General features: G+C 38.5%; 14 protein-coding genes and 1 long non-coding RNA gene across 19 annotated transcripts; 8 read left to right on the plus strand and 7 right to left on the minus strand.

Moving 5' to 3' along the window:
- Positions 1-7,862: 7,862 nt before the first annotated feature.
- Positions 7,863-28,504, plus strand: LOC117299961 (ATP-dependent translocase ABCB1-like). Its single transcript, XM_033783585.1, is given in 30 exon segments — positions 7,863-8,076; positions 9,911-10,021; positions 10,247-10,416; positions 11,184-11,371; positions 12,375-12,599; positions 12,985-13,159; positions 13,617-13,741; positions 14,715-14,831; positions 15,347-15,401; positions 16,440-16,553; positions 16,730-16,840; positions 17,318-17,443; positions 17,578-17,781; positions 17,883-18,053; positions 18,183-18,435; positions 18,882-18,917; positions 20,127-20,263; positions 20,805-20,960; positions 21,298-21,399; positions 21,589-21,666; positions 22,203-22,286; positions 22,816-23,019; positions 23,640-23,740; positions 24,633-24,773; positions 25,296-25,452; positions 26,037-26,234; positions 26,361-26,567; positions 26,660-26,749; positions 26,751-26,807; positions 26,927-28,504. Coding segments are annotated over 29 exon segments (4,071 nt in total). The 5' UTR covers positions 7,863-8,076; positions 9,911-9,933; the 3' UTR covers positions 27,128-28,504.
- Positions 28,505-30,960: 2,456 nt separating this feature from the next.
- On the minus strand, positions 30,961-46,438 carry LOC117299962 (integral membrane protein GPR155-like). 2 transcript variants are annotated; one of them, XM_033783586.1, is made up of 16 exons: positions 45,981-46,438; positions 44,662-44,890; positions 42,679-42,844; positions 41,851-42,005; positions 41,166-41,407; positions 40,327-40,495; positions 39,741-39,896; positions 38,874-38,957; positions 38,015-38,223; positions 37,465-37,561; positions 36,860-37,046; positions 36,374-36,600; positions 35,499-35,659; positions 34,706-34,750; positions 33,172-33,312; positions 30,961-32,485 (listed from the first exon to the last, which is right to left on the minus strand). In XM_033783586.1, exons 2-16 carry the CDS (start codon positions 44,872-44,874, stop codon positions 32,239-32,241), a joined length of 2,499 nt encoding a protein of 832 aa, XP_033639477.1. In that variant the 5' UTR covers positions 44,875-44,890; positions 45,981-46,438; the 3' UTR covers positions 30,961-32,238. The 2 variants fall into 2 exon arrangements, with proteins under 2 accessions (XP_033639477.1, XP_033639478.1); XM_033783587.1 differs by lacking the exon at positions 34,706-34,750.
- A 17,067-nt stretch (positions 46,439-63,505) lies between these two features.
- LOC117300375 lies at positions 63,506-65,758 on the plus strand. The gene is made up of 4 exons (XR_004520167.1): positions 63,506-63,557; positions 64,116-64,209; positions 64,758-64,906; positions 65,572-65,758. It is a non-coding gene; the product is annotated as an uncharacterized LOC117300375 (long non-coding RNA).
- Positions 65,759-66,843: 1,085 nt separating this feature from the next.
- LOC117300224 (2-amino-3-carboxymuconate-6-semialdehyde decarboxylase-like) lies at positions 66,844-75,035 on the plus strand. Its single transcript, XM_033783952.1, has 9 exons — positions 66,844-67,007; positions 68,722-68,912; positions 69,712-69,853; positions 70,002-70,204; positions 70,635-70,718; positions 71,419-71,608; positions 71,944-72,116; positions 73,230-73,328; positions 73,780-75,035. Exons 2-9 carry the CDS (start codon positions 68,787-68,789, stop codon positions 73,951-73,953), a joined length of 1,191 nt encoding a protein of 396 aa, XP_033639843.1. The 5' UTR covers positions 66,844-67,007; positions 68,722-68,786; the 3' UTR covers positions 73,954-75,035.
- A 610-nt stretch (positions 75,036-75,645) lies between these two features.
- LOC117299781 (GTP-binding protein 10-like) lies at positions 75,646-82,008 on the minus strand. Its single transcript, XM_033783297.1, has 9 exons — positions 81,861-82,008; positions 80,753-80,949; positions 79,972-80,063; positions 79,448-79,592; positions 79,095-79,168; positions 78,732-78,784; positions 78,069-78,254; positions 77,209-77,326; positions 75,646-76,816 (listed from the first exon to the last, which is right to left on the minus strand). The coding sequence occupies exons 1-9, from the start codon at positions 81,891-81,893 to the stop codon at positions 76,629-76,631; spliced, it is 1,086 nt and encodes a 361-aa protein (XP_033639188.1). The 5' UTR covers positions 81,894-82,008; the 3' UTR covers positions 75,646-76,628.
- Positions 82,009-82,867: 859 nt separating this feature from the next.
- LOC117300069 lies at positions 82,868-87,593 on the plus strand. The gene is made up of 3 exons (XM_033783747.1): positions 82,868-83,052; positions 84,566-84,823; positions 85,987-87,593. Exons 1-3 carry the CDS (start codon positions 82,998-83,000, stop codon positions 87,525-87,527), a joined length of 1,854 nt encoding a protein of 617 aa, XP_033639638.1. The 5' UTR covers positions 82,868-82,997; the 3' UTR covers positions 87,528-87,593.
- Positions 87,594-89,936: 2,343 nt separating this feature from the next.
- LOC117300342 (testis-expressed protein 10-like) lies at positions 89,937-102,400 on the plus strand. Its single transcript, XM_033784104.1, has 15 exons — positions 89,937-90,299; positions 90,827-90,998; positions 91,633-91,961; positions 92,736-92,935; positions 93,347-93,590; positions 93,807-94,131; positions 94,459-94,591; positions 95,204-95,370; positions 95,462-95,639; positions 96,950-97,041; positions 97,653-97,801; positions 98,741-98,821; positions 100,190-100,463; positions 100,978-101,105; positions 102,169-102,400. Exons 1-15 carry the CDS (start codon positions 90,105-90,107, stop codon positions 102,259-102,261), a joined length of 2,760 nt encoding a protein of 919 aa, XP_033639995.1. The 5' UTR covers positions 89,937-90,104; the 3' UTR covers positions 102,262-102,400.
- A 753-nt stretch (positions 102,401-103,153) lies between these two features.
- On the minus strand, positions 103,154-116,764 carry LOC117300046 (ATP-dependent RNA helicase DDX42-like). Of its 3 annotated transcripts, none has more exons than XM_033783715.1 (18): positions 116,640-116,764; positions 115,315-115,499; positions 114,789-114,903; positions 114,222-114,308; positions 113,748-113,900; positions 113,194-113,298; positions 112,809-113,036; positions 111,876-111,944; positions 110,837-110,965; positions 110,578-110,677; positions 110,184-110,231; positions 108,634-108,731; positions 107,835-108,015; positions 107,298-107,399; positions 106,692-106,793; positions 106,122-106,246; positions 105,391-105,627; positions 103,154-104,966 (listed from the first exon to the last, which is right to left on the minus strand). In XM_033783715.1, exons 2-18 carry the CDS (start codon positions 115,473-115,475, stop codon positions 104,358-104,360), a joined length of 2,649 nt encoding a protein of 882 aa, XP_033639606.1. In that variant the 5' UTR covers positions 115,476-115,499; positions 116,640-116,764; the 3' UTR covers positions 103,154-104,357. The 3 variants fall into 3 exon arrangements, with proteins under 3 accessions (XP_033639606.1, XP_033639607.1, XP_033639608.1); XM_033783716.1 differs by lacking the exon at positions 116,640-116,764 and adding an exon at positions 116,309-116,371; XM_033783717.1 differs by lacking the exon at positions 116,640-116,764 and adding an exon at positions 115,874-115,905.
- A 479-nt stretch (positions 116,765-117,243) lies between these two features.
- On the minus strand, positions 117,244-122,819 carry LOC117299794 (aldo-keto reductase IolS-like). Of its 2 annotated transcripts, none has more exons than XM_033783315.1 (9): positions 122,761-122,819; positions 122,389-122,526; positions 122,116-122,178; positions 121,558-121,695; positions 121,147-121,200; positions 120,391-120,549; positions 119,466-119,696; positions 118,770-118,931; positions 117,244-118,257 (listed from the first exon to the last, which is right to left on the minus strand). In XM_033783315.1, the coding sequence occupies exons 2-9, from the start codon at positions 122,500-122,502 to the stop codon at positions 118,162-118,164; spliced, it is 1,017 nt and encodes a 338-aa protein (XP_033639206.1). In that variant the 5' UTR covers positions 122,503-122,526; positions 122,761-122,819; the 3' UTR covers positions 117,244-118,161. The 2 variants fall into 2 exon arrangements, with proteins under 2 accessions (XP_033639206.1, XP_033639207.1); XM_033783316.1 differs by lacking the exon at positions 122,761-122,819 and adding an exon at positions 122,723-122,746.
- Positions 122,820-129,749: 6,930 nt separating this feature from the next.
- Positions 129,750-131,683, minus strand: LOC117300198 (histamine H2 receptor-like). Its single transcript, XM_033783923.1, has one exon. It carries the CDS (start codon positions 131,681-131,683, stop codon positions 130,676-130,678), a length of 1,008 nt encoding a protein of 335 aa, XP_033639814.1. The 3' UTR covers positions 129,750-130,675.
- Positions 131,684-139,134: 7,451 nt separating this feature from the next.
- On the minus strand, positions 139,135-156,150 carry LOC117300150 (growth hormone secretagogue receptor type 1-like). Its single transcript, XM_033783871.1, has 3 exons — positions 153,652-156,150; positions 140,911-141,103; positions 139,135-140,161 (listed from the first exon to the last, which is right to left on the minus strand). Exons 1-3 carry the CDS (start codon positions 154,522-154,524, stop codon positions 139,992-139,994), a joined length of 1,236 nt encoding a protein of 411 aa, XP_033639762.1. The 5' UTR covers positions 154,525-156,150; the 3' UTR covers positions 139,135-139,991.
- Positions 156,151-162,044: 5,894 nt separating this feature from the next.
- On the plus strand, positions 162,045-168,414 carry LOC117300200 (arachidonate 5-lipoxygenase-like). The gene is made up of 7 exons (XM_033783924.1): positions 162,045-162,340; positions 163,101-163,233; positions 164,527-164,622; positions 165,404-165,618; positions 167,011-167,270; positions 167,730-167,821; positions 168,232-168,414. Exons 1-7 carry the CDS (start codon positions 162,045-162,047, stop codon positions 168,412-168,414), a joined length of 1,275 nt encoding a protein of 424 aa, XP_033639815.1.
- Positions 168,415-170,435: 2,021 nt separating this feature from the next.
- On the plus strand, positions 170,436-182,130 carry LOC117300117 (arachidonate 5-lipoxygenase-like). Its single transcript, XM_033783817.1, has 13 exons — positions 170,436-170,952; positions 171,424-171,621; positions 172,116-172,160; positions 172,459-172,584; positions 173,082-173,179; positions 173,706-173,838; positions 174,632-174,727; positions 174,977-175,191; positions 175,945-176,204; positions 176,548-176,639; positions 177,412-177,588; positions 178,098-178,261; positions 178,840-182,130. Exons 1-13 carry the CDS (start codon positions 170,656-170,658, stop codon positions 178,952-178,954), a joined length of 2,016 nt encoding a protein of 671 aa, XP_033639708.1. The 5' UTR covers positions 170,436-170,655; the 3' UTR covers positions 178,955-182,130.
- A 1,526-nt stretch (positions 182,131-183,656) lies between these two features.
- Positions 183,657-189,587, plus strand: LOC117300315 (probable indole-3-acetic acid-amido synthetase GH3.9). The gene is made up of 7 exons (XM_033784058.1): positions 183,657-184,101; positions 184,800-185,828; positions 186,282-186,411; positions 186,949-187,113; positions 187,776-187,924; positions 188,442-188,527; positions 189,265-189,587. The coding sequence occupies exons 1-7, from the start codon at positions 183,984-183,986 to the stop codon at positions 189,508-189,510; spliced, it is 1,923 nt and encodes a 640-aa protein (XP_033639949.1). The 5' UTR covers positions 183,657-183,983; the 3' UTR covers positions 189,511-189,587.
- Positions 189,588-190,698: 1,111 nt separating this feature from the next.
- LOC117300316 (polypeptide N-acetylgalactosaminyltransferase 1-like) lies at positions 190,699-201,605 on the minus strand. Its single transcript, XM_033784060.1, has 11 exons — positions 200,548-201,605; positions 197,187-197,395; positions 196,094-196,260; positions 195,222-195,477; positions 194,759-194,872; positions 194,224-194,341; positions 193,750-193,850; positions 193,121-193,343; positions 192,059-192,154; positions 191,728-191,856; positions 190,699-191,234 (listed from the first exon to the last, which is right to left on the minus strand). The coding sequence occupies exons 1-11, from the start codon at positions 201,082-201,084 to the stop codon at positions 191,103-191,105; spliced, it is 2,082 nt and encodes a 693-aa protein (XP_033639951.1). The 5' UTR covers positions 201,085-201,605; the 3' UTR covers positions 190,699-191,102.
- Positions 201,606-203,712: the final 2,107 nt, after the last annotated feature.

Below are 203,712 nucleotides of genomic sequence, written 5' to 3' on the forward strand. Positions count from 1 at the left end.
ACAGTTACACACAAACAAGTTAGTTTTTTTGTATTCACACAGACACTTCCATTTTTACAAAGTTTTTGGTGTCAGTGGGAACTTTGCCCAACTGTGAAACCTTGCCCAACTGTGAAACCTTGCCCAACTGTGAAACCTTGCCCAACTGTGGAACATTCCCCAATTATGGTGTGTATTTTTGTGATGCATTGTCAAGGATGGTCAGCGCTGCCAACTTTCCCTGATTCTGCATTAAGTTCTCTCTGAAAATAAACAAATCTATCCAAGTTCTGTTGAACAAATTTGACAATCAATCTCCCTGATTGTGGAAACCATTTTGAAACTTGATTATGATTATGGTTATAATTATTTCCATATGGAAATTTTTACCTTAATATGTTGAATGTAGTTCTAAAAATCTCAAACATGGTTGTAAAAAATCTCCCTGGATGAATGATGTAAATGTTGGCAGCTCTGAAATATTGTTGTTTTTATAGAAGCTTAAAGGCCAAGTTATACTGAACGTCATTTTACAAAAGACTTTGTTTCCTGTACAAATAATCATGTTCTGAGGTAAACTTTGATGTCATTGCTCTATTTGGTGAACCCTTAACGATGAAAGGCATTGGATTTGATTAGTATCGATGGGAACATTCCAAAAACACACTGCCAAGGGAGGTTTTTTTTTCTTTCAAAGGTGGCCGCCAAGCATTTTAAATCAAATTGGCCACCAATTCTTCAGTTTAAAGTCACCACTTACTTTTTTTTAGTTGCAAGTTCGTAAGGGATTAGTAAATTTAATGAGAAATACACAAACAAATTGTCTTGTTAAAAAAAAAAAAGTAATATAAAAATAGTTTTAGAAAAAATTAAGCGGCCTCAAAAAAGGATGAGGGAGGGGACGCTCAACTGGTAACTCTGTTAATTCGTGGAGGTCTAACGTAAGAATGATCAAGATTTGAAAGAAAAAATTAATTTCACGTTTTACCTACCTCACCTCAACATTGAAAATGCCGAAGATTTTGAGAAATAAAATACTTTATTTTTATTTTGTTTTAAACGAGTTTTAAAAGAGTTTTGTTTGTGTCATTTCACTGGTATCTACGAACTTTAATACCAAACATTAACATTGGTCACGCGATATGCTTTGCGACTTTGTATACCTTTTTATTACAGGGTTCTGAATACTATTGCTCAAAATAATTGTTAGCATAAACACTTGCTTGTTAGCGATCAATGGAGAGTTGTTGGTATAACACGTCGTCTTCGAGAAAGAAGTTATTTCTCACAAAAATAATGGAATTTAATTTCGAGACCTCAGAATTTGATTTTGAGGTCTCGAATTCAAGGTGAAACCACACAACTTCGTGTGACAAGGGTGTTTGTATTTCCTTACTATCTTACAACTTCGAAGACCAATTGAGCTGAAGTTTTCACAGGTTTGTTATTTTGTGAGTATGTTGGATACACTGTGACCCTACTTCTCTCAGTAAACTGTATTGACATTAATTTTAAGAGGTTACTAAATGTATGTGAACATTTTGACTCGATTGGTTGTCGCAGTTGCAAGATTAAAAAACGCCATTGATAGCACAAATCTGTGTGCTTTCAGGTGCATAATAAAATACTTCAGCTGAAGTCTTTTATTATTAAAAAATCTTTCTAAAAATCTACGTACTTCAGAGGGAGCCGTCTCTAACAACAGCTCTCCATTGCTCGTGACCAAGTAAGTTTTTATAACTAACAATTATTCTTAGAATTACCAAAAGACCAAATCTACTTAGCAAGTAGATACACATAAGGTGTTTCCCAAACTTGATGTCTCAAATCACCAAAACGAAAGTCTCGACAAGAGAAACAAAACGCTCACTTTATTTGATGCTTGAAGTGTCGGATCATCACATACCTAGAATCAAGCGACAGTTCGGCTATAGTAGGTGTGCGAGAGATCGATCGACAGAGTGTGGAAGGCTAGCTAACTCTCCATTGAATGAAGAGTTTGCGTGTTAGTGAGCGACAGTTCAAGTTTTCAGGTTTTGTAGTCCGGTTTTATATCGGTTTTTTTCCTTGGTTTTACGGAGTCATCCCTCGTGGAAGTGGTCTTATGGAGTTCAATCAACCACAAAGACTAGTGGTTAACCATCAGCCAGTCGACCCCATCTCTTCCCGAAACGAGTATAATGGAGTATCTAATAGGTGCATTATGCTTATAATTGTTCTATGTCTATATAATTTTCCTTTGCTGTGTGGTTTCCCCTCTTGTGCGCCTTGAGCACCTCATTTGGTGGATTTTGGCGCCTCATAAAATATTCTTTATTATTATTATTATGATATCAACATATATCACTAGAGACAATTGGGCCTATAGTGTGGCCGTTGTTTTTTGGGAAATTAGATTTTGAATTCGCTGTAAAGCGATGGAGACCTACCCCCCCCCCCCCTTTCTCAAGTCTTATACATTTTTTATTTATAATCTGCCATAATAACCGGCGCGAGGGCAATAAGCCTGTCCCTGTAAGATCAATAATTAAAAGGCTTGTGGGTTTATGGCCAAATAAGCTGTAAATGAAAATATGACTCTAACCCAGTTATTGCACCCCGCCCCTTGCTGTATGCGCTGTGAGAGATGCGCAAGACACTCAGCCAATACCTCAGTATAGGGGGAGTGACGTCATATGCAAAGGGTTCTATTATAAATGCCTGATTTCAAAAAGCCCTTAAAGACATTGGACACTATTGGTAATATTGTCAAAGACCAGTCTTCTCATTTGGTGTATCTCAACATATGCATGAAATAACAAACCTGTGAAAATTTGAGCTCATATTGGTCGTCGAAGTTGCGAGATAATAATGAAAGAAAAAACACCCTTGTCACACGAAGTTGTGTGCGTTTAGATGGTTGATTTCGAGACCTCTAGTTCTAAACTTGAGGTCTCGAAATCAAATTCGTGGAAAATCACTTCTTTATCGAAAACTACGTCACTTCAGAGGGAGCCGTTTCTCACAATGTTTTATAATATCAACCTCTCCCCCATTACTCGTTACAATCAAGTGAGGTTTTATGCTGATAATTAGTTTGAGTAATTACCAATAGTGTCCATTGCCTTTAAAAGCAAAAATTTGCTAAGCACATTGAAATCTCGCTGAACTGAAACATACCAGTCAGCGTGTCATAACGTGTACACTCATGCTATTAACTATTTTGGGTTATTACCAAAATGTACCTTTCCTTTAAGTAGCGATGTAGTTTAAGTTATAAGTTGCACATCTCCCAGTCGCGATAACAAACTCATCAACATCAACCTGTGAGATGGTTGCATTGTTGAGTTGACAAAACTTCCCTGACAGGTTAAATGAAAGACAGTTGGTATCCTTTAAACAGACAAAGTAACATTGAAAAGGGTGCAGAAGTGGGATTTCCTGATAGGTGTGGTTAAGCAGGCATCTGGGTGTGGTCACGGCATCATCTTGGTCGACACTGGTCAGGCTGCGAAGCGGTGAAGATACTTTTACACAAATGACTCGTCTCTTCTCAGAAGAGCAGCTGGTTTTAATCATCTTGAGAGAAACCAAACTCATTGTGTAGCAAGCTTCAGGTTCGTCCACAGATGCTCCCGTCGAGCAAACGTCTCCGTTAAGTGCGTTGCAGCCAAGCCAGACTTGTCCAGAATTATCTGTACCACCAAGGGATGAAAACTCATCGGTAAATGCTACTTGTAGAAAAACTTTCTCCCGTTTGGATGTTGGGATGATCACCTTCCCGTTGTCATGATCCCGGCACAGTTCGTAAGCAGGAATAAAGTTGAGTTTCGTATCAATGGTTGCAGCCTTGTAGCAATAACCACCATAGTACTGCCATCCTTGTTGACAGGAATGGTCATCAGCACTTATTGCAAGTGATGTCGCCACCAGAACGAGGGGAATGGTTATTAAATGCATCGTCAAAACCTTTATGTCGTCAGGTAATTGATTTCCATAGACTGTAAATCAACGAGAGTCTCCTGACGATGACTAGGGGGAGCTATAGTCAATACACTGCTCTATTGAATTGTAAGGGTCGGGGTTCGAATCCCACCCGAGTAATTGTTTTTCACAGGACTCGGAAAAGTATTGAGTATAAAGTGCTTACACACATCGGTGTAAGGGTAAAACCAAAATGAAAGTTCTTTATCCCCGATGCAAATTTATAGAGCAAGCTAGTCGAAAAACGTTGAGACCAATTCAATTAATACTCACTTCCATGTACAGTGAAGTTTATAACGCCAAAGTCCTCGATCGTGGAGGATAGCTTCGATCTACCCAAGCTAGTCTCGGCCGATTTTCTATACCTTCCAAAGGCAGGACAGTTCTTTTTTGTCTCCCGAATTCCGAAAATCTACTCCGCTGTAAAATTATAGCATGACAAAATTCTCAAAAGACCAAGTCTACTTAGCAAGTAGATAAACACAAGGTGTTTCCGTAAACTTGATGTATCAAATCACGAAAACGAAAGTCTCGACAAAAAAAACCAAATCACTTTATTTGATGCTTGAAGTGTCGGATCATCACATACCTAGAATCAAGCGACAGTTCGGCTACAGTAGGTGTGCGAGAGATCGATCGACTGAGTGTGGTAGGCTAGCTAATAACTCTCCATTGAATGAAGAGTTTGCGTGACTGTGAGCGACACTTCAAGTTGTCAGGTTTTGTAGTCCGGTTTTATATCGTTTTTTTTTTCCTTTTTGGTTTTACGGAGGAAGTGTTCTTATGGAGTTCAACCAACCATAAAGATATTAGCTAGTCGACCCCATCTCTTCCCGAAACGAGTATAATGGAGTAGTCTTATACATTTTTTATTTAAAATCTGCCATAATAACCGGCGCGAGGGCAATTATGCCTGTCCCTTTAAGATCAATAATTAAAAGGCTGGTGGTGTGTTTATGGCTAAAGAAGAAGCTGTAAATTAAAATATGATGAACTCTCATCTCTGTTATTGCAAACGCTTTTTATAGACCAACTCGTCCGATCCAAGGCAACGTGTTTCTTTAACTGAAACATACCAGTCAGCGTGTCATAAAGTGTACACTCATGCTAGCTGATGGTGTAGTACTTGTATTTGTTTTTGCTTACGAGGAAATTTGCCATTGACCAACATTTTTCGGCTATAAAACAGTTTAGGTCGATGCATGCTCAGTGAATCTCTGACGGCACACAGCCCTTTGAAGTTGTCAGATAACCACTCCATCACGATCATTGAGCTGGAAATTTTCCATGTTCAGATCGATCTCAGGATGTAACCAAAAAAGTGAAAGGGAACATTCATACTAGACTTGTGGACAAGTCGTTAAATCGGCCCCACGCGCTGAGATAGTGGTCTCGCGAGATCACTGCTCTCGCGCGAACTGATGGCTCCCCGATTAATGAGGAGTCGAAATCGGGGAGCCATCAGTTCGCGCGAGAGCAGTGATCTCGCGAGACCACTATCTCAGCGCGTGGGGCCGATTTAACGACTTGTCCACAAGTCTACATTCATACTAGATGACAGATAATGTCAAAATTGCGAGAAAAAAATACTACAGCGCTCCAGTTACTGGGTCTAATCATGGTTCCATGGTCTAATGCGTACTATGTAGGTCTAGGATCTGATGTCTGTAGGCCTATGCCGTTGCAAAACCTTTGTAAATATTTTTTTCAATAATTACGAAAAGCCTCCGGGAAACTTCTTTCCAGCTGGGTGAACGACTTTTAAGTTTGGACAAAGGTAACATTCTTATATAAAATGGAGCAATGGCAAGTGTTGAGTAATATCCATTATCATGATGCAATGTTGTTGCATCAGCTCCAATGCATCCTGCCCGATGGAACCCGTGAGCCATTTTTACTTTCATTGTGAAAAATGTTCATTTTACCTTTCGCTACTATGACGTAGACCTCGCGTGTACATTGCACATACCAGTTTTGTTGGCATCCTATCTGTACAAAGATCGCTTTGTGAAAAATAAACACTCACCATTACCTTCTGTAAACCCTGTAAATTATTTGTAAATCTGTGAACTTAGTTTGTTCTGTACCGAAAGGGTCCAATGGCTTTAACTGAAACATACCAGTCATCGTCTCATAAAGTGTACACTTATGCTAGCTGATGGTGTAGCACTCGTATTTGTTTTTGCTTACGAAGGAATTTGCCACTGTCCAACATTTTCGGCTATAAAACAGTTTAGGTCGATGCGTGCTCAGTGAATCTCTGACGGCACACAGCCCTTTGAAGTTGCCAGATAACCACTCCATCACGATCATTGAGCTGGAAATTTTCCATGTTCAGATTGATCTCAGCCTGTAACAAAAAAGGTGAAAGAGAACATTCAACATTTTTTAAGCCACTCAAAATGCCGAACAAGAACCGAACAATAATCAATAAATTGAAAAAATTGTAGCACGGACGACGCGCGTAGCATGATGATAATCTATTTTTTAGGAGAATTTGATTTTTCAACCCGTCTCAACATTGAACAAATCAAAACACGCGCCTTGACAACATTCATCAAATTCGATGTCATATTTTGTGAGCTATTAATATACAGAACCTTGGCATGTTGCGCATTTTTATATGGTTGGGGTAGGGGGGGGGGTTGAAAAAAGGAAGGGGTTCAAATGAGGGACGCCCTCCTGACTAGTATACGCTAGTATACTGGCACTAAACTGACGATGAGGGCCGCGCCCTACACTATCTGTGTTTCATCATGCAGTCACTTTGTGGACATTGACTGCACACTGTGTGGATGTGTAAGAGCACATGGTGTTTCAATGACCTCTTTTGTTTTTAGGTTCACATTTCGTATGCGTATGTAGACCCAGTAACTGGGGCGCTGTATTCCTTTTTTAAAATGTTGACATTAATCGCCTCATACTAGATGACCGATAATGTCAAAATTGCGAGAGAGAAAAAATAGTACAGCGCTCCATGCCATTACTGGGTCTAATCATGGATGAATAAATTATCTAATTTATTCCTCCATGGTCTAATCATGGTTTCATGGTCTAATGCGTACTATGTAGGTCTAGGATCTGATGTCTGTAGGCCTATGCCGTTGCAAAACCTTTATAAATATTTTTTCAATAATTACGAAAAGTTTGGACAAAGGTAAAATTTATATAAAATAGAGCAATGGCAAGTGGTGAGTCATTATATCATGATGCAATGTTGTTGCATCAGCTCCAATGCATCCCTCCCGACGCAACCCGTGAGCCCTTTTTACTGTCATTGTGAAAAAGGTTCCTTTTACCTTTCGCTACTATGACGTAGCCCTTGCGTGCACATTGCACATACCACTTTTGTTGGCATCCTATATCTGTACAAAGATCACTTGGTGAAAAACAAACACTTCCAGTAGTGAAACTTGGCAGTGAACTGTGGGGTTCTTTGTTATAGTATTGCATGACCGGCGGGGCAAGGACGGTCGTACTTAACCCACTTTCTCTTTAAAGAATAATTGAGGGAAATAGACTTGTAAAGGTCGATGACTAATAATATTAATGCATTTGTTTTTCATTCGGTCAGATGATACACATGTCATACACGCGAGCTCTTCGCTTGCTCCGCTGCCCCGCAAATTGTGTGCAGTTTTTATCGGTGGTTGGCCACATTTCATATAATTGTGTGTAGCTAGCTTTGTTTTCATCATTATCCGTCTTCAATTCCAAGTGGTTGGTCCTGTATTTACTGTGTGTACAGCATCTTCAATCTCTAGTGTGCTGGGTGCGGATTTGCTTCTACCTAGTGAGTTCTACTGCTGCTGGTCTTGCGGAGGGCACAGTGCGGTTTGCACTTCGTTATCGTAAAACTGATTACACAACAATAAAATTACCGATAAAGGTGAGTGAAGCATGGTGAAAGTGTGTCACTGCTGCAGTGCTGGTAGTATAGGACCATGGAGCGGAGCAATTCACTATGAAGGTGGTAGATCTTCTAAACGAAGTTTAGGAGTTTACTAGGGACTGTGAATGGTGAAAGTGATGATGAAGCGCATCGCCATTGTTGTCTATTTTCTGCAGTGTATGAATGAGTAGAGCCTAGTTGAGGCAGTTGCGGTATTTTTGAAACACCAGACTGAAATTCTGGTGAGTTGACTCCAAACGATTGTTTATCATAATGCCACAAAGAATTGGGTGACACACAAATTATGATATCTTTTTTTTTTTTTTTTACTTCTCGCAAATCTCACAATCTCATTCTCTGTCCTTGGTCTAAACTCTACCTCCTTGCTTGGTCTAAACATGGAGGATTTCTCATTGGTCTAAATGATGAATGATCGCACAACACAATGTGTAAATGCTAGCACAGCAGCTGCGCACACACTGCTGACTATGCGACGCGACAAAAGAAGTCACAATGGTGATAACAATTTCATTGTGTTGACGATGATATGGGCCCAATATCATAAGCCTTTAAAGAAGGCGCCTTGGGCACTCTATCAATGGATATGTGTGCATTATAATAGAAGTTTTGCCTATTTTTTTGGTGCTATTGAAGACACTGGACACTACTGGTAATTGTCGAATACCAGTAGTACAGTATTCAATTGGTTGTCGAACTTGGGAGATGATAATGGAAGAAAAAACACCATTGTCACACGAAGTTGTGTGCTCTCAGATGCTTGATTTCGGGACCTCAAAATTACTTACTACGTTACTTCAGAGGGAGCCAGTTCTCACAATGATTTACTATCAACCTCTCCCCATTACTCGTTACCAAGTAAGTTTCTTTGCTAACAATTATTTTGAGTAATTACCAATAGTGTCCAGTGCCTTTAAAGGCAGTGGACACTATTGGTAATTGTCAAAGACTAGCCTTCACAGTTGGTGTATCTCAACATATGCATAAAATAACAAACCTGTGAAAATTTGAGCTCAATCGGTAATCAAAGTTGCGAGATAATAATGAAAGAAGAAAACACCCTTGTCACACGAAGTTGTGTGCGTTTAGATGGTTGATTTCGAGACCTCAAGTTCTAAACTTGAGGTCTCGAAATCAAATTCGTGGAAAATTACTTCTTTCTCCAAAACTATGGCACTTAAGAGGGAGCTGTTTCTCACAATGTTTTATACCACCAACCTCTCCCCATTACTTGTCACCAGAAAGGTTTTATGTTAATAATTATTTTGAGTTATTACCAATAGTGTCCAGTGCCTTTAAGGAGTGTGAGCAAAAATATTACTAAGCAAAGAAAAGTATTGCTTCCCAGAAACAGGTTACCAGCCAAAATTATATTTAGCTAACATTGTTGTGACTGACTGGTTCCCCACTAAACATCTTTATGAAATTGGGCCATGATCGTTTTCCCAAGCATATTAGGTAGGTAAACATTTTTTGTCTTGCTCTTATTAAATTTATTTCCCCAAGTACAGGTCGTTTTTTTTTTTTTGATAATTGTTTTCCAATGAATAAGGGAAGAGGTGGACTAGAAAATGTTAGTGCTGGCTTTGTAGAACCAGAACCTCAAAAAATTGTATAAAATTGGGTTTATTAAATTGTAATTAAATCAGTGAATGAAGGAATATACCCTTTGTATAATGCCCCCTTTTCCTTCCCACAGTGCCTTTCGGCCATTCAAGAAAAATCAACCAGGCGGATTGGCGATGAGGTATATGGTGCCAAGATAAAGTGGAAATATGACAATTTTAGTATCATGTGGTAAAAAAAGAAAGATGCGGCTCTGCAAGCCTTACTGTCCTTTTATTTTGTTGAGTTTGTGCATGTATCAATAAAGTAAAGTTATTAGTTATTGAAATTAATTATTTATCTATTCATTATTCAAAAGGGTCTGAACACATGAGACTGAGAAAGTGAATGTGATCAGTTTCTGTTTTCTTTAATATTTTCCTTTCTATCATTTTAGATGATATAAAAGATATGAATCAATTATAGCAAGGTAATCTTTTTTATTTCCCGCAGTATCGTGAAAAGAAACCCATAAAATGACGGCGACAGAGGATGATTCAATACCAAATGAGGAGATCACAGATCCTGGAAGTCGGCAGGAAGATCTGACAGAACAGAAATCAGGTATAAATGATTGTAACTTTACTTTAAATGCAGGGCTTGAGTTTTACACTGGACCAGAAGCCTGAGGCCGGTAGATGTTGTGTTAACCCAGTAATCTCATGAACAAGGGCCCATTTCATGGCTCTGCTTATGACTGAACTCTGTGCTTACAATCATCATTCTCTGCTGAAGCAGGTTGAATTTTAAAAATTCTGATTTATAGTAATTTTTTTGTTTTTCTAACAGATACTCAAATAGGGAATGGAGACACGTTGTTTCATGAAAACAATGAACAAGCTGACACCGCTGCCATTGATGAAGAAGCAATTGAACTAAAGACAGAACAACAAGAGGAAACTGCAAACAAGGAAGACAGCGTCCAAGTTAAAACCAGAAATGTCACCTCCTTGCAACTTGTGAGTTCCTTCAAACTTTCTTGAACCATTATAGACTGGTCCCCTGTCTTTATTCACAAAGACAGGCACCATAGAGTTATATATAAGAACTAGAGGGCGCACTGGCCTATATACGCGCTCCGGCATGTGCACAGGCGGCCATTTTCTAAGTTGAAAAACTGGCATCTCACAGGGTGTGTTGTGCGGCCATTTTGTAAGTTGAACAAACAGCATCGCGTGAGCGTTCAATAAAAAAACCTAAAACGTGTATTTCATATTCATCTTGCGGTCCCGTGGTGTTTGTGCACGAAGCATCACTCGTGCGCTCTCTAGTTCTTATTATATAACTCTATGACAGGCACCGGTCTTATGGCCCCATTGATTTCATTGGATAAATGTGCTGTTCGAATAGCTTTGACGTCATTCCAGGGGCTCACCCAGGTCATCCCCCCTTGTGGAATGGGTCACTTGGGGCTAGCCCCAGGTGCATGACGTCACCAACAGAGGGTGGGTGATTGTTCAATTAGCTCTTGTCAGGGGCTCACCTGAATGAGCACCGCGGAGTTGACACAGGGAAGCTAATCGAACGCACCCAATATCTTTGTTTTGACTGTGAATTCATTAAAACTTTCTTGAACCATTGTGACTGGTGATGGTGGATTTACATTTGGTGCTACCGCAAATTACCTCATCTAACTATACACCCACCGTGCCAAGTTTCAAATACTACAATTTGTCTTCAAGATTATTAAATCAACTGTTGTGCTCTGTTTTTTTCTTATTGACAGTTCCGTTTTGCTGGTCCCTTTGAGGTACTCCTCTTAATCTTTGCCTTCATCCTGGCTATCACCCAAGGAGTGTCGTTACCTCTAGTCCTATTCTTCTTTGGGAAAGTGACCGATGCTTTTATCGACCAAGGCAAAAACTATGGAAGTGCAACAAACCTTACTGTACCAATGATGACCACTCCAAATACGTAAGTGTTTCAGGTTGTGTTAATCTCATTTGTATCATTATTAGTTTAAGTTAAACTTATTATTTAATTACATTTGTATCTTAGCTAGATATCTCAGTTGGTAATCCGCCAGCATGTTATTCATGAGGTCGCACGGTTAAGTCCCGCTTTGGTTAGTTTCTAATTGTTCAACCCCAGTTTATTAAAAGTTTACCCAGTCAGTTCGCTTGTGGTTTATTTTATTACCTGATATTTGAAATAACAAGTAGCTTCCTTAAAGACAGTGGACACTATTGGTAATTGTCAAAGACTAGCCTTCACAGTTGGTGTATCTCAACATATACATGAAATAACAAACCTGTGAAAACTTGAGCTCAATCGGTCATCAAACTTGCGAGATAATAATGAAAGAAAAAAAGTTGTGTGCGTTTAGATGGTTGATTTCGAGACCTCAAGTTCTAAATCTGAGGTCTCGAAATCTAATTCGTTGAAAATTACTTCTTTCTCGAAAACTATGGCACTTCAGAGGGAGCTGTTTCTCACAATGTTTTATACCATCAACCTCTCCCCATTACTCGTCACCAAGAAAGGTTTTATGCTATAAATTAATTTGAGCAATTACCAATAGTGTCCACTGCCTTTAAAGGTGATTTGCCGCTGCCCTTTCAGGGTTGTATCGGATACTTGGGTGTGATCCCTGGCTACTTTGTAGTTTCAAATTGAATGGCTTTTTACTTGCACCCAGATGCAGATATTAGCAAAAAATAGCAAGATGGATCAGTTGGCAAAGCGCTGGAACGTTAATCCGAAGGTTGCAGGTTCAAGTCCTGCTTTTTTAAATACATTTTTTTTTCCAACTCAATTGTCTTGTCCAGAGAAAGTTATCTACAAAATGTTTCCAGTGGTGCCCCCCCCCCAAGATATCATTCCATCCTATCGGAAAGCTTCTATGAATCCATATTCAAATTTCATTAAAAAAAATCTTATTAAATTTCTTGATTTCTTTTCTTTCCTTCTTGCACAGCCCAACAACTAGCCCCACCGATACTATCACAGAGTATTCAATTTACTACGCTATCTTAGGTGTTATCATTATGATTATTGCCTACCTACAAAATATGTTATGGAACACCGCTGCCGAACGACAAATCCACAAGATCCGTCTACAATTTTTCCGGGCGATTCTTCGCCAAGAAATAGCTTGGTTTGACACCCATAAAGCTGGGGAGCTCACTTCAAGATCATCAGAGTAAGTTAGGATTTTCTTTTTGATTTTTTCTAATGAATACCAAAGTCTACTCAGCTGCAGTAGAATATAACTATCAAGACAAGGACTCAAAAACAATTCGCCTCAGCAGGTAGATATTGTATTAACCGAAACTGATATACAGTTTTTTTTATCGCAATCGAGCTGAAACTGCGTATATACATATTCGAGTCGAGATTCTGCATGTATGCAGTATCAGGTCGAATCATGATCACATCATCAAGTGTCACATAACGTTACTTTAGAGGTGCAGTTTTTCAAGATCTACGTTCAGTCGAAGTGGAACAGCTCTGTGTTTTGTTAACTTATAAACACACAGCTCTATTTTTGATTTGATTTGTTATTTGATTCTTTTGACTTGCTTCAGTGATATTGACAAGATCCGCGCTGGATTTGGTGACAAGCTTGGACTAATCTTACAGTACTTGGGCACCTGTTGTGGTGGAATCGCCCTGGGTTTCTCCAAGTCTTGGAAATTAACTTTGGTTATCCTGTGTGTAGCATTCCTTATCATGCTTCCTTCTATTGCGATTGGTGCTAGGGTAAGTAGGAATGGTTGGGAAAGGGACACAGGAATATGGGGGGGGGCTTGTAGAAGGGGTAAACCAGCATGGATAAGACCAGGGCCCGATTTCATAGAACTGCTTAAGCACAAAAACTTGCTAAGCACAAACTAATCTTGATTACCAAAACAAATTTACCAGGCGGAATACCATACAGTTACCATTGCTGCAACTAGTACCCCACTAATTTCTTGCTTAGCAAATACATTTGCCAAGCAGTATTTTCTGCTTAACGGCTTTATGAAAGTGGGCCCAGGCCTGTGAAGGCTATAAGAGCTAGCAGTCCCCTTGCCACTGCAAAGAAGAAAAAGACAAGCAACAATTTACAAACAAACCAAAAGACCCACTAACCAATTCTCATTAAACCTTTGTCAGTACTCATTCTTCCTGAATACCCATGAGATGATTTAAGACTTCTTGTTTCTTGTTTCTGCAGCTGATTCGTAAGATGACCACAAGTGCCTTAGATGCTTATGCTAAGGCAGGAGCAGTTGCCGAGGAAGTCCTCTCATCAGTCAGAACAGTAACAGCTTTTGGAGGAGAACATAAGGAAGTAGAAAGGTAGGTGCTATATCCTTCACTTTCAACAATTTTGCCACACATTAAAGACACTGGACACGTTTGGTAGTTGTCAAAGACCAGGGCCTAATTTCATAGAGCGGCTAAGCACAAAATTTTGCTTAGCGAGAAATTTCTTCCTCGATAAAAACAGGATTACCAACCAAATTTCCATTTGTTGCATATTGCCTGTTACTGGTGTTCAGCTGTTGTTTGCTTATCCTAAAAATCACTTGGAAATTTAGTTGGTAATCCTGTTTTTATCAAGGAACAAATTTCATGCTTAGCATATTTTTGTGCTAAGCAGCTCTATGAAATTGGGCCCAGTATGCTCACTTGGTGTATCCAAACATATGCATAAAAGAACTGGTCATCAAAGTTACAAGAGAATAATGAAAGAAAAAAACACGTAATTGCACAACTTTGTTTGCTTTCAGATGCTTAATAAAATGCTTTAGCTGAAGTCTTTTATTATTAAGTAGATAGACACATCGTGTTACTACATTCCAAATTAAGCTTGGGCGATACCACGATATTATCGATATATCGCGATACTAAATTGGAAACGATTTAGATATCGGATCAATTTGGTTTTAATAGAAATATCGATATATCGCGATATATCGCGATATCGATTAAGTATTGCAATATCGCGATGTATGTTCCTAGCTGAGACATCTTGCACCCCATAGGTTTGGAGTAAAACCAGAAGAATAGGTCATTAGAACACTTCTCTTATGCTATGACTGTCTCTTCTACAACTTTCACTGGGAGTTTGAAGACTGATGATGTCAAATATAATTAATCGCGATTATATCGAATATTGCGAAATATTGTTGGCGATATATCGTGATTAAAATAAATAATTATCACCCAAGCTTAATCCAAATACATTGATACCTCACCATGTATAAGGCCTCAAATTCCATTTTCTCCAGAAGATTTTAAATGTTTTCCTCTTTAAAAATCTTTTCAGGTACACAGAGAATTTGTACGGTGCGAAGAAGGAGTCGATAAAGAAGGACACTCTGCAGGCAATCTTAATTGGAGTTTTCTACTTCAACTTCTATGGAACTTATGCCCTTGCTTTCTGGTCAGTTGTTAAAATAGGCAATAATAGTAACAATAACCAGTTTTTATATAAAAACGGCTTTTTACACCTAAGGGCGTCTCAAAGCGCTCCCAACATTAATACCCCTGGTCACCGGGCCTTAATTCACTCCTTAAACCATCTCAGCTCCCTGGGGAGTATACAGCCTTGTGCAACAACAATGCGCTACTCGGCTAAATCAATCACAAGAACCATCTCTGCCCTCACAGGTACCCATTTAATTATAATAATAATAACAATAATGACATTTATACCGCACATTTTCCATACAAAAGTGATCAAAAGTTCCTTACAATAAAAATGATTCGATGAACTAAAACAATATAATAGTAAACACCCAATAAAACAAAAATAGCAAAGTAAGATTATGTAATAGAATAAACATAATTCTAATAATTATTTCCAATTATTTATAATTCATTTTAAGATAATAATTCAAGGGTTTGATCAAATTGAATAATAAATAAACAAATTTTTATTTATTCTATTCTTCCCAGGTACGGTTCAACCTTATATTTATCGGGTGAGCTCAGCCCAGGAGATATTATTGTGGTGCGTATTTTTGGATTTTTCTTAAACTTGAGTGATTAGAATAAGCGAGTGATGTGTTCGGAGCCCCTTCTCTTAATTCCTTTCGTGGTCAGGTTTTACGTGCCATATCCTCTTCCAGTAACTAATCCAGTATTTTGTTTTATTTTATTCGGTATTGTTTACATCGATTTGTTTATATTTTTGTTTATATTTTTACTTGTTTTTAAATTTAAATTTATTTCCTTTGTCTTTTATTGTTTATTCTATTTTATAATTTAATGTAGGCTTTTGCTTTTAAAATGTGTTTTTAATATATTTTCACAGTCGTTCATGGTGGTCTGTTTCTGTTCCCTATTTTATTTTATTTAATCTTCAATGTATGCTTTAGTTTTCTTTCCTAAGATGATTCTATTTTAATTGTTAACTTTGTACATATCAGATTGTTTTTATATAGGCTATATGATATTTTTTTAATTGTCTTTTATCCTTTCCTGTAATTGGCGGCTCGTCCGTTGTTGGTTTGGTCAATAAATATAACAATAAGCAGACTTGCTTAATGCTTACCAACCAAAAGGACCTATGATGTTAATGAAAAAGTAGGTAATGTGATGTTTCGACTCTAGCAGAGTCTTTCTCAAAGGCTATGTTTTTATTGTATGGAAGTGAAATACTCAGATTACCAAAGTCTTTAAGGAATTTAAGGGGAGGAGGAAAGTGGAGGATCGTATGTGAAAACCACCGAGGCCCATTTTCTTGGCTCTGCTTACCGCCGTATTCTGCGCTTATGATCACCATTCTTCGCTTACTTGGCAAGTGCCAAATGTCTGTGCTAGCTAGTGTACTGTAAGTGAAGAATGCCTGTGTAAACGCGGAATTCCCTGTACCGTAAGCACTTATTTATTACTTATGGTAAAGAGAGCCAAGAAATTGGGCCCAGTTCTTTTCAAAACCATCACAACTTGGAGAAACATTATTTTGTACTGTTTTGTCTTATTTAGAATTAGAACTGGAAGAGGTGCATAGAACCGATTAAAATGTTTCATTTGTTTCCTCCATCAGACGTTTCTTGGGATCTTATTCGGAGCGTTCTCACTTGGTCAAGCAACTCCTTACATCACTGATTTCATCACGGCTAGAGGAGCAGCTAGTACCATCTGGGAGATTATCGACCAGGTAGGCTAAACTTTTGGGTTGCCTGTAAATTGCCCTGTGTGACATTGCCCTTTATTGTTTTTATTGAGACACATTTTCAATCGTTCAATGATGACTTTATTTCTGCCACATTTTCATGTACTCTCATAACATGATCAAAGATGGCCACCACTTATAATAACCAATTTATTTTGTAGATTCCTGATATTGATAATTCATCTGAACTTGGTCTGAAACCAGAAACATTAACGGGAGATATTTCTTTCACCAATGTCCATTTCTGCTACCCTTCAAGACCAGAAGTTAAGGTAAGAAAATCTCCACCCCTGACCCACCCCACCCCTGGAAAAAAGTCCCCCACCAAGATTTTCCCTTCAGTCCTAAATAATATCTCAAAGAACAAGCTTTTGATGGTGTGAAATAGAAGTGCAGAGGTTTACTTATAGTTATAATGAAGTTAATGGCCTGACGTTTCAACCCTAGCAGAGTCTTTCTCGACCCAAACCCGGTTAATACTAAACAATGATAAACTAAACATCGAATTTAAAGAAGTAGCCAAAGTAGCTACGTGGGCCAATTCCAGATGGCTGCTTGGAGTAGAATTCTGTGGCTACACCCTGCCATAGCTTATAGATTTCGGTTTTTAGGCGTCGTAATAGCAGAATTTGTTTGTTAGCAGTCTATGAAATTGGATCCTGGAAAGAGCCACCTCCAATGCTTATGTTTAATAACCTGTTTTTGTTGATGACTATTCCTGAACTGCAGTTATTTTATAAATCTTCCAGGTGTTGAATGGTTTGACCTTAGAGGTCAAGCAAGGTCAGACAGTTGCATTGGTTGGTAGTAGCGGATGTGGTAAGAGTACCACAGTACAACTCGCCCAGCGCTTCTATGATCCATTGTCTGGATCGGTGAGTCTTTGTCCATCTTTCTTCAGACTTTTTGCTGGAGGCTTTATCTGAAAAAAAAAAAAAAAATTGATTGAATTGATAATTGTTACACCTCGGTATTAGCTGTTTTAATATAATATTACCATATTTATCAGGTCAAACTAGATGGGAATGACTTGCGTGACATCAATGTAAGGTGGCTGAGAGAGAACATTGGAGTGGTCAGCCAAGAACCTGTCCTCTTTGCAACCACCATTGCTGAGAATATCCGCTACGGTCGTGTGGATGCAACAGATGAAGAGATAAAAGCAGCTGCAAAGGAGGCTAATGCTCATGACTTCATATCTGCCTTACCAGACGTAAGTTTTTTCATCTACACTCTCTCGCCACTATTTTACTTCTCAATAAAGATTATTAAAACAATCTTTTTGAAAATAAAAATCTCATTATTTTTTCTCAGGGATATGAGACGCTTGTTGGTGACCGAGGGGCTCAGCTGTCTGGTGGTCAGAAGCAACGTGTCGCCATAGCGAGGGCGCTAGTTCGTAATCCAAAGATCCTCTTGTTGGATGAAGCTACATCAGCTCTTGATACTGAGAGTGAGGCTACTGTCCAAGCAGCCCTTGATAAGGTACACTTGTTTGTTTTCAACACTATGCGCATTCTGCCTTTATTTCCTTAAAGATGACTTTGACAGGGTTACTTAATCACCAAATAAGACCTGTTGCTAATGAGATGATGTTTTTACTTTGATCCCCAGGTCCAGGCTGGCCGTACAACTATCGTCATCGCCCATCGTCTCTCAACAATTCAAAATGCAGACGTCATCTGTAGCTTCAAAGACGGCAACATCTTTGAGAAAGGTTCTCATGAAGTCTTGATGCAAGATAAGAATGGTTTGTACTTTGGTTTAGTCCAACTCCAGAGTCGTAAGGAAGAGAAGACTAAGGAGGAGGCAGAGGTGAAGGAAGAGGAATATGAAGATGAGGATGAAGAAGAAAATGAAGAAAAAGGTTCGGACACTCATAGATTTTACTCCAAATATAAATAAAAGCTGAGTTAAAAAGCTCTCACCCAAAATCTCTGTCATATCTAACTGTAGGTAAATGTAGATGAATTACATGGAGTCTGTGTCCCTATTGCCCCAGTCTGTGTCCCTATTGCCCCAGTCTGTGTCCCTATTGCCCTGGTCTTGGCCTGGGTGTCACTTGGAAGTTCCCTCTTGACTTTGGAAATGGATGTGCCATTTGCAAAACGAAAACGATGAAATTCCAGGCCTGATAGTAGCCCTCTGCACTGATGTCCCACGTCCCTACTGTATGTGGCGGAATTCCAGCTCCCAAAACGGCAGCACCAAGATTTACTCTGTGTAATAATGAAGCTAATGAATGGTCTGAATATGGTTGTTAATATACTAACCCAACTCTGTAATTTCTATTAACCTACCTTTTAAAATAAGACTTGGATGTTGAGGAGGAGTTCGTCCCAATGGCAGGTAGGTTTGTCTTGACGTTATTTTGAAGGTGTTCTGTAATTTTATCTCATTTATTTATGAAGTCACATCATCAGTCACCACAACTTTAAATGTCAGTTTTTGTTCAAGCAAGCTCACTTAGAAGTTGTTACAAGAACCATCACTTATTCCTGGTAATTTGTTTTTTAATTTGTGACAAATAAATACTTTGCATCATCCCTCAATTTAACAGTTTCCTTCGTACCTTCCGTGTAACATGCATGTAAGTGTTGTCTTTATTCACACTGGGGCCTGTATTGATTGTAAATGCCTCGCTTTTGGTTTTAGTATTTTTAGTTGTAGTGGTCCAGGCTGTATATACATTATTTTTGCATTAACTGGTGGTATTTTATTTTTGATCTTTTTAAAAAATCTTTTTCTTTGTCTCTTTTTTTCTTACAATGCATGTTCAAACATTTTTTTTTAAATCTATGATTTTTGCTTCCGCATATAATTTGTAGTGAAACATTCTTGAATTCATCGGCCCTTTTCTAATTTATGGCTTCGGATTCCGCTTCAGGGTCCGTTCTCTCGTCTGAAGCCCTGAATGCATTTGTAATGAGAAAACAAAATTAGCTGTTGCAAACAACTTACCAACCAAATGGACCGAGAGTAATGCAAAAAATAGTTAATTGCCTGACATTTCGACCCTAGCAGAGTCTTTCTCGAAGGTTAAAAAAATAAAATAAAAAAAAACGTAAAGCGCGCACAAATTTTCAAAACAACCGCGGGGGCAAGCTACATTGTAGCCTGAGCCGAATCCAAAGCTGAAGCTGTCGTTTTGAAAAGGACCATAGATAGTCTGGACAGATCAGTCCTCTATTTTATGTAGCCTGCAACACTTGAGTGACCCTACGGCAGTACATGTACATGGGCTACACTTGTATGTGTCTCACTCTCCTGTATAGATTGGACAGAGCACCTCATACAGAACTGCTACTGTACAAAACATTTGAAGTACCGTACTGCTAATTATAGTCAGCCTTTGTATGTACATTACATTACCCTTCTTTTTTTTTTTTTTTTTTTTTTTAGCCTTCGAGAAAGACTCTGCTAGGGTCAAAACGTCAGGCCTTTAACTATTTTTTACATTACATTACGTTACACAACAACCTGACACTATAACCTCTACTTTGTACATATATTTGAAGACAACTAAAACATGACTTAACTTTCAAAATATCTTCTTAGGATCAGTTGAAGCTCAGAAAGCAGAGAAGGAACCGTTGTCATCATCTCGTCATCGGAATATTTCTGGCTCTAGTGACAAACAAACTCCAGAACTGAATCGTGTAGTGTCTACAGTATCGGATACACCTGAGACACAGGTAGGCTTTCAGATTTCCCATTGAAACCATGTCTTGCAATCACTCCAATGAGGGACTTTTGGGACACTACGGCCCTTCCTTGGCAAAACAGCCTAACTCGAAAAATTACATTTTGAGAAAAGCAAGTACAGAGATAAGCTGTTTTGTCATTAAAAAAAAAACGGGAAAAGAGGCCAAGGCAGGACATCTGTTTCGCATCCATACATAGTATGCCTTTGTAACTTTGAAATGGAAAAATGCCCTCAATTAGTAACTCAAATACTTTTCAGTAAGTCTGCAGCCACCTAGGTTCCAAAGTCTTCCATTAGAAATGGTGTTTCCAGAACACCATCAGCACTCACAGCTCAGCCAGATTTAAAACTAAAGCCGTATCCGCATTGGCAGCCGAAGATAATGGCTACGGCTGTTGCTAAGGACATCCTCCATTCAATGCATGATGACGCAAATTCTAGCCGTAGCTGTAGCCGCTAATTCGGACGCAGCCTTAAATTGTTTCCGGTTTTCTACTTTCATAAAAACTAATTAATATTTATTCTTGAAGGAGGATGAGGAAGATGTCTTGAAGAATTTTAGTTTTACTCGAGTGATGAAGATGAATTCTCCTGAGCTCCTCTACATGATCATTGGTGTTATCTGCTCAGCTTTCAATGGAGGAGTGCAACCGGCTTTCTCTATCATCTTCAGTCGCATCCTTGGGGTAAACATTTATTCCTAACCAAGATATATCAAGCATGTATCCACACTTGGCCCTTTCTTTTCAGCTTTTTGCTTGTGTGTGTTATTGTTATTCCTTGGCCCAGTTCGATAAAGCTTGTAAACACAAAAACTTGCTAAACACAAACAAATCTTGCTTAGCAAAATAGTTTACAAGCCAGAATACCATATTGTTACCATTTCTGCGACTGGTACCCCAATATTAGCAACAACTTTGCTCAGCAGAATTGTCTGCTTAACAGCTTTATGAAATTTGGCTCTGACTATAATTGTTCATTGCTCATATTTATTTGAAATTTTTCCTTTTTGCTTCTTTGCAGACATTTGCTCTTCCATTGGAAGAAGTCCAAGCCCAAGTTGTCCTCTACTGTCTTCTACTCTTTGGAATTGGTGTTATAGCTCTCATCTCAAACACCTTAGGGGTAAGTAAGAAACCCCCCCCCCCCCTCAAAATACCCTTACACCAATGTGTGTTGGCACTGTATGCTCATTGTTCACATAACTTAGAACTCACAAACATGGTGTTGGAAAGAGTCTATTGTTTTACCTCATCAGTGATGGCAACCTATATTCATGGTTTCTAACGGATAGTGTGATTTTATTTTCTGTAGGGAGCGAGTCTTGGTAAATCTGGCGGTGAGCTTACAATGCGTGTACGAAGGATAGCATTCAAAGCCATGCTAAGACAGGTAAGCATGACGTAAATTACCCAATAAAAGCAAACCTGAGTTTGCCAATGACAAACTAAGGTCCGTACTCCCTTGTTTTCAACAAGATCTTTCTTATCTGATCAAAAGGTTGTGAGGCGTAAATATGTGGTTTAGGGAGTCACTGCCTGTGAGTTTACTGACACAAATATCAACACAATCTTACAGGTTCGTGTTTATACTGTTTAATTATTGGAAAACAGTGTAAAATGTTATTATGAAAGCAACTTTGAAGCGTAAAAATAAACCAAATATATCTTAAGAAAATGATATAAGAAACAGTAAGACTTTTCCCTCTGCTCTTTAGTCATTTGATCAGGACCACTGTTCTTGGGGAATCGGGTTCCAGGGTGAAAGTTTTTATGTTGAATGTTTACAGGCTGCAAGTTAACTAGTACCATGGAGGATTTCTTTCCTTCATGCTAGTACGAGTAAGAGTTTCTTCCTCAGAATTTGGTCATTTTTTATGGCAGCAATGGCTAAAATCAAAGCATTTCTTGTCCTTCTTACATCTTTAGGACATTGCGTACTTTGATGATCATAAAAATAGCAGTGGTGCTTTGACTACAAGATTATCAACGGAAGCCTCCTTGATCTCGGGGGTAAGTAATAATAATAAAAAATAATAAATAAACATACTTATCAAGTGCCTTATGGAGAGCATCAGAACGCTTTACAACAAAATATATCATAGCAAAATAGTCAAAGAAACAGGAAACAAACAAAAATATATATCTTTGTTTGGGGTGCCAGCCAGAAGCTGTGAATCTTTTCCTTTTGTTTTTGGTGGCAATTAGGCGACCATAATGGCAGTTTTAACTGCCAACCCTTAATAGGGTTGGATAGCTCAATTGGTAGACATGCTTATGTTAATTCAGAGACGACAGGTTCAAATGCCGGTCTAGTCAATTTGTCTTTATTCTCCTGAATATTTAAATACTTTCTCTTATTTTCTCTTAATACACCATATTGCAGCCGAAGGCTGAATTGCACAGTGATTAAAGTAGGTCAAAAATATCAATACACAGGAGAATGAAATAACAAATTACAAAGACTAGGTACAAAATAGGGTTACTATAGGGTTACATTCTCTTACTAACTCTTACTTTCTCATACTTTCTCTAATCACAGGTGACTGGTAGTCAGTTTGGTTTCATTGTTCAAGCTTTCTCCAACATCGGTGTTGCTATCATCATTGCGTTTATCTTCGGTTGGCAGTTGACGTTACTCGTCTTAGCGTTCCTGCCTCTGATAGCATTCTCAGGCTTGATGCAGATGAAGCAACAAAGATCCTTTGCAGCACAACAACAGTCAAGCAAAGAGAGCATTGGGAAGGTAAGCTGGTATACACGCCCACATGATATTTAAAATAATGTGACAGTATGAACACAAATAAGCCAGAACACTTATTATGGAAGAGTAGGGGTCAGTAAACCTCTGTGTTTCTGGTTCATTGCAAGCCACCCTTGCTAACAGGTTCCCTCAGGCTTCTTGAGTCACAGTGATTACATTTACTTTTGAGGTATCCTTGGTTTGTGTGTATCGATCATCCTCTACAGCCCAGCTGGAATTCAACATCGGTCCTATCCCCCGAATTCGCTATGGAGAACGCGCCTCTCTATTGCCACGCCCACTCTCTGGAACAACCTTCCTGTCCACATCTGTGTCTCAACTACACTGGACTCATCATTTAATGCTGCTCCCAAACCCACTTATTTAGATACATCTAAGCTTGTTACAGTTTCAGCTATTTCATCCCACTTCAAATTATGTCATTTTATTTATCATACAATTATGTTGTTATGGTAAATATATCGTGTATTTAATAACATTTATGTTTCAGCGCTTAGAAACCCTGTATTAAGTGCTATATGAATACATGTTGTTATTATTATTATTCATGTGTATAGCAAAAGCCAGAAGTGGTTCAACTTTTGTTTATTTTCATTTTTCAGATCGTCACAGAAACTATTGTGAATATTCGCACCGTTGCAAACTTGACAGTAGAGCCAACCTTCTACAACCAGTATTTGGAATTCCTGAACAAACCTTACAAGTAAAAACATTTATTTTATCCTTTTTAAATTTTGATTGGGGAAATATTAATAAATACTTCTATGAAGAAATAACTTTATGTTGTTATAACATAATTCCGTGTACAGCCACAGTCCTTCATTGAACATGAAAACACAGTCACAGAAAACTTCACTATAGAGTTCTAGTCTTTTTCAATATTTATTCTCATTTATTTAAACAAAAATATTCCAAATAATAAACCACAAGGGAGACTGACTGGGTAAGTTTGAAAGGATTTGGGGTTGAACAAAGACAAATTTACTAGAGCGGGTTTTGAACCAATTGCCTCTGGTGTTCTACTGAGCTATCATCCCCAGGTTGACATCCGAAACATAATATCCCTAGAATGGTTAAAAAGATGAAATGAGCAGTTGATTCAACAACAAAAAAGTGTTATTTTAATTTCCCCTTAAAGCCATTGGACACTTTCGGTACAGAAAAAAAAATAAAAGTTCACAGATTTACAAATAATTTACAGGGTTTACAGAAGGTAATGGTGAAAGACTTCTCTTGAAATATTATTCCACGAAATGCTTTACTTTTTGAGAAAACATTAATAAAACAATATCAATTCTCGATAGCGAGAATTACAGATTTATTTTAAACACATGTCATGACACTGCGAAACGTGCGGAAACCAAGGGTGGGTTTTCCCGTTATTTTCTCCCAACTCCGATGCCCGATTGAGCCTAAATTTTCACAGGTTTGTTATTTCATATATAAGTTGTGATACACGAAGTGTGGGACTTGGACAATACTGTTTACCGAAAGTGTCCAATGGCTTTAAGATAATTATCAATTCCAAAAAGTAATCAAGTATTAAGAAAAAGAATGGTTGTTCATCTGTTTTTGTTTCTTCTCTCAATCTTCAGGAACAGTCTTAAAGATGCTCATCTTTCCGGCATTACATACGCAGTTTCTCAAAGTGTCATCTTCTTCTGCTACGCCGCATCGTTTCGTCTTGGCGGATGGCTCGTCGAAAATGACAAAATGGAATTTCAAAACATCTTTCTGTAAGTCAAACCAAAACCAGGGCTCGATTCAACAAAGTGCTTAGATTTATCTTAAGATTGTGACATCACCTGTTGCTAAGCAATTAAAAAAATACTCATGTTAAGATAAATCTCAGCTCTTTCTAAAATTTGTCGCAGGGCATGAACGAATATTAAGAATCTTGCTCTCAGCAAAAGATAACTTTTTTTGAGAAGTCTTTTTCCAAATTACTTATAATTTTTTTTAAATAATGCAACCGGCCAGTCACTAGCGACGGGTTTAAACTCTTCAGGAAAATAGGTGTAAAACAAAAGATAAAGATCGCATGAAGGCAGTTTTCAGAATTGGAAAGAGGACTCTTGAGGGTGCTGTTGTGACCTGGGGGTTGACATTTGCAAAAAAGAGGTAACAATAAATGTGTCCATATGATCAATACATAAATGGTGCATAAAAGTGTTAAAGACCATTTATATAAGTTTTCAATAAATGTAATGTTGGGTTTTATATACACTTATTCAGACTGTTTTGCTATTTTGTAACAGGGTCTTTTCAGCCATTGTGTTTGGTGGTTTTGGTCTAGGTCGTGCCATGGCCTCGGCACCAGACTACTCCAAAGCTAAGACTGCTGCAGCTCATGTGTTCCAGTTAGTAGATAGAGAACCACCCATCGACAGCTACAGTGATAAAGGAGTCCAGCTTGTAAGCCCTTAGAGAATTTTATTGCGTTTCTTGTCGCTATTAATTTTTCTAAGTATCAACTCTGAAACTTCATAGATGGAAATTTGCATCGGGGATACAGAATAATTATTAACTTTTGTTTTACCCATATACACTTTTGTGTGTAAGCTACTTTACTCAGTAATTTCCCGAGCTCTGTGGAAAAAATCCCACTCGGGTGGGATTCGAACCCACGACCTTTGCAACTCTAGAGCAGTGCCTTACCAACTAGACTCCGAAACTCTTCCAATTATATGTCAATCAAACATAATTCTTTCTGAAGTCTTATACAAAACAAATTTTTTGATTATTTCTCTTAGGCGGTTGGGTTGGTGTAGGAGTATCTTTTCTCGCCTTCCTTCCACCCTTGGGACCCCGGTTCGAATCCCACTGATAACACGATGTAGATTGGGTTTTTAGTCCTTATCTGACTGCGTGGGTTTTCCGTGGAATAAATCTCTGGGCTTTTCCTTGCATCTAAAACTGAAACTTCCTCGTCTTCTCTCTATCTGTCTTAACCAGATTGGGATTCAAGATTCAACCAGTTTTCTCTTTTCTTTCAATAGGAACATTTTTCTCCAGAGATATCCTTTGACAAGGTGCGTTACCGATACCCAACTCGTCCCGATGTACCAGTTCTACGAGGTCTGACTGTCTCTGTGAAGCCAGGAGAAACATTGGCGTTAGTTGGAAGCAGCGGTTGTGGGAAGAGCACGTCCGTTTCACTGATAGAGAGGTTTTATAACCCAATGTCAGGACAAGTGGTAAGACTTAAACTGCCGTTCATGTCATCTTCTTAACTGTCATTTCAAGTGAAATTTGTTTGAGTTGTTGAAAAGTGCAGTTACGACTCTCACTGATAATGTTATGTTTTTATTAAACATTCCTAGAGTTTGGACAACCATGAGATAAAGATTCTGAACCTTGGCTGGTTTCGATCTCAAATTGGTTTAGTCTCCCAGGAACCAATTCTCTTTGATCGTACTGTGGCTGATAATATTGCATACGGTGACAACTCTAGAAAAGTATCTATGGAAGAGGTGATTGATGCAGCCAAGAAAGCCAACATCCATGACTTTATTGCTTCATTACCTGAGGTGAGTTTGATACATTCAAGATTTGGAGATTCATTTCTGAAAGCTGTGAAACTTATGACAGAGTAATATCAAATGATTTCCTCTTTTTTTAGGGTTATGAGACAAGAGTAGGAGACAAGGGTACCCAGCTGTCTGGTGGTCAGAAGCAGCGAGTGGCCATCGCGAGGGCGCTTGTCCGTAACCCCTAAGATCCTCCTTTTGGATGAGGCTACGTCTGCGTTGGACTCAGAAAGTGAAAGAGTAAGTTCCTGCAGGTGTTTCATGATCTTCACATTGAGACTTGATTTGAGATCAGATTGGCTAAGAGGTACTCTCTTTAATCTTCATGATCTGATGAATCTTCCAATTCTATTTTCTAGGTTGTACAAGAAGCCTTAGACGAGGCCAAGAAGGGTCGTACCTGCATCACTATTGCCCACCGTCTCTCCACTATCCACGATGCTGAGAAGATTGCCGTCATCCGCCATGGCAAAGTAGCCGAGTTTGGCAAGCATGAAGAGCTCATGCAACTGAAGGGACAGTACTACAGATTGTACACAGCGCAAGACCTTCAGAACTAATCAGGCTATTAGGTATGAGTATTTATCTACGCAGCTTTGTTCAAAATTGTTTGATGTTTGAAACAGCGTATCAGGTTTTTAAAACAAAGTCAACACAAATATGGAAAATACAAAAATGTTGTATCCATCCAGCCTCATTGTAGTTCCTGTTAGTTAAATAGGAAAACATCAAAATGGCATCCTGGCGAATATCCATTGTTATAGCTTTTTGAAAACATTTTAAAGGCCAAATAATTATGCCTGTCATTTTTGAAATGTCAACCAGTACACCAACTTTCTATATTTTGTAGGAAATTGTTTTCCCTTTCTGTGTGTGTTGCAATATCATCTTATTTAAGATGAAACAAAAATCGGAAACGGTAAGTAAAGTAAGAAGAACATAATTCCTGCTTCAGGAGAAGTTGTGTTTGGGGATTTTCCTTTCAAGGAACTTTTAAAAATCTAGACAAAAATGTTTTAATATTTGAAATGTGTTTATCTTATCTACAAATGCTCATCTTTAGTCAAAATATGTTGTTTGTGTTCCAAGGACAGTTTGTAATTTGACCAAAAAGTAAAGTTTTGAAAAGGCTCATCTTTAGACGAAAGCATTTTGTGGTGTCTTTCCAAGGTTAATTGGTAATTTGCGGAAAAATGTGTGTACATTTTGAAACTCGTGTCTTTTCTGTAAATCACATTTTCTTTGTATGTAACAGCTTTTATGTAATGTAATGGCTTGTGTGTGAGGACATTTTAAAATTTTAAAGTAAACTTGTGATATTTTGAAACATGTATCTGTTTCATACTGTTGGTTTTGGGGGTCACTAATATGCGGTTTGTCCTTTGTAAATTTGACCAAAACCTTATTCAGGGTTTAGGTTTTGAAACGCAATTTTCTTTTTCGTTAATGCTGTTTTCTTTTATCAGAAATGGTGATTCTACCTCAACAGCAAATGTATATTGAATATTTATTAAAAAGTATAAACTTTTTGTTGCATAAATTTCCATGAATTTACGTTTTTAATATAAATGTATACATATTATTTGTAAATTCATTATATCAATGTAAGTTTTTCTTCTTGTTCTCTAACTGTTCCGGTTCTTGGTTTGATTGTCAGCATATTGCGCCACATCACCTTGTAAACCATTCCATGGAGTTAGGTAAAAAGAATAGATTTCACAATTCAAAACGTAGTCCCACATGTATGTACATGTACCTTGCGCAAGCTTGTAGGAAATACTGAATGTTAAAGATGCTATGTCAGATTTTGGGCCCCAAACATTGAGTGAATGGTATTTCAAAGAGTATCTTCTCTGACGAAAATGTCATTCCCTTCAATGAAAAAAAAAAATAAAATAGATAAAATTAGAAAGCTACTTTTGACCAATCAGAGCACGTAAACACATATTACACCAATAAATTATGAAGTCGTCATATAAAACCCCCAAAATCAATGCTTCTCAGCAAAAATATTTACAAAATGCTTGGCTTCAATCAAATACTTACAAAACCTTTACATGAAAAACAAACCATAAATGAAAATACACGCTTTTGGGCCCCAAACATTGAGTGAATGGTATTTCAAAGAGTATCTTCTCTAACGACTACTTTTAATGGTCAGGAACCATGACAACAATTTTAAACGTTTCTTATAAAACACATAAGAATTGGTCACATGATATATTGTTGGGATCCCGACAATTTTGCGCACTTTATTTCACTGCTACTAATAATTGGCGGACTTTTTTGAGCAATGGCTCAAATGAAAGCTTGTAACTTTCTTGACCCCCATCATAACACCTATTGAATTTTAAATACAAATTTTTGGGTCAAATCGGCCAAAAATCTGACATAGCATCTTTAAAGCACCTGGAGCGTCACTGAGATACAGCTATTGCTTATGCGCACTGTACAAGCAGTCATTCTTAGTAATGTATGTTGTCTTGTATGTTTTGCTTTTTTTGTTGTGGGATTCTTTCGAGTCAGTCTTTCTTGAGTAAGGCTGTGTCTGAATTGACAGCTACGGCTGTTGCTAAGGGTGTTCCTTTACCTCAATGCATGATGACGCAGAAATCTAGCCATAGTCATAAGCTGTAGCCATAATTTGGACAAGGCCTAAGTCTTAATTTTAGGGCAATATTCTTGAGCTTTTATTTTTACATTCATTATATTTTTTTAAAGCAGGATCTTGTATGTATTACTCAATTCCAGGGCTTGTAATATGTTTGGTCAAAGAGAGATGACACTTATACACATTTGGTATTATTTATATTAGTATGGTGTTTAATTAAAGCTGTTCTGGTGAACAATAAATAAACTGCGTAAAGATGGTAAGTTATTTTGTGTTGATAAATTAAAATAAAACAAAATCAAGAAGTAAAATATATACCTTTTCTTAGCAATTCGGTTGTTTTAATTATATATGAATGTAGATATATACAATAAACCTATGAAGATTTCCAAAGGTGCTAGCATTTCTGCGATATCACTGAAAAATCTTTAACGGTTCTGCCACTCAAATAAAATAATTCATAATCTGTTCTAACCCAGTAAGTTTTCAATGCCATTTAGATTAAGAGCGATTGCCAAATGTCATTCCCTTCAATGAAAAAAAATAATAAAATAGATAGAATTAGATAGCTACTTTTGACCAATCAGAGCACATAAACACATATTACACCAATAAATTAGGAAGTCGTCATAGAAAAACCCCAAAATCAATGCTTCTCAGCACAAATATTTACAAAATGCTTGGCTTCAATCAAATACTTACAAAACCTTTACATGAAAAAACAAACCATAAATGAAAATACACGCTTTATGATACAAACCTTTAAATTATTGCAAACAAATGTTTCTCAATATTCCTTAAAACTAAACCTGATACTCAATTGGCAGAGTTTCTTTGGAATTTGTTAAAAATATATTACTTGACCAGAACTTTTACACTTGGCAGTACAATTTTTGTTTCCCCCCCTGAAATCAATAAAATAAAGTTGGAACATTTCAATATAACTCTTAAAATAAAGAAATATAAACCAATACATATATTATTTAAATATTTCCTCCTATATGTGTTGTTTTTTCTAAGAGCTGCCAAGCAGAGAAAGGTGCTAAGTGATTTACTAAGCAAAAAAGATAACAAGGTACCAGTTACAGAGTATACATTACATTGTATTTTGCCTGGTAGCCCATATATTAAGCCAAAGCCCTTCCTATGCTAAGTAAAAAGTCTGATGAGCTTGTCGATGTTTGGAAGTTGTCACATGGAGTTTGGTTAGTGGCCATGAGTTGATGAAAAGTGGTAGTATGTCTTGTATTTGAAACTCATGAGCAAGATACAACATTATAAGTAATTGAAACAGGTTGCACTGGACTGGCAGGTGGAATTTAATGGAATATGAAGACATGTCTAATGGATGCTGGAACATTACTTCATGAACACAAGGTGAGTGATATGGAAAAGATGCCTATGAAAAATGTCGGTATCCTGCCACCACTTTTTCATGTTATGAAAATTAAACGAGAACATGTATCTAATTTACTCAAATGAGATATTCCTTTGGGTAAATATAAGAGAAAAAGTGGTGGTGGTAGGGTTCTGATTAGCGGAGTGTGGGTTCGAGTCCCAGTCTTGACATTTGCGTCCTAAAGCAAGACACTTAACCCTTATTGCTTTGTCCTTCTAATGTGACGTTAAGCCACAGGTCCAATTTGGGAAAAGTTTTCGTATGGCGCCACCACTTTTTCATTCGATATAAAATAATATAGGAACTTATTTACCTGATTGATATATCCCTTTTTGTATAAATGAGTGAAAAAGTGGTGGCGCCATACGGAAAGTTATCCCCAATTTGTTGTGTAATGCGTGTTAAAAAACAGTTACATGTACATTTACTATGAGAGAAGGGGTTTGCCCCTAGGTTTCTGGTAGTGGCTGCTGAGTGCATCAAAGCACTATTCAAACCCTTGTGTTTTGCAAGGTACTACATAAATCGGTTTCATAATTCAAAGAATTCTATGACCTGTATTTTACATGTTTCTTTTTGTTAAAATGCCTTGAGTACATTAGATAGATAGATAGATAGGTAGATACATGCGCTGTATAAGACTAAATCTTTACTTTGTAACATGACATTACGTAGACGTTACAGATTTATGTAGCTAGCATAATTAAATAATCTCTGTATCAAATGCAAATGGCAAGTATAAGGGCCTATGTTGGACCATTTTATTTAATTAAAAGCTGTCGATGTAGAGTATTTCATATAATTTCAAGTCATTAACCAAGAGGGAAACTCACTGGGTAAATCTGGGCTTGAACAAAGAAAAATATCATAAATTTATAAAAAAAAATTGACAAAGAGTAATAATTTAAAGCACTCAGTGGGCTGGTTCAGTGTCCATTAAAGCACCTAGCCAGTACTGCAAATTACCATCATTTACAGGATTCCGTTTCATCTACAAATGATTTCTTCTTTACACTCTAAATAACAAAGGTCGGAGTTGAAAGGTGAAGGGATTAGATGATGAAATAAATCATTCCTTGATATGTAAACCATAACTATGTAAACCATATGTTGACCCAAAAAATGATTAAAATGAATAAATTAAATTTTGATTTAGTAATGTTGATTGTCAATCCTCCATTAAAGATGGGGTACTGATATAGATAAAAGTGATTTTACCTATCAGCAGCGAGTTTCCAAAAACACCAGGCGCCTTTTTTTCCTGTAACATACATATTATGTTAGGTAGGATTATTATATGAATCCGATCAAACTTATCAAACACAAATGTTTTTTATTATTTTAAATTTGTACCTTTTTTTCTTCAACTTGAACCCTTAAGAGACTACAGCCACCACAAATAGCTAGTACCAAGATACCCATAGAGGCAACTCACAGCTGCAAGATCTGATCTTTCACTAAACTATAAGGGTCATTACTGAAATAGTCATGACATTCATTGACATATTTCATTATTCTTCAGGTTTTAAATACAGTATCTATGTTTCTAAAAGCAAAATCAAATATCTATTTTTATAGAAATTAAGTCTGGACGATTGGTGATGGTCATACAGAAATTAAAAAAGCAAACTGAGTACTTTTAAAAAAAGTTTGCTGCAGCTTTAAGTCACAACATGAAAGTCTTCACTTGTAGAATCCTCATCACTCGTGAACTTATACAACAATCCACTATCGTGATACTGTTTCGTATCATGATCTTTATCAACGACCGTAATAATCTGACCAATCAGGAGCCTTTTGCTGTAAGAAACAGCGCCATCTCTGTCTGTTGCTAAGCCAACTTCAACTAACCAATCAACGAGGTCCAATCCATGGAATACTTCATGGTGATGAGCTTGCACACCAATTCTAAAGAACAAGGAAGAATGAACGAGGATGATAAATTATGACTATTGTTACACATCCAGCAGCAGAAAATCGTTGAATAGGAGACGCACATGGGGAAATGTTAATTTTTAGATGAGGGAGGAAAAGCCAAATTGGCAAAAACCCTTGTTGGTTTTCTTGGGCATAAAACTGATACCTTTTTACATAATCCACATTTCTTTGAAGCATTCTAAATGCAACTTTAATATGCACCAAATGGAAATAGTTGTTGTAATCTATTGCATTCGGCAGTCAACTCAGATGTCATTCTTTGACTGAATTTGTTGCATTCAGCAGTCAAGGTGACTTCATATTGGTGTTGCATTTTGTTGTATTTGGCAGTCAACTTTTGTTCATGGTCCCACATACAAGCCAAGTCAACACTATGTGCATACTGTTTGCGTATAGCAGGGCAAACACCCTTGATCACAGTCCTAACACAAACAACATGCCTGCACAATGCAACAAAATCCCTTGTTGCATTCTGTTGTATTTGGCATGGTATGTAGATGGACCCTAACGGGGTTAGGGTTAAACTATCAAAAGCTGCTGTAGGCTTTAACAAAAAGTTTTTATTGCCATTGATTTTAAGAGTGACTACCAAATGTACGTACCTTCCCTTTAAGAAAAAGACTCTATGGAGTTATTGTAAGAAAGTACATCCTTACCTGACATCTTTAAGAATATCTTTCTTGCATGATTCAATGTGATGTTGAGTGAACTGTTGAATGGTGTGTGACGTCTCAGAATCCATATCATCATCATCAGAAGATGATGTTCTCTTCTTTCTACATAACACTCGTTTCAATCTGTAATAACAAATATTCCAATTTTTAATATCCATGATCAGTAGGATTTGAAACTTTTTATGGTGGGAGTATAATCAGTTGAGGTTTGCGTTAGCACTATGTGTAAATCTCTTTGGAGTAGTGTTGGTTCTAAAAAGAACCGGTGATGGACAACTCTTACCGTGAGGTTACGGCAGCACCATGTGTAAATCTCCTTTGAGAAGTGTTGGTTCTAAAAAGAACCGGTGATGGACAACTTAATGTTTTGATCAGTATGCTCTGATCTTTGAGTTGAAATTTTCAATTGTCAACCCCCTGTTACTCTCAGAACCAACTTTAACTCAAAAGAGATTTACACATGGTGTTTATGAATGCAAACCTCACCTAACATCCATCATATTTTCCCCAAATCTTCAGGCAGAAAGAAAACAAAATCAGGAAACTGAAAGGTGCTTACAAAAATACAAACCACAGAGCCCGATCTAATACTGTAAAGGATAACATCTTTAGACTGATACAGTTTCAATAGACACATTGCAAATGACATCACAGGCCCAAACAGCGCCCTCACTGAAGTAAAAGGAAAACCTAACATTGGCTGAGGCTTGTACGTGGCGCGTACACGCTTGCACTCGCAATAAAGGCTTTTTATACACAATCAGCAAACATTCAACAATCTGTTACAACATGTGCATTCAATATTTGTATGTAAACATAAATTTTGAACAAGACACATCGAGCAGTGCAGAAAGAGTCCATCAAACATGGTAAACAAAAAAAGGAGAACAAGAGCAGGATATAACCTTTCTCAAAAACTGAAAAATGCGGCATGCAAAAACAAAGCACAACAGTAAAGCATTGGCCCAACTTCATTCAGCTGAGTGCTTGAGCAGAAAATGTTACTTAGAAAGTTTGTGCTGAGCAAAAATAAGCATGATACCTGTCACAAATCACACATGTGACATAGCAGTTTAACTGGTACCCTTATTATGGTAAGCATAATATTGCTGTGCTTAGCTTAGTTTTGTGCTTAAGCAGACTCTATGAAAATGAGCCATGAGCCCACTTCCATAGAGCTGCTTAAACAGAGAAAGTTTCTGCTAAGCAAAATAAGCATGATACCAGTCACAGGTAGCACATGTAACAAGATCGTTTGGCTGGTAACCTTATTCTTGTAGGCATAATTTTATTGTGCTTAGCTACTTTCTGTGCCTTAGCAGTTCTTTGTAATTGAGCCCTGGTAAATACCTACAATACAGCGAACAGCACAATCTGCATATACTATTTGCCTTATTAAGGTGCTAGAAAATTCACTTCCCTTTTGCAATTTGCTTGAAGTATGAACAGGGTTTTTAACATTTGCAGGAATTTATATTTTTCTATCCATGCATCAGGAGAGGAAATTAGTTAATACCTTTTATTTGTTGATATAAATACGAGTAAGCATTGACACATAATACTGAAGAAATGTAAGAAGAAAAATTTCATTAAAACTCCAGAAAATAGAAAACAAAGTGTTAGTTAAATCGTAGTATTCAAGCGTAAATTAAGGCAATACAGTTTTCCCGAATATGATTATTACAGGACTAAAAAAACACATCTGATCTTGCTTCTTCCTAATTTGAGGCCTCAAAGTGCAAGACACCTACGGTAACCCTCCTACTTTTTGACCATTTAAAATTATCAACTGTTGTTTTGGACAGAAAAAAGTATACCATCTAATGAAGTAGTTGTTGCTACGAAAGCTTATTCAGTTTTTGTTATGTGATTAGTTTGTCTTTACTATTTTCTTGTGTCTCAGCCTGCAATGTAGGCCTAATATCATTTAGTGAAAGCATAAACACTACTGAACAGTCAACCCTCCTACTGTTTGACTATTTAACGCCATCTACAGTGGTTTTGACTGCTAGATAAACTATGGCAGCCAGCAAGGTGATAGCTTAATGGTGAATGCATACACAGAAAACCCCACTAACGTATTACCATTCAATATCACCAACTTTGGTTTTGAATGATAGAGAAACTATGCCAGCCTGGCAGTATGATTATGTGGGGAGTACATCCACACAGCAAACAAGTGCTAGATTAACTTAAGGAAATCAACTACACATTTTACTTGTATTTTGTATGCATTTTCTTTTGTTGTTATTAAATTGCTTTAAAAACTGAAGAAAAGAAATTCAATAAATAAATAAAATTCAACTTACGCATTGAAGAATGGGATGATGACATTCCGGGTGTCGAAGCCAAACACAGCGAGGGTAAAGAACCCTTGGCAGTATGCCAAAACTGTGTCTAGAAACTCAAGCATTAAATATAGCGAGTTTTGCGTCTCTCCGGTAACTTTCCATACGCACAATGAAAACCCCTACAAATACAGAAGAACATTGAAATCATTGAAAATGAGTATGGTTTGTCTGATTTGGTGGCTACAACACTGGCTATGGCTAGATTTCCTCATCAACATTGAAGTATAGGACATCTTTAGCAACACCCCTTAGCGACAGTCATAGCCATCATTGCGGATAGGGCATACGGCAGATAGGATCCCTAATCCTAAAGCCTGGTTCATATTCCTGTCAATGCTAATCATTGCCATTATTGCGGATAGGGCATACGACAGATAGGATCCCTAATCCTAAAGCCTGGGTTATATTCCTGTGAATGCTAATCATTGCCATCATTGCGGATAGGGCATACAGCAGATAGGATCCCTAATCCTAAAGCCTGGTTCATATTCCTGTGAATGCTAATCATTGCCATCATTGCGGATAGGGCATACGGCAGATAGGATCCCTAATCCTAAAGCCTGGTTCATATTCCTGTCAATGCTAATGCAATGCGAATTTAACGTGAATTTGATGTCACAACCCTTTTTCGCTGCGATATTCGCAAGAGAGTTGAGCACAACTCAACTGACTGCGAATTTCGTTGCGAATTTGTGACGTCGATATTCATATCGCATTCGCAGGAAGTATGAACTGGGCTTCAGCCATGTTGCCCCCAGCATCAATTTACTGTAGTTGCCTTGTAATGAGAAGTAGGGAGTAAAGGCACCAAAGAGAAGAGCCTCAATACTCACAATTATCATAGACAGCAGTAGAAACAACAGCAGTAGAATGTGTCTGCTAAGCTGATGGGAGGCTGCTACATCATATGGATCTCCTCCCTCTGATGTCTGTAATGTCTTTAGATAATGTTGGTTGGTACGACGTCTACATGTCTCTCGCTGACTTGAGGAGCAACTTGCTGTGATTGAACAAGTCTGGTAGACTGTCCGCATATCTTCAATATCTTGATTGCCATTTTCTTTGATCAAAAAGAGAAAACAGCGATGACTTGGGGAGGAAATTGGATGGGTCTGAATATTCCTGAAAATGGTTTGGCAGTCTTGGTTCCTTTTAATCTAGACCAAGAACCCATATGTTCAAATTCAGGTTCACAGACTCTCTCCACCACTAGAAACACATAAATACAAGATTTTGGGCACAATAAGCCATTTTGAGATATGGTGGAAACAATACTATGACACTATGTTTGGTTGGGGTAAATTTGTTCCCTCTCTTACCTTCACAAGATGGTCTGAGCATGCGATCTGTCTCACTCTCTGAATCAGTGTCTTCACTGGTAGGCTTGTTGGTAGGCAACATCTTCACATTGCTGAGATGACCAAAGCGGTCTTTACGATGGAGGATGACAAGAGCCGTCACAGCGAGCAAGAAATTAAAACCAAGAAGGATGATTGATGCCACCAACTAGAAAAACAAATTAATACCTCGTTAGGGACCATTCATACTAGTCAATGTTGACAATATTTCATCTTTTTTCGAAATTGTGGGTGGGTGGGTCAAAAGAAATAACTGAAAATCGAAATTCAGTTTAAAAAATATACAAAAAGGGGAAAAAAATAAGAAAAATATAAAGGAACAAAAAATCACAGAACAAATTTCATCCACATTTTTTGAGAGAGCAGAAACTCATAATATCGAACTGAAAACTGTTGTACAATGTTTTATGTACCGAGTGATTTGCATGTGGATTTGTTTTCACAGAACTCGGGAAAGTACCGAGTATACAGTGCTTAACACACCTTGGTATAAGGGTAAAAAAGAAAATAAAACCAAAATAATTAGTTTCAATTGAAGAAATTAGAAAAAAAGTGGGCGAGTTTACCTGGGCCATTCCATATTGGAACACAACATTGGATGCATCATTCTTATAGACTGGAGGTGCAACCGCAACGAGGATGGCTACCAGTAGAGTTGGTAACCTGCAGACAAGATTTTACATTGGAACATTATTAACCAGTCAGAGTGTTTTGATCATATCACATGATGACTAAGTGACCAATCATTGTGTCTGTTTAGCATCACATATAAACTCAATGAACATACCAGAGCCAAATTTCATGGCTCTGCTGACCACCCAACTCTGCCCTTACATGTATGATCACCATTCTCTGCTTACTGTGCAAGCGCAGAATTTCTGTGCTTGCTCTTGCACAGTAAGCGAGGAATGCCTATTGACATGCATTACGCGCACAAGCAATTTCCTGCTAGCCCATAAAATATGCTTAACATAAGCGCGCAGAACCATGAAAATGACCCCAATGGAAAAAATGCATTCCATTTTTACTTCATCATTTAAAAATTGATTATAAAAATGATTTATATTGTAATAACAAAGTTATTTTCCAAATATCTTTATAACATAGGACACTTACGCCCATCCATAGATGTAAAATAACGGACGGAGCCGAAGGACAACACAGAGACCTCGGCATCTCATAATACAAAGAGCTACAGCTATGAGGGCCGCCCAGCATCGTGAGCTGAATACACCAACTAGTAAGATGATTGCTTTAGGAATATTAATCCAGCTGGATTCATTGACAGTTACTTTACATAAGACGATCCCGATGGACGCTAGGAACTGAGGTAAGAGAAAAACAAAAGAAACAATTAGATTCAAAGTTGTGATTATTGATTCTGGTAAAGGGAAAATTATTTTCCCTTAAAGCCAGTGGAAACTATTGGTAATTGTCAAAGACTAGCCTTCACAGTTGGTGTATCTCAACATATGCATAATATCGGTCATCGAACTTGCGAGATAATAATGAAAGAAAAAAACACCCTTGTCACACGAAGTTCTGTGCGTTTAGATGGTTGATTTCGAGAACTCAAGTTCTAAGCTTGAGGTCTTCAAATCAAATTCGTGGAAAATTACTTTTTTCTCGAAAACTGTGGCACTTCAGAGGGAGCTGTTTCTCACAAGGTTTTATACCATCAACCTCTCCCCATTACTCGTCACCAAGAAAGGTTTTATGCTAATAATTATTTTGAGTAATTACCAATAGTGTCCACTGCCTTTAAGTAAATGGCACCTTTGAGGGCAAAAGTACACAAGCTGCAACTCAAGGTTGAACTTTGGACATATTCGCTCCGTTTTTTGGGGCAATATCTCACAAATGTGAACACCTTTTGAAATTTTTAGATGTTAGTTTTATTGTGTACTTAGACTACATTTATATAGGATTTAAAATATAGAACAATTACTTTGTCTGAAAGAAAAAAATTGAATACCTGAGCAACGACCAGATGTGTAGTAAAATGATGAGGGATTATGTTGGTTCTCTTACTCAATATGAATACAATCAAGATCCAAACCTAGTAGGAAATAAAGATAAGAATTAGAAAGGATTTTCAAGAAACCTAACATCTTTTGATTTCATTTGGAAAATAAATTATTGCTTGATACATAAACCCTGCTAGTCTTAGTAACATTTCCAGTGAGTTGACCAAGCATTTGAAACCATACTACTGCACAAGTTATATAGGGTGGCAACACTGTGCAGAGGTGCACTGTGTGGATGTATTCAGCACATATCATATTGCAGGCTAGGATAGTTTGTCTATCATTCATAACTACAGTAGATGATTGATTGGTTAGACAGTAGGAGGGTTGACTCTGTACTGATGCATTCACCACATGGAAGTATATTAGGATAGCATAGTTTGTCTATCACTCAAAACCACAGTGGATGATATTGAATGGTCAGATAGTAGGAGGGTTGACTGTGTATGGTGTAGATGCATTGACCACATGATATCATATTGCAGGCTGGCATAGTTTATCTATCATTCAAAACCACAGTTGATGACATTGAATGGTCAGACAGTAGGAGGGTTGACTGTGTATGGTATAGGTGCAACCACCACATGATATCATATTGCAGGCTGGCATAGTTTATCTATCATTCAAAACCACAGTGGATGATATTGAATGGTCAGACAGTAGGAGGGTTGACTGTGTACCGGGTAGATGCATTCATAGCATGATATTGGAGGCTGGCTTAAGCTATCATTCAAAACCAAAGTGGATGATATAACACAATCAAAGGGTAGGAGGGTTAACACAAAGTACTATTGAAGGCAAGAGAGTTTACTTACACAGCAAGCGATACCGATGCATCCAACGTCAACCATAGTCGCTGAGAGTAAAGCGCTTGTTTCCTCACTAGTCTGTATTGGCAACATTGACATAGTGGCTGTAATGAACATAATAGGAGCAGCTGCAAATGTGCACAGTACCATCGATGTCGCAACCTGAAATTGACAAACAAGTTTTCTACGTTGAGTAGTTTGTTTAAAATATGTTGCAGGCCTTAAACTTCATTCTTGAAGGGGCACAGCAGTAATACTCTAGTAAGGGGGTACTTCTATTAGGAAAATGTAAATTGGCAAAGTGCACCACAGCAAAAACACAAGAGCACCACGGCAATTGCTGATGGTGCAATAGGTTATTTCGAGGCATGTGTTGAAAAAAGTTGATTCTGAGATGTGGCTAGTAAAATGACCAGCACAACAAACCAACCGAAGAAGAATTACAGGCTACTGTGAAGGAATAGGATGCAATGATCAATGTCTGATTTCAGGATTTGACAATACTATAATATTTCAGTCCCTTGCAATAAAACTTAAAGGAAAATCAGACTCAGAGCACTGAAATAAGATTGTTTTTACAAAGTCTACTAACCACATCCATGGACTGCTGGTAGAGGCTAGCAAACAAGTAAACTGTTGGCGCTGTAGGAATAGTACTGTACAGGAATCCAAATGTTGCAAAGCTATCGGTCATATTAGCGTCAGTTCCTCCAGGTTTTAGAACTAAGACGACTTGACGGGTCAACAGAGGCAAGACGATTCTGAGGAAGGGGATGTTAGTAAATGGAGAGTCAAACACAGAACAGGAGTGAAATTTATAAAATAGACAACAAGACCGTCTGAGGAATTAAAAACGGAATTTGCTCATTAAAAAGGGCCCAGCTTATGTGGACAGTCTTCGCTTGTCCAAGTGCTACGGGTTTGGCCTGGCACTTACCTGGACTCTCAGTGGCAGTGGTTTTCCCACTTAGTGTCCTGATGTTATTTCTGTTTTTTTTTAAAAGTTATTCTCTGAAAGCTTTGTATCTCTAGAAAAAGGCACTATATCAATGTTGATTTTTAGTTTGCAGTAACACCATGTGTATCTCTACTTGCTGGGTAGATTATGTTCTTTTGAGAACTTGTCTTGTTATATATTCTACTACCGTGGAGTAGATTTTTAGAATTCAGGAGAACTCTCAGTTCCTCTGAGTCCTGCTTATTAACTACTACCTGGGCGGAAGGAAGGAAATCGGACTGGCCTACTACTTTCGCTTCGTTGATTGAGGGGACTTCGTCTTATTAACTTCACTTCCGCTGAGTTCTGAATTGGTCTCAACGTTTCGGCTGGCTTGCTCTAGTATATAATGATACCTCACCATGCAATACCTCAAGTCCCATATCATAGTTGTTATTACTAAAAATATTACAGTAAACACCAATAACACTTACAGTTTACATCCGATGAGTAGAATCGGAGTCAAGAAGAACATAGCGGAGGACTTCTTGATCTTACCAACCATCCCGATTCCAAGGAAGAATAGAGCAGTAGCAGAGAATGAACTTGCGAGAACATTCAGGAAGCCGGCAATAATGGCAGGAAGCTTCTGAGAGAAGAGGAAGTTGCTACAGATCCCTAAGAAGACCATAATGATGATTGGATTAGTCAAGAGTCCCTTCATAGCTCGTCCAAACTGTCCCCAAAAAAATAATACAAAATAATTAGAACAAATATATAGGAGTAACATCATCCAAGAGTAAAGTTGGGGAAATAACCTAAAAATCAGTCTCAAATTGTTTTTAAAAGACAGTTTTATAAACAAATTTCTTAAAGGATATAAGCATAACAAACTATTTATATTGCTTACATGTAGCTTAATAAGGCAAGAGGTAATACCCCAAACCAAAAGTATATAAAATAGGCAACCAGTCAATTACTATACAATTTACATTGTTTGCTTAGCAATCATTTTTTGCCAAGCAGATTTTCTGCTCAGAAAATGGGCTCAGAAATGTGTGTTTTGTTGACATAGAAAGACTCTGCAGGGACTAATGTTACATTGTGCATTGATATCTTAGGCCATTTTTTACTGGCAAGTATTATTTATATTTGTAACATAATATTAATTAGATTTACCATGACGATATTAGAGCTTCGATGCGTTGCCTGCCTATTTCGCTGGATCTCCATGGAGAGGAACCCAAATGGGTTTAAGATGGCTAAGGAGATGGGTCCAACTAGGTATAAGTAACTGACATATTCTGGGTGGTGGGTACTGTAGATGGCACTTACTGTAATGAGAGAAAAATGGGTTTAAGATGAGAGGTGTTTAATCTCTAAGGAGAGGAACCCAAATGGGTTTAAGATGGCTTAGGAGATGGGTCCAACTAGGTATAAGTAACTGACATATTCTGGGTGGTGGGTACTGTAGATGGCACCGACTGTAATGTGAGAAAAATGGGTTTAAGATGAGAGGTGTTTAATCTCTAAGGAGAGGAACCCAAATGGGTTTAAGATGGCTTAGGAGATGGGTCCAACTAGGTATAAGTAACTGACATATTCTGGGTGGTGGGTACTGTAGATGGCACTGACTGTAATGTGAGAAAAATGGGTTTAAGATGAGAGGTGTTTAATCTCTAAGGAGAGGAACCCAAATGGGTTTAAGATGGCTAGGAAGATGGGTCCAACTAGGTATAACTGACATATTCTGGGTGGAGGGTAGACTTGGTACTGTAGATGGCACAGATGAGTGGGGGTTCATCTTTGGAGATGAAGCAAGTTGAATGATAAGTATGACGGCGTTTGTCTTTAATTTTTTACTGACTGGCCAGCTGGACTAGTGAGTTTGACATTCACTGTCAGCTTATTCATAAGGCAACGTTAAATGAAATAGAGGTGCTTTTCAAAATGTAGAGCAGGTAATCTTACATAAAATTAAGGTTTAACGAGAATGAGTTAACTTACTAATTGGATACCCAAGGGCAAAGTCGTTGCTTTGTGTGGCAAATATTGCAAAGATTCCTGCCCTCCCAAGATCCATGCGTCGACCAATAACCAGTGAAGCTAAGTACACTATTACAAATAGGATTGTTTTTGAGATCAAAATAGCACTCCAGAATAACCAGTTCACCTGAAAATGACAAGGGAAATTCACAATAAGATTCAAACTTAAAGCTGTTACTTGAACTATTTCAATAGGCTTAAAGGCACTGGACACCTTTGGTAATTGTCAAAGACCAGTCTTAATTCTCACTTGGTGTATATCAACATATGCATACATGTAAAATAACAAATTTGTGAAAATTTGAACTTGATTCCGAGACCTCAAATACTAATTCTGAGGTCTCTTGAAATCAAATTCAAATATTTTAGTGGAAATTACTTCTTTCTCGAAAACCATGTTACTTCAGAGGGAGCCGTATCTCACAATGTTTTTTACTATCAACAGCTCTCCATTGCTTGTTACCAAGTAACTATTTTGGGTAATTACCAATAGTGTCCAGTGCCTATAAATAGTGATCTGTGGTTTAAACAACAAGAAAGTTGAATCGTGTTTGGTTTGCGATAACACCATGTGTGTGTCTACCTGCTGGGTAGTTACATAACATGTCCTTTCTAATACTTGTCTTTCTATAGGCCTACTGCAACAGAGTAGACTTTTCTGAAAACAGGAGACTTCTTAAAAGGTTGAAAAACATGTTTAGGTTGACAAGAATTATGACAGTGATTAAAATTGTAATGGTAACTTAAAGTGCTTTCAAATTGTTTTTCTTTACCTTTTCCAGAAACACTTTGTGTTACTATTGCGGAATGAAGCTGATTAATTAAAAAAAAACGCACATTTGCTGGTGGGGGGGAGCTGTTTATGATAGACAATTTATGCATTATGCATTTTATGCATTATGCAAGTCCCACTGCTAGAAAATATCATATGTTTCGAGAGTGAAGTCCGATCGTTAAACTATTGACATAAATGCAATTAATACATCCAAAGTTTTTCATAAAAGAGAATTTGTAAAAACACAATCTAACACTCCACCATGTTAGTGTCAATAACAAAAGCCAAAACAAACAAACTTGGAATGTAACTTCAGCTGAATTTAGCTTATATAACGACACTCTTTTGCGCTCAGGAATCATTAGTTCTAAAGGTCATAACAAAAACAAACAACAACAGATTTTTAGGTTTTTTAGCAAGTAGGTTATTTTTTGGTCTGCACAAGCATCAACGGTTAACTTACACAGTGCATTATATTCATACCATAAAGCCTGCAACTATACCTGGAAGACATCTTAATTTTATGGCCTATAACTTTAGTGGCAGAATTCTGCACTTTTTACACGGTGCCTTTCAAAGCTTTTTTTTCAGTTCTTGCTGGAATGAGAGAGGGTTTCAATGTTAAATCTAGTTCTTGAGGGAAGGGGGGGGGGGGCTGGGGTTGGGGTGTGGGGGGGGGGGGGGGGTAAGGAATATTACTGGACACTGTATTTTGTTTGCATTACACCATAGGTCCTTTTGTAAGCAGTAATACTAATGGGCATCAGTTAATTATATTATTTGTTTGGATAGTAGGTACTTACAGAGGTGAGATATCCATACATGTAGGTTGGGGGAGTTCAATGGTCAATTTTGTGATTCAAGAACTACTTTATGGTTATAGTTAGGGTGGGGGTGGGGTGGGAAGGGCAGGGGGGGGGAGGATGCAAGTTGTTCCTTCTCCTTGCACTGTTGATGTTTTTGTTATGGTTGTTAGTTGGTACTGTTAGCAGTTTAAGGCCGTATCCGAGTTGGAGGATACAGCTACGGCTCTGGCTGTTGCCAAGGGTAATGCTCAAGGGCGTGCATTACTTCAACACATGATGACTCGGAAATCTAGCCATAGCCGGAGCTGTTGCCGCTTTTTCAGACACAACCTTATTCTCGTACATGTAAGTCATTATTCTTACTTTTTGGAAGTCCAATTCCACCATTGCTTTATAGACTAACGCTGGAAGAGCAAAATATGTGACATAATTTCCAAGACCCTTTGAGTTGGCCGGAGAAACTATGTGAGTTCTCCCGGCGATGTATCCAAGGAGGATGATTCCAAAACATTCTAGAATGGCTGGATACAACTCGTTGAATGTCTCCGCAGTTGGAGACCCTGTGTTGTTATGCATTGTGACGATGTTAAGTCTGCGTTTAAAGAAAATCAAATATTGAGGAGGGTTACGTTATCGCAACTACTAAAGGCCGTGAACTTCGCTCTTGAACTGGCAAAGCTAATTTGCTTTTGTAATGGGAACTTTTTTGAGGAAAATGTCAATTAGTATTGAAACTTAAGTAGTGGAGTGCCTTTATTTTGAAGAAAATAAATAAAAACAGAACATGAAAGCAATGTTTAATGAATTATAATGAAAATAATGATATATAAAAACAACACTTAAAAATAAAATGAAATCACAAAATCACCGACGAGCTTATAGATTATAAATTAAATACAACACTACAATAAATATTAATAATAATAATAATAATAATAATAATAATAATAATAATAATAATAATAATAATAATAATAATAATAATAATAATAATAATAATAATAATAATAATAACAAACACGATAAACATCATTTTAAATACACTCTACCTAGAAAACTAAATCACAGCGCTCTCAAATATATTTAGAGGAAAATAAATAAAGAAATGAAAAATCAATTGAATTAAAATGAAATTAAATGAAAGCCACCTGATCCTGAATGCAATAAGTTGATTAATGTTGAAATAAATCAAGAAAGAATACATTATTTAGTAATAATATTAGAAATACAATTAATTTTAGTAAAATTTGGTTGGTAGGTAATCCTGTTTTTATCAAGGAAGAAATTTCATGCTCAACAAAGCAAATTTTTGTGCTTACAAATACAGGCTTTATGAAATTGGGCCATGGTTGTCACATTTTCCTCAAAACTCCATGTATGATGTTATAACAAATATTTACTTTTGAAGTAAAACAATCTAGTCACTCATTTCACTTCATCCATGATAATGTTCTTCTACTTCTAGAAACTATAAGGCTCCCCTGTGAGCCTTTTATAGTTTCTAGAAGTAATGTTCTTCCTCCACACATATGCTCACTCAGCATGCTCAGATCATGGAGATCAAACTCCCACATAATAACCTTTTATTGTTGTTAAATATTACAATTATATTAATTGTCTTGAACTCTTGATCATTCACCACAGTTAGTTATTTTCCCGAGTGTGAGTGTCATCCAACTTACTTGTCCGGGCGGGTTAGTAACGATCTGTCTCTCTCGATCGTGGAGCTAGCTCATGAGCTACGTCTTTTTGAACTCTACCTTCGTCATGCTTCCTCCATGCTCTAGCCTTCTGTACACCGCCGGCCCCCCTACCATCACCTGCTGTGTGTTAATAAATCGTTATATCACCCGATCGGAATTCTATTGCTATTGTTGTATAGTTGTAAAATTGCGTAACACGGGTATTGTTTATTTATAAAACTGTCAGACCATGGAGGTCAGGCTTTATCAAACAGCTTCAAGGTCGCACATCCTTCCTGCCTGGTCTCTCCTAATAACATTCCTTCCTCTTTGGACGAATAAATCGTACCACAGTCCCCTTTTGTGATGCAAAAACAGAGATCTTAATACTCTAAAATTTTAAGCACAGATGTCGTCTATATATAGTTGATCATCATTTATTCATCAGCAACCGGCAGGCGATCACATGCATTTTTGACATAAAATTATCACTAGAGGGCGCCCTTATTAAAATATCGTCAGAGCCGTATATTGGCTCTGAATATCGTAGACAAAAATATTGAACTGCGCCCTCTTGCGACAATATACAGAGAACAAGGCGCGCCATTTTGTCCTCCCCGACTGTACTGACCGACAAGACTAATGCCGTGTCCGAAACGGCGACTTCGGCTACAGCTACGTCTAGATCAGCGCGTCTACCAGTGTTGAAGAATAGGCAGACGCGCGCGATCTAGCCGTAGCTGTAGCCGAAGTCGCCGTTTCGGACACGGCCTTAATTCTTCGACGACCGACTTACTTGTTTGTCTCCCTCAACGTTCATTTACAAATAGCAATTTCGCGCCAATTCAAAAAGGCTGACCAAGCACTGAAGTAAAGGATTTATCGCTAGCGGTGGAGACGGAACTTTAACTCGTTGTAATTGATGAAAACAAGGTTTATACGGAAACGTTTCAATATCATATGTGGTAACCCTTCTTCTCAGGTAAGAAAACAATTCAGTGGTTTTGGAGTTAGTTAACGCTAGATAAATTGGTGGCGACATGCGGAAAATTATCATGAGGGTAAAATTTAATAAGTGCTGGCACAAGTGGCAGTTGCACTGGCACCATACACAAAAGTTTCCGTATGGTGCCACCACTTTGTCATTCGATATGAAATATGCCGCAATGGAATGTGAATCTGTTGAAATAAATGGCTTGTTGCAGGTAAGATTTTTAGTTATGAAGCTTTGAAAATTTTCCGCCCCAGAAACGGGCCTTAATAATTAGGACTCTGTATCTGTGTACAGAGGAGAGTCCTAATTTAGGGCTATGGTGCCCTGTGCTTTTGTTGTGGTGCCCTCACTCTTCAAGGTTCCAATACAAAAGTACATTTTCCCCATAGAAGTGACCCTTACCAGTGACCCCTTGTTTCAATTTGTTATATTATTTATCGATTTAATTTAATTTAACTTAATTTTTAATTTAAAATATTTGTTTTTCCTATTCTATTTATTTTTCTTGTGTTCTCTTGCTTTGTTTTTCCTTGAATCATCTTTTTGCCCTTGACTAGGTTCGTCTGTTTTTTGTAAGGACCCCAATGGAAATAAGTCTGTTATTGGCTTTTTTGGGCTATCCTTGGATAATTTTCTGCAGTATTTCTATCTTGTTTTTTTGTCTTTTCTCCTGTTGTTATGTACATGTTTGTATTTTGAGTATGTTCTTGCTGTGTTTTTATCCGAATAAATTCAATCAATCAATCAATCAATCATACCAGACCAGGGCCCAATTTCATAGAGAGAGCTGCTTAAGCAGAAAATATTGCTGAACAATTTTTCTGCTAAGGGACTAAGCAGAAATGAGCAGGAAACCAGTCACAATTTGTTCGTGTGACATGGTATTTTAGCTGGTAACCAGAGTCCAGTTAGCATAATAATTTGTGCTTAAAGACCATACAAAATACCCCCCTTCAGCCATCTACATTTAAAAGATCTGTATTTTAGTACCTTACCTTATTCCTAGATTTTTACACTCATCTTGTATTTGAGAAGAAAAAAAATTCGCAACATAAGGGCTTCCCCAAACACGAGCACCTTTCACCGATGGTGACAGCAAACATATTGCCAAAAATAGTGACGTGTCTGGACGTGTGGTTTCTTCGGGTTTATTCGCTGCCGCCTGCACACGACCCGCTAGTGCACAGCAATGGTCTGGTTGCCAAGCAATGCCCCTTCATGTACTTAGTTCATCTCTCCATCTTTTGTTTTGTCTTGCTCTTTTTCGTAAAGGATTCCAAAGTACAGTGAACGGCAAAAGAGCGCCTTCCAGATGCGCAAGGAGGAAGGGGGGTCGTTCTTCATGGCCTCATTCCAAGAGAAACAACTGCTACTTGAGGAGAGGAAAGAAAACAGTAAGTAGAGACCTGCATCATACTGCCATCATATCGGTCATGTTCAATGTATCCAATAACAGTATTGAATGCTAATACTCATTGTACAAAAAGGAACCAGAGCATACATCTTCCAGCCTTGGTTTGGTTACATTGATTTCCATGGAAGAAAATCAAGATGGCCACACCATAATAAAAGTCTGTTGTATCTTACAATTTCATTATTGGCCTGTGGACATCCATTTCAATTTAAAACTGTGTGGAAATATTTGAGGTTTCTTATAAGTCTGTTCAATGAGAGGCGTCCTTGGGTCTCATATTTCAAACATAGCGCTCCAGGCATGCAACTCTTCCGCCGGTCCGCGGTTTACGCATTTTAGCGCTTTGCATCCTTTGGAAAAGGCGCTTTATAAATTCGGTTATTATTATTAATTATTATTATTATTATTAATTATTATTAATTATTATTGTTTATTACAGCTGTTGCTGTTGCTGTTGCTGTTGCTGTTGTAGTATCAGTTGTAGTATCAGTTGTGGCATCAGTTGTGGCATCAGTTGTGGCATCAGTTGTGGCATCAGTTGTGGCATCAGTTGTGGCATCAGTTGTGGCATCAGTTGTGGCATCAGTTGTGGCATCAGTTGTGGCATCAGTTGTGGCATCAGTTGTGGCATCAGTTGTGGCATCAGTTGTGGCATCAGTTGTGGCATCAGTTGCGGCATCAGTTGCGGCATCAGTTGCGGCATCAGTTGCGGCATCAGTTGCGGCATCAGTTGTAGCATCAGTTGCGGCATCAGTTGCGGCATCAGTTGCGGCATCAGTTGCGGCATCAGTTGCGGCATCAGTTGCGGCATCAGTTGCGGCATCAGTTGCGGCATCAGTTGCGGCATCAGTTGCGGCATCAGTTGCGGCATCAGTTGCGGCATCAGTTGCGGCATCAGTTGCGGCATCAGTTGCGGCATCAGTTGTGGCATCAGTTGTGGCATCAGTTGTGGCATCAGTTGTGGCATCAGTTGTGGCATCAGTTGTGGCATCAGTTGTGGCATCAGTTGTTGCATCAGTTGTGGCATCAGTTGTGGCATCAGTTGTGGCAGCAGTTGTGGCATCAGTTGTGGCATCAGTTGTGGCATCAGTTGTGGCATCAGTTGTGGCATCAGTTGTGGCATCAGTTGTGGCATCAGTTGTGGCATCAGTTGTGGCATCAGTTGTGGCATCAGTTGTGGCATCAGTTGTGGCATCAGTTGTGGCATCAGTTGTGGCATCAGTTGTGGCATCAGTTGTGGCATCAGTTGTGGCATCAGTTGTGGCATCAGTTGTGGCATCAGTTGTGGCATCAGTTGTGGCATCAGTTGTAGCATCAGTTGTAGCACCAGTTGTAGCACCAGTTGTAGCACCAGTTGTAGCACCAGTTGTAGCATCAGTTGTAGCATCAGTTGTAGCATCAGTTGTAGCATCAGTTGTAGCATCAGTTGTAGCATCAGTTGTAGCATCAGTTGTAGCATCAGTTGTAGCATCAGTTGTAGCATCAGTTGTAGCATCAGTTGTAGCATCAGTTGTAGCATCAGTTGTAGCATCAGTTGTAGCATCAGTTGTAGCATCAGTTGTAGCACCAGTTGTAGCACCAGTTGTAGCATCAGTTGTAGCATCAGTTGTAGCATCAGTTGTAGCATCAGTTGTAGCATCAGTTGTAGTATCAGTTGTAGTATCAGTTGTAGTTTCAGTTGTAGTACCAGTTGTAGTACCAGTTGTAGTATCAGTTGTAGCATCAGTTGTAGTATCAGTTGTAGCATCAGTTGTAGCATCAGTTGTAGCATCAGTTGTAGCATCAGTTGTAGCATCAGTTGTAGCATCAGTTGTAGCATCAGTTGTAGTATCAGTTGTAGCATCAGTTGTAGCATCAGTTGTAGTATCAGTTGTAGCATCAGTTGTAGCATCAGTTGTAGTATCAGTTGTAGCATCAGTTGTAGCATCAGTTGTAGCAACAGTTGTAGCATCAGTTGTAGCATCAGTTGTAGCATCAGTTGTAGCAACAGTTGTAGCATCAGTTGTAGCATCAGTTGTAGCATCAGTTGTAGCATCAGTTGTAGCATCAGTTGTAGCATCAGTTGTAGCATCAGTTGTAGTATCAGTTGTAGTATCAGTTGTAGTATCAGTTGTAGTATCAGTTGTAGTATCAGTTGTAGCATCAGTTGTAGCATCAGTTGTAGTATCAGTTGTAGTATCAGTTGTAGTATCAGTTGTAGTATCAGTTGTAGGATCAGTTGTAGTATCAGTTGTAGCATCAGTTGTAGTATCAGTTGTAGTATCAGTTGTAGCATCAGTTGTTAGCATCAGTTGTAGCATCAGTTGTAGCATCAGTTGTAGGATCAGTTGTAGTATCAGTTGTAGCATCAGTTGTAGCATCAGTTGTAGCATCAGTTGTAGCATCAGTTGTAGCATCAGTTGTAGCATCAGTTGTAGCATCAGTTGTAGCATCAGTTGTAGCATCAGTTGTAGTATCAGTTGTAGCATCAGTTGTAGCATCAGTTGTAGCATCAGTTGTAGCATCAGTTGTAGTATCAGTTGTAGTTTCAGTTGTAGCATCAGTTGTAGCATCAGTTGTAGCATCAGTTGTAGCATCAGTTGTAGCATCAGTTGTAGCATCAGTTGTAGCATCAGTTGTAGCACCAGTTGTAGCACCAGTTGTAGCACCAGTTGTAGCATCAGTTGTAGCATCAGTTGTAGCATCAGTTGTAGCATCAGTTGTAGCATCAGTTGTAGCATCAGTTGTAGCATCAGTTGTAGCATCAGTTGTAGCATCAGTTGTAGCACCAGTTGTAGCACCAGTTGTAGCACCAGTTGTAGCACCAGTTGTAGCACCAGTTGTAGCACCAGTTGTAGCACCAGTTGTAGCATCAGTTGTAGCATCAGTTGTAGCATCAGTTGTAGCATCAGTTGTAGCATCAGTTGTAGCATCAGTTGTAGCATCAGTTGTAGCATCAGTTGTAGCATCAGTTGTAGCATCAGTTGTAGCATCAGTTGTAGCATCAGTTGTAGCATCAGTTGTAGCATCAGTTGTAGCATCAGTTGTAGCATCAGTTGTAGCATCAGTTGTAGCATCAGTTGTAGCATCAGTTGTAGCATCAGTTGTAGCATCAGTTGTAGCATCAGTTGTAGCATCAGTTGTAGCATCAGTTGTAGCATCAGTTGTAGCATCAGTTGTAGCATCAGTTGTAGCACCAGTTGTAGCACCAGTTGTAGCACCAGTTGTAGCATCAGTTGTAGCACCAGTTGTAGCACCAGTTGTAGCACCAGTTGTAGCATCAGTTGTAGCATCAGTTGTAGCATCAGTTGTAGCATCAGTTGTAGCATCAGTTGTAGCATCAGTTGTAGCATCAGTTGTAGCATCAGTTGTAGCATCAGTTGTAGCATCAGTTGTAGCATCAGTTGTAGCATCAGTTGTAGTACCAGTTGTAGCATCAGTTGTAGCATCAGTTGTAGCACCAGTTGTAGCATCAGTTGTAGCACCAGTTGTAGCACCAGTTGTAGCATCAGTTGTAGTATCAGTTGTAGTATCAGTTGTAGCATCAGTTGTAGCATCAGTTGTAGCATCAGTTGTAGCATCAGTTGTAGCATCAGTTGTAGCATCAGTTGTAGCATCAGTTGTAGCATCAGTTGTAGCATCAGTTGTAGCATCAGTTGTAGTACCAGTTGTAGTACCAGTTGTAGCATCAGTTGTAGCATCAGTTGTAGTATCAGTTGTAGCATCAGTTGTAGTACCAGTTGTAGTACCAGTTGTAGTACCAGTTGTAGCATTAGTTGTAGTATCAGTTGTAGTATCAGTTGTAGCATCAGTTGTAGTATCAGTTGTAGTATCAGTTGTAGTATCAGTTGTAGTATCAGTTGTAGCATCAGTTGTAGCATCAGTTGTAGCATCAGTTGTAGCATCAGTTGTAGCATCAGTTGTAGCATCAGTTGTAGCATCAGTTGTAGCATCAGTTGTAGCATCAGTTGTAGCATCAGTTGTAGCATCAGTTGTAGCATCAGTTGTAGCATCAGTTGTAGCATCAGTTGTAGCATCAGTTGTAGCTTCAGTTGTAGTATCAGTTGTAGTATCAGTTGTAGTATCAGTTGTAGCATCAGTTGTAGCATCAGTTGTAGCATCAGTTGTAGCATCAGTTGTAGCATCAGTTGTAGCACCAGTTGTATCAACAGTTGTAGCATCAGTTGTAGCATCAGTTGTAGCATCAGTTGTAGCATCAGTTGTAGCATCAGTTGTAGCATCAGTTGTAGCATCAGTTGTAGCATCAGTTGTAGCATCAGTTGTAGCATCAGTTGTAGCATCAGTTGTAGCACCAGTTGTAGCACCAGTTGTAGCACCAGTTGTAGCACCAGTTGTAGCATCAGTTGTAGCATCAGTTGTAGCATCAGTTGTAGCATCAGTTGTAGCATCAGTTGTAGCATCAGTTGTAGCATCAGTTGTAGCATCAGTTGTAGCATCAGTTGTAGCATCAGTTGTAGCATCAGTTGTAGCATCAGTTGTAGCATCAGTTGTAGCATCAGTTGTAGCATCAGTTGTAGCATCAGTTGTAGCATCAGTTGTAGCATCAGTTGTAGCATCAGTTGTAGCATCAGTTGTAGCATCAGTTGTAGCATCAGTTGTAGCATCAGTTGTAGCATCAGTTGTAGCATCAGTTGTAGCATCAGTTGTAGCATCAGTTGTAGCATCAGTTGTAGCACCAGTTGTAGCACCAGTTGTAGCACCAGTTGTAGCACCAGTTGTAGCACCAGTTGTAGCACCAGTTGTAGCACCAGTTGTAGCATCAGTTGTAGCATCAGTTGTAGTATCAGTTGTAGTATCAGTTGTAGCATCAGATGTAGCATCAGTTGTAGCATCAGTTGTAGCATCAGTTGTAGCACCAGTTGTAGTACCAGTTGTAGCATCAGTTGTAGCATCAGTTGTAGCATCAGTTGTAGTATCAGTTGTAGCATCAGTTGTAGTACCAGTTGTAGTACCAGTTGTAGCATTAGTTGTAGTATCAGTTGTAGCATCAGTTGTAGCATCAGTTGTAGTATCAGTTGTAGTATCAGTTGTAGTATCAGTTGTAGTATCAGTTGTAGTATCAGTTGTAGTATCAGTTGTAGCATCAGTTGTAGCATCAGTTGTAGCATCAGTTGTAGCATCAGTTGTAGCATCAGTTGTAGCATCAGTTGTAGCATCAGTTGTAGCATCAGTTGTAGCATCAGTTGTAGCATCAGTTGTAGCATCAGTTGTAGCATCAGTTGTAGCATCAGTTGTAGCATCAGTTGTAGCATCAGTTGTAGCATCAGTTGTAGCATCAGTTGTAGCATCAGTTGTAGCATCAGTTGTAGCATCAGTTGTAGCATCAGTTGTAGCATCAGTTGTAGCATCAGTTGTAGCATCAGTTGTAGTATCAGTTGTAGCATCAGTTGTAGCATCAGTTGTAGCATCAGTTGTAGCATCAGTTGTAGTATCAGTTGTAGCACCAGTTGTAGCACCAGTTGTAGTATCAGTTGTAGCATCAGTTGTAGCATCAGTTGTAGTATCAGTTGTAGTATCAGTTGTAGCATCAGTTGTAGCACCAGTTGTAGTACCAGTTGTAGTACCAGTTGTAGCACCAGTTGTAGTATCAGTTGTAGTATCAGTTGTAGCATCAGTTGTAGCATCAGTTGTAGCATCAGTTGTAGCATCAGTTGTAGCATCAGTTGTAGCATCAGTTGTAGTATCAGTTGTAGCATCAGTTGTAGCATCAGTTGTAGCATCAGTTGTAGCATCAGTTGTAGTATCAGTTGTAGTATCAGTTGTAGTATCAGTTGTAGCATCAGTTGTAGCATCAGTTGTAGCATCAGTTGTAGCATCAGTTGTAGCATCAGTTGTAGCATCAGTTGTAGTATCAGTTGTAGTATCAGTTGTAGCATCAGTTGTAGCATCAGTTGTAGTATCAGTTGTAGCATCAGTTGTAGCATCAGTTGTAGCATCAGTTGTAGCATCAGTTGTAGCATCAGTTGTAGCATCAGTTGTAGCATCAGTTGTAGCATCAGTTGTAGCATCAGTTGTAGCATCAGTTGTAGCATCAGTTGTAGCATCAGTTGTAGCATCAGTTGTAGTATCAGTTGTAGTATCAGTTGTAGTATCAGTTGTAGTATCAGTTGTAGTATCAGTTGTAGTATCAGTTGTAGCATCAGTTGTAGCATCAGTTGTAGCATCAGTTGTAGCATCAGTTGTAGCATCAGTTGTAGCATCAGTTGTAGCATCAGTTGTAGCATCAGTTGTAGCATCAGTTGTAGCATCAGTTGTAGCATCAGTTGTAGCATCAGTTGTAGCATCAGTTGTAGCATCAGTTGTAGCATCAGTTGTAGTATCAGTTGTAGTATCAGTTGTAGTATCAGTTGTAGTATCAGTTGTAGTATCAGTTGTAGCATCAGTTGTAGCATCAGTTGTAGCATCAGTTGTAGCATCAGTTGTAGCATCAGTTGTAGTATCAGTTGTAGTATCAGTTGTAGTATCAGTTGTAGTATCAGTTGTAGTATCAGTTGTAGTATCAGTTGTAGTATCAGTTGTAGTATCAGTTGTAGTATCAGTTGTAGCACCAGTTGTAGTACCAGTTGTAGTACCAGTTGTAGTACCAGTTGTAGTATCAGTTGTAGTATCAGTTGTAGTATCAGTTGTAGTATCAGTTGTAGTATCAGTTGTAGTATCAGTTGTAGCATCAGTTGTAGCATCAGTTGTAGCATCAGTTGTAGCATCAGTTGTAGCATCAGTTGTAGCATCAGTTGTAGCATCAGTTGTAGCATCAGTTGTAGCATCAGTTGTAGCATCAGTTGTAGCATCAGTTGTAGCATCAGTTGTAGCATCAGTTGTAGCATCAGTTGTAGCATCAGTTGTAGCATCAGTTGTAGCATCAGTTGTAGCATCAGTTGTAGCATCAGTTGTAGCATCAGTTGTAGCATCAGTTGTAGCATCAGTTGTAGCATCAGAGGGTGCCTGAATACAAGCCACATCCCAGAGGGTGCCTGACTACAAGCCACAACCCAGAGGGTGCCTGCCTAGAGGACTTCATCCCATGTGATTGTAGCGCACCAAACATAGGTAAATTTCCAAATTCTGATCATAATTAATCAAAAGGGCTTATGTACAGACCCACATAGAGACATGCAGTGTTACACTTGTTGATTTGACTCGATTGGTATATATTTCAGGAGTCTGCAGTTCTGCTGGGGATGGGTGCTACCTGCTGCTGACAACATCCCAGAGGGTGCCTGGCTACGAGCTACATCCCAGAGGGTGCCTGACTACAAGCCACATCCCATAGGGTGCCTGACTACAAGCCACATCCCAGAGGGTGCCTGCCTAGAGGACATCATCCCATGTGATTGAAGCGCACCAAACATAGGTAAATTTCCAAATTCTGATCATAATTAATCAAAAGGGCTTATGTACAGACCCACATAGAGACATGCAGTGTTACACTTGTTGATTTGACTCGATTGGTAAATATTTCAGGAGTCTGCAGTTCTGCTGGGGATGTGGTGCTACCTGCTACGAGGGTGCCTGGCTACGAGCTACATCCCAGAGGGTGCCTGACAACGAGCCACATCCCAGAGGGTGCCTGACTACAAGCTACATCCCAGAGGGTGCTTGACTACAAGCCACATCCCAGAGGGTGCCAGACTACAAGCCACATCCCAGAGGGTGCCTGACTACAAGCCACATCCCAGAGGGTGCCTGACTACAAGCCACATCCAAGAGGGTGCCTGACTACAAGCCACATCCCAGAGGGTGCCTGACTACAAGCTACATCCCAGAGAGTGCCTGACTAGAGGATATCATCCCATGTGATTGAAGCGCACCAAACATAGATAAATTTCCAAATTCTGATCATAATTAATCAAAAGGGCTTATGTACAGACCCACATAGAGACATACAGTGTTACACTTGTTGATTTGACTCGATTGGTATATATTTCAGGAGTCTGCAGTTCTGCTGGGGATGGGTGCTACCTGCTGCTGACAACATCCCAGAGGGTGCCTGGCTACGAGCTACATCCCAGAGGGTGCCTGACTACAAGCCACATCCCATAGGGTGCCTGACTACAAGCCACATCCCAGAGGGTGCCTGACTAGAGGACATCATCTCATGTGATTGAAGCGCACCAAACACGGGTAAATTTCCAAATTCTGATCATAATTAATCAAAAGGGCTTATGTACAGACCCACATAGAGACATGCAGTGTTACACTTGTTGATTTGACTCGATTGGTATATATTTCAGGAGTCTGCAGTTCTGCTGGGGATGTGGTGCTACCTGCTGCTGACAACATCCTAGAGGGTGCCTGGCTACGAGCTACATACCAGAGGGTGCCTGACTACGAGCCACATCCCAGAGGTTGCCTGACTACAAGCCACATCCCAGAGGGTGCCTGACTACAAGCCACATCCAAGAGGGTGCCTGACTACAAGCCACATCCCAGAGGGTGCCTGACTACAAGCTACATCCCAGAGAGTGCCTGACTAGAGGATATCATCCCATGTGATTGAAGCGCACCAAACACGGGTAAATTTCCAAATTCTGATCATAATTAATCAAAAGGGCTTATGTACAGACCCACATAGAGACATGCAGTGTTACACTTGTTGATTTGACTCGATTGGTATATATTTCAGGAGTCTGCAGTTCTGCTGGGGATGGGTGCTACCTGCTGCTGACAACATCCCAGAGGGTGCCTGGCTACGAGCTACATCCCAGAGGGTGCCTGACTACAAGCCACATCCCATAGGGTGCCTGACTACAAGCCACATCCCAGAGGGTGCCTGCCTAGAGGACATCATCCCATGTGATTGAAGCGCACCAAACATAGGTAAATTTCCAAATTCTGATCATAATTAATCAAAAGGGCTTATGTACAGACCCACTTAGAGACATGCAGTGTTACACTTGTTGATTTGACTCGATTGGTAAATATTTCAGGAGTCTGCAGTTCTGCTGGGGATGTGGTGCTACCTGCTACGAGGGTGCCTGGCTACGAGCTACATCCCAGAGGGTGCCTGACAACGAGCCACATCCCAGAGGGTGCCTGACTACAAGCTACATCCCAGAGGGTGCTTGACTACAAGCCACATCCCAGAGGGTGCCTGACTACAAGCCACATCCCAGAGGGTGCCTGACTACAAGCCACATCCCAGAGGGTGCCTGACTACAAGCCACATCCAAGAGGGTGCCTGACTACAAGCCACATCCCAGAGGGTGCCTGACTACAAGCTACATCCCAGAGAGTGCCTGACTAGAGGATATCATCCCATGTGATTGAAGCGCACCAAACATAGATAAATTTCCAAATTCTGATCATAATTAATCAAAAGGGCTTATGTACAGACCCACATAGAGACATACAGTGTTACACTTGTTGATTTGACTCGATTGGTATATATTTCAGGAGTCTGCAGTTCTGCTGGGGATGGGTGCTACCTGCTGCTGACAACATCCCAGAGGGTGCCTGGCTACGAGCTACATCCCAGAGGGTGCCTGACTACAAGCCACATCCCATAGGGTGCCTGACTACAAGCCACATCCCAGAGGGTGCCTGACTACAAGCCACATCCCAGAGGGTGTCTGACTACAAGCCACATCCCAGAGGGTGCCTGACTACAAGCCACATCCCAGAGGGTGCCTGACTACAAGCCTCATCCCAGAGGGTGCCTGACTACAAGCCACATCCCAGAGGGTGCCTGACTACAAGCCACATCCCAGAGGGTGCCTGACTACAAGCCACATCCCAGAGGGTGCCTGCCTAGAGGACATCATCCCATGTGATTGAAGCGCACCAAACATGGGTAAATTTCCAAATTCTGATCATAATTAATCAAAAGGGCTTATGTACAGACCCACATAGAGACATGCAGTGTTACACTTGTTGATTTGACTCGATTGGTATAAATTTCAGGAGTCTGCAGTTCTGCTGGGGATGTGGTGCTACCTGCTCCTGACAACATCCCAGAGGGTGCCTGGCTATGAGCTACATCCCAGAGGGTGCCTGACTACAAGCCACATCCCAGAGGGTGCCTGACTACAAGCCACATCCCACAGGGTGCCTGACTACAAGCCACATCGCAGAGGGTGCCTGACTACAAGCCACAACAAGATGTGTGAAGATTTCACATTTCGTTGGCCTGTTTAATTCATTCTTGGAAGTACATGTATATGTGCTTTTCGAATTGTTGTCAACGTACTTGAAATGAGGTACTTCATTACAAGTATGTAGACAGAATACATGTTAAACTTGTATCGAGGTACTATACAAGTTCATGTATTCACATACAAAAACTGCATGTTTGTAATGAGGTACTTCATTACAATCATGTAATTATAACATGCTTGCAATGAAGTACCTTATTGCAAGTATGTTAACGTTTCATGTGTGTAATGAAGTACCGCATTACAACCGTGAAACAAGTTAAGTTAATTTGTTATGCAGTTTGCTCGTTACAAAATACGAAACAACATAAGTTTATTTGTAGTAAATTCATAACAAATAAAAAGAGAACAATATGTTTAAGGAGTGTGTTTAAGTGTTTATTAGACATTAAGTTTTGTATTGTTACTACTTAATTTGTCTTTCAATTATTTATTAGTCTAATTGTTTACATGGTGTTTGTTCTGGGGTAGCTTACATGGTGGCCACCATGTTGTTTTGTTGGTAACTCTTAAAGCTTTAAATGTGAAAGGTCATGACATTGTGTTGTGTGAATATGGAGGTTGTTTAAGAGTACTCATTACCGAGGTTATTTAATTACAAAGGTCATGACAATGTCATAGAGTCCTCATTAACGAGGTGATTTAATTACAAAGGTCATGACAATGTCATAGAGTACTCATTAACGAGGTGATGTAATTACAAAGGTCATGACAATGTCATAGAGTACTCATTAACGAGGTTATTTCAATTATAAAGGTCATGACAATGTCATAGAGTACTCATTAACGAGGTGATTTAATTACAAAGGTCCTGACATTGTCTTAGCTGTATAGAGTACTCATTAATAGGTTAATATAATTATAATTATAAAGGTCATGACATTGTCTTAGCTGTATAGAGTACTCATTAACAAGGTTTTATAATTACAAAGGTCATGACATTGTCTTAGCTGTATAGAGTACTCATTAACAAGGTTTTATTATTACAAAGGTCATGACATTGTCTTAGCTGTAAAGAGTACTCATTAACAAGGTTTTATCATTACAAAGGTCATGACATTGTCTTAGCTGTATAGAGTACTCATTAACAAGGTTTTATAATAACAAAGGTCATGACATTGTCTTAGCTGTATAGAGTACTCATTAACAAGGTTTTATAATTACAAAGGTCATGACATTGTCTTAGCTGTATAGAGTACTCTTTAACAAGTATTTAGAATAACAAAGGTCATGACATTGTCTTAGCTGTATAGAGTACTCATTAACAAGGTTTTATAAATACAAGGCCATGACATTGTCTTAGCTGTATAGAGTACTCATTAACAAGGTTTTATAAATAAAAGGTCATGACATTGTCTTAGCTGTATAGAGTACTCATTAACAAGTATTTATAATAACAAAGGTCATGACTTTGTCTTAGCTGTATAGAGTACTCATTAACAAGGTTTTATAAATACAAGGCCATGACATTGTCTTAGCTGTAAAGAGTACTCATTAACAAGGTTTTATCATTACAAAGGTCATGACATTGTCTTAGCTGTGAAGAGTACTCATTAACAAGGTTTTATAATTACAAAGGTCATGACATTATCTTATCTGTATAGAGTACTCATTAACAAGGTTTTATAAATACAAGGCCATGACATTGTCTTAGCTGTAAAGAGTACTCATTAACAAGGTTTTATCATTACAAAGGTCATGACATTGTCTTAGCTGTAAAGAGTACTCATTAACAAGGTTTTATAATTACAAAGGTCATGACATTATCTTATCTGTATAGAGTACTCATTAACAAGGTTTTATAATTACAAAGGTCATGACATTGTCTTAGCTGTATAGAGTACTCATTAACAAGGTTTTATAATTACAAAGGTCATGACATTATCTTATCTGTATAGAGTACTCATTAACAAGGTTTTATTATTACAAAGGTCATGACATTGTCTTAGCTGTAAAGAGTACTCATTAACAAGGTTTTATCATTACAAAGGTCATGACATTGTCTTAGCTGTAAAAAATACTCATTAACAAGGTTTTATAATTACAAAGGTCATGACATTATCTTATCTGTATAGAGTACTCATTAACAAGGTTTATAATTACAAAGGTCATGACATTGCCTTAGCTGTATAGAGTACTCATTAACAAGGTTGTATGTATACAAAGGTCATGCCATTGTCTTAGCTGTATAGAGTACTCATTAACAAGGTTTTATAATATAATAATAACATAAAATAATAATAATAATAAATAATAATTAGAGGGGGTAACATTACAAAGAAGCAATTGTTGTAATGGTTACACACTCAGATGTATTACGATCCCTTTTGTGGGGTGGGAGATGACAACCTTCACGTGGTCCACCCTGTTGTTAACTAATTGTCATCAGCTGTATATACGTATGTATATATAGCTCTATGCATCTAACCAATCTACCCCATCAGGTAAGATGGAATTTGACTCGATGAACTTTCAAGAATGTTCATGATCAGTCCATGAACATGCCTTAAACAGTTCACAACATGTTCATTAGAGCAGTTCATGAACCAAGTTCAAGAACTGTTTATCTGTTCAATTGATGGACATTTGATAGGGGAACAAAAGGGAAGCGACGAGTTCTTTATTGGCCGTTTAAAACCAGCAGGGTCGTTGCCAGGTGATAAAGGCCCGAGCAGAAGGCGAGGGCCTATATCGCACGGCAACATACGTTTAAGAACAAGTCACTACTCTTTTATTCCCATTCATAAATGCCCTTTTGTTAAAAAGCGCGCTTAGAAATAGATATTCGCGCGCGCTTAGAAATAGATTACGCCCTGTTACTAAAAGCTATGAATTGCGCGTTCGGCATGAGTATATTTGCGTACGTAGGCCTGACACGTGGAAGCCGGCCGGTTATAAACAGCTCCAGCTGGGCCCAATTTCATGGCTCTGCTTACCGTAAGCAAAAAATCAGCGCTTACGGAAGCAGGGAATTCTGTGTATACGGCAAGCGTATTTCATGGGTTAGCGGCAAATTTTGGCTTTTGCGCGTGCCTACTCCACGTTTCTAGGCATTCTACGCTTAAAAGGCTAGCTCAGAAAGCCGGTTATAAACAGCTCCAGCAGGGCCCAATTTCATGGCACTGCTTACTGTGAGCAAAGAATCAGCGCTTGCGGAAGCAGGGAATTCTGTGTATACGGCAAGCGTATTTCATGGGTTAGCGGCGAATTTTGGCTTTTGTGCGTGCCTACTGCACGTTTCTAGGCATTCTACGCTTGAAAGGCTAGCACAGAAAGCCGGTTATAAACAGCTCCAGCTGGGCCCAATTTCATGGCACTGCTTACCGTGAGCAAAGAATCAGCGCTTACGGAAGCAGTGAATTCTGTGTATAGGGCAAGCGTATTGGGAATAGTGTCATCAGTGGTCATTTCAACTTGGTTTTAGGTGGTTCCTCAGATGTTTAACCCAGGAGGGGGGGGGGGGTGTCTGGCGGGCCCAATTCAGCAAATCTCAAGTCTGGCGGCTGATACTGGTATTAATTATAGTATTATTGGTCCTTTCTCTATCTGGTCATTTCAACTGCAGTTCCTCTGTTGTTTAACCCAGGGGGAGGGGGGGGGGGGGTTGCAGGCCAATGCAGCGAAATTATTGTACTACTACTAGCATACTTGTTGTTATTAAATTATGGGCTCTCACGTTTTTAAAGAATACCAGGTCGACGCGTGGGGCCAGGGCTGGAGCTCCAGAAAGGGGGAGTTTTTAGAATTATGTATTTCAAGAGGCGGTATCACTGAGTATGGATTGAATTTTTGGTGCGTCTTCATAAACTCTTGGAGTATCATAAGGCGATAGGCCTACCCATGCCGGATTAACATGAGTTGAGATTTGTGAGTTTGGTGTTATTTACCGAGCTTTGTTTGTTTTGATTGACTGTTTGCAGGGAAGAGGTTGAATCAAGGAAGAGGCTGAGTGAGAAGAATGCAGAGGACTTGAAGCATATGGATAAAAGACGAAGAGACAACCAGGTTATTACAGTTTGGAGAAATCTTTCCATAAAGCTTTGTCCTTTTTCTTTAAACTGTACTTAATTTTGGTCCAATTCCAATCCATCAAGTAATTTATTTATTTGTTTATTTATTTATTCACTTAGGCTTTAAAAACTTAAAAACACACAGCAACAATAAGTAGAAATGTGTAATTTTTACATTATTAGTAAAATAATTAGAGACATATCAACAAAAAGCAAGCAGAAGCCTATAGGGATTGCCCAATAGGGAACCAAATCACTATCCAGTTCTTGAATTGGTCTCAACGTTTTGACTAACTTGCTATAGTCATCGTCAAGAGATTGACTCCGCGGTAGTGCAGTTAATTATGATCCTATAAAGCTAAAGTAGTTGTCCCAGCCAATTTCCTATACCTTCCGCCCGGGTATAGTTACAAAGCAGGACAGTTCTTTTCAGAACAAGTCTCTCAAAAATCTGATAATCTACTCTTTGTGGTAGTAGAATAAAGAAAGACAGTTCTCTAAGAACAAACTCTACCTGGCAAGTAGAAACACACATGGTGTTACCGCAAACCAAATATATATTGATACCTCACCATGCAATGCCTAAATTCTTTTGTACCCTTTTCACTGATGAAAGAGGTTTCTAGAAAAAATAATTGCCTTGTTAGTGATTTCCAATCCATGTTTAGTTTCACCTCACATGTAGGTACTTGTGAAATTTGTGTGTAATTTCTTTTCCCAAAAGACTTTGATGCTTTATTTGTCGTTAAAAAGACAAATAGTTAATTATTTTCTGCAAATTATTTATTATGACCCATCAAAATGAACTAGGCATATCTGAGCTTTTAAGGAACTGGTGGTTCTCAAATGTAATACTGTAAAAAATTAACTATGCCTATGTGATCAAATGCACACAAAACGTGCAACTACACAGCTGATGTAAATTTGTCCGATATTTGTCGTTTATTTTAGGTTGTGTAGAGAACCCTACTGAAGTACTTTCGACGAGCAGTAGCGTCTAGACAAACAGTAAGTACAGTCTTTCTTATGATTTTTCTCCTGTAGATGATCAGCGTATATTAATAGAAACATGAGTCTTTAACCAATAGTTCTTTTCCGAACCAACACTACTCATAAAGAGATTCACATAGTGTTATCGCAAAATGTTCTTATAGTTACAATTCCACCATACAAAGTTTCAAATCCTACTAATGGTGGTGGGCATCAAATAGGTGGGGGTGGGGGGGGGGTGACAAGGGGAGGGGGGCACAATATCAAATGTCCCCCCATCTTTTTGACCACCTTAATCATGAAGCCCAAGTATTGCACTGTGTAAGACCAACCCTGTGTCTCGCCATGGGCATTAATCCTGGGGGCTATAAGGATGACACAACTTTTTAGAAGGGTGGGGGACACTATATCAAATGTCCCCCCTCAAAATTTACCAAAGATTGCACCACAGAGCATCTAAAATGCAGAATTTTCCCGTGCCTATATCCGCTTAGGGCTTAGATGAAGTGTCATTTTTAGTAACAATACAAAGTATGAGAATACTAGTGAATTCTTTTTTTAAACCCTGACTTGCAGCTGCCCCCAAGCCGGTTTCCAATGCATCAGCTTTCTACAGTAGAGGGCGCCAGATTGCTGGTTACTCTGCCACGGATGCATTGCTACAATCAAGGTGAGTTTATTGGGTTTTTTAAAGTGGGGCCTTAAAAAAACATGTTATTTTTTATATGGCATTAGTTCTATTTGTCCTCACAACCTGATGTTGATTTCTTTAGAGCACAACAACTTTTTTTTAATTCGGGAGACTTCTCTACTACCTCAGATAAGATTCTCTGAATGGACCCTACCAATGAAATATGCTAATTACATTCATGCATGCGTACAGACCCTGTTGGTTGCAGAAGCGCAATCGCGCCTGCGTCACGCACCCATTTAGCCGTTTAAAAAAACAGCGCGATGCTCCCTCATTTTGCCAACCAAAACGTTAGTGCGCACGCGCTATGTGCAATTTACATATTTCATGGAAAGGGTCTATTGGGGAGACTTCTCAGTTCTGAAAAGAACTGTCCTGCTTCTTAAATACTACCTAGGCAGAAGGTAGGAAATCTACCTAGCAAGTAGATACGCATGTTGTTATCGCTAACATTGATACCTAGGTTATTGATACCCCACCGTGCAATGCCTCAAGTCCCATATTCTTAATGTTGTTTGTCCCCTCAGGCAAACCAACTCTAACGTCACGGTAAAGCGTACCCCGGGATTCCTGAGCGTCTCTAACTCAAAGAGGTTGTACCCGATCACAAGCTACCCGGCTGGAGGCAGAAGAGCATCCCCACAGCAGTCAAGACGTCTCAGATCAGTCTACAAGGGTAGGTCATTCACACACTTAAAAAAAAAAGTATTATTATTACTTTTTTACCCTTTCACCGATGTGTGTTAGCACTGTATACTCAGTACTTTGCCGATTGCTGTGGAAAAATATCACCAGCATGTTACTCGAGTGGGATTCGAACCCACAACCCTTGCAATTCTAGAGCAGTGTCTTACCAATAAGACTACCGTGACTGCCAGTAGCTAGAGGCAGTTTGAATCCTATGTTTTGGCAGCGGGTACCACAACGATATAATAGATGTTAACATAGGATTCGAACTGCCAATACGGGTACTGCATTAATATTCTTTAGCACCAATGTAACATTACCATCTATAACAATAATAACATTAATTAGTTTTTATCTCAAATGTCTCAATGTGCAATGTGCTTTTTATTTTTTGCTTATTTGTTGTATTATCTGGTGTCAGTTTGTGAAAACGGAAAATGCCTTTTTGCAATCTTCGACGCATGTATAAAGTTCAAAGCATCAAGAAACCATTGTTAGAAAGCTAGTTGAAAATACCCATAACTTTTTTTACAGAGCTTGATTTTAAAAATGTTCATTGCTGTTTTCCCGGATTGCTACTTTTTACTTGTATTTGTGTGTGTCCGTTTGTAATGTTGGTGACGATTTGTCTGATTTGTGCACTTTTTCCGCCAGATTCTCAAATCTTGGTAATACGTGTTACATGAACGCCATTCTCCAGTCGCTATTCTGTCTGGAATGCTTCACTGCAGACATGCAGAATCAAGACATCATTCCACTCATGCAGAAATCAAGTCTCTACTGGTAAGACATTTTGGGCCCCTCACGATTGAGACTTGTCAGAGAAGATGTGGCGTAAACACTGGCATAACTGGGGTGGGTGGGTTGGGGCATCATATTCTTCAACACTTTCAAATAACACTGTGTGAATGTGTGCAAGTTCACACAGTGTTTCAATCCCCTACATTATGTGGACTTTTGTTATCAGGTCCACTCTTGTTATGTAGTATACATGAGTTTTAACCCAATTCACCTAACGTCATCATCAGAATAATCTTGGATGCACCATTTTGGTGGTCAATGTAAACGTGTGTTACTCAGTGAAGTGCGCATTTTAGGCGACGCGGCATTTACACGTAAACCTATTGACCACCAACATGGTGAGCGTGGCATCAGTTGCTGCATGTGACGCGCTTGCAAGGGTTCAACTACCATGATTGAAAGCTATTCTATTTACGTCCACGTCATTGCTGATCAGTATTACAGATACAATCGAATCAAGACAATGTAACCATTGATGGGCTTTACCCATAGAGCTATATCTCGACTCTATCTAGACCAGGAATAAGAAATGTTTTTATTTTTTGTAAAACAGTCATGACAGTCCTCGATCATCATGACCATGGCAATGTTTCTCTGTTTTGTAACAGAAAAAAATGTCTTACTTTTGTCATGGAGGTCGTCCATGCTTTTGTCGAAGTATTTATCAGCACAAATCGGAGTCACTGGTGGGAAGTTTTGGTTGTTATTTCCGATCGTTATCACCCGATCGGAATTCTATTCCTATTGTTGTATAGTTGTAAAATTGCGAAACACGGGTATTGTTTATTATAAAACTGTCAGACCATGGAGGTCAGGCTTTATCAAACAGCTTCAAGGTCGCACATCCTTCCTGCCTGGTCTCTCCTAATAACATTCCTTCCTCTTTGGACGAATAAATCGTACCACAGTCCCCTTTTGTGATGCAAAAACAGAGATCTTAATAAATTAATACTCTAAAATTGTAAGCACAGATGTCGGTCTATATAGTTGATCATCATTTTATTCATCAGCAGGCAGGCTAGGCGCAGCGATCACACGCATTATTTTTTTACATTAAATTATCACTAGAGGGCGCCCTTATTAAAATATCGTAGACAAAAATATTAAACTGTGCCCTCTTGCGACAATATACAGAGAACAAGGCGCGCCATTTTGTCCTCCCTGACCGGTTTCATTCGACGTCATATTGTTATTGTTTTTTCTCGGTCGGCCATGAGTCATTGAAGTTCCAAAAAACGAAGACATTGTTCAGTACATTTCAAGAAACGACACTTCATCACATGGTGAAGGTATGTATGTGTTTCATTGTGTATTAAACCCAAACAAGGAAAAACAGATACAATTAATTGATTCGGAAACTGGGGACGTTTCTGTCAGTGTCATTTCTTTTTTTATCGTAAGTTTTTTATTTTTTATTAGAGTTGAGAATGAGATCGTGATTTCTTAAAAATTAAAATGAAAAACCATTGTCAGGATTGTGAAACATGCTATAATAATTTCGGAATGGTCTTCAAATTTTTTAATAAGGTATACAAATTTTAATGAATGTAGTCTGGGTGTACTCCTACTAGAAAAGTAGAACTATTTCGGTTTCGTCCGGCTATCGTCTCCCGTAACCTCATATAGGTTTATATCTCTCACACGTTAAACGATCATGGTTCAATAATTGTTTAATGAATTTTGGAATCAGAAATCTCTCTTTTTTTTATTTTAATCTCGCCAAATTAAGCTCTATGTGTGCTTTGATTGATATCTCAATGTCCGAGGGGGCGACCAGAGAACCCACTCCGCAATCTCAAAAAATATTAAAAATGATAAATTCTTACCTTAATTCAGTCCCCAACTACTCCGTTTTACCACTACACTCCAAATGCTGATTGTCCCCGAACTCTGTCGAACGCATCGCGAAGTCACGTTACGTGACAAGCGTGCGCATATTATTTTTTTCCCAAGACAAACGTGGAGATTATTTACACACGTTTGTCCTAGAATAAAAAACCACTCAATCCGTGCTTTGCGTACAAAAACATATGGACACGCTTCTGGGAACCAGACGTCTGATTCCTAGACGCGGGTCCATATACTTGGTACACAAAGCACAGATCAAGTGTTTTTTTAATTCTAGGACGGACGAACCTGTGCGATAATTCTCCACATTTGTCCTGAGAAAAAAATAATATGCGCACGCTCCGTCACATGTCGTGACTTCGCGATGCGTTTGGCAGAGTTCGGGGACAATCAGCATTTGTAGTGTAGTGGTAAAACGGAGTAGTTGGGGACTGAATTACGGTAAGAATTTTCAACTTTTAACATTTTTTGAGATTGCGAAGTGGGTTCTATGGTCGCCCCCTCGGACATTGAGATATCAAAGGACACATAGAGCCTAATTTTGGCGAGATTAAAATTAAAATTAAAATAAAGAGAGATTTCTGATTTTAAAAATTCATTGAACAATGATTGAATCATGATCGTTTAACGCGTGAGAGATATTAACCTATGAGGTTATGGGAGACAATAGCCGGACAAAACCAAAATAGTTCTATGAGTAGTCTAGGTGGTAGTTTAGTTTAGAATTATTAGAGAAGTGTATATTTTTATATTTTTTATTTTAAAGTAATTGTTGCTGAGTTTTTATGTGGCTTCTAACCTAACCATGCTAACTATCGGAATTGTGTACAGATTTTATGACATTAAAATGTTATACTCTGATATCTGTTTTCTGTTGTTTAGGAAGACGTTTTTTCTTGGTTTCAATGGCATGATGACTGAACTGGTGTTCTTTAACTTGGCCTTGCTCTTTATGGGTGCGTTCGATTAGCTTCCCCAGGTCGACCCTGGTGTGTGGCGTTTTCTTTTTCCAGGACGAACGTGTGCAGATAATTACCCACGTTCGTCCTGGAAAAAAAACACGCCACACACCGGGGTCGACCCAGGGAAGCTAAACGAACACACCCACTATTAAGATTGATTTGACTTTGTATTTTGTATTTCTTTGTATTCCAGCTGCTAAAACAACTTCCAATTGTGCTCAACTCCCGATTAGTGAATAACTTCAACTCGCTACTTTGATGAGTTCCAACACAGCTTCCGACGAGGAACTAAAAATGACGACGCCAACGCGTCTGAAAAAAACAACAATGAAAATTGATGTCCATTGTCATATTCTGCCGGAGAGATGGCCCGATCTCAAAGAGGTAGTTACTCAAATATTTCATAACAAGTTTTTTGTTTTATATCTTAGCAGGCCTGTTTCATTTTGTTTTTGAAAGGGCAAGGACACCAAGGCATTTTCTCCTTGGTGAAGGGCACCCTATGAGGAAATAGTAAAAAAATTCTACTAGAGCATTTCAAGGGCACCATGGCAATGGGGGGGGGGGCATGGAGGCGATCGCCTTTATTGCCTCTGTGAAGTATCAGGCCTGTCTTAGTTCTTTGGTTCTAGTTCTACCCAAATCAATTATGTTAGTCTACAGCTTGTATTGTTGTCAGTTCACCAGCTCTTCAATCTGATAAAATGTCTTCCTGAATCTGAATTATCTGAATCTGAAGTGTATAGTTGACAACGCATCCCAATCGAAACATCACATCAACTTTTGTAAAGAATTTAAGAAGACACTGATGGAATTTAAGTTTTAGGCGTGAGTGGAAACCCCTAAAGAGGAGCCTGAGCCAGAGCCTAAGCCGAGGTTTGAGAAAGGCCCTGGGGCTGGGATTGTAAAAAAATAATCTGATCTAGTAAAAGTGTCCAGCTGTCGATTTCACACAACTCTTCCTAACTTAGGATTAGTCTTAGGACTTAGGACGGGTTAAATTCCGTATCAGAAGATGTTAGAATGCATTGAACCCCTCCTACATGTAAGTTAGGACAAGTTACTTGTGCTAAATTGAGATAGGATTAATCCTAGCGTTTTGTGAAAGTCGGCTGCAACTACATAAAAGCCCCATAGTTGAGTCTTGACATTCAAGCTTTAACAATTCATTTTTCATCCACAGAGATACGGATATGGTGGATGGATACAGATGTACCCTCACTGCGAGGGGAAATCTCGCATGATGAGAGATGGTAAATTATTCCGAATTATTGAACATAATTGCTACAATCCAGAAGAGAGGCTTCGTGAAATGGATGAAACAGGTATTTAGTTGTTTTTTCAATTCTTATTATTTGATTTTGATCAGTACATTGATTGATTTTTGGTACAAATAATTGACTGATTAATCGATAGATTTGATTAATGGATTTGATTGACTCAATTTGATTGATGAATTGATTGATATTACAGGTGTAACAGTACAAGCATTGTCCACAGTACCAGTCATGTTCAGCTACTGGGCTAAGCCAGAAGACACTCTAGATCTTTGTCGAATTCTCAATGATGATCTCGCTAAGACGATCAAAAAATATCCCACAAGATTTGTCGGATTGGGAACGCTGCCGATGCAGGCACCAGAATTAGCCGTGGAAGAGTTGAAGAGATGTCGACAGGTGAGACTCCTTAATCTTAAACGTGATTTTCCAAAGTTTTGTAAGTTTTTTAGGGTGGGCACAAATGATGCAGAGATTAAGAAGCGTCAATCTCATATACAGTGGTCGATTCCACAAGGTACCAAGACTAATCTTGAGATGAGTTGGCAGTTTTTTTAAATATTATTTATATAGATGGATTGAACTACGTGTCATCAAACGCCATATTTGATGAAATGTGCACGCGTGCAAGGCTATCATTGGCTAAGAGCTGTACGTAGGGCGTACATGTACAGTGTACATGCACTTTTGCATTGTCTATACATCAAATATTGCGGTTGATGATGCTTAGATAAATCCATCTACATGTATTGAGACATCACACTTTAAGCAATTAAGAGTGATTTGCAATCTTAACTCTTAGTGAATCTTAACTCTTCTTCTCGTTCAGGAGCTTGGCTTTCCTGGAGTACAGATCGGCTCACATATCAATGACTGGAATTTGGATGCACCAGAACTGCAACAAGTCTTTGCTGTAAGTAAACTTAAAAGTTGTCCACTTGTCAAATGTTAGTTAAAACACTTTTCATTACCAGTAGAATTCTCTCCAAGTGGTCCTGCTAGATACTGTAAAACTTAAAGACAAATCATAAACCTTTTATAAAGGGTTTTCTGGGAGGTACAATGTACGTTTCTGTTTTAACAGCAAGGGATAACATTCTGTTATTATTGTTTTCAACCATATTTAAGAGAAAGGGTGTCAAAATTGTATTATTTTTGTTTATTGTTCGCTCAATTGCAATTTTTTTATGAAAACAGTTTTGCTGACTGTGTATTCAGTTACAAGATCTTTCTATTGATCAACACCTGCTGGCCTTGAATTTCGCTCTTGAAGGGGCCAGCAATTTGCCTCTGGTAAGGGGCACTCTTTGAGCAAAATTTAAATTTGTATTTGAACTTTGCAAAGGGCAACACAGCAAAGACACAGGGCAACACAGCAAAGACACAGGGCACCACAGCAAAGACACAGGGCAACACAGCAAAGACACAGGGCACCACAGCAAAGACACAGGGCAACACAGCAAAGACACAGGGCAACACAGCAAAGACACAGGGCACCACAGCAAAGACACAGGGCAACACAGCAAAGACACAGGGCACCACAGCAATTGCTGTGGGTGCCGTCGGTTGTTTGAAAGCCTGTACTGATTTTTCCTGACCATTGACCTTTACAGGCAGCTGAAGAGTACGACTGTGCTGTGTTTGTCCACCCCTGGGATATGGAGCTTGGTGGCCGGATGGCTAAATATTGGTTGCCATGGTTGGTTGGGATGCCTGGTGAGACGGCAACGGCGGTTTGCTCGATGATCTTCGGTGGCGTCTTGGAAAGATTCCCAAAACTAAAAGTCTGCTTTGCACATGGAGGTTGGTTTCTTGTCAGGATTTCTGACAATATATGTAATTTTCTACTTTCTTTATCTGCACTGCCTTTGTCAAACTAATGCTGTGTCCAAATTGGCAGCTACGGCTTTGACAGTGGCTACAGCTTTATCTGGATCACTGCATCAATGGTGTATTGAAGTACAGAACATCCTTAGCAACAGTTGTAGCCATAGTCAGCAATTCAGAAACAGCCTCAGTTTATTCTTTGATGAATTTGTGTTTGGGCAGGAAGATTCTTTATAAATAAACAAATTAACCAGAGTATTAAATAATTCAATAAACAAATAGATTAATTTGCCATTTTTATTTGAATCTAGGTGGAGCTTTTCCCTTCACCATCGGTCGCATCGAGCATGGCTTCAATGTCAGACCTGATCTCTGTGCTGTTCAGAATGATGTGAATCCTAGGAAGTATATCGGCAGAATCTACACAGACTCGTTGGTTCATGACGAGAAAGCGCTCAAGTTTCTTGTGTCAACTATTGGTGAGGTACGGTCTTCAAGTTTCTACATTCAGTTTCTTATAAGGAGAAGATTTAACTCTTTCACACGCAGACTGGTTGCTAGTGACTGGTTGAAATTCCTTTAGAAAAATACCAATGTGTTTAACTCTTTCACACGCAGACTGGTTGCTAGTGACTGGTTGAAATTCCTTTAGAAAAATACCAATGTGTGTGAGCACTTTTTACTCAGTACTTTCTAGTGCTGGGCGAATAGTGAAATTTTGATATTCGGATACCGCTGGCCAACTATCCGAAATTAACCGGATATTCAAATAGTTTTTTGGTTGTTTTGCCGCTAGAGGGCGCTGTTCGTTTGTGAATGAGATCGTATGGGCGGATTGATATTAGTTTTAGACAGTGTCACTCGGTTCATTCATAAAAATAACCGGATCTAAATTAAAGATGGCGATTTGCTTTTTCGTTTGATCGTGATTGACTCTACGTGAAGGAAAACTTTCGTAATCTTTGAACATATTATGTCAGAAATGTCATTGTTTTAACTCTTCACGGAGGTGAGCATAGTTAAATACTTAATTTATGCTGTTTTATTCTGTCTTAATAGAAGTTTCATAAGGATTCAGACAAAACATTCCTATCAGTTGTCGCCCGACATCCGCGGATATTCGGATATTAAAAGAATATCCGGTTTATAAATAGGTATTCGCGCCCTATGCGGATATCCGGTTAAGAAAAAAAAGGCATTCGCAGTTACGGATAGGAAAACCTATGGGCCATTAACTGGATATTCGAATAATTCGCCCAGGCCTAGTACTTTCTCAGAGTTCTGAAAAAAAATATCACAGGCATAATACTCTTTTTTTTCACACAACTTGGGAATGTACTGAGTTTACAGTAAAGCACATAGGTGAAGGGTAAACCAAAGTTGTTGTACCAAAAAAAATAAAAAGCGCATGGTGCAAATTCTTATAATTTTTGATATATTTCTTAAGAATGTTTTCATATGCATTCAAATGTTTAAAGAAGTTCTGTTTTCTCAAAAATTAGTGTTTTTCTGGAATGGGGTTGAGTATTTCAAATTTATTTTGTGATTTTAAATCAATTTGGGCTTTATAATAATTTGGATTTGTTGTTGTTTTTAGAACCGAGTGATGCTTGGGAGTGATTACCCATTTCCTCTTGGTGAACATCATCCTGGGAAACTCATTGACTCCGTTGAGGATTTCACACCAGATCTTAAGGTAAGAATCATCTTCATCATCAAGATCTGAATCTTGGTTCCTCTCTTAAACTTTCTTAATTTCATTCTCCTTCCTTCATGTCCTTTGTACCAGAAACAATCACCTCTGTCTTGAAAGTCATCTGTATGTTTTGTCCAACCTTAATTTGCTTACTCCACATTGGTTTATTTTATAGTGACAGTTGTATTGTAACTAAATTCGTAATCATTGTTAATATTGATGTATTCATTGTCTACCTTGTTTTTACTTTTTATGTAATTAAAGCCAATGGAAGCCAAATTTCTGTATTTCGTTTACGATGCAGACAAATAATATCTATCTATTTATCTATTTCCAGCTAAAAAGTCTTGTTCATTTCCATTTGTTTTTTACAATTGTCCAGCGTTTTGTCCCATCTCTGATGGGGTTCATGCCATGCTGATCTTGGCTTTCTTTGCCTTCTTATTTCTAGGATGCCCTTCTAGCAGGAAATGCTCTTGAGTTTCTTGGTCTTGAACGAGGCCAGTTTGAGCCAGCTTGTTCATCGTCATCCTCCTCCACGTCACCATTGAACACAAGTAACAATCACTCTAACCCAGAGACAGACGAAGGCCCCTCAACCAAGAAGCAAAAACTTCAAGTTTAAGGTGGTGAAAGATTCACTTTAGAGCGACAGGAAGAGGGTGATGTTTTCTTGTCAAGGAAAATTTGAACAAATTTGAGACAGTGCGATGAGTGTTCGTCACCCGAGTTTCTTTTTCACAGAAATCAGCAAAAGTACCAAGTATACAGTGCTTACACACATTTGTGTAAGGGGAAAACCAAATAGTATTCTTTTTCAAGTTCTTTTTCAAATTTATACGATATTTATCAACCGCTTGGTTCATTCATTTCTTGAGGTTATGGTCTGGAATAAAGGTCACACTTCGAGATTCCAAATGCGGCTGTTAATTTTACAGGAAGTTCCAAAGAGTTTATACAAATCTTGTCTTCTTTACAGAAATTTTGAAGTCTGTTTTAAGCTCTGGTGTCAAAACTCTCACAATTTTTGACAAAATAGTTTTTTTTTAAGGTAAGCAGAAAAGTTGTAAGCTACACCACCTTATTGTTACTAAAACGACAAAATGTTTAGTTGACAAGAGTTCGCTTCAGTCATAAGTCAATCTTCCTAAAGGAAAGATTTGTCACAGCTATATAACCCTTTGTTGTGCCAGTGCAAAAACATATCAGGATTTTGCAAAATGTTGTATCTCACATGTAGGCCTAAATGCTCCGTTCAAAAATGTCCTATCTTGTTGCATATATTTGTGCGAACATGCGGGCTTTATTAGCGAGATACAACGTTTTGACAATTTCAAACAAACTTGTGCGTGATCAAAGTACAATTTTAGACATTTGGGCACTAGCACAACGATTTCATGTTGGGAATGTTATTTTTGAAAGGGCACTGCTTCAGAGGTTATGGCCTAATATTTGCCCTTTAATGTTAAAATTGAAGCTTATTAATTTGTTTTGTTGAGACGAGGTGCCGTTTTAAGGACTCTATTTTTAGGTTTCATGTGAGGTATGTTTTTGAAATCATTTTAAATGTTTATTGGGCATTTAGATTCTTTATCTTCAGCCAGTGAAATATTGTTTGACCTGAAGATGTATTTCTTTAATATTAAAGGGACACGTTGCCTTGGATCAGGCGAGTTGGTCTATGAAAAGCGTTTGAAACCATTTGTTATGAAATCAATATGGTTAAACAGATGTTTTAAAAGTAGAATATAATGATCGACACAAATATATCTTGTATTTGTGTGGTTGCCCTTTTACTTTACAAATAGTCGTCCATTTTGTGGAGTAAAAAATTTTACGAAAAAGGTCACAATAGTCTTCTCATTTAATGAAAAATTTGATGTTAAGGTGAGCATATTTTGCATAAAGCTTGTTCCTCTAAAATGAGAGTTATTAAAGGAACACGTTGTCTTGGATCAGTCGAGTTGGTCTATAAAAAGCATTTGTAATCCTTTGTTATAAAATGCATATGGTTAGAAAGATGTTGTAAAAGTAGAATACAATGATCCACACCAACATGCCCCGAAATTGCCTGGTTTTCCTTTTACCTCGTCGACTAGCACGGTCGGCCATTATTGGGAGTCAAATTTTTTACTCCCACAAATGGCCGACCATGTTAGTTCGCAAAGAAAAAGGAAAAACCACGACATTTCGAGGCAAATTTGTGTGGATCATTGTGTTCTACTTGTAAAACATCTTTCCAATCATGCATTTTATAACAAACGGTTAACAAACGCTTTTTATAGACCAACTCGTCCGCTCCAAGGCATCATGTTCCTTTAAGTGTTTGAGAAAGTTTCAAATCTTTAGTCTGAAAGGAAAGCCGAACAGGTTCTACAGACATGAACTATGCACACGAAGCTTTCACTACATGCAAAGTTATTGACAATTTATTGAAACTGTAAAAACGAAAATCTTGAAAGGGCATTTTATAATTAAGTTAACGGGGTAAGAATTTAAAGTTGTTTGCTAAAAAAGGACAGCTTTGAGCGATAGGTTTAGAGCATCCAATATTTATAATTATTTTGGAGGTAAAAGCAAACTAGGTTAAAGTATCATTGTAAATATTGTACAAAGCTTGCAGTGACAAATGTACCCAGTGTGTTTGGGTAGGCATCACATTAAACAGTTATTCAACAAAGTCAAAATAATCCATAGTTTGTTTTGATTTCAATTTGATTGTTTCATCATATTTCTAACCCTAGAAAATCTTCCATTCAACCCACTATGAAATGTTATTGTCCGATTGAAAGAAGCAGAAAAATACTGCTTACAAATTTTCAGCTGAGCACAAATTAACAGGATAGGTTATCATTCACAAATTGTGCTAGTGACACGATAGTTTGGCTCGTACTCTTCTGGTAAGCGTAATTTTGTTGTGCTTAGCTACTTTTTTGTGCTTAAACAGCTCTATGAAATTGGGCCATGCATTGGCACATGCCTGCGTAATAACAGTGTTGGATGTATTCCCTTAATTTGTTGCAGAGATTGGCACTTTCCTTGAGTTTATACCACAAAGGTCATTCACAGTGACCTTTTATGTCAAAGGTCATCCACATGCAGAGCTTTCCTTGAAATTCTCTCTAGATGGAATGATAACAAAATGAGACGTTTTGCCCTCGCAAGAAGAGGTCACATCCTAAGAGGTCACTCTGGGTCAAAGATCACCTATAGGAGTTGCATTCCATGATTTGATCATCAGTTATGGTACAATAATGTCTGGTGTGGGAGGCCAATAGCCTGACCCTTGGGGTTCAAAGGTCACCTATTATTAGCCTGCTCCTTTATGTCCTCTTGGTGTTCTCTCTGATGGATCTCGTCGATGGTGGAGCGGATTCTATCTTTAAGTAGGTCGATGCAGTGACCCTCTTGGGCAGATACTGGGATAATATCTTCAAACTGGATCATTGATGCTGGTCTTAATTCCTCAGAGATACTTGAATAGTCTCCTAGATACAGCAAAACAGGTTGATTAGTAGGATTTGATTTCTCTGGTTTTAACCAGAAATCTTTGTTTTTTAACCCCCCAATGCAATTAAGATCAAATTCAGAAAAATGAAGATTAAACCATAAAGAATGCCACAAAAACATGAAGATAAAACCATAGGCCTTAAGAATGCCTCAGAGTAGGGCTTTAAAAACCAAAGATAATCACGCTCGCAAGTTTTGCGCTAACAGTTCATGTTTTTTTCAAACAGCTTATTGCATCCCTGATTAGTCAAGATACAGTAAAAAGCGCATTGTTTTTCCCTGTAATTCTTTGATTTGACAGGTTTGAGTTGTGCCTTTAAATACAACCCAACAACAGTATCACTGATGCATCTTTAATTTACCCACTTACGTTCTTGAAGTAACTTTCTTGTTTCCTGCAGACATTCCTCAGCTCCTTCAATGTCCATCTTATTGAGAGCAAGTATGGCTGGCTTTCTTGTCAATTCAGGCTTGTATAACTCTAGCTCCTTCAAAGTAGAAAGAGGGATTTAATCTTTGAGATTTAAGAACAAGTATAAAAGAGTGATCCCTCTGCTTCTGCTTTCCAGGTTGTATTGTAAACTTTGGTGTGATCCATGGCTACACGGCAGTTACAGGTTGAATGGCTTCAGACTGGCACCCCTGATCAAAGATTTTGTTAAAATAGGGAGACTGCAAACATAGGGCTAGATTGCTCAGTTGGTAAAGCCTGGGCACTTTAATCCGGAGGTAATAGGTCAAGTCCCACTCTAGTTGATTCAGGCCTTGACGTTCCCTCTTGAAGGGGCGCAGCAATTTGCCTCTGGTAAGGGGCACTTCTAGGAGTAAAATGTAAATTTGTTTTGGAACTTTGCAAAGGGCACCACAGCAAAAGCACAGGGCACTACCGTACGTCAATTACTGTGGGCGCATTGGGTTATTTTGAGGCCTGCTGATTTTTCTTTGTTCAACCCAAACAAAAAGTATACAAAATTAGAAGGTGTTAACTGTTGACTATGTCTGGAGTCACCAGTTTATTACATGCAAGTAAAGTTAGAGATATAAATTGGAAGTTTTTGAGAGCAGAGAGAAGGTATAATTGGAAGGGCTTAGAAGGATGTCCAGAGGGAATGTGACCAATACAGGAAGGGTTTGGGGCAGGCAGGGAGGGGCAGGTTTTGGTGATTTAGTGATTTTATGATCCAGTTTGGAGTGGCTGGGAGGGGCTGTGTTTGACAACTTACTTCTTACCTTGTTTAGAAGCATAATAGTTTCAAATGAACTCCTGAATGGGTGCCGGTCCGACAACTGAAACCCATGAACATCCACCATAAACAGAAGTAGTTTAGTCCTCTCTACATGACGTAGAAATGTGTGTCCCATACCGTAGTTCATATGAGCCCCTTCAATCAGACCGGGTAGGTCAGCCAAACTTATCTGTAGAAAGATATTATAGACCAGGTTGACTCAGTGATTTCTTTCTCTGCCTTTTGACTCAGTGGACCCCGGTTTGAATCCAACCTCAGACCGGAGCCCCGCATAAAACCTGATTGCATGGGTTTTCCTCCGACATCTAAAACCGAGCAATCCTGTTATTGGCGCTCTTGTGGTTTTGGAAGTGTAGTTAAATAAATAAGAACAAATGGAGCAGGTGCAGCCATGTCACTCAAACTCACAGTGAGGTTAACAGGGGACAATAGTCTGGTTCTTTACAAGCAGTGATCTGTCATACTGACATTGTCAAGGGAGATAGACAGGGGACTAGCTAAACAAGATGCCAATAATGGTAAAAGGACATAAACCAATGTATTGCTTTAAAATTCTAGATGATTAGAAAATCTCTTTCTAAAACAATGTTTGAAGATGCACTTTCAATGATCTTTTTAACAAATTCTGATTTGGATCATTATTTACCTGTCTCTGATCTGGATATTCAACGATTCCAACTTGAGGTCTAATAGTTGTGACTGCAATAAAATACAACGGCAAAGAATCATCAATCATTACAAACATATTCTACAGCAATTTGGTGAGACTTGCCAGGGTTGACATTCGGAGCATACTGAATCGAAATATTGAGTTGTCAACCACCGGTTATAGTCAAACAGTATTAGCTATTCAAAAAGAGATTAACACATGGAGCTCCCATAAACCTTACCTGACTATACTCCAACCATGCAAAGTTTCAAATCCTACTCTTTCTACAGCAGCATTTATGCAACATACACAAACCGAACTTGTTTAATTTGGGGGAGTTTAGCCATATTTGAATCTTACATGGGTAGCTGGCAATCTTTGGTTGACTTCTTGACAGCGCCTTCAGAAGAGTCGACTTTCCAGCATTTGGGAAACTGAAAATTCAAATAGTAAAAACAAATAGACTGCTTATAACTGTCCACCTCAAAACACACATCTGCATGCATCTATTTGGCTTTTTAACTTGTACACTCAATTGTTGACTTTATTTCATTATGTGTTTCCAAGTCATTCCAAAATACAAGACATTACATGTTTAGACAAACCTAATAAACCAAGACTCAATCAGTATATAAAATGATCACAAACACAAACATATCACAATCACAGAAATGATGAACAACAACGACATCTATACTTGTAATGGGACCTACCCGACAAGTCCCACATCAGCGATGAGCTTCAGAATTAACTTGATGTTTCCTCCTTGTCCCTTTTCACCAGACCATTGGTTGTCATGGCAACCCCCTCGTCCCCCTTTAGCGACAAGAACCCTGGGTCCTTCAGTATCTAGGTCACCTGATAACAAAACAAAATCAGAATTCAAATCATTGATATTGATCAGTTAAAATAGTCTTGAACAGCATACAGTACTCTTGGCTTGATGGTTGCACATTTCTAATTGGCCTATATATAGTTCCATGTTTTCAACAGTTGTTTGTTCATTTTTGTTGTTGTCTCTGTCTGTTTATTCTATTCTAATGTGTGATCAAGGGTCCCCATTTTCTGGGCTTGCGTGCCTGTTCAGAGTTTCCCTTTTGCACCACAATGTACTTTGATGTTTTGCAATAAAGGTAATAAACTAATTATGTTTTTACATTTTCAACAAGACATTTCTTCTTTTTACCAAAACCCTAAACTCCATTATTGAGACTCTCTATAAAAGAGTTGGACTTACCTAAGACATGTCTATCGTCTGTCGCTACACACACTCCAAGGGGGACTTTTATAATAACATCATTTCCTTTGCTGCCTTGCAACGCTCGGACCCTAACAAAATTAAACCAATTATACGGTTATTAATTGTTTTATTTAAAGGCAGTGGACACTATTGGTAATAACTCAAAATAATTATTAGCATAAAACCTTACTTGGTAAGGAGTAATGGGGAGAGGTTGATAGTATAAAACATTGTGAGAAGCGGCTCCCTCTGGAGTGACTTAATTTTCGAGAAGGAAGTAATTTTCCAGGAATTTGATTTCGAGACCTCAGATTTAGAATATGAGGTCTCGAAATCAAGCATCTGAAAGCACACAACTTCATGTGACAAGGGTGTTTTTTTCTTTCATAGTTATCTCGCAACTTCGTCGACCAATTGAGCTCAAATTTTCACAGGTTTATTGTTTTTTTGCATATGTTGAGATACACCAAATGAAAAGACTGGTCATTGACAATGACCAATAGTGTCCAGTGTCTAGAATGTTCCTATGAAATACAAAACTTTAAAAAACAACATAAGTTGTGATCTAAGCATTTTGTATCAATTGATATGGTTTTTTCAACATTCACAATTTCAGCCGAGAGTTAAATTAAAAAACAGCTGGGCTCAGCTTCACAAAGTACTAAAGATTCATCTTAAGATCTGCTATTACCGTAGTGATTTTTCATTTTGACATCACACTTTGTTAAGATTGATACACAGTTGAATTTAAAATCCTACTGATCCTGATATTTCTTACCGACTGTTTTCTCCGATTCCAGCAACGTGTCTTCTCTTCATCTTCAGATCCTTCATAGAAATATTCTTATTTGCTTTCACAAAAACATCACCTCCATTTCCCCCCTTGCCACCATAAGCTGGGTGACCTTGACCCCCGGCACCACCCTTGACATGAATCCGAACTTGATCAATAAAGTTGCTTCTCCATCTTCCAGCCTATTAGTAAGATTGAACCAAATATATCACCATAGAGTAAGGACAGAGACTTACTAAGCAGCTAATTGCTATATTACCATAGAGTAAGGACAGAGACTTACTAAGCAGCTAATTGCTATTTAGTAAATGTAGGTGATAGCTCAGTTGGTAGAGATTGAAGGTTCACTTAACTTTTTTAGTTTTCAGATCAAAAATTGAATTAATACTCCTTAAACAGTAACACATGATATCGTCCCAGGTTTAATTGGCAGGAGGATTGGGCTGCACTGATTATGATTATCTGCGTCTAGTTTATTGCTCCATGGTCTGGAGGTCCTCATCATGCAGATGCTAATTTCCATGATTACTCAATCCTAGAATGAGGTTCGTTCTGCTATCATCTCTATCAAGTATGATAGCGGTAGCAGAACGATGCGGAACAAACCTATTAATAGTTTTAGGAGTAGCCCTACCTCTTATGTTCTGATTCATTCAGCAGAATCAGGGTAGGGTACAGTGTGGTTTGTGGCCCACCTTGTTGTAGCCAGAGCGGTGTCAGCAGGAGGGTTATGTATCACAACTATTATATGGCTCCGCTTTTAACATCGGTCTCATCACTGTCGCATATAATGGCGACAGTGATGAGACCGCTGTTAATAATATAAAGCGGAGCCATTAACAGCTCAACAAGGTGGGCTAGGTAGGTCCAGTGATTTGTAATGTTTATAAAATAATGATTATTAATATTATAATTATACGTGTTGGACCAGGTTGTCGTTTGCCGCTCGAGAGAATCTCGTACTGTTGTAAGACGTAACCCTCCGCCCGCTCCGATCCGGCTTCGCCGTCGGCGGGTGTCGGCGTCGCGCCGAGTCGGCAGTTCAGAATATGAGGTAATAAAGGACCGTAATAAACAGGACAAATGCACATACCTTTCTTAAAAGAACTGCTGTGGTTAGAACCATACTTCTTCGAAACTTGTTCAACAATTTAGATATGACACCACCGACAGTCTGACCATGTCTGACTCAGTGTTGTGTGAGTTTACCGCACGCTCACCGTTTTTCCATGGGCGCTGTCATTTTGAAGTTTGCTTAATGTGAACGACAGAGGGCGTAAATTGATCTCTATAAAATAGGGGGGGGGGTGCGTGTTTTACATACACCTGCCACAATTACAATGGGTCCGTTCGTTTAGCTTCCCTGGGTCGACCCCGGTGTGTGGAGTATTTTTTTTTTCTAGGACGAACGTGTGCAGATAATTACCCACGTTCGTCCTGGAAAAGAAACCGCGACACACCGGGGTAGACCAAGGGGAGCTTAACGAACGCACCCATATTATGGTTATTCCAAGATATACAAATGTTTAAAAACACTAATATTATTCAAAAGTACTAAAAAAACAAATCAAATTTGCTGACAACTAGACTGTTTTTTTCTGATCGTTTGTTTTGTGTGTGGCGGATATATTATGCTATTTATATTTTTTTCTTCTTGTAAAAATGAAAAATAGACACCCTGGGAGCATGCTGGAGGTAATAAGGTAAGTCAATAGAAGGGCCTTTTATAGTTGCTGCTCACAAAAGGCCTTTTGAGCAAAAATAACAATAAAAGCCTTACATCGAGGCAGCAGGCCCCTATATTAAAGTAAACCCATTTGAGGTTGGATCGAACTCTGCTCATCATGTCTCAGATTGTGAATTAACGCCCCCCCCCCCCCCCCACAACAGGACAAGGCGGGTAATACAAAGTAATAAATCGTGAATAACTATACGAAAAACTTCAAAGGGACAATGGGAAAAAAGAAGCTATAGGTATACGGTTAGAAATTAGCACAAATCATATTTAATCGTGACTTCCCTTTAATGGTACTGGGTACCGGCGGTAGCCATCGAAACGCCCTCACCCCATAAAACGGCATAGTCTGATTATGTTAAGTGAGAAAATATACCATGGGTAAATGGCGGAAGACGAAACATTTGTGACATCATTAGGGTTGGTAATAACGCAACATTCATCACAACTGTCATGCTGTAGTGATTTTACCTGAGTGATTTTACCTTTGTGAACATGGATAGTCATATGGACACTGATGGTGGAAGGTCCCATGGAAATGTACCGAAAGGTAAGGGAAATACGGTAGGCCTAGTGTTATATAGAATGAGGTCACGCCAAGGCCAAGATCACTCGATGTTCATCGTGCGTCCCAATAGGGAATATTATTATACTTACCGGTGTCCAAACGGAAGATTACTGAATCAATGGGACCCTCCGAACCACGCTTTGGGACCCATGCTTCTATAATAGGCTAATAGTAATAGTTGTAAAAGACATGGAGGATAGGTTCTATGTAGTTTTTTAAAAGATGTATTTAAATGTAAGCATGGTGTACACGTTAATAATGCAGACTCGCGGTTTCGTAATCGAGTCTTGGTTTTGACACTGCTCGTCTATGAAACAATTATGTTTTCTAATTAATTTGTGATTTGTAAGCGTTTGAGTGTAATCTCCTTTTTATATTATAATATATTTTTACCGGTGGCAGGGGTCTTGTTTTACACATCTCTAGATGGCGGTTGTTATACTTTTGTGTAAGTTAATAACCTTCTTGACAATGACAGCCCCTGTCCAACTAAGTGTTTGTCTAAAAATTCAAAATAAATAAATAAACAACGTAGCGCAATTTTGTGAAGACAGAGATAACATGCTAGGTACGGAAATTAACTTCCGATGTGAACTGAATTGAGATTAGAAAAATAACAGCAATTTTTATGGACTCGAGCTTTCATTTGATCATGAGGAAGTTGATCAAATGTTTTGCGCAACCCCCAGCCCCCCCCCACCCCCAAAAAAAACCCCAAAACAAAAACGAAAAACAAAAACATAACCGACAATTTCACTAGTATCTCATTTCACCATCTCTGATAATTGTTGTAGGCCTACGTATTTAAACCGAGAACTGTGTTTTGGTATCAGCGACAACCTTTTTCTTTTGATAATTATTAATTTCGAAACGAGTCGACCCAAAAGGCTGTCGCCTCTCCTCATCCAATTTTGTTTTGAATATTGATCTCAATGGACAATTATATCAGAGACTCAATGATGTTGATGCCGTTGATACTATAATTATTATTATTTTATTTTATTAAAACCACAAATCTTGGCCGTAGTGCCAAATTGTATGTGACTGTACAGATAAATAATTATATTAAAAAATTAACATATATATAGAAAAATTATCAATAAAACAACTACCAAAACAAAAATATATTTATTTAAACTTAATAAAATAAGCGACCGGACTGTTTTTTAAAACGGGAGATTCTAGGAAGAGTTGAATATTGTTTTGAATTGCAGTTTTTCCTACCACGAACACTCTATGTTGTCGGGGAGAAGAGATTTTAAACGGTAAAGGGATAGTAAGTGTGTGAGCGTTGTATTCGAGGGTTGTATCTAGCCCAATCCCACCCGAGTAACATGCCTGTGATATTTTTTCACAGGACTCGGGGAAAGTACTGAGTATACAGTGCTAACACACATCGGTGTATGGGTAAAAACCAAAATTAATATTCTTTATCCCCGATGCAAATTTAACATCTATGATATGGACATAACCAAAATTTTTGTTTTCCCTCCAGGCGTAGACGTTCTGGATAATAAAACCATTGAAAAAGTGGCCAGAAAAGTTGGGAAACGTTTGTTGGATCTGGCAGAACAACTTCAAGCTAAAATTGTCGTCAAAGATGTATCTGACTCCTTGGATGACCCTATCCCAAGTTTTGGTCAGGCTTTGCAGACGCTTGACGCATGGAGGCAGACATTCAACCGATTGAACCTTGTGGAGACCTTATGGAAAGCTGCCCTAGCGGTTGGTATCGACCTTTCACAAGAACTTGGTAAGATCATATCAAAGACGAAACAATTGTGTAAACTTCAGAAACTATTTTTATGAGTTCTCAATTTTGCAAATTCGAGTCCGAGTTTGATTCATAGTCAAGAGTCATTTGGGTCGAGTTCCATTATAAGTACAACTCCAAAGTCCTTTGGGTCGAGTTTGGGTCCAAGTCCCGATAACGTTGGGTCGAGTTTGATTTTAAGTCAAGAGTCATTTGGGTCGAGTTTAAATACACTCCAAAGTCCTTTGGGTCGAGTTTGATTCAAGGTCCCGATAACGTTGGGTCGAGTTTGATTCTAAGTCCCGAGTCCCAAGGGTCGAGTTTGATTCCAAGTCCAAATAACTTTGGGTCAAGTTCGATTCCAATGAGACCCGAGTTCCAAAGGTCGAGTTTTGATCCCAGGTCCCGATCACTTTGGCAAATTTGAATTCAAGTCCCGAGTCATTTAGGCTGAGGAGACATGAGTGTTAATGTTAAGACAATTCAATATTTTGAAGAAAATTAACCGAAACCTGGTGTATATTATTTGTTTTGATAAATGGAAACAACAAGTTTATGGGATTGGAGGCATTTACGGTCTTTACACTCATCATTTTATAAAAAGGAAATGTCAACAAAAACAGCAATACATTGTCACTATTGTTTCTTTTGTGGTTGAATTGTTATTAACACTGATAAACCGCAGATCGCAACTCTGTGAACAGCAGTAGCCATCCAAAAGGGAATTTCGGTTATAATATTGGTTTTCATTTAGTTGAGTCTGAGTCACAAAAATCGGGGTTTGTTGGGTACCATGTAATAATAGAGTCCTGATCCTGACTTTTGAGTCCGACTCCCTTAGTCTGAGTTATTGACCATCGTGACTCCATTCTGAGTACGAATGTCGTGATTCGTTATAGACCCTTATCATGGTGCAGCCATCTTGAATTCTCCCATTGGTATCAATGTAACCAAACCGAGGCTGGAAGAACATAGTCTGGTTCCTGTTTGCAAAATTATTATTAGCATTCATGTCGATACAAGGAACATGACCAAGATGGAGGCAGCATGTTAAAGGTCTATCTACGAATCACGATACCCTCAAAAAATAATCGCGCATATATACAAACAAACAATACAATATTTTGACTGGTTGTGATTAATTTCGCTTTGACACTTTACAGAACCATTGCAGCAAAACCCTCTCTGCCCGTGTGGTAACAATGAATCTCTGAAGTTCAGGCGTTACTTCGGTTACAGTCCAAATGAACAGTATCCACTTATTGGCATCTGCTGCGTCCCTTGTGGTCAGGAATGGCTTGAAGATAAATACCTGTTCCATCCAGATCTTAATAATACACGTCCAAGTATTGAGGTGTATGGAACAACCCTCAAGAAACAGCTTAAAGTACCTGTAGAGAAGAGCCCGATATTTCCGGAAAATGGTTTTCGGCAGGAAATCGGACTGTCAGATGTCTTGAAGGTAGGAGACCACATCGCATGGGAACGTCCATACTACATATGGCATCATGCCATAGTATCGGCAGTTAATAAAGTCAGTTCTGGGGTAATCAGTGTGATTCACTGGAATAAGGTAAACTGGGGATGCTGTTTAAAACAAATAATGGAAGAAGAGATATGTTTGGACGATCAAAAGGGTACGCTACACCGCCACGAGTATGGGGAGGAAATGACCAATGCTAACCCAACAGAGCTCGTCATGGCTCGTGCCAAGTGCAGAGTAGGTGATAACGGATACAGTGTTGCAAACGACAACTGCGAATCATTTGCTTCTCATTGTAAAATAGGTGTGGCAGAGAGCTCACAGAAAAAATGGTTTTGTGAAAAGGTAAAAGAAGTGGCAGAACAATCAATAAAGGCAATTACAGGGCATGTATTGGTTCACATTGGGGATATTGCTGGCAATGTGGGAAACTTGGCTGAGTGGGAACTGGTAGAGCAGGTTGCGAATGCACATAGTGAAGTTGGTATCTCGCTCGAAGAGTCTTTGGCTAGACTCTCACTGAACAAAACAGAAGCTTATATCATTATCGCCATGGCAGGTTTCGCATGCGTTTTGGACCTGAGTGAGTCTTATAAACAGAGGAAACAAGATAAGTTGTCCCTGAAAGACTTTGCCCAAATCGTCACACTTAAAGTGTCTGCAGCGTTGGTCGGTGCCGGACTAGCTGTATACTTGGGTCGTGGGGGTGTGGAAGGGCCTGCTGATGGTTGGACGTTCCAATTCCCGGGCTTAGGGATGAGCATAGGAGGGTTTATTGGATGGTTTGTTGGTGATTCAATTAGTAAAACTGCAGTCAAATCAGCTGGTTCCTTCATTGGGCCTCCAATTGGTCGTGCGATCGCCAGGGCAATTGGTGGTACAGACGACAGAGACGTACGCATCGTGGACCTGTACCCGGGAGACCAAATTGTTGTGTTCGCAAATCTCCTCCATCCGAGACACCATGCTATAGTTGTCTCATGCAATCAAGAAAGCAAGAAAGTCATGGTTATCCACAGTACATATGAGAAAGGTATAGTTGAGGAAGAGGTTGATTTCCGTGATCCCGTGTATAGAGTAATATACAATGACCAGGATTGTTATCCACCCGACAGAGTTATCACAAGGGCTAGGTCCAAGAGTGTGCATGGTGTTTATGAGTACTCCTTGGTACTAAATAACTGCAAGCACTTCGCCCAATGGTGCAAACTGAAGAAGTAGGACCCTAAGAGTAACTACAAATATATGGGTAAAATCTCTTTTGAAGGAGTGGTGGCTCTGAAAAAAAGCCGGTTTGCTCGACGTTTCGAACAGTATACTCTGCTCGTCTTCAGCAGAGTATACACTGTTCGAAACGTCGAGACCAAACCGGCTCTTTTCAGAGCCACCACTCTTTCAATGAGAGATTTTACCCATGGTTATACCCGCAAGTTTACTATAATATTTATATTTATAGTTACTCTTATTCTCCACACGTGCAAAGCTTCAAACACCATTTAAGTAGGACCCTATATCTAGTTTCTTTCATAATATACTCTGTGCTACCAATAATACAGATCGGATATCACCCAAATGCAAATTATATATCTAAAGAACATCAACTGCTAAGGACTTTACGTTCATACTTTTAGGAATGTGTTTATGGAGGCCTACCGTACGGTAATTTTATGCTTCACTATGGGATATGTAGTAAGTTCATTCTTGCATTTTTAGGCTGCAATGTATATTATTTGGATGTACTATGTTATTGTTTGTATTGATCTGCCGGTCCAACGATGACGTTGCCACTCGGTGGCCACGAGAAACTTTTTAAAGGAAGCGTGGGTGCTGCCTGATTGGCCCTCAAACAGGGGTACACGCCCCTCTGACTGAATCAAATAAATAAATGTTTTTAGTGGTATTGTTGTTGATGTCTGTCATCATTTTCATATTAAAGTAAAGACAGCGCGGTTTAGTTTTGTGAATCCTGGGGTTGGGGTTGGCACGGTTCGGGTTACTACTTGACCGAGGAAAATCTCTCCCCGGAGATATAACCTTCATTGGTTGGAAGATGCGTTGAAGGAGACTAAGTTGATTCAAAAGAGGACGCTGTCGTCATATCGGGGGACAGAATCTCTTGCCTCTGGCACAAAGTGGGTCAGATCAAGGTCAAGATTGTGGTATTTAAAAGTGTGTATAAGTGTATTGCATTCCGTTTTCAGTATAAACCACAAGGGAAACTGACTGGGTAAATTTATTTAATTTTATGAAATTATTCCGTTTTCATTACTAGCTGGGAACGTATATATTTCCAAAAAAAATATTTTCTTTTTTCGAAGATTAATGAGAACTAATTATGATGTATAAACTGTAATTTTAATGCTCGATTTGTGTCGCTGGACCCCCCCCCCCTCTCAAAAAAAGGCCAATAAATTTAAAAATGTTGCGCTCTCCCGAAAATCTTTAAAAGAATTCTTGAAGTAACCAGAACACAATATTAAGAGGGGGAACAATGGGTCGGAGGGCTACACCATGCCACCTATTCAGCAACACCAATGATCACGTTTTGTGCTCGATTACGATGTAGTACCTGTAGTGTGTCTTAATTGTGTTTTGGGATCCCAATACTTTAAAAAAAAAAATTTAGGGGATGCTTCTGTACAAGAGGAAGTGTGAAATTGTGGGAATTTCGAAATAAATAATGATTTCCATTTATTATTGTTACTAAAAATAAAAAACCCTTTAAATTAAAGTTGTGTGTAAAAACACACATACCAGCACGACTAACATATAGCAGTATTAATTTGCCACAGTTATATTTATCCCAAGTTCTATTTTATATTGCTACTCACTTATAATTAAGCAAATTTTATAAATTTTAATAAAAAGTATAGTATCGATTTCTACTTCCTTGGTAACTCTAGGAACAAGTAACAAACTTTGAACTAACTTTGCAAATAAACAGAAAGCTATCAAACTAAAATGCTGCTTGTTTTTATTTTATTTTTAAATAATACCATGTTGTCATTAGATCAAAAATTATGCTAAATATTCAAAAACATATTCATAGTCTCTCATCCTCTTGAAAACCAATCAGATATATTTTCAGACAACTTAACCTTTCCTTCCAGTTTTGGTAGGCCAGCCGTTTGGGATTAACTTTTTTTGCTAATTAGGCCTACCCTAGAAAAAAACATAAAAAACCCGATTCGTTGCCAGTTTCCATGAGGCATCCCTCCCATTCCTAAGCCAAATAGGACTGACTTTAAAGCCTAAAGTTATCAAATCTCCTCCAAAATTGAAACACGTGTAGAGCACCCATTAGGTTATTACACAATCTATCAATTATTAAAGACTTTGAGGGCCAATCACTTTGACGCATGATTTTTGGCCTACTGTGTAGACATAATATATAGCGCCACCTATGCTGCACTCGGCCCTTTTCGAAACCACGGCTTCGGTTTGTATTCAGCTCAGGCTAGCTTGGCCCCGCGGTTGTTTTGAGATGGGCGCGCATCACGTGCATGCTGTGCGTACACGCTCAGTGGAGAGGCCGGGCTTCAGACAAGAGGACGGAGCCTGAATCCGAATCCAAAGTTGAAACCGTAGTTTCGAAAGGGCTATAGTCTGGTTGTATAGGTCTTGTTCCTGAACAACAGCTGCAGTAAAGTATCAGACACGTGGGTTTTATTTTAGCAGTCATTCGCCAACTCCCGAGTTCAACAGCAGTGTGTCAGAGTTGCGCTGCTGCTGAGTCGAACATTTAACGTGTAATTAACAACCAAGTCACGGTCAGTTGTTGATTTGACTTTAAACAAAATGGGCAAAAGTGGCCGGAAGAACAAGGAGAAGAGAAAAGATTTCCAGAAGGTCAAATTGAAAGTCGGCAAAAAGAAACCACAAGCCGAGAACTTCACTGAAACAACTTTCAAATCTCAGGCCATTCATTTACGAGAACAGCTGAAATCTGGCCCTCAAGATGAACCCACCACACAGAGGAAACAAAATATTCACGTAAGTCTCTGCTAAAACTAGGACTAGGAGTATAGTATTATTATTAAAATTAAAGAAGTTAAACAAAACTTAGCAGCATGAAAAAATGGGCCAAAGCCTTTTGTAGAAAAAAGACGCATGGTTATGGTTGAAGAAACCCCGCCCCCCCAAAAAAAAGAATACAAAATATATATAAATAAAAAAATGAATAAAATAGAATGTATAAATAAATAAATAAATAAATACATATAATTTATAATATATAAATGAATAACATAAAATGTATAAATAAATAAATAAATAAATATATAAAAATAAATAAATAAATAAAATTAAATAAAAATTAATACAAAATTAATATTAATATTAGTGTCGGGGGGGGGGGGGGGGGGGGGGCATGCGAGAGGGTTGTCCGTCATGAGTCCATCACGATGTGAACGAACATTTTGAGTGTTTTTACCATCATCAGTAATCCACTCTCAATTATTGCAATTGTTGATGAAAAGTTTATAATCAATAACCAATTTATTGATTGTTTATTGTTTTAGGATCTTGTATGTCATCTCAATCATTACAATGGAACGATTCGTCAATCGTCAATAACCGGAATGAAGGAGCTTCTATCTTCTTATCCAGCGCTGATGTCTCAACATTTGCCTTTACTCATTGATAGTTTGTCTGTTCTGATGACGGACAAAGAAGATGCAGTACGCAGAGCAGGTAAATCCCAATGTTTCAAAGACGGCAGGACTCCAGTAATAGCATTCACTGAAAGGTGGTTTGTTTAAAGCCAGCCCATGATATCGTCATACTAATGCCACTCCATTTAATATCAAACACCCCCACCTCATGGGTTAAAAATCCATTTGAAAAGCTGAACTTTTATGGACCTAAAAATCCATTCTTAGTAAAGTCTGTCCCAAGGCAATATGGCTCATCAGGCCGGTCTTTATTTCTGGTTTTCTTGGTATAAAACGGCTGAGAATATTTCTATTCCCCCTGGGCAGGATGCCAACCCACCGCAGATTACTCCCCGGCTCTCACCGGTACCCATTTGTATTCCTGGGTGGAGAGTAGCAATTATGATAAAATGCCATACTCAAGGACACTAGTTATTAGATTGAGATCAAATAGATTATTACAGCAATTACTATTTTTAGGGAAGCTTTCTGCTATCATTATCTTCAAAGTGTGTAAGTTTAATGTAAATCTGTGGACATTGTGTTTTGTGTTACAAAAAGTACCCAAATCCTTTAAATTTTAAGTTATTTTTCTCAAGTGGATTCATTCGAATATTGTTTTTTACAATAACCATATATTAAGTTTCTTGAATTGTGTCTTGATCTTCTTATAGGTATCTCCCTATTACAGCTGGTTCTTCAAGCCACGCCCAATGACTCCATCGCTCCGTTCTTCCCTATTCTCAGCGCTCATCTCTCATGTGCAATGACTCACATCCAAGAAGACATTCAAATGGACTCCTTGGCTGTCTTAGATCTCATACTCCAGTTCTACCCAAGACTTCTCACAGCTCAGAGCCGACAGCTTCTTACCATCTTCGTTCAGCAGATTTCTCAGCAGAAGAAGAAGACGTTTGGTTGGGCAGAGAATGATGGAGAGACTGAGAATAAACTGACAATCAAACCTGGCAGTAAGATCTCAAGCCATTATTGGAGACAGAAAGTAAGACTCTTAAAGGCAGAGTCACATTGCAGCAATAACGAAAACGATAACGATCAATACGCAAAGAGACTGTATTCTAATGGTTGAATGAGCCTGTACGCATTCTGCATGGAGCAATTCAACCGATAGAATTTGTTCTCTTTGCATCGTGATAAGTATCAATTTTCGTTATCACTGCAGTGTCACATGTGACTCGGCCTTTAGTAGAACAATATTCCCGTCTTGTGCTACTTGTTTTCTTAACTAGTCTAACAGGCTAGCCATCTGTGTTTAAAGGCACTGGACACTATTGGTTATTACAAACTTACTTAGGCTAGCCTGCTGTGTTTAAAGGCACTGGACACTATTGGTTATTTCAAACTTACGTGGGGGCACTTTGTATGACTTTTTATCTTTTGTAAGCGATGATTTTGTTTTGAATTTTGTATCATCTTTTTATCCTGTTAATATCATTGTAATTCAGAATTTGTTTTTTTTCCGCATGCTTTCTAACTCTCTCTCTCTATTCATGTATTTCTACTTCACTGCTTAGTTACCTGTTCATGTATGTTGTGTTGTTGTGTTGTCATTATTAAGCCTTCAAGAAATACTCTGCTATGGTCAAAACATCAGGCCATTGACATTGACTAATTTTTGCATCATTGTAATTCAGCAGTTTTACAGTGATAGATTATTATGTAAAAAAAATAAAGTATCTAAAAAAATACCTTTGTGAAACGTGGCCGCTACATTTTACTCGTCACTAATCTGAGTTTTTGTGATTTTAACATGAAGGTACTCATGAGGCTAAGACAGTTCCTGTCAGCATTGCTTGAGCAGCATTACATGATGCATTCCCATTACCATAGCAACAAGACAACAGGTGTCAACGGAACAGAGTCGACTGTGATGGTGAATGATGGGCAGGAAACTTATGCACCAATCTTTGCTCCTTGTACAAGGGTTTTTATGGACCAAGAGGAATTTGTCTTGAGGTAAATTCTGCCAATCTTAAGTGGTGTCGGGAGCTTTGCATGAACACTATGATAATAGTTACTATAAGAAGTAAAGTTGTTGGCACAAACCTGTTTTAAATCTCTTTTGTAAGAGTATTGGCTCTGAAAAGAGCCGGTGTGGTCTTGATGTTTCAAACAGTATACGCTGCTTGTATTTCTGAAGACGAGCAGAGTATAAGCCAACACTCTAACAAAAGAGATTTTACAAATGGTTGTACCTGCAAGTTTCCTATTAGTTAGTTCTTAGCCCTACCAATCTTATATAAAAATGTAGAGTAACCCCACATGTAGACCAAAGTAGAGCAACTCCAAATCATATTTGTCAATCTTTACCCCTGTCCCCAGATGCAATTAATTTCATAAATTGTACTTTTATTTGTTCAATCACAGAGCTCCATCCTCCTCAGCTACATCGGCCGATGACTTCTCTAAACCAGAGAACCTTCTTGGATTCATCCATTCCTTGGTGCCTCTACTCCTTCAATGCTGGATGGAAGTCTCTCCCAAGTCTCACCAGCAAGCAGTGTGTCAGCTTAATGGAGTTGCCATAGAGATACTGGATGGAGTCTTAGCTGTCATACAGTTGCTATGGCGATGGATGCTGAGTATATGCGAGCAAAAACAGGACTTTAGTGTGAGTATTGAACATGTATAAACAAATAAATTAATATTACTAATCCCATAATCACGATCGTAAAGCTATCACGTTGCAAGTATTTGAACAATCTATCATCAAAAGTTCAAATTATATGATTATACAACTTTGTGATTCACAATTGAAAATGTTTTCTTCCTTATTAACGAGAGCTAACTATTTTATTCATAATTGATAATCTTTTCTTCCTTACAGTGCATGGTAAAATTACAAAAACTCTACCAGAAGAAGTTTATCAACCACCTTCTAACCTGCTTTCCCTACACCTCCCACAATGCACTGCTTCAAACGAAGAAGTCTGGGAAGGTTGGTACATCTGTCTCCATGGTAAATCTCAACCTCGCTGCCTGTGAGATCATGTCCTACTTTATGAACAAGAGTAGTATCGAGAACGCTTGGTTACGGAAGATCATGGTTTACGTCTTGGAGACGTCTCTAGAAGGAAATGATCTCTCCATCGAGAATATGAAAAGTCTGCTGAGTGTTGTGAAGAGACTTGTCAAAGTCCTCCCTAGTAGAGGTAAATCACATTTTTTGTTGTCAAGTGTTTTGCTAAGATTTGTCAAAGTCTCACACAAGTTAAAATTCTTGCGAAACGTGGAATGCACCTCTGAACAATGCGCGTCTACCATTTTCATCATTTGTCAATTCCTTTAGGCGCTTGTGAGTGCGTTGCGCTTTGTGCAAAGGGATTTTAAATTAAAGTAATGTACATAGACTTGCCAAAGTACTCCCAAATGAAAGGTGGTGGTCTTCTTAGTTGTATACTCGCCTGTTGTTAAGCACATAATCCATATTTACTCAAAATACTGTAATTTTCATCTTTGTTTTTGCTTGTTATTTTCAGGAAGTGTGAAAGATCTGTTACAGGGTGCTTTAACATTGTACACAAATTGCCACCCACTGTCTCGAAACAAATGTGAGGCATTAATTTGTCTTGATGAGTTGACGTTCCATGAAAATGCCTCGGAAGTAGCAAAGTAAGACAATTTTATCGCAAGTTGGCCATCTTTGTTTGGGACCCTGTATTTTTGTTGGGATCATACTGCATATTAAGAGTGACCAGACTATTTTCCATTTAGCTTCATTTTTGTACACATTATTTTAAAGTTAGGTCTTTTTGTAAAAGTGTTTTAAAAAATAATTGGTGATACAGACCATCTTTTATGCTGTTCATATCAATATATTTTATAACTGCCAATGCTCTGTTGTGACTAAATTATTCCTTTGTAGATGTGAAAGTTATTTTGATGTGAATAACTGACATTTTAATGTAATCTGTTTGTCAGTGTTAAAGTAATAATCAAATCTACTTCTTTTTGTATTTTGCATTTTATAAAATACGGAATTGCTTAAAGTAACTTTATCTTTTATTCTTTTCATATCAAGTTATTTTATTACTGCCATTGCTTTGTTACTACTAAATTATTCCTTTGTAAATTGTAAAAGTTATTGTGACGCGAATGAGTGACATTGTAATTCGAGAAGGAATATGTAATCTGTTTGTCAATGTTAAAGTAATAATCAAAGCCTGCAACTTTTTTTACTTAAAAAAAAAAATGTTTAACCTTTAACCTTTGCTGGTTCCATAGGTCAATAGGTCATGATTTGCTTCAGAGTCTTCCAAAGCTTTTATTAGAGCTTAGTAATCAGAAGATTGAAACTTCCCAGCATGCTTTGGAAATCCTTCTTAATCGAGCGTCTAGAAATCAACCCGAAGCGTTGCTATGCATTAGGAACAACATCTCTCAGTTTGTTGGTATGTAGTTTTAGTCATCATCTTCTATTTTGAATAATTTCCTAAAAATTTGAATATTTGTGTATTTAAAAACGTCAAAATTGTTTTTCAGATCTGGATTCTGGTATTTTCCTCCTTTTTCCTGAGCACCTTCAACTAGCCATCATTCACCTCATTCACCATGCTGACCCCCTTGACCTTGTGATCTTGAGGTCATTAGCAAAGTGTTGCCATGACAACAGAGTCAGTGCTAGGAATGTTGGGTACCTCATCAACATTATATCAACAAGGTATTTGAAAAGAAATAAGTTCAATTTTATGCAAATTGTTATTTTGACTTTTTTTGATTTCTTTTCGTTATAACTTTGTCATGAGAACAAAATCAAAATTTCAATTATTAAAACTATATTTTTAAATGCTGATAATATTGATCGATATTACCAGTGTTTTTTTCTTAACCTTTTCAGTGACTTGCTAGCTTAACTAACTACTGTGCGGTTTCCCTAGTCCTATAGCTTTGTTTCAAGAGTCCATATTTCAAATGAAATTGGGATGCTTTTTCAACACTGTACAACCAGCCAGTCAGGCAAATTGCAGTGAATTGTGGGGGTCTTCTCAAATGTTAGCTCGGGCTCCTGCTCAGGTTTAGGCTCCGCGCGCTGTGCACGTAGCTTGGCCTTTAACCTGCATGTTGGAGCAGTGCGTATTGCACGAACATCAGCACACGGAGCCTGGATCCTGAACCGGAGCCCAAGTCAAGGTTTTGAGAAAGGCCTCTAGACTAGTCCTCTGGTGTTTTAAAGTCACCTGGAAGTGGTATTTTTTCAAAATAAAGCTTTTGTCACTAATATATGTGTTTTGATGAGTGGAATGTGAATAAACAGTTAGCTAAGGTTTTATAAAATTAGTTCTTATGTTATTTACAAATTTAAGAGTAGACCCCGACCCGAGAGGGCGCTGTTCGTGACGTCAATCGAGGCAGACTTTGCCTGTAATGCGTAGAGTAAACACAATTGCAAAGTACATGTACGGACCAAATCGTGAGTTTGTACATTTCAAAAAAAAAAAATTTTGTTTTTTTCCGGCAATGCCGACCAGGTGTATTGCTGCTGAATGCAGAAAAACACTTTTTGAAATGTACCAACTCAAGACGTGGACGTACATGTACTTTGCACGTGTGTTTACTATACGCATTGCAGGCAAAGTCTGCCTCGATTGACGTCACAAAAGGGGTAGGCGGAGTCAGCCCCCCAAACAACTTTCTATTTCCATGTGACTTTAACTGAAAAGATCAAAACATTAACGAAGCCAGCAGGGATAGGCCTATGTAATAAGTAATTAATTAGTTCTCTGTTGGCGGGACAGACGTATCACCATACTTTTGTTTGGGCACTGGCCTGGTGACCAGTCTTCTTTCTTTGTCTTTTTTTCCACTCTGTGCTTTTTAACATGTGTTCTGCGCCTTTGATCATTTTGTATGTAAGGGGCGCAATATAAATTTTTAATATTATTATTATTATTATTATTATTATTTGGCTAGCAGACCACTAGTAAGGGTGAACACTGATTATTGATTGATTATTTTTTCTCTTTCTTGCAGCTTTCTTGATGTGAATCTTTGCAATGAGATAGTGAGAGATTTGCCGTTCAGGTTATCAGACTTCATCAGCTTTCTCTGCTCTTTGTCAATCGGTAAGAGAACGAATTAAAAAATAAATATTTATTTTATTTAATAGATTGTACAAATTAACTCGGTTTCAAAATTTGAGCTGTAAGTATTCAGTTCTTATCACATCAGAGTAAAGATAAAACCTGGTTCATCCTTCATGCAAATTGCGGAGGCAAAGCATATTTCCTTGCGTCAAAACTGGTAAACGGGGCATTGGGTATGGTTTGTGGGAATCAGATGCCTTGGTTGATAACCTCTGAAGTTAAATACAGTTAAACAGGATTTTATAAAGTATAAAGAAGGTTTTGTTATCAAGTTTTAAATGCAGTTTTTGTTAGCATACAGATGATGAGAAAGGCTTTCAATATTTCACTGGCGAACTGATGTCTCTTTGAGACTGTGATGCCAGTTTCCCTCTGAGATGTATGCTTAGTAAAAACACCAGCTAATGCTATTTTTCAATGATATTGTTGCCATCACATAGTTTATTTTGCAAGGGTAAACTAAGGGTTTAGCAAAGTTATTATTTTTGATTCCGAAGCACTAAGGGTAAGTTTGTGTTTTTAAGTTCATGTGAGGAACTTTTAAAAAGGAAAACTCAGGAATAATCCTAGCAACCTTGATTAATCTTTAGGATGTTCCCAAGCAGACCTGAGGATTCTTCATGAGAAGAAATGTCAAGAAACTGAAGAGACAGCGAGACATCTTCCAGAGAGCATCACATCGATGAGACTAATCTCTCAAGATGAAAACCAACGTCGGCGACATTTAACTATTGTCAAGGTAAATGATGACTGTTCAAAACATTTCTGTTCACTTTCTCAGGAGTAAAGTAACAAACAAACCACAAAGGAAACTGCCTGGGTAAATTTTAAATATTTTTTGGTTGAACAAAGAAGAGTTGACAAGAGCATTTGTACACTTGTGCCCTTGAGCAAGATGCTTATACTATAATTGTTTCTCTTCACCCAGGGGTATAAATGGGTACCTGTGAGGGTAGAGGTTGATTTTGTGTTTGAAAAAGCCACTAGCCCCATGGCAGTCGGGGCTGCATACTTCCCAGGTAGCTGAGAAATATTACAGGATTGTTATTTGCCCAATGACCAGGATACTAATTTAAAGCGCATTGATGCATTATTGTAAAATGCGCTAAATAAGAACTAGTTATTAAGAACTATTTGTTATAAAACAGTATGAATCAGTTATGTCTTGGTTGGTAAACCTATACAGTTTATGATTGTTAATTACAGTTAAACAGGATTTTATAAAGCTTTAAGAAAGTTTTTGTTATTAAGTTAACGGGGTGTTTTATAAGCATACCGATGATGAGAAATGCTTTCAATATTTCACTGGCGAACTGATGTTCTCTTTGAGACTGTGATGCCAGCATCCCTCTGAGATGTATGCTTTAAATAAAAACACCATCTTCAAATGAAGGTCGTATTAAGAACTAGTTATTATTACTATTATTATTTGAACCAAAATAAAAAACAGGAAATTGCCTGGATTACGATGCCTTGTGGGAAACAATTAGAGATAAAATAAGCTTGTGCCACAGAACCTTTCCATTAAAAGAGCTTAGTAACCAGCCAAGAACAGCTTGATAATGTAATAACTCTGCCTGGTTTCTTGCTCAAAAATGATGAGCACAAAGCATTGCCATGAAATTTGCAGATTTCTCTCGAGTACCCCCGTAAATATTTTATTTTTGTTTGTTGACAGAGTGTTTGTCTGAGCTACAATCTTATCTCCAGTAAGCAGCAGATGTTTGACGTAGTACTAGCGGTTTTCACAGATCTTTTGGTGAGTTCTTTGTATACCTAAATTAAAAGATTAGTCATTTTAAAAAAAGAAATTTGGTTTACCCCTTGCTTTTTTCTGTGTGCTTTCTGAAACTCTCTTTTTATGTAGTTCAACTTGACTGCTCATGTTACACCCGTTTCAGGCAGACGCTTCAGAGTTGCACCGAACCAAATTCTGAATTAGGTTCATGAAAAGTTTGATGTCTGAAACCAGTTGGGAGCGACTGGACGCGCTGTCGGCGGATCGACTCTGGAGCACCGCTGCTTACTCGCTGACAGTTAGTTTTGCGCATGTGGGAAATTGTTGACGAGCGCCCTCTTGAGTCAAAATCGTAAACAAAACATAGCCTTTCAACCGTTGAAAACGATCTGGGGTCATCGCGATTTTTGACCAATTAAAAGCCAAGATGGAAAACTAAACATGAATATGCAATGAAGTTAGTTGCGATGGTCGGATTTTGAGTCGAATTGATCCTTCAAAATCTACGTAATGTGAATTTTCTTGTTGAGAAATAGACCTCACACGTAAGAAATATATAACAACTGATGTTTTCCACTCAAAATTGAGAAAGCAAACCCTTTGAAAACAATTCCCTGTTTATTTTTGTAACACATGACGACGTTCTGGTGAAGAATTTTTATCAAGGGTAATGTACACAAGCATTGGGCAATTGCGCTTTTTGTGACGTGTGCACATTGTATAAACATTGTGCAGTGTATGCGTTTGTTAAGTTTGTATGTGAAACATGTAGGCCGCGTCAGAAAGACGTCGGTGGAATCCCACTGATTTTGATAATTCCAGAGAGGGTTTGCTGCTATATAAACGGAATAATTTGATAAAATAATAATTTTCCTCTACAACAAACATTGTTTTAATATCAGGGAAATTCAATTTTACTCACAACAGTCTAACAAAACTCATCGTTGACGTCATTCGGTCTCGCTGTTAAAGTCATAGAAACATGCACAAAACAGCGATGGGGTCACTGCTATGAATAATTCATCTCATGTTGGACTTTCTGAAAATCTCGCGCATGCGCAAAACTAATTGGCACTCGATGTAGAGCTCTGAACAGCGGTGGGAGCGCCTTGGTTTCAGACGTCGATCTTGTCATGAGCCGAACTTAATGTAAACGTTATGTTAGGTTTTGCTTTCTGAAACAAAAATTTAATATTGGGTCGGCCCAGAGTCGCTCCTAATCTGGCCTGTATGAACCACTTATATACACTTATATACCTGTTTATGTGTGTTGTATTGGGCCTTCGAGAAATACTCTGCAAGGGTCACAACGCCAGGCTATTAACTATTTAAATTTGTTGCTAAAACAAATAGAGTACAAGGATAATTCTTTTTTTCTTTCTTTCACAGAATCATTATTCTATGATCCCGTACCAGACTGCTCATGCAATACTCTACACTGCTAACAACCTCATCACAGCAGACACCAACTGGGTTCAAGAAACTATCCACAAACTGACAGACTGTTGCTTAGCAACCCTGTACATGGCCGCTGCAGGTCACGCTGGGTCATATAAAGATGGCGGTTGGTTGGAGGTCATGTGGGCAGAGACTGTTGGTCTCTTGGTCAAGTCTGAGAAGATTTTTGTTGCTGTTATGGAACGGATTGACTCGACCAGTAAAGGTACGTCTAGTTCCTAGACTTAGTGGCCAATGGCCAAAGGTCTAGTAACATATTATTATCTAATAAAATGCAAAGGTTGTGCAAAGGGGTTTTGAACCCCACCCGAGTGACCCCACCCGAGTGACCCCACCCGAGTGATTTGCCTGTGATTTGACAGCTTAGTACAGCTTAGTATTCATCGGTGTAAGGGTAAAAACCAAATTATAATTGTTATGTAGCTCTCCAATGTGGATGATTTTAATTTTGTTTGCTTTGGTGCTTCCTACTATGTATATGATAATGGTTGTATGGCCGTTACTGAATTGGTGGATGTGTCTATGGCTACAGCTAGATTTCCACTTTATTATGCATTGAAGTATAGGACATCCTTAGGAACACCCATAGCAACAGTCCTAGCTGTAGCTTTAGACGCCAATGACACGGCCTTAAATCACTCCTTTGACATTTGTGATTGCCTAACCATCTAGGGTTCAGCTTAATCGATATTGACTTTCTTTGGTTTTGTGCTCCATAGATTTGTGTGATCTTAATCACATCCAGGGTGTTGCCATGGTGTTGATCAGACTCTTACAAACACAGACAATGGCGTCAGTGTTTGTAAAGATGTCGGACTGCGTCAACAAAGCTGTCCAAAGTGTCTTGGTAAGTTGTCCTAATTGAGTTCTAAAAAAATGTCAATGAAATCATTGTTTTCATTTAACCTTTGCAGAAAGACTCCAAGTCTCTCGTAGAGTCGAAATGTGGAGCCACTATTTATTACATTTTTATACATTGTATACCTTGGGTCTTTTTTTGTTAGTAAGCAGTGTGCAACAGCTTTGTCTATTTTCTCGCGAGTATTATTTTGTAATGCTCACGATATTCCTTTTGAAATGCTCCTGAGGAATTTGTATGTCACTGTATATGTAATTAAAATGTTGATGAATATTTATTTTGTGATGCCACTTAATATGTATTTAAACTGTTGATAAATATTAATTTTGGAATGTCACTGAATATGCATTTTGATTTGTATGAATACGTATTTGTATGTTCCTTGTGTAAAATTGTTGATAGTTTTGTCTTGCCTTCGAACATTATATGTATTATTTTTTTAATGTGATTTTATTTAATGTTTGTGATAATGAACTTCTCATTTGCAATATTGGTTTACCAGAAATAGGTTACCAGCCAAAATACCATGTTACATGTACAATTTGTGACTGGTTTCCTGCTAAAATGTGCTAAGCAGAAATTTGTTGAGCAAAAGTTTCTGCCTTAACAGCTCCATGAAATTGGCTCCTGATGAAAATCCATTTGTATTTAGTGTTATTGTGTTAACTGATGTTGCAATTTCACATAAAGTTTTCATTTTGTCTTGCCGTCCATTCATTGCTTAAATTTCTATTACTTGAAATATGTATTTTGTAATACCTGATTCTAAATTATTGACTTTTAAAGAATCGCTTTTTTAGTTTACTTTTTTGTCATAAATTGCTATTCCTTCCCTTAATCCCTTTCCAGTTTGGATCACAAGCTAAGGCCATCTAGTCTATTCATTATATATTTAATCTCTGGGCATAGAGGCTGGTATTGTTATTATTATTATTATTATTATTAAATTAGCACTTAGTATTAACTTGTACCGTCATTAAACATATCTATAAGCGACTTCAATTCAATGCTACCTTAATTAAATCACTGGATATTTATTTTGTTTACACAGGTTCATCCTTTAGCAACAGACGATACTCGATGGGTGACTGAGCTTCGATACGAGGCAAGTGTTGTCCTAAATGCTGGAAATACTCAAAGTTAAGCAAAATCAGGAAGTATTTTGTCTTTTGTAAAAAGATACATACACAGGTATAGGTATAGACCTTGTGACCTTTGTTTACAATAAGTGTGACCTTGTACATACTTTGGCTTTTCTGGCAGGCAAGATACTGCACTGGTCATATGGGAAAGTTGACATTTTGTGTCATAATTTCCACATAAATCCAGGAGTTATGAAAGTAAAAGCTAGAATTTTTTTTTATAGATGTGCCCCCTTTCTACATATCAAAAGTTGATAAGAATTTAAGACAGTGCAATCTCCAAGATTTTATGTTTTCTTCCATTGAGCTGTGTACAAATCGTGCCTGCAGGAAGTCCAGGCTCTGTGGCTCTTTTGAAAACATTTGATGTCACAGGTCACATCGTCTATAGATTCATAAATGAGCTCTCCTACTCCGAGGTCGGTTATGGAGCCCGCTGTCTCACAAAGGTCTCACTATTCAAAACCATTCACACCCCTCACTGATTACGCATGGTTGTATACACTTTGGTCCAATGATGAAGCTATGGAGCGTGTACAAAGCAATGGCTCGGGGCGAGGAATGGATTTTTAATTTTCCAATTGTCATTCAGCTTGAGGGTTAGTGAACAAATCTGTTGGGTAGGGATGCGATTGGAGGAATGCCAATACATTTTTGGACTCAATGTGGACTATTTCTTTCTCCTAAGGCGCTTACTTGGATGTCCATTGTCCAGGGAACTTTTTTTTTCTGGTAATTTTGCATAGCAATATTAAAATAATATTGAGACTGAATCTGTGTTTGTGCACACTGAATGCTAACATTGAGTCATAACTGACTCTATTCCCATTTGCAACTAATACATTTTGTGTAGCGTTTCATAATGCAATGATCAGAAAGTAGGACAATTAATAATTATTTTACAAGCAAGATGAACTTCCTGCTGCATTTTATTATTTTTACAGCAGTATCAAGCATATTGTAAATATCCCATGACCCTTAACAGAACAAACTAAATAAAATGAACCATTCTGACTATAAAACTAGTTGAATGTTTCTTGTATGATTATGGACTAAACATCCAGTTTGATTTGCATTTTCTTATTTAATTGATGAGTTTACATTCTCAGTGTCTTATTATGACCTATACTAGCCTGAACATCAAGGCTCATGAATTATGCCGGAGTGGCCTCAAGGTCACATGGTACATGTACCATTGATAACGCTTACATTATAGAACATCATTACATGGATGTATACATGGATGTATACATGGATGTATACATGGATGTATACATCCATGTATACATGCAAGTTGTATGCACTGATATCTCGGATACTGTAAAACTAATACTTACAAGATAAGGGCCCAGGCTAGATGCAACCATGATATATTATTTCAAACCTGTAGTAGGCTAGCGTAGCCCTACACTTCTCAAAACAGGTGTAATGATCATAACCATCTGTAAGTGGCTAATTGATTTAGGTCAAGTCACTATGTACATAGAGTATTATTGTTGAGATTGAATAAAGAGCAAACTTAAAGGATCATTAAAGATATTCAAGTTTGAAACACCTTTACCACACAGGGAGGTTTAATAACAAACATGTACATTAAGGTCACATAGGTTATGACCTTGTTGATCCTTGGCCTGAGTCCATAAAGCCTGTAAGCATAACGACTTGCTAAGCACAGACAATCTAGCTTAACAGAAACTGCCTTAAAAACAGAAACCAAGTTACCAGCCAAAATTCTGTAAAGTTTGCATTAACGTAAGTGGTGCCCGACTAATGCTTTGCTTAGCGTAACAGCTTTGTGAAATTGGCCCCTGGTCTTCACCTTTGCCTCTTCACAAGTTTCCCATAGACATGGAAGTGACATTTTCAATCTAAAAATGGTTTCGCCTTCCAAGGATGGAATGTCAGGCTTGTGACTGTGACCAAAACGAGGCTACCAGTGATATAGACTGGTGCCTTTATGTGTTAATCATCAGCAGTATCAGTTTGGCAAACGGGAAACCCAAACAAAATGCTTGCAGCATTGTATTATGTACAAAGACTTGTAAAGCAATTCAACTTTTAACCATGGGTAGAGAATAGATAGATACAAGAAGACGGTCTAGATGTCCCACCGACTTCTGCGTTTTTTGGGTTTTTCTGCGACTAATTGTTCAAGATCATGAGCTCTTTTGTTTGACATCTCCTCCAGACTCATACTATCTGGTGTTTGTTCTGATGACTGTCCTTTACTCCCACTACCGAGCTGCCAATAGCCATGACTATCCACATGGCTTGGTGGTTTCATGATAGATGCAACCGGATCTGTACTGTCATAAAGTGAGGGCGTGGTATCTACGGTTTCTGTCCGAGGGGTACTGTCCCATCGTCCGGTCTTCTGTACAGCGCCCTCGGTGCTAGTTTTACTCTCCGGAGCTTGAGGTTTACCAATGTCCCACTTGGACTGCCTGCTTGGTGTTTGTATCTCCATCGGCGGTTTGATGATTGGTGCTGGTTTGGGATCGGTAGCGTCCTGTTTGACAAAGCCGCTCGCGATGCTGATTAAGCCAGGAGCTTTTAAGCTTATCCCGCTGTTGGCGAGGCTAGCGTGAGTGCTGGCAGCTGCTGCTGGGTTCTTGGGTGGCATAGCGTAGTGGCCGGTGTTCTCAGTTGAGAAAGTTTTGGATGAGGATGAGGAGCTTGCTTTCTGGAAGTGTCTCTGATACTGGGACTGGGGGAGGAATTAAGAAACTTGTTAATCTTTCTGTCTTAAACTGGCATTTATTCTGAATCCTATCTAGTTTCATCATCACAGGGCGACTTCCACAATCAATAAAAAGCATTTTGATAAACATCTCGCTCCAAAGTAATGTGGTTGTGTACAAGATTTTGTTGCCCCAAAAAATTGAATCTGAGAGGGCGTAATGCTTCTCAGATTTTGTATTCTTATAAGGGATTGTTCCTCCTAGGGATTTTTGGCAATATTTCAAAATGTAACCACATTTTGAAATGAAATTTTCAGATTTAAGGTCTATTGTGTACATCTACATTTATATCGGACTTAAAAAATTAAAAGGTTCCAAATACTAAAGGTATACTTCACTTTTAGTGCTACAACTATCTTCCTTATTTTATAAGCAAAGCTGCAAACCAACCTTGAAAGTGTTCCTCATCGACTCGAGGCGATTCATCTGTGACTCATCCTCCGGGTCATCCGCACCGAACCCTCCTCCTAAAGGCCCCAAAGCTTTACGACTTGGTCCAGCTGACGATTCTCCACCTCCAAGCCCTGGTCTTTCTCTATTTCTGGACTTATCTTTGAAGCCGAGACCTGCGCCGTCACGCTTGCCCTTTGAGCCGTGGATGTTGCGGGTTTTCCGGAATCTTGTGTTCTATGGAGGAAGATTGGTTGGGGGAGAATTTTGGATTACATAAGTAACTTTTGACATCTTGTTGTGCGACGTTTCAAGGCCAATATGTTCAGATGGGGCTTGGCCCCAAGTCCAGCTTGTGAGTGTGGAGCAGCAGAGCAAACAGCAGATCATATCATCATAATCTGCCTCCTGTTTAAACCACCAAATAGCATCCCCGGGCTGATAGGAGTGGATGAGGCCACTAGAGAGTGGCTGCTTCACAGTACTCTGGAAATTTAATTAGTTTTGTTCTTGACATACGCAAGAAGAAGAAATCTTCTAGTCATCTTCAGTTGTGGAATTTAGTGAAGTTTTTGTTGTTGATGATTGTCTTTATTAAATCAGTCAGAATGAGCATAAAGGATGGCCATCATTGGCAGATTATCATGAAACAAATTTTTAGAAGTTTCAGTTACACCGAATACAACCAATGAGATGAAAGCTACTGAGTGAAGTCTTTAAGATGAGTTTACCTGCATAGCAAGATCTAGCAGAGACTTTGAGACGTTCTGGCTTGCTCCTTCAAGATTACGCACCAAATCACCAGCAAAATAAGTATCCTTAGCAGTAACCAGGGTGTAGGCTGTACCCTTCTCTCCTATAAAATAAGATGTAGATAATGATGTTGTCAAGAAAGTAACAAGATGAGAGAGAATTAAGAAGATCTAACTATCTTTCTTTAGAACTCGCTCTGCGGCAGTGAAGTTAATAACGAGGTGTCCCCTCGATCCACTAAGTGAAAGTAATAGTCCAGGCCGATTTCCTACCTTCCACCCAGTTAGTAGTTAATAAGCAGGAAAGTTCTTTTTAAGAACTGAGAATTTTCCAAAATTACAAAAAAACTACTCCACAACAGTAGAATATATAGTAAGAAAAGTTCTGGAAAGAAGCTAAACTACCCAGCAAGTAGATATACACATGGTGTTACGGTAAACTAAATACAGTCTTTCTTAAGACAAAATGTAAGAAACTTCTCAACTTAAAACTTGACAATTAATACAGTTCACACACTCGTTTACTATGAATGTAACTCGTGAGTTTACCTGCTCTGCCTGTCCGTCCAATCCGGTGAGTATGAGTGTCAATGTCACGAGCAACATCATAGTTGACCACAGTCTTGACCGATGGGATGTCCAGACCGCGAGCTGTGAGGGTCAAATAAGACCATGGTGATTATTAGTTTGACCAGCAACCATTAGTATCACCAGTGAACTTTGTCATGGATAGCGAGTTTAACAAAAGTTTAAGAAATGTTGAAAAATTTACAATTTTTTGTTTTTCAAAAAAAGTTTAAAGATACTAATTAATGTGTTTGTTTCCAAAAGAAGTTTTTCAAGACTTGAGGGTGGCGATCGGGTTGGCAAGTGGCATCTTTCTTGACCTTCCTATCCACCTCTAGGACCCCAGTTCAAATCCAGCCAGGGGCACTGAAATAGGTTTTCAGTCAATATCCGACTGCATGGGTTTTCCCTAAAATAATTCTCTGGGGTTTTCCTCCCATATCTAAAACTGAAACCTCCTTCCTTGTCTTGTCTCAATGGAGTTCTTGGCAAGTTCACTGATTAAATTCACTTTTCTGAGAGTCCTTGGCTTCACAACAACCCATCATAAAATAACTGACATTATTTTCTCCAGATTGCAAGACATACCTGCTACGTCTGTTGCTACCATTATAGGAATGATTTTCCTCTTGAACTCGGTGATGACACTGTTCCTTCCGCTCTGATCCATGTCACCATGTAACAAACCAACTATCAAAGAAAATAAATTCATATATACATGTATTTATTTAAAAAAATACTAATTAGATTTATTGAACTCTTCCATTCATTCACATTTTCTTAAAGAGTAACCAACGAAATACTCAGAGATAGTCTATTATCTAAGATAAACAAATCCCAGTGGCTACATCAATATTTTCAACTCCACAACAAAACAAAGGAGAGAGAAAGGCCACGACAACTTCATGACTATTTATAAGATTTGCTGTTAATTTGAATAAAAATTCTCTCTATGTGGTTCTTTGCACAAAGAAATTGTATCTTTCTCATGTAAAAACAAATGTCAATTTTCAAGACAAATTATTGAAAACATTTATTGAAACTTTATTTGCAAAAAGTAGTTAATGGCCTGAGGTTTCGACCCTAACAAGAATTTTCTTTGTGAAAATATCACTTTTGACCAACCTGAAAAGTCTTGCTGTTTGAGACTGATGGCAAGCTCTTCTGCGTTGAGTTTCTTGGTGACAAAGATAAGCACACTACCAATAGTTGTGAATCGAACCAGATGAGTGTTCAACCAATTCCATCTCTTGTCTGTGTCCTTATCAAGAAACACCTCAACGATCTGAGTCACATCTTCATTGGCCTATTGGAATCAAAATAAAATATTATTAATTTCAATTCAACTCAATAATTCGGGTTCTGCCAAGGATTTCTTTAGTGGTGAAACAATGTTTCCCTGGAAACCATTGCCAGATGGATCAGTTACATGGTAGATCATACAGATGGACTCTAATCATAGAAGTGCTCAAAAATAATAGCTTCGGATGTCATTTTTACTGGTAAATACCCAGTTTTACATTTTGTTGAAAACCTTTTGAAAGGAAATTCCAAATGTAATTTGGAAAATTTTGAACATGTGTCGTGGTCAGAAACAGAAGAAATTAAGTAGAAATAATTTAGATGTCTTTCCTTTAATTTGAAGATGGTGTTTTTACTAAGCATACATCTCAGAGGGAAACTAGCATCACAGTCTCAAAGAAAACATCAGTTCGCCAGTGAAATATATAAAGCATTTCTCATCATCGGTATGCTAACAAAAACATAATTTAAACTTAATAACAAAAAACCTTCTTAAAGGTGTGCAATGGTGCATAACTCTGTTAAGAGTAACGACATAAATGTTCACAGATTTGCACACACACTTATGTAAACTTCAACCCTCACATTACAAGAAGTTGTCTTGAAAATAAGAAGCACTCACCTCTCCCGCATCTCCTTGAACCACTCTGATCGGATCAGTCAAGATGTCTCTAGCAAGTCGCTCAACCTTCTTGCGGAATGTTGCACTGAACAATAACGCTTAAGATGGAAATAAAAACACGAGTTACTTTTAATGTTTTTGCATCCAAATTAATAAAATTAAGGTATTTTAAAGAGAAGGGGTTCGCCCCGGTGTTCCTGGTTTGATGGGTTGCATATTGCGCCACAGCACCTTGTAAACCATTACATGATGCTATGTAAAAGGAGTATAGTTCGCCCCGGTGTTCCTGGTTTGATGGGTTGCATATTACGCCACAGCACCTTGTAAACCATTACATGGTGCTATGTAAATGGAGTATAGTTCGCACCGGTGTTCCTGGTTTGATGGGTTGCATATTACGCCACAGCACCTTGTAAACCATTACATGGTGCCATGTAAAAGGAGTATAGTTCGCACCGGTGTTCCTGGTTTGATGGGCTGCATATTACGCCACAGCACCTTGTAAACCATTACATGGTGCTATGTAAATGGAGTATAGTTCGCACCGGTGTTCCTGGTTTGATGGGTTGCATATTACACCACAGCACCTTGTAAATCATTACATGGTGCTATGTAAAAGGAGTATAGTTCGCCCCGGTGTTCCTGGTTTGATGGGTTGCATATTGCACCACAGCACCTTGTAAACCATTACATGATGCTGTGTAAAAGGAGTATAGTTCGCACCGGTGTTCCTGGTTTGATGGGTTGCATATTGCACCACAGCACCTTGTAAACCATTACATGGTGCTATGTAAATGGAGTATAGTTCGCACCGGTGTTCCTGGTTTGATGGGTTGCATATTACGCCACAGCACCTTGTAAACCATTACATGGTGCTATGTAAATGGAGTATAGTTCGCACCGGTGTTCCTGGTTTGATGGGTTGCATATTACGCCACAGCACCTTGTAAACCATTACATGGTGCTATGTAAATGGAGTATAGTTCGCCCCGGTGTTCCTGGTTTGATGGGTGGCATATTACGCCACAGCACCTTGTAAACCATTACATGGTGCTATGTAAAAGGAGTAGGCCTCATAAATCAAACGTAGTCCCTCATACCTTGCAGGAAAAAAGTGTAAGTAGAAGCGCCTTGAGCGTCACTGAGTGACAGATATGAGCTCTATACAAGAAGCCATCGTTTCTTTTGACAACATAATGACAACATAAAGTTTCTTTTGACAACCACCCAAGTTCTTTATCCCAATGCAAATTTAACATCTATTACACTGTTGGGGTACCCGCTGTTAAAATATAGGAGTCAAACTGCCCTCTAGCTACTGGGCTAGCTCTAGTTGGCAAGACATCTGCTCTAAATTTGCGAAGGACGTGGGTTTGAATCCCACCTGAGTAATATGCCCGTGATTATTTTTACAGGACTCAGGAAAGTTACGAGTAAACAGTGCTTACACACATTGGTGAAAGGGTAATACTAAATAACAACATAATGAGAGCAAGACAATTAGAGTTTGACATGATACTAAGTAGATTGTGAAATAAACTTTGACTTACTTTGTCGTGTTGGCCGTACGTGGTTGGCGATTGAGCGAACCTGTGGCTCTAATGACAGAGAGGTGAAATTCAAAATAATTTAGATGTCTTGTTATAGTATGTATTTTCTTTCATTTGAAGATGGTGTTTTTATTTAAATTAAAGCATACATCTCAGAGGGAAACTGGCATCACAGTCTCAAAGAGAACATCAGTTCGCCAGTGAAATATAGAAGGCATTTCTCATCATCGGTATGCTACCAAAAACATAATTTAAAACTTAATATAAAAAAATCTTAATATGAAAATTTGTACACATCTTTCACCTGTAATTTACAAACGTAAACTGTAGAGGTTAGCAGCCAAGGCGATACGTGATTCATACTGTTTATAACTGGTTCTCGGCTACCACTTACCAAATCCCATATCAAACATCCGATCTGCTTCATCAAATACCAAGAACGTCACTCTCTGCAGATTGGTGGATTTCTTTCTCACTAAGTCAATTAAACGACCCTGCCAACCAAAACAAAATTAAACAATCGTATAAAACAAAATCAGGGGCGAAAAGTCTAAATTTAGACTGAAAATAACGGCCAAGGAACCAGCAAATGCTATTCTGCTGTTTACCTGCACTTTTATAACTAAAAGGTCGGAGGTTAAAGGTTAACTGACCGGTGTACAGATGATGACCTCTGGTCCTTCTTGACAAGCCTTCTGTTGTTCCCACATGTTCCCTCCTCCGTAGGCGCACACAGCTTTGATGCTATAAGCCTTGCCAAATCTCTTCACTTCAACATAAATCTATTTGAAGAAAAAAGAGAAACAATCAAGTCATATATACCTGGAACAAATTTTAAAGCAATCGCACAACATCGGTAAACAGTATTGTCCAAAGGCCCACACTATGTGTATCACAACTTGTACATAAAATAAAAAATAAAAAACCTGTGAAAATTTAGGCTCAATCGGTCATCAGAGTCGGGGGAAAAAATAACGGGAAAACCCAACCTTGGTTCCGCACATTTCGTCGTGTCATGAAATGTGTTTAAAATAATTCTGTTATTCTCGATATCGAGAATTGATAATTGTTTTAATGTTTTCTCAAAAAGTGAATCATTTCATGGAACAATATTTCAAGAGAAGTCTTTCATCATTACCTTCTGTAAACCCTGTAAGTTATTTGTAAATCTGTGAGCTTTTATGTTTTGTTCTGTTCAGAAAGTGTCCAATAGCTTTGAAGGCAAAGTATATCTTTGGTTTTATTGTTTGGATCCAATATAAATGTAGATTCATACAATAAAACCAACCTGTGAAAATTTGGTCGCGTTTTTGAGATAACACCGAAAATATTCTGACATTGGAATCGATTCTCAGATTCAAATTTGAACAAGAATAGCTATAAATGTTTTATCGATGCGATAACGGTAGTTGTGAATCGTATGTGTTAGCAGCGGGTACTGCACATAGGATTTGAACTTCTAGACTTAGTGGTCTAGTGTTAAGACACCTGCTCTAGCAAAGGTCAGGGGTTCAAATCCCACCCAAATTTACCTCAGGAACTCAGGAATGTACTGAATATACAGTGCTTAACACAAATTCGGTGTCAGGGTAGAATGTAAAGACATTCTTTATCCCCCAAGCAAAATTAACATCAACAAATCTTTTTGACATAATGTATTTTTTTTTAATAATCTAGAATATTTCTACAAACCTGTTGGGCTAACTCTCTTGTGGGTGCACATATCAATCCAATAGGACCCTCGCCTGTCTTCACTGCTCTCTAGAAACGCACAAAAAGAAAGCCCCAAAGTATCGTCAATAATTTGCAGGATTGAGTGTCTTTGAATTTTCCCATAAATTTGTGTTTTTAGAAAGGCAAAAAATACCTTTGGCTTTTGGAACCTTCTCTGATTGCTTTAATCATACATATTTATGTGAAAATTTCATTCAAAAGGTGGTCTCGTTTTTGAGATATCGCCGAAACCTTTCTTTTCAATTTGAAGATGGTGTTTTTACTAAGCATACGTCTCAGAGGGAAACTGGCATCACAGTCTCAAAGAGAACATCAGTTCGCCAGTGAAATATTGAAAGCATTTCTCATCATCGGTACGCTAACAAAAACATCATTTAAACTTAATAACAACCTCGAGATACCACTTATCTCACTTGGACATTTACAACGCAAGACTTCACTACAGTCCTGCTAGTCCACTGGACTGGCCCGTTTTCTTTGTACTATCCGAACCTCGTTTCAAAAGCAGCACACTTGATACATTTACTGTTTACTGTACACATGTCAACATAGTGCATGCACTACAGACGTGTATAAGTTAGAACGAAGTGGTTTGCTTCCTAGTAAAGATCTTACAAACATCCTATACACAAAAACGTCAATGATAAATGCATTTTTCCAAACTAATAAATCATAGAAATGTAATATTTCGTACACTTGTTTAGTCCTGCCTACCCTGCGCCTTAACTTCACCATATAATTCTTATGCACTTTGCATGTGACGCCACTTCTGCACCATCCTTATAGCCTAGATAGCTTAATAAGGATTTCACCATTGAAGATTGAAGATTAAACACCCAGCATGGTGGATATGTGCGTATTACAAGTCTTAAATATCATTATTATTATTACCTGATCCATAATATGTACGAGCAGAGGCCATACAAACGCAGCAGTCTTTCCGCTGCCAGTTTTTGCAATTCCGATGATATCCCGTCCTTTCAGAGCGATCGGTACTCCCTGAGCTTGGATTGGGGTCGGCTTGGAGTAGTCCGTCTTACGGATGTAGTGCATGAGTTGCTCATCAAAACCAAAATGTCCGAAGCTAGTGATGGGTTTGGGAGGATCAAACCCAGACACCTTCGAGTAAAAGATGAAATAGTACAAACTTGAATCAAACATTAACAACAATTATGTTTCCTTTTCAAGGAGCGTTATAACCCGGGAACTTGTTACCCAGTGGTCCTAACGCTTTGAAACCTTGTCCAAATAAACACTGTATTGAGTGACTACTTACCCGAATTCCAATCTTCTTTCTCAAATCAAGCACATCAGGAAATTTCAATTGAGCTATGTCTTTATGCTCGTTGTAAAAGTTCTTGGCAAATGACTCGTATTTGATCTGAATATACAGGGGCAAAAAAGAATAAACAGATAGTAAATATTTGTAGTTGACACATTGAACCGTGCTGCAATTCCTCCAAAATGCCTCCCCTTTATTGTGATGAAATTGATGGATCATTACTGCTTGACCAAAACAACTATGCTTTTTATCGGGATGAGAATAAGGCAGGTCAGGGCGCCTTTGGTTATAGTGGTCCCCACCTACAGAACAAAGTCACTCCAAAAGTCTGTCAGTCTGACTCAATGATGAAATTCAAGAAACTGTTACAGACTGAACTGTTCAGAGCTTAAGTTATTTATTGTTAACCCTTTGTTGTTCAGCACCTTGATCTTTTGTCTTGGATATGTGTGCTTTATAAGAACTCTTTGATATTATTATTTACTTATTCAGTCTTCTCAAGGTTTTAAATCTTTGTTAGAATAAACTTCTTGGATTCAACCCATTACCTCGCTGTGATCGATAGGTGGAAGGGGGTCAATGAACTTTGACTTCTCAGGAATGATTGGATTGCCGTCTTCATCATATTCCAAGATATCGTCGGCATCGTACATCGGTACTCCAGCATTGGGGTTCTCCTCCATGTACTTGAAGAATAATTCCTAACAAAAAAAGAGATGACAAAAATAAAACATTCAAAAATTTATTACTTAAAAGTGCATATTTTTTTTTAATGAAAACCAGAAACAATTGGGGAGACTGCCAACATAGAGCTAGATAGCTCAGTTGATAGAGTGCATGTACGTTAATTGGCTCAAACCCCACTCTAGTAACCTCAAAGCGTTTCCTTTTTGGTTTGGACATTTTAGAGAAATATGGCTTACTGCTTAGTTGGCATTGAAATTTGCTTAGCAGTATTTTTTGCTAAACAGCTTTATAAAATAGGGCCCAGAGTGCTAATAGCTGCTTAGTCCATTTCTTACCTGGTCATCAAGTTCCTCAATGTCTTGTCTTACAGCTTTCTTCTCATTCTTCTTGTTGCTGTGTTTGCTTCCTTTAGCCAAGTCATCCTAAAGGGCAAACCATAAAAACCATGAATAACAGGCGAGCCTTTGAACACTCCCAACCGTTCATAACTAACAATGGATTGCAGGCCCGATACCAATACTTTTAGTGTTGGGCCGGTAAAATCATGACAAGACCGGACAAGCCTGGTGATCCTGGGTGTTTTTCAATTGACTAATAACAGTAATACCTCATTGTGTAAAATCTTTGTGGAAAATGTTGACAATGAATCTGATATCTTTCAATTCAGTTAAGCATTGAGGTGGCATGACAAATGAGATAAATCTTCTCTATAGTCCTTGTTCAACTCATTTTGAATCTGGTCTTGTAACATCAGTATTGATCCAGTAAAAATTGATATTGTCAAATGAAATATATCGGTTCAGTAACAACATTGAGCTACAAGCCATGCAGTCTTGTCCAGCCCTGCAACCCCTCATGAATAATGCAATGAGGTCAAGAGGTCAATGAGGTCAAAAGGTCACCTTAATGCCTGCCATGAATGCATCCAACGTATCTTCATCACTGTCCTCACTCTCTTCTTTCTTCTTGTAATGCCGACTCAATGAGTCTTCTTCATCACTGTCTGCCTCAAAATACCTACAAAAAATATCACATAATATGTGATAATCAGTCAGGATGGAATCACTACAGTTTATTTAGAATTAGATGATGTTCAAGATAAAATAGCAACAAAAATAATACAACCTTTTTGATATTCTTTTATTGTTGGATTTGAACTAAGACAAATTTAATGGAGCGGGATTTGAACCAAAGACCTGTGGAATAATGTTTAGTGCTCTCCCTATTCGTCAATATCTTTGCTCTGGGTTGGCAGTCAGACTTCTCATTAAAAACTTCCCTACCGTGGAGTGATATCTTAATTGGTCTCAACATTTCAACTAGCTTTCTCTAGTCATCTTCAGGATTTGGCTTAATATCGTCCCAACCCTCTTGTTTTCATTGCACAACTATATAAACAAGACAAAGACTAACTAAAGACCAACTTACTCCGCTTCTGTACGATGTCTCTTCAGCATTGCTTCCATGTATTGTGTATTAGAATAGAGGTTAGCAGCAGTAGAGGCAGTTTTACCAGGTACAGCGTGATATGACTTGTGTGGTGGCCCTCCTGGCCTTGCACTACCACCACGAGTCCCACGGTTGAACATGATGATTCAACTTCAATCACAAACCTAGAGATGCAATTATTAATCACCAGATTAATAATAATGATATTCTTGTTTCTTATAATGTATTCTAAACCCTCACACACGGCATCTTTGGTCGCAATGGATGCACGTTTAATGTTGTTAGCACACGCTCCCATTCCCAAGCGATTCAAAAAGTAAGTGTAAAGACTACTCTTCCTAGAGAAAGAGAAAGGGTTTGTTTTGCACTTTCTTAACATTTGTTTCACCTCAGTGATTCTAAGTGGCCCGAGTTAATTCCAGCTTATTTGTTTCGAAAAATAATTAAATTAACTTACTCCTAGAACAATGGGGTTCACTCCCCTACTTTTATACTAGGCTATTGACTCCACATTCGTGGAGACAATAGAGGAACAAACCTCATAATTCTAGGAGTAAAATTATCTGCAGTGTTATTACTGAGTTTCGGCAATTCATTGGCTGGGCATTGCTCTATGCATTGGGTCACCTAAACCATTGACAATTGACATGTTTTTACCAATTTTAAACACACTGATCAGATCTTAATCTCTGACCATTGCTTATTATAATGACATAATGACAGCCAGCCCCCCTTTCCCCAGTCAGTATAAATAAAATAGTGCCAATAGTGGAATCCCTCTGCTTCTTGAGGGAGCTCAGCTTATTGGCAACAAATTGGAGCTACCCCCGGAACACTTTCCAGTCTTGCAAGTGCCACCACTTTTCATGCTTTTTCAGTCAATTTGTTAAAATTTTTGAATAAATTTGATGTTATTTTTTGCATAAAAAGCCGTAACGAATGAAAAACTGGCGGCAGGATACAGACAATTTACCTATGATCTGGCTTGTGTGAATGATCCACATGGATTAATCATATAGCAAGGAACAGATGGACTAATGAAGTAGGTTATTGAACATGGATGGAGGGTTTTACCGAAAGTGTCGGAAATACACAACTTTCCATATAAAATTACAATCAATATTTTACAATACAGACCAACTTGGTGTGCAGACGGCTATATTACCCAGCTAGGATGGTTACGCGCCAACTTTGCACGGGAAATTTAAGCAATCGACAAGCTATGATTTGCAATCTTTTGAAATAAGATCAAACACACTTCTGTATTAATTTAAAAAATGAGATATAAATAAGGTGGAACTTACGCGAAATAAACAGAAACAGTGATTTAAAACAGACTTGCCAAAATATCAATGATGGATGAAGAGTTTTAGTCGGTATAAATTTTCACATGGGCTAGCTGCCAAGTCGGCCGTCGTGCCTTATGTTCAATGAACGGCCTCGGCGTACTCGACCAACAAGTCTCGTCTCCGGTCGAGATGGTTCTTTGAGGTCGAGTAAGTGAAACGTGTGATGTCCCAGCTTCAGATGTTTGCCCAATAGTTTAAGGGATCACCCTTCAGGGGCGGATTTATAATGTTGGAGGGGGGGAAGTGTAATTTAAAAACAAAACACAAAAATACATAAATACCATACTTCTATCTACTACTTAGTTACTAATTGGGTGTTTTACATTTCCCTTTTGTGTATATGAGAGGGGTGGGTGGGGCAAGGGGGACCCTGCCCAGAACGGGGGGGGGGGGGGGGGGGGTCCTTGCTTTATGATCATTGATAAAGGACCTAAATGTCTTTTTATATTTTTGTGGAATTTTATTCAAAGCCTGATCACTTTAAATAACCCTTTCAGAAAAAATCATGATTTTACCACAAACAAAGAACTACCCAAATAACAAAATGTACTTTTGACACATTATTTAATAGTTTTCACCTCATTGTTTCACTTATACAAACAGTAGTAAATCGAAACTTCTACAAAACTGACACATTTACTAACAAAAACAGTGTTTCTATTTGCTTTTTGAAAATATCAAATTACTCAAAGGTAAAGCCCATTAATCCTATAATTAAAATCAAGTTGTTTATTTGTCCACCATCACAGTAAAATTTTCAATAGATTGTGGAAAATATATAATATATATATTTTTTTACATACAAAGCTTCATTAATTTAACGATCAGGCTACTGAAAGAATATATTATTGTCAAGTATTTTGGGTACTTCAATGAAACCATCATTAAATACTATAATTGACAGGCCCACAAATTTGGGTAGAAAAAAAGGGGCCATACCCCCACAGCCAGAAGGCACCCAGGGATAATTGCTGTTTAATAAAAAAGCGTCAATGGTTCCTCAAAAGGAAAATCACATTTGATTTCCCACAAAATTAATAGTCTACTGTTCTAAAACAAGTTTTTGATTACATCAGGTGTAACGTGCCAACTAAAATCATTTATTATTTGGCTTGTCTCATTTAGCGCATTAACCATAATTGTTTCCCTCCATCTAGGAGATTAATATTTCTTGACACATAATTTACAATATAATGATCCATTTGGCTGGCTAAAAATATTTCTCTTTTAAATTGCTTTAACATATAAAGAAACAGACTCATGAGCATTAACTAACAAGATTAAACTTTTATCCTGAAAAATAAATCCTGAATAGTAATCATAAAAATGGGTGGAAGAACCCCATGTTTTAGAAATAAACCCCATGTTTTAAAAAATCAACTCATGGCAGAATAAACCAGTATATGAGATGACATTCTTCATTAAGGTACCACTAGTTTACTTTAAACGTCACTGATCTGATGGTTAAGATGTTAAATTACTTATATCTGGAGTTCTTGGCCCACATGTCTGGGTTGCTACCAAGTGTCTCTTTCAATGCAGCTGTACAATCAGAAAGTTTCTTAAGAATGGTCTGAAAAATAAATGAGACAAAAGTTCCTTGTTAGAAAAGAAAAGTTCCAACCATGAATTGATAACAAAAATAATAGTGGCCTCTTATATAGCGCTTATATCCGTCACTCCGTGAGGCTCAAGGTGCTCCAACATTCAGTATTTTCCTGGAGCTACGTTTTGGAAGTGTGAGACCTATTCCTTTAAATTGCATCATGTAATGGTTTACAAGGTGCTGTGGCGTAATATGCAACCCATCAAACCAGGAACACCGGTGCAAACTATACTCCTTTTACATAGCATCATGTAATGGTTTACAAGGTGCTGTGGCGTAATATGCTGCCAATCAAATAAAAAACACCGGGGCGAGACCCTTCTCTTTTTGATAAGTGCACTGGGTTCTTTTGCGTGCATAACACAACACATGGGGCCAACGGCCTTAAGTCCCAGCCTGAGGACACATAGCGTCATGCCCGGGTTCGAACCCAGACTCTGCTGAACAGAGAGTACACCCCTATAAAAGCTTTTATATACCTGTGATAATTTGATAAGTTTGCAGTTATCTTCAAGCTGTTGAGGTGTTCTACATCCTACAACGACAGATGCAACACCCTCCTGAGCCAGAATCCAAGCGAGGGCGGCAGATGACATTGGGATATCCTCCTTGTTACACAGCTCTCTGATAGCACTTATTGCCTGCAAGTAAAAGTTGACAATTAAAAGATGACAATTGGGCGGATCAGGTTGGTTAAGTGGTTTCTTCTCCTGCCTTTCACTTCTGTGGACCCCAGTTTGAATCCAACCTTAGACCGAAACCTTGCAGGTGGATTGGGTTTTCCTGCCAGATTGCGTAGGTTTTCACCTTTTGAGGATTTCCTCCCACGTCTAAAACTTCTTCTTGTTTCTTCTCGGGTACCACTTAATGATTTTGGTAAAGTACTAGAGTGAAAGTTTGCGACAATTCAAATCTTATCTTGACCAGTCACAACCCAGACCTGAGAAGAGATCAGGTCTTGAACTTCACTCTTAAAGGGGCAAAGCAGTTTTCCTCTGATAGGGGTACTTCTATGGGGAAAAGCGCATGAAGAGGGCACCACAGCAAAAGCACAGGGCATCACGGCACTTGCTGTGCGAGCCAGTTTTTCAAGGCCTGAGTATATAATGTCTTTATAACTTTAAGTTAAATAATTCTGAAAATTTATTGATACTATTTTTACAAAATGAACAGACCTTAAAAGTTTCAGTCTCTGCCCCAATCTGACCATGGCGTGAGAGTGAGGTACTCTCTGAACAGAAATGACGAGTCCTACGCCGTCCCTCAGGTACATCAGATACTTGGTGGAATCGTCCTGTCAGTAAACCTTGCTGGAGTGGAGAGTAAGCAAGAACTGATGGGCCGAGCATTTTACTGGTTTGAAGGACGTCAAACTCAATGGCTCGCCAGAGGAGGTTGTATGGGACCTGAAGTATACAATCAAAGAAGAAAGTTACTTTCTGCTTTTTCTCCTCCTCGGTTAGTCTTGGTTCAAGACGTCCTCAGGAGTAAGAGTCATTGCTGACAAACAAATCTGAAACAAGGATGCAACTTTTAGGATGTAGGCCTCTTTTGAAATGATGTCATTTCAACCTTTTGGTAACCTCGATATTTATAGATTTTACAGACTTTTTAGAAGCAGTACCCTCAGCACAAGAGAGGTAGAACAACGAGCAGGTTTTGTTTACATGTGGCGACAATTATGGCTGATTTTCTTGACTAGGCTGACTTCAAAAGTCAGATAAAAGACTGAAATGTCTCATCCCTGGTTAGTACTGTACACTGTAAAGCGATCCGGCTCTTTCACAAAGGAGGTTTTGTACAAAGACGACTCTATGGTTTGTAGTTAATTGTCTACCAATGGCATGACCAAAATCTGAAGTGAGCTTTAGTAAGTAAACAAACCTGTCCCCTGCAATCGAATTGTTCCTTTACTGGAGCATATGTTATCGTTTTCTGTTTTGGTGACTCGTGTGTCTCTTCTTATAGGACGTTGTTTTAATTTGTCCTCCTCTTGCCTCTGGAAGCCAGTCCTAATGCTTCGTTTTGAAAGTACAAGGGAAACAAAATATGCAGCGAGCTTTAGTGAGTAAAAATATAACCTCAACTGATTCCAGTCACCTGTAATGAGCAGGGTTTTCCACCAGCTGTGAACATGTCCTTGATGCTGGACGATCCAAAGTTACAGATTCCGTAATGTTTGATGCGACCCAAAGCCTGCTGCCGTTTCAACTCTACTACCGTTTCATTCACGTCTTTCATATTCACTGACCAATGGACCTGAGTAAAGAATTGATTCAAAAGGAAGATGATTACACAGGATGATGTAATTCAGGGCTTAATGTAAACTTGGAACAGCGAATGACAAGCACAGAGCTGTATGGAGACTTGCAAAGTTTGAGTGATAAGATCAGGGAACGAGGAATGAGATCTGCTGGGCACTCTAGCAGGACCGAGGAGTCTGCATCAAAAGTCAATCACTGGGAACCAAAATATGGACGTAGGAAACACGGCAGACCAAACTTGACCTCCTTAGATGTTTTGAAGAAAGACACCGGACTGGAGACAGCAGAGCTATTGACAGGAATTCAGGATAAAACCCTATGGAGAGCCATCACTCTTTGCAGACACCACCCAAATAAACAACATTTGGTTTTGATCTTCATGGAAGATATTGACTCTCTCACATGGGTATGGGGACTGTCTTGTAAGACTTGGGTCTTACATCATGGGAGAAATGACACTCAAGGTCTGACCTATGGAGGACAATTTGAACATCTAAAAATTACAATCAACTTTAGATTTTTCCATACAAACACAATATACAAATACAAATAGGATGTTACAAGACTGAAAACTGAAAACTGAAAAATTTACCTGGTACAAGTCAATGTAGTCTGTTTGCAGAGCTTGAAGACTGTCTGTAATGGCCTGAAACAAAAAAGGCAAAATAAAAATAAGAACTGGTTGTCTTAGTCATTCTGTATAGTCATCTTGGAGAAGATAAAGTCAAGACGTCTAAGCCTTGCTGGGCACTGTGTCATGTAGGGTGATCCTATGGGAGCCAAAACATGGATAACCAAGCAGAGGGAGGCCAATCAAGAACATGACGAAGATGATGAATGAAGATACAGGGTTGAAGACTACGATTGAACTAGCCGGCTGCATGAGGGAATGTGATGTGTGGAAAATGTATTATCGCGCTTTTCTCAAGTAGCCACTTGGGTCGACAGAGTGAGTGAATGAGTAATACAAAACACATCAGAAAAGCTTTAAGATCAGCCATACTTGATCAATGTCAGTGGCAGTGTATTCTTTAACCGATCCTCCGACATGACGTCCAAACTTGGATGCAATGATGACGTCTCTCCTACGTCCAGCAAGACATCTGGCAAGAACTTTCTCTGAGTTGTGATTCCCGTAGGCCTTTGGAGAATAAGAAAAGAGAAAATCAGAAACTGAAATACTGAAGAAATTTTTTATTTGCTCTTTCAAATTTCAAATGCATTGGCATTGAGAGCGAGAAAGAAAACAAATTTTAATACAGAGATTATGTTTTCTTTGCTCTATCGTGGTGGGGGTCACCTTCAGACTTGCAATCACAAGGTTGTGAGTTCGAATCCTACCAAGCTAACCGCTGATCTCACAATGTTGCTGAATGACAGGTCGTTGATTGGTGCAATGACATTAAACTAATGTTTGTATTACAGAGATTGGTCCTGCCAGCTTGGCACTAATATCCCCTTGTGGAAGTTTGCAGAGTTTCCTAAGTGGTAAAATTATCTACTCAATAAAAAAAAATATATAATGAATGTAAAAGTAATTTAATTAGATGTAATTTCTCACCTCTGCCGTGTCAAAGAAGTTAACACCTAGCTCGATCGCCTTGTCAACAATTGCCCGAGAAACCTGATTGGTAGAATAAAAACAGAAAAAAATAAAAAAAATTAAAACCAAATAATGAAGATAAAGACTAAAAACTACAACAGTTTATTGTTTGGCTCAATGACATGAGTAGTCGTAGTTGCGATTGTAATCATTGATCATCCCGATCATCGCAACGAGACTAGTCAATGAATGTTTCACAGAAAAAATTGGCAAAATAATTTAAAGTTTTACATTTTCGTCCTGTGCTGGCCACGTTTCATCTGCTACTCCACCATTAAACTGCCAGGTTCCTACACAGATTGGTGATACTGCTAAGTCGCTGTCTCCCAATGTTACTCTTTCCATTATGGGCACTAGATAGAAAGGTTTCTTTAACAGAAAAAGACAGAAAAAAAGTTATAGTAAAATTAGCGAGGGATTGCTAAATATGGACATGTTCTTTTCAGCAAAATAACGTATTCGCTTAGGGCATAACATGTAGAAACAAAGGCATACTCTCCATCTAGAAAGTGTGACCCCTCTTTTAAGGAAGAAAATAGCCCTTAAAATTAGGCAATCAAGTAACCTTGTATTTTAAAACAGAGTAAAAACCCCGGAACTTACCGTGTGTTTTGTCGTCTGCTCAAACGCCAGCTAATAATAAGGAAATCTGACCAATAGAGGGCGCTGTTCAACTTCTCTCTGGAGAGAGATGGCCAACTCGCCAAACGACGATGCTTGTCCGAGTCAACTCGACCATTCACTTACAGTAGGCCCTAAGGTTTTGTATTCAGTCGAGTCAGGTTATGGTCGGGTCATTTTACGGTCGAGTCGGTGTTCGGGCGACTTCTTGCAGAAAAGTAGGTGTTATTGTCCCGCGCGGATTCAAAACACGTGTTTGCTTTAAACTTTTCCTGTTGTTCCCGACCGATAATGTCAAAAGGAATCTAGTGCCCCAGTCACTGGGTCTACTCTCTGCGGACACGCTTGATGGGCTCACCATGAATGACCTTTGCTGATGTTCAAATATTTTTGCAGACATCTGTAAACATATACCATCTTGTGAGCTGTGGGACTTCACAAGATCATTGTTCGAATAGTCAAAATGGATTTGGAACATGAGGCCTACATACACAGCATCATGCAGCAATCCACTGGAAATTTCCGACTGGATAAGATAATGTTAAAATGAAAAGCCCAAAATGAGGAAGCCAGTCAAGCAAGCTAAGGTAAGCCATTGTTTAGCATGGGGCCCTTTTTATTGCAAAGCCAGTAAAAAACACTAACAAAATTTCGTTCCTTTGAACTGACATCGGGCCGGTGTGTGATGATTGCAGGAGCTTGATTTATCCCCGGCCTCGGAGACCGTCCCACATCATTGGCAAACTGCCGGTACAAAATTCTTCTGTAGCGCCCTCATTTGAATCCGTTTCGTTATCATCATAAAACTTGGTAAAGGGGTAAAATTCATGCTTTTATTTCTGTATTTTTATAAACATGTATGTTTTTTGTTGGAGGGATCTGGGAGGGCACATCGCTTTGATGACAGTTTTTAAAACTTTTGCATTACCCTGGACGGCCCCTGCCAACAAAGAATTATGTCCGAAGATTTAAAATAAATAAAATTTAAAATAAAGGAGAGCTGTCGATAATATAACTCATTGTGAGAAACAGCTCACCGGGAACTTAGTTTGTGAGAAAGAGGTGAACTTCTGAAGCCTGTTATTAGGCATCTAAAAGCACACTTGTGCAAAGGTTCACAGATTTGTTTTGTATGCATGACGTTGGGATAGGGCCTGTGTGAGAACACTGGTCTTAGACAATTAGAAAGGTGTCCAGCTTTGATAGGCCTAATCATAATCTCCGGTCGGTTGACGGATTTCCCTACCTGCCGCACCCGTGCAGAGCCACATTTTAGTGTAGCTAAAACATTATGATAGGGCTTACTCCACTATGGAGCGCGTATATACTAGTGGAATTTTAGGCATTTACATTGTTGACTTTATATGAATGCAGTTTCTAGAACTTGCCCTTTATTCTCTTTGGAAGAGTGGTGTTTATGTCCTAACTAATCGGATTTCAGGCATGCCAAGTAATGGCATGTTGCCGAGCATATGGTTTTATGCACTAGAGAGGAGGGACTCTCGAGACGATTTATTGTAGCAATGAAATCAAACACCAGTGTGTGTGATTAATATTGGTAACAGCACTGAACACTTTTGGTAATTACTCAAAGTAATTGTTAGCATACCTACTTGGTAACCAGCGATGGAGAGCTGTTGTGAGAAACGGCTCCCTCTTTAAAATAATGCAGTTTGTGAGATGGGGTTAATTTCTCACTCAAATAATAAAAGACTTGAGCTGAAGTTTTTTAATATGCATCTGAAAGCACGCAAAATGTATGCAACATGGGTGTTTTTTCTTTCATTAAATTCTCTTGCAACTTCGATGACCAATTGTCATAGGTTTGTTATTTTATGCACTATGTTCGAATACATCGAGTGAGAATATAGGTCTTTGACAATAGTACTAAAGACGTCCAATGCCTTTAATACTACCATGGGACATGGCTGATGAGGGTGGGTGTAGGGGGGGGGGGGGGCTCGGTCCTTTCAGTCGCTGTCTTGGGGCTCATAAGTCTCCTCTTTTTAGGACGTCAAACATACATACATACATATCAGCATTTATATGAGGCGCCTTTTTCCCAAGGTTACAAAGCGCCTACAGAAGATGCAACAAAGAAAGAAATCCAACCCAAGATGTTCCAATGTAAAGTGAAGTAAACGAGTCAAGTATTTCTGTACAAGTGAGTCTTAAGTAGTTTTTTGAATTGTTTATGTGAAGTTGCATGGCGAAGATGTGATGGTAATGAGTTCCACAGGTTTGGAGCACTAGCAGAAAAAGCACGCGAACCAGCTCTGGAGACGGTGCGATGTACAGCCAAGAGGTTCTCTGAGGAAGAGCGTAGGGAACGCGGTGGGACATACGGTTGTAGACGCCCTCCTCTTGCCCAGGAGGGCAAGCCTGATGCTGTGTTTTGAAAGGGCAACTTGGCACCAAGGCATTCCTCCTTGAAGGGTGCACCCTATGAGGAAATTGTGAATTTCTATTGGAATTTTCAAGGGGCACCACGGCAATGACCAGAAGGTATTTGCATCTGTTTACTTTGATAAAAGACAGGCCTGGGAGGTATATCTGTGGGTTGCACAATAGTGCCCAAATTACTTTAAAAGTGTCTTTATCTATCCCACAAACGCGGCCAAAATTGAACTAATTATTATCACGAATAGCTTATGAAAACAATAATGATCTACTTCCAATAAAGTTTTGTAACTTTGTATTAATAAACATTTCGAACAATGAAATGCATGACCGCATGTAGTGAGCGGGATTCGCTACCTTAATTAGAAAATAATAATTCTATATACTTATAACAGTATAATAATGTGCGTCATTGCGCTTACTATTATGTCGTTTCAATTGTCAGTTTCTCATTGCTGTAAGAACTCTATTATGTAGTTTTCAAGACCGGTAATAATAATAGAGGTCAGTTCTTAGAAAGGAATGCAAGCTATTAAATGAGGCGGAATGCACGCTCCAATTTAAGTAGGTGGATATCTGGATTTGAATCGCACTAGACGGGAATTCCAACCTTGGAGGAACAATAATTGTTGTTTTTATTAAGAGCAAACCTCTTTGTATTAAGCAAGGGACGTTTTTTTATATATTACATTTACCTGTCATTTCATTTGATTGGCATTATAATATTGTTCTCGAAACGAGCATACGTTTATGACTAAAGGAACACACAATAATAATAGCATATTTATATTATTTTAAAAATAATTGTTAACCATTTAGCCACTGTACCGCCCAGCCGCATATAGCGATACACTGTATGCGGTACGAGGAAACCTCGCTAGCTTGTGTTTGTAGAAAAAAAGGAACATCAAAAGAAAACTCGATAGTCATTAGTAGGTCTACGCATTTGTTAATATATCTTAGTTGTTATAGATCGTTATTAATTCTCCCTTCACAGTTGACTTGTCAAAAGAAAACTCGATAGTCATTAGTAGGTCTACGCATTTGTTAATATATCTTAGTTGTTATAGATCGTTATTAATTCTCCCTTCACAGTTGACTTGTCGAAGCTAATTCTGATGAAATATTAGCTCTTACGAAAAATAAAACGCTCATTAGTAAACAGGAAACTGTTCATCACGATATTGTCGAAAATTAATGCCTTTAATCAGTATGAGCATTGAGCCAGACAAAAGCCTTGAAAAGCTATTGTGTTCATTTTATCCGTGCACACAAATATTCGCCATAACAATTACCGCAGCCGTTTAACGAGAGGCATTTATTGTTCCCATGAGAACTTGTAATTTTATACAAATATTACCGAAAGGGTAAAAAATTGTGCATACACATTAAGCCATGGCTATCTTTTAAAATTTGAACTACGATTCCAGTAATTTACTGCAAGAATCTTGAGAAATTGGATTTAAGCAAACTCGGGCGGTGCAGGGACAAAAGGGTTAAATGAAAATTTAAAAACTAGTTGACCAATTTGCCAAATGGCTTCATAGTATTTGACTAACTTAAGGCATTTATCGTGAACCATGACATTTTTTAAAATTAATTACAAAAACCCACAACCGAGAAAGTGAGAGTTTAAAGGCACTGGGCACTATTGGTAATTACTCAAAATAATTGTTGGCATAAAAAATAACTTGGTAACTAGCAATGGATAGCTGTTGGAAGTATAAAACATTGTGAGAAACAGCTCCCTTTGAACTAACGTAGTCGAGAAAGAAGTAAATTTCCACGAGTTTGATTTCGAGACCTCAGAATTATATTTTGAGGTCCCGAAATCAAGTATCTGAAAGCACACAACTTCAACTGACAAAGGTTTTTTTCTTCCATTATTATCTCGCAGATTCGACGACCAATTGAGTTAAATTTTTCATAGGTTTGTTATTTTTATGCATATGTTGAGATACACCAAGTGAGAAGACTGGTCTTTGACAATTACCAATAGTGTCCAGTGTCTTTAACCTCACAAAGCAATTGTTACATTGCTACCTAAAACAAATTAACTCTTTTCTTTTCTCAGCACTTATTTTAACGAGTGCTAAGAAATCAAAATTGTTTGTGCTTTGCGTATGAGAACTGGAAAATAAAACAAAACAATATTCACTCACCATTATTTAAACTATAAATTACTGTTAGCCAATCCCTTCATATGAAACAAACTCAAGTCACTTTGCGGTAAATAATCTTCCAAACTGAGTGTCCCCAAAATCAATTGTGTAAAAAAATAATGTTCCCCAAAATTACTTGTTTTACAAAAAGGCACTTTTAATAAAGATGATTTGCTTAAATTAAACATTATAAATTTCAACTGAGACGCAGGTTCATAACAAACCAGTGCCCAATTTCATCAAACCTGTAAACACAATAATTTGCTAAGCACAGAAATGAATTGCTTAACAGAAACAGGTTACCAGCCAAAATGACATAAAGTTTAGAATGTTGTAGGAGGTGCTCCACCTAATTTTTGCTAAGCAACAAATAAATTTGTTGAGCAGTAGTTTCTTGAAACAGATTCATGAAATTAGGTCAAGAACCTGTTTATACCTCAATGATTTAATTCGCAATGTTTGTCAATAATTAACAAAGATCGCACAAATCTATGATAGCTAAAAAACGGTGTAACACTCAAATTGACGCTTAAAAGACATTATGAATGAATGGTCCACATTAAAACATGTAAACTTATTGCCTTCAAAAGAACAAAAAAGTACTAATACATTATTTATTTTATTTTACGAAATTGTAATAATATATTTTTCTGTTGGTTACCCAGCATTTTGTAAAAGGGTGTCAAAATTTGCTTGAAATTTAAAAACGATGTGTCCAAATTGTTCACTTAAAATATATTTACATGCACATGACAGATAAAATAGGCCGGGTCTCCAATTTCAAAGCAGGGTGTCCAAAAAGACACCCACATACCCCTCTGGCTTACACTTTAATGTTTTGGTCCATATTTAAAATTTTATATTTTAAAATTAAAGCTGTAGGCCCCAACCTTGAATCTTTTCAGTATGTTTTATGACACATATCGCCACAGAACTACATAAACCAGCGCCTGGTCAAAGAAAATGCAATAGCTGGCCCCAGTTGTTTATTCCTTTGTGTCGTAGCAGAAGACAATCTAATTAGTAGTGACAATGTTTTGGTTTGATGCAATAAACCCCAGCACACAAAATGACCCACTTATTAGTGTAGAAACAACCCCGGTCTCTGTTCACTGTTTGTGGCTGGAATTGTGATGCGAAAATCAACAAAGACAGTTTGTTGGAATAATTTATCCACTACTGCAGTATAGTGTACATTGCCTCAAGGCAAATGAGTTATGTTAATATACTTTAGGTCACCTCGTCTATTTAACCAATAGTAGCAGTTTGCTGACACCCCGAACTATACCTTGTGTAAAACAAAGTTATTTCAGCCAACGGCGTACGATTGTTTTTTTGTTTTTTTTAATAATAAACCATAATAATAATAATAATAATAATAATAATAATATTAATTCAAAGATATAGATGTAAGCATAATATGTACCAAACCATCGATATAACCACTGATATAACTTATATTGGTTCAAATATATAATAATTTTGCAGCAGTTTTCTTGACACTACAAATGCTGTTTGTTGTCTTGATTCAAAGATATTCTGTACATTGTTAGCATAAGTTGTATCAATACTACCAATGGTTTACCAAAGTTGATTTATGTGTGCAATAGCAAAGTTTGTATAAATACAACCATGATGTACCTTTATATTGATTTAAAGATATTAAGTATCATTAACAGCAGTTTGCTGAAAACACAAGTACTGTACCTTTTATTGATTCAAATAAATAATTAATAGCAGAAGTTGTATCAATATAGCCACTAATAAAACTTACATTGATTCACAGATACTAAATATATCATTTAGCAGCAGTTTTGCTGACACTACAAATACTGTACCTTATCTTGATTCAAAGATATCATGTACATTATTAGCAGAAGTAGTATCAATACAACCATTGCTTCACCTTGCATTGGTTCAAAATTATTTAGTATAATATCATTAAGCAGCAGTTTTGCTGACATTGCCAATGCTGTACTTTGTTTTTAAAGATGTAAAGTACACTTAGCAGAAGTTATAACTACAACCATTTGTATACATTATTATATCTATTACCAGATATTACCATTATCAGCAGTTTGGCTAACACTGTACCTTATTATTGATTCAATTAGAGTATTGAGAATGTGTCGACAACTCGGGGTCTGGAATTTCATCTTAAAGGCCAGGGTCAACATCATTTTGCAAAGGGCACTGGGAAAACCGAAAAGTCTATAATGGCAAACGGCCTAATTTCAAAGAGCTGCTCAATCAGAAAATATTTCTGAAAACAAATCTGCTAAGCAAACATGAGCAGGATACCAGCCACACACTGTACATGTGCATTGGTAGTTTGGCTGGTAACCTTATTCTGGTAAGAATAATTTTGTTGCGCTTAGCTAGTTGTTGTGCTTAAGCAGCTCTATGAAATTGAGCCCCGGGCAATAGATGCCCCCGTGTCCTCCCATGTAAATTCAAGCCTGTAATTGTTGTATGATTGCCCCATGAACACATCGATACGAGGTAGCTAGAAGCAGAATTAGTTCCCGGTATACTGAATATAACAGCAAATTGTGGGTCATTAGGATAACTCAATAATGATCTCCATTTAGACATTTTCAATCAAGGCAAGGAGTCAAGGTGGATTGAAATCATCGCAAGTGATCCAGCTGTGCTCTATTATTATGCATTTGGAATATAAAACGATTTAACCTATCGAAAATGGATGTCTTGTTATTTATATATTATACGACAGCCACTGCACAAGTATAGAAAGAGGCTTGGGCCCATCATCATAGAGCTGCTTAAGAAAACTGCTTCGTGCTTTTAAGGAAAAAATGCTTTACATTTTTCTGCTAAAAGCAAAATGAAGCAGGAAACAAGTCATAATTTGTACACGTGACTCGGTATTGCGACTGGTAATCATTAGGGTAGACATAAGCGCTTAGCTACTTTGCAGCTAGCCCTTTGAAATTTGGCACAGGTCAGTGGCAACTTGAACATTACGAAAAAAATGTAATTGATGATACCACATTGCAAACAGTTTGAAGCTCCGAAACACTTGTTAAAATTTTCCTATGTGTTTCTTTCACCCCGGTTTAAAAAATGTCAATACTTTTTACCGGTATTATCGACTTGGGGTTTAAGTGGTGTTTGAAGCTTTGTATTGAAAGTAAGAAGCAGCTTGAAATGGTAAATTTGCGGGAACAACCATGTGTAATAGTCTCTTTTGGGAGGAGTGCTCCGAGAAGAGCCGGTTTTGGTCTCGACGTTTCGGACAGCACTCTGCTCGTCTTCGGGAGGATGCTCGAAGGATTAAGGATAGAGGATTGTTCGCTTTGACCAAAGATTCTAAGTTAACGTCCTCTACTCCGCTCAGAACCCAATTCTTGAGTTTTACATCTCAGAATTTTCTTGAACGCCAGCTTAAAGTCCGGATGCCGTATGCCGTAAATGAGTGGGTTAATACAGCTGTTGCTGAGAAGGACCACACCAAACGCCGGCACAATCGCCTCACCACCGGGTAAGACCGTCAACATACTGTACGGTGTGATGCAGAACAAGAAGATACAGATAACGATGAGCATGTTGATGGTGACGGCCATTTGACGTCGATTGACGGCGGTTTTACGCGCTCCATTCCCTTCTACGATTCTCGACACAGTTGGTGCCGACACCCGGGCCATACGGCGAGCGTGCTGGCGAACATGACGCCATATCTTGGCGTACGATACCACGATGACGGACAGCGGCAACGGAAAGCAACAGATCGACACAATGACATTAAAAGTCATTGAGAACCAATGCGAAGTACTCCAAATACACATGTCATATTTATCATTGAATCCCATGAATGTCAAATCGATTGTCAACGGCAGGAGAGTGAGACTAATCGGTACGGCCCATACGATAGCCACGAGGAAGCCTAGTCTCCTTCGTGTCAGGAAAGTCTGATATTCTGTAGGGTTCATTGTCACCAATGCACAACGGCACAGCGCAATCCCACCGAGACTATACAAACCGGAGCCGATGGACACGAGTAAAGCTATCGCCGCTACACTACAAATCCACTCGGGTAGCTTCCAGCCATCCTCGCTAAGAATAGCGAACCCCATCCACGGTAGATTCAAACAGTTAAAGAGGTCAGCCCCGCTCAGGTTGACCACAAAGACATTAGTTTTAGTGCGGAGTTTCTTGTAGACGATTACAGCGAGGATGACGAAGGTGTTACCTACGATACCAATTGCGGATATCATAAAGATGAGAGTGGCGTACACTACACGGTATGCATAGCTGGGGTACACTATGGCATCAGGCCGCTGGGTTGGTTCATCTAAAACAGTCAGTGTGGTCAAGTTATCCATATTCAATTTATATACCACTCGGGTCACTTAAAGGTCTGTCAGTCCATACGATGCTCTGCTGAAGAAAATACGAGTTCCTCAAAAACTCAGTCTCTGAGTCGTTACTCACTGTCTTGGACGACAAGTCTAAGTTCAAAAGATGCTCTGCTGAAGAAACTATGAGTTCCTCAAAAGCTAAGCCTCTTATTCACTGTCTATGATGTAGTTATTCCGGTCCGTACGCGTACGATGCTGTGCCGAAGAAAATAAGAATTCCTCAAAAGATCAGTGTCAAAGTCGTTTTCACTATCTTGTATGATAGGTATTTCGGTCCCCACGATGCCCTCTTGAAGAATATGAATTCCTCAAAAGATTAGTCTCATCGTTCTTACTTACTATCTGAAGATGAAAGGTCTTTCAGTTCCAAGTTGCTCTGCTGAAGAAAATACAAATTCCTCAAAAGGCTCTGCTGAAGAAAATATGAATTCCTCAAAAAGTCCGCCTGATCGTTTTTACCATCTGTCTAAGATGACAAGTTTTTCATCAGTCCCCACGAAGCTCAGTTGAAGAAAATATGAATTCCTCAAATGCTCCAGTCGCATCTTTATTCTCACTGTCTAAGAAGTATGTCTATGTCTTTGAGTCCACACGACGGTCTGTTGAAGAAATCAATCCACCGTGAACAACCGACTTTTTACCCCAAAAATCGAAATGAAAAAATTGTTGATTCTAAAAGTGAAAGTTTAACCCCCAAAAATGTCCACAGATCCGGTTTTCGTCAGTATCCAAACTCATTATCAATCTATCGTACACATCTGCCGCTCTAAAGGTGCACTTTGTCATCCATTTCCACTCGCAATAGCAATTAGATCTATATCAGTTTTTAAAATGGAAATGAAGTCGGTTCAACCATGGTAGATGGTCAATGTCCAAGTTGGTGATGGGTAAAATTTTGAAATTCTACGGTAGTTAGTGATGTGATACCCAGCGATACCCAGGTGAGAAAGCTATGTTTGGCGCGCACTTATACGTTATTACTTGTAGTACGAAACATGCACGTGTGTCTAGTGTGTGTGCAAGCTACAAACTGACTGTAGTAACGTAAGATCTATCCATGCTTCTCTATTGCGCTGAGCGAGATAGTAAAATAATGCCGTGATTAAACGTGACGCAGGACTAAAGAGGTGTTTATCAGTTCCCCATTGGCCGATAATTACTTAATGAATGGGCGTAACATTTTACTAATTTGCATAATTATAGATATGTTGGATATTGTTGCGGGTACTTTCCAGCAATTATGATGGACGTCGGTGTGTTACTTTTTTTTTTTTTTTTTTTTACTTGAATATCTGCATATAAAATAGAATATTTATGGTTTTGTTTACTGTGTGTTTAACTTTGTTTCGCCTTTAGAACTATTGTGACTGCAAGCACGATGATATGATAGTTTTCTTATTTTAAAGGCAGTGGACACTATTGATAATTACTCAAAATAATTATTAGCATAAAACCTTTTTTGGTGACGAGTAATGGGGAGAGGTTGATGGTATAAAACATTGTGAGAAACAGCTCCCTCTGAAGTCCCATAGTTTTCGAGAAAGAAGTAATTTTCCACGAATTTGATTTAAAGACCTCAAGTTTAGAACTTGAGGTCTCGAAATCAACCGCACAGAACTTCGTGTGACAAGGGTGTTTTTTCTTTCATTATTATCTCGCAAGTTCGATGACCGATTGAGCTCAAATTTTCACAGGTTTGTTATTTTATGCATATGTTGAGATACACTAACTGTAAAGGCTAGTCTTTGACAATTACCAATTGTGTCCACTGGCTTTAAATGAATTTAAAAATTTAATTCAATTCTATAAAGCTAGCATATAAATCATAATAGTGCTGAAATTGTGCTTACCGGCCACGATGATAAAAACTACGTACATTTTGTTTCAATTATACCAAGCCATCCAACAAAAATTATAACATATTTTATTTATCACATTTGTCATGACAATCGACATTATAAACAATCTGACGTCACAGGCGACGAATGAATTGACCGAATATTCGTCTATCGGCAGAGTTTCGTATTTCGAAAACCTTGTACAATAAGTTGTTATTAATTTCTTTCTCCGTCGGCAAAAATTCACAAGACACAATAGTAAAACCATAAGAATGCCACTCAGAACGAGACAAGATTCTTGATGGAAAAGCACTTAGATCATTTGCAAGAAAGGCAGGTAACGATCTTAGGGCGCCATAATTTGATAAGAACTTCTATCTTCAAAGATACAAAAAGACAATCTTGAAGGACGACTTGACTTGAAGGAATCCACTGTAATCCATGAAAGGATTATGAAATAATGGAACCGTTAGTTGGGTCTTTTTGTAGCTGGGAATTTGTACTCACGACACAATGCAAAAGGTCTCTCTCTATTCGCTGAAGGATAACAACCAATGACATAGAACAGTCTTCATTTTTTAAATTGCCACAATTTTCATCATCTTGGAACGGAGGTAGCTCTGTAATTTGCCTTAATTGCTTCACGTCAAATCAGTTTCCTTGTCACTTCATAGAAATAAAATAAATGATGAGATCACCTCAGGGTCCCATTATATTGGCCACGTGGTCCATAATATGCTAATTTGCTAAATAATGGCCATATGGACCATGGACCAATAAAATATGATATTGAAATTTAATAGCTCCTGATAATATTGGATCTATGAACCTCGAGCCTTGAATATTAGCTCCTTTCCCCCGGATATGGAACATGTTACATCCAAATGTTATATGAATAGCATTGACCATAATATTTCATGTACAATAATATTGGCCTCATATAAAACATGATATTGAAATTGAATAGCTCGTGATACTGGACCTGTGACAATTTTAGCCCCTTTCCACCGGATATAGGACTTGTCACATGACATTGGCCCCATGACATAACTATGGTATGACCTTTGCATGACCCTTACCGTAAAATTGACCCTGTGATAATTTTATTGGCCTTACAATGAATATTTCCCCGACTGTTTAAGAGTGGACCAATGGTCGTCCCATTTGTTCACTACGTGTTGCAAAACCATGGCTTGAAGATTTAACAGTCTGGCGCTTTTCATGTAACATTGGCAAGCACTCTACAAACATACAGGGATCCAAACATGGGGCTTTATTGGCAAGTGATCAAACAGGCGGTTTCAACTTTCCGCCGTGTTCAGTTTTCCGAATGACAAAAGTCGGTAACATTACGTCATGCGACGCCTGCGCACCGTAAGCGAAAGTAGTCAATTGTTAGTGCTGTACTGAGTCCCGGAAAACTGAACACGGCGGAAGACTGAAACCGCCACACCCTGGAATAAATAATGACGTCAAAAGAAAAACCCAAACGCATTACAATTTTTATGTTGTTTAATATTAAAAAATGAATAGCCTCATGCCTGGTCAGTTAGTCCTTCCAGTTAATTTAACATCTCAAAGCAACCATTATCCTGCAGCCTTTTGTCTTTCATGTTTTTTCTTTGTTTCTAGCAACAATTGTCCATTGTTTAATGCACCGTTCAATGACACATGCCATTATGAAGGACAGTCTTTCCTATTGTGTAGTTAGTAGAATTTCATTAAATTTTCATATTATTACCCATTAAGTTGAATGAGTAATATCGTCAGTTTGCACATCATTGACTACGGTGTTAAGTTCATTTAGATATTTATTTGTTTCTCAAAGTCATTAACTGACGCCACCATGGCGTTGTATAAAACGTGTCTTCACTATTAATGTTTTATTCAACTGTTGTGTTGAGTCTCACATAGTGCATACATCTAGTAAAGTTTGTTAGCTTAGAGAGGCGTCTGGCTTTTCCGGGCAAATGTAAATATCTAAGAAGTATAGTTTTATGCCCTAAAGATTGACGACAAAAGCTAATAATAGATAGCTAATTATTAAAACTGTATCAAATCTGCTTTTCCGAAACAACTTTGCAAAGATTTCCTCCAGAAAATTGCGACTTTTTAATTAAAGATTGAAGACAACAACTTATAAGTAGTTATTTAAACTGGAAACATGCTTGCTTTTTCCAAACCACTTGCCGGTGATTTCCTCCGGGAAATTGCGACTTTTTATTTAAAGATCGAGGACAAACATTTACAAGAAATCTAGTTATTTAAACTGGAAACATGCCCGCTTTCTCAAAACCAATTTCGGCTATGATTACCCTCCAGAAAATTGTGTCTTGTTAATCGTTTTCCGGAAGATAAATTGTAGGATGATTTCGGCATCAAAATTGGTCCTTGTCATAAGACGTCAGGATATCTCGTCTGCTGGGTAAAATAAATACCTTCTAAAACGTCTTATTGATGACTTGCTATGTTATCCATCATCTCAAGTGGTTGACAATTTGTGTCTTAAGTTTAAAGGGACTGGACACAATTGGTAATTACCAAAATAACTTTTAGCATAAACTTGTGGTATAACAAGCAATACTTAAAGAGCGGTTGATTGGTATCAAACACTTTAATACTACCAAACGCTGCTTTAGGCTTCTTAAATGGTTTTTACTGCCATTAATTTTAAGAGTAATACACAACCTTTAAAGGTACAATAGAGCAATGATGACATTTTTTTGCAAGGGTGGACAAAACAAACCTTATACCCGACTCAAACATGCGGCAACGCGACAACTTGGGTCGACTGAGTGAGTGAGTGAGTGAGTGATTAAACAAATTAACAAATGTTGACTTGGCCAGCTTGATCTATAAATTGATATTCTTTTATTTATGTTCATATTATACAAATGTCACAATTCTGAAGCAAATCAACTTATTATATAAGGAAAAACTGGAAAAACTAGAAGAATGTTTATACGTGTCTTCGAGACAAAAAGAAATAAGAGTTTGATTTCCGTTTTTGAGTAAAAATTTATCTATGGTAACAGAAGAGATATCACACATTGCAAACATTTACAATAATTAGATACTTGAGATGTGCAATGTCCCTTCAGGGCCACCATATCTCAATGTATGATGCTAAAGAAGTGCAGCCAGTTCGGTTGTCCTTCATACCAAACTGAGGGTGGAAGTAAAAATAGTCTGGTGCCTTTACACTGTCTTTGGTTTTTATCATAACAGGAGTCAGGAAACAAAGTTGGAAGAAGTGCAATGAATAGAGTCAAAATATCCATCACGTTAACACATTGTCACAACAAAAATCACATTATTAATATACATCGATTGTTTTTATATTATGATTTAAATATTTTGAACGCATCTTCATCTTAAACTTCACCTCACATTGACTCACACTAAACCTCACTTTTATTCTTGTTCGCAAACACCATTGTTACTACATGCCCGGAATGATATGGATGACATTATGGCATCTGTTGCAAAGGTCTTGGCCTAAGTGCCCCTGCAAAAGATTCACATAAATTGTCCAATAAGTGCCCTTTGCAAAATAAAAAACGGCCTTGCCTTCTCTTTCTCTCTCAATGATGAAATTGCAGGCCTGCATCATACGTCTCCAGTTTGAGTTAGCCACAAGCTCTTTCCAAGTTCCAACTTTACCAATTCATATTCTCACATGACGTCACACAGTGTAAAGTCCGCCATCTTCACACGTTAAATCACACATTCTCAAAAATGCATCCTTGTAGGGCGTTATATATTTTCTTTCCTATTTTTGTTCCAGCACTTACCAGTCTTTGTACACAATTTTCCTCGTGTTGCACCCCGGTCTTTAGAATTCTCTTTAAATTTTATTTATACACCACTCCTCAAACATCTCCAATTCTCAGCCTCGCTCTTTATCAAATTTGTTTTCAACTCATCACCATTGTGACTCCCCTCCCGATTGTTCCACAACTTCGTCCAAATCGCTCCACAGAAAAATACCCTCACCTTAAAAATAAATAAATCATATGTTGTCACTGAAATCTCCACCTAAATAGCGTAATTGTTTAACTCCGTTTGATGCAGTACTCTGTTCGTTGCTTAATAAACACCACAACAACATTCATCCGGTCTTTCTTTGTTGTGAATCGATGTTATCAACAGACATTTCTTGATTTAACCACTTATCCAATTCTCCAACTCGGACATCTAAAATAATTTCTGTTTTCGTTTTCACACTTCATCTGACATGTTCATCCTCTTCTCTTTTATTGTTTTTTCCCCCTCGGCTACGTTGCAATCACTTTAATACAACTTATTATTACTTACAATCCCATCCGTGTTTTTATTTTTGTCCACTTTGTCTATTCAAAATACCCGTCACAATAAAATGATATCTTTCCAACACATTTCCTCATCATATTCAAAGGAAACCTTGAACAAATTCTTCTGAAATGTTCTACTCGGTGATAGGATCTGTCTCACTTGAGATACTCGGTGATATGATCTGTCCCACTTGAGATCCGACACTAAACCCTCACCGTATCAGTTACACATAAACCATAAACATCCCCAATAGACCCTTATCACGGTGCAGCCCTCTTGAATTTATCCCATTGATACCAATGTAACAAACCGAGGCTGGAAGAACGACATAGTCTGGTTCCTAATTGCAAAATGATTATTAGCATTCATTATTGATATTAGATACGAGGAACATGACCAAAATAGAGGCAGCATGATACCGACACCTCCATAACCACCATGAACCTCACCATGAACCTCACCATGAACCTCACATTATATTCCATGCAATCACCGATTAATCTCCGCTACATCATCTCACGAAAAACACTGCTATACCATCACCTCTATACCGGAAAATACCGGCACCAATATCCCTAAAAGCACACTGCCACACGAACGACAACCAACGCCGTCAACCAGTCAATCTAACACCACCATTACCTCCGCTTTCAACACCTTCACCACCATAACCCATACCATGCAACACATCATCACCACCCCGTGCTGTAACAATTGCAACAAAAATCCACTTTCCCACAAACATCACAATGAACCTAACTAACACCATCCAAGCTTCACATCAATCAGCCAAAGATCACCTTGTACACTTTGGAACCCTCCTCCCATACCAAACAAAAAATGAACACCACCCAGCTATTGACACATTGGATCATTCCACAGTCCGCTTCAAATCCACTACAATAATATTCATCATCAACCTACACCATCCACCACACAACATCCACCATCCCCTATCCCCCATCTCCCATCCACAATCCACAGAATCAATTCACCATCCACCAGCCACAACCCACTACTCACAATCCGCGATCCACAACCCCAAATCCACCATTCACAATCCACCATTCACAATCCACCATCCACAATCCACAATCCACCATCCACCGTTCACAATCCAACATCCACAATCCACTATCCACAATCCACCAGCCACTACCCACCAGCCACAACCCACCAGCCACAATCCACAACTAATCAGCCACCACCCACAACCCACCATCCACAATCCACCAACCACAATCCACCATCCACAATCCTACATCCAAAATCCACCATTCAAAATCCACCATCCACAATCCGCAATCCACAATTCACAATACGTCTCCATCACATTACCTAAAGTTACGAACTCTACACCAAAGTGCACCTTACTTCACTATAAGAAATCACACCACAATCATACATTACCACAATCATCAACACAAATTTTAAGGATAAACTCCATCATCATTGCATTCACAAAATGTTTCAAAATAACTCTTTCTGAAATATAATTTAATCTCGTAGTGTCTCTCATAAAGTCATTTCTTATTTTGGAAATATTTATACTATCTTTCCAGGGGAAAAACACACCTTCTTTCAGATCACTCTCAAAACTTTTTGCAGATCACCAATGTTAAACAAATTTGTATAAACCAACAAAATAGATATCAATGGACTAGAATTCCATGGTTGTGTGGCAATAATGTTAATCACAGGAATTTGAAGCGATTGTTCACGATTCTACTGGAGGGCGCCCTATACATTTTTTGTCAAATTTTTCTCAACTGAACTAATAATTGCTGGTGATCGTCCGTCGTGCTATGGCCTCAATATGAGGAGCGAAATTTATTCTACCCTTATCATGTGCACCACATGATCAAAACAGTTTAAAAGTAGTTCATGCACACTTCCACATGAGACAGTTTTCTTGCCATATATTATGTTATGGAAATCCGTTCCACATCTCTCCTGTTTAGAATCTCTCTTGGAATTAAAGTTGTTTCAATTCAAGCTGGCGGGAGCGAGAACTTCCATCGTTTGTTTTTCTATGACGTCAGTTAGGTGCATGCATTGTTCTCTAGAGATCGATGGGTGCAGATTGTGGGAAATAGTCTGGTACCGTGGTTGATGGTCGCTCATATAGATGTTTCATCACGTGTGGCGTTCAGGGTGATACAGTTGTCACTCTCCTCAATCAAGTTGTTGACTGTAATGTTACATTTCAATGTTGGATTTTCTGCTTTATTGGACTTGGACGAACTGCTTCTGCTTCGGGAGTTTTGTGCTTGACTAGAAGAAAGACAACCTTGGAAATACAATAATCAGAAAGAACAATAGTTAGTTATAGAAAATGTTAACGACAATTAGTGTACTATTATGCTAAGCGTAAACCAGTGTCCCAAAATGTATGATGTCCATTAACGTCAATTTTTTATCCCTGTGGACAAACCAAGCCAAGGCGCTGATGGGAACGCAGGTTGCAACACAAGTGTCTTTTACTCTGCAGAATAATTGACTGGCACTTTAACTATGATCGATCCCATCAGTGTGTAACAAAGTTTCTATACCTTCTTCCCCTTGTGGTTTTATGTATTATTTAAAGGCAGTGGACACTATTGGTAATTACTCAAAATAATTACTCTCATATAACCTTTCTTGATTACGAGTAATGGGGAGAGGTTGATGGTATGAAACATTGTGAGAAACGGCTCCCTCTGAAGTGACATAGTTTTCGAGAAAGAAGTAATTTTCCACGAATTTGATTTCGAGACCTGAGATTTAGAACTTGACGTCTCAAAATGAACCATCTAAACGCACACAATTTCGTGTGACAAGGGAGTTTTTTTCTTTAATTTTTTGACCGATTGAGCTCAAACTTTCACAGGTTTGGTATTTCTTGCATATGTTGAGATACACCAACTGTGAAGGCTAGTCTTTGACAATTACCAATAGTGCACACTATACCTTTAATAACAGACAAATAACACAGTCATTATTAGACGACAACACAAATATTTACATAGTAATATTTACAGTAACATAAACATTCCTTACTTTTGCATATTCTTTGCAAACCACATTTTGATCCAAGGCTGTTGAGTAATTTGAAATAGCCGTCTCTATACTGCCGACTGAGGGCGCCATACACGAAAGGGTTGAGCAGTCCGTTTAGGGTTGTACTCATTAATGCGTACACAGCAACCAATTGACTGACGACAACTCCAGATTGTGTCAACGTCATCACAACCTGTGTAGAAAACAAAGGAAACATACATTCAAATATACGTATGAACCAAGAAAATAGTTATAATTGATTTGTCTTTCTTGAGAAATCTTATAAGTCTCTATAATAAAAAGAGCTTAATATACCAATTTTAGAGCTTAGTACAACAAAGGTTACCTGCCATAATACGATGTCACATTTACCATTTCTGACTGGTATCCTTGTATTATAAGCAACATTTTTTTGCTCAAGCAGCTCAAATGAAATTGGGCAAAGCCTTGACCTATAAGTAATAGACAGCACAAAATCGTTTTGGCTGTCACGGTGGTTGCCCCCGTTGCATATAGTGATCGGTCATGGTGCCTATTAATTTGTTGCCCTCATAGATTAATTTTGTATCCCACATGAAAAGTAAGCATTGAAAATGTTCACTTTCCAAGGCCGCCATTGATGTAATGTGTCAGGCACAACTCTCAGCCAATAATTGGTCTGCCATTGACACCAGCGCAGGAACTTTTGACGTCAACTGTCTATTTTCACTTTAGGCTGAACGAAGACAACGCAATTAGAATGACTCAAGTTGATTTTCTTTACAGAAAGAGAGAAGATGATCAATTGAGTCTTGTGGATATATTAGATTCTTGACAACTATAACAGTATCTCTAAATGCACCCCCACAGGGGACAGTTTGTATAATTACAACACTAGACACCTTCAACTATTGGTTATTGTTATATCACTATGGTAATGAACAAACTAATCTCACTGCTAATGCAAAAATAGTCAATGTTTAAAGGAACACGTTGCCTTGGATCGGACGAGTTGGTCTATAAAAAGGGTTTGTAACCGTTTTTTATAAAATGCATATGGTTGGAAAGATGTTTTAAAAGTAGAATACAATGATCCTCACAAATTTGCCTCAAAATTGCGTGGTTTTCCTTTTACTGTGCGAACTAACACGGTCGGCGTGTTAGTCGACGAGGTAAAAGGAAAACCACGCAATTTAGAGGCATGTTTGTGTGGATCATTGTCTTCTACTTTTAAAACATCTTTCTAACTATATGCATTTTATAAAAAACGGTTACAAACTCTTTTAAAAGACCAACTCGACCGATCCAAGGCAACGTGTTCCTTTAAAGCACAGACGCTGCAATTGAGTCTTATGGCCATAGATTCTTGACAACATAACCGTGTCTCTAATATAGTGCCACCGGCCCATGGGGTATAGTTTGTTTAATTACAACACTAGACGTCATCAACGATTCGTCAATGTTATCCCTATGGTAATTTACATACTAATCTCACTGCTAATGCATGAATAGTCAGTGTTGCAATTCAGGTAAAGTAAACCCCTAGTGGTGAGTTTCAGCCGCGGCAATTTCATTGACTTAAAGGTTATATTCAAGACTTGTAGTGATTAAAATAGGTAGATAATTGTCAGTATAGAAACCTGCTGCTAGACTATCTCCTATTAAATGAATATGAAAGCTGATTACAATATAAACATAAAGGGAACCATGAATCTAGTTAAACTAGAAATTATCGAGTACTTAAAGCCATTATACACTTTCGGTACAGACAAAAAAAAAGTTCACAGATTTACAAATTATTTACAGGGTTTACAGAAGGAAATGGTGAAAGACTTCTCTTGAAATATTGTTATATGAAATGCTTTACTTTTTGAGAAAAACAAGAGTGGGTTTTCCCATTATTTTCTCCCGACTCCGATGACCGATTGAGCCTAAATTTTCACAGGTTTGTTATTTTATATATTAAGTTGTGATAAACGAAGTGTGGGACTTGGAAAATACTGTTTACCGAAAGTGTATAACGGCTTTAACAAGTATTGCAGATGGAAGTAAATAGTCTAAAAATGTAGGCCTAATTGATTTTCACAAAACTTCTTCAAAGACATGTACAATTTCTTTTTTTAAGTCCAGTTTTGAAAACTTGGACAAAATATATTATGAATATCCAAAGAAAGCATTTGCATGGAAGATATGCTGAATAGAGTTGCAGTTTTTTTTTCGGTAAAACAAATAAAGGTTGATTTTTTGGGGGGACGATTGGTGGCAGTACACCGCCATCAGACTTAACAGGTAAGTACCCATTTTCACGTATAGTTCTAAGCATGGATACATTTCAAAGAACAATACATGGAAAGTCTGCTGCCACCTAGCGTTCTCAAGTCTCCCATTATAGTCCGACTTAATTCTTTTCTAAGAAAAAAGACCAAAGAGGCAAGAATGTATACGTCATCACCAAGTCTCTCCAATGTGAAAACATCTTAATTTTTGTTGACAGGTCCATAGAGAGTCTGGTGATGCAGACAATAAAATGAATCTCGTCTTTACAGATAAGCCAACATTATTCAATGATAACCAAATCCCAAGAAATTAAGGCAAGCCTTTAATCTACACATCATTGAAGTTATCTAGGGTAATGTGCCCGATTTGGTACAAACTAAAAACGGAAATCCAGACACTATCTTCAAGTGTTATCAACATAACTCTAAAGTCCATGGCCGTGCACGAATCAACGTAGACATAACTCCACATTCGTCGTATCCCACGTGCAGTACACAACCCTAAGGGCCTATGCCTACAGCACCTAGTACACATCGCCTAGCCGGCATCTCCCGCCCAAATTCAAGTAACAAAATGATGTCGTGCTTGAAAGAAAAAAAAAAAACACCAATATATTCAATTGTGTATATTGGGGAAAAAAATTCTCGACAAGAGCGTTTCAATTACAGGAGCTTCCCCACTGCGGACGCCAATTGTATTGATTAGACGTGACCGAATTGTGTCACTTTCACGAATGGAGACTAATTGGTGAGTGTTACAAAGAACTTGACCAGGAGTTACCCCGCAGGGACCTCCTGAGGGCGCACTTTTATATTATAATGGACACTTACATCAACCCTGGAAGCTGTGCGGTATAACGGCTACCGGCTATGACTAATGGCTTGCCAGGTACATAATGTTATTGCAACCAAAATCATAGCCACAGCCGCCTGTGGAGCATAAACGATGTTGTCAGGTGTTCATTGTTTACAGATTATTCTGGGTTAAAAATGAGGAACAACTTTTGAGTTGCAATAATTGTTTTAAGATAATTGCTGCTATTATGTATAGGATTGGAACTGCCTCTAGCTTTTAGCTGCCGGGCAATCTCAGTGTAGGGTAAGACACAGCTCAAGAATTAGAAAGGTCGTAGGTTCGCAAAAACTCGACGAAAGTACTTAGTATATAACTAACACATCAACGTAAGGGTAAAACCAAAATTAATAATTATTTTTTATTGTATTTTTAGCGAGGTATGCTGACTAGACTGTCACATCTATTAATAAAATGGGCTTATGTTTTAGAAAGAGCTTGTCTTACGTTCATGCCAGTGTTGTGCGTCATTCGTTTGGATTGATGGGTTTAACACATTCAATTATTAACCATAACTTGATGACTTCGTGACTGGATAGGAATATTGACTGTTGTTGAGAACATTTTCCCAAAGTACATACTGTTCATGCCATAGGCAGTGGCGATAACCGGGCCTTTTTTATTTGCCGTGGGGGGGGGGGGAGGGGCACTATTGCAGGGGCAAAAAAGACATAATTTCCGGGATCTTTTGAAGTGTGGAACCATTGATTTGTGCATGCTTATGACATCAGAGTGTTGGGGTGGTAAAGGGGTTTTAGCCAGGATTTGATAGAAGGGTGTCCTAATTTGCTGAACATTTACAAAGTGACTGTTCACATTGCTTCTTACATGTGATGTTTGAAGCTTTGCATGTTGTGAATATAAGATTAAACTACAAACAAATAATAAACTTGTGGGTACAACCATTAATACTAAATCTCTTTCGTGCGAGTTTTGGCTCCGAAAAGGGCCGGTTTGGTCTCGACGTTTCGATCATTATATACTCTGTTCCTCTTTAAGAAAAAGTTAAAATTGACAACAATTTAATAAAAATGTATAAATATGGTGTCCAGAAGACACATTATGCACCTCTCTTGCTAACACAATGCAAGAGGTGGGGCCTGCCAGCCGCTATTACTTAACTGGTCATTACTGTTCCACATCATTACTCATCACTGTTTCTTAATTCGATAAGTGCTTTGAAAAATGCAAAATAAATGTGAATCAATTATAAACCATGTTGCCTACAATCAGAAAACCTTCAAAAGCGATCTCATAAATAAAACCATAGCTCGACTGTGCATCAAGAGAATTATTTCATTAATTATAACCATCGGTTCGTTGTAAATAATCCAAATCAAAACATGGATGACTGTTATTAATCCTTCAGCAGCATTTGTCTGTTGTTGTCATAAGAAGATAAGAAAAACTGGCTCTCGGTTCTTAAAATAATTTAATCTTGGCTGTGTTTGCTAACGGCAAGGATATCTTGTATAAACCATACTGCAACTTACTGAGCATGCTATAAAATCTGTAGATCAATGTCATAGCAGTATGCCAACATGCATCTTAGTGTGCTACTTTATTGACTGTAGATTTAATGTAAACACATTGATAAATGCCTCATATTGTTTCACATTCAAGATTCAAACCAGCCCATTTCCTCACCCAGCAACGTTTTTAATATTACAATAGTATGAGTTGTAAACAAAATAATTCAAACATCACTAAAGAATGGTTTTATAGGACAACATTACCCCCATACCAAAACTTTACAATTGATAAACACTTTTTTAGTTGTTAACGCCCAAACACGGATTTCTTTAAAAGAGACAAATGTGTTGTAATTTCCATTTTAATTTTTATTCACATTTAATTAGTATTATTATAATTTTCTTAATATTTGTATTTGCATTGAAATCCAGCATTCTGAGAAAAGGCAAAGGATAGCCCAAAAAGCTGATTAAGAAATATGATTATTATGTTATTAATAAATGTATATACCCATTGGCTGTTTACAATAAGTGAACCTGTAGTGCTGAGAAAGTACAAATCTATAAAAGTGTCATCATGCGTATTAAGATATGATATAAAACCCCCACTTATGACCACATCAGGTAATGCTATCATTAAACGCATGATAAATTCCATTCAAAATCCGTCAGTCAGCAGGATTGCATTCCCAAAGATCATTATTAATTTGATATACATGGATGAACCTTGAAATAATTGGTATAGGCCTACTTTCATTTTTGAACTTACTGTTAATTCACATTATATTAGATATCCATAATTGCAAATCAACCCAGTTTTCAAGAGACATGATGTAGGAAGTGCAAAATGTTCAATTTAATACAACCCAAGGTTTCCCTGAGTCCACTACCCAACTGTGCCCAAATATGTAATAAAACATGAATGTCAAGTAGGTTTCCTTAACACATTAACAATGCTTCAAATTCTACATTTGATTCATATAAGACCATTTCCCAACCCAAACTAGGTTTAAATATAAAAAATAGATCCATAATGGCTGCGTTATCAGTTGTTTCCTTGTTATGCTTTGTAATTTTTATTATTTTTTATGATTTTAAACAAAGCTTTTAAACAAAAATACCACTTCCGAAAAGACAGACATTTCAGTATTTTACAGACAATCTCTTTCCAATGGAGAACTTTTAAACTAATTGATCTTTGCGCTACGGCCTCAATTATTGTTTACACTTGAAATAAAGCTGCAAGCTGTACGGAACTGCAAGAAGTAATTTTCATTTCACCGGATGCAAGCAATATCCACTCGTTGGCTCCAAACTCAACAACATGACAGAAAATGAAAGAGCATCTCCCATATCCATTAGGGTATCTCATATGTAAAGAAATGTAAGCATCTTGATGTTGACACCAGCCGGTAAAAGCTTTTGCCACTTCTTCTCTCTACCGTCAATAGCGTCGTTTGCCCCGTCTAATTATCACACCTAAACACGCTACTTGACAAAGTGACCGTAGTGTGGTGATCGAACAAACTACTCATCACCAACTCGGCCCTGAGATGAACAATCTTCTCAACACAGAATGAAAGTACTAATTGGAGAAGCTAAAAGGGTAGTCAGTTGAAAGATATGTACATTTTATACAGACTCCAAACTCTCGTATTTTTTTGCAAAATATCGGAATGTCCAATATTCAAATTTTAATGTACAAGGTAGATATACAGTGTACGAACCTATTTGAATGACCAATGTCCATTATTTAATATCAATATGAAGAGACTTTGCTGTACGAACCTATTTAAAGGTCCAATATCCAATATCGATGTACAGGGTAGATATTCGCTGTACAAACCTATGTGAATGTCCAATATCCAATAACGAAGTATACAATTAAGGTAGATATTCAGTGTACAAATCTATTTGAATATCCAATGTCCAATATAAAACCAAATCAACATTGAATTTCGCTGTACAAACCTATGTGAATTGTGGAATGTCCAATATCGAACTATAACTTTACTGTCATTGTTTTTAGCCAACATGAAGACATCATACACATATACATGTAGAATGGCCCCACGCCTGGTCCAACACAACTATACGTACCAAGAATACTGCGGCCGGAATTCCTTTTACCATACTCATGTTTTCAATACCACAAATTTATGTTTCAAACATGAGGTATAATAATTATTCAAGTACCATATCTTGGTACAAGTTCCTTTCTCGAAGATTGACCATTAATTCTCCGCCTACATTTTTCAAACATGAATCTTACGTTGAAATCTTAGACCAGCAGCTTTGTTCTTTGACAGTGATTTGGACCAAACAAAACACTATAGGGGAAGGAAATATGTAAAATTCAGTGCAACTCATATCTTCTATTTGATTGGGATTATGAAGGGGTTGGGTGGGGTGGATCGGGGGGGGGGGGGTTAGGATGGTAAATAATCGTCTGACATTTCCCCATCCCTTGAGTCTCCTTTCCGATCCTCCTTAAGCTTTATGTAACCCGAAGGAGGATCCGGTTTCAGATCACCGTCCTTCCGGATTTCGCCAAGGCTTGGTCATTCCTCAAAAGAATCTGTTCGCTCAGATCAAACATTCATTGGAAAAATCGGTCCTACGGCTGGTGATTAAGGCTACGAGTGAATTGAGTTATTAGTTATTACCCCCTGTGGTAATCCATTTCATGTTTATGGGTTATACTCCATCAGTTACGTTAAAGGAGTCTAGTGGGTTGGTTGATTGGAAATACTTGTTTATTAGACGTAGGCTCTAGCTATTATTTTGGTCGTCAATTACTGTATTGACATGTTACTAACCCCCAAATGGAACAAGTTAAAAGTTTTGACTCGAAAGCATAATTTTATTCACAATTTTCTAACACCGTCAACAACACCCCAGTAACATTTTCTATAAACTATTTAAAATAATTACTCCATCGAGGCCTCAACCAAAATGCTACATTTTCAAATAATATGAGCCTGTGATTTTGTAAATAGTTACACGATTACACACTGGTAAAAATTTCCAAATAATATGAAGTCCCCTTTAAAATAAATTATTATTTACTATTATTGTTATTACAATTTTGTTTTGAAATGCATGTGATTTTGTTATTAATTGCAAGATTACATACTGATTAATTAAATGCTATGAAGTCCTCTATAAAACCAAAGGTCTATGATTTTGTAAAATGATTGGAAGATTACAAGTACACTGATTAAAATGTTCAAAAATTATGAAGTCCTCTTTAAACTTAATGCTTGTGATTTTGTAAATAATTGCCAGGTTACACCACGCCGATGAATATTTGTTGAGAAACGAATGAATATTTGTTGAGAAACGAATGAATACCGGTTGTAATTACTATACCCATCAGCTCCTTGGAGAAATAACAAGCTGCGTCCGAAACTTGAGTCTTGAGACTCTCCTCAAGAGACTTAAGATGAGTAGACTCTTGTCTCCTTATATGCGCGAGATATGTATGCACGTTAGACAATATATTTTACATGAAGATACAGGCCTGGAATTTTCATCTTTGAAAGGGCAAGGCCTTTGTTAATTTTGTGCACTGTTATTGGAAATTCAATTGGGAAACATTTGAAGGGGCACTTATGTCAAGACTAAAGGCAACAGAGGCAATGACTCCGTGGCCAACGTGTAATTCAATGCCTATAGTTACATTCAAGTCACCTGGAAATAGAATTCTTTTTTCTTTCAAACATAAGAGTATATGCTTACGAACAATAAAACAATTTTTGTAGTAATTGTTTGTCACGATTTATATGTTTAAAAAATATATAAAGTTGTTTGGGGGGCTGACTCAGCCTACCCCTTTTGTGACGTCAATCGAGGCAGACTTTGCCTGCAATGCGTTTAGTAAACACACGTGCAAAGTACATGTACGTCCAAGTCGTGAGTTGGTACATTTTAAAAAGTAAAAAGTGTTTTTCTGCATTCAGCAGCAATACACCTGGTCGGCATTTTTTGAAACGTACAAACTCACGACTTGGTCCGTACATATACTTTGCAATTGTGTTTACTCTACGCATTACAGGCAAAGTCTGCCTCGATTGACGTCACGAACAGCGCCCTCTCGGGTCGGGGTCTACTCTTTAATTTGTAAATAACATAATAACTGATTTTTTAAAACCTTAGTTAACTGTTTATTCACATTCAACTCATCAAAACACATATATTAGTGACAAAAGCTTTAAAAGCTTTATTTTGAAAAAATACTACTTCCAGGTGACTTTAATGTTCTGACTGAGCAGGGGAAATGTATTGCTTAACTTAAGCCTTTAGGGCGAAGCCAAGCAGGGCAAACGGGAAACGAAGACAGACAGGAACACCTTGTTAACAGGGTCCAATTTCATAGAACTGCTTAGGCAGGAATTTGTTTGCTGAAATACCGGTAAGCAGGATACCAGTCACATATTGTACTTGTGACAATGGTAGTTTGGCTGGTAATTTTGTTGTGCTTAGCTACTATAGGACAGACGGATGGGTTTTATGTGATTGATCAAGTATATTTATAGCAACAACGATTAGTAAGTTAAGCTTGCCTCTTCCCGTGTAATCTCGCCGAAGTTCGCTATGTTTTACGTAATCTCCCAAGGCAACGTGATCTTGTATAATGTTGACAACCTCGACCCCAAAGGCAGTCTCACATGACACGCTTGAGCATTGTGTAACTTAATTCCAGTGGAAAGAAAAAACTTTAAGTGCATTATATTTTAGGATGAAGCCATTCTTCATGTATAATATTTTCAGGGGAAATATGAATTTGATATGCGAGGGACTAGTGGAGTTGGGCCCATTACGTAGATTAATTGCAACCTGTCTATGTGTTTACACTTGACTGCTTGTAACGAACCTTGTACCGTTATAGCGGCTTCATGTTACACTGATTACTCATGGCAGTTTGTTAAAGGGATTAACCCTATTTGGAAATTGCTCCATAGTTGGACCATGGAAGTTTCTCCCTTCATGGTTGGACCAAGTTGGCAAGTCAGTGTGTCACACACGCACGTATCTGCTTCACAAACACCAACAGTTTCGCTACGTCCGGCTCCAAAGGTTGCAGACGTTTGTGCGTAACTTTACCAAATAAATCATGAATTTCCATCATTCAAAAGTATTTTTACATCGTTGAGGGCGCTGTTTGAGCTTGTGACGTCAGTTGCAGTTAAAGACCACTTATATGCCCTTTTTGAAAAGATGCCTTTGACTTCGGCTCGGGTTTTGGTTCCATTAACTATTTTGGAAACGTTTATTTTCTTACGGGGCTGTAAACAATCGGACGGAGCCAATGCATGCTATGAAGCCCATACCCAAGCCATATTTTTAAAAAGTGTCATACAATAGAGCTATTTTAAAGTGCTCCATGGCCATACTCGTATTTTGAACGCACACCGATACACGACTTGCATGATTAGTTGTGAATTGTACCACATGGCTACGTAGACAGAAATAAAAAACGACTGACGCAGCTTAAAAACAAAACACAAACTGCCAATAAAGATGGCGTCTATCTGCAAAAAAGTATATTATAGCTAGACCATAAAAACAGCACTCGCGCAATAAATTTCACAATAAAAAATTATATTGATTTGAGACAACAGCAGCCTCAGGCCCTCAGCTAATAACTGCATCTTAAAGACACTGGACACTATTGGTAATTGTCAAAGACCAGTCTTCGCACTGTATCTCAACATATGCAAAAAATAACAAACCTGTGGAAATTCGAGCTCAATTGGCCGCCGAAGTTGCGAGATAATAATGAAAGAAAAAACACCCTTGTCACATGAAGTTGTGTTCTTTCAGATGCTTGATTTCGAGACCTCAAATTCAAAATCTGAGGTCTCGAAATCAAATTCGTGGAAAATGTCTTCTTTCTCGAAAACCATGTCACTTCAGAGGGAGCCGTTTCTCACAATGTTTTATACTATCAAAAGCTCCCCATTACTCGTTACAGTGTACGTTTTATGCTAATAATCATTTCGAGTAATTACCAATAGTGTCCACTGCCTTTAACGCCTGTAATGCGCGATTGGGACATCATTCACAAGATCACCTTTCACAAAACTCCTCACCAATAGAGAACAGTTTCTTACAAGCCCTGCGGTGCATACTCAATTGAGTAAGAATTCTATAAATGTCCAGATTATTATTATAGTTTGATTAGTGTTTAGATTCCCCCAAGTTATACAGCCGTGAACTCCTTGATTAGCCACGATGCTCTGCAACACCACTCAACACATGGTGTGCACGTGTCTATATTATTATGGCAAGTTACACATTAAAATGCAGACATTGACATAGTTTGTCAAAGCACGGATTGAATTGGATTAGAAACGGTAGCTTGAGGAGCTACCACTTGTCCCTTACAATGTCAAAGTTGTAAGTTTTATAGAGTCAGTTCACACATTGTGTGGATGTAGCTTTGGAATATATATGTTTAAAAAATCATGGAACTATAGAATGACTGTGATATGAGCATATTGAGTTTATGTTTGATTTAGGAAAACTTTCAGTGAATTAGCTTTCAGTTTACTCGACACAAACTAAGTGTAATATCATTTCCGAGTAGGCGATACATAGTATGTATAAACCTAGGACAAATGTTGCTGTGTCTGATTAACATTATCTTGGTTCAAGACAGTATAAATAAATTGTGAAGCAATGTGATCATCAATAGAAGTACTGGGAGATACCATAGATGGTAGTGCAATGGCTTTCAGCTTACTTACATAAGTGTATAAACCTAATGATATACAGTATGTATAAACCTAGGAAAACTTCTGCCAGGTCCGTTTTACATTATTCAAGACAGTATACATAAATGCGAGGGCAATATGCAATAGAAGTACTGGAGATACCATAGACGGCAGTGAGTTGGCTTCAAGTCCTAATGCTACAGCTTATCCTTATATTAATTGCAAAGGTCGTGGGTCCGAATCCCAATATGCCTGTGAGGAAAGTACTGAGTATCAGAGTATGCCTATTGAGAGATGCCATAGACGGCAGTGAGTTGGCTTCAAGTCCTAATGCTACAGCTTATCCTTATATTAATTGCAAAGGTCGTGGGTTCGAATCCCAATATGCCTGTGAGGAAAGTACTGAGTATCAGAGTATGCCTATTGAGAGATGCCATAGACGGCAGTGAGTTGGCTTCAAGTCCTAATGCTACAGCTTATTATAGTACTAATGGAACCCTCATGACATTTTATTTGTCAGGCCATGTTTACACAGAATGAATGACACTCGCCGGATATCAGCTGCATTTTAAGTAATTGGATTCCACATGCACTTTCATGAATACCAACAGGAATTGATGGGTCTATATTGAGACACGACCATGTTGCTAGATTGCTATTAAGGAAACGTATAAGAAGCAATAAGATTGGCAGCTAAGATAAGGTTGGAAATCTGTTGTTGGATATCATCTGAATTTTGTGACCTATAGAATTGTATAATAAACTAGTAAAAGAGTTCTTGGTCGGCTGCAAACCTGTTAGAACTTGTGGAATTGTTCAGAAATATTGAAATGTGTGGTTTGGAAATATTCACTGGATGTACATTCATGCTTTTTCAAAGAAGATTACGTATTTTATGCTAATGAACAAAGACAATTTGACTAGGGCGGAATTTGAGCCAACGGCCATCCGGCCGGTTCTCTACCAACTGAGCTATCCAGTCAGTTTTCCTTGTGGTTTATTACTACGATGATGTATTTTTGGGAACATTTTGGCAAAGGAGGTCCGCAATGCTTGCAGCTTTTGTATCTTGTCATTGATTGCTACCCGTAACAGTTATTGTTTGTTTAAAGTTTGAAAAAGGCTTTTGCGAAGTTATCACTTGAATGTTCAATGTACCGCCAAGCAGTATCAGAAAGGGTTACATTTAGGTACGGTTATATGGGAGCTCTGATACATATTTGGCATTTTGTGCCAAATATAATTTACCTTTAATGGGCTTGGAATAAAGAGGATTACATAATGGAAGATGGTATCCCATCTGGTGACTAAGGTACATGGATTGCTTCAGTGTTTGTTTTCGTGAATTTCATGCACTTACAAAATAATCCTTACGGCAGAGGCAAACATGGTTAATTTATATCAAAGTGACATTTGGGAGAATATGGTTCTGAAACACTTACCATAACGGGCAACCAGGTGCAATAAAACAAAATGGTGACCACTACCACAAGCTTTGAAAACTCCCTTAAAGAGCGCCTATCAACGGTAGAGGAAGCGGGCACTTCGACCCGTGGCTCCGGGCAGGCTGATGAGGCTTCGGCCTGGTCCTCTTTTGTTCTCATTGGAAATGTTTCTTCAGAAGATTCAAGTCTTCTTCTAAATCTTGTAAGTCTTCTGACAATACATGTGTTTAAGATTAAGACTAGAGCCATTGTTAACCACCCTTCCAGTACTAATACCATTGGGAATATAGACTCATGCCAGTAGGCTGGTGCCGATGACAGCCATGACCGGCACATCGGACTCGCGGAGTTTGGGTCCTCATCACTGAGAATAACCGGAGGTGCAAGTCCAAAAAGTGGTAGGCATGAAACTAGAAAGGCAAATATATACACTGAGGCAATGGTGATTTTCACTCTGGTCATGGTTGTCCATCTCTTATATCGCATTGGTAGGCAAATCGCTAAGAATCTTTCCAATGCCATTGACGTCACAAGCAACATGGCGCTGTTCTGGAGCCAGAACACCATAAACTGGTAGTAGAGGCACGCACTCTTACCACCAGTCCATGAATCCTGGGCTATGAAACTCGGCAGGGACACTGGTAGCGGTAGCAGTACGGCTAGCATATCTGTAATGGCTAGAGCTCCGATTAGAAGATCCGTAGCCGTACGATCGGTCTTCGTCTTGAGTTTAAAAGCGACCAAAGTGGGGAAGATGTTCCCGAAGAGAGTCACTATTTCCACGCTCAAGCTGAGCGCTCCAGATAGATCAGTCTCGGGGCTTTTAGGGCTCAACTGCTGCTCTAGCCCCTGCCCCTCCCTGTATGCCATCCTTTCTGGTAACCGTCCATGTGATGGCTAAAGTCCCCTGGTCGGTGCATGTCCACTTCACGGTTTCATCAATACCCCTCCATTACAGCATCTTTTCATCAGTGGAGTTTTGGAGAGCAATCACGAGTCATTAAGCGCGCAATCCATCCAGTGATGTTATTAGCGCTCGGCTGCCTCAACGAGTTTACACACTGCTACTTTCTGGCCGTAGCTGTTACAATACCAGCTGCACGTTGTCACGAAATGACATTACAACCAGATCTGATCACTATGATTAGTTTATCTACTAAAGCGGCTTAAAATTCCTATTTGCCAAGTCACCGCAGTTTCTAAAGACTCCGGTTATCGTATATAGGGGATTATTATAATAATATTGTGTATGATGTCGGTTAGTATGGTCACTTGTTATCTCAAGCTTCCCGGGAGGAAATATACCCTTGAGTTTCCAGCGACTGCACCGCCCCACTGCAGTCAAAACGGATATAACAGGAACTAGCAAATTCGCTGTTACGTAAACTCATGTAATAATTCCTCAAAATAAACCAAGCAGATCCTTCCACTTCCGTGATATTCCATACCTTTGGATGTTCACAAGAGACAACAGTTCTCAAGGGTTGCTTTTAAGTCGTAGTGTGAACAGGCAGTTCTCATTTCTCAAACAAGGTGTGCTTTTAGCCGTGGTGTGAACAGGCCGTTGTTATTTATTTCTCAAACAAGGTTTGTTTGTAGCCGTGGTGTGAACAGGCAGTTGTTATTTATTTCTCAAACAATGTTTGTTTGTAGTCGTGGTGTGAACAGGCAGTTAACATTTCTCAAACAAGGTTCGCTTTTAGTCGTGGTGTGACCAGGCAGTTTCCATGTATTTTTCAAACGAGGTTTGCTTTTAGTCGCGGTGTGAACAGATAATATAAATCCAGTACGGTGTCTCTGGTCTTCCTCCAAAGTGAAACCCACCGTCTCTTCTGTAGTTCATGAAGCACTTTTATGAGGCATGTCACGTGCAAGCAATATGAGTTTCAGATGCTACACCGATATGGAAGCTGTCACATCTAATACACGTGGTTTACTCTCCAAGTATGTATCATCAACACAGAGTTGTTAATAGCGGAGGTATACTCAAGAGATTGTTCTGAATCAATGACAATCGTCTGAGGCAAACGCGCACTTCGTCGTCCACAGGGTACCATTAAAACTGAGTACCGACTGAGTACATGAATATTGCAATTTAAAGATCTCAGCACACTTTGGAGAATGAACTCAGAGCTATTTCCAGATCAATAGTTGCCAGGTTACAAATTCCTCAAGATATATTTGTCATCTAAGATGAAGTTTGTCCGTAGGCCCTTTCGTCTTAGACATATTATATTTTAGTGCGGTACAGTCTTGTAGTCATCCAATCGTTGCAAGAGTACGTCTTGCCATATAACTGATGCACCATATCATCGTGCAGAAAGTACACTGGGCAGTGCTCTATGTAACCTGCCCGTCTGATCTTAGATTGAATGCACTTTTCCAATAGCTAGTGTGCTACATCTTAAATCCAATAAGACACAGCCACGTGATATTGTATTGGATGTTTATTTTCGGGCAGAATTAATACACACAGCTGTTTGTGGAGGACTTTAAGATTCAACACTATTCCACTGTAGCGTTGTTTTTTACCTCTGTTGAGCAAACGTACAGTCGGCTCGCTCAAACAACTCGCTTCATAATTTTCCACTCTCTCTCTCTCGTCCGTCTTTTCTCGGTTGCTCCAAGCGGTACGTATCCTATAGTCACTTGTGCACACCATATGTTACTCAGCTGCAGTTAGTCACAATAGCTATACCGTACATCGGAGCTCTCGTCCCCGTGAGTGGTCCCAAAGGAAACTCCCTGCTCCTCGTAGTCAGGACTCGTATTTCCCAAACATCAAGCCCAAATAAACACTTAAAACTCCACCCGGTCAACACTTCCTCCGTTGGGATCTACAATCTTAAGATACATGTCGAGTTGCAATACTGGATGTGATGGCATCATCAGTAACCCCAGTTTGATCTTAGAGCGATGTTGGTTGTTATGAATAAACGCCCCTTGGACCACTCACTCGCCGTGCGATAAATGCCAGTTTCATTCCAGTGGTTTCTAACATGGTTAAAGGGAACACATATCTCTGGTCATTCCTCAGACGAATCTATATGCGTCAGAATGGCGCCCCAGGATTAATAAGTCAGTGAAGTAGATTGTTCATGAAAAAGTTCTATCCGTCAAAACAAAATCTCTTTTCCAATTAGATGTCTTGAGCATAAACATGTGAGCATTAATCTCAACCCTATTATCTCAAAACACGACGTTGAAGATTAATAAATAGTCAGACTTCATCTTGCATCGTGCTCCTTTTATAAATATCATTCAAAGTTTCTTTGACCGCAAAGTTAGATTTCTGTTAAGTTTTGAGCCCAAGTTTCGTCTTAAAAATACAATTTGTAAAGAGAGGTAAAGCTGCCAGCAGAATTCCCATGTAACCGCTGTGGCGGACAAATCAGACTTTTAGATTTCAAGAACGATCTTTGATGTCATTGGTTGGTGTTTTTTGCATGAGTGCGAACACTCAGTATCATTTCATAATGGCCCTCTAGTGGTGAAATATACTCAGTCACCTAGTCTACGGCTCGTGTTTAAAATACCACGTCCTGCACATACACCATAAGTACTCTTGACTTGCTGATAAATAACATTGGTAAAACAAAATTGAGAATGCATCACTCGTATAGTGAATCTCGGTTAGACTATATGCCCACTCAAATTTACGTGCAAGAAACGGACAAATACTCACTATGTTGAAAAGTAATAATTGTATATGAGTTAATGTAAACTACTATTGTATTTATTGAATCCTGTATTAATGATTGAACATGTTACTGTAGTCATAGACACGTTCAAAGCATATAGATTCGTTTGCTATCTTCTATAGGCTTAATGGTATCTCCATTTTTTTTTTAGACTAGACTTGTTTGGTCGGTCCGTGTACCAGCATATACCATAGAGATTATAACGCACATCCTTCAAATCAAATGACTTCAAGACACTCTAGTTTCACGTACGTGTACTTAATTTAAACCTAGCATAAAAAGAAACAGTCGTAGTTATTTGGTTCTATTTTATTTGTCATATCTAAGTAAGTTTTATGTTTCATTTATTTCCCTCCTTCTTCGGATAAATCATGCGAAAAGTCAACTCGATATTAAACAAATAGAGTTTTGTTTGTCAAGCCAAATTGAAATGCCAGCAATTATTTATCTTTTCTCTTTTTTAGATAACACATGATTTAAAGTAAATATACACCGGAAATGTGATGAATACAAGGATTTACCCAAAGACAATGAAATATTGGAAATATTCATCTTGTGAATGTTTTCAGACTTACGTCAAGGAATTTCTATTTTCAAGAAAATTGACCTTTTGATCCATTGAACTTTTCTTGCGTTAGCTTGAGAAGACCAGTTCGTTTTAAAAGACTTATTTAAGATCATTGTAGGCCCCCCTATACAATTCGTGTATACAATTCTTGAAGACATCATAGAGAACAATCCCTGAAGAATACGCAATCTGAGAAGCGTTGCACGTCTCAGATTCAAATTTTGGGGCATGAAAACTCATATTCATAACCACATTACTTCGTAGTAAAATGTTTCTCAAAATGCTTTATCATAAACTTGTGTTGCCATTAATCTGAAGAGTATTGCCGTGCACCATGTGTGTATCTACTTGCTAGGTAGATTTTGTTCTTTTGAGAACTTGTCTCATTGCTTCATATTCTACTCCCGCGGAGTAGATTTTCGGAATCAATTTTAACAGTGATTACTCGTACTTATTACTTATACGTATACCTCCCTTTTAGGAGATTCAAGGGTTTCACAACTTCTCTTTAATACAATACCTAGTAGAGCCAGAATGGGGTTGAGATGGCATATCGCAGCGGCAGACTACTAGCTCATGCAGTGGACCCTTACACTGAGTGTCACGCCCCAGCTCCTCCACTATCGATGGCTGCTCGTGTGGGAAATTGTCAAGAGGACCTTATAGAACGTGCCTTTTGTGTTATCAGACTTCAAACTGAGCAGTCCGCCCCAGGGTTACCCTCAGACAAATTGCATTAGCACATAATACAAATCGTGTTAAGCAAAAGCACCTAACCTGTTATGAAGTAAAATTTGCTTATAAATATAGGCCTAATGTTGTTGCAGTGTAAATTCCCTGTATTACAAAGAATGTTTCGGGAAATATTTGAACTTGTTCGATTGGTAATCACTGTTAGCATAAAAACTTACTTGTTAACGATCGATGGAGAGCTGTTGATAGTATAGAAACATTGTAAGAAACGGCTCCTTCTGAAGTAACGTAGTTTTTGAGAAAGAAGTAATTTTCTACTAAAATATTAAAATTTTGAGACCTCAGAATTTGATTTTGAGGTCTCGAAATCAAGCATCTGAATAAAGCACAACTTCGTGTGACAAGGGTTTTTTTTTCTTCCATTATTATCTCGCAACTTCGACGACCAATTGAGTTCAAATGTTCACAGGTTTGTTATTTTGTGCATATGTTGAGGTACACCAAGTGAGAATACTGGTCTTTGACAATTACCAAAGGTGGCCAGTGCCTTTAAGTAGCTATAGTTTACCAGCCAAAATATCTTATATTACATGTATCACTTTATGGCGTGTTCGGTGTAAATATCCAAGATATGCTGAGCATAAGACATTGTAATATCTATTAAACAAAATTGTTCTTCGAACCAAACCGGAAAGGTACAAATGAAGGTAAATGTGTATTTGAATTTAATTTAATTAAATTGAAAAAAAAACAATATAATTGCAACGGTCGGCCCTTTTGTTTTTCTGTGTAAATTTGTAATATTTTATCTTAAGTTCACTTCTGTGTAGATTGTTATTAGCTGGGATCCATGGGAGATCAGTGAGTTTTTCTTACTGAATGGATCTCCCAGGATAAACAAGAAATAAATAAATAAATAAATAAACAATTTGCCTTAATGCTTAGTGGACGGTTTCTTGATTTGACATTTGTGTACAGCAATAAACAAAGCTAACATAGTGTTTGGTGAACGTACATTATTTGAGTCAGCGTCATACGAACATTTCCTCCTCAAGTCCAATAAAGTCTCATCACGATGATTTTAATTTGCCTCCTTCACGTGCTCTCGAAAGTCAACAAGTTTAAATCAGGCCAAGTCTCGCGAGTTCACCCTGACAGACACCAGACACCTGCACCAGGAATTGTCCAGGGAATCAACCGCGACTTGTTGAAGTGCTAAGGGAATGAATACTCAAAGAAACTGTCAATAAGTCCGGAGAATACGGCATCAGACTAAATCAATGTCTTTCGATTACTCTGACGCTGAGATGAAATCATTAAAGATGACGCGCCTCATGACAAGTGATTTGGAAGAATCTTTAAAAGGCCGTGCTCGACTGAAAAACGGCTTCCCATCACGTCGCCTTTGCAAGGATAGCCATAGCCATATCAACCATAGCCATATCAAATCAGTCAAAGCTGATTTAAGGGAATCTCTTGCTATCGGTGATGATGGATCATTTAAATGTAGAATATTGTTTCAGAAATAGACCCAGCCGTAGCTACTGTCTACCCCAGACCCAGCCGTAGCCACTGTCTACCCTGGACCAAGCCGTAGCCGCTGTCTACCAGAGACCAAGCCGTAGCCACTGTCTACCCTAGACCCAGCCGTAGCCACTGTCTTCTCTAGACCAAGCCGTAGCCACTGTACACCAGAGACCAAGCCGTAGCCACTGTCTACATTGGCTGACATGTAATGATGTTAACACACCTGTCTTTATAATCCTCATACTACACTAAGAACCTCATCTGGAACAACATCAACACCGACTTCAGAAAAGTGCGACAAACCTTCATCACTTCTTAAAGAAAATACATGACCGTCTTACTATCAGACAGTTTACCTAAACCACCCCAGGCTTGTATACACAACAAACCATGCAGAAAAATCCAGTCCAATTTTCAGCGTTGATTGAATTATCTATTTTTTTGAGACTGTGGACACTTTTCCCCCGAGTAAAAGTTCACCACACCAGGGTAGTTTTATCTCCGTGTCTGGTGACCGCTAAAGGCCCTAAGATATAAAATAAAACTCCTATCTTGTTCGAAATGAGGTGCGGGTGAGTGTAAACAGCATTTCTCGTTTTCAATTTCAAATGCAACTAGACTTTGTAGAAAGAAACACTAGGATTTCGGGTTTTGTCGGTTCAGTGTTATGTTGATGTCAGAAAAGTGTTGATCCGATGATGTATAGATTGCAAAAATCCATTGTGTAGTTCATAAGTTTTTTCCAAATGCTGAACTTTGATTTAATGTAACTCAATACCGGATGACGTCATTATGAGGTCATTAAGTTTGTATGTTCTCGATGTTAAGGTTTAATTGTATGATGATTCTCAATGTTGAATTCAATTTCAATCTTGAGTTATGGTGTAGATACGCCCAAAATGGTAGGTCGGAACAGCTATTAAATAAGAGGTGTTCGAGCTGACTACCCGAAAAAAAAAGAAAAAAAAAATACAAATGCAGTGCACAATAACTAGGCCTAGGGGTTTGGTGTAAACATATCCGAGGTAGCAGACATGGTGTTAAGAAGAAAATGAGTGGTGGCTTTAAAGGACTTGCAGGTTGTACGAAGACACATCGAGGAATTAGAAAACTCATGGCGTCTTTATGATTGCAAAACTTATTTTATTAAATGACCGTAAAGATATCAACGCTTCTTGATGTGTTTTATAAATTGATGAAAACAGATGTAGACAATTAAATGGAGAGCTAGTATTGTTCGTAATGTCAACAGTTGCACTTATAGTTGCTTGCTCATTAAAATGACAATACAAAACATTGACACCACATGTTGGAACCCTTAATTAATAATGCTACATACTGTATAATTCACCAATCCAAACTAAACTGCACATTTTAGCATGTGAACTTTTAGTGCACCCCGTTTAAATCTAGGGATGAAGCCTTGCACTGTGTGGATTGGTTGTTCAGACCCTTGTGATTGTTTGGGGTTTCCCTCTATTTCTTTATTACTTTTCTACAAGAGTATCTTCGGGTCTATGTTTCTTTCGATGAAGACGAATAGAGAGCAAAAATGATGTTGCGTTTCTTAGCGACCATTGCAATACTGACCAACTATAATATGTAGGGGGTATGTTATTGTCAGCGTACAGAACAAACCGGATTTGTTTCAAGTGCTGCTTAGTGTTATATTCATTATATGAAACAGCCGGCGCACATTTCCAGCGATTTTCAACATCAATGTTAATGCCAGTATTCACACTGATTCGTCATTTGCCTTGCAAAGAAATTGTATATACAGCAACAAATTCTTCATCAGTCATCACAACTTGCTTTAAATCTCATCCAAACTCTATTTTGTTAATCGGCTTCTATACTCAAGATTTACTTCATTTTCTTGTTAGACTGTAGTAAGATCAGTGATGGGAAACAATGTTGCGGCCAAACTTCGGTCGATCTTCTTAAGCGATTACGTAATCATCGTGAAAACGGGAGACGTTAAAGGAGCTGGCACGAATGCAAATGTCTTCATCGCCTTGTACAATGACGTCGGGGTCATGTCACGGTCTATTCCATTAGATTGCAGGTGGAAAGATGACCTGGAGAGTGGTCGCGTTGACGAGTTCCCGGTGTCTAACCTGGCGGATTTCGGAAGGGTGGAAAAAATTGAGCTGTGGAGAGATTCGTCCGGGTTGAAGGATGATTGGTTCGTGGAGAGGTAATTCTGATTAACATAATCAAATGAAATGCTCCTACAGAACAATCATGATTGTTGTACCTTACCAGAATGCTTACCAGAAACAGGGTTACCAGCCAAAATACCATGTCACATGTACAATTTGTGACTGTTTTCCTGCTCATTTCTGCTAAGCAGAGAATTGTTAAGAAACATTTTTTTAGCAGCTCTACGAAATTGGACCCTGTCCTTTTATTTCAAGGGGAAAAACCCAGCTGAATGACTGACCTGCGTGTATCCACTGTAGAGCCATCCAAGCCCAGTGGAATAAAAAAAACGCGATAATACTAAATCAAACAAGTGTAGTCTTACGTTGCTAGGAGATGTCAAGCTCGTAGCAACCAAGCAATCCTCCTACGGCACAGGTACTTACATCACATCTTAATGTAAATTGCTCTGTCTAATTGCTTTTATGGCTAGAAATGACCGAAGATGGGGCTTTTAATAACACATAAGTGCCGTTATTGGTCCAATTAATAGACGAATATTGTAAAATGATAAATGCGTTTGTTTCTATGTATTTGGTTTTCATACTTTCCCCCAACAATAAAGCACCATAGTTCGGTTCAAAGAAACGGGAAAGGTGTCAGTGGTATTTTGTTATGGGAAATCACCATTACTCGTTACCAACTAAGGTTTTGAGTAATTACCAATAGTGTCCATTGCCTTTAACTAAACACATAACATTAATTTATACTAACTTTCAATACACTGTTTAACGGTTCTTCATTTTCTTTTACAGCCTTGCAGTTGATGATGAAATGCTGAAGCCTGTAATGGAAGATATCAGCATTCAAGACGCGATGGACTCAAAGAAGCTTTTTATCGTGAACTACAAGATACTAAAAGATCTTCCCACCAGCTCTGGACGAAAGGTATACAGCAAAAAAAAATGATTACGTGCTCATTTGTGAATGCAAATTTTGCACGATTTCATTTAAAGGCAAGTTATACCATATGTTTTGGAACGTTCGATTGTTGAGTTCCTTAAAATGTCTAGATTTGATGCAGTAAAAACTACCTGTGAAAATTGTATTTCAAAAGGTGGTTGCGTTTTTGAGACATCACCGAACATCCGGAGCTGTTATATACTAGGAAGAATAATTCTAATAAGAAATACACCATCTGAGAAGCGTTGTCGCGGTGACGCTTCTCAGATTCAAATTTTGGGTTATACAAGCTTATTATATGTGTATATGTTTTTTTTCTTTACATAATCACATTACTTCGAAGTGAAACGTTTCTCGAATTGCTTCATACTATCAAAAGCTGCTGCGCTTCTAACATGTTTGTATTGCCATTAACAAAGAAGGGTTGCAGAACGTATACAGGCCCTTTAAAGGATTTGGGTACTCTTTCAAAATGTCCATAGATTAACATTAAAGTTACAGGGTTTGAAGATAATGATAGTGGAAAGCTTCCCTTCAAATATTACTTACTGAGGTGCTATAGTTTTTGAGAAATGAGTAAAACAATGTCATGGAAATATGTTTGTAAATGATTAAAATAATTTTTTTCTCAGGAGACGAACATTATTTTCATGATATTGTTTTACTCATTCCCCAAAAACTACAGCACCTCAGCACGTAATATTTTCAGGGAAGCTTTCTACTATCTCTCCAAACTGTGTAAGTTTAGTGTAAATCTGTGGACATTGTGTTTTTTGTCCTACAAAAGTTACATAGACCCTTTAAAGGCAGTGGACACTATTGGTAATTACTCAGTATAATTATCAGCATAAAACCTCATTTGACAATGAATAATGGGGAGAGGTTGATATTATAAAGCATTGTGAGAAACGGCTCCCTCTGAAGTGACGTAGTTTTCGAGAAGGAAGTAGTTTTTCCATGACGTAGTTTTCCACGAATTTGATTTCGAGACCTCAAGTTTAAAATTTGAGGTCTCGAAATCAAGCATCTGAAAGCACACAACTTCGTGTAACAAGGGTGTTTTTTTATTTCATTCATATCTCGCAACTTCGACGACCAGTTCAGCTAAACTTTTCACATGTTTGTTATTTCATGCATATGTTTAGATACACCAGGTGAGAAGACTGGTCTTTGACAATTACCAATAGTGTCTACTGTCTTTAAAGGGTGTATGTCCATCTAACTGAGACTAATATTCCACCCCGTTTTGTTTTGATCTGCATCAAAATGATTGTCTAGATCTGCGCTCCGATAGCCTTGTTCTTCGTCAACCATAATAAAGACTTGATGCCCGTAGCAATCCAGTTGCACCAGGACCCTTCCGCCGATAACCCGGTAAGATCCACGGCATGGTATGTCTGCATGAGCCTCGGGTCACTCGCCGTACTCAGTTCGTCAGTCGTTTCATAAGGAGATGATATTGAAAAAGTGGAATTCCCTCGAGATTCTTTTAGTAGACACATCTTTGATTTGAACTCTTCTTGAGTCATAAACAGTGTACTTTCGATGTCATGATGACACTTTAAAAGATGTTAAATTTGCATCTGTGATTGTGAGAAATGGCTCCCTCTTTAGTGCCATAGTTTTCGAGAGAGAAGTAATTTTCCACGAATTTGATTTCGAGACCTCAAGTTTTAGAACTTGAGGTCTCGAAATCAACTATCTAAACGCACACAACTTAGTGTGACAAGGGTATTTTTTCTTTCATTATTATCTCGGAAGTTCGATGACCGATTGGGCTCAAATTTTCACAGGTTTGTTTACTTTATGCATATGTTGAGATACAAACAAGTGAAAAGACTGGTCTTTGACAATTACCAATAGTGTCCACTGCCTTTAACCGAAAATTCCGAGGGTCAGCTTGCTAAAGACCATGGCCAAATTTAATAAATTTTAGATAATTCTGCTTAGCAAATAGTTTTGCTAAGGTAGAAATGAGTGGTGTACCAGTCGCAGCATTGTAAAACTGTATGGTACTTTTGCGGGTAACCTGCTTTTGCTAAGCAATATTCTTCTGTGCTTGGCAAGTTTTTGTGCTAATTACATGCTCAATGACTTTGGGCCAAGACGTCTGGTTAAAATAAAACAAAAAGTGTTAACTTGATTTTGAATCTAGGTGTTCCTTCCGACTGATCCAGAGTATACTTGGCTCCTTGCCAAGATGTGGTTCAACAACGCCGATGCATGTTATCACCAATCAGCGACTCATCTTGGATTTACCCATCTCATCATGGAGTCCGTTGCCGTGGCAACGCATCAATCACTATCGCCCTCTCATCCCATCTTCCGATTGCTGGCTCCTCACTTCCTTTATGTGATCGCCATCAATAGGTGAGGCCACTTTAACTTACATTGCACCAGACTATTAAATATGTACGTGTGTATTATACACAAAAAGTGCAGTTTAAGACCTGACCCACTATCATTATTCACAAGATCATTGGTTTATAGTGGAGTCCCAATATGGTGCCTCATGGCTTCAGTGGTGGCAGTTTAACATTCACTCGGTTCATCAAAAAGCTAGGAGTAATAGTCGGATCCCTTGTATGTATTACACAATTAGCGCTGTTGTTTCCTTTGCAGATACAGGGAAGCCGATTTCTATAGAGAATCCTTAAAGGAACAAGTTGCCTTGGATCGGTCGAGTTGGTCTTTGAAAAGCGTTTGTAACCGTTTTTTATAAAATGCACATGGAACAGGTTCACATTTAAATGCATTTTTTTAGATTTGGTTATTTTTCAAATTTACAGCTTAAAATTGTTAAAGCACGGTTTTCCTTTTGCCTCGTCGACTAACACGTCGGCCATTTATGGGAGTCGACATTTTGACTCCCATAAATGGCCGACCGTGTTAGTTCGCACAGTAAAAGGAAAACCACGCAATTTCGAGGCAAACTTGTGTGGATCATTTGTATTCTACTTTCAAAACATCTTTCCAACCATATGCATTTTATAAAAAAGGGTTACAGACACTTTTTGTAGACCAACTCGTCCGATCCAAGGCAACGTGTTCCTTTAAAAGTTCTATAGAGAATCTGGAATGCTATAGGTTTTTACGTAATGATCATGTATACATATGGCTTATACATCTAGGCTATAACCACAATCATCTTGGTTATAATTAGCGATTTGTAATCTCAGCAGACGTCTTGGCAGATGGTAAACATTTTTGAAGAGTTGACTTTCATATGCAAAGACGGTAGGAAAAAAGGTGTGTATCTCTTAATAAAGTTGTGATTGAAATTCACAATAAACGATTGAAACTAGTGGCATCTGCAAATGATTGTGTCCATAGTTTCAATCACACACAGTGAACTTCAGTCTAAAAGTGTATTAAACCAACGTTATAGTTTTTAAGTACGAGACTTTGCAACGCTAGGTGGCAGCAGACTTACTAGGTAAAGTTCTGTTACGTAGGCCCTTTTCGAAACCACGGCTTCGGCTTTGGATTTGGCTCAGACTAGCTTGGCCCCGCGGTTGTTTTGACAAATTGATGCACGTGCTTTGCGTCCGTGCTCATGGCTTCAGACAAGAGGACGGAGCCTGAAGCCGAATCCAAAGCCGAAGCCGTGGTTACGAAAAGGGCCGTAGTTCTGAGCATGCTCACATTACCGAGAACAATCTTCTATTGTCTGCTGCCACCAAGCGTCCAAGAAAAAAAAAGAGTACATTTAAAATAAAAATGTCGGTCGTCATTTTACCGCCCGACATTTTCCATTGGTAGCCTTGCTCTCATGCAGCTAGTATCCAAAGGCGGTTGGGTAGACCAGTCACTCACGGTGGGCCGCATTGGTATGTTCGCTATTATTGCCCGTGCTGCACCAAAATGGCGTCTGGATGTCGACGGCACTCTGCCTGCTGACCTCAGGAGTCGAGGAGTGGATGACCCGGAAGTGCTTCCAAAATACTACTTCAGGGACGACGCCATTTTGCTATATGAGGCAATACGCAAATATGTTACAGAGGTTGTGGATGGCCACTATGGTAAGTTGGCATGATTTATAACCATTTTTCATAATTAACTCATTCAATCACATCCACTTCTAATCCTTCTTGCATATTTCGTTTGTATGCTTGAACTGTTCTGCCATCCTCTCGCAGAGCGAATTGGTTGTATTATATCTGTTATGGCAAAGTCAATGTCATGTAGCTGTCATGTATGTTCGTCAGTCCCTTTGTTTGCGTGTCTGTCTATTTGATTTGCATGTTTGTTTGTGTGGGGTTTTTTTTGTACAAGCTTCTCCTTATTAAAACAGCCCGTGTATCCTATTTTTTACTCTATTTATCCTGATTGCTACGTAATGTTTTGTTTGGCTTTGTGTGTGATCGACTCCGTAGCTCCATGCACTTTTATATTTTTCGGAGAAGCATGGCAATAGATGTATATATTTTACGATATTTTAGATCGTGGAAAAAACAAAAAAATCCATAACTCCCCCACAGACACCCTTGAAAAGCTCCTTGTGGATGATGAGATTCAAGACTTTGCGGAAATCCTCAGCAGGAGTCAAGGGGAAGGAGATTGTGGAATCAAGGTAACGACTCTAGTTTTAGATTTCCCTTACTTTATCTCGATTTACTGACATGAGATTATTTTAGACGGAGAGCACCAGGTGTGGCGGTTTCAACTTTCCGCCGTTCTCAGTTATCCGAATGACCAAATACGGTAACATTACGTCATGCGAGGCCTGCGCACAGCAAGCGAAAGTAGTCATTGTTAGTGCTGTACTGAGTCCCGGAAAACTGTACACGGCGGAAGACTGAAACCGCCACAAGTAGACCACTATCAATGCTGATGACTGGGACTTGTGACAATGAATATCAACAGAGGGCGTTTTCTCGTACATAAATGAAAAAAACGAGTCACTGGGCAGATTTTTTTTTTGTCAAGCTTTGAAAAGCTTTAGCATATCAACTAACGAAGAATGCTTTTTGTTTTGAACAGGGAGTTCATGGCAATGGCAAGTTCGCAACTAATGCTGAGTTAATAGGAGCTTTGACTGCCATCATCTACACGAGCAGTGTGGCTCACGCAGCAGCCAATTTCTCACAGTATGACGAATACGCTTTCCCGCCAAATTATCCTTCACAAATGAGGGATTGCGAACCACCAAAAGATAAGGTGTAGTATTTGTTTGTCATTTCGAGATTGAATATGTCTTTAAATGCACTGGGGTGGATTCCAAAAAGAGTTTAAAGGCAGTGGACACTATTGGTAATGGGGAGAGGTTGATAGTATACAAATATTGACTGCTTCGAGTGCTATGGTTAAAACTATGACTCCCGAGGTGATCCCCGGGAGCGTTCTATTTTCCCGAGGCGAAGCCGAGGGAAAATAGAACGCTACGGGTATCACCGAGGGAGTCATAGTTTTTAACCATTGCACGAGTAAAAGCAGTCAATATTTGTTTTATAACACCCCAAATATTTCTAAATACTGTACTATTATTATTAAGTTACAGACCTGAATGCTACAATCCACGGACGACGCGAATACAGATTGCAAACACTTTTACTGTGCTGCATGTAGTGTCGTGCAATCCGAAATGGTTACAGACTATTAATTTATCATCCTCGTACACGCAACGGACGTCTGGGTACTGCACGCCGTGAGCTAGTCTTCGGACTAGCGCATGGCAAACCGACGCACTATCACACGGCCGTCGTCTAGCAAAACTAAGACATGTCATGTGACGCGCTCTAAACCAATGAGCAGGCAGAATACTTGCAAAGGGTGTTATAAATACAAATATTGACTGCTTCGAGTGCTATGGTTAAAACTATGACTCCCGAGGTGATCCCCGGAGCGTTCTATTTTCCCGAGGCGCAGCCAAAAGAAAATGGAACGGTCCGGGGATCACCGAGGGAATTGGAGTTTTAACCACAGCACGAGTAAAAGCAGTCAATATTTGTTTTATAAAACCCCAACAGACTATCATCCTCGTACCTGTACGTTCGTACGCGTTTCAGGTACACAGATGCTAAACTGATTGGGTTCGAGGTGGGTAAAAAGACGTCTGGGTACAGTAACTGAAGCTCTAAACCAATAAAATGCAGAATATTTGTAAGGGGTGTTATAATTATCATTATAATACACCTCTTGCTTTTTTTGTATTCTGGTTGGCTGAAACACGGTCACGTGGGTTGAAACTGATAATTATAGTCTAGTGATCGCGCGCGCGTGTTTTGCGGGAACTAGTTCTCGAGCGGGCAATAGTCTTTGAAAATAGTGCCCGGTTACAGCACCCTCTCTTGACTTGAACCGTGAACAGCAACTGCAAAACTTCTTTTCTTTTCCAGATTTCTGTTCTTATTTCACATCTGTGCTATAAAACACATATTGACTGGCATAATTCGGTAACTAGCATACGTCTATTCCCCTCGGGCCTGTGAGTGACCAGAAGAGAGGCCTAAATAGGTCCCTCTACTGGTCACTCAAATTCCTTTGGGGAATAGACGTACACTAGTTACCTCATTGCCAGTCAATATGTGTTTAATAGTGTCCAGTGTCTTTAAGACTAGTCTCATATCGAGTCAGGACGAGTACACACTCGTCCTTACTTAGGACACAGCCTTAAGTTGTACGGACTAGTCCTAACTCTTTGTGAAGACCAGTATTTTCACTAAACAAACCTTCGGAAATTTTGGCTCAATTCGTCATCGAAGTTGCAAGAAAATAATGAAAGAAATATGTGAGGAATATTATTCTGATCTTCCTGCAAGTCGTTTTTAATTACTGTGAAATAAAATCGACAATTTTGGGCACGACAATTTTGGGTACGAAATTACTTGGGTACGAAGGGGGGGGGGGGGGGTTAGCTCTATGATACGAAGTGACCATCGCTTTGAGGGCTATGGATCGGAGACACTCGATAGGATCGAAGACCAGTACAGGATAGGGTCACACGATACAGATTCAACCCACGTAAAACCCTCTACTTAGGCTATTAAGGTCAACAATCCACTCATTGTTGTTTGCTAGTCGTTGACAATGGTTGATCAATAAAAGCCCACAGCATAAACGCAATGGGGCGTACCGAATACACATCACTAAGGGAAACCGATGTAAACATTCTACATGTGTCATTGGTAAGGCCTCTAAACGGTTTCGATTTGGGGTGTAGTTATTTTTCGAGTAAAATATATGGACAGATTCCTGGTTTACTGGAGAGAGTTTTTGCAAGCCTTGACGAACGTTGTTGATCTGAGAATTTGTTGGCAAACTTTGAGAAAGTATAACACTTCAATCTCCAATGTGCACAAAAGAAGGTCATCTAGTGACATTTAAAAGTTGAGTTGGCGAGCTTGAAAATTTTGTCAATATTAGATTCTTTAATCAGTATACGGATAGACTACACGAAATACAGGTATGGGTAATGCTTGTGTATCAGGCACTAGTGCACCCCCAGATTTCGTAATTCTAGTCAAAACTGGAGACTATAAGGGGGCTGGGACCAACGCTGATGTTTACGTCGCGTTGTACAACGAGGACGGAGTAAGGTCCAGAGACATCCTGCTGGACTGCCGGTGGAAAGACGACACTGAACGGGGGAGCCTCGGTCGTTACCCGGTGACCAATCTTCCCAACTTCGGGCTAGTCTCCAAACTTGAAGTTTGGAGAAACTCGACTGGACTTGGAGATAGTTGGTTTCTGGAACGAGTTGAGGTAAGTGACAAGTCCTTTCCTCGAATGAAGAAACAAATTAACCTGTGACCTACCTAAACATGCTGTAAATAAGGAATTAAATAAGTGTGCTCTCATTTTCCACTCGTAGACCACAGGCCAAATGACTACATGTAGAATGTTGCAATACAAAAACATTGAAACTGTACATGTTTTTTTAAATGTAAAAATGTACATTTTACAGTGTACATGTAGTCAATAAAATGAGAAGATGAGAGAGTTGTCCTACCATATAAATGAACAGAATATAAAAAAGAAAACGTTTATGACTTGACTTTGGAACGAATTGACTTTGGAAACCTCGTACATTGTTGCAAGTACATGTATACCTTCTTTAAAGACACTTCGTACCTGCCACTTAGGGATAAATGACCAATCGCGAATAGTATCAGTGATTTGTCATCAGAAAACATAATAAATCATCATTTTTGAATCTTGCTTCCCGCTTTCTAGGTTGTTCCAGAGACAAGTGGAGACAGTTCAGTCTTCCCAATCCACCGTTGGATACCAGCTGATAAGAAACGTGTATTTGGACGCAATGACTGCGTCCTTCCTCAGTGTGATGAAAGAAAAGATGACCGAAAAAAGGAATTAGCTGAGAAGAAGAAACTTTATGAACTAGAATGCAAGGCAGAGGGGTTGATTCCACAAGTAAGTCATATTTTCTTTTACATTTTCAATCTAAACAACAAGTAAGAAGCATTTTTTTAACCCTTCAAATCCAAACAACTTTTTACAGGTTTTGCTTTGACAGTTATGTGTTATCTGTTTACCTAGTGTAACTACATTTTGTACACTACAAGTGTGTGTCTAGCACAGTCTTGGTGCAAGTCGTTCGTGTTGATTTGATACCATAGACCCTATGTGTACATACACTCAATACTGTACACATCGCGATGGTTGAGTGATACTAATCAACAACGTCTTGCAACAAGGCTAATCTATCACAGAATGGCTTGGTCTATTCACAATCAATGAATTCTATACGAAGGTAGAAAGTATTAAATAAATTCTCGACTGACCCAAAAAGGAGCAGTTGTGGCTGATGGTTGTGTTGAATTTACTGACGGTCATGTTAAATTTCTACATTTTCATAATCATTATATTTTATCAATACTCTTTGTCTTTGTGTTTTGTTCTTCAAGGTGAAAAATTTCCCAGAGGACGAATCGTTCTCAGATGATTACAAGGTAAGTTATTTTTAGGTTCAAGGTTGTCAGATAAGATTTGTACCATGATTATGTAATGCATCTATTTTAACAGTCTTTAGTTTGGCAAACTTTCCGAACCCTGCCACCACTCACACATGTTTACAAAAAAGGATATGTTGTTTAACAAAATGGTAATTTAGGGAAATTTAACGAATGAAAAAGTGGTGGCAGGATACGGAAACTTTTCCTTTAGTTTTGCCAATGTGGGTCAGTAGACACACTCTGGGTCAGATTGATCCTTATGAGTCTATTGTAATTTTTTGTTTGCTTTTCGCAGTGGGACATAGTGAAGAACAAAGCCGGGTTGTTGCTTCAGAGTAAACTCATTAACTTGCAGACTGATGAATGGAAAACTCTTGAAGACATCGGGAAGGTTTACAATAAACATCTTCCAGTTCCTTATGTAAGTCAATTGAATGCATCTTAAACTTACTGACATTAATCACACAGTCTTCCAGATGGTATAGAAAATTGTTTTACACCATTCCAGGGGCAGACCCATGCACGGGTTTGGGTCAGGGGTGTCAAGCAATGATTGTGCTGCAGGACATTTTAAGACTCGTTTGTGTACGAGACAATGGGGAAATCCCCTGAGGCAGCGGACCAGCCTATGTTGTAAAAATCCAGCGGGTAGACGACCTTGCCCATTCGCAGAGGTATTTTTAAGAGGTCATGTGAAACAGAGGTTTCAACTAAATTAATTTTATACTCAAGAGTAAATAAAAAATGCTTGAGTAGCAAGTTAACTTGCGCACTAAGGGTTAAAAAAATAACACAATATAAATCATGACAAAGTCTGCATTTCTGAAAAAAAGACATTGTCATTTAAAAAAAAAGACTTTCGTTTGGAGAACAATTACCAGCACAAGTGTACTTAAAATTTTAATGTTTTTCTTTTAGGGAATGAATAACTGGCGATCTGATCTGGAGTTTGGCTCTCAGAGGTTGGTCAGTTGTAACCCAACTCAAATCAGACTTTGTACAGAAATCCCGGACAAGTAAGTACATTATCTCAAAAAAACCTGTTTCTTTATCTATATGAATAATGTTTCCTAAAACTTACCTTCCGGACACGAAATCAGCAATTTCATAGACCTGCTCAAGCAGCACATACTGCTTAAAAAATCCCTGCTTAGCATTTAGCAATAACAATCGGGATACCAGTCACAAATCGTACATGTGAACTCGGAGTGGTATTTTAACTGGTCATCTTATTCTGGCTAGCAAACTGATTGATTTGCTAAGCTTATTTTTGTGCCTAAGCAGCTCTATGAAATTGGGCCTAGACTGTGCGTTTTGGAACATTGGCAATCGTTAAAGCGCGTGTGTTTGTTTCCTTGACCAAAGTTATGGCCAAGAGTAAAATATCTGCAACCATATGTCGTAGATCATGATGTTTTTTTTGTGTATTTAATTAGTCACTCCGTAAGGAAAATGAAAGTGCGCCCTCTCTGTTGCTGTTCTGGTCTAATCAAAAATATAATCTAATCTCAATTCTAATATCTAGCTCTAATTTTCCCACAGCTTTGCTATTACCGATGACATGATAAAACCACTTATAGATGATATGACGTTACAAGAGGCCATGGAATGCAAGAAACTCTTTATCATGAACTACTCGATATTGAAAGATCTCAAATGCAGTTACGATAGAAAGGTACATTAATTATAAGTTATTAAAGGGAAACGTTGCCTTGGATCGGTCGAGTTGGTCTTTGAAAAACGTTTATAACCATTTGTTATAAAATGCATAATATGGTTAGAAAGATGTTTTAAAAGTAGAATACAATGATCCACACACATTTGCCTCGAAATTGCACGGTTTTTCTTGTTTTTTGTGAACTAACACGGTCGGCCATAATATACGGGAGTCAAAAATGTAACTCTCATAAATGGCCCACCATGTTAGTCGACGAGGTAAAAGGGAAACAACGCAATTTCGAGTGATACTTGTGTGGATCGTTATATTCTACTTTTAAAATATCTTTCTAAACATATGCATTTTATAACAAACGGTTACAAACGCTTTTCAAAGACCAACTCGACCGATCAAAGGCAACGTGTTCCTTTACCGATGTGGACTTCATTTGCAAGTTCATTGCATCTCAGAACAAGAACATGTGCTAAGTTTGACAATGTTCGTCAATGTTCAAAAGCCCACTATGGTTTTTTTATAGAAGGCATTTGTTGACAAATTATTGTTCTATCTCTCTCAATTATCTTCCCGTCAAGGGAACTCGGCAAACTCCCACAAGCTGGCAACAGCCCTTTCTCCTGTGCCTTCATATTTTGTCTCTGCTTTATTGTGACTCATATAGGCCTTACTGTCAAGTAGTTGCTATACATTTTATTCATTCTTGCTCATGACTATGTACATTTTCCATAATGGAAAGAAACGTTGAGTTGAATTGAATAACTCCTCTTGTCATTATGTAAACCTCTTCTTTCAGATCTGTGCGCCGCTTGGTCTCTTCTACGTCAACAAGTCACATGACCTGGTCCCAGTTGCAATCCAACTCTTCCAAGATCCTTGTGAAGATAATCCAGTAAGTCTAGTTTTCGTTCAATTCTCACTTTCCACTGACAACGTCAAAAGCCCAAACAGCGCCCTCAAAGGCTGACCTTCCATTGGCTGAAAGTTTTGCATATATTAAGTGTGTATGTTTCCAATTTTTGACCTCAGCGATGGCGGCCAGTAGAAAATACTCAATTAAATGCAAATCTTGTTTATTAAGACGCCCTCTGTTGACATATTGGAATAAATACAGTACAAACTCTCCTATTCCCTTCTATAGGTATTCCTTCCGACTGATCCAGAGTATACTTGGCTCCTTGCCAAGTTGTGGTTCAACAACGCCGATGCATCTTTCCACCAATCAGCGACTCATCTTGGATTTACCCATCTCATTATAGAATCCGTTGCCGTGGCAACGCATCGTTGCCTCTCCCCATCTCATCCAATCTTTCGGTTATTGGCGCCGCATTTTCTGTACCTGATTGCCATTAATTAGTAAGTTCTCAATCTTCTTTATGGATTAATAAAAAGATTGGGCTGGAGGAACTTTTCCACAAGTTTCCAGTTCCCCGGGTGCCCCACGACAAGTAAAAGATACGTTTGAGTCCCCCTCCCCCACCCCCCCCCCCCAAAAAAAAAGGGTGAGGGACAACAGAAAAAGGCCTGTACTGGAAAGTAGGGACCGTATAGTCCCTTCACAGAATAAAACAAATTATGGATGTGTCGGCTTATCTGCCAACTTGATTCTGCAGAATAGATCAAACCTTCCATGTTCTAATCAGACATTTTGAAAATCTCCCTGATTCATGTACATGTACATGTAGTTCTAATATCTCTGGTTGAAAATCTACCCGACTGCAAGATGCAAATGTTGCATCACTTCTTCGCTGCCAGCAGTCTATAGTTTCGGTATAAATATGGAGTTGTCAACCACCCTTTTTTCAGAACCAACACTACAAAAGAGAATTACACAATGGTGCACACATCACCTCATTTTAGAACAACACACATTAACCCAAAAGCTAGAGCTTTATATTTTGTTGACTTTTTTTATTCAATTATTTGCCGATTGTCGCAAATGTGTATCTGGTTTTGAATTTGAATTATGTATCCGAACTTAATTTTGAAATGGGTACATGTATCTGGTTTTGAATTTGAAATGTGTATCCGGGATTTGAAATTGAAAAGAGTTTTGTATAATTTTGCTAAATGTTTGTCTAATATTCCTGTGTTTTTGTGAACCTATAGTCGCGCCTTGGCGAAGCTTGTATCGGAGGACGGTTGGGTCGACCAGTGCATGGGCATTGGTCGCATTGGAATGTTCGACATCATTGCAAGGACAGCGACAAAATGGCGTCTCAATGTTGAGGGCACACTTCCCACTGACCTCAATATGCGCGGGGTCGATGACCCGGAAGTACTGCCAAAGTATTACTTCCGGGACGATGCACTTCTTCTGTTTGAGATCATCGAGAAATACGTGTCTGAAGTTGTCAATGGAAACTATGGTAAATTTTTATTCTTCATTTCTGATTTTGACGACTTTCCAACTATTTTTCAAATTGTTTAAGTTTAGTGTAGTAATCTGATGGCTTCGGGCAAAATTGTGAACACGTTTGTAAGATGCTTTGGGGGAAAATATTATACATGTACAATCATCCAACCTTTAGATAAATGGTTTTGAGTTTGAAACTGAGCTATCCAGTTCTATGTTGATAGTCTCCCTATTGGTCAATATCTTTGTTCGGGTGCCAGTTAGATAAACGGTTACGTTTCAAAATCTAGCTGATGAAACTTGTACTTGAGATATATTTATTTTAAAGATCAATTTGATGTATTTGAAAATTGCAGATGATTCTGAAAAGCTTCGAGATGACGAAGAAATCCAAGAGCTCGCTGAAATACTATCAAAGCCATCAACTGAAGGAGGAGCTGGTATCCAGGTAGGCATTTTGTGTGTACATTCATAATATGTAAATCCGACATGCACGAGGCAGAAATCAGACATTTTTCCTCAACAGCACTATTTTTATGTATTCTTGTTAAAGATACTCCTTTAAGTATGATCGTTAATCGAACACACAATTTCAGTTTCACTGTGGCAGGGAAAATCTTCCTAATATAAAGCTTGGTTCGATATTGTCTGGTGTAACACTTTTAGGAGACTTTGTGCCCCCGTGGGAGGTAGACGATGTCCCCAATATAGTAAACACGTTAAAGGGGGGTTGCTTAAAGGCACTGGACACTATTGGTATTTACTCAAAATATATGTTACCATAGAAACTTTACTTGGTAACGAGCAATGGAGAGCTGTTGATAGTATAGAACATTGTGAGAAACACATATTTTTTGTACTGAAGCCTTTTATTATTCATCTGAAAGCACACAAAGTAATGCAACAAAGATGTTTTTCTTTCACTATTTTCTTGCAAATTCAATGACCAATAGAGCCAAAATTTGCACATACTTGTTATTTTATGCGTATGTTGGGCGTGGGATACACCAAGTAAGAATGCTGGTCTTTGACAATTACCAAACGTGTCCAGTGCCTTTAAAAAAGGGAATTTTCGGATGAAAATATACACAGTATATGTACATTGTATTTGCCTTATTTTATCGGGGGGGGGGTGGCAGAATCATAATACAAACACCATTCAGAAATATAAGTCCCTATTACAAATTGTAAATTTTCATTCTTTTTTTCTTTTTGAACAGGGAGTTCATGGCAATGGCAAGTTCGCAACTAATGCTGAGTTAATAGGAGCTTTGACTGCCATCATCTACACGAGCAGTGTGGCTCACGCGGCAGCCAATTTCTCACAGTATGACGAATACGCTTTCCCGCCAAATTATCCCTCAATAATGCGGGATGCTGAACCGCCAAAAGATAAGGTTTGTGATAAGTTTGAAGCTCTTCCCCGCTTGATAAGCCCAACGAACAAAATAACTGATTGGTTATTCCACTATTTAAGTGCCATTTTCTGCAAACTTGTTAAACCTTTTGTAGATCATTTTTGGGGGCCATGATTCCTTACTCACTGTGAATGAAGATGTATGTACATAATTTACCTGTAGAAGTATCGGCTTCATAAGTCATCAGGTTTTTGAGGGAATACAAGTGAAAACTACAAAGCAATGTTCTGTTTGGGGGTCTACTTGCCTACTTGCTGGAATAGTTTTCGAAATATTATTTTCGTGAACAAAACTGTTGTACTCATCGAGTCCTCAAAAACTATATCACGTCATGAATTAATATTTTAAGTGAAGCTTTCTACCATCATTATCTTCAAACCGTGAAAGTTTAAGGTATATTTATGGAGGTTTTTTTTGTCGTACAAAAAAATATCCAAATAATTATTAAAACCAATAATAATTTCTTGTGATTTTATTATTTTTCTTAGAGCCCACGCACAGAGCAAGATATCGTCAACTGTTTACCCAATAAAGAGAAAACAATAAGCATCATGGTGGTAACCAAGATCCTAAGTGATAGGGGAACCAATGGTTTGGGTGACTTTGAGGTCGAGTACCAGTTTGATGACGTCGGGAAGAAGGCTGTGGAAAGGTAAAGGAGAAAAATAAAATACAGCTAACAATTCTATAAAAACAAAGTGTTTTTTGTGTTCGTACTTGGAGAATTATACATTTGTGTTTAATATCCGTCCCCTTTGTTTGTATAATTTAGGGATTTGTTCTCATGTTGGAATTAAATACTGTACATGTACACGAATTTACAATGTTCAATAACAAATACCAGTACTTTTACAAGTATAATAAATTAGATCTTTGCATTTTGTTTAAATGGAATTTATAAGTTTGGTTATCACTTAAACAATTAGTGGCAAAAAAGTAATGTCGTTATGAAAACAATAGTTTTCATGCCCCAAAATTCAATCCGAGACTCAGATTGTTTACTTCTCCTAGGGATTATTCTTTCTGCGCGGGACAAACTCGCTCCAGATTTTCGGCGATTCTCTCAAAAACGTGACCACCCATCGAAATACAATGCTCAAATGGTAGTTTTATATGGGATTCAGTCAATCGAACGGTTAAAAAAAGATGTACTTTTCTGTTCATGTTAATTTAATTTTCTCTGGACGACTTTCATTTTGTTCAAGGATTTTTCCTTTTGTTGTTCTCTAGTTTTAGGAAGGAGTTGATTCATGCTGGTGACGTCATCGATGAACGCAACGTCACCCGAGCGTCTCCATACACTTACCTGCACCCTAAGGAAGTACCAAATGCCATCAGTATTTGAATTATCACAACGTCATACGAGCGTCACTATACACCTACGTGCATCCTTGAGGAAGTACCCGGTGCCACCAGTATTTGAATGAACACTAGGAACATTATGTTCCTGTTGTTGTCAAAATGAGTCAGTGAACGTTGTTCCTGGTGCCGAAAGTAGGTCATTTCGTAGGCATTAGGTTCGCATTACATTGAGGAACATAAACTAACTTAGTGCATGTACATGTATTCCATAATATGGGTCAGCAATACGCATTCAATGACTTTTTAATTAAACAAAATCGTATATTCACAGCATTTCATACGTTTTCAGAGACACCATTGAGTTTTTCAAAGGTTCAATTCAGTTTCAACGCCAAAGACAATAACAGAACACAATGACCCCTTTGCAACCCGATTAGAAAATGCAGTCTTGCGGAAACGTTTTTCAAATATTCCATTGAGTTTTTCAAAGGTTCAATCCAGTTTGAACGCCAAAGATAACAAAAGATATAATGATCGCTTTGCAACCCGATTAGAAAATTTAGATTTGTGATAGGTCTGCATCAATCATAACTGAAGGTTCGTGCAGCAAGGATTGCTTTGTGTATAAAGAAGCACTGTGTATATCAATAGTAGAAAACTCATTTTACGTGGGTAAGGTAGGTTTATTGAATTTAAAGAGTATCTCAACCATGAAGAATGGTTGAAAAACATGGCAGAAAGAGGAAGGCATGGGAGACATTTGATATTGAACTGAAATCATATAACTGTACATTGAACTTGAGTGACATAACCGTGCAGCCTCCGTGGTCTAGTTGGTAAGACACTGCTCTGGAAAGGTCGTGGGTTCGAATCCCACCTTATATGCCTGTGATTTCACAAGAAAGTACCAACTATACTGTGCAGTGCTGACACATCGGTGTGAAAGGGTTATACCTGGAGCCGTAATAAACAGTGTTCATTATTTTGTTCTGACTGGTCTTTGCTCAAACAGTCGAAGATCAGAGACCAACTAACCAATATTAATCCCATACGTTATATAAAGAGGACATCATAGGGAAGAAATACCAGCAGAAATGAGATTCGGGACTTCAGAATCTATTCTTTATACGCAGAACCTTTTTATAGCTCTTTGTAGACCTTTGTCTCATGCTTCCTCCATCTTTGTCATTTTCATTGTATCGAATAACAAAAATGAATGCTAACAATCATTATGCAAATAGGAACCAGACTATTTCAAGCCTCGGATTTCTTACATTGATATCAATGGGGAATATTCAAGATGGCTGCACTTCGATAAAGTTCTATAGGGTGACAAACCTTTCCAGCAAATGTTTACTTTTTGTAAAAAATATCCTGACGTATTGTCAGCTATTTACTGTACATACCGTAGTACTAGGTATCTAGCATGAAACGCTACCTAAGCGAACGTATGACTTATAATAAGACGTATAACGTAAGCTGCACTGAAACTGCCTTGATAAGTAACCAGCCCAAGCTCCTATTCATTACTGGTTCTGGGATTGACGATTGACAAACGATCTGCCCAGCGCACATTGCATGCATTGTCCGCTTGACTAAACACTGGCGCTACCTATAAGCGAATGTTATGATGACCTATAATATGACGTATAACGTAAGTAGATTTACGCACTGGGAACTTGCAATCTGCCCGGCGCACATTGTCCACTTGACAATAAGCCAGAATGTAACTTCAATAGTTACATTCATTTATAGGTATAAATGTGGAAACAAAAGTGATTTAAAGCTGGTTCACTGTAAAACCAAACTTGAAGGTGGTAATATCTTTCAAACTTGGTCTTTGAAGAAAATGTGCTTCTTTCTTGAATTGTTAAGTATTGTGGTCATAGTGTTTGCTTATAAAAGAAATAGTTTCGTAACAAAATACCAAAAACACTTACAATTATTTAACACTAATGAACAAGTTATTAGCTTTAGATTACAACAAAATATTTTGTTCATGTATGTATTTTGTTCATGTATTTTCAAACACAAGTGATAAGTCAGAAATAAACATTTTGTTTTTCCTTCTCCTGCCCTGCGATGCACCCCTCTCAGCAAGTTTTTCTGATTGCTCCTAACGTAAAGTCCTCATTCTGGGGCCCATATTGCCATTTATTCGAGTAAATACCAAACAGTGTAATTGTGCAATCGCCGGTGTAAAGCTCCGGACAATGCATGCAATGGGCAGATCGTCTGTCATTCATCGGAGCCATTGATGAATGGAGTTTAATAGGGCCAGTTACTTTACCAAGGCAACCTCAGTGCAGCAAACGTTATACATGTACGTCATATTATAAGTCATACGTTCGCTTAGGTAGCGTTTCATGCTAGATACCTACTTGTACATTGTAAAACGGACAAATTGTATGTAAAATATGTACATGTATAGCTTTTATGCCCTTATTACTATAGGGTATGTTTGCGACAATCATTGAGATAAGAAAAACACCGACAGAAGTTAGTTTCAGAAGGAAAAACTAGGACGTATAGCATCAGTTCTATTTATGAGTTAAGTAAAAACAAATTCTTAAAAGGATAAATACAATGTACGGATATGTTTTTTTTGTTAGCTGCATAGATTAAGTCTTCCCCTCCATTTTATGTGCTTATTATTTTGCTTTATTATTTAAATATTTTGTACCTAATGTACTTTGTATATATTATACTTTTTAGAGTAGTACACGTACTGTATAATTATATGAAATAAATGTTGATTTGAATTAATTTAAAAACCAAATTAAGCTTGCCCGACGGTATTAATATTGGTTTTTTTGGCCAGGTATATCAGCCCAAAACGTTCCTTTATAATGTTAAGTAAATTTACACACCTCAGGCCTCCCGTGTACACCAACGTACCCACCATGTACACCAACACGTTCATTTAATTTGCAATTTGGCGAATTATTGGGCAAAGTTAACAGCGTTGGTGTACACCAGCCCTTATTGCATTTTCAGACCTCACAGCTCGTTTTGGTCCAAAGTGCACTCTGTGGCTGTTTACCTGTTTGCAGGAAATAGTTGCTATTGTACTTTGCTTTTGAATGATACCATAGGATTTCCCTGTTGATTTGCAGAAAACGAAAGAAAGTCGATTCAAAGTTTTGTTTACTTCCTTGATTTTTTTCTCTCACTGTTAATCATTAACTCATCCTGCTGAACAGGTCAAATAAAATTGTCATAGTTCAGTTGTCAAGGACGATAAGTTAAAGGCAAAGTATAGTAAACAAAAAATGAAAGAATGAAAACTTATAAAGCGCACAAATCCATCATGGCGCTAAATACAGACAACAGACTTTCTGCATTGACGTCATCCAGCGCCCATCTTAGTATAAAAACGGTGACGAAACAACTTCGAAACGCACAGATTAGTACGCGAGGCGCACAGGATTGGCCAATGAACAACCTCCTTTTGACCTCTAGGTGAGGGCGCCCTACTGAAATGACGTCATGTGCATAAGGTCTATAACATACATTAGATAACCAAAACTGAAACGTATGCCAAGCTAAGCAGAATTCCAAAATATGTGGTAGAGAATTACAATAACCAAATGCAATATCTAAGAAATCATTGAAGGTTAAAACAATCGAACCATTTACTCAAATACTTGCTTGAAAGTTGAGTCTTAGGTGTGTTTTTTAACTGGGTTTAAGTACCAATAAATGTTTTGCTAGTGCAGGCAGTTTAACGTATTTCGTTGTATTAAATGAAGATAATACAATTATAACTAGTAATTGAAAGTTTAATTTCCCGAAGGAAGTCGCGTTTCTGAGAGTGTCGCGAAAAATCTGGAGCGAATATAATGCCACGCAGGAAGACTAATCCCTTAATCAGAGAATCGTTTTCCGACAGTAACGTTTCTCAGATTTGGGTGGATAAAAACTTAAACATGGACATTTCGTTTCTCAAATATACCACCGATAGCTGCTGTACTTCTAACAAAGTTGTTTATTAGCATTAACTTCTAGGGTGATAACCAAAAGAAAACCTTCCCCTTAAAGGCACTGGACATTATTGGTGATTACTCAAAATTATTGTTACCATAAAAACTTACTTGGTAACAAGCAATGGAGAGCTGTCGGATGTATAAAACATTGTGAAAACGGCAATTTTCCACGAATTTGATTTGGAGACCTCATAATTAGATTGTGAGGTCCCGAAATCAAGCATCTGAAGGCAAACAAGGGTGTTTTTCCTCACTTATTATCTCGCAACTTCGACGACCAATTAAGTTCAAATTTTAACAGGTTTGTTATTTTGTGCATATTATTTTGTGCATATTATTGAGATACACCAAGTGAGAAGACTGGTCTTCCACAATTACCAATTACCAATTACCAATAAAAGTGCCTTTAAGAATTGACCTAGAATCAACAAAGGAATGCCTGTAGGTTTGTTCGTAGAGCTGCGGCATTGTATATTGAACCATTGAGCCAGCTGAAAAGAAAGAACTTAACCAATTGAATTAATCATAGTTTAAACAGAATTCTCAATCCATGAGTCAAGCTTAGCTTATAAGTACACATTATTAGTCAATATTTATCTTAGTTGAACACAATGTTGTATTAAAACAAATATTACTAATGAAGTTAACTTAAACTGACAATGGTCTGGCTTTCTCGAGGGATGACTTAGGGAAGTCTACCCATGGTTTCCGGTAGTTTTGCACCATGTAGCAACCAATCATAGCAGCGTTATACTAAAAAATAAACATATTTGGTGTGTTTTCCTATAACCAGGATATGATAAACAAGGCCAGATGCATTCGCTAAACATTTCATTGTATTATTCTCATAGGGTCTTTGTGTTTTTGAGTTGTTGGTTTGTCATGCATGGCTGAACCATCCTGAACTATTCGTGAACTTCAGTTTGGTCAAACAAAGGGTCGAAGTTCTCAACAATACCTACTATAAATACGTACATGTAGTTCCCACTTCGATTGAGTTCGCTCACTGCGTCTGCTATAGCAAGAGCTGGAATGTTCTCTCAAGTTCAGCTGTAAATTCCCTCCAGTTGTTTCAGTCTTTGAATAATGATGTCTTGGTCATCAATTCTGCGGGTTTGGGGATTGGTCTCTGCTACAATTGCAGCAGGACTATTCCACACGAGCATTTATTCAGATGGCTATGTATTTGTTCGGCTGTTTGCAGGTAGGTTTGATAAGTTTTTTTTGAATTAATTGATTCTAAAGCTAGCCATAGCTAGCCATCCTGTAATGTGTATACTACTAGGTATCGGTGCTGAGCAGTAGAGCGCCGAACTCACACTCTGGTGTTTTTGATCAGCAGAGTGTGGGGGGACTGTGGGTTCGAGTCCTGGTCGTGGCGCAGTATTAAACACGGTCGGTCTTTTTTGTGGAGTCAAAAATTTTACCACAAATGGGATGCCGTTGTTTAAAACAATATTATACATATAAAGCATCTTTCTAACCGTATTATGCATTTTTATAACATGGTTTCAAACGCTTTCCATAGACCAACTCGACCGAACCGAGGCAACGTTCTTAAATTACCATAAACACAATGTAGGCCTATATTAGGGCGTCCTATGATGGTCTTGACAAACATTGACAGACTTGTCTGAAAAAGTCTCAAAATCACTCTTTTTGAAAACAATTAAATTATTAAAAGCATGTCAGGCCTACATGTCAATGAATTATCAATTTAATTTGATGAATTTCAGAGTAACAAAATAAAGGATAAGTGTCACTTTGTTTATGTTCAAGGTCTCTCTACATCAGTATTCGCACGTTTACACACAAATTAATGACCAAACTATGTACAATGAATAATCATTTATATACTAAATTCAGAATAATCAAACAAGTGTAATTCTGTTTCTTCCCTAGGTCTCTTTACTACTGTGCTTTTGCTGTCTGCCGTAGTAGCACTCCACATTAGCATGTTACCTTGTTCAGCGTCTCACACCCTATCAAGTCTACTGCTAAGTTATTACATCCACCAAAAGTGTGTGTTTAAAGTTCGTCCAGCCCTTGCAAAGATGACGAAAATATGGCAAGATCCACGGAGCGCGCAGGAGAGTCTGCTGCAAGGGTTAATAACCAGAGACGGGGACACGGTATACGGCAAAGACAATCATCTTAGTGGTATTGGTTCCTTGGAAGATTTACAGAAGAAACACCCAGTCACCGTCTACAGCCACTACCAGGATTACATCCGAAGGCTCGCCGATGGAGAGGAGGATGCCTTCGTGGGGGAAAAGCCTCTTCGCTTCGGCATCACATCGGGGACGACCGGTACTGGCAAGCTCATTCCTGTCGTACCTTCACAACCTCAGATGACTGATTTGGTCATCTTCAAAAGCTGGCATTGTCACGGCTATGGGGAATTTGGAGCACCCAGCCCAGTGCAGAAACACCTGGTACTGTACTGCAAGCCCAAAGTGACGGTTACAAAATCAGGACTGAGCGTGACGCCCCTTATCTACTTCCCAGAGGAGTCGCGGTTCATATGCGATGTGCTTTTCACCTCGCCATTTGACGGATTCCGAATCATGTCCGATTACGAATCAACCTACATTCATATGTTATTTGGGATCCGAGACAAGCATATCGGTACCTTCACTGCACCGTTTCTCTCTCAGGTTTATAGAGCCTTTAAGCTTCTTGAAGGCAACTGGGAAATCATGCTTGATGACTTGACAGATGGACGTCTTGGGGATCATCTTAACATCGATGAGGATATTCGAAAAGCTCTGAATGCTAAGCTTAAGCCTATGCCGGAGAGGGCAGCAGAGCTGAGGTCAGAGTTCACGCAGGGATTTGAGGGGATTATGGGGAGAATGTGGCCGAACATTAAATTCATAAATTCCATCGACATCGCGGGATTTCAGAAGAAACTATTGAGATATTCCAAAGGTACGTGGTTGATCACGCTGCTCACGTCAAGTACAAAACTTGCTGTGTTTGAATTAATTGTTTGTTAAAACTTGAGGTACACACACGTGCATTAAAACATTTGAATAGGGTAAAACGAATCCAATCACATGAAAGTCCAGTACACTTTAATCGCACGCGTTTTGGCGTGGAATGAGTTGAAAAGCAGTTGCTGGCAGTGTAGTGCTTGATGTAATCCACCATTTACACACAAACTGACGAACCTGTAGAAGTTTTGAGATCGATCGGCTCTCATCCAATATGACATTTCAGACAGAAATATTTCAAGGGATGTTTTCATCATCATTAGACCGTGTATAGGTTTCATGTAAATCTGTGATCTTAGACAAGTTTCTTTTTACCAAATCTGTAGTGCTCCTTTAAACAAATTTTGAAATCCTTAAAACAAATCCTCTTTTAATATTCTGCTTAAAGGTACTCCAGTCTACACTAGCGGATACAGCTGTACAGAATCCACACTCGCCCTCAACGTCAACCCAAGACTCAAACAATACGTCTTGCTACCAGATGAAGTCGTTTACGAATTCATCCCTGAAGAAAACTGGTAAGTTTGACACGGCGACAGTACAAACCAAAGCAAATATTCACAGTTTCCTCAAATTGACATTTAAATTTACATATTACCTGTTAGCCTCTACCCTTTTTCATTTATGACACTAGACACTGCATTGGTAACTACATGTACTCAAAAATAATGTTTATCATAAAAACTTTCTTGGTAACGAGCAATGGGGAGCTGTTAATGTATACAATATTGTGAGAAACGGCCCCCTCTGAAGTAATTACTTATGAGAAAGAGGTAATTTCTCTCTCTCAGATAATAAAAACTTCAGGCCTGCAGCCTTTTGTGCATCAAGGGTGTTTTTTCTTCCATTATTCTCTCACAACTTCGATGAACAATTTGCACAGGTTTGTTTTTTATACATAGTTATGTTGGGATACAACAAATGAGAATACCGACCTTAGACAATTGCCAATCGTGTCCAGTTTCTTTATCAACTCCCCCGCAAGTTACTAATTCAAAAAATGAATACCATTTTAAAATGTTAAATTTTTTGTCAATTTTTTTTTCATTTTTCAGCTGTGAGGAGCAGCCCAAGACTCTGCTCATAGACGAGGTTGAAAAGGGAAAGAAATACGAACTCGTCTTGACCCTTAAATCTGGGTTCTATCGCTATAGATTTGGTGACGTCATAGAGGTCGTAGGTCATCATGAGAACTGTCCAGTGGTTGAAGTCTGCTACAGGTAGGTTGAGTGAAGACACTTGTCAGTATAGACCTTATCATTATTATGAAGAAACTATGAATAAATAGTAATAGAGGTGAGAAAGTGAAGTCAAACACTGGTTACTATGTTAAAGGTCAGCAATGTCCAGTGGCCGAACTGAGGTCAGATTATGGTCAGTGCCACCGGATAACTGGTGGTCATTGTGGCAACTTTCTGGAAGTCCGGATCAGATAAAAACTACAACGAAGGGAAGCCTTCAAACAGCGAAGATTACAGTTTTGCTAACAAAACAATTGCTTACAAATTAAGCATTTCATGTAATTCACCATTTACATAAATTACAAATCTGTAGAAGTTTTAGATCGATTTGCCATCTGGGTCAGGAGAAAATAGTGAAAAACCGATAACACATTTTGCATGACATCGATACAAAAAAAATGAAACTCTCACTGAGCGATAAACTTCACTCGGGAATATTTATTAATTTATTTCTCATCAAAATATGACATTTCAGACAGAAACATTTCAATTGATGTTTTCTACGAGCATCATCATTAGACCATTATAAGTTTTATGTAAATCTGTTATCTTAGACGAGTTTTTTTCTTACCAATTCTGTAATGCTCATTTAACGATAATCTCACTATTGGCAATTTTTATCTTTTTCTACTAATTCTCAGAACTGGAGAGTTACTCAATTTACGAAGCGAGAAAATTGATGTAGGCGTGGCTTGTTCGGCAATTGAGCAGACTGTCTCTAATTGGTCAGACGCAAATCTCGTTGACTGGACATGCGCAGATAGTCCACTGCTTCATGAGGGAAGCAAGGGTAAGTCAAAATACTATTTATGGGATTTTTTTTTTTCTTTTTCGATTAAAGTTTTATATTCGCTTAAAGGTATTATAGGATTGGTCAGGATAAAAAACATCATTGCTTAGTTTAAGTCTGAAAGCTTACTGAGTAGAAGTTTTTACTGGAACCATTTTTCTGTGAAATAATTTCCTCTGAAATGTAGTCATATTCGAGAAAAAATATCTGAAACCTTTTTAGAAAACCTATTAAACAAAACCGCCAAAGCTGAAATTAAGGGAAATCTGTTTCAATTACATGCTGAAAAGTGTGCTTGGTTTTCCACTATTTCCTCCTGTCCCACACAACAGATTATTAGAGACATTTCATGTATATGGTTGATGACACAAAACATAAACACTGTCCATGTGACAATTGTATCAGCTCTACTAAATCCAATAATCCTGTATACTACTTAAAATCAATTAGCATTGCCTTAATATCCTTTAAAAAAACATTTTGTTTGGTCAGTAACTCTTATCGTTTATTTCGATAGGTGATGGTTGTGATATGTTCTACATGGTCTTTGTGGAGGTAGATGCTGCAAGCAACAATAACGTGACAGAAGAAGAGAAAGAAATGGTAGGTTGAAATTCTACATTGTGCGTTCGAGTAGCTTCCCTGGGTCATCCCCGGTCTGTCCCCGTTGCGTTCGAAAAGCGTTTACGTCATTCCAGCAGGGGCTCACTGCCCTGCTTGTGGAGTGGGTCACTTGGGGGTGACCCGAGGTGCATGACGTTACCACGAGAGGGCGAGTGTGATCGTTCGATTAGCACATGGCAGGGGCTCACCCGAGTGAGCACCGTGGGGTTGACCCAGGGAAGCTAATCGAACGCACACATTATATAATTATAGACTTGGCATGTACTTGCAGTTCAGAACCAGTGATTTCATTTGATACAATCATTTCATTGGATAAACGTGCAGTGACGTAAGTTTTCTATATCCGTGGTTTGATTGGTCCGAGGTGACGTTTGGCAGCTGCACTTTCGGTCGTCTGCATGATTATGGACGGGGATGGACCTACGCTAGAGGCCACTCTCTGGCGTTACTCGTGAGCCTCAAGGTGTGACGTCAGATGTTCAGACTACATTAACATTATTTTTTCCTTTGTTAATAATTATTAGTAAGGACCTTAGATAGGCTTGGTGACAGCAGAGTTACCAGGTAAAATCCATTGTTTTTGGTAATGTGCACATGCTCAGAGCTACGTTAACAATGACGATTTACCTTGTGAATCTGCTGCCACCTAGCATTCAAATTCTCCCATTATCGATTTCTTATCAGTGTTTGATTTTATTGTTTATTATCGACTATAGTTCGATGGAATATTACGTAAGCTCCACGGTATCTATGACAACTACCGACGCGTGGGGACGATTGCTGAGCCACGCCTACATATCGTCCAACCAGGCTCGTTCAAGGAGTTAGAAGATCTTATTATTGGTACCTCTACAACCTCTATCAATCAGTTCAAGATGCCACGTAAGCTTCGGACAAGAAAACAACTCGATTTTATGTTGACGAGAGAGGTATCAGGTTGTGTCCCGAATTTGAATTATTGATAGAACAACGGGTATACTTTTGGTAATTGTCAAAGACCTGTAGTCTCACTTGGTGTTTCCCAACATACAATGCATAGTATAACAAACATGTTAAAATGGGTAATTACTCAAAATAATTATTAGCATAAAACCTTACGTATTTTTGAAGTAATTACCAAAGGTGTACCCTTGCTTTAACGTATCTGCATAACTCCCTGTATACCCATCGATGATATCTATTTCATAAAACAGGAACCTGACTATTATCTCCTGCTACTGACGCTGTGTGACGGTCATTCAAAGGAACATGATACGTTTTTTGGCAATTCTACTTTTATTTTGTACTGTTTGCTGTGTTTATTTAACAATAAATAAGCTCTATTTGTTTTTTGGTCAACACTTAAAGAAGACATAATTTAAGAAACAAAAACAATCACTTTTTTGACGATGACTTCATGCACATTTGAAATGTCATTACGTTTTGTAATTCGAATATTTTATGAAGATCCTCCATGGATGACTGAAATGATATGAAACAACAATTGGACAAAAATTCAACAAAAAGATCACTTCTATCTCCAACACCAAAAAGGAAAGACAATTTTTTTGAACCTATACGTAACACATGTTTTTATCGAAAATTGTGCATCTCGTTTAAATCTATAAAAAAAAACACTTAAAAAAAACAGCACACCAAATGGATAACAAAATTAAAATGAAAACGACAAAGACATCATTTTAAAGCTTAAAAACCCACACTTTTAGATAAGTTTTACTTTGACAAGGGAAAATTATGACCATAAATGGAGGCATGTTTTTGCAATAGTTTATGCTTAAACACTAAAAGCAGATTCGTATTGCCAAGTTTGTACCTGAATCTGCTTGCATTTTGTTTGACATTTCTGTTTATTAACTGTTCAAAGACAAATGTATATAAATAGAATGAAATAAAATGTATATGATAGGTGTGTTGTTTAAAAACAAGGTGATATTGACCTAATATTTTAGGTTACTTTGCTTTTTACTTACTGAGAATGATATTTTACTATCTGTTTATTATTTGACTCAAAAATCTGTATAAATTTGTATTCATCCACACGATTCGAAAACCTGTCTCTATCGAATAATAGCACCATGTAATGGTTTACAAGGTGCTGTGGTGCAATATTCTGCTAATCAAACCAGGAACCCCGGGGCGAACCCCTTCTCTTTTCGATAATCGACTTGGTTCTTTTACGTGCGTTACAAAACACACGGGACCAACAGCTTTACGTCCCATCCGAATGACAAATCATCGTGGTTGTAAGTATTCGTGCTTAAGGACACACGTGTCACGACTGGTACTCAAACCCACAAACTGCTGATCAGAAACACCAGAGTTTGAATCTGCTGCTCTTAACTATTCGGCCATGACACAACCTGTTATTCTGATGTATTGGTCTCATACCCTACGTGCTTACCTGTTCATTTCACTGATCCACACTATACTAAAGAAGAACCATACAATTTTGCCGTTCTAACCTCGGTTTGGTATTAAGGCTTATCGATACAACAGAAAGGAGACAAAATGACTTCTTCTTGGGGGTTTTCAGAGGAGCACAACATTTTGAAGTTTAGTCTTTAAGATATGCACCCCATCGCCAACGTTGAGTTTGCCTGCCATTACAGTCTGCGAGAATGACATACTGACGATCTAGTGACAAATCAAGGCACTTTTGGGAATCTACATCTTTCATTTCACCTCCCTGAAACAGTAAACAAAACAACAACAATTTGCATAAAACAAACAATAGTATAACATCAGTAATGATAGAATCACGTCAGGGGCACTATGTGGGTTTAGTTTTGAGTCCCTACCTGACTGTGTGGGATTTCCCTGGAATAATTATCTGAGGTTTTCCTACATCTGAAACTGATAATAGTATGCTCTCTATTGGGTTCATGGCTAGTATAGTGACTAAAAGTTTAACTTGTCTTAAAATATTTGGCTGTACAGCCTGACACTCACCCAGAATGAGTAAAACAAAAATAACATTGAAGACACTTTAAAAGTTCATCCTGCATAAGCAGGCCTGATACTTCACGGATGCAACGAAGGCGGATGCCTCCATGCCCCCTGGTCATTGCATTGGTGTCAAGATAATCCAGTAAGCATCAGGCTTGAAAGGGTTTAGTTGCAACCTCGTTCCCAAAATGTCACAAACGTAAAATATAATTAAAGTATGGTCTTATTTCTACCTTGGAATGTTCAAAGGTCAACGTATCCTTTGATTTACAGCTAAACATCATAACCTTGGGTATATTCCTCTTGCCAGTGGCACAACGAGTATCATATTGCACATGTCCCTTCTTACTCAGCTCAAAACTCTAGGAAAACAGAAAACAAAATTGGCGTTTAAATACAAAATGCACCTTAACTTTTTTGTAGTCATTCGATTGTTTTAGTCCCATATAAAATGTAGATGTTTGCAGCCTAAATCTTATTTTTATATATTGCGATATTGCGATATTGCGATATTGCGAGAAAAAAAATTCGAGGGTCAATCATTACTATACTTTATGCACTTACTTGGTGTCCGCCTTGTCCGTGACAGGGAAATAACGATATTTGTGGTCCCTTATTCAACATGAAATCGGCACATTTATTAATGCCTAGATTTCTAAGCTGTAATACAAAAGAAAGATATAAGTTAGATACTTATTGGTGTTCGAGCAAGTTATCTAAACAACTATTCTTAAAATAATGCCGCCTCTATCGGTAGTAATGTTGCTATCGTCACGTTACGGATATCTCTGTCGGATGTCCTGTCTCCAAACCGACAACCATACCTCCTGATTCTCGTTTGTAAAAAGGGCCAGACTTGTTTCTTCAAGCCGCGGTTTGGTTCAAGTGACAATAAGAAGTTTGTGTTTGTATACTGTGGCTGGTTGCTGCTACACGTGGGCACACACATGCATTAGTCTAGCCATAGATGAAGCAAAAGCTTGGTGACTCTGGCTTTAGTTTACGACTACTGGCTTCACCATCAATGTTTAGGTGCAGAGAAAGTTGCAGTCATGTAGCCACAGCCACATGTAAAGCCACAAGACACTGCCTTTGTGGACAAGGACAAAATATAGCACAACATAAGGCCATGTTCGAATTCACGGAAGGATTACCGACTACGGCTTGATCGCCACGCCATTGATGCCTTGTAAGTATAAATGTGTCCTTACATTATAGCAACACGCTTAGCACTCTTTGTAGTCATAGCCAAAGCCGTGGCCGCCGACCTGGACACGGCCTATGGCTCTAATGATCTTTAATTAAAAATAAAAGGCGCATCCCCTTAAGATGATCCCCCTGTATGTTGTTTCCCATCATAGGTAACTTGGGTTTGATCCCTGGCTACATGGCAGTTAACGGTTGTATGACTTTTGACTGACACCCTGACAAAATGGTGGGACCGCCATTATGGGGCTCGATAGCTCAGTTGGTGGTAGAGCGCTGTGGCATGTTAATCCGGTGGTCAAAGATTGAAGTCCCGCTCTGGTATTTGGTTTTCTTTGGTCAATACCTGACCAGTCAGAATCCCTAGTAGCTTATTACGTAATGTTCTGAAAAATCACAATACATTGTAAAAGGTTTTACCTCGTCTCGTGCTCTGACGTCTATATCAGGAACCACGATTTCTGGGTAGACGTTTTCTAAATACCACTTAAAATCTTTGCACTTGAGACGTTCTCTGAGGGCGACTCGTTCTGATACGTCACCAAATTTTCTTTTACGTAACTCTGGTCTTTTGGAGTAAAATATCGGCTTGTATTCATCCAGCCATACCTCAACAACACGTTGAGTATTTCGCAAGAAGGTTCTGTGAAAATAATACAGTATTCAAATTAATATTTGGTAACTTAGAAAGATATATATATATATAGCGCGATGAGGAAATTGCAAGTACCGCAACAACTGGAAAATCTGACAATTTATCAAGCAAAGAATTTTTTTTTTTTAAAGACCAGACGTTTCATATCCTTCGAGAAAGACTCTGCTAGGGTCGAAACGTCGGGCCATTAACTGTAATTTGTATTTATACGATATAGGTCTTTTTAGTTGGTAAGCAATTTGCAAAATCTTATTTTATTTTCTCAGTATTGAAAAAGAGTTCAATAAGAAACATTTACACATTTACACAATCTTACATTTTATTTATTTGTATGTTTTTTGTGTGAGGAATATCTGCTGGTAATTGTATAGCTTTATTTAGAATCACATCTTACATCATATTTCCTTCAGGGAATTTATAAGGCTGTGTTTTCCTAAATATATGTCCCACTCTTGAGCAGGGTAGGATCTCCATTGAACCACCACACATCCAGGTCTGGAAAATAATAATGTTTAGATAAAACAATAATTATTACAATGGTACAATCCCGGCCAACATGCTTGGGCCACCCATTCCCAACGTTACATAAAACCATTCCATGTCCACAACCCCTAACAAGAAACATTCGCTCCCCCCCCCCGCTCAATGTTGACTGGAACGCGGAAACCATTATTATATACATCTTTTAAAGAAGGTGGAGACGTTTCAGTTTTAGATGTGGTAGAAGAAGAAAAAAGAGAAACCCACGCAGTCAGGCGGGGACTGCCTTAATGAAAATTCAATCAACATAGTTCCCTCGGTGGGATTTGAACCGGGATCCTGCAAGAGGTCAAAGGCAAGGCAAGTTACACGACACATTAATATTTACCCTGAGCGATATCTCGATATTCTCTCCTCCCCATATATCCATTCCTTTATCATACGAACCCAACTCATAAAACCAGTTACGCTCTATCGAAAATAAACCTCCGGCAATGGTAGGAGTCCTGATGGAGAGAAAACAGAAAATCAGTTTTTTAACGATGCAAGACACTTTAACCATTTTAGCTGTGTCCTTCTGATGGGACAAAATGCTGTTGGTCCCGTGTGTTGTGTAACGCACGTAAAAGAACTCGGTGCTCTTATCGTTATGAGAAGGGGTTCGCCCGGTGTTCCTGGTCTGATCGGCAGCATACTGCGCCTCAGCACCACGTAAATCGTGGTTCTTCTTTTAAAGGAACAGGTATCATACTTCGAAAAACGTAGCTCACATAACTTGCAGAAAAATTAATACTGCGCGCTTTGATACGCCCCTATGTTTGATAAAGCGCTATGGGAACCTATTATTTGTATTGCAATTGACTCTTCCGGTAGAAGAATCAACAATTTTAATTTAATGAATTAATGTATTAATTATTGCGTACCTTATTGGGTAGGAGTCATCTTTTCTCCGCTTCTGCTCTCGTTCTGGTATGCCGACCCAGTGGAACTGTAGATCCCATTCAAAAGCTCCCATTATATCAGCAGAGCCAGCATAACTAAACGAAAATAAAACATCTTAAATGGATTCCGAAACCCTGTAGCCATTTTTGTAAATTTGATTCAAATTCTGTTCATGTGACTCTTATGTTGGTCAACATGGCACTTTAATGTCTTGTTAGATCATTGTTTAATTTAGCCCGATGAACATTATCCAGTTCTATTTATTTGGATCCTAGAGTAGTCAAACTGACACTGAAGCAGTTGGTCAATGTGACACTAATTCTGACCCCGTTACATTGGTCAGTATGTCACTAACTTAGCATGCCTGTTGCAGTTAACAGAATGACCCAGATTAGTCCTTGACCCTTGTCCTTGGTCACCTTGACCCCCATATGAGTCAATTACCTGAACGTAGTAGCATCAATGCTATCCAGAGCAGGGCACACCACCCTTGTCCTATCCTCCCATATACGTTGTAGTAGAGGCTCCAACCATCCAACATGACACTCTACGTGTGAATCAAGGAACGTCATGATTGCACCTTGGGCAACCTCAGCCCCCCGGAGCCGAGCTCGGATTAACCCTTCTCTCTTCTCGAGACGGATGATCTTGACCTTGGGGAACTGGGCCATGTATTCGTCTAAGGGTTCCTTCAGGTAGTCTAGGAACATGAAACATCAAAACACACAAACTATAATTTGTTTGTACCCTTATAAAAAACGAGTGATTTGCCTGTGGATCCCCCCCCCCCTCAAAAAAATAATATCAGAAAGTAGTGATATACAGTGATTAATACACATCGATGTAATGGTAAAAGCAAATAACACACTTTATCCCTGATGCAAAACTAACACCTGTTAAAAAAAACACTGTATGCTTGCTTGCTTGCTTGATTGATTGATTGATTGATTGATGGATTGAGTGATTGGGTTTATTCGGATAAAAATACAGCAAGAACATGTCACAAATACATTCAAAACAAAAGTAGAAAAGACGTTGAAGTAAGATAAACCAAAATAGAAATACTGCACAAAATTATCCAAGGATAACCTCAAAAAGCCAATAACTCAAAATTATTCCCATTGGGGTCCTTATACACTCTCAGGCCAGAGTTGACCCGGATTCTGTGGCCCTTTGACCTGACCAATGTCAGGGTCAGTGTGACCTTGAATCGGTCTCAAAATGATCCGGAAGTGAGTCAAACATCAATCACAAAATCGATAAATATAGATTAATACAGTATTCGGAGTAGGAGTAATATCGATTCTTACACCCACCTCTCTGACTGAAATCATCCACCAATAGGATCTCTCTAACTAGGTCAGGTGGTGATCTATTCAACACGCTGTGTACCGTGCGTAGTAACGTGGACCACGATTCCTCAGTGAAGCAAATGATGATACTGGTATCCGGAAGATCGTCCGAATATTTCTTTATCCTGCACCTAATTGTGGATTTAGACCATGTTGGAATTAGTGACTTTGGCTATTAAATGGGTTCAATTGCATTGGTAAACAGTTTGAGGAGCAGTAGGAGTAACAGTGAACTGACCAGAGCCGTAAGCCAATTTGATAAGTTCGTGTATAGCCCGATTATGGTTTGAATGCAAAGTGAGAATTTAGACCATGTTCGAATATGGTGACTTTGGCCATTTTCCCTTAAAATCAGCATGGAGGGAAAATGAACTGTCCACAGCCATTAGCCAAATTAATAGTTCGTGTATATAGTCCGATTGTGGATTAAAATGCAAATGTCAAATGTTCGCCTCAGTCAGAATAATTAATCTGAACCTAATGCTGAAGCAACAATACTGCATTAATCGATGACAATTCTAACCTACATAATTTGTATAATAAGTGTGTTGAAGGCAGGGTGTAGCTTTGGTAATTACTCCAAAAATGAAGGGCCATAAAAATGTACTTGGTATATAGGAAGCATTGAAGAACCAAACTCAGATGTTTGGCAATATCTCAAAAACCGCGACTTTTGAAATGAAATTTTCGCAAGTTAGTTTAGTTGTTAGATCTACATCTATTTATAGGATTAAAACAATCAAACGGTTTGAAAAATCAAAGGTATACTTTGCCTTTAAAAAAAACGTTGATATACTGTGTGTTTAAAAAAAACTACATGTATCTTTGACCTTTGTCGAGTTTTGTCTGCCTTCAGTCATAGTTATTTGGTTATTTTTTAACGTTTGTGTCTAGTAATGCTTTATCAAATTATTAATTTTTGTATTTTCTTTCTTTTTTATTGGGGGTGGTCTTTTGTATATAATAAGACCAACTTCTTCTAATTTCTCAATTATATTCAGATGTTTTCTAACAATTAGTACTCATTAATACAATAAGAAGAAATGAAAACACTTACTCTGGTGGTCTCCTTTCTGGTAAGGATCTTTCCAGTGATATCAAATCACTGACATACTCATTAAAAGACGCATGTTTGAAACCAATAGCAACCTTGGATGCATCTTCAGGGTCGGTCTTAACTGGTTTACCCTTCTCCCCAGGGCCGTCTAAGTCATGTGGTTTAGAGGTCACGTCGAGGTCACGGACAGGATGAAATGCTGGGAGTTTCTGAAAGGAGCAATGGGTGACGGTTTACAATATGGTCTGGTTAAGGGCATTGGAAACCTTAGGTAATTGTGGAGACCAGTCTTTTCACTTGGTGTATCTCAACATATGCACAAGATAACAAACCTGTGCAAAAAATGAACTCAATTGGTCGTCGAAGTCGCGAGATAATAATGGAGAAAAAAACACCAATTGTCACACGAAGTTGTGTGCTTTCAGATGCTTGAATTCGGGACCTCAAAATCAAATTCTGAGGTCTCGAAATCAAATTCAAATATTTTAGCGAGAAATACCTTCTTTCTCGAAAACGACGTTACTTCAGGGGGAGTCGTTTGTAATGTTTTATACAAACAACATCTCTCCACTGATCGCTAACAAGTAAGTTTTATGCTAGTAATTATTTTGAGCATTTACCAATAGTACCCGCAAGTGCCTTTAATCACTCCAATGGATCGAAGCAGATTACCCTGTATGGCGTTCAAACATTTAAACCATTTAGAGATACCTATTATTAGGCATAGCAAATTAACATTTAAAGGCAGTGGACACTATTGGTTATTGTCAAAGACTAGCCTTCACAGTTGGTGTATCTCAACATATGCAAAAAATAACAAACCTCAATCGGTCATCGAACTTGTGAGATAGTAATGAAAGAAAAAATACCCTTGTCACACGAAGTTGTGTGCTTTCAGATGCTTGAATTCGGGACCTCAAAATCAAATTCTGAGGTCTCGAAATCAAATTCAAATGTTTTAGCGAGAAATACCTTCTTTCTCGAAAACGACGTTACTTCAGGGGGAGTCGTCTGTAATGTTTTATACTAACAACATCTCTCCACTGATCGCTAACAAGTAAGTTTTATGCTAGTAATTATTTTGAGCATTTACCAATAGTACCCGCAAGTGCCTTTAATCACTCCAATGGATCGAAGCAGATTACCCTGTATGGCGTTCAAACATTTAAACCATTTAGAGATACCTATTATTAGGCATAGCAAATTAACAAAAAGGCAGTGGACACTATTGGTTATTGTCAAAGACTAGCCTTCACAGTTGGTGTATCTCAACATATGCAAAAAATAACAAACCTCTATCGGTCATCGAACTTGTGAGATAGTAATGAAAGAAAAAATACCCTTGTCACACGAAGTTGTGTGTGTTTGGATAGTTGATTTCGAGACCTCAAGTTCTAAACTTGAGGTCTCGAAATCAAATTCGTGGAAAATTACTTCTTTCTCGAAAACTATGCCACTTCAGAGGGAGCCGTTTCTTACAATGTTTTATACCATCAACCTCTCCCCATTGCTCGTTTACCAAGTAAGGTTTCATGCTAATAATTATTTTGAGTAATTACCAATAGTGTCCACTACCTTTAATACATGTAACAGAGACATCTCTATTCCTATTGGATAAAATGTTAAGAATGTACGCCATATATTGCCCCGTTTTATAGACTCCGCGGCGTATTAGTGGTTTGGTAATTAGAACAGCCATCCATTAAGGTTTTCAGTTTGTCTGATGTATAGTACTCTCTAAATGTAAAAGAGTAAAAAACACCTCTCTTTACATTTCGAGTTGTCCCTCATATGGCTATTTAAAAAGAGTGGTGGTTATTTCACTCTTTTAGAGGGGTTTCACTCCAGGACAGAGTAAAAAATCACTAAAAACGATGCAAACTTCAATCTAATAAAAGAGTGGAAGACCACTCGAAAAAGAGTTGTCCTTCATATGGCTCTTCAAAGAGTGCTTTTTCACGCTTTTGCATTTAGAGGGTACAAATTGGCTATAGCAATCAAAATGAGTATTTTTTCGACGGCTAAAATGAGAGAAAGACTTTTTTATTAGGGTCGAAACGTTAAGCCATTCTGTTTCGTATAGTTTTTACTTTATCACATAATAACATATTTCCTTGAGATATTATCCCTAGTTGTATGCACTTTGGTAGGCATACTTTCCCCTTCTGGAGAAGGCAAATCTTTACCCCGAGGTATCCATATTTTCCCCGATATTGGTAGGCAATTCTTTAACCTAGCGTTAGGCATATTTCCCATAGTGTTAATTGCTGTATGCATATTATTCACCCTGTAGTGGTAGGCATGAGTCGTATAGGCATAAATCTGTACCCTGACACGTGGTAGGCATTTTTATATTTTCCCTATAGTTATAGGCATGTTCTTCACCCTAGTGGTAGGCATACTTTTCCGTTGTGGATAGGAAATTATGTAGAGGCATATTCCCCCTGATAGTCTGTGACTGATATTGCTGGTACCCCGTACAATACTCACACTGTCCCCAAGGGTCGCGCCTCATGCTTCCGGCTGAATGTAAATTTACCCCATTGCTCTTCTAATAGAAAACTTCCTTTTTGAAACATCGCTGACAAGAATCATGTCAAAGAAGTTTAATAGGAAATGACATATTCCCGCCAATGTTTTCGAAACCCCCAGTGACTACTTCCGTATGGTGAAAACTCCATTCTCAGACGATATGTGTAATTAAAATAAAGTGTAAAAATAGAATAAGCTGTCGGTCGAGTTGGTATTTGAAAAGCGTACTGTGTAACCGTTTGTTGTAAAATGGTTATGATTGGAAAGATGTTTTAAAGTAGAATACAATGATCCACACAAATATGCCTCGAAATTGCGTGGTTTCCCTTTTACCTCGTCGACTAACACGGTCGGCCATTTATGGGAGTCAAAATTTTGACTCCCATAAATGGCCGACCGAGTTAGTTCGCAAAGCAAAAGGAAAACCACGCAATTTCAAGGCATATTTGTGTGGATCATTGTATTCTACTTTAAAACATCTTTCCAACCGTGTGCATTTTATAACAAACGGTTATAAACGCTTTTTTATAGACCAACTCGTCCGATCCGTGGCAACGTGTTCCTTTAATAAACTGAAATTGTCTGAATGCAATGGTTCCGTTGGTGGTATAATTTATTAACCGTTTCTTCTCAGTAATAATCGGATAATTTATTGTTTAGCTTAATTGCAATTCTCTTCAGCATTTATTTATTTATTTATTTTTTATTTACCCTGGGGAACCTCTCATTGGAACACTGTTTTTCAGAGGTGCCCATACTACAAACACATTAAAATTTTAAAACTGTGTTAATTTAATTTTGTTATAAAAACATATCCCTACCGACTTACCTTTATTTCTTGTTGTGGCTTGTCAGCTTTTTCTCCTGTGGTCTCAGTAACTTTAGACTCTGACAATGAACTTTTCCCTTGAACTTCTCCTTTGATGCTTTTATCACCGCTTTCCTTCCTTCTACCTCCGTCATTCCCACCTTCATCTCCATCAGGTATGCGTTGTTTGTTGGTGTCCTCCACCTTTTCAAAGTTTGGCCTCTGATTAAAGTGGGCCACATTCCCATTTCTCTCTATGCCGTCACCGGGGTGAACCACCCCGTTCTTACGGTTCGAATCACCCACCGCGATACCATCCCGTTCCTGGTTGACGTGAAAATCCTCACCAAGTCCGGACTTTTGGACGTTCAGTTTCTTACTACCTCCTCTCTCATCCCGTTCGTGTTTCTTGTCCCCACCAAAGAATGCTTGGGGTAGCTTCAAGCTAAAGTTTGCCTCCGGAGCTGTTGTGTATGTGATTAACAGCATAACATCAACACTAAACCACATCATTGAAGTCAGAAATATGACTTGGATGATCTTCTTCGATGGCGCCATTTTTCCAAGAAAGTCACTCTGAGTATAATTTGACCTAGAAACGTAAGAATACAACCGACTTAATGCCAACTCCAAGACACATCACTGATGGTGTTCCTTACACACGGCGAGTCCAGTGTAAAACTTCGAAAACATCATCTGGCAAAACGCATAGTTCCAAAGTCATTGAGTCCAATTTCAAACTGAATGTTCACCAATGTCGAACATGAGGTCACGTCTTCCACATGAACGCGACGCCGGAATGCACCAAGTCGGATGGTCACTGCTGACACTGTATATACCAATTGAGTAGAATTCAACCCTGTTTGCTTGTGAAATGTTCCACTCGCCGCATCGGCACCAAAAATATCACCCGTAGTTCAGGCACGCTCATCTAAAGCTGTTTTCAGTTCTAGAGTTTTATATTATTTACCAACAGAACACCGATCTTTTCTGTTTGCAAATAATCGTGGACACGATCCACGGAGTAGCATGGTGACGTGGCTTCAATAGAGGAGGGTACAAGAAGCGTCCACAGCTGTTGTTTAATACCACGGAATACAAAATAAAACAATAATTAAAAGAAAATATGGGGAAAACATCCTGCAGCACTAAAGATCAATATTTCACAACGCCAGTTGCCTAGACAATATTGGTGTGTCTGTACTTGATTCACATACCAAATATCAATGCTTCGTTGATTCGGTATTCTTGAATTTGTTATGTGCATAAAATTTAGATTTATAAAAATCGGTGATTTTAACTTTCAAATTAAGCGACAGTATTGAGAATCTGGTTTATTTAGATAGAGCTGTAGGGTGTTATTGTGTAAATATTGGTTGTTGTATTGTTCAGATGTCTTGAATAATCAATAATAAACACCTGTGCGGAATACACAAATAGAAGTCTGCATAATTAATAACACCATATTAATTGTGCGACAGTGTGTGACCAAGCACTTCAGATGTAAAACAATATTGTTTCAAGGTTCGTGAAATCAAGTTGCGTGAAATAAGCTCTTCTCAAGGCAACATGTTTTTCGGTTGAAATGGTTTTAGGCGAGTATATGTTTCACTGTTAAAGGAACATTACAGAGTTTGTAAGAAAAAAAACCTCATATTTAAGATCATCCAATAATTATGATGGTAGAAAACATCCCTTGAAAAATGTCTGTCTGAAATGTCATATTTGATGAGAAATAAATAAAGCAATTTCCTGCGTGGAGTTTATCACTCAGTGAGCAATTTGTTATTTATTTAAATGTTTTAACAGATGTCATGTAAAATGTGTAATCAGTTGTTCAATATTTTCTCGTGACCTATATAGATGGCCGATCGATCTCAAACGTTTACATCAGGTTTGTCAGTCTATGTATATGGTGGATTACATGAAGTGCTTACATTGTCAGCAACTGTTTTGTTGGCAAAAACATTTCTGCAATGTTCCTTTAAAAGCAACGGAATGTTTCTTGACATTAGTGCAGACAAACAATCCAATGAACCCAATCCTCACAGAACCAGACTAAAGAATGACTGTAAAGGTCATGGGTCATGTAATATAAGACTCCCATTACATTAGTCTGGTACCCATATAATCCATTTAACATACCTCATGTTCTAAATGTGTCCCTAGAGATTTTCGCCACCTGGTAAACACATCATGAGGTCAGGGTCAAAGGTCAGGTTCATAGGTCAATCCATTCAGGAGCGGGAATAATTTCTTTATGGGGTGTTGTCAAACTTCCAATTTGTTAAAAGGAACATCAAATGCCCGCCTCGCTCTAAGAACAAGTTTGCGTCAAAGGATTAATTTTTTCCCTGAAAATTTAATAAAACGTGGCAGTGGGGTGTTTTTATTTGATGTAGAAATGCAACCTTGAAAATACCTTTAAATTATATGCAATTCTGATGCCAATTCCATTAGTTAAGTGTGCCAGCAGGCAAAATATTGTGAAATAAATTGTGTTATGCCTTACATCGAAATAGTTAATGTTTGGATGTAGTAGAGGGTAGGGTCCCAAAATATTTTAGGATCTGGTGAAATAACGTGAAATATTGTGTACTGCCTTATATTATAAATACCATGGTTTTAGTATAAAAAAGTGTTACAAAATATGATTGTTGTGGAGGTTTTTTGTGTTATGCGAAGATTATGAAAATTTAAAATAAAATAAAATAAATGATTTTTTATATATATTTTATAATAGGCTTTTTAGGTTTTCAGCTTAAGAGCATATCTTTATATAAGCATCGTACTAATAGCACTTGGGCCTATGCAGAATACATTGATTGAGTAGAGTACATGTAGGACGGGGTTGAACTTGGCATTCCACTCTATCTGTGCTATGGGATTGTCACACAAACATTTCCCCTGCCCCAAGCAGACTGAGCATCGTAGCCAGGTTTTTGTTCACTTGGGGTGCGGGGGTCGGGAGGCTGCTTTCTACTGGGCTGTGGGTATTTTCCCCCTCTGTGAATGACATCTGGATTTTTATTTTATTTCGTGCACCCAGGGAGGTGTAGGCCCCCTACTCTAGAAATTTACCCCTTGCTACTCTCTAGCCCCGGTATAGCAACAAACACATGGGCCAAATTTCATACAGAAAATATTACTTAACAATGTTTCCTTGGCAGAAATGAACACGTTTTT

Source organism: Asterias rubens, chromosome 15, assembly GCF_902459465.1.
Source record: "Asterias rubens chromosome 15, eAstRub1.3, whole genome shotgun sequence".
Taxonomy (NCBI): Eukaryota; Metazoa; Echinodermata; class Asteroidea; order Forcipulatida; family Asteriidae; genus Asterias; species Asterias rubens.

Bases quoted from the DNA above. Each gene is read 5' to 3' on its own strand.
- LOC117299962 (XM_033783586.1), bottom strand. From the start codon at position 44,874: ATGCATAACAACACAGGGTCTCCAACTGCGGAGACATTCAACGAGTTG. The intron at 42,006-42,678 runs GTAAGTTAACTC...CTCTCATTACAG, and splicing joins TGCCCTTGGGTATCCAATTA to TAAGTGCCATCTACAGTACC. The intron at 37,047-37,464 runs GTAAACTCGCCC...TTGTTTTTCTAG, and splicing joins TCCAATATGGAATGGCCCAG to TTGGTGGCATCAATCATCCT.
- LOC117300224 (XM_033783952.1), top strand. From the start codon at position 68,787: ATGAGTTCCAACACAGCTTCCGACGAGGAACTAAAAATGACGACGCCA. The intron at 70,205-70,634 runs GTGAGACTCCTT...CTTCTCGTTCAG, and splicing joins AGTTGAAGAGATGTCGACAG to GAGCTTGGCTTTCCTGGAGT. The intron at 70,719-71,418 runs GTAAGTAAACTT...TGACCTTTACAG, and splicing joins AACTGCAACAAGTCTTTGCT to GCAGCTGAAGAGTACGACTG.
- LOC117299781 (XM_033783297.1), bottom strand. From the start codon at position 81,893: ATGGTTCTAACCACAGCAGTTCTTTTAAGAAAG. The intron at 78,255-78,731 runs GTAAATAATGAT...ATCTTTCTACAG, and splicing joins AATATCCAGATCAGAGACAG to ATAAGTTTGGCTGACCTACC. The intron at 77,327-78,068 runs GTAAGAAGTAAG...TCTACTTTGAAG, and splicing joins CTATTATGCTTCTAAACAAG to GAGCTAGAGTTATACAAGCC.
- LOC117300069 (XM_033783747.1), top strand. From the start codon at position 82,998: ATGGATAGTCATATGGACACTGATGGTGGAAGGTCCCATGGAAATGTA. The intron at 83,053-84,565 runs GTAAGGGAAATA...TTTTCCCTCCAG, and splicing joins CCATGGAAATGTACCGAAAG to GCGTAGACGTTCTGGATAAT. The intron at 84,824-85,986 runs GTAAGATCATAT...GACACTTTACAG, and splicing joins CGACCTTTCACAAGAACTTG to AACCATTGCAGCAAAACCCT.
- LOC117300342 (XM_033784104.1), top strand. From the start codon at position 90,105: ATGGGCAAAAGTGGCCGGAAGAACAAGGAGAAGAGAAAAGATTTCCAG. The intron at 90,300-90,826 runs GTAAGTCTCTGC...TTATTGTTTTAG, and splicing joins AGAGGAAACAAAATATTCAC to GATCTTGTATGTCATCTCAA. The intron at 101,106-102,168 runs GTAAGTTGTCCT...TTGTTTACACAG, and splicing joins AAGCTGTCCAAAGTGTCTTG to GTTCATCCTTTAGCAACAGA.
- LOC117300046 (XM_033783715.1), bottom strand. From the start codon at position 115,475: ATGTTCAACCGTGGGACTCGTGGTGGTAGTGCAAGGCCAGGAGGGCCA. The intron at 108,732-110,183 runs GTAAGTCAAAGT...TTCCATCTTAAG, and splicing joins CGTACGGCCAACACGACAAA to CGTTATTGTTCAGTGCAACA. The intron at 106,794-107,297 runs GTATGTCTTGCA...TGACCCTCACAG, and splicing joins GGTAGCAACAGACGTAGCAG to CTCGCGGTCTGGACATCCCA.
- LOC117299794 (XM_033783315.1), bottom strand. From the start codon at position 122,502: ATGGAAAGAGTAACATTGGGAGACAGCGACTTAGCAGTATCACCAATC. The intron at 121,201-121,557 runs GTATGGCTGATC...TTTTTGTTTCAG, and splicing joins CTGCCACTGACATTGATCAA to GCCATTACAGACAGTCTTCA. The intron at 118,258-118,769 runs GTATATAAAAGC...TTTATTTTTCAG, and splicing joins AACTTATCAAATTATCACAG to ACCATTCTTAAGAAACTTTC.
- LOC117300198 (XM_033783923.1), bottom strand. From the start codon at position 131,683: ATGGATAACTTGACCACACTGACTGTTTTAGATGAACCAACCCAGCGG.
- LOC117300150 (XM_033783871.1), bottom strand. From the start codon at position 154,524: ATGGCATACAGGGAGGGGCAGGGGCTAGAGCAGCAGTTGAGCCCTAAA. The intron at 141,104-153,651 runs GTAAGTGTTTCA...TTTTCTACACAG, and splicing joins GCACCTGGTTGCCCGTTATG to GTTGTGATGACGTTGACACA. The intron at 140,162-140,910 runs GTAAGGAATGTT...TGTATTTCCAAG, and splicing joins TTTGCAAAGAATATGCAAAA to GTTGTCTTTCTTCTAGTCAA.
- LOC117300200 (XM_033783924.1), top strand. From the start codon at position 162,045: ATGGGAAACAATGTTGCGGCCAAACTTCGGTCGATCTTCTTAAGCGAT. The intron at 163,234-164,526 runs GTATACAGCAAA...ATGATTGTCTAG, and splicing joins CCACCAGCTCTGGACGAAAG to ATCTGCGCTCCGATAGCCTT. The intron at 167,822-168,231 runs GTAACGACTCTA...TGTTTTGAACAG, and splicing joins AAGGAGATTGTGGAATCAAG to GGAGTTCATGGCAATGGCAA.
- LOC117300117 (XM_033783817.1), top strand. From the start codon at position 170,656: ATGGGTAATGCTTGTGTATCAGGCACTAGTGCACCCCCAGATTTCGTA. The intron at 170,953-171,423 runs GTAAGTGACAAG...CCCGCTTTCTAG, and splicing joins GGTTTCTGGAACGAGTTGAG to GTTGTTCCAGAGACAAGTGG. The intron at 175,192-175,944 runs GTAAGTTCTCAA...GTGAACCTATAG, and splicing joins TACCTGATTGCCATTAATTA to TCGCGCCTTGGCGAAGCTTG.
- LOC117300315 (XM_033784058.1), top strand. From the start codon at position 183,984: ATGATGTCTTGGTCATCAATTCTGCGGGTTTGGGGATTGGTCTCTGCT. The intron at 185,829-186,281 runs GTACGTGGTTGA...TTCTGCTTAAAG, and splicing joins ACTATTGAGATATTCCAAAG to GTACTCCAGTCTACACTAGC. The intron at 187,114-187,775 runs GTAGGTTGAGTG...ACTAATTCTCAG, and splicing joins GTGGTTGAAGTCTGCTACAG to AACTGGAGAGTTACTCAATT.
- LOC117300316 (XM_033784060.1), bottom strand. From the start codon at position 201,084: ATGGCGCCATCGAAGAAGATCATCCAAGTCATATTTCTGACTTCAATG. The intron at 195,478-196,093 runs GTGGGTGTAAGA...TCATGTTCCTAG, and splicing joins GGATGATTTCAGTCAGAGAG to ACTACCTGAAGGAACCCTTA. The intron at 193,851-194,223 runs GTAAATATTAAT...ATTATTTTCCAG, and splicing joins ATATCGAGATATCGCTCAGG to ACCTGGATGTGTGGTGGTTC.